Source organism: Engystomops pustulosus, chromosome 10, assembly GCF_040894005.1.
Source record: "Engystomops pustulosus chromosome 10, aEngPut4.maternal, whole genome shotgun sequence".
NCBI classification, from domain to species: Eukaryota; Metazoa; Chordata; class Amphibia; order Anura; family Leptodactylidae; genus Engystomops; species Engystomops pustulosus.
In genome coordinates, this window is record NC_092420.1 from 93,807,276 (window position 1) to 94,092,538 (window position 285,263).

General features: G+C 46.3%; 5 protein-coding genes across 19 annotated transcripts in view; 2 read left to right on the forward strand and 3 right to left on the reverse strand.

The window, feature by feature from the left end:
* The first annotated feature begins 23,977 nt into the window (after positions 1-23,977).
* PRKAA2 (protein kinase AMP-activated catalytic subunit alpha 2) lies at positions 23,978-51,128 on the forward strand. Of its 4 annotated transcripts, none has more exons than XM_072128387.1 (9): positions 23,978-24,201; positions 29,334-29,475; positions 36,064-36,157; positions 36,706-36,850; positions 38,825-38,912; positions 38,993-39,217; positions 44,698-45,196; positions 46,083-46,209; positions 46,710-51,128. In XM_072128387.1, exons 1-9 carry the CDS (start codon positions 24,108-24,110, stop codon positions 46,943-46,945), a joined length of 1,650 nt encoding a protein of 549 aa, XP_071984488.1. In that variant the 5' UTR covers positions 23,978-24,107; the 3' UTR covers positions 46,946-51,128. The 4 variants fall into 4 exon arrangements, with proteins under 4 accessions (XP_071984488.1, XP_071984490.1, XP_071984491.1 ...); XM_072128389.1 differs by having other exon boundaries at positions 23,992-24,212; XM_072128390.1 differs by lacking the exon at positions 23,978-24,201 and adding an exon at positions 24,659-24,677.
* A 2,883-nt stretch (positions 51,129-54,011) lies between these two features.
* FYB2 (FYN binding protein 2) lies at positions 54,012-89,304 on the reverse strand. The gene is made up of 23 exons (XM_072127909.1): positions 89,051-89,304; positions 84,943-85,462; positions 83,254-83,427; positions 81,747-81,783; positions 73,007-73,107; positions 72,319-72,358; positions 70,142-70,227; positions 68,930-68,973; positions 68,143-68,168; positions 67,540-67,602; positions 66,400-66,481; positions 66,104-66,263; positions 63,360-63,486; positions 63,118-63,152; positions 62,588-62,639; positions 61,817-61,885; positions 60,287-60,312; positions 59,357-59,420; positions 59,200-59,262; positions 59,031-59,103; positions 55,889-56,051; positions 55,748-55,781; positions 54,012-54,421 (listed from the first exon to the last, which is right to left on the reverse strand). The coding sequence occupies exons 1-23, from the start codon at positions 89,057-89,059 to the stop codon at positions 54,409-54,411; spliced, it is 2,061 nt and encodes a 686-aa protein (XP_071984010.1). The 5' UTR covers positions 89,060-89,304; the 3' UTR covers positions 54,012-54,408.
* Positions 89,305-95,614: 6,310 nt separating this feature from the next.
* On the forward strand, positions 95,615-204,688 carry C8A (complement C8 alpha chain). Its single transcript, XM_072127577.1, has 11 exons — positions 95,615-95,773; positions 104,700-104,793; positions 110,616-110,760; positions 110,843-110,984; positions 112,972-113,161; positions 197,477-197,677; positions 200,943-201,183; positions 201,389-201,523; positions 201,612-201,769; positions 203,010-203,232; positions 204,440-204,688. Exons 1-11 carry the CDS (start codon positions 95,679-95,681, stop codon positions 204,589-204,591), a joined length of 1,776 nt encoding a protein of 591 aa, XP_071983678.1. The 5' UTR covers positions 95,615-95,678; the 3' UTR covers positions 204,592-204,688.
* A 6,334-nt stretch (positions 204,689-211,022) lies between these two features.
* Positions 211,023-242,610, reverse strand: C8B (complement C8 beta chain). The gene is made up of 12 exons (XM_072127581.1): positions 242,468-242,610; positions 228,488-228,632; positions 226,543-226,684; positions 226,033-226,174; positions 225,742-225,874; positions 223,310-223,507; positions 222,188-222,428; positions 220,091-220,219; positions 219,742-219,905; positions 213,329-213,482; positions 212,672-212,740; positions 211,023-211,314 (listed from the first exon to the last, which is right to left on the reverse strand). Exons 1-12 carry the CDS (start codon positions 242,524-242,526, stop codon positions 211,163-211,165), a joined length of 1,728 nt encoding a protein of 575 aa, XP_071983682.1. The 5' UTR covers positions 242,527-242,610; the 3' UTR covers positions 211,023-211,162.
* A 21,983-nt stretch (positions 242,611-264,593) lies between these two features.
* Positions 264,594-285,263, reverse strand: part of DAB1 (DAB adaptor protein 1) — a 507,503-nt gene continuing 486,833 nt past the window's right edge. For 8 of the 12 annotated variants that reach the window (XM_072128815.1, XM_072128821.1, XM_072128814.1 and 5 more), the window contains 5 exons: positions 281,467-281,575; positions 274,075-274,620; positions 270,976-271,100; positions 266,555-266,650; positions 264,594-265,325 (listed from right to left, as the gene is read on the reverse strand). In XM_072128815.1, coding sequence (XP_071984916.1) covers positions 266,570-266,650; positions 270,976-271,100; positions 274,075-274,620; positions 281,467-281,575 — 861 coding nt within the window. In that variant the 3' untranslated portion in view covers positions 264,594-265,325; positions 266,555-266,569. The remainder of the gene's footprint in view (positions 265,326-266,554; positions 266,651-270,975; positions 271,101-274,074; positions 274,621-281,466; positions 281,576-285,263) is intronic. The other 4 variants (XM_072128819.1, XM_072128825.1, XM_072128823.1 and 1 more) reach the window with 2 other exon arrangements.

Here is a 285,263-nt window from a genome sequence, read left to right on the forward strand (position 1 = left end):
CTCCAGCAATACATATATACAGACCAACTAGCAATGCATATATACAGCCACCTTGGCAATAACTAAATACAGCCCTACTCCAGCAATACATATGTACACCCCCCCCAGTAATACAAATATACAGCCCCCCAGGAATAACTATATTCAGCCCCGAACAATATATATGTACCCACTAGTATTACATATATACAGCCCGCCTGCAATAACTATATACAGACCCACAACAATACATATATTCAGCCCCCCCCCCAGCAAAACATATTTACAGCCCATCAGCAATAACTATATACAGCCCCTAGCAATACATATATACAAACCCACTAGCAATACATATATACAGCCCCTAGCAATACATATATACAAACCCACTAGCAATAACTATATATAGCCCCACCACCCCCAGCAATAACTATATACTGTATCCAGTAAAATAATAAAACTTTACTCACCTTCTAACGCTCCCCTATTGCGCGAATCGACTTCCTCTTCTTCCGACAGGTCAGGACCAGTGACAGGTCACTGTGCCGCCTACGCCAGGCAATTGACTTCCTGCGCACTTGTCTAATATTGTAGAGCAGGGAACATAAACATATTGGGGGTCATTTACTAAGGGCCCGATTCGCGTTTTTACGGTGGGTTACCCGAATTTTTCCGTTTTGCGCCGATTCTCCCTGTATTGCCCCGGGATTTTGGCGCATGCGATCAGATTGTGTCGCATCGGCGCCGGCATGCATGCGACGGAAATTGGGGGGCGTGGCCATAAAAAAACCCAACGGATTCGGAAAAACCGCCGCATTTAAAAATAAAATGTCGCTGGACACGCGCTTACCCTCACTTGGCCCGGCTTGGTGAACTTCAGTTTATTCAGCGCAGCAGCGCCACCTGGTGGACGTCGGAGGAACTGCCTTAGTGAATCGCCGGAAGACCCAAATCCACCGCAGAGAACGCGCCGCTGGATCGCGAATGGACCGGGTAAGTAAATCTGCCCCATTGTTCCCTTACTCTGCCATCAAATCTACCGACTGAACCATCGAGTCGCCCGCACTCGAGTCGGGGCCCCCTATAGAAGCAAAGTGGTGGGCGCCCCCACCACTCCCCCCCCTTTTAATCCGAGCCCTGGCGTGCACCCACAGAGTGCCTAAGGAGATGACTCTGCACCCCAGCGTTCTGTGCATCAGGAGCTCAGTTACAGATTACTCTGCCCCCCAGAACTCTGCCCTCCAGCAACTCAGTTACAGATGACTCTGCCCCCCAGGAGCTTAGTTACAGATTACTCTGCCCCCCAGGACTCTGCCCTCCAGCAACTCAGTTACAGATGACTCTGCCCCCCAGGAGCTTAGTTACAAATTACTCTGCCCCCCAGGACTCTGCCCTCCAGCAACTCAGTTACAGATGACTCTGCCCCCCAGGAGCTTAGTTACAGATTACTCTGCCCCCCAGGACTCTGCCCTCCAGCAACTCAGTTACAGATGACTCTGCAACCCAAGAGCTCAGTTACAGCAGGGATCGGTGCAGGAGCCGCACTGTCTGTAACCTGAGTGCGGAGCAGATGCCAAGACCTCAGCCCCCCCTTAGATGTGGGAGCCCCGTCACAGCATTAGCCCCTATGAAGAGACCTCTGTGGCCAATATAAGAGGTCTGGGGTCTGAGGTGTTTGGATCCAGAATCCTCTGCTGTGAGATTGACCAGACAATATTTTCCAGAGATTCAGGAAGTAGATGGCGGTATAAATCCACATCCGTCCAGTCTAACAGTCTCAGGGCTTAAAGGGGAGAACTAATGTCCGGAAAGTCAATGGGGGTCATTTACTAAGGGCCCGATTTGCGTTTTCCCGACGTGTTACCCGAATATTTCCGATTTGCGCCGATTGTACCTGAATTGCCCCGTGTTTTTGGCGCACGCGATCGGAATTTGGCGCATCGGCGCCGGTATGCACGCGACGGAAATCGGGGGGGGGGGGCGTGGCCGAACGAAAACCCGGCGTATTCGGAAAAACCGCCGCATTTAAAAAAAAATTGTGTCGCGAAAATTTCACTCACCTTCATCCTGGATAGGCCGGTGTATTTCGAGGCATTCCAGCAGACTTCAGCGCAGCAGCGCCACCTGGTGGACGGCAGAGGAACTGCTTTGATGAATCCCGGCCGGACCCGAATCCAGCGCAGAGAACGCGCCGCTGGATTGCGAACGGACCGGGTAAGTAAATCTGCCCCAATGAGTTATAGTATCAAGGACTTGTATACAGTGTACACAGAGCATAGTGCCCTAGATATGTGTACAGTATGGCAGTATTATATACAGTATACACAGAGCATAGTGCCATAGATATGATGTGTACAGTATGGCAGTATTATATACAGTATACACAGAGCATAGTGCCCTAGATATGTGTACAGTATGGCAGTATAATAAACAGTATACATAGAGCATAGTGCCCTAGATATGTGTACAGTATGGCAGTATTATATACAGTATACACAGAGCATAGTGCCATAGATATGATGTGTACAGTATGGCAGTATTATATACAGTATACACAGAGCATAGTGCCCTAGATATGTGTACAGTATGGCAGTATTATTTACTTACACTATATGGTGGCAGAGGTGATGTGTGTAGTATGGCAGCATTATATATGTGCACTGTATGGTAGTAGAGGTTATGTGTACAGTATGGTAGCATTATATATGTGCACTGTATGGTAGTAGAGGTTATGTGTACAGTATGGCAGCATTATATATGTGCACTGTATGGTAATAGAGGTTATGTGTACAGTATGGCAGCATTATATATGTGTACTGTATGGTGGTAGAGGTTATGTGTACAGTATGGTAGCATTATATATGTGCACTGTATGGTAATAGAGGTTATGTGTACAGTATGGTAGCATTATATATGTGTACAGTATGGTGGTAGAGGTTATGTGTACAGTATGGCAGCATTATATATGTGTACTGTATGGTGGTAGAGGTTATGTGTACAGTATGGCAGCATTATATATGTGTACTGTATGGTGGTAGAGGTTATGTGTACAGTATGGTAGCATTATATATGTGTACAGTATGGTAGCATTATATATGTGTACTGTATGGTGGTAGAGGTTATGTGTACAGTATGGTAGCATTATATATGTGCACTGTATGGTAATAGAGGTTATGTGTATGTTATGGCAGCATTATATATGTGCACTGTATGGTGGTAGAGGTTATGTGTACAGTATGGTAGCATTATATATGTGCACTGTATGGTAATAGAGGTTATGTGTACAGTATGGCAGCATTATATATGTGTACTGTATGGTAATAGAGGTTATGAGTACAGTATGGCAGCATTATATATGTGTACTGTATGGTGGTAGAGGTTATGTGTACAGTATGGTAGCATTATATATGTGCACTGTATGGTAATAGAGGTTATGTGTACAGTATGGCAGCATTATATATGTGTACTGTATGGTGGTAGAGGTTATGTGTACAGTATGGTAGCATTATATATGTGCACTGTATGGTAATAGAGGTTATGAGTACAGTATGGCAGCATTATATATGTGTACTGTATGGTGGTAGAGGTTATGTGTACAGTATGGTAGCATTATATATGTGCACTGTATGGTAATAGAGGTTATGTGTACAGTATGGTAGCATTATATATGTGTACTGTATGGTGGCAGAGGTTATGTGTACAGTATGGTAGCATTATATATGTGTACTGTATGGTGGTAGAGGTTATGTGTACAGTATGGTAGCATTATATATGTGCACTGTATGGTAATAGAGGTTATGTGTACAGTATGGTAGTATTATATATGTGTACAGTATGGTAGCATTATATATGTGTACAGTATGGCAGCATTATATATGTGCACTGTATGGTGGTAGAGGTGATGTGTGTAGTATGGCAGCATTATATATGTGCACTGTATGGTAGTAGAGGTTATGTGTACAGTATGGTAGCATTATATATGTGTACTGTATGGTGGTAGAGGTTATGTGTACAGTATGGTAGCATTATATATGTGTATAGTATGGCAGCATTATATATGTGCACTGTATGGTGGTAGAGGTTATGTGTACAGTATGGTAGCATTATATATGTGCACTGTATGGTAATAGAGGTTATGTGTACAGTATGGCAGCATTATATATGTGTACTGTATGGTAATAGAGGTTATGAGTACAGTATGGCAGCATTATATATGTGTACTGTATGGTGGTAGAGGTTATGTGTACAGTATGGTAGCATTATATATGTGCACTGTATGGTAATAGAGGTTATGTGTATAGTATGGCAGCATTATATATGTGTACTGTATGGTGGTAGAGGTTATGTGTACAGTATGGTAGCATTATATATGTGCACTGTATGGTAATAGAGGTTATGAGTACAGTATGGCAGCATTATATATGTGTACTGTATGGTGGTAGAGGTTATGTGTACAGTATGGTAGCATTATATATGTGCACTGTATGGTAATAGAGGTTATGTGTACAGTATGGTAGCATTATATATGTGTACTGTATGGTGGCAGAGGTTATGTGTACAGTATGGTAGCATTATATATGTGTACTGTATGGTGGTAGAGGTTATGTGTACAGTATGGTAGCATTATATATGTGTACTGTATGGTGGTAGAGGTTATGTGTACAGTATGGTAGCATTATATATGTGCACTGTATGGCGGTAGAGGTTATGTGTACAGTATGGTAGCATTATATATGTGCACTGTATGGTAATAGAGGTTATGTGTACAGTATGGTAGTATTATATATGTGTACAGTATGGTAGCATTATATATGTGTACAGTATGGCAGCATTATATATGTGCACTGTATGGTAATAGAGGTTATGTGTACAGTATGGTAGCATTATATATGTGCACTGTATGGTGGCAGAGGTGATGTGTGTAGTATGGCAGCATTATATATGTGCACTGTATGGTAGTAGAGGTTATGTGTACAGTATGGTAGCATTATATATGTGCACTGTATGGTGGTAGAGGTTATGTGTACAGTATGGTAGCATTATATATGTGCACTGTATGGTAATAGAGGTTATGTGTACAGTATGGTAGCATTATATATGTGCACTGTATGGTAATAGAGGTTATGTGTACAGTATGGTAGCATTATATATGTGCACTGTATGGTAATAGAGGTTATGTGTACAGTATGGTAGCATTATATATGTGTACTGTATGGTGGTAGAGGTTATGTGTATGTTATGGCAGCATTATATATGTGTACTGTATGGTGGTAGAGGTTATGAGTACAGTATGGCAGCATTATATATGTGCACTGTATGGTAATAGAGGTTATGTGTACAGTATGGCAGCATTATATATGTGCACTGTATGGTAATAGAGGTTATGTGTACAGTATGGCAGCATTATATATGTGCACTGTATTGTGGTAGAGGTTATGTGTACAGTATGGTAGCATTATATATGTGCACTGTATGGTGGTAGAGGTTATGTGTACAGTATGGTAGCATTATATATGTGCACTGTATGGTGGTAGAGGTTATGTGTACAGTATGGTAGCATTATATATGTGTACTGTATGGTGGTAGAGGTTATATGTATGTTATGGCAGCATTATATATGTGTACTGTATGGTGGTAGAGGTTATGTGTACAGTATGGTAGCATTATATATGTGCACTGTATGGTGGTAGAGGTTATGTGTACAGTATGGTAGCATTATATATGTGCACTGTATGGTGGTAGAGGTGATGTGTACAGTATGGTAGCATTATATATGTGTACTGTATGGTGGTAGAGGTTATGTGTATGTTATGGCAGCATTATATATGTGCACTGTATGGTGGTAGAGGTGATGTGTACAGTATGGCAGCATTATATATGTGCACTGTATGGTGGTAGAGGTTATGTGTACAGTATGGTAGCATTATACATGTGTACTGTATGGTGGTAGAGGTTATGTGTACAGTATGGCAGCATTATATATGTGCACTGTATGGTGGTAGAGGTTATGTGTATGTTATGGCAGCATTATTTATGTGTACTGTATGGTGGTAGAGGTTATGTGTACAGTATGGTAGCATTATATATGTGTACTGTATGGTGGTAGAGGTTATGTGTACAGTATAGCAGCATTATATATGTGTACTGTATGGTAATAGAGGTTATGAGTACAGTATGGCAGCATTATATATGTGCACTGTATGGTAATAGAGGTTATGTGTACAGTATGGTAGCATTATATATGTGTACTGTATGGTGGTAGAGGTTATGTGTATGTTATGGCAGCATTATATATGTGCACTGTATGGTGGTAGAGGTGATGTGTACAGTATGGCAGCATTATATATGTGTACTGTATGGTGGTAGAGGTGATGTGTACAGTATGGCAGCATTATATATGTGCACTGTATGGTGGTAGAGGTTATGTGTACAGTATGGCAGCATTATATATGTGCACTGTATGGTGGTAGAGGTGATGTGTACAGTATGGCAGCATTATATATGTGCACTGTATGGTGGTAGAGGTTATGTGTATGTTATGGCAGCATTATCTATGTGTACTGTATGGTAATAGAGGTTATGAGTACAGTATGGCAGCATTATATATGTGCACTGTATGGTAATAGAGGTTATGTGTACAGTATGGTAGCATTATATATGTGTACTGTATGGTGGTAGAGGTTATGTGTATGTTATGGCAGCATTATATATGTGCACTGTATGGTGGTAGAGGTGATGTGTACAGTATGGCAGCATTATATATGTGTACTGTATGGTGGTAGAGGTGATGTGTACAGTATGGCAGCATTATATATGTGCACTGTATGGTGGTAGAGGTTATGTGTACAGTATGGCAGCATTATATATGTGCACTGTATGGTGGTAGAGGTGATGTGTACAGTATGGCAGCATTATATATGTGCACTGTATGGTGGTAGAGGTTATGTGTACAGTATGGTAGCATTATATATGTGCACTGTATGGTGGTAGAGGTGATGTGTACAGTATGGCAGCATTATATATGTGCACTGTATGGTGGTAGAGGTGATGTGTACAGTATGGCAGCATTATATATGTGCACTGTATGGTAATAGAGGTTATGTGTACAGTATGGTAGCATTATATATGTGCACTGTATGGTGGTAGAGGTTATGTGTACAGTATGGCAGCATTATATATGTGCACTGTATGGTAATAGAGGTTATGTGTACAGTATGGCAGCATTATATATGTGTACTGTATGGTGGTAGAGGTGATGTGTACAGTATGGCAGCATTATATATGTGTACTGTATGGTGGTAGAGGTGATGTGTACAGTATGGCAGCATTATATATGTGTACTGTATGGTGGTAGAGGTGATGTGTACAGTATGGCAGCATTATATATGTGCACTGTATGGTGGTAGAGGTGATGTGTACAGTATGGCAGCATTATATATGTGCACTGTATGGTGGTAGAGGTTATGTGTATGTTATGGCAGCATTATATATGTGTACTGTATGGTAATAGAGGTTATGAGTACAGTATGGCAGCATTATATATGTGCACTGTATGGTAATAGAGGTTATGTGTACAGTATGGTAGCATTATATATGTGTACTGTATGGTGGTAGAGGTTATGTGTATGTTATGGCAGCATTATATATGTGCACTGTATGGTGGTAGAGGTGATGTGTACAGTATGGCAGCATTATATATGTGTACTGTATGGTGGTAGAGGTGATGTGTACAGTATGGCAGCATTATATATGTGCACTGTATGGTGGTAGAGGTTATGTGTACAGTATGGCAGCATTATATATGTGCACTGTATGGTGGTAGAGGTGATGTGTACAGTATGGCAGCATTATATATGTGCACTGTATGGTGGTAGAGGTTATGTGTACAGTATGGTAGCATTATATATGTGCACTGTATGGTGGTAGAGGTGATGTGTACAGTATGGCAGCATTATATATGTGCACTGTATGGTGGTAGAGGTGATGTGTACAGTATGGCAGCATTATATATGTGCACTGTATGGTAATAGAGGTTATGTGTACAGTATGGTAGCATTATATATGTGCACTGTATGGTGGTAGAGGTTATGTGTACAGTATGGCAGCATTATATATGTGCACTGTATGGTAATAGAGGTTATGTGTACAGTATGGCAGCATTATATATGTGTACTGTATGGTGGTAGAGGTGATGTGTACAGTATGGCAGCATTATATATGTGTACTGTATGGTGGTAGAGGTGATGTGTACAGTATGGTAGCATTATATATGTGCACTGTATGGTGGTAGAGGTTATGTGTACAGTATGGCAGCATTATATATGTGCACTGTATGGTAATAGAGGTTATGAGTACAGTATGGCAGCATTATATATGTGCACTGTATGGTAATAGAGGTTATGTGTACAGTATGGTAGCATTATATATGTGTACTGTATGGTGGTAGAGGTTATGTGTATGTTATGGCAGCATTATATATGTGCACTGTATGGTGGTAGAGGTGATGTGTACAGTATGGCAGCATTATATATGTGTACTGTATGGTGGTAGAGGTTATGTGTACAGTATGGCAGCATTATATATGTGTACTGTATGGTGGTAGAGGTGATGTGTACAGTATGGTAGCATTATATATGTGCACTGTATGGTAATAGAGGTTATGTGTACAGTATGGTAGCATTATATATGTGTACAGTATGGTAATAGAGGTTATGTGTACAGTATGGCAGCATTATATATGTGCACTGTATGGTGGTAGAGGTGATGTGTACAGTATGGCAGCATTATATATGTGCACTGTATGGTGGTAGAGGTTATGTGTACAGTATGGCAGCATTATATATGTGTACTGTATGGTGGCAGAGGTTATGTGTACAGTATGGTAGCATTATATATGTGTACTGTATGGTGGTAGAGGTTATGTGTATGTTATGGCAGCATTATATATGTGCACTGTATGGTAGTAGAGGTTATGTGTACAGTATGGCAGCATTATATATGTGCACTGTATGGTAGTAGAGGTTATGTGTACAGTATGGCAGCATTATATATGTGTACTGTATGGTAATAGAGGTTATGTGTACAGTATGGCAGCATTATATATGTGCACTGTATGGTAATAGAGGTTATGTGTACAGTATGGCAGCATTATATATGTGTACTGTATGGTGGTAGAGGTGATGTGTACAGTATGGCAGCATTATATATGTGTACTGTATGGTGGTAGAGGTGATGTGTACAGTATGGCAGCATTATATATGTGTACTGTATGGTGGTAGAGGTGATGTGTACAGTATGGCAGCATTATATATGTGCACTGTATGGTGGTAGAGGTTATGTGTACAGTATGGCAGCATTATATATGTGCACTGTATGGTAATAGAGGTTATGTGTATGTTATGGCAGCATTATATATGTGCACTGTATGGTGGTAGAGGTTATGTGTACAGTATGGTAGCATTATATATGTGTACTGTATGGTGGTAGAGGTTATGTGTATGTTATGGCAGCATTATATATGTGCACTGTATGGTGGTAGAGGTGATGTGTACAGTATGGCAGCATTATATATGTGCACTGTATGGCGGTAGAGGCAGGGCTGTGGAGTGGGATATCTGTACCCTGAGATGGGGTCTTGGCTTCCCCCCAGCGGCAGATCCACCTTACACCTTTTAGGAGGTGACGCCGGTGATTATGAAAAATGTTTCTATTCCGTGGTCCAAAGAAAGCGGAAGATTTACTGCGCCGCCATCATGACAGACAGCGACAGGCGGGGGAATAACGGCTCCTCCAATAAATCATTCATCACCCGAGAAAACCAAGAGAAGGAAACGGGAACCTGGAAACCCTCCGCAGCCGCTCACCGCGCCGGACTCCACGCACAGCTGTGTTTTCGCACCTGTGTCTCTTCCTCAGCGCGACACGTGCCGTCACCTAAGATATTATTATTTCTAATCCGCCATAAAAACATCGGGTAATGGAAGTTGTGGAAGGATTTATAGGAATATCAAGAGGGACACAGACACACTGGAAGGCATTCATCCGAGCCTGGGAAAGCTGAGTGACAACTAACAATCTCTCTCTCTATTTCTATCAGACTCTCCTGCAGGGTGGCCGTCGTGCAGTCCCTCAGAGCTGGCTGAACAGTATAGAAGGTCCTACAGACACTGGTGTAAAGGTCCTTCCTGGTCCTACTCTCCAGATATGTCTTATCTATTCCCCACTTCTTCAAACACCTGAGACCATACTCCAGATACTGGGGGGGGAGCCAGGAGTCCATCGGCCCCTCTTGAGACTGCCGCCTCGCACCCAAAACTCTGCAAAAGGCAATATCCAGTCCCTGACACTACTTACCCACAGGAGACCATTACAGGCGGTCCCCTACTTAAGGACACCCGACTTACAGACAAGCCATAGTTACAGACGGACCCCTCTGCCCACTGTGACCTCTGGTGAAGCTCTCTGGATGCTTTACTATAGTCCCAGACTGCAATGATCAGCTGTAAGGTGTCTGTAATGAAGCTTTATTGATAATTCTTGGTCCAATTACACCAAAAATTTTGAAACTCCAATTGTCACTGGGACAAAAGAAAAAAAATTGTCTAGAACTTCCATTATAAAATATACAGTTTCGACTTACATACAAATTCAACTTAAGAACAAACCTCCAGACCCTATCTTGTATGTAACCCGGGGACTGCCTGTATTTGAGTCCAGGCAACAAAAATTAACTTTCAGAAACATGGAGTCAAAAAAGACCCTTGGATTTAACATATCCAGCCCACCCTCTCTCCTCTGCAGGTAGGTGATCCCTCTTTTTACTGGGTTCAACCTGTTCCCCCATAAAAGCTGGAAGAACAGGCTAAAGAGCCTAGCGGAGAAAGATTCTGGCAAAGGAAAGACGACAGAGACGTAGAGGAAGACAGGGACCAGGTAAGTCTTCATCAGAGTAACCCTTTCTCTATAGGTCAGCCTCCAGTTCTTCCATCGCTGAACCTTTACATTTCCGGTTTCCAACTTCTCCTCCCAATTTAGTTTGGCATTATCTTCCCTCCCGAATTTAACCCCAAGGATCTTAATATGGGTGGAGGCCTTGGCGAATTGTGGCAGATCAAAGCCAGGAGCAGTATCCAATGTCCAGAAAGCCTGACTCTTCTCAAGGTTGACCAGAGACCCGGAGGCCTCTGAGTAACTTCTGATGGCTGCAGACAACATCTCCACCTCACGAGGTTCAGATATCACCACAGTCACATCATCCGCGTAGGCGACTACCTTCAAAGGCAGGCAATGGGGGACCGGCACCCCCTGAAAATCACACCGCTGCAGTGATCGCAGAAACAAGTCTATGGCAAACACATACAGCAGTGGACTCAGGGGGCAGCCCTGTCGCACCCCCGCCTCTACTTCAAAAGTGTCCCCCTGCCAACCATTGATCAGAGGAAAGCTCTTCGCCTCTCTATATAAAGTTCTCAGCCAATCTATAAATTGTCCCGGAATACCGTACTTTGACAAAGTGGCCCATAGATAATCGTGATCAACCCTGTCAAAGGCTTTAGCCTGGTCCAGACCTACAACATATCTCCCACACCTCAGGGCTTTACATCTCTCAAACATCTCCCTTATCGAGATGACTGCTCCAGAGATGTTCCGCCCTTTTACTGTGCCGTACTGAGAGCCTGCCAACAGTGCCGGGGACAAACAGACTAATCTAGAAAACAGGATTTTTGCCAGAATTTTCCTGTCAACATTCAAGAGGGCGATCGGCCTCCAGTTCTTGATGTCACTAGGCTCCTTACCTTTGGACAGCAGAATAAGGGAGGACACTCTCATGGATGGAGGCATCAGGTGATTCTCTAGACAATTGGTAAACACATCCACAAGGATCGGGGCTAAGAGGTCTCTGAACTTTTTATAAAATTCAGCTGTAATACCATCAGGACCTGGTGCCTTCTTCAGATGTAACTTATCAATGGCCTCTTTAACCTCCTCCTCTGTTATTCCTGCTGTCAAAGGTGAAAAGTCCAAATCTCCAGTGTCAGGGCCTGGAGTTGCCTCCAAGAATTGAGCCATTTTCTCTTTATCCAAAACCTTCCTCTGAAATAACTCAGCATAGTAGGATCTCACCACCCCCAGGATACCCTCCCGAGATTCCTGTAAAACTCCCTGGGAGTCAGTGAGACCTGTGATTGATTTCTTGGCCACACGTTCCCGGCAACTCTCATATGGATCAGGAACCCCCAGTTTTCCGTAATCTCTTTCTATTACCAGGGACGTGTAGCGGCTGTACTGATACTGCTTTATTTCAGATTTCAGTCAGTCAATCTTTTGTTTTTCATCCCCACCCACCGAATACAGTGACTCCAATTCTCTCCGCAGCTTGAGATACTGGCTGTACTTACTCTTACCCTTCTTTACTGACAGTCTCTTCAAGAGGGACCGGATCTCCTCCTTGACGTTCTCCCACCAGTCAGATATGTTGTCATAGAAGTCTACTCTCTGGAGCTGGTCCTGAAAAAGGGAGTGGATGCAATTCTAGACACAGACATCATCCAGGATGCTGGAATTAAACCTCCATAACCCCCGACCAATATCAGAACGGTTAGTGGCGCCTAGGTGAAACAATAAGACAAGATGGTCAGAATATGGGACGACTCTCTCGCTCATCCCACTAACAGTCTCTGAAGGACTCACAAACGCCATGTCAATCCTACTGTTCCTGTCAGCACATGTGTAGGTGTATTTAGGTTTCCTCCCATCCAGGGTGAACACATCACATAGATCGGCCTGTGATACGATGTTCTGTAGTACTTTTGAGTCTCTGACCACTGCTCTGCCCGAGGACCTGTCACCTGATGTCATGGTAACATTAAAGTCGCCCGCCATTATTACAGGGATAGAGGTAAATAAATGCTGCTTCACCTCATTGAACAGCTGGATTCTCTCTGTCACTGTCTGTGGGCCATAGATGTTGATCAGCCGGAGCCGCCTACCATGGATGGTCACTTCCAGCACCAGGCACCTCCCCATAGCGACCTCCGTCAGCCTGTGCACCGTCACGTCTGTGGTGTTAAATAATATGGCGACCCCGGCGTACGGCTCCACAGCCAGTGACCAGTAAGAAGGACCAGACCGCCACTCACGCTCAGCCTCACGGAGATGCCCCAAGGTGGTCAGACGGGTCTCCTGCAGGAAGATGACATCAGCGTCCAGATATCTCAGGTGGTCATACACGGCGTGTCTGGTCCTTCTTACTTTAATGCTGTTGACGTTGCTGGAAGCAACTTTTAGAGAGAATCCAGCCATTACAATGATAAAGAGCAGAGCAGTGATCCCCATCATCATATGTCAGAGTCAGAGTCTCCCTGTACACCACCAGTCTCCATGTCCGACTCCTCAGCAGCCTCTACAGGAGGGGGCTTCTTCTTAGTTGGGGGATCCCCTATCTCCACCTTACAATAATTATCAATACGCTGTAACTCGCGCTCATAATCACCTTCTGACTCAGACAGAACATCATATCTGTTAGATAGGACCATGACCCCGGCATCACCACTGGACTTTTTCCTGATTTTTGGACCTGAGTTGTACTCTTCCTCTGGTTTACGGGAGGATTTATCTTTTTTCTTTCTTTTGTTTTTTTTTACCTCCTCATATTCACCAGGAGCTACAGAGGTGGCTGCCTGAGGCTGCTCCTGAATTACCACCCCCAAACTCCCCTGAGCACCATCCGACATCTGAGGTGCTGGTACAGCATCACCTGACCCCTGTACCTCCCGCCTGGTCAAAATTTGCCTTGACACCAAGGCCTCCTCCTCTAAGGCGTCTGCCTCCTGCACCATCTCATCATCTGAGAAGTCCCTGGCGATGTCCGGGCAATCCTTGTGCGGGTGGCCCATCTCTCCGCAGAGGTTACATTTCACCCTCTCACAGGTGGCACTGAGATGGCCGACCTCCCCACACAGGTTACACTTCACCACTGTACATATATTGGCCACGTGCCCGATCTTTCCGCACTTGAAGCACTTTCTTGGTTGCCCGGGATAAAAGCAGACGCCTTTCTCTCTCCCTATGAAGAAGGAGTTGGGGAGGTGTAGGGTGATGTTATTGTACTGCCTCAGTTTTACCAGAACCTTCCACCCACCAGTCCAGATGCCGTCGGCGTCTCTGTTCTTAGTGAGGTCTCACAATGGCGCCTGAGCCACACTAGAACATCCTGAGGGGGAACTGACTCGTTCCAAAATATCACATTGACCAACACGGTACCTGGCCTGGATATGGGGACAAGCCTGGATATTCCAGCCGCCCTTGTCCCTGAACCGGGGGAGTTTGTCCCAGAACCTATCCAGACTGGACATGAGCTTAAAGCTGACATCGTAGCCCTGTCTGTCTGGAAGGTTGATGACCGCCAGGATATCATCTGGGGAGAACCCCATCTGGCTGCACAGGAGATCCCGCACCACAAACCTCCTATCCGGGAGATCTTCCTTTGCGCCCCTGTTTTTAAAGCGCACCACATTCCTCCTCTTAAACGCCTGCCCTGTGTAGTGTGCGCCGGAGGTGAAGGAGGGAGCTCCGCGGCTCCAGGCATTTCTGGGAGGTTCATGACGGGGTTCACTCTGGGTATTGGGGGGAGGGTCTGATCTAGAGCGACCTGACTCAACTGGGGGGCTCGATGTTATAGGGGGGAAGTCACTTACATTATCCTGTACAACCCCCTTTCCCCCATCCACCTCTATGTTATCCTCAGGTGACTGCACATTCTATACAGATTGAGGGTCCCCTCCATCCCTCGACCCCTCAGGAACATCATGATGACCACCAGTGTCCCCAGTGTCTGCTCCAGCAGTAGAACCGTCCTGGGTCACCACATCACCCTGACACATAGGTGCATGTCCACTGTCCTGCTGCGGTGTAGTGCCTCCTGGGACTTGTGGTGCCTGTGCATGCTGCGGTGTAGTGCCTCCTGGGACTTGTGGTGCCTGTGCCTGCTCCTGCTGCGGTGTAGTGCCTCCTGGGACTTGTGGTGCCTGTGCATGCTGCGGTGTAGTGCCTCCTGGGACTTGTGGTGCCTGTGCCTGTGCCTGCTGCGGTGTAGTGCCTCCTGGGACTTGTGGTGCCTGTGCATGCTGCGGTGTAGTGCCTCCTATGACTTGTGGTGCCTGTGCATGCTCCTGCTGATGGACGGCTGCAGACCTTTGCAGCTGCTGTTTTCCCTTCTCGCCCTCATGAAACACAAAACTTGGGGCCTGCAGTATGGGACGTGTTCCTCTCTCATCAGGGGACATGCTGGACACTGAGGCAGCGTCAGAGGGTCTGGACATAGATGTAATGTTCTGTATGGCAAAGCGTTCCTTATTCCTATAGGACTCAGACAGCGGCCCCATCTTCTCCAGGACACAGTCCATCTCTCCCACCACCACCTCTTTGCTCAGTGAGTGCAGCTTGGAGTCATACATGGCGCTACTCTCAGGGTGCGCGGTCCTCAGGCTGTACATACAGTCTATCTGCATTTGCAGCATCTGTTTGTGGTGACTTAGCTCCCCCATCCTCCTTACCAGTGCCGGGATCTCCTCCGCCATCTGCAGCTCAGGCGCTCGGGTGGTCTCCTTCACCTGACGTGCTGGTCTCTGTAGTGCTCCAGGCTGAGTGCATCCACCTGTCTCCTTCACCTGCCGTGCTGGTCGCTGTAGTGCTCCAGGCTGTGTGCATCCACCTGTCTCCCTCACCTGCCGTGCTGGTCGCTGTAGTCCTCCAGGCTGAGTGCATCCACCTGTCTCCTTGTGTGTCACATCTCCAGGCTTGCTGCTTGCACCGGCCTTTGCAGGGACATGTTGTGGCTTCACAGCAGATCTGGTGCGGCCTGGAGCGGCCATGCTGGTCACCACATCCCTCTGCTGCAGGTTTTCTTGCAGGGTTTCTCTATGGACGTTCTCCTCTGCCTGGGTGCAGGAGTGGGGGGCTGTGCACCTGCTGCTGCTCTGACAATCTGCTGCATCACCTGTGCTCCTCCACGCTGGGCTGGTGAGGAACTTTCTTCATTCTTTGCTGCACTCACTTTCTTCACTTCAACTTTCTTTGTAGCATCAACATTACATTCATTCTGTCGATTCTCTTGCTGACTGATAACTTTTGGATTTACATCCATCTGTAGAATTGATTGGGAGTTCACTCCCGGTGTAGGCCTGGAAGCCTGGGCCTTGCTTGGGGAATCTCCCCACCCAGGGTGGCCCGCCCTGGGCTCGATCCAGACATCAGGAGACTCAGGAGCTCAGCTCATACACGTCCTCACAGCAAGGGGGCAGTATTATAGTAGTTATATTCTTGTACATAGGGGGCAGTATTATAGTAGTTATATTCTTGTACATAGGGGGCAGTATTATAGTAGTTATATTCCTGTACATAGGGAGCAGTATTATAGTAGTTATATTCTTATACATAGGGGGTAGTATTATAGTAGTTATATTCCTGTACATAGGGGGTAGTATTATAGTAGTTATATTCTTGTACATAGGGGGTAGTATTATAGTAGTTATATTCTTGTACATAGGGGGCAGTATTATAGTAGTTATATTCTTGTACATAGGGGGCAGTATTATAGTAGTTATATTCTTGTACATAGGGGGCAGTATTATAGTAGTTATATTCCTGTACATAGGGAGCAGTATTATAGTAGTTATATTCTTATACATAGGGGGTAGTATTATAGTAGTTATATTCCTGTACATAGGGGGCAGTATTATAGTAGTTATATTACTGTACATAGGGAGCAGTATTATAGTAGTTATATTCTTATACATAGGGGGCAGTATTATAGTAGTTATATTACTGTACATAGGGAGCAGTATTATAGTAGTTATATTCTTATACATAGGGGGCAGTATTATAGTAGTTATATTACTGTACATAGGGGTCAGTATTATAGTAGTTATATTACTGTACATAGGGAGCAGTATTATAGTAGTTATATTCTTGTACATAGCGGGCAGTATTATAGTAGTTATATTCTTGTACATAGGGGGCATAGTATTATAGTAGTTATATTCTTGTACATAGGGGGCAGTATTATAGTAGTTATATTCCTGTACATAGGGGGCAGTATTATAGTAGTTATATTCTTGTACATAGGATGCAGTATTATAGTAGTTATATTCTTATACATAGGGGGCAGTATTATAGTAGTTATATTCTTGTACATAGGGGGCAGTATTATAGTAGTTATATTCTTGTACATAGGGGGCAGTATTATAGTAGTTATATTCTTGTACATAGGGGGTAGTATTATAGTAGTTATAGTCTTGTACATAGGAGACAGTATTATAGCAGTTATATTCTTGTACATAGGGGGCAGTATTATAGTAGTTATATTCTTGTACATAGGGGGCAGTATTATAGTAGTTATAGTCTTGTACATAGGAGACAGTATTATAGCAGTTATATTCTTGTACATAGGGGGCAGTATTATAGTAGTTATATTCTTGTACATAGGGGGCAGTATTATAGTAGTTATATTCTTGTACGTAGGGGGCAGTATTATAGTAGTTATATTCTTGTACGTAGGGGGCAGTATTATAGTAGTTATATTCTTGTACGTAGGGGGCAGTATTATAGTAGTTATATTCTTGTACATAGGGGGCAGTATTATAGTAGTTATATTCTTGTACATAGGGGGCAGTATTATAGTAGTTATATTCTTGTACATAGGGGGTAGTATTATAGTAGTTATATTCTTGTACATAGGGGGCAGTATTATAGTAGTTATATTCCTGTACATAGGGAGCAGTATTATAGTAGTTATATACTTGTACATAGGGGCAGTATTATAGTAGTTATATTCTTGTACATAGGGGGCAGTATTATAGTAGTTATATTCCTGTACATAGGAGGCAGTATTATAGTAGTTATATTCTTGTACATAGGGGGCAGTATTATAGTAGTTATATTCCTGTACATAGGAGGCAGTATTATAGTAGTTATATTCTTGTACATAGGGGGCAGTATTATAGTAGTTATATTCTTGTACATAGGGGGCAGTATTATAGTAGTTATATTCTTGTACATAGAGGGCAGTATTATAGTAGTTATATTCTTGTACATAGGGGGCAGTATTATAGTAGTTATATTCCTGTACATAGGAGGCAGTATTATAGTAGTTATATTCTTGTACATAGGGGGCAGTATTATAGTAGTTATATTCTTGTACGTAGGGGGCAGTATTATAGTAGTTATATTCTTGTACGTAGGGGGCAGTATTATAGTAGTTATATTTTTGTACATAGGGGGCAGTATTATAGTAGTTATATTCTTGTACATAGGGGGTAGTATTATAGTAGTTATATTCTTGTACATAGGGGGTAGTATTATAGTAGTTATATTCTTGTACATAGGGGGCAGTATTATAGTAGTTATATTCCTGTACATAGGGAGCAGTATTATAGTAGTTATATACTTGTACATAGGGGCAGTATTATAGTAGTTATATTCTTGTACATAGGGGGCAGTATTATAGTAGTTATATTCCTGTACATAGGAGGCAGTATTATAGTAGTTATATTCTTGTACATAGGGGGCAGTATTATAGTAGTTATATTCCTGTACATAGGAGGCAGTATTATAGTAGTTATATTCTTGTACATAGGGGGCAGTATTATAGTAGTTATATTCTTGTACATAGGGGGCAGTATTATAGTAGTTATATTCCTGTACATAGGAGGCAGTATTATATTAGTTATATTCTTGTACATAGGGGGCAGTATTATAGTAGTTATATACTTGTACATAGGAGGCAGTATTATAGTAGTTATATTCTTGTACATAGGGGGCAGTATTATAGTAGTTATATTCCTGTACATAGGAGGCAGTATTATATTAGTTATATTCTTGTACATAGGGGGCAGTATTATAGTAGTTATATCCCTGTACATAGGGGGCAGTATTATAGTAGTTATATCCCTGTACATAGGGGACAGTATTATAGTAGTTATATTCTTGTACATAGGAGGCAGTATTATAGTAGTTATATTCTTGTACATAGGAGGCAGTATTATAGTAGTTATATTCTTGTACATAGGGGGCAGTATTATAGTAGTTATATTCTTGTACATAGGAGGCAGTATTATAGCAGTTATATTCTTGTACATAGGAGGCAGTATTATAGTAGTTATATTCTTGTACATAGAGGGCAGTATTATAGTAGTTATATTCTTGTACATAGGGGGCAGTATTATAGTAGTTATATTCCTGTACATAGGAGGCAGTATTATAGTAGTTATATTCTTGTACATAGGGGGCAGTATTATAGTAGTTATAGTCTTGTACATAGGGGGCAGTATTATAGTAGTTATATCCCTGTACATAGGGGGCAGTATTATAGTAGTTATATTCTTGTACATAGGGGGCAGTATTATAGTAGTTATATTCTTGTACATAGGGAGCAGTATTATAGTAGTTATATTCCTGTACATAGGGGGCAGTATTAATTTTGAAATAATACTCAGCAGAGAGAATAATCACCCTCCTTTCCAGCTGCTACATTCTTGCGCATAGCATTAATATTATCTGTAGTGCGGTATAGAAATATCCATATATAATACTGGAAAGCCCCTAACCCCAGTATTATGTCCTTGCTCTTGCTGCGAGGTCCTATATATTGCGCTGTCTTACTCCCTGTGATGTTGTATTCATTTTTCCACATTGAGTCACATGAAGGTAATTCTCTTCTATAGTCAGGAAATCTCTGTGATGGCTTCCAGCGTTTTCATTTTCACCTTGGGGTTAGAGCAGCGGGACACGTGAATGGCCTCATTCATGGCTCTTTTGGATGAAATCCATAAAAATATTGAGTTTAGCGAGAAGAAACAGGGAGTACACGCTCCATGCGGAATCCAGAAGAAGCTCAATGTTTATCCAGGAGTAAGAAGATTAACCTGAGAAATGTGTCAGAGAGATTGTAGAAAGAAAAATATTGATAATATTACACAATAAAGATGAGCAGTAAAGAACAACTTTCCACCTGAATTCTTTATAAAGATACTTCACAAATATTATCAGCAGGGAATCTCCCCCGTCCCCGGCTCTCAGCTCATTGATCTTCTGGTTAGGCTGGAAGACCAACATTTTTTAAGTAGCTAAAGTGTCCTTGACAAATACAAAACCCTATGTTAAAGGGATCTGTCATCAGGCGTGACCATAGAGACAGCAGCCAGCGTTAGGTATTGTCCCTGGAGAGATGTGTAATCAGACCTTAGTGTATGTTGTTAGTAGCAGCTGGATTTATATTCCAAGCACTGTCACCTCCTGTGTTCTCCTCCTCATAGATTGTAAGCTCTTGTGACCATTGTACAAGCACTGTCACCTCCTGTGTCCCCTCCTCCTTATAGATTGTAAGCTCCTGTGACCATTGTACAACCACTGTCACCTCCTGTGTCCCCTCCTCCTCATAGATTGTAAGCTCTTGTGATCATTGTACAAGCACTGTCACCTCCTGTGTCCTCAACTCCTCATAGATTGTAAGCTCTTGTGACCATTGTACAAGCACAGTCACCTCCTGTGTCCTCCTCCTCCTCATAGATTGTAAGCTCTTGTGACCATTGTACAAGTACTGTCACCCCCTGTGTCCCCATCCTCCTCATAGATTGTAAGCTCTTGTGACCATTGTACAAGCACTGTCACCTCCTGTGTCCTCCTCCTCCTCATAGACTGTAAGCTCTTGTGACCATTGTACAAGCACTGTCACCTCCTGTGTCCTCCTCCTCCTCCTCATAGATTGTAAGCTCTTGTGACCATTGTACAAGCACTATCACCCCCTGTGTCCCCTCGTCCTCATAGATTGTAAGCTCTTGTGACCATTGTACAAGCACTGTCACCTCCTGTGTCCTCCTCCTCCTTATAGATTGTAAGCTCTTGTGACCATTGTACAAGCACTGTCCCCCCTGTGTTCCCTCCTCATAGATTGTAAGCTCTTCTGACCATTGTACAAGCACTGTCACCTCCTGTGTCCCCTCCTCCTCATAGATTGTAAGCTCTTCTGACCAATGTACAGGCACTGTCACCCCGAGTCCTCCTCCTCATAGATTGTAAGCTCTTGTGATCAATGTACAAGCACTGTCACCTTCTGTGTCCTTTCCTCCTCATAGATTGTAAGCTCTTGTGACCATTGTACAAGCACTGTCACCTCCTGTGTCCCCCTCCACCTCATAGATTGTAAGCTCTTGTGACCATTGTACAAGCACTGTCACCTCTTGCGTCCTCCTCCTAATAGATTGTAAGCTCTTGTGACCATTGTACAAGCACTGTCACCTCCTGTGTCCCCTCCTCCTCATAGATTGTAAGTTCTTGTGACCATTGTACAAGCACTGTCACCTCCTGTGCCCCCCTCCTCCTCATAGATTGTAAGCTCTTGTGACCATTGTACAAGCACTGTCACCTCCTGTGTTCTCCTCCTCATAGATTGTAAGCTCTTGTGACCATTGTACAAGCACTGTCACCTCCTGTGTTCTCCTCCTCATAGATTGTAAGCTCTTGTAACCTTTGTACAAGCACTTTCACCTCCTGTGTCTTTCCTCCTCATAGATTGTAAGCTCTTGTGACCATTGTACAAGCACTGTCACCTCTTGCGTCCTCCTCCTCATAGATTGTAAGCTCTTGTGACCATTGTACAAGCACTGTCATCTCCTGTGTCTTCTTCCTCATAGATTGTAAGCTCTTGTGACCATTGTACAAGCACTGTCACCTCCTGTGTCCCCCTCCTCCTCATAGATTGTAAGCTCTTGTGGCCATTGTACAAGCACTGTCACCTCCTGTGTTCTCTTCCTCATAGATTGTAAGCTCTTGTGACCATTGTACAAGCACTGTCACCTCCTGTGACCCCCTCCTCCTCATAGATTGTAAGCTCTTGTGACCATTGTACAAACACTGTCACCTCCTGTGACCCCCTCCTCCTCATAGATTGTAAGCTCTTGTGACCATTGTACAAGCACTGTCACCTCCTGTGTTCTCCTCCTCATAGATTGTAAGCTCTTGTGGCCATTGTACAAGCACTGTCACCTCCTGTGTTCTCCTCCTCATAGATTGTAAGCTCTTGTGGCCATTGTACAAGCACTGTCACCTCCTGTGTTCTCCTCCTCATAGATTGTAAGCTCTTGTGACCATTGTACAAGCACTGTCACCTCCTGTGACCCCCTCCTCCTCATAGATTGTAAGCTCTTGTGACCATTGTACAAGCACTGTCACCTCGTGTGTCCCCTCCTCCTCCTCATAGATTGTAAGCTCTTGTGACCATTGTACCAGCACTGTCACCTCCTGTGTTCTCCCCCTCATAGATTGTAAGCTCCTGTGACCATTCTACAAGCACTGTCACCTCCTGTGTCCCCTCCTCCTTCTCATAGATTGTAAGCTCTTGTGACCATTGTACAAGCACTGTCACCTCCTGTGTCCTCCTTCTCATAGATTGTAAGCTCTTGTGACCATTGTACAAGCACTGTCACCTCCTGTGTCCTCCTTCTCATAGATTGTAAGATCCTGTGACCATTGTACAATCACTGTCACCTCCTGTGTCCTCCTCCTCCTCATAGATTGTAAGCTCTTGTGACCATTGTACAAGCAGTCACCTCCTGTGTCCCCTCCTCCTCATAGATTGTAAGCTCTTGTGACCATTGTACAAGCACAGTCACCTCCTGTGTCCCCTCCTCCTCATAGATTGTAAGCTCTTGTGACCATTGTACAAGCACTGTCACCCCCTGTGTCCTCCTCCTCATAGATTGTAAGCTCTTGTGACCATTGTACAAGTGCTGTAACCCCCTGCGTCCTCTTCCTCATAGATTGTAAGCTCTTGTGACCATTGTACAAGTGCTGTAACCCCCTGCGTCCTCTTCCTCATAGATTGTAAGCTCACTGTTATTACTCTGTACATCGCTGCGGAATATGATGGCGCTATAGACCTAAAGATTTCTTCCTGTGTCTTGTAGTCCGCCTTCCACCTGCGTTATACGATCTATTATAAGTTATAATCTCCAGGTCATTAGATAGGAGCCTGGAGGACATAACTCTGCGCTGCCCTCCCCCTCTCCCTGGATAGTTGGCAGCCTGCCCTGTGTAACCAGCCTGGCACCCCTCCCCCTGGCTCCATTTTTGGAAGGTGAAGGGCAGGATCCCAATGTTTATGTTTAGAAATAGAAAACATCAACATTCCAGCATTAACCCGTTCCATCCTGGAACAGTTGCTGTCAGGTTGTGTGGGGGCACAGCCTCTCCTGCTTGGCATAACCTCTCCTGCAGGGCACAGCCTCCTGCAGGGCACAGCCTGTCGGGCATAACCTCTCCTGCAGGGCACAGCCTCTCCTCCTAGGGGCAGCCTCTCCTGCAGGGCACAGCCTCTCCTGTCGGGCATAACCTCTCCTCCTGGGCACAGCCTCTCCTGTCAGGCATAACCTCTCCTGCAGGGCACAGCCTCTCCTGCCGGGCACAGCCTCTTCTCCTGGGCACAGACTCTCCTCCTGGGCACAGCCTCTCCTGCAGGGCACAGCCTCTTCTCCTGGGCACAGCCTCTTCTCCTGGGCACAGCCTCTCCTGCAGGGCACAGCCTCTCCTGTCGGCATAACCTCTCCTGCAGGGCACAGCCTCTCCTGCCGGGCACAGCCTCTTCTCCTGGGCACAGACTCTCCTCCTGGGCACAGCCTCTCCTGCAGGGCACAGCCTCTTCTCCTGGGCACAGCCTCTCCTCCTGGGCACAGCCTCTCCTGCCAGGCACAGCCTCTCCTCCTGGGCACAGCCTCTCCTGCAGGGCACAGCCTCTTCTCCTGGGCACAACCTCTCAACCGGCCGGGCACAGCCTCTTCTCCTGGGCACAGCCTCTCCTGCAGGGCACAGCCTCTCCTCCTGGGCACAGCCTCTCCTGCAGGGCACAGCCTCTTCTCCTGGGCACAACCTCTCAACCGGCCGGGCACAGCCTCTTCTCCTGGGCACAGCCTCTCCTCCAGGGCACAGCCTCTCCTGCAGGGCACAGCCTTTCCCCCTGAGCACAGCCTCTTCTCCTGGGCACAGCCTCTTCTCCTGGGCACAGCCTCTCCCCCTGGGCACAGCCTCCTCTCCTGGCACAGCCTCTCCCGCTGCATTGTGGGTACGAGTATGTAAAGATGGCTGAGAGACAGAAGCACGATGGAAGGGTGAAGATCGGACACTACGTCCTGGGGGACACGCTGGGGGTCGGCACCTTCGGCAAAGTGAAGAGCTGAGTGCAGGTTCCTTCTGTCTGGGGGTCTGGGGGGTCTCCGGGCTGCGCCGCTCATTACGTAACCGACTCTGAGAATAGGGAGATACATTGTAACCAGGAGCCACGGCTGCTGCGCACCTCTTACCCCCGGCTCCGGGGATACATCCGGGAGGAGCCGCAGCTGCTGCGCATCTCTTACCACCGGCTCCGGGGATATAACCGGGAGGAGCCGCAGCTGCTGCGCATCTCTTACCACCGGTTCCGGGGATATAACCGGGAGGAGCCGCAGCTGCTGCGCATCTCTTACCACCGGCTCCGGGGATATAACCGGGAGGAGCCGCAGCTGCTGCGCATCTCTTACCACCGGCTCCGGGGATATAACCGGGAGGAGCCGCAGCTGCTGCGCTCCTCTTACCACCGGCTCCAGGAATACAATCGGGAGGAGCCGCAGCTGCTGCGCACCTCTTACCACAGGCTCCAGGGATAAAAGCAGGTGGAACCGCAGCTGCTGCGCACCTCTTATCACAGTTCTCAGGGGCACTTGCTGCAGATACTCGGCCTGTAATAAGGGGGTGCAGGGCCTCCTCGTAGATGATATAATGTATACCCTGGCACTATACTCTGGATACTATACTGATGGCTGTATGGATGATGCATTGTAACTGTATCAGTGACCCCAAACTCCTGACATACTATCTAGTAAATATATAACTAATATTATGGAGGATAAATGAGGTTATACCATGTTGTATGTAGTGATGGAGGGATGGATGATGATTGATCAACCTCCTATGTCTGCTTTACATATATACACTGTATACATTATTCTGCGCCCACTGACTGCTGTATGGATGATGATTGTATATGTGTGATTGTACTATGGATGGTAATGATAATAGTTATGTATGATTATTAGTGGTAGAGATATTCGGTCACATGGATGATGGGGGAGGTTATGTGTTGGGTTATGACACTATACCAGTGATGGTGAACCTTTTAGAGACCGAGTGCCCAAACTACATCCAAAATCCATTTATTTACCGTGAAGTGCCAACATGGAATTTTAAGCAGTAACTTATAGCAATCTGTTCTTCCACATCTTTCAATCGTATCGGCCCCTGAAGCCAGCAATACAAGAAGGAGGGCAAATTCAGACCATCATAGTTTCTTCTCTCCAGGGTCTCTGTCTGTACAGGAAGAATGGTGGGTCTAGCAGGAGGACCTGCAAAGATATTGCAGTTCAGTCCACACCTTTACCTGCAGTTCCAAACATCCAATGAAGTGTTGCTTTAAAGTAGCACTGAGAGCCGCATCTCTTAAGTTGCCTGGGACAGCAGGAAGATTTGGTCCTGTTTGGTGAACTCTGTCCTGAGTGTTCACAGAAATGGCTCTGAGTGCCACCTCTGGCAGCCGTGCCATAGGTTCGCCACCATTGCACTATACTGTGTCTAGTGATGTTGAAATGGATGATGAAGGTTATGTGTGATTGTATCTCCATATAAGATGATGCACTGTACACCTTCTACACCTTGCAAACCCTGGCACTATGTTGTGCCTAGTGATGTCAGTATGGATGGTGAGGGAGGTTATGTATGATTGTAACTGGTATATAATAGATCCCCAGTGACCCCTAACCCCTGCTGGGTGATGAGCTGTATAGCCTAACACTGTGTAACATTGATTCTATACCTTCATTACTATAGTGATTGTATTATGGATGATGAAGGTTCTGCATGATCAACATATCGATGATGTACAGATGATGGCTACTGTGCCTTGTGTAGGTGGGTATGTTACTACATACCTGCCACTGGATACTAAGTATCTACCTCAATCACCCTCTAGAGTCACCTCCCTGCTATTACAATGTTGTCAGTGCATTATAGGGTTAAACAGAGGGTCTTCCCAGGTGAGGGTCTTGTGTACATGGGGCAGGGGCGCACTCCCACCAGTTACATAAATATCCAGAGGCTCTTTAGAAGCAGATGATTGACAGGTGATCCCTCCATCTGTGCTGTGACCCCCCGGTAAGGTAGGAGGGGGGGGGGGATTCTACTACAGTAAATGTTGTTACAACCCACTAATCTTTGTAACTGCTTATATAAATATCCAGGGATCCCCCTCTATATCCCATAGGGAATAACCTGTATGACTGACAGGAGGATCCCACATCTGTACAGGGCTCCACAGGCACAGAAGTATAGTCATACATGTACACAGTGACTGCACCAGCAGCAGAATAGTGAGTGTAGCTCTGGGGTATAATACAGGATGTAACTCAGGATCAGTACAGGATAAGTAATGTCATGTATGTACACAGTGACTGCACCAGCAGCAGAATAGTGAGTGCAGCTCTGGAGTATAATACAGGATGTAACTCAGGATCAGTACAGGATAAGTAATGTCATGTATGTACACAGTGACTGCACCAGCAGCAGAATAGTGAGTGCAGCTCTGGAGTATAATACAGGATGTAACTCAGGATCAGTACAGGATAAGTAATGTCATACATGTACACAGTGACTGCACCAGCAGCAGAATAGTGAGTGCAGCTCTGGGGTATAATACAGGATGTAACTCAGGATCAGTACAGGATAAGTAATGTCATGTATGTACACAGTGACTGCACCAGCAGCAGAATAGTGAGTGCAGCTCTGGAGTATAATACAGGATGTAACTCAGGATCAGTACAGGATAAGTAATGTCATGTATGTACACAGTGACTGCACCAGCAGCAGAATAGTGAGTGCAGCTCTGGAGTATAATACAGGATGTAACTCAGGATCAGTACAGGATAAGTAATGTCATACATGTACACAGTGACTGCACCAGCAGCAGAATAGTGAGTGCAGCTCTGGGGTATAATACAGGATGTAACTCAGGATCAGTACAGGATAAGTAATGTCATGTATGTACACAGTGACTGCACCAGCAGCAGAATAGTGAGTGCAGCTCTGGAGTATAATACAGGATGTAACCCAGGATCAGTACAGGATAAGTAATGTCATGTATGTACACAGTGACTGCACCAGCAGCAGAATAGTGAGTGCAGCTCTGGGGTATAATACAGGATGTAACTCAGGATAAGTACAGGATAAGTAATGTCATGTATGTACACAGTGACTGCACCAGCAGCAGAATAGTGAGTGTAGCTCTGGGGTATAATACAGGATGTAACTCAGGATCAGTACAGGATAAGTAATGTCATGGATGTACACAGTGACTGCACCAGCAGCAGAATAGTGAGTGCAGCTCTGGAGTATAATACAGGATGTAACTCAGGATCAGTACAGGATAAGTAATGTCATGTATGTACACAGTGACTGCACCAGCAGCAGAATAGTGAGTGCAGCTCTGGGGTATAATACAGGATGTAACTCCGGATCAGTACAGGATAAGTAATTTCATGTATGTACACAGTGACTGCACCAGCAGCAGAATAGTGAGTGCAGCTCTGGAGTATAATACAGGATGTAACTCAGGATCACTAAAGGATAAGTAATGTCATGTATGTACACAGTAACTGCACCAGCAGCAGAATAGTGAGTGCAGCTCTGGGGTATAATACAGGATGTAACTCAGGATCAGTACAGGATAAGTAATGTCATGTATGTACACAGTGACTGCACCAGCAGCAGAATAGTGAGTGCAGCTCCGAAGTATAATACAGGATGTAACTCAGGATCAGTACAGGATAAGTAATGTCATGTATGTACACAGTGACTGCACCAGCAGCAGAATAGTGAGTGCAGCTCTGGAGTATAATACAGGATGTAACTCAGCATCAGTACAGGATAAGTAATGTCATGTATGTACACAGTGACTGCACCAGCAGCAGAATAGTGAGTGCAGCTCTGGAGTATAATACAGGATGTAACTCAGGATCAGTACAGGATAAGTAATGTCATGTATGTACACAGTGACTGTACCAGCAGCAGAATAGTGAGTGCAGCTCTGGGATATAATACTGGATGTAACTCAGGATCAGTACAGGATAAGTAATTTCATGTATGTACACAGTGACTGCACCAGCAGCAGAATAATGAGTGCAGCTCTGGGGTATAATACAGGATGTAACTCAGGATCAGTACAGGATAAGTAATGTCATGTATGTACACAGTGACTGCACCAGCAGCAGAATAATGAGTGCAGCTCTGGAGTATAATACAGGATGTAACGCAGGATCAGTACAGGATAAGTAATGTCATGTATGTACACAGTGACTGCACCAGCAGCAGAATAGTGAGTGCAGCTCTGGGGTATAATACAGGATGTAACTCAGGATCAGTACAGGATAAGTAATGCCATGTATGTACACAGTGACTGCACCAGCAGCAGAATAGTGAGTGTAGCTCTGGGGTATAATACAGGATGTAACTCAGGATCAGTACAGGATAAGTAATGCCATGTATGTACACAGTGACTGCACCAGCAGCAGAATAGTGAGTGCAGCTCTGGGGTATAATACAGGATGTAACTCAGGATCAGTACAGGATAAGTAATGTCATGTATGTACACAGTGACTGCACCAGCAGCAGAATAGTGAGTGCATCTCTGCATTATTCAGGTTTCAGGGTGCACTGTTTGAGCCCCCAGCCTTTCCCTTGTAGTGATGGCAGCTGCTTTGCTTTATGACCGGTGACTTTTGTGCTACTCTATAATTTCTGTTATTTTTTGCTTTATACGTCAGATGTTACTGGTCCGGCATCTTCTTTTTACCTTCTGTTCTACAATTTTCACTATTAGATACATTTGTGCTCTCAGCAGCAAATATTAGGCATTATCCTTGGAGAGATGTGTAATCAGATCTTTGGGTATATTGTTAGTAGCAGCAGGACTGTGATATATGGATTTATTTTCCAGGATTGTAGCTTCTCTAAGTGCACTGTGGGAGGTTCCTAACACTGCTGTGCTCTGTGCTCTCTGAATTAAATTACTCCATATCTTTTCCCCTTAGATGTTTGTGACTTCTGTAGTATTCAGGCAAAAGCATAGAAAATCCAGGCTCGGAGCCTGAGGAAGTGTCTGGAGGCAGCTAAATGCAGAGAGCTATGAGCACAGCAGTGTGAGGACACGCCCCCAGTGCACAGTATAATACAATGTATACACTAATGGAGATACTAATGTGCGTCTTGTTGTATCATTGTAGTTGGGGAGCACCAGCTGACTGGACACAAAGTCGCGGTGAAGATCTTAAACAGACAGAAGATTCGGAGTCTGGATGTAGCCGGAAAAATAAAGCGGGAGATCCAGAACCTGAAGCTTTTCCGTCATCCCCACATTATTAAGCTGTAAGTGTCTGATCCATTACTCCTCATCATAAGGGAGAAGCTTCCACTATAGGGTTTACTTACCTCATCCTTTACATCACGCTTTACTCCAGTCACACCCAAAGCTGCATTTGAGAATTACCCCTCCCATCACTGGGCACATGTCATCACTCCTATATGCAGCCAGTGTTTTGCATTGTCCCTGGAGAGATGTGTAATCAGACCTTAGTGTATGTTGTTAGTAGCAGCAGGACTGTGATATATGGATTTATATTCCAGGATTGGAGTTTCTCCAAGTGCACTCGGGGTGTGACCTCACACTGCTGTGCTCTGTGCTCTCTGCAGCCATTATTATTGTCCCTGTAGAGATGTATAATCAGACCTCTGTTGATGTTGTTAGTTGCAGCAGGACTGTGAATGGATTTAAAGGCAAACCTACCATTTGATTTGATGCATTATGAAGCAAACCTACCTTGAGACTGCTGAAGCTACACTGATGCAGGATCATATCTTGGTTAATCCCTGAGCTGAGTGGTTTTGCTGAAAAAACAATTATAACATTCAGGGCCTTGGGAAAGCTGGGTCCGGCTGTCTGCCTAGATCAACACATTAGACACCGAGCTTGTAATTACACATGGAGCCTAGTTAAGACATGACTAATCAACCTAAGCTGGATCGCTCATACACAGCAGCTGGGGGATAGTGCAGCAATTGATTATTCTGCCTTCAGGCACAACCCAGGGATTACATCACCCTGCAGAGAATAACTCACCTACTAGGAGAAGCGCTGAACCAGCCATAGAAGTGACAGAACTTCATTATCATAATCTTATATCTGTTTTAACAGCAAAACCGCTCAGCACAGGGATTAACCAAGATATGATCCTGCATCACACTGCTGTGCTCACTGCATTCAACTGCTTCTCTCCTTTGCTCTGAGTGAGTGCTGCAGTATTCTCCCAGAAACTTGCTACAGCTTTTGTGGTGTCGTTCATGTAGTCAATACTCCAGGGACAGTACATAACACAGTCTGAATGGTCAGACCTGCTGACAGGTTCCCATAAATAGACATTAGGATATAATATTACAGTATAAGCGCTGGCACCATCCTCTGTGTGGTCATTCAGGACCTTGGGAAAGCTGGCACCATCCTCTGTGTGGTCATTCAGGACCTTGGGAAAGCTGGCACCATCCTCTGTGTGGTCATTCAGGACCTTGGGAAAGCTGGCACCATCCTCTGTGTGGTCATTCAGGACCTTGGGAAAGCTGGCACCATCCTCTGTGTGGTCATTCAGGACCTTGGGAAAGCTGGCACCATCCTCTGTGTGGTCATTCAGGACCTTGGGAAAGCTGGCACCATCCTCTGTGTGGTCATTCAGGACCTTGGGAAAGCTGGCACCATCCTCTGTGTGGTCATTCAGGACCTTGGGAAAGCTGGCACCATCCTCTGTGTGGTCATTCAGGACCTTGAGAAAGCTGGCACCATCCTCTGTGTGGTCATTCAGGACCTTGGGAAAGCTGGCACCATCCTCTGTGTGGTCATTCAGGACCTTGGGAAAGCTGGCACCATCCTCTGTGTGGTCATTGTGGCCTCCTCCTCCATCTCCTGCAGCGCTTTGTATATAAACATCATGTTGTGACCTTCGTGTCTCACGTGTCCTCGCTCAGAGACTATAAGCATACGTGTCCCGTGTGGATCTGCCGCTCCGCATCTAATTATAAGGAATATCAGAAATCCTGGAAGTCTGAAGTGTTTCCTTGTATTATTCTGGGAGGAAACAGACTTCATATTAGGAAATCCGATCCAGTGCTTAGATACGTCTCATCGCTGCGGCTATTGTGCTGTATCTGAGGCTGTGAGCTCCCAGCAGGAACTCTATGGATACATTGTATCTCCGGGGCTATCATGTAACAATGGGACAGGTCATAGGGAAATACACACCAAGGAGTCCACATTGTAGTATCTACACTATAGTGTAACATGTATAGTATCACACACTATAGTGTAACATGTATAGTATCACACACTATAGTGTAACATGTATAGTATCACACACTATAGTGTAACATGTATAGTATCACACACAATAGTGTAACATGTATAGTATCTACACTATAGTGTAACATGTATAGTATCTACACTATAGTGTAACATGTATAGTATCGCACACTATAGTGTAACATGTATAGTATCACACACTATAGTGTAACATGTATAGTATCACACACAATAGTGTAACATGTATAGTATCTACACTATAGTGTAACATGTATAGTATCACACACTATAGTGTAACATGTATAGTATCGCACACTATAGTGTAACATGTATAGTATCGCACACTATAGTGTAATATGTATAGTATCGCACACTATAGTGTAACATGTATAGTATCATACACCATAGTGTAACATGTATAGTATCACACACTATAGTGTAACATGTATAGTATCACACACTATAGTGTAACATGTATAGTATCACACACTATAGTGTAACATGTATAGTATCACACACTATAGTGTAACATGTATAGTATCACACACTATAGTGTAACATGTATAGTATCACACACTATAGTGTAACATGTATAGTATCTACACTATAGTGTAACATGTATAGTATCACACACTATAGTGTAACATGTATAGTATCACACACAATAGTGTAACATGTATAGTATCTACACTATAGTGTAACATGTATAGTATCTACACTATAGTGTAACATGTATAGTATCGCACACTATAGTGTAACATGTATAGTATCACACACTATAGTGTAACATGTATAGTATCACACACTATAGTGTAACATGTATAGTATCTACACTATAGTGTAACATGTATAGTATCACACACTATAGTGTAACATGTATAGTATCACACACAATAGTGTAACATGTATAGTATCTACACTATAGTGTAACATGTATAGTATCTACACTATAGTGTAACATGTATAGTATCGCACACTATAGTGTAACATGTATAGTATCACACACTATAGTGTAACATGTATAGTATCTACACTATAGTGTAACATGTATAGTATCACACACTATAGTGTAACATGTATAGTATCTACACTATAGTGTAACATGTATAGTATCGCACACTATAGTGTAACATGTATAGTATCACACACTATAGTGTAACATGTATAGTATCACACACTATAGTGTAACATGTATAGTATCACACACTATAGTGTAACATGTATAGTATCACACACTATAGTGTAACATGTATAGTATCACACACTATAGTGTAACATGTATAGTATCTACACTATAGTGTAACATGTATAGTATCACACACTATAGTGTAACATGTATAGTATCACACACTATAGTGTAACATGTATAGTATCGCACACTATAGTGTAACATGTATAGTATCTACACTATAGTGTAACATGTATAGTATCGCACACTATAGTGTAACATGTATAGTATCTACACTATAGTGTAACATGTATAGTATCACACACTATAGTGTAACATGTATAGTATCGCACACTATAGTGTAACATGTATAGTATCACACACTATAGTGTAACATGTATAGTACCACACACTATAGTGTAACATGTATAGTATCACACACTATAGTGTAACATGTATAGTATCACACACTATAGTGTAACATGTATAGTATCTACACTATAGTGTAACATGTATAGTATCACACACTATAGTGTAACATGTATAGTATCACACACTATAGTGTAACATGTATAGTATCACACACTATAGTGTAACATGTATAGTATCACACACTATAGTGTAACATGTATAGTATCACACACTATAGTGTAACATGTATAGTATCACACACTATAGTGTAACATGTATAGTATCGCACACTATAGTGTAACATGTATAGTATCACACACTATAGTGTAACATGTATAGTATCACACACTATAGTGTAACATGTATAGTATCGCACACTATAGTGTAACATGTATAGTATCGCACACTATAGTGTAACATGTATAGTATCGCACACTATAGTGTAACATGTATAGTATCACACACTATAGTGTAACATGTATAGTATCTACACTATAGTGTAACATGTATAGTATCACACACTATAGTGTAACATGTATAGTATCGCACACTATAGTGTAACATGTATAGTATCGCACACTATAGTGTAACATGTATAGTATCTACACTATAGTGTAACATGTATAGTATCACACACTATAGTGTAACATGTATAGTATCACACACTATAGTGTAACATGTATAGTATCACACACTATAGTGTAACATGTATAGTATCACACACTATAGTGTAACATGTATAGTATCACACACTATAGTGTAACATGTATAGTATCTACACTATAGTGTAACATGTATAGTATCACACACTATAGTGTAACATGTATAGTATCACACACTATAGTGTAACATGTATAGTATCGCACACTATAGTGTAACATGTATAGTATCTACACTATAGTGTAACATGTATAGTATCGCACACTATAGTGTAACATGTATAGTATCTACACTATAGTGTAACATGTATAGTATCACACACTATAGTGTAACATGTATAGTATCGCACACTATAGTGTAACATGTATAGTATCACACACTATAGTGTAACATGTATAGTATCACACACTATAGTGTAACATGTATAGTATCACACACTATAGTGTAACATGTATAGTATCACACACTATAGTGTAACATGTATAGTATCTACACTATAGTGTAACATGTATAGTATCACACACTATAGTGTAACATGTATAGTATCACACACTATAGTGTAACATGTATAGTATCACACACTATAGTGTAACATGTATAGTATCACACACTATAGTGTAACATGTATAGTATCACACACTATAGTGTAACATGTATAGTATCACACACTATAGTGTAACATGTATAGTATCACACACTATAGTGTAACATGTATAGTATCGCACACTATAGTGTAACATGTATAGTATCACACACTATAGTGTAACATGTATAGTATCACACACTATAGTGTAACATGTATAGTATCGCACACTATAGTGTAACATGTATAGTATCGCACACTATAGTGTAACATGTATAGTATCGCACACTATAGTGTAACATGTATAGTATCACACACTATAGTGTAACATGTATAGTATCACACACTATAGTGTAACATGTATAGTATCTACACTATAGTGTAACATGTATAGTATCACACACTATAGTGTAACATGTATAGTATCGCACACTATAGTGTAACATGTATAGTATCGCACACTATAGTGTAACATGTATAGTATCACACACTATAGTGTAACATGTATAGTATCGCACACTATAGTGTAACATGTATAGTATCACACACTATAGTGTAACATGTATAGTATCACACACTATAGTGTAACATGTATAGTATCACACACTATAGTGTAACATGTATAGTATCGCACACTATAGTGTAACATGTATAGTATCACACACTATAGTGTAACATGTATAGTATCGCACACTATAGTGTAACATGTATAGTATCACACACTATAGTGTAACATGTATAGTATCACACACTATAGTGTAACATGTATAGTATCACACACTATAGTGTAACATGTATAGTATCACACACTATAGTGTAACATGTATAGTATCACACACTATAGTGTAACATGTATAGTATCACACACTATAGTGTAACATGTATAGTATCACACACTATAGTGTAACATGTATAGTATCACACACTATAGTGTAACATGTATAGTATCACACACTATAGTGTAACATGTATAGTATCACACACTATAGTGTAACATGTATAGTATCTACACTATAGTGTAACATGTATAGTATCGCACACTATAGTGTAACATGTATAGTATCTACACTATAGTGTAACATGTATAGTATCGCACACTATAGTGTAACATGTATAGTATAGCACACTATAGTGTAACATGTATAGTATCGCACACTATAGTGTAACATGTATAGTATCACACACTATAGTGTAACATGTATAGTATCGCACACTATAGTGTAACATGTATAGTATCACACACTATAGTGTAACATGTATAGTATCTACACTATAGTGTAACATGTATAGTATCGCACACTATAGTGTAACATGTATAGTATAGCACACTATAGTGTAACATGTATAGTATCGCACACTATAGTGTAACATGTATTGTTCTAGCTAAAGGACCTGTTTTACCGTTTTACTGTGTTAAAATTTCTGCTGATTGATCGATGAACCCGAGGAAGGTTTTTGTATTCACTAAATGTGGCTGTATGAGAGGTCAAACTCCTACTGCAAAGGACATTCCCAAAACTATGACACTTCCTCCTCCACTTTTCACAGATTTCCTTACACACTGTGGGTAATGTCTTTCCCTGTTTTTTTCGATGAACTTTATTTTTCCCTTTGGATCCAAATAAACAAAACTTGTGGAATGAATAGTGGACACTTCTCCTGTGGCCACATCACATGTGGCTTCTTGTTGCCAATCGAATAGTATTTACACAAAATGTTGCTATATAATAGTGGTCACTTTTAACCCTTGCCGTCCCGGACCCCATAACCCAGTGTCTCCTCTTGCAGGTACCAGGTGATCAGCACGCCCACAGACTTCTTCATGGTGATGGAGTACGTACCTGGCGGGGAGCTGTTTGACTATATCTGTAAGCACGGGCGGGTAAGTCTAACACACGGGGGACATGGACTTATTGGGGACAGGTTGTACATGACGACATGGAGGTCACCAGGAAGGGGTCACCAGCAACACAGAGTATTTTTGGGAGAGGACTGTGCCATCATGTTACTGGAGAAAGGGGAAGTGACATGAAATGAAGGAATGAAGACAACTGGGAGGCTAAAAAGTAACGGAATAGGGGGCTCACAGCAGCACAGAGTGTTACAGGAGGGGAGTGCGCGGATTTTGTGGAAGGGACTTTTACCCTTTGTGCAGGAGTGTGAGGACAGGGACATGATGGAGACATGTGAGTTGTTATAGAGCAGTCCACAGCAGCACAGAGTGTTACAGGAGGCAGTCATTGCTCTTCTCAAGGAGGCTGCTCACAGCAGCACAGAGTGTTTTAGCAGATTATTACTACTTTATTTTGCTCCTCCCCTTCTCCGTGTGTTCGGCTCTGGCCGCTCCCCTATTCTCCACTTTCGCTTTGGGGTTTGTCTTGGGGCTCATTGATGCATTAACCCCTTCACAGCTGTGATCCCTCCTTGTAGGTAGAAGAGGCGGAGGCGCGGCGCCTCTTCCAGCAGATCCTGTCGGCTGTGGATTACTGTCACAGACACATGGTGGTCCATCGGGATCTGAAACCGGAGAACGTGTTACTGGACGCACACATGAACGCCAAGATCGCTGACTTTGGTATGTGACTCCGCAAGCCTCCCAGGAATGCGGCCAGCAGGCAGGTCACCCCGAAGGGCGTCAGCATGGAGGATCCGGCGCACAAAGGGTCACATTTATTAAAGCGTTTGCGCCAGTTTTGTGTCATGGTCGCAGTCAGTGTACAGACTGCACGAGTTCTGATAAATGTGGACCAAAGGGTCTTAATGTTTCATCAGTTTATCATGAAAAGTTCTGCTTGCTGTCAGGGGATGAAATTCCTAGCTCTGTACACAGCTGAGGGTCTGTTACAATTGCACCCAGTTTAAATCACAAGAAGAATTCTCTCACTTGTTCTGGTAGGAACAATTAAATATACAAAATTGTAGTTCCATGGGATTAACTAAAATGGATGAAACTGGAACAAAACCTCAGCTATGTTGGGTCCTCTTTACATGAGATTATCTAAGCTGGATGCAACTGGAACAAAACCTCAGCTGTGTCGGGTCCTCTTTACATGAGATTATCTAAGCTGGATGCAACTGGAACAAAACCTCAGCTGTGTTGGGTTCTCTTTACATGAGATTATCTAAGCTGGATGCAACTGGAACAAAACCTCAGCTGTGTTGGCTCTGTGAGCTGCTGGACTCCTAGTGACTAGTAGATGCCTCTGGTGGATAATTTTACGCCTCTGTTCTGAGTAAGTGTAGATTTGTGCCATAATCTGTGTCTGCTCACAGCTGACAGTTTGTTACAGTTGTATCCAGCCTAGATCCTTGTGACCTCAGCACAAATCTCTCACCTGTCCTGATTGTTTGCTACAATGTATCACAGCCAAGATATATGAATCTATAGTTCTGATGCATGAGGTCATCTGAGGAGGTGCGATTGTACCAAAACCTCAGCTGTGCTAGGTCTGTGAGCTTCAGAAGGTACATGAGAAGATTCACTATAATCTATGCAATATTTGGTTGTGCTCACAGCTGAGGGTTTGTTAACATTGCATCCGATGCAGATGAATGTAACAATGTGACTTTTTGGGGCCAGAAAACTATGGAAATGATTTAGTATTCGGAACTTTCCATAATCCGGGGATTAAACCTGAGATCCATAATAACGATGACAGGTCTGTCAGCAGCTGCTTGCTGATGGTTTCCACTGACAATCTACTCATACAGGCAGATAATGGTCAGAGGTGGACCGTCCCTTTAAGAATCTGTGCAGTGAGATTATCATCTGAGGTCTTCATATTATCCATGTAGTAATGCAGCCCCCAGGAACCCCCAGGGGTCATCAAAGTCTATGCAAAACCCAGAACTGACACATTGCAACAAACTAACATCCCAACCTTCTACAACTGCCTCACATTCCGGGATCATAAGGTGGGGTGTCCTCACACTGCTGTGCTCTTGGCTCTCTGCATTGAACTGTTCCACAGCCCCACTGGTGACTGCTAGAGTATTGCCTGCTACTATTGAGCAGATGAATGCACAGAGCACAGCAGTGTGAGGACACACTACAATCCTGAAATATAAATCCATATTACAAAGTTGCTACTAATAACAGTATTGACAGATAACAGTATTGACAGATAACAGTATTGGGAGGTATGGTTATCCATCTTTCCACAGAATTACATAACATTCTCTACAGAGAGCACAGCAGTGTGAGGACACACCCCCAGTGCACAGGGAGAAACTACAATCCTGGGGTATAAATCCATATATCACAGTCCTGCTGCTACTAATGACATACACAAAGGTCTGATTACACATCTCTCCAGGGACAATACATAACACTGGCTGCAGGGAGCACAGAGCACAGCAGTGTGAGGATACACCCCCAGTGCACATGGAGAAGCTACAATCCTGGGGTATAAATCCATATATCACAGTCCTGCTGCTACTAACAACATACACAAAGGTCTGATTACACATCTCTCCAGGGACAATGCATAGCACTGACTGCTATCTGTATGGTCAGACCTGCTGACAGGTTCCCTTTCCTCATGTACAGGTCTGTCTAACATGATGTCGGATGGAGAGTTCCTACGCACGAGTTGCGGTTCCCCAAACTATGCAGCCCCTGAAGTCATATCTGGAAGGTAACTTATAGGACCCTGACCCCGGCCTAACCCTCCATACATCCCTCTATAGCTATAACTTCCCGTATCTCATCCTGTAGACTCTACGCAGGACCGGAGGTGGACATCTGGAGCTGCGGCGTCATCCTCTATGCCCTGCTGTGTGGGACTTTGCCTTTCGACGATGAACACGTCCCGACCCTGTTCAAGAAGATCCGCGGTGGAGTATTCTACATCCCCGAGTACCTGAACCGCTCGGTGGCCTCATTACTGATGCACATGCTGCAGGTGGACCCCCTCAAACGCGCCACCATCAAAGATATAAGGTAAAGTCACTGATGCACTGCAGTCATCTCTATCATCTATCTCTATCTAGCTTTCTCTCTGTATGCGTCTTTCTTTCTGTCTCTCTCTCTCTCTGTTTGTTTCGGTCTCTCTCTGTATGTGTCTTTCTTTCTGTCTCTGTCTGTCTCTTTCTGTCTCTCTTTGTCCCTGTCTCTCTCTCTCTCTGTCTTTCTTTCTTTCTGTCTCTCTTTGTCTCTCTGTCTCTGTCTTTCTGTCTCTCTTTGTCTCTGTCTCTCTCTCTGTTTCTTTCTTTATGTCTCTTTCTGTCTCTCTTTGTCTTTCTGTCTCTCGGTCTCTGTCTTTCTGTCTGTCTGTCTGTCTCTTTCTGTCTCTGTCTGTCGCTCTTTGTCTCTGTCTTTCTCTGTCTCTCTCTGTATGTTTCTTTCTTTCTCTCTCTCTGTGTCTTTCTTTCTGTCTCTCTTTGTCTCTCTGTCTCTATCTCTGTCTGTCTCTTTGTCTCTCTCTCTGTTTCTTTCTTTATGTCTCTTTCTGTCTCTCTTTGTCTTTCTGTCTCTCTGTCTTTGTCTTTCTGTCTCTGTCTGTCTGTCTCTTTCTGTCTCTCTGTCTTTCTCTGTCTCTCTCTGTATGTTTCTGTCTGTCTGTCTCTTTCCGTCTCTCTTTGTCTCTCTCTCTCTCTGTTTGTATCTGTATGTCTCTCTCTGTATGTACTGCTTTGGTTTTAATCCCGCATCATGCTTGATGTCAAGGGAGCTGCCTAACAAAGAGCTAGAAGAGGCGTAGTTTTCCTTCTCCCAACCTGGAAAACTTTTCATATTTTCCCAGCATCCCCCTAGTGGAGCATCCATGGCTATAAGACTCCACACAACTACATGGGGGCCTCAATTATCAGTCTATGTAAGGAGAACTCTTACTTTCCTCTCTCTGTTTGTCTCTGTCTGACTGTCTCTCTGTATGACTGTCTCTTTCTCTGCCTGTATTTCTCTGTCTCTCTCCATATTATCTCATCCAAGAAAAGTTTTTTTGTTTAAAGGGAATGTCTATTCTAGAAAACAATTAGTGACTTACGGGTTAGTAGAGCGGGAGGTCTTCTTCCCAGAGTCACATTGATGTTCATGGAGACAGTGTAATACTTTATATCACCTGCGGGGGGGAAACAAAACACTGACTCCACAATTGGATCTGATCGCTGGAGGTCCAGCAGTCTTGGGGACCTTCTAACAAGTAAGGTTGGCCGAAGTGGAGTAGCATCTACTCTGCCAGTAATTGACCTCACTGCATTGGCCATGCTGGGATTTATAGTCCCACATCTGTGCGGAGCAGTAAGATAAGAGGATTTAGTGTTTTTTCAGAATCACTTAGGAAGGAAACATCAAACATTCGCAGAGGCTGAACGACTTCTCCAAGCAAACGTTTAACACGGAGCGGCGTGACCCGTCCCCGACCCTTGCGGCAGCGCGGTGGCACCGGCTCCACTGACGGAGGGATGTCAGGGGCTTAACGCTAAGTTGTGTTATGACAAGTTCATTGTAACCATAGCAAAATGTATTATAGCGTGAAAGAGGGGATTATGGGTAATCTCCCACATCCTGAATCACATGCCAGAAACGCGTCTCGGGAGTTTGTTCTGCGCTGGGGGCCCCCAGGAAGGGATTTCTCGCAGCCTTGGGGACCGGGATGTTTGTTCTTCTCTTGTCCCCGCGCCCCTTCACTTGTTTTTGATCGTGTGACGGATTACAGAACAGGGTTTAGCAAATTCAATTAAGTCGGTGTATGAAATGCGCTGGTGACCTGTCAGGCGTCCGGGTTAATGACTCCTCTCAATTGAGGTGGGGGGGGGGGGGGGTGTTTGACGTTATTGTTGAAATTCTGTAGAGCACCCGTCTGGAACACAGTCATACTAAGTGCTCCCCAGTCACATGTCACGGAGAGGGCGCTATGACATCATCGGCTCACATGTCACGGAGAGGGCGCTATGACATCATCGGCTCACATGTCACGGAGAGGGCGCTATGACATCATCGGCTCACATGTCACGGAGAGGGTGCTATGACATCATCGGCTCACATGTCACGGAGAGGGTGCTATGACATCATCGGCTCACATGTCACGGAGAGGGCGCTATGACATCATCGGCTCACATGTCACCGAGAGGGCGCTATGACATCATCGGCTCACATGTCGTGGAGAGGGCGCTATGACATCATCGGCTCACATGTCACGGAGAGGGTGCTATGACATCATCGGCTCACATGTCACGGAGAGGGCGCTATGACATCATCGGCTCACATGTCACGGAGAGGGCGCTATGACATCATCGGCTCACATGTCACGGAGAGGGCGCTATGACATCATCGGCTCACATGTCGCGGAGAGGGCGCTATGACATCATCGGTTCACATGTCGCGGAGAGGGCGCTATAACATCATCGGCTCACATGTCACGGAGAGGGCGCTATGACATCATCGGCTCACATGTCACGGAGAGGGCGCTATGACATCATCGGCTCACATGTCACGGAGAGGGTGCTATGACATCATCGGCTCACATGTCACGGAGAGGGTGCTATGACATCATCGGCTCACATGTCACGGAGAGGGCGCTATGACATCATCGGCTCACATGTCACCGAGAGGGCGCTATGACATCATCGGCTCACATGTCGTGGAGAGGGCGCTATGACATCATCGGCTCACATGTCACGGAGAGGGTGCTATGACATCATCGGCTCACATGTCACGGAGAGGGCGCTATGACATCATCGGCTCACATGTCACGGAGAGGGCGCTATGACATCATCGGCTCACATGTCACGGAGAGGGCGCTATGACATCATCGGCTCACATGTCGCGGAGAGGGCGCTATGACATCATCGGTTCACATGTCGTGGAGAGGGCGCTATGACATCATCGGCTCACATGTCACGGAGAGGGCGCTATGACATCATCGGCTCACATGTCACGGAGAGGGCGCTATGACATCATCGGCTCACATGTCACGGAGAGGGCGCTATGACATCATCGGCTCACATGTCACGGAGAGGGCGCTATGACATCATCGGCTCACATGTCACGGAGAGGGTGCTATGACATCATCGGCTCACATGTCACGGAGAGGGTGCTATGACATCATCGGCTCACATGTCACGGAGAGGGCGCTATGACATCATCGGCTCACATGTCACCGAGAGGGCGCTATGACATCATCGGCTCACATGTCGTGGAGAGGGCGCTATGACATCATCGGCTCACATGTCACGGAGAGGGTGCTATGACATCATCGGCTCACATGTCACGGAGAGGGCGCTATGACATCATCGGCTCACATGTCACGGAGAGGGCGCTATGACATCATCGGCTCACATGTCACGGAGAGGGCGCTATGACATCATCGGCTCACATGTCGCGGAGAGGGCGCTATGACATCATCGGTTCACATGTCGTGGAGAGGGCGCTATGACATCATCGGCTCACATGTCACGGAGAGGGCGCTATGACATCATCGGCTCACATGTCACGGAGAGGGCGCTATGACATCATCGGCTCACATGTCACGGAGAGGGCGCTATGACATCATCGGCTCACATGTCACGGAGAGGGCGCTATGACATCATCGGCTCACATGTCACGGAGAGGGCACTATGACATCATCGGCTCAAGTGTCATGGTAGTGGTGGGTGTTGGAAGGTCCTGTCTTCTATCTTCTCGAATACTTCATGATGTCATTGATGGCACGGTGACAGTGTGATGTAATAAACAAGCTCATGTAAGAGTGGTGTGAGTTGTATTTTTGTTTGGCATGGACCTTGTGATGTCATCAAACCAATTCATTATCATGAAACGATTGAGCATCCATGAGTCCTTCAAAGCCAGGGGTAGTACTACTGTACACCATGGAAGGGAGTGGTAGTTGGGGTTATGGGGTCTTGTCTGCTACCTACTGAAAAGTTCTACAAGGCAAAGATGCCTGACCATGAAGTAAGGTTGTTCCTCAACTCCCTCCTACTGGTCCTACTTAAGATGAATGAATAATTCTGGATGAATGATTGAATCTTGTGCCAATGAGGTAGAGCGTTGATCTTCTGGTGCTTGTGTTGTCTTCTCAATGGCTTCCAGATGAGGTTCATTTATTTTTGTGCCTGTGGGAAGTTGTAGAAACCTATTACCATATATACTTGAGTATAAGCCTAGTTTTTCAGCACAAAAAATGTGCTGTAAAACCCTAACTCGGCTTGTACTCGAGTCAAGGAAAAAAACTAAAAGTGAACTCACCTTCTGACGCTCCCCGGCATCCATCACGGCTCCGACATCAGGTCCTGGTCCGTCACAGTCTTCGTGACGTCAGCCGCATCGGCACAGACTATGATGTCAGCTTGCGGCTGATGTCATGGTGCCTGCGACGGACCGGGAGGGCCGGCAGGCTATATACTTGAGGGCGCTGGCAGGCTATATACTCGAGGGCGCTGGCAGGCTATATACTCGAGGGGGCTGGCAGGCTATATACTCGAGGGGGCTGGCAGGCTATATACTCGAGGGGGCTGGCAGGCTATATACGACAGGGGCTGGCTATATACTCCAGGGGACTGGCAGGCAATATACTACTGGGGACTTGCTAGCTATATACTCCAGGGGACTGGCAGGCTATATACTCCAGGGGACTGGCTGGCTATATACTCCAGGGGACTGGCTGGCTATATACTCCAGGGGACTGGCTGGCTATATACTCCAGGGGACTGGCTGGCTATATACTCCAGGGGACTGGCTGGCTATATAATCCAGGGGACTGGCAGGCTATATACTGGGGGGGCTGTGACCAATGCATTTCCCACCCTCGGCTCATACTCGAGTCAATAGGTTTTTCCATTTTTTTCCGTAAAAATTAGGGGTCTCGGCTTATACTCTCGTATATACGGTACATTATCTTATAGTCGCGTATATACGGTACATTATCTTATAGTCGCGTATATACGGTACATTATCTATTGACTGAAGATCTAAGCTTTATGAGGTCATTGTGCCAGGACTGTGACATCATCTTGAGTTAGTGAAGCCTTTTAAAGAGTATCCGAGAGCTGTTGGTAAGCACCTCATCAACAGTGTGACATCATTACCAATGATTGGATGCCCATGAGACCTTCGATGTTGGGTATAACATATCTTGGTGGTGGTGGTTGGGGTTATTGGGTCTTATCCACCAACTACCTATAATGTCCACAAGTCACTGGCTATTGTTGTCCTTATCTCCAACTACTGCTCCTATTAGATGATGGGAATCCTGGAATGATGGCACCTGGTGCCAATGGGAGGAGGTAAAGGTTTATCTACTGGTTGTGGTTGGGTTGAATAATTCTCTTCCAGTAGTCATTGGGATGGTTAGGCTCTATTGACTTGTTTCAGTGATATTTTTGGGTGGATTCCCATGATTTTAGTCAATGAGTCCATCCCCACCTGAGGGTCCAGAATTAATATTTCACTCTGTTGACCATGTCTTGTTTGTCCCTCAGAGAACACGAGTGGTTTAAGCAGGACCTTCCCAGCTACCTGTTCCCCGAAGACCCATCGTATGACGCCAACGTTATTGATGATGAAGCCGTCAAAGAAGTTTGTGAAAAATTTGAGTGCACGGAGTCTGAGTTCATGAACAGCCTGTACAGCGGAGACCCCCAGGACCAGCTGGCAGTGGCGTACCACCTCATCATAGACAACCGCAGGATCATGAACCAGGCCAGTGAGTTCTACCTCGCCTCCAGTCCACCCACTGGATCCTTCATGGATGAAATGCACATGCATCCAGGGGTCAAACCTCACCCAGAGCGGATGCCGCCTTTAATAGCTGACAGTCCTAAAGCCAGGAACCCCCTAGATGCCCTCAACACCACCAAACCTAAGCCCCTGGCCGTGAAGAAAGCCAAATGGCACCTGGGGATCCGCAGTCAGAGCAAACCCCATGACATCATGGCCGAGGTGTACAGAGCAATGAAGCAGCTGGATTTTGAATGGAAGGTGAGAACATGACGGGATATGGCATTTCTGGGGCCCATAGCAAAGTTCTGTCTGGGGGTCCCTTATTCTTAGCTCCACTATGATGGCGGAGCGAGGAGTCTATTGCTCCCTGCTCTACTGTAACTTTAAACTATATTGGCTTATGGAGGATGTCATTGTGGGTCCCCATCTTCTGAGTCACAAATGTTCTCTTCTACTGTCTGATCTGATATTGATCACCTTTCCTAGGGGAACCCAAAGAAAATTACACCCTCTGAGGGTAACATTATCCAGTGCAATGCAGGAGCCCACCCACTTACATGGGGCTTCATCTGACATAGATAAAACCTGTCCCCCTCCATTATATTGTCTCCCAGCTGAGCATGTATCACTTACCCTCTCCATTACATTGAGTCCTGGTAGAGGTGGGCACCTACCGTGAGACCCTTGACCCCCGCCATACTCTTTATTACATTGAGTCCTGGTCCATGGGTGCACTTACCTAAGATGCCTAACCCTCTCCATTTCATTGTGTCACCCAGCTCAGCATGTGTGCACCTACCATAAGACTCCCAACCCCCTACATACTGTATATTACATTGTGTCCATGTGTGCACTTACATCAGGACCCCTATCACCCTCCATACCGTCCATTACATGCCCATGGTCCATGTGTGCACTTTCTGTAAGACCCCTATTCCCTTCCATTACATTGTGTTCACCTACGATAAGACCCATATCCCCCTCCGTACTGGGCATTACATAGTGACCTGGTCCACGTGTACACTTAGCATTAGACCCCTATCCCCTTTGTTGTTTCTAGGCAGCCCCCACCCAATGGTCCACTAATGATGACATTGTGGGAGCTTCCAAGCCCTTCCGTTCCTCACGTTGTGCCTCTCCCCAGGTGGTTAACCCTTATCATCTCCGGGTACGACGGAAGAATCCTGTGACTGGAAACTATGTGAAGATGAGTCTGCAGCTCTACCAGGTGGATAATCGCAGTTATCTGCTGGACTTCAAGAGCATCGACGGTACGTCCTGAGCTCTTCCTGTTAGTTAGAGACATTTCTAGGCACTAGGCAATTGTGTAGAGGCCCCTTTCCTATGTCTGTGTGTAGCCGGCACCTGCTCATACACCTGCTGGGGCATTTCTGGGGACCTAAGTGGATTTGTGCCTAGGAGGCCTCAGCTTGGCTCCAGGACCTTGTGTGTGTCTAGGGCTCTGGGTGGCTCCTGTATGGACCATCGATACTAAGGAGCTGGAGACATCAAGACCAGTAAACCTATCCCATCAGTCCACATCTTGGGCTAAAAGCATTGGGGTCCAGCAGGTTCCTAACACCAGTTCCTATGGTAGCGGGTCTGACCGTATTCTCAGGAATATCCCCACAGTGGTGGTTACTGGAGAGTCACAATAATCTGGGTGAATGTATCACACCCAACTAAATCTTGCACAAAGGGTTTCAAGCAGGTTCTTGACCTTGATGATGATCTTCTACATCCCTGACATCTCACATCTTTTGCTCCGCAGATGAAGTCATGGAGCACAAGTCCGGCTCCTCTACTCCGCAGCGCTCTTGTTCTGCAGCCGGTCTGCACCGACCCCGACTGAGCATAGATTCTGTGAGCGCCGAATGCCCTTCCCAAAGCGGATCCATGTACGGCTCCATGTCTGGCTCCTTCTCCATGGCCAGTCCACGGATAGGTAGTCACACCATGGATTTCTTCGAGATGTGCGCCAGCCTGATCACCACGCTGGCCCGCTAGCCATGGGACACCCTGTCCTGCCGGAGTCATTAATGTCCTTGCCACTTTAAAATAGTTTGGATTGTGATTGTAGAATTTTTATTTAAAGGGATTCTCCAGCTAGATCTGAGAAATATCTGATTAATAACGCAGTCAGGCAGGGATAGGCTGTGACTGCTGCCATATCTTTTATCTTGGTGGCCCAGTGCCAATCTATTGGAGGTAGACTGGTTGTAACAGAACAGGACATCAGTAGTATAGATGTAGACTATGCGCTTGCCATGGGTTCTCCCATCTTTATGTTTGCTAATAATAAAGTTCCTCAGGGGAGGAGCCTCACCACCCAATAGAAAACCAGGAGATGAGTAGACAACCCTAGAGTTATGTAAAAGGTCTAGAGAGGTTACCAAACACCATATCCTTCTGACTCAAATGAAAGTCCAACATCAGCCCAGAGAGCCTCTTTGATATTTACTATTGGGCTCCTTCCCTTCTCTGTCCCACACCAGGCCATTTTGGCTCTGAGCTAAGGATTTTGGTGGCACAGCGCCAACCCAGACTTGAGCAGGGTCATGTAAGACAGGCTGGTACATCAGAACATGTCAAAGGTGTCTTAATTTTTTGCAGAAGAGCTAAAAATTATACCTGTCCTGATTTCTGTCAGGAAGACTCCTCCCCTGAGGAACTTTATGATTAGCAAATGTGGTCACAGGGAGTTGTGTCAAGGAGATGGAGGGTGTAACAAACACCCCATCCTTCTCTAGCTAAAGCCCAAACCCAGTCTGAGGGTCAAGTTGATCTTTATTATCTCTATCTTCTTTCTTCCCCACCAAGCAGGGGTGCCCCAGCCATGAGGCAAGTTAAGCCTATTGCCTCAGGCAGCACCACCTGCACCATCAGGGGTGCAGCCAAATCCCAATGTCAGTATGGGTGTGAGACACTACAAAATAACCTGATATATGACTACTGGAGAGCTCAAGAGTTTAGGTTCATCCCTGCCACCAGTCTTAGGTCTTTATTTCAATTGGCTCAAAGGGCCCAGAAAACTCCCCAATAATGAAAAACACTTCAAGAGTTTTCTATCACATATTGAGGGATTTTGTAAAACAAAATTTAGATGGAGAACCCCTTTAGATTAAAGGGGGTTTTCTGATTCTGAGAAAAGTGTCAGCCCTCAGTCCTTGGGCTCTTCCAGTTCCATCTGCATGGAAGTGCATCCTGACGACTACGCCAATCCCTGGTTTTAGACGTCGTCTGATGCTCATTCAGACCGGGATTGGCTTCTCAGTCACGTGCAGAGGTCCTATGGTTAATAAAAAAAAAAAAAGAGGTCCCTTTAAGAATCAGAAAACCCCTTTAAAACAGATATTTAAAAATTTTTTTATATATTTAAATATTTATAAAAAAAATATTTCTTTAACAATAAAATTATTTTAGGAGGTTGCGTAATTTAACTCAGGCAACGTGTAGAGTGCGACAATCCGCACCGAAACACCACAAACCCCAACAGCTGCTGCTTACAATAGAACTAGAAGATCTGGACAAAGACCAGTTCCCATCTTGTAGTGTGTTTTTTTTTTAAATTTTTTTTAGGGTTTGAGTCTTTTAGACATGAGATGCGCTGATTCTATGACGCAGCTAATTTATTACTAGAACTGGAAAGTTTTATTTATTTTATTATATGATAGTCCTACGATGAAGAGCCGCCTATTATTTTTCTATGTGCACGATATAAAAAAAAAAAAAGGCAGAAACGAAAAAACCTTAGAGAATTTTATGCAAACAATAAGAGAGTTTTTTCAGTAGAGTATTAGATAATCACCTGTTAAAAAAATGTAAAAAAAAAAAAAAGTTGATCTGCTCTCTGTGGTCCTTTTGTCCGCCGTCTTGTGTTTTGCCACTTAAGAGGTCTCGCGTTTCGCTGCCACCCCTTTAAATAGACCCCTTTAAAGAGGCCTCATAGTGCCAATCAATGTGTTAATGCAGCTTAACCAAAAAGTCCTTGTAATGGTCTTGAGAAGCTTAGAAGGTTCAATGATGAATGAGGAACCCACTAATATATGATGGACCCCCCCCCCCCTTTTCCATGCCAGGTTAAGTGGAGGTCATTGAGGGTGAAATACCCCTCCTGGGGCACTTGGCCAGTGATGAACCCCAAAAATATCTTGATTTTAGTATCACATGATCAGAACCACCTTCTAATGTCCACATCATTTTCAAAAAAATCTTAAGTTGTCTTATGGGAAACAGAGGCCCCCGACCCCACAACAAAGAAATCAAAGCACCTCTGCACTTTTTGATGGGCGTTCCTGAAAAGCAATACTCCCCTCATTGATCCACCATCATTCCCATTTTGGCGCTGCTCTGGTCCTCGGGGTGGTTTCTACTTCCTGTTTCCTGTCAGTGCACAGGAAGTGCCACTTAACTAACCAATGGCTGAGATGCATCAACATTGTGGCCACTGATTGACTGAGTGTTCATTGATTGGAGGGACAAGACAGTAGAGACCAATGAGGGACTCAGATGATATTGAAAGTGGAATGATGGCAGGGCAGGGCTGGGGAGGGGAAAAAAATTTCAACCCCTTTACTGGACCATCTATACAACCAAAGCCCACTGGATTTCCTTCAAATCAAAGACATGGATGAAGGAGGCGGGTTTGGAGATCTTTGGTTTGGTCATCATAGATTGAAGACATAGTTACCAAGCAGATGTCCCATTGCACCCCCATTTTACCGTACTGTATATAGGGGGGTGATCACGTAACGATCATTGATCTCTGATCTGGAAGTCAAAAACATGTTCCTTGGCCTTGGACCTCCACATGTTGGGTTCTTAGAAAGTTGTCTAAGTGGAGAACTCAGTTTTGAGGGCAAGATGTAAGTTTTTGATGTCTTGGTGTAAGCAAGTGGTATACAGAGCAGGCATGGGGGGGGGGGGGGTTATGTGGGGACAGATAGTTTTGTAGTTGAGCCTACTACAATGGGCTTGACTAGTAAGATATGGTTTAGATGAATATCATGGAGTAAGGGTAGATGCTAGTATATACAGTATGTATATGGGACTGTAAAGCCCAAGATAAATAAATGTATCATGGGATGAGGGTTCCGACTTTAGGGACCCCCACTACTCACTGTAGGTCTGTAGGGACTGTAATGAAGCAATGGCCCATTGACCCTCCCCCCCTTATTCATAGCCAGTGGGACTGTGGAGATGTGTGACCACCAGGAGCCTGGACTTCCATTATAGTAATTGGGGGGAGGGGGCGGTCCCCAATGTGGGGACCTCATTGACATTTGTTAACTGTGGATACATAAATGTAATGGGGTGAGTAGTCAATGGAGGTCCATGATCAACACCGAATTGAAAGGTGGGCGGTAGTAAGGGTCTGGATGTGAAGGTTCAAGCTCTCTGATGTGTATACAGCTCCCATGCAGAGCTATGCGCATCCGCAGATACAGATGACACCACCCACATGTAGTTTACGGTTACAATTTATAACCTTGGAAGAGCTACATACACAACTTAAGAGATTTGTTCTACAATGGTTACTTTTTTTTGTAAAAATTGTTGCAACAAAGAGAATGTTGACACCTTTTAAGGGCATCTCGAAGTAAACCCAGTCAGTTTCCCCTCAAAGGGGCAAGAGAAGAAGTATACATCAGTGTGATACCTTTTATATAGTGAGGGGGAGGGTATTTGGGGGATTTTATCCACTTACACAAGGCTTATAAGGAAAATCAACTTGATTTTGTGTCCATATCAAGTTGATTTTGTCAAGTGTTTGAAGCCGCTTTAAGTTTTATGTAATTGACTTTTATTAAGCAGGGGCGGAGCTGTGTGCATGGTGGTAGTCCCGCCCCTGCAGAGGCCTGAGTAGCCCATACTACAGCATAGTCTACTGTGTAGCCCCCAGACAATGCTCAGGTGGCCATGTTGTTCTTGTTGTCATTGTGTCTGTCTTGTCCCTTGTACAGATGTTTTGTTTCCATTCATGTTAACCCTTTATGACAATCTTGTAAACCCTCGTGTCACGTCATAGTCAGTGTTGAGTGTTAGGACTGTGAGATACTACAATGTGCAATACAGACACAGGAGCTTTACTATTGATTTGTAGAATTTTTTTGTATTCCGGATTTTCCGCCCTAGATTGCATTTATCAGGATGATCTGCGATTCATCTCAATAAACCAGTGTGAACACGTCCCAACGCCTCGTCTCTTTGTTACAAATGTCTCAAAAATGTCACACAAACGTCTCAAGTCATTTCTTTCTATTTTCTAAGTTTTGCTTAAAGTAAACCTACCGCCACGGATCTACCTATTAAGGTAGATCCAGTGGTAGGTTCCTCTAATGTATAGACGTAGAGCCCTTTTTAGGGCTAATTCTTCTGTGGCCGATAACTTTCATAAACTTTACTTTGCCAAATATTCAAATTATCTAAAGAGGCTACTGGGGCGTGGAGTAGCCGGAGCTCTAGTAGCCTCTTGTGTTCCGCTTAACCCCGAGATCTTCAGCTCCTGGTACCTGCGCGCACCTGGCTTCTGCGAATGCACAGAAGTACCGGATTCAGAGCAGAGGCCGCACAGCCTGCATTCTGCGCATGCACAGAAGTACCGGATTCAGAGCAGAGGCCGCGCAACCTGCATTCTGCGCATGCACAGAAGTACCGGATTCAGAGCAGAGGCCGCGCAACCTGCATTCTGCGCATGCACAGAAGTACCGGATTCAGAACAGAGGCCGCGCAACCTGCATTCTGCGCATGCACAGAAGTACCGGATTCAGAGCAGAGGCCGCGCAGCCTGCATTCTGCGCATGCACAGAAGTACCGGATTCAGAGCAGAGGCCGCGCAGCCTGCATTCTGCGCATGCACAGAAGTACCGGATTCAGAGCAGAGACCGCGCAGCCTGCATTCTGCGCATGCACAGAAGTACCGGATTCAGAGCAGAGGCAGCGCAGCCTGCATTCTGCGCATGCACAGAAGTACCGGATTCAGAGCAGAGGCCGCGCAGCCTGCATTCTGCGCATGCACAGAAGTACCGGATTGAGAGCAGAGACCGCGCAGCCTGCATTCTGCGCATGCACAGAAGTACCGGATTCAGAGCAGAGACCGCGCAGCCTGCATTCTGCGCATGCACAGAAGTACCGGATTCAGAACAGAGGCCGCGCAACCTTCATTCTGCGCATGCACAGAAGTACTGGATTCAGAGCAGAGACCGTGCAGCCTGCATTCTGCGCATGCACAGAACCTAGGTTTGCCAATTTTGAATGGGTCTTACTGATTAAAAACAAATGTCTGGCGGACATTTCGAAATGGCACAAAAATTGCAATGCACCAAAAAAAAAGTCTCAAAAAACAGAAAAAAAACAAAACAAGAAGAGAAATAAAGATAAGTGACCCCCTAGTCTACACTGTACTCCTGGGATTGTTTGTTTTCTTAAAAAAAAAAAAAAAAAAAACATGCCCCAAATCTCTCTTGGGACTACTTCTGCCTTTGGCTTATGAGCTGCTCTAAAACCCGTTTCCCTAAAACAAAAATCTGTATTAAATTGAGGTCAATTAATCATCTGGCATCAATTTTTCATGTCAAAAATTTGCAATTCTGTGATCCTGTGTAAATTGTGTGATGATGCCTGCAGTTCCCGAGACTTTTTGGTAGCATTTTTTTCAATGGTGTGATTTTGTACAACTATGATTTAAAAAAAAAAAAAACACAACCAATTGCAGCCATCACCTGCTGCAATTTTTTTTTACATAAAGGCCATAAAAACATAAAAACTAAAAAACTAAAAAAGCTTTTTCATCCTCTCTCTAAGTGGCTGCCGCTTTTTACATCAATAAGATATTTGACGTGTTATATTCACTTGTGGTATTTTTGCATTTATTATTTTTGTATTTTTTTAATGTTTTTCTTTTTTATCGTCTAATAATTCCTGACTGACCGGTTCTGACTATTCCTGGACATTTTTACTCATCTTTTCCTAAATGCTTCCTGTTGGTTCCATGTTCTGAAAAAACTCAGAATTAAACATTTTAATTGGTCAAGGTTTTTACACCGAATTGCTGGCGTCGTCCAAATCGTCTTCCCAATTCTCCCAGTTGATCTTTACGCGATTCGATTCGGGGAACCAGCAAAGTGATCTTCTGGTGCCTTCTATAGACACTGACTACTGGTTGCAGGATCTTCCCCCTCCGGAGAGTCAGGGGGGGTCACCTCATTGAGGGGCTGGATTAATGTGGTTGTGCTACAGAGATCCAGCTTCTCAAAATTGCCAAATGCAAATTTGTATTTGCCGCCTGCGGTGACTGAGGGGGCTGGATCTCTTTAGTACAGTAGCATTAATCCATCCCCTTCGTCACATGACTCACCGAAGCGCCAACTCTTGGGAGGGGAGAGACCGCACGACCTGCAGTTAGAGCGACATTACAAAGTTGTGGAAAAATGGAGCCTCTGTGAGTCACGTGACCGAGGGACTGCATTAATACTGCTGTACTTCAGAAATCCAGCCCCCTCAGTCACCGTAGCCGGCAAATAGAGATATCGGGGCAGATTTACTTACCTGGTCCATTCGCGATCCAGCGGCACGTTCTCTGCGCTGGATTTGGGTCCGGCTGGGATTCATTAAGGTAGTTCCTCCGCTGTCCACCAGGTGGTGCTGCTGCGCAGAAAAGCATCGGAACGCACTGGAGTTCACCGAGCCGGGCTGAGTGAAGGTAAGTGCAAGCTCCGCGACAGATTTTTTTTTTTTTTAAATGCAGCGTTTTTTCCGAATTCATCGGGTTTTCGTTCGGCCACGCCCCCCCCCCCCCCCCGATTTCCGTTGCATGCATGCCAGCGCCGATGCGCCACAACCCGATCGCGTGCGCCAAAATCCCGGGGCAATTCAGGGGAAACCGGCGCAAATCGGAAATATTCGGGTAACACGTCGGGAAAACGCGAATTGGGCCCTTAGTAAATGACCCCCATCGTGAGCTACAAAACATGCAAAAATCAGTAAATAAAGCCAATGTCAGTGTAACATCAAAACGGAAAATTCGACGAAATTCTTCCAAAAAGATCCATAAAATAATCGGATTGGGCAGTGAGACAATAATGTGTTTTATTCATACAAAATATTTACCAATAAGATTTTCTTCCGACACATATAAATAGTTTACAGGAAAGTAATAAAGTTTATCACCTCCTCCCAAAGATTTCCCCGAATTCTGCCCCCCCCCAAAAAAAAAAATTCCTCTTTCCATAGCGAAGTTCTCACAAACAGAAAAAAAAAAAAAACAGGAAAAAAAACTGCACCAAAACTTCCGAGTGTGAACATGACCCAAGTACAGGAGCCTCGGGGAGTCGGATTCTACGGGTTTATTTTCTGGACTTCACAGATATTTTTTTTTTTATTAAAACCTGCAAGTTTAACCCACATTGAAAAATTCGGAACAGGTTGTTTAGAGTTTTTCAATGATGAAGAACAAGATGGGAGGCGTCGTCCTAGTTTTCAGCTCTGTAATAAAATTATAAAATTATTTTTGTCATCAATTCTTAAAAAGGTCATTTTTTTCACATAAAGGTTTATTATCTATTTAAATAGACCTAAAAAAAAACTTTTCCATTTGTAAATTGACAATTTAAAGGGATAGCTCAAGATTGCAACTAAAGTTTTCTTCTTTAAAGCAGCGCCATCCTGGTCTAGTGGTTGTGTCTGGTATTGCAACAGGTGAGGGGCAATAGTAAAGATAACCTGTTGTTTTAGAAAAAAGTCTTACCCGGAAAAACCCTTTAAGTATGGAAGCTGATTTATTTTGTTTCATAGATTACCGTATTATTTGGACTATGAGGTGCACCGGATTATAAGGCGCACCTTCAATGAATTCCTGCCAAAACGTCTAGGTTCATATATAAGGCGCACTGGACTTTAAGGTGCGCCGGTTTAGAAGGATGAAAGACCAGCAGGTGGCAGCCCTGTGCAAAGTTCAAGGCAGATGTCTATAAGCACGGTTCATATATAAGGCGCACTGGATTAAAGGGATGAATAACCAGCAGGGGGCAGACCTGTGCACAGTAAAAGGCAGCTGTTGTCTGTAAGTACGGTTCATATATAAGGCGCACTGGACTATAAGGGGCACCTGATTATAAGGATGAATGACCAGCAGGTGGCAGACCTGTGCAAAGTTCAAGGCAGCTGTTGTCTGTAAGTACGGTTCATATATAAGGTGCACTGGACTATAAGGCGTTCCTTTGATTTCTGAGAAAATCATAGAAGTTTTTGTGCGCCTTATAGTAAAAAAATACGGTAAAAAATTATTAAAGGGGTTGATCAAGAACACCACCACACTTAACCATAGGTTAGACGTGGACAACCCCTTTAAATATGGATGCTGATTTATTTAGCATCATAAATTACTTTAAAAAGATATTAAAGGGGTTGTTCGCTTTCAGGAACACCACTGCGCGTAACCATAGATTGGACCTGGTATCGTCGCTCAGTTCCATTGAAGTGAATAGAGCTGAGCTGCAATACCACATACAACCTAGTGTGGCGCTCTTTGGTCTGTGTTTGTTACTATGGACAATCTATGCAAACTTTAATATTAACTTTTTTGTATCAATTTTATTCTATATTAGAAACACTGGATGTGTTCAGCCAATGGAATGCTCCGCATTCTAGCGCCATCTCTGGAGACTTATCTGCAGCGCCCTCCAGGGGATCGTAATGATATTACGGCTGTGAATTATTTTATACCGCTCTAAGATCTCATTAGCTGGACAACCCCTTTAATTGCAAATGAAGAAAAACGGCAAATTAAATTCCTCTAAGGAATTTACTTACCGAAAACTCAAACACTCAATTGGGACGTGACCGTCTGAAAGAGGAGAAGAGTCACAGGTCACATAGATGCAGCAGAAGTTTCCTTGCTGACCAGTAACATCCTCCATAATCGGCACATTCACAGAAATCTGAATTACTTACATTTTCCTGCAAAATTTCTGCAAATAATTTGATTTTCATCCGTGACATCCACGACCTCCACGGTTTCTCCGGGTTTCACTGCGAGCTCCAATTTATTCTTAGCTGAAAGTGGAGCCAAATCATTGATGGTCGCAATGTTTATAATCTTGATTTCACCCGAGTACTGAGAAAGATCCAGAGAACCGACATCATTACATAACACAACTACTGGACCAGAAGTCAGGACAAGAACCTCCAGAGGAACCCAATACTGGACCAAAATAAGAGATTCATAGCTATGTATTCATTTACTACACCAGCATGATATCTGGTGATCCTATATGTACAAGAATATAACTACTATAATACTGCCCCCTATGTACAAGAATATAACTACTATAATACTGCCCCCTATGTGCAGGAATATAACTACTATAATACTGCCCCCTATGTACAAGAATATAACTACTATAATACTGTCCCCTATGTACAAGAATATAACTACTATAATACTGTCCCCTATGTACAAGAATATAACTATTATAATACTGCCCCCTATGTACAAGAATATAACTACTATAATACTGCCCCCTATGTACAAGAATATAACTACTATAATACTGCCCCCTATGTACAGGAATATAACTACTATAATACTGACCCCTATGTACAACAATATAACTACTATAATACTGCCCCCTATGTACAGGAATATAACTACTATAATACTGCCCCCTATGTACAAGAATATAACTACTATAATACTGCCCCCTATGTACAAGAATATAACTACTATAATACTGCCCCCTGTGTACAAGAATATAACTACTATAATACTGCCCCCTGTGTACAAGAATATAACTACTATAATACTGCCCCCTATGTACAAGGATATAACTACTATAATACTGCCCCCTATGTACAAGGATATAACTACTATAATACTGCCCCCTATGTACAAGGATATAACTACTATAATACTGCCCCCTATGTACAAGAATATATCTACTATAATACTGCCCCCTATGTACAAGAATATAACTACTATAATACTGCCCCCTATGTACAAGAATATAACTACTATAATACTGCTCCCTATGTACAGGAATATAACTACTATAATACTGCCCCCTATGTACAGGAATATAACTAGTATAATACTGCCCCCTATGTACAAGAATATAACTACTATAATACTGCCCCCTATGTACAAGAATATAACTACTATAATACTGCCCCCTATGTACAAGAATATAACTACTATAATACTGCTCCCTATGTACAGGAATATAACTACTATAATACTGCCCCCTATGTACAGGAATATAACTACTATAATACTGCCCCCTATGTACAAGAATATAACTACTATAATACTGACCCCTATGTACAACAATATAACTACTATAATACTGCCCCCTATGTACAGGAATATAACTACTATAATACTGCCCCCTATGTACAAGAATATAACTACTATAATACTGCCCCCTATGTACAAGAATATAACTACTATAATACTGCCCCCTGTGTACAAGAATATAACTACTATAATACTGCCCCCTGTGTACAAGAATATAACTACTATAATACTGCCCCCTATGTACAAGGATATAACTACTATAATACTGCCCCCTATGTACAAGGATATAACTACTATAATACTGCCCCCTATGTACAAGGATATAACTACTATAATACTGCCCCCTATGTACAAGAATATAACTACTATAATACTGCCCCCTATGTACAAGAATATAACTACTATAATACTGCCCCCTATGTACAAGAATATAACTACTATAATACTGCTCCCTATGTACAGGAATATAACTACTATAATACTGCCCCCTATGTACAGGAATATAACTAGTATAATACTGCCCCCTATGTACAAGAATATAACTACTATAATACTGCCCCCTATGTACAAGAATATAACTACTATAATACTGCCCCCTATGTACAAGAATATAACTACTATAATACTGCTCCCTATGTACAGGAATATAACTACTATAATACTGCCCCCTATGTACAGGAATATAACTACTATAATACTGCCCCCTATGTACAAGAATATAACTACTATAATACTGCCCCTTATGTACAGGAATATAACTACTATAATACTGCCCCCTATGTACAGGAATATAACTACTATAATACTGCCCCCTATGTACAAGAATATAACTACTATAATACTGCCCCCTATGTACAAGAATATAACTACTATAATACTGCTCCCTATGTACAAGAATATAACTACTATAATACTGCTCCCTATGTTCAAGAATATAACTACTATAATACTGCCCCCTATGTACAAGAATATAACTACTATAATACTGCCCCCTATGTACAGGAATATAACTACTATAATACTGCCCCCTATGTACAGGAATATAACTACTATAATACTGCCCCCTATGTACAAGAATATAACTACTATAATACTGCCCCCTATGTACAAGAATATAACTACTATAATACTGCCCCCTATGTACAAGAATATAACTACTATAATACTGCCCTCTATGTACAGGAATATAACTACTATAATACTGCCCCTATGTACAAGAATATAACTACTATAATACTGCCCCCTATGTACAAGAATATAACTACTATAATACTGCTCCCTATGTACAGGAATATAACTACTATAATACTGCTCCCTATGTACAGGAATATAACTACTATAATACTGCCCCCTATGTACAGGAATATAACTACTATAATACTGCCCCCTATGTACAAGAATATAACTACTATAATACTGCTCCCTATGTACAGGAATATAACTACTATAATACTGCTCCTATGTACAGGAATATAACTACTATAATACTGCCCCCTATGTACAGGAATATAACTACTATAATACTGTCTCCTATGTACAGGAATATAACTACTATAATACTACCCCCTATGTACAAGAATATAACTACTATAATACTGCCCCCTATGTACAAGAATATAACTACTATAATACTGCCCCCTATGTACAAGAATATAACTACTATAATACTGCCCCCTATGTACAAGAATATAACTACTATAATACTGCCCCCTATGTACAAGAATATAACTACTATAATACTGCCCCCTATGTACAAGAATATAACTACTTGAATAGTTTTTCTTATAATTATAAGCTTGCCTTGAATTTTTCACGAAAGCTTTTCTCTTCTTTGGCAAACTTTTTCACCCCTGAGGTTGGAAAGATGTATTTTCTATAGGGAAATATTAGGATTAGTGATACAAACTTGCTATGGGAGATAGATAGATAGATAGATAGATAGATAGATAGATAGATATTATGTACAAACGTTTCAGATCCTTTATTTTTGTGAAATAATGTTTTCCATCCTGGAGATTTTTCTTCTTTTTCTCTTAAATAAACAGACATCAGCTCATGAATATCTGCAGGGATCAGTCACAGTTTGTAGAGGTCACAGGTCTGTAGATACATCTGTGGGTACTTACCTCTCGGGCTCCTCACTCCTCAGCAATGTGTTATACTCCACGCTCTCCTGCCATTGTGATGTATCTATGGGAGATAAATGAATAGAACATGGGGATATTTCACTATTTTTTAGGGTTTATTTTCCCTGCATTCCCGGACTCTGACCAGCAGGTGGCGCCAGATCACACAGTTCCATCTGTACCAGGAAGTAGAAGGAAAAAGTTTCCCGAAAGTTACAGAAGTTTCTTTTCTGTTTACAAAGTATAAAGTATACAATGTATGAGTGAGGGGTCAGAGGTTATGATCTGTGTAAGGGACATCTTTCCTTTATGTTTTGGAATGCATTTCAAAATGTAAATTTTACATGACGGTGTCCCAGGTGAAATAAAACTAAATTTTCTTATATTACAGGTTAATGAGAGCAGGTCCTCACACTGCTGTGCTCTCAGCACTCTGGGAGAAAATGCCCAACACTCTCCTATGAATAAAAGTTGGATAAGCCTTCTGGTTGAACACTACATCACTAAGCAAAGAGGAGAAGCGGTTTAGGAGGAGCCCTTCCCTAATAGATGGGGGATTGTAGCCCTTCCCTAATAATAATAATTAATTTATTTATATGGCGCACACAGATTGCACAGAGTTTGCCAGATTAGTCCCTGTCCTCATGGGGCTCACAATCTAATAACCCTACCAGTATGTTTTGGAGTGTGGGAGGAAACCGGAGGACCCGGAGGAAACCCACGCAAATACGAACAGAACATACAAACTCTTTGCAGATGTTGACCCTGGGACTTGAATCTAGGACCCCAGCGCTGCAAGGCAGAAGTGCTACCCACTGAGCCACAGTACTGCCCTACCTAATAGATGGAGGGATTGTAGCCCTCCCCTGATAGATAGATGGTGAGGTTTACATAAGAGCGGTCAGAGACTGGAGGACACGTAATACTTACTAATACTAGGAGTTACAGACGGAGATCTGGAAAGACAGAGACATCAGGGATTATAGCTGCCCATCATGTGGCTGGGGTACGGGGTGTAGGAGTATTTTTTAGATCATTATGTACAGACACTTATTGTAGCAGAGATCTTTCGGGACGGACGGATGGTATTACTTATATGATAATATTTGGGCACAAAAAACCCGGTATTTTTGGAAAGTTTTTGTCTATGCGCAGGCTGTGTCATAATGTGGATTCACTGTTAGGCAGTATTTAGTGATAGTGACATGGACACTATGGGGCTCATTTACTAAGGGGCCGAATCGCCGGGTTTCCCCAAATATTACCGTTTTGCGCCATTTGTCCCCGAATTGCAACAGGTTTTTGGCGAACGCGATCGGATTGTGTCGCATCGGCGTCAGCTTGCATGCAACGGAAATGGGGGGGTGTGGCCGTCGGGAAACCCGACGGATTCGGAAAAACTGCAGCAGCGACACCTGGTGGACATCGGGCGCACGATCTTAGTGAATCCCGGCAGAACCCGAATCCTCGCGACAGGACCAGGTAAGTAAACGTGCCCCTATATGGCAGTTTTATTTTACTTTCGCTTTTATGTCATCGTACTGTTTATTTTTTTGCTGCAGGTATTTTTTTTTACGCTTTTTGTACTGTTACCTGCACAATGTTAGGACAGCGCCACGGTATAAAATCAGAAATCATTGGTGCATTATGGTGGTGGTGGGATATATGTATATATACTTTTTAAAACTTTTGCTATAGTTTTGTGCAGCTTTATTGGTGCGCTGTTGAGCAGTATTACTTAAATACCATATAGCAATATTAATTGGGCACAGTATGGTATTTTGTGGGCATCGTATAGGCTGTTATCTTAGCACACTATGGGGCATGTTATTTGGGCACAGTATGGCAGTATTTTGTGGGCATCGTATAGGCTGTTATCTTAGCACACTATGGGGCATGTTATTTGGGCACAGTATGGCAGTATTTTGTGGGCATCGTATAGGCTGTTATCTTAGCACACTATGGGGCATGTTATTTGGGCACAGTATGGCAGTATTTTGTGGGCATCGTATAGGCTGTTATCTTAGCACACTATGGGGCATGTTATTTGGGCACTGTATGGCAGTATTTCTTGTTTCTAATCTTAGACACTTATCTTGAACTATGAGGCACGGTTACTTGTGTTATATGTGCACGGTCAGGCAGTATTATTTGGGGACTGCGTGATAAAGTTATATTTTTGACCACTTTTACTCTTGACCAGTGTGGGACTAATTTTACACCGTATTCAAACACCACATAACAGTATTATTTGGGGACACTATGGTCGCTTTTCTTTGGGAATTTCATATTATTGTTATTTTAGCATGGAGAGGCATTATATGGCGCTATTATTTGTGCACTGTATTGTAGTTTTATTTTGCCATTTCATGTCACTATATTTGGCACAGTTTTCTTCAGCATCATGGACCTCCCCAGACCTTGTACAGACACCTAGATGTTATATGGTTACACACTTACCGCACATCTTCCTTTTTCGATTTGTCTTTCTTAAAAAAACCTCCAAAAGTTTTTCCTGTTCCACCAGAACTAAAAAATAAAAGAAAAGTTTTGAGAACAATCACACAATGTCATCTCAGAGCCGCAAGGGGCCTATATATGTCCATACGAGCGGGGAGCAGGGGGCAGGACCTCTATATGTCCATACGAGCGGGGGTCCTCTATATGTACATGGCTGTGGGGGTGACCTGTATATGTCCGTAGGAGCCGGGAGGACCTCCATATGTCCGTAGGAGGGGAAGGGGACCTCTTTATGTCCATAGGAGGGGAAGGGGACCTCTTTATGTCCATAGGAGTGTGGGGGCCTCTTTATGTACATACGAGCGGAGGACCAAAGATAAACCTCTACAATTCACTGAGATTGCTGTCGGGGTAAATAGTATCAGCTGTGAGTTGTCTACATTGTATCTGTGTAGATCTAACACTGCCTTAGGGCAATGCTGGGGGCGGCTCAGTTTTGGGACCTGCTCGGTGGTTCTTCTGTTATTCCACCTGGAAATACCTGAATCATTTAACAACTTTTTGTGAATACATTTTTAAAAAATCTGCTAAAAAATCCACGTTCCACCGAATTCAGTGGCAGATGATGGGGGTGATACTCCGGTCTTACAGTCTGTAGGGATTCAGAAGGAGGGAGAACCCAACATGGGCACCTTGATGCAGATCTTGTGGTGTAGCGCAGTCCCTCATGGAGGATGTATGACTACAGACCCTTCTGCGGAAGCTACTTACCCGCTAGATGATTGGCTGATTGTGCTGATGTCATCGTATTGGTCGTCAGGATCTAAAACAAGAATCGAGAGTTTAGAAAATGATGTATCAAATCTTCATTCATTTGTAGAAAGTTTTTATTAAAAAAGAAATATTTATTTTAAAAAAATTCTTTTTTTTATTAATATGAATTCATTTTGAGACCTGATTCTTTTGATGGTGCTGCTAAAATGTATTGTATTATAAAGGATTAATAGATTACAAATTATATGTATAATATTTATGTGAAATATTTGCAAATGATCCCCCTGAGATGGAGACAGACGAGAGGAAAGTCACAAGACAAACTCCAAATCATACAGAAGAGGAATCATCTGTAATGTCCACCAACTCCTAACCCCTTCAGCTCTTATCTGTGATCTATGTGATAATCTGACAGCGCTCCCGCAGGTGAAATGTGGTATTACACTATGCCCTTTAAATGCAATAGGCAAATGTTGTGTTGGATCCTCCAGGGAAGAAACTCTCCAATCTGATACATGAACACTTACAGTTGTCCAAAGCCTTAAAGCAGTCAGAGTTTGCCCTGAAAGAACAAAAATCTGCATTCATTTTGGAAGAAATAAAACAATTTTTGGAAAAGTACAAAATTCTGTACGATTTTATCAGAGTTTGGAATCCATTTATAGATTATGTATGAGAGCAATGAACATCTGCCCCCTGGTGGCCATGATCATGATACACCAGTGGCTTCTATGTAAAGCTGCATATACTGGTAGAACGATCCGTGCACCTTTCCTTGGGTCGGATTTCCACGTCCGCGTAGAGATCTTGGATGATGGGTGCAGGTGGTAGCTGCTGGTTACTGAAGGCCTTGATGTCACCGATGACTTGTAAGCTGGACACAGGGACGAAGCCGTCTGATAAAATAATGCACAAAATTTAAAGAAACGCCCCAGGAGACACGGAGGATCAAACCACCAGCCCTCACATCAACTACATTGTACACAGGTTCACCTATTCCCTTCATATTCCCTAAAATAAGTACAAGTATCATTAATACTGATTTGCTGTCTTAATAAAGTGTTTTTTTTGGGCTGCATTTTGCCGGATGCATTTGCTGGGGCTTTTCAAAACACAATGAAAACGCATTCTGTAAATGCAGCCTAAGAATATACAGGAAATATTTCCATGTCGCAATAGGTGGGCCCTAGGCCCCCCCGCTGACCCTGGTGATGAGGGTGGTAAAAGGCCCACAAGAGGCTGCTGGCTCCTCTCTGTACAGCAGGGGGCAGCATGTTGCAGGTCGTGTGCAGAGCATCTGTATGGAGGGGCAGCGACAACTGGTTGGCGATCCCATAGGACAGTGATGGCAAACCTTTTAGAGACCGAGTGCCCAAACTACAACAAAGACCGCTTATTTATCGCAAAGTGCCAATACAGAAATTTAATTTATGATTTATACTGCTCTGTCACAGTTTTCATTGATTCCAGCACCCTGAGGACACCAATAAAGCAGAAAATAGTCCCAGGTACAGCTGTCACTTTAAAATAGCTCTGTGCACAGCAAGTCCTGGGCTGTCTGGGACTGCAGGAAGATACCTGGAGTCATCTCTGGTGATGGCCTGAGTGCCCATAGAAAGGGCTCCGAGTGCCACCTCTGGCACCAGTGCCATAGGTTAGCCATCACTGCCATAGAAGATGCAGCCTGGAGGTGATGGAGATTGCAGCACAAAATTCTTTATTGTGAAGTAGAACAGTATACTATGCTAGTAAAGAAGCATGAGGTTATAGAAAATCCTCTCATACACAGCAGTGCAGCCTGTGGCTCAATGTTCATCCTCCTGCTTTCTATATAGACTCCCATAGACAGCAGTGCAGCCTGTGGCTCAATGTTCATCCTCCTGTTTTCTATATAGACTCTCATAGACAGCAGTGCAGCCTGTGGCTCAATGTTCATCCTCCTGCTTTCTATATAGACTCTCATAGACAGCAGTGCAGCCTGTGGCTCAATGTTCATCCTCCTGCTTTCTATATAGACTCTCATAGACAGCAGTGCAGCCTGTGGCTCTATGTTCATGTTCCTGCTTTCTATATACACTCCCATAGACAGCAGTGCAGCCTGTGGCTCAATGTTCATGCTCCTGCTTTCTATATAGACTCTCATAGACAGCAGTGCAGCCTGTGGCTCAATGTTCATCCTCCTGTTTTCTATATAGACTCTCATAGACAGCAGTGCAGCCTGTGGCTCAATGTTCATGCTCCTGCTTTCTATATAGACTCTCATAGACAGCACTGCAGCCTGTGGCTCAATGTTCATCCTCCTGTTTTCTATATAGACTCTCATAGACAGCAGTGCAGCCTGCGGCTCTATGTTCATCCTCCTGCTTTCTATATAGACTCTCATAGACAGCAGTGCAGCCTGTGGCTCAATGTTCATGCTCCTGCTTTCTATATAGACTGTCATAGACAGCAGTGCAGCCTGTGGCCCTATGTTCATGCTCCTGCTTTCTATATAGCCTCTCATAGACAGCAGTGCAGCCTGTGGCTCAATGTTCATCCTCCTGCTTTCTATATAGACTCCCATAGACAGCAGTGCAGCCTGTGGCTCAATGTTCATGCTCCTGCTTTCTATATAGACTCTCATAGACAGCAGTGCAGCCTGTGGCTCAATGTTCATGCTCCTGCTTTCTATATAGACTCTCATAGACAGCAGTGCAGCCTGTGGCCCTATGTTCATGCTCCTGCTTTCTATATAGCCTCTCATAGACAGCAGTGCAGCCTGTGGCTCAATGTTCATCCTCCTGCTTTCTATATAGACTCCCATAGACAGCAGTGCAGCCTGTGGCTCAATGTTCATGCTCCTGCTTTCTATATAGACTCTCATAGACAGCAGTGCAGCCTGTGGCTCAATGTTCATGCTCCTGCTTTCTATATATACTCCCATAGACAGCAGTGCAGCCTGTGGCTCAATGTTCATGCTCCTGCTTTCTATATAGACTCTCATAGACAGCAGTGCAGCCTGTGGCTCAATGTTCATGCTCCTGCTTTCTATATAGACTCTCATAGACAGCAGTGCAGCCTGTGGCTCAGTGTTCATGCTCCTGCTTTCTATATAGACTCTCATAGACAGCAGTGCAGCCTGTGGCTCAATGTTCATCCTCCTGCTTTCTATATAGACTCCCATAGACAGCAGTGCAGCCTGTGGCTCAATGTTCATGCTCCTGCTTTCTATATAGACTCTCATAGACAGCAGTGCAGCCTGTGGCTCAGTGTTCATGCTCCTTCCTTCCATGCAGTATTGCAGAAGTTTAAGTCCCAGCAGGGACAACATTTTAATATTGATCATCATAGGTCCCTCACCACAACCATTTCAAGACACAAGAACATACACCAAAATACAAGACATCACCAAGAAATCTCTAGGCTGCTGCTGGGAAACCTGACAGCCCCCATATCTGGTGACCCCATAATATACCCCATATTATATCTCAAAGATTGAGGAATTCCCCAAGCGCAGCCTACGCTATAGCTTACAATTTCCTTGGACATCCCGGGCCAACCATCTTCCTGCAGGACAGTCCGTTATCCGGATAACCTCCACCGTCTCCCCCTTCTTCACAGGAAGGGAATATTTTTCAGACTTGAAGTCTTCTAGAATTATTGACTGGTACAACATCGTCTCCTGCCCTGTAATCTAATCCGACAATCAGTGATGACAAGAGATGTATATACAAAGCACAAAAAGGAGCTATACACAAGATACAACGTGTATTGAGCCACAACAAAAAATAACTACAATATTGAAAGTTTTTAATAGATTTTTTATTTACCTTGAATTTTTTTCTCATTTTCCCCTCCTTGGCTTTACTGTCCTTGTGTCGGATCAACTCATTGGATGTTTCCAGATCGACGCTGGATGAGCGGAAGACAAAGGGTTACCTTATGTATAACCATCAATCATTTACATTGTAACATCTGAGCAATTCTGTGTCAGAAGAGCTAAACTATCCTTAAGGGGTGTCTCGACTACATAATCCGGTCATGTGGATGCACAATCTATGCACTGAATAGGGCTCTTCGTTCTCTTGATCAGAGGCGGGGGGCGGTAGCAATATTTCATCACGCCTCTTTAAACATATCCAAATAGGTCCCTGCATAGATAGTTCTCAGGACGCACAATGTATGATGGGATACTGAAGTTTGCAAAATCCCTACACTCAACTTCAATGGAGACGACTCGGCCCCAGTCTACACAGTAAAGCCGCCAATGACTTTTCACAAAACTTCCCTATTAGGACATCAATATTTGGTGCTGGATGGATTTTCTAATAAAACTTTCCCCATAAAAGGGGATTTTTGAATTCCTTGATAGTGATGATCTGTCTATAGGGTAGGTCAGCAGTACCAGTTTGTGGGGGGCCCAAAAATTATTTTGGAGGGAAGTGGTATCCCTCTTGTCTCCCATTCTGATGCTGGAGGCATTTTGAGGCACTTTCCTCAGGCGGCACCCTTCTGCTTGGAGGAAGGGGGGCGGTATTTTTAGGTTTGCTACTGAAGTTTAGACAGCCAGGACCTGTCTCTGTAAAATAGACCTGCATGTGGTATGTCCTGAAGGAGCCGGACTCAGGGTCAGATCCACTCCGGCCTCTTCCTCCTCACCAAGTTCCTGCCATTGTGTGGGTCATGTAGAGTATGTGTACATCATATGATGCTTTATATGTCTTATTTGTAGTGTGATCTCATATATATATGCTACCTGGACCTCTCATCATCAGTCATCCGGGTTATTTTGTAGGGATTGGGATACAACTTTCCCTATTGGATTGTTGTTTTAATATTATGTTTATTTCCCTGTTTTGCTGTTGGATTCTGCACAAATTATTTTTGTTTGTACCTTATCAATAAAGCATGAAAAAAAAAAAAATTGAAAAAATAAAATGGCAACTCGACCCGGTAGAATGATCACCTACCTGTAATGTCCATCAGTGACGGAGGATCTGCTGTTGGGGTAGAGGCTCATGGAACTGGAATAACTGATGGAATCGGTTTAGTTAGTAGAAGGACAAGTTATAGGTCATAAGGTAGAAGACTGGACCCCAACATGTGGTACTACAACTCCCAGCATGTAGGAAGTAGTGGAGTGCAGCAGTGCTGAGAACCAATTTATAAATATTCCCTTATCTTCTGGATAATTTGTATCATTGTAATGGGTTTTATAATATTGAGACCCTCCAATATGTAGAGGACATGGAGCTGCCTCTGCCTTCACCCAAGTCTGTATATAAAATCCCTTTAAATATATCATCCAGTAGTGGATAAATGTGGCTGGTTTTTTGCAGAAACAGCGCCACCTCTATCAATAGGTTGTGTCTGGTATTGCATCTAAAGTGAATAGACACATCTGGTGCCAGGTTTTACATCACATTCTGCTAAACCTGAACATTCCCTTTAAATCTTATGAAATGGAAAACCCTTTACAAACAGTACAGAACTTTCCATTTCTGAATTGATTTTGGGGGGGGGGGGGGGATGCAAAATAAACAATAAAAATACAAAAATTAGCAAAACTTTACCCGTAATCGTGATTATCCTCTGTGACCTTTGAATAGAAAAACAAAACAAAACGTTTAGAATTTTTCTACAAACAGAAGGAATTTTCTGAAGATTATGGCCCCTCCAGAATGTGGCCCGACCCGTTCTATAAAGTGAGGGGGGGGGGGGGAGGATTATACAAGTCATAGATATGAAAGTATTACTCTCTACAGGAACCATTAAAGGGGTCCTCCTCCTCCGGGTCTGACCCCTGGGACCCCCAGCATGGAGCTCCTGAAGCATCACCCCCATTACACACAATGGGGGGGGGGGGATTCATGAATCTGTCTCGGGCTTGGACAGTGCAACACCGTCACCACTCGTCCTGTGCCGCACCAGGTTCATCATCTGTCACAGTATAAGACCGTCCAGCGTTACCTTTGGATCCGCTTTTTGCAGGTCTAAACTGCCCACCACATTTTGGCGCACAAAACTAATTTTCATATGGCCACGCCCACTTTCACGAGGCCACGAGGTGATAACCAATCTGTTGCAGTAGAAGACTGTCCAGCTCTTCCTTTAGATCCGCTTTTAGCAGGTCTAAACTGCGCCCCACATCTTGGCGCACCCATCTTAATTTTTTGGCGCACAGAACTAATTTTCATATGGCCACGCCCACTTTCACGGGGCCACGACCCTTTGTAGGACACATCGGAAATCGGCTAAACAATGGTCTAAAACCCTTCAGAAATGTGCATTTTAGGCATTTTTTTGGCGCGAAATATAAACCACATGTATGAGACTCCGCCCCCCAGCAGGTCACCTGACCTCATGGATGCCTCCATCTACAGTCTCTGGGCCGCTCACAGGGTCTAGAAGAAGAGAAAATTCATTATTACTAAAAAAAAAAAAAAAAAAAAGCGGTGATGGGTGGGAGGAGTCTTGTCTATAATTCTAATGATGGCGTAGCGGCATTATTCATGTGTATGGGGAGGCGGTTATATTTATTATCCAAATATAACCATATAATGTGGAATGGTATGAATGTCGGTATTATTTACGTGTTCAATAATCTGGTGAGATGAAGTGTATGAAATAAAGTATTTACAGTATGTGCACGGTATGGCGGGTTTATTGCTGTGTACAGAATTATATTATTACCGTATTTTTCGGACTAGAAGGCGCACAAAAAAATCCTTTGATTTTTGTAGAAATCAAAGGTGCGTCTTATAGTCCTGTGCGCCTTATATATGAAAAGCACTTACAGACAACAGCTGCCTTGTACTGTGCACAGGTCTGCCACCTGCTGGTCATTCATCCTTAAAATCAGGTGCGCCTTATAATCCGGTGCGCCTCATATATATGAACCGTACTTACAGACAACAGCTGCCTTGTACTGTGCACAGGTCTGCCACCTGCTGGTCATCCATCCTTATAATCCAGTGCGCCTTATATATGAACCTAGACGTTTTAGCAGGCATTTATTGATGGTGCGTCTTATAATCCGGTGCCCCTTATAGTCCGAAAAATACCGTAGGCGTATTTAATAGATTAGTAATGGTTATGAAGTATTTAGGGATATGGACTGTGGCGTCATTTACAGATAACGGATAGTGGTTTAATTTCTGTGCATGGATTGGCGGTATTATTTATGGGTTCGGAATGGTTCTTAGGTGTATAGTATGTTCTTTAGCGTCTAGAATAGATTATTAATGTGTATGAATTGGTTGTGCTATGTATGTGCACGGAATGGTGGTACAATTGAAGGTATGGAATGACAGTATTATTTATATGTATGGAATGGAGTTACATATATGCAAAGGTTTGGGGTCAGGTCATCAATAAATCTTAGGTGGAGATCACCACATTTTTAGGTCTGTACACAATGGGCTCCCCCCGGTGGTGGCTACAGGTAATGGATATTGTATGAGGAAGGGAAGCAGCTCTATGTAACATGATTTGATTCCGTACATTATAATACTAAGCTAGAATAATACCGCTACATTGTATCATCACAGACACCGCTACAATGTAACCTACTGGAGCTGAAGGGATTCATTTCATATCCGGACTCTTGCTGCCTTAGGATTTCCTCGTAACATAACATCTCGTCCGTCTTGTTCTTGCTGGAATGGGAAACATTTCTTATAAAGATTATAGAGATGCAGAAACCTTGGAGCTGCAGATCATCGCGCCGCAGGAGGTTTATTGTCATTACTAATTGACTTATTTTTATGGGGTAGGAAATGCCTTCAGTCCATCGTCACACAATGATTTGTCACAGGTCTCTTCTAATGTATGAAGCTGACCTGTAATACCAAGCATAACCACTATACAATGAGTGGCGCTGTGCTTGGTAAGCAGTGAAGAGACTGAAGAGCTTTTTCAGATACTACAGTCTCTCCAATCAGCGGTGACCTGAAAGGTGACAATACATAAATCCCGGAATACCCCTTTAAGTTTATCCACCTTTATCCCCCCCCCATGGACCCAGCATCTGATATAATAATAAAACCAAAATATTCTGCAACATTGTATTTTATCTAATATTTTAGTTTTTCATAATTTGCAAGATCTCTGCTTACAGCTAATGCATAAAAAAAAAAATCACAAATTAAAGGGAACCTGTCAGCAGGTTTTGACCATGTGTAATCAGACCTTTGTGTATGTTGTTAGTAGCAGCTGGACCGTGATGTGTGGATTTATATTCTAGGATTGGAGCTTCTCGGAGTGCAATGGGAGCATTAGCTGAGAGAAAGGAGCCACTCCATTGCCCCTCCTCACTAAAAAGAAGATAGAGCAGTTGTATAAGGAGAAGGGTTAGGTTTAGTGCAGTGTGTGTCCTCACACTGCTGTGCTCTGTGCTCTCTGCAGCCAGTGTTGTATACTGTCCCTGGTGAGATGTGTAATCAGACCTTTGTTAAGGTTGTTAGTAGCAGCAGGACTGTGATATATGGATCTATATTCCAGGATTGTAGCTGGGGGTGTATCCTCACACTGTTCTCCGTGCATTTAGCTCCTCCCCAGCTCCTGTCCTCTTTTCTAAATGTTTGCTTTAGTATTCATCCAGAAATGGAAATGTGATTGCGTCTTCAGTTAAATTGGATAATCTATAATCCTGCTGTTACTAATAACATACAGATAGGTCTGATTGCACATCAATCCAGGGACAAACACTGGCTGCAGAGAGCACAGCAGTGTGAGGACATGTCCTCCTTACATGTGGAGAAGCTACAATCCAGAAATATAAATCCATACGTCACAGTCCTGCTGCTACTAACAACAGACAAAGGTCTGATTACACATCTCTCTATGGGCAATACATAACACTGACTGTAGAGAGCACAGAGCACAGCAGTGTGAGGTCTGATTACACATCTCTCCAGGGACAATACATAACACTGGCTGCAGAGAGCACAGAGCACAGCAGTGTGAGGTCTGATTACACATCTCTCCAGGGACAATACATAACACTGGCTGCAGAGAGCACAGAGCACAGCAGTGTGAGGTCTGATTACACATCTCTCCAGGGACAATACATAACACTGGCTGCAGAGAGCACAGAGCACAGCAGTGTGAGGTATGATTACACATCTCTCCAGGGACAATACATAACACTGGCTGCAGAGAGCACAGAGCACAGCAGTGTGAGGTCTGATTACACATCTCTCCCATAACAATGCTTAACACTGATTGCAGATAGCTCAAAGCAGGACACAACCCCCAAGGACACATAAGCTACAATCCTGCAATATAAATCCTTATATCACAGTTCTGCTGCTACTAACAACATATAAAATACATAACATTGGCTTCGGTCTGTAAAATGCTGACAAGGTGACTGAAAGCAGATGCTAACATGACTGAAGAGCTTCATGTAGGGACAACTATCAACCAAAAGTTAATAAAAGAAACATGTAAAATATTTTCTCCAACCATCAGCTCCACAACCAGGACCAGGACTGAAGAGGAGGAATTGTCAAATGTATCACATCATCTCATACATTGTAACAAACCCTCCACCTCCAGGACCAGGACTGAAGAGGAGGAATCATCAAATGTATCACATCATCTCATACATTGTAACAAACCCTCCACCTCCAGGAGCAGGACGTGGATACTAGGGATATTGTCACTGGCTGACAGCAAGCAGAGGTTTTAGCAATGATGAAAGAGAAATGTTAGATCTTGATGAAAGTGGAAAACCCTTCCTGTACCTGAAGACCTTGGTTTCCTCTGTCGCAGCTTCGGGGGTGTCTGGAGGAGAGAAAATACGTGAATTAGTTCATTATTTGACTGAATTTACTACAAGTTGTTGGATTATTATAAGTAATGGTCCTCTCTCAGCACCCTGGGTGCTCCGGGGGCGGGGCAGCAAGTCAGGACCAGGGTCACATGACTTCCTAGATGCAGTAGGTGGGCGGAGCTGTGACAACCTCATATTCCTTCCTGGCACCTGTAGTTGGGACCCATTGCTTCTATCAGTCCAGGGTCTTATGACTATTTTTTGGGAATACGGAAGCGCCATCACTCGTCTGGAGCTCCAGTCACTATCCTGCTGCAGAGGACACATCAGTCCCATAAACTATGATTGGACCCCATTCTTAGAATGAGTTGGGGTCCTAGGATTGTGACCCCCGACAACAGGTACCTACCTATTCTCTATCCTGTGAATAGGTGGGAAATCTCATAAGGATACCGCCCCTTTAATTATACCTCCAGGGGGGCAGTCCTAGATTTCGGGTGCCGTCCCGCTGTCCTGGGTGGCAGATAACAATCACAACCTGGGAGCGGTCACTATTGGAGGATTATATTGTTGGGGGTCATCATTAGATCTGCGCTATACTGTTTGGGGGGGCTGTAAGGGGACAGTCAGGGGGTCATAGATTTATCTACAGAACTTACCGTACTCCACGTTCTCCACCTCGTAGAAGTTACTGTCGCTCTCGGTGGAGTCTTTAGGGCTGAGGGCTTCGTCATAAACCTCGGATTCATCCCGGATTGTGCTGGAATGGAAGACGGTTACATTATTACTAGAGATGAGCGAACACTAAAATGCTCGGGTACTCGTTATTCGAGACGAACTTTTCCCGATGCTCGAGTGCTCGTCTCGAATAACGAGCCCCATTGAAGTCAATGGGAGACTCGAGCATTTTTCAAGGGGACCAAGGCTCTGCACAGGGAAGCTTGGCCAAACACCTGGGAACCTCAGAAAAGGATGGAAACACCACGGAAATGGACAGGAAACAGCAGGGGCAGCATGCATGGATGCCTCTGAGGCTGCCTAATCGCACCATTATGCCAAAATTATGGGCAACAGCATGGCCATGACAGAGTGACCGAATGAGGCTAGATAGCATCTAAAACATGCAATAATTGACCCTGACACTATAGGGGACGGCATGCAGAGGCAGCGGCAGCAGGCTAGAGAGTGGCATGGCGACATACCCTAAATGGACTCAGGCTTCAAACCAATGGGTGTCAGAGAGGAACCAAAGGAGGTGAGCAAGAAGCGCTCAAATAATATCGGTACATGATAAAAGTTTGCCAGTATATTTTGTGGATTACACAGCAGGGTGGCGACAAAGTTAACATGGAAGCCATGAAAACAACCCAAAATTCTGCCTGACACAGCTCGTTTGATAAGGGGACCATGTATGGAGGCAGTGAACTAGTAGTAGATTAAAGGTGCTGCAGTTAAAACTATGTTAGTTGGATCTTGGCATGGAGCTGGCGCTCCGCTGCCAGGCGAGCTTTCGCCAATCCAAGCCCCTGTCTATAGGCTACTCCCCAAACAGCACTTCTAAGAACCTTTTGTATAAGATCAAGTGTAGTAGCGTTCTTATAAGTTTAGGATATGGCGGGTGAGGGGAATGTAAACAGATGCGCAAGAAGCGCTGAAATAATATCCCTAAATGGTAAAAGTTTGCAAGTATATTTTGTGGATTACACAGCAGGGTGGCGACAAAGTTAACAACTTTGATGTGGAATGCCCTGTAATAGCTCTTGGGCGGTGTGCCTTTTATCGCCTAGGCTCAGCAGTTTCAGCACCGCCTGCTGTCGCTTAGCGACGGCACTGCTGCTGTGCCTAGAGCTACCGACTGATGGCGCCATGCCCACGGATGGTAATTCGGAGGAGGAGGAGGTGGAGGAGGGGTGGGAGGAGGTATAGTAGGCCTTTGAGACCTGGACCGAGGTAGGCCCCGCAATTCTCTGCGTCGGCAGTATATGACCAGCCCCAGGGTCAGACTCGGTCCCAGCCTGCACCAAGTTAAGTGTAGTAGCGTTCTTATAAGTTTGGGATATGGCGGGTTAGGGGAATGTAAACAGATGCGCAAGAAGCGCATGATGCGCATGGAGCTGGCGTTCCGCTGCCAGGCGAGCTTTCGCCAATCCAAGCCCCTGTCTCTAGGCTACTCCCCAAACAGCACTTCTAAGAACCTTTTGTATAAGATCAAGTGTAGTGGCGTTCTTATAAGTTTAGGATATGCCGGGTGAGGGGAATGTAAACAGATGCGCAAGAAGCGCTGAAATAATATCCCTAAATGGTAAAAGTTTGCCAGTATATTTTGTGGATAACACAGCAGGGTGGCGACAAAGTTAACAACTTTGATGTGGAATCCATGAAAACAACCCAAATTTCTGCCTGACACACCTCGTTTGATAAAGGGACGATGTATGGAGGCAGCTATATGGACGACTTTTGGAGGTAGCAATGGAGACAACGTGTGGAGGCTGCTATGGAGACAATTTAATTTGGATAGTGCCTGTATGTGGCAGTCCCAAACATTTTTCAAACCAGAGGAGCAGGTAGGTGGCCCTCCAGTAAAATGGGATAGATTGAGTGCCTGTATGTGGCAGTCCCAAAAATGTTTCAAACCAGAGGAGCAGGTAGGTGGCCCTCCAGTAAAATGGAATAGATTGAGTGCCTGTATGTGGCAGTCCCAAAAATTCTTCAAACCAGAGGAGCAGGTAGGTGGCCCTCCAGTAAAATGGAATAGATTGAGTGCCTGTATGTGGCAGTCCCAAAAATTGTTCAAACCAGAGGAGCAGGTAGGTGGCCCTGCAGTAAAATGGAATAGATTGAGTGCCTGTATGTGGCAGTCCCAAAAATTGTTCAAACCAGAGGAGCAGGTAGGTGGCCCTGCAGTAAAATGGAATAGATTGAGTGCCTGTATGTGGCAGTCCCAAAAATGTTTCAAACCAGAGGAGCAGGTAGGTGGCCCTCCAGTAAAATGGAATAGATTGAGTGCCTGTATGTGGCAGTCCCAAAAATTGTTCAAACCAGAGGAGCAGGTAGGTGGCCCTGCAGTAAAATGGAATAGATTGAGTGCCTGTATGTGGCAGTCCCAAAAATGTTTCAAACCAGAGGAGCAGGTAGGTGGCCCTCCAGTAAAATGGAATAGATTGAGTGCCTGTATGTGGCAGTCCCAAAAATTTTTTAAAACAGAGGACCGGGTAGGTGGCCCTCCAGAAAAATGGAATAGATTGAGTGCCTGTATGTGGCACTCACAAAAATTGTTTCAAACAGAGGACCGGGTAGGTGGCCCTCCAGAAAAATTAAATGCATGAAGTATAGCAAGAGCCAGTGGGCCCTGTCAAAAAATAGCCATTTTCCTCTGCTTTACTGTACAAAGAGGAGGAGAAGGAGGAAAATGAGGAGGAGGAGGAGGAGTGGATCAATTATTCAGGTTGAGCTTCCTTCACCTGGTGGAGATTGGAAATTCTGAGAAATCCAGCCTTTATTCATCTTAATAAGCGTCAGCCTGTCAGCGCTGTCAGTCGACAGGCGTGTACGCTTATCGGTGATGATGCCACCAGCTGCACTGAAAACCCGCTCGGACAAGACGCTAGCGGCAGGGCAGGCAAGAACCTCCAAGGCGTACAGCGCCAGTTCGTGCCACATGTCCAGCTTTGAAACCCAGTAGTTGTAGGGAGCTGTGTGATCATTTAGGACGATGGTATGGTCAGCTACGTACTCCCTCACCATCTTTCTGTAAAGATCAGCCCTACTCTGCCGAGACTGGGGACAGGTGACAGTGTCTTGCTGGGGTGACATAAAGCTGGCAAAAGCCTTGTAAAGCGTACCCTTGCCAGTGCTGGACAAGCTGCCTGCTCGCCTACTCTCCCTCGCTACTTGTCCCGCAGAACTACGCACTCTGCCGCTAGCGCTGTCAGAAGGGAAATACTGTTTCAGCTTGTGCACCAGGGCCTGCTGGTATTCATGCATTCTCACACTCCTTTCCTCTCCAGGGATGAGAGTGGGAAGATTTTGCTTGTACCGTGGGTCCAGGAGAGTGAACACCCAGTAATCGGTGCTGGAATAAATTCTTTGAACGCGAGGGTCACGGGATAGGCAGCCTAGCATGAAATCTGCCATATGCGCCAGAGTACCAACGCGTAAGAATTCACTCCCCTCACTGGCCTGACTGTCCATTTCCTCCTCCTCCAACTCCTCCAACTCCTCTTCTTCTGCCCATACACGCTGAACAGTGAAGGACTCAACAATGGTCCCCTCTTGTGTCTCGCCAACATTCTCCTCCTCTTCCTCCTCATCCTCCTCCACCTCCACCTCCTCCGATATGCGCTGAGAAACAGACCTCAGGGTGCTTTGGCTATCAACAAGGGAATATTCTTCCCCCGTCTCTTGTGACGAGCGCAAAGCTTCCGACTTCATGCTGACCAGAGAGTTTTTCAACAGGCCAAGCAGCGGGATGGTGAGGCTGATGATGGCGGCATCGCCACTGACCATCTGTGTTGACTCCTCAAAGTTACTCAGCACCTGACAGATATCAGACATCCACGTCCACTCCTCATTGTAGACTTGAGGAAGCTGACTGACCTGACTACCAGTTCTGGTGGAAGTTGACATCTGGCAGTCTACAATCGCTCTGCGCTGCTGGTAAACTCTGGATAACATGGTCAGTGTTGAATTCCACCTCGTGGGCACGTCGCACAACAGTCGGTGAGCGGGCAGTTGGAGGCGGCGCTGCGCTGCCCTGAGAGTGGCAGCATCTGGGCTGGACTTCCTGAAATGCGCACAGATGCGGCGCACCTTCGTGAGCAAATCAGACAGATTGGGGTATGTCTTGAGGAAACGCTGCACTATCAGATTTAACACATGGGCCAGGCATGGCACATGTGTCAGTCTGCCGAGTTGCAGAGCCGCCACCAGGTTACGGCCGTTGTCACACACAACCATTCCCGGCTTGAGGTTCAGCGGTGCCAGCCACAGATCAGTCTGCGCCGTGATGCCCTGTAATAGCTCTTGGGCGGTGTGCCTTTTGTCGCCTAGGCTCAGCAGTTTGAGCACCGCCTGCTGTCGCTTAGCGACGGCACTGCTGCTGTGCCTAGAGCTACCGACTGATGGCGCCGTGCCCACGGATGGTAGTTCGGAGGAGGAGGTGGAGGAGGGGTGGGAGGAGGAGGAGGCATAGTAGGCCTGAAACACCTGGACCGAGGTAGGCCCCGCAATCCTCGGCGTCGGCAGTATATGACCAGCTGCAGGGTCAGACTCGGTCCCAGCCTCCACCAAGTTAACCCAATGTGCCGTCAGCGATATATAGTGGCCCTGCCCGGCAGCACTCGTCCACGTGTCCGTGGTCAGGTGGACCTTGTCAGAAACGGCGTTGGTCAGGGCACGGATGATGTAGTCTGACACGTGCTGGTGCAGGGCTGGGACGGCACATCGGGAAAAGTAGTGGCGGCTGGGGACCGAATACCGAGGGGCGGCCGCCGCCATGAGGTTGCGAAAGGCCTCGGTCTCTACTAGCCTATAGGGCAGCATCTCCAGGCTAAGCAATCTGGAGATGTGCACATTAAGGGCTTGGGCGTGCGGGTGGGTTGCACTATATTTGCGTTTCCGCTCCAGCGTCTGGGGTATGGAGAGCTGAACGCTGGTGGATGCTGTGGAGGATCGTGGAGGCGACGATGGGGTTTTTGTGCCAGGGTCCTGGGCAGGGGGCTGACTAGCAGCTGACACAGGGGAAGGAGCAGTGGTGTGCACGGCCGGAGGTGAACGGGCTTGTTGCCACTGAGTGGGGTGTTTAGCATTCATATGCCTGCGCATACTGGTGGTAGTTAAGCTAGTAGTGGTGGAACCCCTGCTGAGCCTGGTTTGGCAAATGTTGCACACCACAGTCCGTCGGTCATCCGGTGTTTCCTTAAAGAACCTCCACACTTCTGAAGATCTAGCCCTCGCCGCAAGAGCCCTCACCACGGGAGCTTCACTAGTTGACAGTGGCGCTGATGCACCAGCTCTGGCCCTGCCTCTCCGTCTGGCCCCACCACTGCCTCTTCCAACCTGTTCAGGTCGAGGACTCTCCTCCGTCTCAGAAGCACTGTGTTCACCCGGCCTCTCAACCCAGCTTGGGTCTGTCACCTCATCATCCTCCGATCCCTCAGTCTGCTCCCCCCTCGGACTTCCTGCCCTGACAACAACTTCCCCACTGTCTGACAACCGTGTCTCCTCATCGTCGGACACCTCTTTACACACTTCCACTACGTCAAGAAGGTCATCATCACCCACAGACTGTGACTGGTGGAAAACCTGGGCATCGGAAAATTGCTCAGCAGCAACCGGACAAGTGGTTTGTGACTGTGGGAAGGGTCCAGAAAACAGTTCCTCAGAGTATGCCGGTTCAAATGCCAAATTTTCCTGGGAGGGGGCAGACTGGGGGGGAGGAGGCTGAGGTGCAGGAGCTGGAGGAGTGGGGATTTCGGTGACATGGGTGGACTGCGTGGAAGACTGACTGGTGGTGGACAAATTGCTCGAAGCATTGTCAGCAATCCACGACATCACCTGTTCGCACTGTTCTGGCCTCAACAGTGCTCTACCACGAGTCCCAGTAACTTCAGACATGAACCTAGGGAGTGTAGCTCTGCGGCGTTCCCCTGCTCCCTCATCAGCAGGTGGTGTCTCACCCCGCCCAGGACCACGGCCTCTGACCCCTGCAGTAGTTGGACGCCCACGTCCCCGCCCTCGTCCTCTACCCCTAGCCCTCGGGTTAAACATTTTTAAAATGAGAGTTATAACTTTTTTTTTTTTTTTACTTCTTTTTGTTTTTTTTTGTGTTTTTTTGTGTTTTTTTTTTTTTTTGTGTTTTTTGTTTTTTTTTGAGTTTTTAAAACCAAACAATCCTATCCTATTGCTATGGCTATTTTCTAGCCAAGTATCAAAGGAAGCACACTACTATGCCAGATGAGATGACACTGAGTTAGTGCCTAATAGAAATCCAACCCCTACTGAATTTTGCCACTTCGGCCTTTGCTATGGATATGTGCGCCACTAAGCGCAGAACACAGCGGTCGCAAGTCTCACTACAAATTGCTCAGAATTGGCAAGTACATGCACTGCAGAAACTACAGCCACCAGCAGATCAACCAGAAATCAAATATATAGAACGCTACTGTAGGCTTCAAGAAGCTGTTTGTATTCTCCTATGGCTATTTTCTAGCCAAGTATCAAAGGAAGCACACTACTATGCCAGATGAGATGACACTGAGTTATTGCCTAATAGAAATCCAACCCCTACTGAATTTTCCCACTTCGGTCTTTGCTATGGATATGTGTGCCACTAAGAGCTAAACACAACGGTAGCAAGTCCCCCTGCTAATTCCTCACAAAATGGTAAAAGATGCAAATTAAAATAAAAAAAGTAGAACGTTATTGTAGCCCTAAGAAGGGCTGTTGGGTTCTTGGAGAATCACTCCTGCCTAACAGTAAGCTAATAGAACACCCTAACGCTTTCCCTGACCAGCAGCAGCTCTCTCCCTAGCGGCATCCAGAGACAGAATGATCCGAGCAGCGCGGCCAGCGGCTAGTCTATCCCAGGGTCACCTGATCTGGCCAGCCAACCACTGCTATCTACGTGTAAGGGTACCACGTCATGCTGGGTGGAGTGCAGAGTCTCCTGGCTTGTGATTGGCTCTGTTTCTGGCCGCCAAAAAGCAAAACGGCGGGAGCTGCCATTTTCTCGAGCGGGCGAAGTATTCGTCCGAGTAACGAGCAGTTTCGAGTACCCTAATGCTCGACCGAGCATCAAGCTCGGACGAGCATGTTCGCTCATCTCTAATTATTACCCCTCCTCTGGTGCACGGGTCTCTCGGCTACCAACATGAGCAGAGGAGCAGGGTTCTGTGAATCGGATGACCCTTTAAGGCAGTGTGTAGCGGTATTATTGACCTGGACATTTATGGAATATTATAATCTACACATAATTTTTCTTTTTACCCTCAAGTCAGCAAAAAAAAAAAAATGCTAGAACTGATGCAGAGAAGCTGCAGGATAAAAAACTGATGGCAACGGATACATGTGAACACTGCTCTATGCGGACACATTCACCTCCGGTTACTATGTAGCGGCATTAATTATCAACTGTTACTTTTACACTAAATAGTTCTACATGGACATTTTATTTGTTACTTTTGGACTATATGGGTTTATAAGGCAGTATTATACAGCTGTATTATTTGGATGCGGTTATTTTTATACTACATGGTTGTATATGGCAGTATTATCGGTTACTTTTGCACTATATGGTGGTATACGGCAGTATTATCGGCTCCTTATGCGCTATATGGTGGTATATGGCAGTATTATCGGCTCCTTATGCGCTATATGGTGGTATATGGCAGTATTATCGGTTCCTTTTGCGCTATATGGTGGTATATGGCAGTATTATTGGTTCCTTATGCACTATATGGTGGTATATGGCAGTATTATCGGTTCCTTTTGCGCTATATGGTGGTATATGGCAGTATTATCGGCTCCTTATGCACTATATGGTGGTATATGGCAGTATTATCGGTTCCTTTTGCGCTATATGGTGGTATATGGCAGTATTATTGGTTCCTTATGCACTATATGGTGGTATATGGCAGTATTATCGGTTCCTTTTGCGCTATATGGTGGTATATGGCAGTATTATCGGTTACTTTTGCGCTATATGGTGGTATATGGCAGTATTATTGGTTCCTTATGCACTATATGGTGGTATATGGCAGTATTATCGGTTCCTTATGCACTATATGGTGGTATATGGCAGTATTATCGGTTACTTTTGCGCTATATGGTGGTATATGGCAGTATTATCGGTTCCTTTTGCGCTATATGGTGGTATATGGTAGTATTATTGGTTCCTTATGCACTATATGATTGTATATGGCAGTATTATTGGTTACTTTTGCGCCATATGGGGATAGTTTCTTGTCCTGTGTTACCCTTTGTTGTCCATGTCTCACTTTCCCCTCTCCCTCCGGAGCTGCGCTCCTTTTCGGTCTACATTACAGACAATTCAGTAATAGATACTCCTTATGAAGGAGTCACGGCCCCCTGGGGCGATAAATGGGGGATGACCTAATGACACCCGTTACCCAGCATGCCCTGCACTAGAGTACAACATAAGGACAAAATTATTTGACAGAGACCCAAAAAGAATAAGACTTCCACAATTTCCTTTCATTGCAGTGGAACAAGCAGAGTAACTATTATTTGTTTGTTTAAATTACAATAGTTGCCCTTAAAGGGATTTTCAGATGCCCCTTTAAGGGCTTTTCCACATTCAGCATCAGGTGTGTGTGTGGGAGTGTCGGACTGATCCCACATTGATGGCCCATCCCCTAAGGTCCCATTAGAGCTCAGTACCTGGGTGATGCCAGATCGTACTCCACTTCTGATAGATCTGAAATTACAAAAGAAGAAAAAAATAGAAAAAGTGAAAAAAATAAATAAAAATTAGATACGATAATGAGAAAATGTTGCATTTATTTGTAATGCGGCACCCCTTGTAGGTCACTATTAACCCTGTGGTCTCCTATATTATGGAACTCCGCAGGACACATTCAATCAAAAGCAGCGCCCCCACAGGAATCTGCAGGTATTACATCCCCACTGGGCTCCGAGGAAGAAATATCCATTGCTGCTCTCCTTTCCTATGATGGGGGTCTGCTCAGGACCCTCCCCTATGTCTATGGTGGACCTGTCATGTCCTGCATTACACACTGACTCCCACTGATGGACATTGTGTAATGCATTATGTGACCTGTGGGGGCAGCGCAGAAAAAACTGAAGACTGAAATAGAGATGCAAATAGTAAGGTTCTTGCTCAAATAGGGGAAATTTACTGAACCAAATTGGAAGTTCGAGCCTGGAGTTTGCAGATCCGTCCTCACAGTCTGTGTGAACGCCACCATCATACTGCACATAACACTGAAGTGTCCGCTCCGGCCTCCGCTTTCCTAGCAGCAGATCCACAGCTTTGTGTGCAGATAATTCTACAAAGTGTACACTAAATACACACGGAGCCGGGTCCTACTTGTGCCACCTGCTCACAGTAGCTTAATTATCTTCTCCCGAGTTAAAGCTTTTACTCTAGTCACAACCAGAGCAGCATCCAAAGAAAATTAAGACATATCGATCATACAATACTGCAGACACTGCAAGGCCTGTTTAACCACAGCAGCATAGAGGATGTGTCCTCACACTGCTGCGCTCTTTGCTCTCTATATTGAACTGCTCCATAGAACTGCTCTGTATACTTAATAGAAGCTGTAGCAGGCTTCTGGTTAAATATTATAGCAATTATAAAGAACAGAGAGCAGCACTCAGAGAAGCTACAATCCAGGAATATAAATCTATATCACAGTCCTGCTGCTACTAACAACATACACAAAGGTCTCATTACACATCTCTCCAGGGACAATGCAAAACACTGGCTGCAGAGAGCTCAGAGCACAGCAGTGTGAGGTCTGATTACACATCTTGGAGAAGTTACAAACCTGGAATATAAATCTGTATATCACAGTCCTGCTGCTACTAACAACATACACAAAGGTCTCATTACACATCTCTCCTGGGAACTAACAATGGCTGCTGACAGAACAGAACACAGCAGTGTGGGGACATGACCCCATTGCACTTGGAGAAGCTACAATCCTGGAATATACATCTATATCACAGTCCTGCTGCTACTAACAACATGTACAAAGTACTGATTACACATCTCTCCAGGGACAATACATAACACTGGCTGCAGAGAGCACAGAGCACAGCAGTGTGAGTTCTGATTACACATCTCTCCAGGGACAATACATAACACTGGTTGCATAGTAAAAGCTGCTGATGGATTTCCGCTTTTCTGCCCTGGACTTACCTTCTGGTTCATTATAGATTCCCTCCTGCTGTGAGGACTCAGTGTAGAAGGGGCTGAGGTCTACATTTGGGGGTCTGGGAGGCTTGGAGGGGGGAGGTCCCAAGGATGTGATTGGAGGAATAGTTTTAAAAACAGGGATTTTCCGAACTATTTTCTTCTCTTTTTGATTCGGAACTAAGGAAGAAACAAAGTATCTTTCAGCTCAAGCCAAGATGTACAGATACAACATAATCAATATAAAGTCATCACTGGTAACAGAAGGGAAAGATCTAGTCAAGACAAAGAGTCACAAGGAAGACGATCCCTTTCTACACAATCGTTGTGGAATTTCTTCTACGTGCAGTACCAGGTGCTTCCTGTGGATGAGGGTGGTGCTGTGGCAACCTATTTCATGCATCTAAAATAGTGCAGATTGGGGAAATTCCCTAAAAATCTCCTACCGTTTTATGTATTCAGCCGAATCCCGAACTATGCATCTCCATGGTAACAGACAGCAAACACACCCAGTGTAGTCTGCTCCTCCAGTTATACTTATTTCTATCGCATCTACAACTTCTTGCATTTTGTAGATTAGAAGCAATATTGAGGGGCAGGTCACCGGTCTGAGCTCCCTAATTAAAGGGGTTGACCCATTCTTCCGTGCTATTACATTTTCATTGGATAGGGGGGAGTCTGTCTGCTCATCACTGATCTTACGACAACACTGGTACCATTGACCCTAGTAAATTATGGGTTAATGATGCCCCCATCACCCACCATTCTCTATGGCACAGGCACTCGGCTATCTCCAGGTGCCCCATAGACAGTGAATGGGGACACAAGGAACATCTTTCTCCACCCATTATTGAGAACAGGACTCCCATTCTCTGGATTGCTGGGGGTCCCATTCTCACCATCAAAGAGGGACTCCCACCAGTCAGCTTGATATCAGCACAGATATCAAAACTTAATAAGTTGGGACAACCCCTTTAAAGGAAACCTACCATTTGATTTGATGCATTATGAAGCAAACATACCCTGAGACTGCTGGAGCTACACTGATGCAGGGTCCTATTTTGGTTAACCCTTGGTTTTGCAAATAAAACAGATATAACATTACGATAATGAAGTCCTGTGGCTTCTATGGTTGCTTCAGCACTTCTCCTAGCACGTGAGTTTTTCTCTGCAGGAGAAGATGATGCAATCACTTTTCTCCCTGCCAGACAGAATTGCTGCACCATCCCCCAGCTGCTGTGTATGAGTGATCCAGCTCAGGTTGATTAGTCATGTCTTGACTAACCTCCATTTGTCATCACAAGCTCAGTGTTAATCAAGACAGCCATGCTGATCCAGCTTTCCCAAGGTCCTGAATGTTATAATTGTTTTTTCAGCAAAACCACTCAACTCAGGGATTAACCAAGATTCTGCAACAATGTAGCTACAGCATTCTCAAGGTATGTTTGCTTCATAATGCATCAAATCAAATGGTAGGTTTCCTTTAAGACGCGGTGGCAAAAAGTGCGACATTTGGAAGAGGACCACCCTAACGATGGGGCCATCCAGTGACACACAACGCCTGAGCCATTGTCCATTGTCTGCGGCTCCTAGCATCATTCTTTGCCCCTACAGGTCCCAGTTCTGGATCCCTGATACCCTGGTAGTTACACCCCATGTCACATGATCCCTAACCATAGATGTAAGTGGTCGTACCCTCCGGAATGGGACTGCTGGTCATGATCACCGGTTTGGGACTAATGGGCGGCGGCTTGTGTTTGCTTCCTGCAATCCCGACCTTGTTTATGGAGGTCCCATTCTCGAGGTCTTTATGTGCCTGAGGTAGGTTTGGCCTTGGATGAGGGTCCTGAATGAGCGGCATGGAGAGCCTATACATCTGCGGGTTCTTGGGGTGCGCCTTATCTTCTTCCATCCTTGAAGAGTCTGTGATGTGAAGCGTTTGCCGGAAACCTTTACCGAGCTTCATGTTGTCGTTTACAAGACCATTGGGTTTAGGGGGCAGCCCAGGTTTTACCGCGATCGGTGGAGCCACTGCAGGAGGGTGGCTCTCTAGGTTCTTGATGACATCTTGAAGTGCTGGGTTGGACCGAATGTTGGCGATTCTGGCACGTGGAATTGGTTTGTCTTCTTCTCTTGTGGTATATGGCGGCGCGCTGGAGGAGTGGCTGATGCTCTGAAACCTCTCACGTACAGACTTAAAGTCTGATGACTCTTCCTAAAATAAGAGATAAATAGATGTGAACCACAGAGAAGAGTCCCACGAGTCAGTCTGCTCCATGAGAAGCTTTATTCCCAAAAACCCAACTTTCAATACTCAGAAGTAGCATCAGAAGTTCTGACATGGTCTCATAAGTATAAAGCACTTGGGGTGACATAGTAGTTTCCCATTATCTCCATCAGCCTCTGATGTCTCTCCATCCATACTTGCAATAGCAGTATCATATAGGACAGTAGATAGAAGTAATGACCTGTACTATTGGGAATAAAGCACTTGGGGTGAGATAGAAACTTACCAGAAATCTCCAGCAGCCTCAGTCTAGGTCGGTGTTTCCTCTATCACTCATAAGCATCAGCAGAATCATATAGTACATAGTAGTATATAGTACAAAGTACTTATCTGTACTAATGGGAATAAAGCACTTTGGGTGAGATAGAAACTTACTATAACCTCCAGCAACCTCTGTCTAGGTCTGTGTCTCCTCTATCACTCATAAACATCAGCAGAATCATATAGTACATTATAGAAAATTATTACCTGTACTGATGGGAATAAAGCACTTGGGGTGAGATAGAAACTTACTCTCATCTCCAGCACAATGGTGCCGCACGGCTGTGTGCTGAATATACCAAGAATCTGGAGCTTCATAGTAAATCTGACACAACCAAAGGGGCAGGGGGAACATCAAGCGCTGCCACATGACGTGCAAGTGTTTGTTAGTTCCTACATAATACCAGACAGTACATCTGCAACATTGTACCCAAATAATACCACCAGGGGCGTAACTAGGAGAGTCAGGGCCCCCATAGCAGACTTATGAATGGGGCCCCCTTAAAAAAAATGCATATGTTTTTACTCACACATGTGCGTTGCAATCACACACAGTATATACATACATACAGCAAATACACATACAAATACCGTATATACACACTACACACACCCAATACCCCAGATGTCAGGGCCCCCTTAGCAGCTGCTATCCCTGTAGTTAAGCCCCTGAATACCACTAATCCTCTCCCACACATACATCCATACTGTGCCATGCACGTAGCTACAGGTCTGTAACATTGCATTGAATCGATTGTAAACCTGTTACTCAGCGTCAGCAGCACAGAGCATCCCGTCCGCCTCCGATAGTCGGGAGATGTGACGCCGCTGCATCCGCCGCCTATAAATGATCCAGGGACGACTGTTGACTAAACACCAGAATTCCTCATATTATTAATAAAAACACGGCCGGGGAATAAAACATCCATTGTTCTGTGCGATTTCTGGTTGATGGAAATTGAAGAGGTGGATTAGTGAATGAAGAAGGTCAGGACACTCGTATACCGTCATCTCGGGCTGAGATCAGGGGCGGCAAACGTTTATAAGTGCGGCAAAGGCAGGATAAAAAATGTCCTTAATTCTGCACAAACTGCCTGCGTTCTACAACATAAATGGAAAAAAATGGAATAGATCTGCTGCCAGTCACTAATTTATTCAGGGTGACCCCTGTGGGGTCTGATCAACCCTCTCCTGACAGCACAAGCAGCATATTTCTAAACTAAGCCCCATCACCTGCTGCCCCTTGCCAGCTCTGTGTCTTATTATAATAGTTTAATATTCATGTTTACTGTTTATTATTTAAACCTGTCATATGCTTGCAACCAAGCGTCCTGATTGGCCACTAACGACCACCCAGAAGGGAGAAGTTAAAGTTGATAAAAGCTGTTCCTCCCCAGGTTTAGTTGTGTGGAACTGTAGAGAGTTAATTGTGAGTGTTGAGTATTGGAGACAGACGGCCTGCTGACCTTCACAAACCCCCAGAGTGAAGGGGATATGCTCCAGCCTCCAGCCTGAGGAAGCTATTCAGACAAGGAGCCAGATCTACAGCAGCCCCCGGCTTCCAGGTGGATTCTGCACCCTCATTGTTGCCGATGTTGGATTCGGTCTTGGAATGAAGAACTACCTGTTGGAATCATCTCCAAGTGTGTCCCTAGGATTGCCGCATCTACCATCATGGACCACCCCAGTACCATCAGCCCAGGACCAGCCAGGAGAATACTTGTAGCCACGTGACATTCCCCAATGGCTGCCAGTCACACAAACGGGCACTTTTACTAAGAACAGTGCAGCGTCCCCCATGTGCAGCGTCCTGTGTATAGTCTACAGGGGGCGCCAGATTCAGGATTTCTGGTGCACATTCTTCATGAATCTGGCGCCCCCTGCACTGCCCCGACAGAGTGCACCAATTTTTTTTAGTGCACCCTTACCATGGGTTGTGCGACACATTTCTGTTGGACTTTGCATGACTGAGCACCGGACGCCCCCTGCAGTGCAGAAGAATAGCGCAGCTGCAACTCACATGCGGCACAAATATCCTGCAGACACTTCTTAAACACCTGTGCAGCAGTTTGCACCTAAAGAAAACTGTCGCACGGCCACATTTGCTCTAGAAGTGACATCTATAAGTGCAGACAAGGTCTCTGTGCTCTGCCCAATGCTAACGGGTCACATATGGGAATAGGAAGGTGAATCAGAACAGGGGGTGTAACTGCTGCTGCATCCTCCATCCTATTAATGGGGCTCCACACAGCCAGAAATGGCAAGAGAGCAGCAGAGGATGAAAGCCTCCATGCTTTACACTGCAGGCAGCTGCCTCATCTGCGGTGTCAGTAACATGACTCTTGTTACTGGAGTTTTTTTAGGTCAGGGTGCACCTGCAGGTTCCTGGTGACATTCCTGCGGTGCAGGTATCATACGGAGCATAGCGGAGCAGGAATGTGCTGCAACCTGCCACACTCCAGGCCACTTACCTGCCAGGACACTACTGGCACTGCTGAGATGCCTCCATTTGGGATGACTAATGCCAGGACCCCCATAACATTCCCATCCATCTAGTAGTGTCAGGCGGTCAGGGCTCCCATAACCTGCCCTGCCCAATACCTGGCAGAATTGGTGGACCCCAAAACAGTGACTCCCCTTAACACTTCCTGACATTGTACTTCCATGACAGTACCCCCATAACAAATCCACATGGCCAATAAGAATAACAGCCACAGCGCCCCCCTAACTGTTCCAGGGATGGTCATTTCTTCCACGACAGTGACCACTTCATAATTACGTTCCATCAGACGCGATATTACACAGGTTCATAGGGGAGAACCTCTATCTATAGGGGTATCACACAGAAGCACCATGTGGCGGCACAACAAATATATACAGAAAAATATTTACAATCCAGCCCCCCCCCCCCCCCGTCCAGACATTAGAGGGTCTCTATACTTTGTGAATGAGCCCCAGCTTTAAGACATGTTTAAACGTGACCCTTGATTGATCATTGCAGGGGCCACAGCCGCCAGTGGATAAAGTGCATGGTCTGGATCCTATATATAGTCTCTATATACCCTGCTATATGCACAATACAGGCTCAGCCTGTGGCCCCTGGGAGTTCCTCTGTAGGGCCAAACACCGGATAACAGCGTGTACCGTGCCCTACATGTAGGGAATATCTACAATGCCTGGAGGAGATACAGCTCAGATCTAGTGTGATGCTATTGCTCTCTGGTAGCTGCCACATCCTGCAGTGCCGCTGCTCACCGTGTCCATCCTGCCCGTCCTTGGCCGCTGATCTCTGCTCCGGCTGCGCTCGCTCTCTCTCTGACTCTGAATTGTTGTGGATCAGGATTTTCATTTTTTGTTACTTCCTTGTAGAAGAGGCTCCGCATCTCCTGCAGCGTCTTGTGATTTTCTTGTCTTTCTTCCTTCAGGTTGTGCTGGACCCTCCCCCAGGTGGACTCCTCGCCCGACTCCTGATCCTGCAGCTGAGGCCCCTGATCAGGAGGCGCTGGGTGCACACGGATCCGCATCTGCAGCAGATTCTCCATATGGATTTGCTTGCGGAATATTACAGGGATTTTGCGACCAATGAGGGCAGAGATTTGCTGCACCCAGGAAGATTCTACATTCTGCAGCAGGCCAAGGTTCTGCTGCGGATTTGGGTCTTACACCCTCCTTCCTGCAGTCCTATGTAACAAACCGCACAACGTCAGATACATAGAAGAGCTGATTTCCGTCTGTTTTTGGCTTCTGTTTTGCAGTTTCCATTAAAAAACCGAATGGATAATGGATCAGCCATTCCACATCGATTTCAATACTCGCAGTGGTGTCGTTAGTATGTGGTGTTACCTGCTGCGTTAGACCTTCTGTTATTTGAGCGACTAATAGGAACATAAAATAGGGATCTATACAAAACTTTTAAAAACAGAAACAAATTGACACCAAGGGTGCGATCACACATTGCGTTTTCATCGCGCTTTGAAGCCCATTCCTACAGCGGAGGAGACGGGATTTGTCCAATTACATCACATTTGCGTTTACCAAAGACAATGCAAGCGCATGCGTTAACAGCAGTGTATTTTGTAAACAAATGTTAACAGTAATGTAATTAGGTAATTCACCTCTCCTCAGCTGCAGGAATGCATTTCAAAACGCAACCAAAACGCAATGTGTGACCGCGCCCTAGGGGTGATGCCACTCATGGCGTTTTTTTAAGCATGTTTTCTGAAAACGCATTCATTTTTGTTTGTTTTTCTTTAATTAAGATAATTGGGAAAAATAGACAAAAAGGGTCAAAAAATGGTTGGGTTTTCAAAAGGGAGTGAAAATGCATCCTTTAAAAAGGACTACAAACGCCATTTGTGGCATCACCTTAAGGCCGGCGGCACAAGTGGCGTTTTGAACCCGTTTTTGGGCCGCTTTAAGCAGTACGCTAAAAAAACGCATCCGTTTTTGACCCGTCTTAATTAAGATAATTGGTAAAAACGGTCAAAAACGGATGCGTTTCCAAAAAACGCATGAGTTTTTTTTAATAGACTGCTTAAAAACGGGTTCAAAACGCCACGTGTGCCGCCGGCCTTTGGGCGCAGTCACACATTCAGTTTTTCCAGGTTTTTGAAGCCAAAAGCAGGTATGGATAATAGTGGAATACCATTTGGAAGTGCTACTCCTCCTCTAGTTTCACTCCACTCCAGGTTTGGTCATCAAAAACTGCATCAGAAAAACTGACCGTGTGAACGCATCCTGAAGGGACGTCTATATATGAAAGATTGATGATCTATCGTTTGGACAGATGATTAATTTGAGACATTGGGGTCCAGAAGAATCTCATGTGTCAGTGATGACCCTTCCATCACATGGTCTGTGTGCGTCTCTATTATAGGGAATTGGGTTGAGCTGCAATACCAGGCATGGCCACTGTACTAAGCATGGCAGTGTTCTTGGCCAAGACTTCCTTGTTATAATATTAGTGAACCCCAACATTTCCGATTCCTCCTAATTTAGTTCACATTGTTCCCTTTGCCTCAATGGTGCAGCCTAAAACATCCCATTTACTACAATGAGGCTTCTAATGTTTCCCCCAATATCTCCACCACAAACAGAGGAAGTGACTTTATTCCACAATTTTACAATAGAATTTCTTTTATTTATGGACAAACGTGTTTTATCTGTAAGTCTCAGCCACTTGTGTCCCCTCTGTGGCTGTTCCTGTAAGTGACCAGCAGATGGCGATGTCTGCACAGGATTGAGCATCTAGTCCAGCAGCCACACTGTAACGACACTTCTGCAGCTACAGAGATACAATTCACATCTAGAACATAATAAGACATTTGGCGGAAAGCATCATCATCCTGATGGAACAAAATTCTGGAAATCTGAAGAAAATAAAGTTATTTTTAAATACATCAGTTATCTGGACCTGAGAGCTGAGACTGCAGAGATGAAATAATTTCGCAGATAACTCAGATCATTACAGATCATGTAGTAGATGTGTCCTGCAGTCCTATGTAACACCAGATGTGACCTGCAGTCCTATGTAACACCAGATGTGTCCTGCAGTCCTATGTAACACTATAGATAACACAGTGATCTCTCTGAGTACAGATCATGTAGTAGATGTCACCTGCAGTCCTATGTAACACCAGATGTGTCCTGCAGTCCTATGTAACACTATAGATAACACAGTGATCTCTCTGAGTACAGATCATGTAGTAGATGTCACCTGCAGTCCTATGTAACACCACAGATAACACAGTGATATCTCTGAGTACAGATCATGTAATAAATGTGTCCTGCAGTCCTATGTAACACTACACATAACACAGTGATATCTCTGAGTACAGATCATGTAGTAGATGTGACCTGCAGTCCCATGTAACACCACAGATAACACAGTGATATCTCTGAGTACAGATCATGTAGTAGATGTGTCCTGCAGTCCCATGTAACACCACAGATAACACAGTGATCTCTCTGAGTACAGATCATGTAGTAGATGTCACCTGCAGTCCTATGTAACACCACAGATAACACAGTGATATCTCTGAGTACAGATCATGTAATAAATGTGTCCTGCAGTCCTATGTAACACTACACATAACACAGTGATATCTCTGAGTACAGATCATGTAGTAGATGTGACCTGCAGTCCTATGTAACACCACAGATAACACAGTGATATCTCTGAGTACAGATCATGTAGTAGATGTGTCCTGCAGTCCTATGTAACACCACAGATAACACAGTGATATCTCTGAGTACAGATCATGTAGTAGATGTCACCTGCAGTCCTATGTAACACCACAGATAACACAGTAATATCTCTGAGTACAGATCATGTAGTAGATGTGTCCTGCAGTCCTATGTAACACCACAGATAACACAGTGATATCTCTGAGTACAGATCATGTAGTAGATGTGTCCTGCAGTCCTATGTAACAGCACAGATAACACAGTGATATCTCTGAGTACAGATCATGTAGTAGATGTGACCTGCAGTCCCATGTAACACCACAGATAACACAGTGATATCTCTGAGTACAGATCATGTAGTAGATGTGTCCTGCAGTCCTATGTAACACCTCAAATAACACAGTGATATCTCTGAGTACAGATCATGTAGTAGATGTGTCCTGCAGTCCTATGTAACAGCACAGATAACACAGTGATATCTCTGAGTACAGATCATGTAGTAGATGTGACCTGCAGTCCTATGTAACACCACAGATAACACAGTGATATCTCTCTGAGTACAGATCATGTAGTAGATGTGTCCTGCAGTCCTATGTAACACCACAGATAACACAGTGATATCTCTGAGTACAGATCATGTAGTAGATGTGTCCTGCAGTCCTATGTAACACCACAGATAACACAGTGATATCTCTCTGAGTACAGATCATGTAGTAGATGTGTCCTGCAGTCCTATGTAACACCACAGATAACACAGTGATATCTCTGAGTACAGATCATGTAGTAGATGTGACCTGCAGTCCTATGTAACACCACAGATAACACAGTGATATCTCTGAGTACAGATCATGTAGTAGATGTGTCCTGCAGTCCTATGTAACAGCACAGATAACACAGTGATATCTCTGAGTACAGATCATGTAGTAGATGTGTCCTGCAGTCCTATGTAACACCACAGATAACACAGTGATATCTCTCTGAGTACAGATCATGTAGTAGATGTGTCCTGCAGTCCCATGTAACACCACAGAGAACACAGTGATATCTCTGAGTACAGATCATGTAGTAGATGTGTCCTGCAGTCCTATGTAACACCACAGATAACACAGTGATATCTCTCTGAGTACATATCATGTAGTAGATGTGTCCTGCAGTCCTATGTAACACCACAGATAACACAGTGATATCTCTCTGAGTACAGATCATGTAGTAGATGTGTCCTGCAGTCCTATGTAACACCACAGATAACACAGTGATATCTCTGAGTACAGATCATGTAGTAGATGTGACCTGCAGTCCTATGTAACACCACAGATAACACAGTGATCTCTCTGAGTACAGATCATGTAGTAGATGTCACCTGCAGTCCTATGTAACACCACAGATAACACAGTGATATCTCTGAGTACAGATCATGTAGTAGATGTGTCCTGCAGTCCCATGTAACAGCACAGATAACACCGTGATATCTCTGAGTACAGATCATGTAGTACATGTGTCCTGCAGTCCTATGTAACACCACAGATAACACAGTGATATCTCTGAGTACAGATCATGTAGGAGATGTGTCCTGCAGTCCTATGTAATACCACAGATAACACAGTGATATCTCTGAGTACAGATCATGTAGTAGATGTGTCCTGCAGTCCTATGTAACACCACAGATAACACAGTGATATCTCTGAGTACAGATCATGTAGTAGATGTGACCTGCAGTCCCATGTAACACCACAGATAACACAGTGATATCTCTGAGTACAGATCATGTAGTAGATGTGACCTGCAGTCCCATGTAACACCACAGATAACACAGTGATATCTCTGAGTACAGGTCATGTAGTAGATGTGTCCTGCAGTCCTATGTAACACCACAGATAACACAGTGATATCTCTCTGAGTACAGATCATGTAGTAGATGTGACCTGCAGTCCTATGTAACACCACAGATAACACAGTGATATCTCTGAGTACAGATCATGTAGTAGATGTGACCTGCAGTCCTATGTAACAGCAAAGATAACACAGTGATATCTCTGAGTACAGATCATGTAGTAGATGTGTCCTGCAGTCCTATGTAACAGCACAGATAACACAGTGATATCTCTGAGTACATATCATGTAGTAGATGTGTCCTGCAGTCCTATGTAACACCACAGATAACACAGTGATATCTCTGAGTACAGATCATGTAGTAGATGTGTCCTGCAGTCCTATGTAACACCACAGATAACACAGTGATATCTCTCTGAGTACAGATCATGTAGTAGATGTGTCCTGCAGTCCTATGTAACACCACAGATAACACAGTGATATCTCTCTGAGTACAGATCATGTAGTAGATGTGTCCTGCAGTCCTATGTAACACCACAGATAACACAGTGATATCTCTCTGAGTACAGATCATGTAGTAGATGTGTCCTGCAGTCCTATGTAACACCACAGATAACACAGTGATATCTCTCTGAGTACAGATCATGTAGTAGATGTGTCCTGCAGTCCTATGTAACACCACAGATAACACAGTGACATCTCTCTGAGTACAGATCATGTAGTAGATGTGTCCTGCAGTCCTATGTAACACCACAGATAACACAGTGATATATCTGAGTACAGATCATGTAGTAGATGTGTCCTGCAGTCCTGTAGTAGATGTGTCCTGCAGTCCTATGTAACACCACAGATAACACAGTGATATCTCTGAGTACAGATCATGTAGTAGATGTGTCCTGCAGTCCTATGTAACACCACAGATAACACAGTGATATCTCTGAGTACAGATCATGTAGTAGATGTGTCCTGCAGTCCTATGTAACACCACAGATAACACAGTGATATCTCTGAGTACAGATCATGTAGTAGATGTGTCCTGCAGTCCTATGTAACACCACAGATAACACAGTGATATCTCTGAGTACAGATCATGTAGTAGATGTGACCTGCAGTCCTATGTAACACCACAGATAACACAGTGATATCCCTGAGTACAGATCATGTAGTAGATGTGTCCTGCAGTCCTATGTAACACCACAGATAACACAGTGATATCTCTGAGTACAGATCATGTAGTAGATGTGTCCTGCAGTCCTATGTAACAGCACAGATAACACAGTGATATCTCTGAGTACAGATCATGTAGTAGATGTGTCCCGCAGTCCTATGTAACAGCACAGATAACACAGTGATATCTCTGAGTACAGATCATGTAGTAGATGTGACCTGCAGTCCTATGTAACACCAGATGTGTCCTGCAGTCCTATGTAACACCACAGATAACACAGTGATATCTCTGTGTACAGATCATGTAGTAGATGTGTCCTGCAGTCCTATGTAACACTATAGATAACACAGTGATATCTCTCTGAGTACAGATCATGTAGTAGATGTGTCCTGCAGTCCTATGTAACACCACAGATAACACAGTGATATCTCTGAGTACAGATCATGTAGTAGATGTGTCCTGCAGTCCTATGTAACAGACTCTCTATGAATCTGATGTATATGGGGTCACATGGGAACTCATATTGTGCTCCCCTCACACACAGAATCCTGGGATTTCCTAACTCCTGAGGTTTATTTGGGATTAGGTAAATTTCAGGGCAAATATTTAACGAGTTGTCAATGATTGACCCCGCGGGTCCCTGTCCGGAGGCTCCAGTCCTCGCCCCGGGACCAGGGGGTCAGAGCCACCACATTTAGGATGATGGCACCCTGCAGCCGCTACGACCTCCTGGGCTTGTTCCTGTTATGTCTCCTGGTCACAGGTCACAGCGAGGACATCGGACCCTCCGGCAGGTAGGACCCCACCAGGGGGATGTGACCCCCAACTCACAGCTTTATGTCCTACAAGACAAAATGGGGCTCATTTACTAAGGGCTCCGTGGCCGCATTTCCGTCGGGTTTCCCGAATTTTTCCGTTTTGCGCCGAATTCCCCCGGGATTTTGTCGCATGTGATCGGATTTCGACGCAGAAATCGCTGTGCGGGCCGTCAGACAACCCGACGGATTCGGAAAAACCGCGGATTTTAAAAAACGTTTTGTGTCGCAAGATCATGCACTTACATGCATTGGGACGAAGAAGGTGAACTCCGGCGGACCTCGGCGCAGCAGCGACACATGCAGGAACTCGGACGCACGATCTTAGTGACTCCCAGCAGAACCCGAATCCTCGTCGGACAACGCGCCGCGGGATCGCGACTGGAACGGGTAAATAAATGAGCCCCAATGTGTTGTGTGAATTCAGTTCCCCCTCCGGTACCCGCAAAAATTCTGAGCCGGGGTCAGTACAACGATACAAAAAGATTTGGGGTGTTCTGTTACTTTTAGGGGCACCAATGCGATAACTGCCAAGTCTAAAGGATTATAAACAGCGCCTCCCCTGTCCATAGATTATGGGCCACATTTATCACTTTTGTGCGCCTAAGTGTAGTAGTTGCGCCTAAATTCGGGCGCACTGTTTTGCCAGAATTATCACAAGCTACAACCATCTGTGATAAGTATATTTTCTGCCTCTTATTAATCACTTTACTTTAACACAGTTTAGGCGCAGTTTAGGCGCAATGTTAGATTCGGGCACTTACATGTGATCCTGCTACAAGCTCCTCTCTGCTTCTCCCACAGCCCAGCATGAGAATGACCCCCACAGCAGCACCCAGGTGTGTGACACCCTGCACCCAGTGACCTCCTCAGCAGGGGCTTCTCCTGGAGGGGATCCCCCAGTGCTGGTCTCCTGCTGCACCCCTGTAATTCTGCACAGTATCCCCCTCAGACACTGTGCAGAATTACATGGGGGACACTTGTTTGTAGTATCTGCAAGCTTCTGCAAACTTGTGCAAACTTCTCTTGCTCTTGCTGTGAGCTCAGGGTTTGCAGAATGTTTTGTAAATAGAAGGTGATGAACTGTAAATAGAGTCTGCAGCTCCTGTCTGTAATGTATCTAATGTATCTATTATATGTTCCAGTGTCTGCAGTGTATCTAATGTATCTATTATATGTTCCAGTGTCTGTAATGTATCTAATGTATCTATTATATGTTCTAGTGTCTGCAGTGTATCTAATGTATCTATTATATGTTCCAGTGTCTGCAGTGTATCTAATGTATCTATTATATGTTCCAGTGTCTGCAGAGTATCTAATTGTATCTATTATATGTTCCAGTGTCTGTAATGTATCTAATGTATCTATTATATGTTCCAGTGTCTGCAGAGTATCTAATTGTATCTATTATATGTTCCAGTGTCTGCAGAGTATCTAATGTATCTATTATATGTTCCAGTGTCTGCAGTGTATGTAATGTATCTATTATATGTTCCAGTGTCTGTAATGTATCTAATTGTATCTATTATATGTTCTAGTGTCTGCAGTGTATCTAATGTATCTATTATATGTTCCAGTGTCTGGCTGAGCTCTGCTGCTAGAAATGAGCTGTTCTGCAAAGGGGCTCAGTGCTTTCTTCTCAGATAACGCCACCTTCGGGCTGGAGTGTTTTTGCGCCCGTTTTTGCGCCTAAATGCAAAAGTCGCACGTGATGAATATCATTAGGCGCAGCAAAACATCTGGAATTGAACGATAGATGAGGGAAAGGTGGTTATTTTAGCTGCGTGGCTAATTTGACATTTAATCGCAAAACGGGCGCAAAAACGGTGCGCCTAAACGAAAAGCCGCAAAAACAACAGAAAAAACAAGTGATAAATGTGGCCCTAAGTCTGATATTACAGATCAGCTCTATGGAAGTAAAGGAACTTTAGCTGCAATACCACAGGCAACCACTGGACATTGGGTGGCGCTGTTACTAAGATGCCACCGAGTTTATTTATTTATTTAGCATCTTCATTACTAAATCAATAACTAATAATTGTAGCAAAGTTACACTTTTTACTATAATCTGATTGGAGTAGCTTCTCCAAGTGCAAAGGGACAATGTCCTCACACTGCTGTGCTCTGTGCTCTCTGTAGATAGTGTTATGTATTGTCCCTGGAGTGATGTGTAATCAGACCTTTGTGTATGTTGTTAGTAGCAGCAGGATTGTGATATATGACTTTATATTCCAGGATTGGAGCTTCTACAAGTGCACTGGGGGGGTGTTCTCACACTGTTGTGCTCTGTGCTCTCTGCAGTTTTAATTTATTGACCCTGGAGAGATGTGTAATCATACCTGGGTGTTTATTATTAGCAGCAGGGTTGTCATATATGGATTTATATTCCCGGATTGTAGCTTCTCTTTTCTTCTCTGCACTGGGGGTGTGTCCTCTCACTGCTGTGCTCTGTACCCTGCAACCAGTGTTATGTATTGTCCTGGAGAAATGTGTAAACATCCCTTTTTGATGCTGTTAGTAGCAGCAGGACTGTGAAAAATTGAGCTATATATATTGTAACTTTTTCAAGTGCAGTTGGGGGGCTCCTCACACTGCTTTGTTCTGTTCTATCTCATCCAGCAGTAGGAAGTGTCACTGTGTGTATGTTGTTAGTAGCAGCAGGACTACATACATCTCCCATTAAGACATACAGGGACAGATTTACTTACCCGGTCCATTCGCGATCCAACGGCGTGTTCCAGCGACGGGATTTATTAAGGTAGTTCCTCCGCCGTCCACCAGGTGGCGCTGCTGCACTGGAGTTCACCGAGCCGGGCTGAGTGAAGGTAAGTGCAAGCTCCGCGACAGATTTTTTGTTTTAAATGTGGGGGTCTTTCTGAATCCGTCGGGTTTTCGTTTGGCCACGCCCCCCAATTTCCGTCGCGTGCATGCCAGCGCCGATGCGCCACAATCCGATCGCGTGCGCCAAACTCCCGGGGCAATTCAGGGGAAATCGGCGCAAATCGGAAATATTTGGGTAACACGTCGGGAAAACGCGAATCGGCCCTTAGTAAATGACCCCCACAGTGTAAGAGCTCAGCACATACTTGAGAAGACATTAAACAACCAGGCATCAGCAGTTGCATTATGTTTTATGTGCAGCTTTGACTGTGATTGGAGTATAACACATGATGCCCCTTGATGCTTCTTATCTCTATAATGGCACCAGAAGAAGCGATTTGTCTTGTATTATTTTTCAAGCTTCTTATAAGATTTAGTAGGATTTTAAAAATGACAATATGTGTGATGTACAGTCACAGCTCCTCCATCGCTCATGCTGGGAATCAATGGCTGTCAGCTGCTCCCTGCTCTGGAGGCCTTAACGCAGCCTATGATGAAAGATATCATCACCTATGGGTAAATAATGGAGGCTGGAGGAAGAAAACACAATATAACTAATAATGAAGTCACTAACAAGCTAGACTGACACAATGTAACGCATCAGAACAGCCAGCAGTGATATAACAAGCTAGACTGACACAATGTAACGCATCAGAACAGCCAGCAGTGATATAACAAGCTAGACTGACACAATGTAACGCATCAGAACAGCCAGCAGTGATATAACAAGCTAGACTGACACAATGTAACGCATCAGAACAGCCAGCAGTGCTATAACAAGCTAGACTGACACAATGTAACGCATCAGAACAGCCAGCAGTGATATAACAAGCTAGACTGACACAATGTAACGCATCAGAACAGCCAGCAGTGATATAACAAGCTAGACTGATACAATGTAACGCATCAGAACAGCCAGCAGTGATATAACAAGCTAGACTGACACAAAGCAACGCATCAGAACAGCCAGCAGTGATATAACAAGCTAGACTGACACAATGTAACGCATCAGAACAGCCAGCAGTGATATAACAAGCTAGACTGACACAATGTAACGCATCAGAACAGCCAGCAGTGATATAACAAGCTAGACTGACACAATGTAACGCATCAGAACAGCCAGCAGTGATATAACAAGCTAGACTGACACAATGTAACGCATCAGAACAGCCAGCAGTGATATAACAAGCTAGACTGACACAATGTAACGCATCAGAACAGCCAGCAGTGATATAACAAGCTAGACTGACACAATGTAACGCATCAGAACAGCCAGCAGTGATATAACAAGCTAGACTGACACAATGTAACGCATCAGAACAGCCAGCAGTGATATAACAAGCTAGACTGACACAATGTAACGCATCAGAACAGCCAGCAGTGATATAACAAGCTAGACTGACACAATGTAACGCATCAGAACAGCCAGCAGTGATATAACAAGCTAGACTGACACAATGTAACGCATCAGAACAGCCAGCAGTGATATAACAAGCTAGACTGACACAATGTAACGCATCAGAACAGCCAGCAGTGATATAACAAGCTAGACTGACACAATGTAACGCATCAGAACAGCCAGCAGTGATATAACAAGCTAGACTGACACAATGTAAAGCATCAGAACAGCCAGCAGTGATATAACAAGCTAGACTGACACAATGTAACGCATCAGAACAGCCAGCAGTGATATAACAAGATAGACTGACACAATGCAGCCAGCAATGTGCTAGACTGACACAGTGGGGCTCATTTACTTACCGTCACATGCAACCCGGCGCCGATGCGACACAATCCGATCGCGTGCGCCAAAAACCCTGGACAATTCAGCGCAAAACCAGTAATTTTCGGGAAACACAACGAAATTCAGCGATTCGGGCCCTTAGTAAATGAGCCTCAATGTAATGCATCAATGCAGCCAGCAGCGCTATAACAGGCTAGACTGACACAATGTAATATGTCAATGCACCTAGCATTTACTTACCCGCCCACTGGAGTTCACCGAAAGTGCATTGTCCGTGTATAATGCCCTGTGCCTCGATTCACTAAGATTGTGCGCCCGATATCCTGCATGTGTCGCTTCCCCGATCAGGTCCCAGGAGTTCACCTTCTTTTTAGTGGTGCATGTAAGTGCTTGGGCTTGTGACACAATTTGAAATTTAAATCCTGTGTTCACGCCCCTGCATGGAAGCCAGCCTCCAAAAATGGATCGTGTGTGCCAAAATCCCAGCACAGAACCCTGTTAAATACTTGTCTAAGCTGTGCAATCCCCAAAAATGGCGAACAGTCTGACAAAATTGCAGCACACGACCCTTATTAAATGAGCCCCAATGTAATATGTCAATGCGGCCAGCAGCGCTATAACAGGCTAGACTGACACAATGTAATATGTCAGTGCAGCCAGCAGCGCTATAACAGGCTAGACTGACACAATGTAATATGTCAATGCAGCCAGCAGCGCTATAACAGGCTAGACTGATACAATGTAATATGTCAGTGCAGCCAGCAGCGCTATAACAGGCTAGACTGACACAATGTAATATGTCAGTGCAGCCAGCAGCGCTATAACAGGCTAGACTGACACAATGTAATATGTCAATGCAGCCAGCAGTGCTATAACAGGCTACACGGACACAATGTAATATGTCAGTGCAGCCAGCAGCGCTATAAGAGGCTAGACTGACACAATGTAATATGTCAGTGCAGCCAGCAGCGCTATAACAGGCTAGACTGATACAATGTAATATGTCAATGCAGCCAGCAGTGCTATAACAGGCTAGACTGATACAATGTAATATGTCAGTGCAGCCAGCAGCGCTATAACAGGCTAGACTGACACAATGTAACGCATCAGAACAGCCAGCAGTGATATAACAAGCTAGACTGACACAATGCAGCCAGCAATGTGCTAGACTGACACAGTGGGGCTCATTTACTTACCGTCACATGCAACCCGGCGCCGATGCGACACAATCCGATCGCGTGCGCCAAAAACCCGGGACAATTCAGCACAAACCAGTAATTTTCGGGAAACACAACAAAAATCAGCGATTCGGGCCCTTAGTAAATGAGCCCCAATGTAATGCATCAATGCAGCCAGCAGTGCTATAACAAAATAGATTGACACAATGTAATATGTCAATGCACCTAGCATTTACTTACCCGTCCACTGGAGTTCACCGAAAGTGCATTGTCCGTGTTTAATGCCCTGTGCCTCGATTCACTAAGATTGTGCGCCCGATATCCTGCATGTGTCGCTTCCCCGATCAGGTCCCAGGAGTTCACCTTCTTTTTAGTGGTGCATGTAAGTGCTTGGGCTTGTGACACAATTTGAAATTTAAATCCTGTGTTCACGCCCCTGCATGGAAGCCAGCCTCCAAAAATGGATCGTGTGTGCCAAAATCCCAGCACAGAACCCTGTTAAATACTTGTCTAAGCTGTGCAATCCCCAAAAATGGCGAACAGTCCAACAAAATTGCAGCACACGACCCTTATTAAATGAGCCCCAATGTAATATGTCAATGCGGCCAGCAGCGCTATGACAGGCTAGACTGACACAATGTAATATGTCAGTGCAGCCAGCAGCGCTATAACAGGCTAGACTGACACAATGTAATATGTCAATGCAGCCAGCAGCGCTATAACAGGCTAGACTGATACAATGTAATCTGTCAGTGCAGCCAGCAGCGCTATAACAGGCTAGACTGACACAATGTAATATGTCAATGCAGCCAGCAGTGCTATAACAGGCTAGACTGATACAATGTAATATGTCAGTGCAGCCAGCAGCGCTATAACAGGCTAGACTGATACAATGTAATATGTCAATGCAGCCAGCAGTGCTATTACAGGCTACACGGACACAATGTAATATGTCAGTGCAGCCAGCAGCGCTATAACAGGCTAGACTGACACAATGTAATATGTCAGTGCAGCCAGCAGCGCTATAAAAGGCTAGACTGACACAATGTAATATGTCAATGCAGCCAGCAGTGCTATAACAGGCTACACGGACACAATGTAATATGTCAGTGCAGCCAGCAGCGCTATAACAGGCTAGACTGACACAATGTAATATGTCAATGCAGCCAGCAGTGCTATAACAGGCTACACGGACACAATGTAATATGTCAGTGCAGCCAGCAGCGCTATAACAGGCTAGACTGACACAATGTAATATGTCAATGCAGCCAGCAGTGCTATAACAGGCTACACGGACACAATGTAATATGTCAGTGCAGCCAGCAGCGCTATAACAGGCTAGACTGACACAATGTAATATGTCAGTGCAGCCAGCAGCGCTATAACAGGCTAGACTGACACAATGTAATATGTCAATGCAGCCAGCAGTGCTATAACAGGCTACACGGACACAATGTAATATGTCAGTGCAGCCAGCAGCGCTATAACAGGCTAGACTGACACAATGTAATATGTCAGTGCAGCCAGCAGCGCTATAAAAGGCTAGACTGATACAATGTAATATGTCAGTGCAGCCAGCAGTGCTATAACAGGCTACACGGACACAATGTAATATGTCAGTGCAGCCAGCAGCGCTATAACAGGCTAGATTGACACAATGTAATATGTCAGTGCAGCCAGCAGCGCTATAACAGGCTAGACTGACACAATGTAATATGTCAATGCAGCCAGCAGTGCTATAACAGGCTACACGGACACAATGTAATATGTCAGTGCAGCCAGCAGCGCTATAACAGGCTAGACTGACACAATGTAATATGTCAGTGCAGCCAGCAGCGCTATAACAGGCTAGACTGATACAATGTAGTATGTCAATGCAGCCAGCAGTGCTATAACAGGCTAGACTGATACAATGTAATATGTCAGTGCAGCCAGCAGCGCTATAACAGGCTAGACTGACACAATGTAATATGTCAATGCAGCCAGCAGTGCTATAACAGGCTAGACTGATACAATGTAATATGTCAGTGCAGCCAGCAGCGCTATAACAGGCTAGACTGATACAATGTAATATGTCAATGCAGCCAGCAGTGCTATAACAGGCTACACGGACACAATGTAATATGTCAGTGCAGCCAGCAGCGCTATAACAGGCTAGACTGACACAATGTAATATGTCAGTGCAGCCAGCAGCGCTATAACAGGCTAGACTGACACAATGTAATATGTCAATGCAGCCAGCAGTGCTATAACAGGCTACACGGACACAATGTAATATGTCAGTGCAGCCAGCAGCGCTATAACAGGCTAGACTGACACAATGTAATATGTCAGTGCAGCCAGCAGCGCTATAACAGGCTAGACTGATACAATGTAATATGTCAGTGCAGCCAGCAGTGCTATAACAGGCTACACGGACACAATGTAATATGTCAGTGCAGCCAGCAGCGCTATAACAGGCTAGATTGACACAATGTAATATGTCAGTGCAGCCAGCAGCGCTATAACAGGCTAGACTGACACAATGTAATATGTCAATGCAGCCAGCAGTGCTATAACAGGCTACACGGACACAATGTAATATGTCAGTGCAGCCAGCAGCGCTATAACAGGCTAGACTGACACAATGTAATATGTCAGTGCAGCCAGCAGTGCTATAACAGGCTAGACTGATACAATGTAATATGTCAGTGCAGCCAGCAGCGCTATAACAGGCTAGACTGATACAATGTAATATGTCAATGCAGCCAGCAGTGCTATAACAGGCTACACGGACACAATGTAATATGTCAGTGCAGCCAGCAGCGCTATAACAGGCTAGACTGACACAATGTAATATGTCAGTGCAGCCAGCAGCGCTATAACAGGCTAGACTGACACAATGTAATATGTCAGTACAGCCAGCAGCGCTATAACAAGTATCACATCCTGAATCCAGAATGTAGAGATTTATGGCAGAGTTACTGAAGAGTAGTGTCCTATGTACAAGCGCTGTCACTAGTGTTTGGTACCAGAGGGTCACTGCCTGATTGTTACTATATTGTTTTTCTTATAATTGTGTATTTTTTGGTTTAATTTTAAATATTTTGTGTTTTATCTTTAGATTTGTCAGGAGTTTGGACACCCCTTCCCCTGTGGACTGTGAGCTCGGTCAGTGGTCCCAATGGTCTCCATGTTATCCGTGCCAAGGTACCAAAGTAAGACCCTCCTCCTTCATTAGTGGCTCATCACAATGACCTATTGTTTTCTTTTCATGTTGTTTTCTGAATCTTGTAGCAGAGGTTACTATCATTTTTATTCCTAACACAGTGGGGCTTATTTACTAAGGGTCCCGCGGCTGCATTTCCGTCGGGTTTTCCGACTTTTTGGGGACAGCTTGTGTTGCAATCGCACCGGCTTTCATGCGACACAAATCGGGGGGCAGGCCATCGGACGATCTGGAAGATTCGGACAAACTGCGGGATTTAATGCGCACAGCGCACAGCGCATTATACACGGACAATGCCCTTACATGCACCAGGAAGAAGAAGGTGAACTCCGGGGGCCTGAGCGGGGAAGCGACACATGCAGGATATCGGGCGCACGATCTTAGTGACTCCCCGCACAGCGCATTATACACGGACAATGCACTTACATGCACCAGGAAGAAGAAGGTGAACTCCGGGGACCTGAGCGGGGAAGCGACACATGCAGGATATCGGGCGCAGGATCTTAGTGACTCCCGGCACAGCGCATTATACACGGACAATGCACTTACATGTACCAGGAAGAAGAAGGTGAACTCCGGGGACCTGAGCGGGGAAGTGACACATGCAGGATATCGGGTGCAGGATCTTAGTGACTCCCCGCACAGCGCATTATACACGGACAATGCACTTACATGCACCAGGAAGAAGAAGGTGAACTCCGGGGACCTGAGCGGGGAAGCGACACATGCAGGATATCGGGCGCACGATCTTAGTGACTCCCCGCACAGCACATTATAGACGGACAATGCACTTACATGCACCAGGAAGAAGAAGGTGAACTCCGGGGGCCTGAGCGGGGAATAGACACATGCAGGATATCGGGCGCAGGATCTTAGTGACTCCCCGCACAGCACATTATACATGGACAATGCACTTACATGCACCAGGAAGAAGAAGGTGAACTCCGGGGACCTGAGCGGGGAAGCGACACATGCAGGATATCGGGCGCACGATGTTAGTGACTCCCTGCACAGCGCATTATACACGGACAATGCACTTACATGCACCAGGAAGAAGAAGGTGAACTCCGGGGACCTGAGCGGGGAAGCGACACATGCAGGATATCGGGCGCACGATCTTAGTGACTCCCTGCACAGCGCATTACAGGCAGTCCCCGGGTTACATACAAGATAGGGACTGTAGGTTTGTTCTTAAGTTGAATTTGTATGTAAGTCGAAACTGTATATTTTATCATTGTAGTTCCCGACAATTTTTTTTTTTGCCCCAGTGACAATTGGAGTTTCAAATTTTTTTGCTGTAATAGGACCAAGAATTATCAATAAAGCTTCATTGTAGACAATTTTAAGCTGATTATTGCAGTCTGGGACTATTTTAAAGCATCCAGAGAGCTTCACCAGAGGTCACAGTGGGCAGAGGGGTCTGTCTGTAACTATGGGTTGTCTGTAAGTCGGGTGTCCTTAAGTAGGGGACCGCCTGTATACACGGACAATGCACTTACATGCACCAGGAAGAAGAAGGTGAACTCCGGGGACCTGAGCGGGGAAGCCACACATGCAGGATATCGGGTACATGATCTTAGTGACTCCCCGCACAGCGCATTATACACGGACAATGCACTTACATGCACCAGGAAGAAGAAGGTGAACTCCGGGGACCTGGGCGGGGAAGCGACACATGCAGGATATCGGGGGCAGGATCTCAGTGACTCCCCGCACAGCACATTATACACGGACCATGCACTTACATGCACCAGGAAGAAGAAGGTGAACTCCGGGGACCTGAGTGGGGAAGCGACACATGCAGGATATCGGGCGCACGATCTTAGTGACTCCCCGCACAGCGCATTATACACGGACAATGCACTTACATGCACCAGGAAGAAGAAGGTGAACTCCAGGGACCTGAGCGGGGAAGCGACACATGCAGGATATCGGGCGCACAGTCTTAGTGACTCCCCGCACAGCGCATTATACACGGACAATGCACCAGGAAGAAGAAGGTGAACTCCGGGGACCTGAGCGGGGAAGCGACACATGCAGGATATGGGGTGCACGATCTACGTGAATCGCTGCAGAGTTCATTCTCGTGGGACACTCCGGATCGGGGATCGCGCAGGGACCGGGTAAGTAAATGTGCCCCATTGAGAGAGAAACTAGTAACTTGTTACCACATTGATGGAGATGTTGGCCACTTCCTTCCACATTGATGCCACCATTCAGCTCCGTACAGCTTTAAATTTTGCCTCCTCCATTTTTCTTCTTTATTAAGTTCTGCGCCTCCTTCTTGAGTTAGGTAAACAAATTCATTTTCCAAAATGAAAGAAGAATCGGAGAGGAGCGACCGGGGACGGGTGATTAAGTCGCTCCATACAGATCGCTCCAAACAGTGAATCCCCTGCATCTGTTATTGTAATTATCAATGTTTTCATAACCTGTTACTGATCCAATTAACGTCAACTAGAAATAATTGAGATTGAAGAAGAAAACAAATGACTGTACGATCCTGCGGATTTATATCCCGACACCTCCCCCCTCCGGAATGAGCCAGGAAAAACATCACTGAGATAATAAGATGGAAAGAGATCAACAAGAACAAAAGTTACTTCTGCTTCCTCCAACTTCATACTGGGAGACTGCAGCCAGAGTTATGTACTGTCCCTGGGGAGATGTGTAATCAGACCTCACACTGCTGTGCTCTGTGCTCTCTGCAGCCAGTGTTATGTACTGTCCCTGGGGAGATGTGTAATCAGACCTCACACTGCTGTGCTCTGTGCTCTCTGCAGCCAGTGTTATGTACTGTCCCTGGAGAGATGTGTAATCAGACCTCACACTGCTGTGCTCTGTGCTCTCTGCAGCCAGTGTTATGTCTTGTCCCTGGAGAGATGTGTAATCAGACCTCACACTGCTGTGCTCTGTGCTCTCTGCAGCCAGTGTTATGTATGGACCCCGGAGAGATGTGTAATCAGACCTCACACTGCTGTGCTCTGTGCTCTCTGCAGCCAGTGTTATGTATTGTCCCTGGAGAGATGTGTAATCAGACCTCACACTGCTGTGCTCTGTGCTCTCTGCAGCCAGTGTTATGTACTGTCCCTGGGGAGATGTGTAATCAGACCTCACACTGCTGTGCTCTGTGCACTCTGCAGTCAGTGTTATGTATTGTCCCTGGAGAGATGTGTAATCAGACCTCACACTGCTGTGCTCTGTGCTCTCTGCAGCCAGTGTTATGTATTGTCCCTGGAGAGATGTGTAATCAGACCTCACACTGCTGTGCTCTGTGCTCTCTGCAGCCAGTGTTATGTATTGTCCCTGGAGAGATGTGTAATCAGACCTCGCACTGCTGTGCTCTCTGCAGCCAGTGTTATGTACTGTCCCTGGAGAGATGTGTAATCAGACCTCACACTGCTGTGCTCTGTGCTCTCTGCAGCCAGTGTTATGTATTGTCCCTGGAGAGATGTGTAATCAGACCTCACACTGCTGTGCTCTCTGCAGCCAGTGTTATGTATTGTCCCTGGAGAGATGTGTAATCAGACCTCACACTGCTGTGCTCTCTGCAGCCAGTGTTATGTATTGTCCCTGGAGAGATGTGTAATCAGACCTCACACTGCTGTGCTCTGTGCTCTCTGCAGCCAGTGTTATGTATTGTCCCTGGAGAGATGTCTAATCAGACCTCACACTGCTGTGCTCTGTGCTCTCTGCAGCCAGTGTTATGTATTGTCCCTGGAGAGATGTGTAATCAGACCTCACACTGCTGTGCTCTCTGCAGCCAGTGTTATGTATTGTCCCTGGAGAGATGTGTAATCAGACCTCGCACTGCTGTGCTCTGTGCTCTCTGCAGCCAGTGTTATGTACTGTCCCTGGAGAGATGTGTAATCAGACCTCACACTGCTGTGCTCTGTGCTCTCTGCAGCCAGTGTTATGTACTGTCCCTGGAGAGATGTGTAATCAGACCTCACACTGCTGTGCTCTGTGCTCTCTGCAGCCAGTGTTATGTACTGTCCCTGGAGAGATGTGTAATCAGACCTCACACTGCTGTGCTCTGTGCTCTCTGCAGCCAGTGTTATGTACTGTCCCTGGAGAGATGTGTAATCAGACCTCGCACTGCTGTGCTCTGTGCTCTCTGCAGCCAGTGTTATGTACTGTCCCTGGAGAGATGTGTAATCAGACCTCACACTGCTGTGCTCTGTGCTCTCTGCAGCCAGTGTTATGTACTGTCCCTGGAGAGATGTGTAATCAGACCTCACACTGCTGTGCTCTGTGCTCTCTGCAGCCAGTATTATGTATTGTCTCTCAAGAGATGTGTGCTTGGACCTTTGTGTATGTAGTTATTAGCAGCAGGACAGTGATATTTGGATTTATATTCCACGTTTGTAGCTTTTCCAAGTGCACTGGGTGTGCCCTCACACTGCTGTGCTCCTAGCTGTCTGCATTGAATTGAGTGATTAAGTATTTTTCCAGAAACTTGTTACATCTGGTGAGTGTTGAGTAGTTCTCCAACTCACCCCAATACAGTTTGGGAGCTAGCTGCAGAGAGCACAGAGCACAGCAGTGTAACACCCCCTCCCCTTATACCCCAGTACACCTTCATTACACATCTCTCCAGGGACAATACATAATTGATGATCATTTGTGTGGTCACACCTGCTGACAGATCCCTTTGAAGAGGACCCTAGGGCAGTGGTGGCGAACCTGTGGCACGTGTGCCAGAGGTGGCACTCAGAGCCCTTTCTGTGGGCACTCAGGCCAGCACCCCAGGACAGAATTCACCAAACAGGACCAAATCTATCAAATCTTCCTGCAGTCCCAGGCAATTTAAGAGATGCTGCTCTCAGCTTTATTTTGCATTAACACTTCATTGACTGTTTGGAACTGCTTGAAAAGTGAGATGGTGTTAATAGAACTACATTATCTTTGTAGGTCATCCTGCTACACCGACCATTCTTGTACAGAGACCCTGGAGAGAAGCTACAATGATGGTCTGAATTTGCCCACCTTCTTTCAACTGTATTGGTGGCCTTAGGAGAGCCGATACAATTGAAAGAAGTGGAAGAACAGGTAACAGTAAGTTACTGCTTAAAATGCCACGTTGGCACTTCATGGTAAATAAGTGGATTTTTTTTTTGTAGTTTGGGCACTCTGGGGCACATTTACTTACCCGGCCCATTCGCGATCCAGCGGCGCGTTCTCTGCACAGGATTCGGGTCCGGCTGGGATTTGAGATGGTAGTTCCTCCGCCGTCCACCAGGTGGCGCTGCAGCGCCGAAAATAATCTTAACGCCCCGGAATGCACCATCCCATAGAAGGTGAAGGTGAGCGCTCCCCAAGCGACACATTTCGGTTTTTAAATGCGGCGGTTTTTCCGAATACGTCGGGTTTTCGTTCGGCCACGCCCCCCCGATTTCTGTCGCGCGCATGCCGGCCCCGATGCGCCACAATCCGATCGCGTGCGCCAAAAACCCGGGGCAATTCATGTACAAGCGGCGCAAATCGGAAATATTCGGGTAACACGTCGGGAAAACGCGAATCGGGCCCTTAGTAAATGACCCCCTCTGTCTCTAAAAGGTTCGCCATCACTGCCCTAGGGTATCTTCCAATATGTCTCTGAGACTGCATGCTGTGAGAGGGGAGGAGGGGCTGCAGCTATGGTATGTCTGACACTGAGCAATGGTTACAGCCACACCAACTTTAATTGTATATAGCAGGTTCTTTGGATCCATAGTTTGGATTGTCCCATATGTAATTATCATGGGTGCTGTTAGTCCCTACCCCCTGTGTTGGGTCCCTATTACAGTAACCCCTCCCTCTGTTACACAGCACCGGTACCGCTCTCTGGTGCAGCCGTCCAACTTCGAAGGAAGGATCTGCGTTGGGAATCATTGGGAATCCGTTATCTGTAAAAGCTCGGAGAAATGTGTCCCGGACAATCAGTGCGGCAACGACTTTCAGTGCCAAGAAAGTGGTAAGAGATGGCGAGGGTCGGAGGAGGACGCACCATGATGTCTGTGGGATCCTCCTGACTATGTGTCTGTGCCCCCTGACAGGACGATGTATAAAGAGAAAGCTGCTGTGCAATGGGGACAAGGACTGCCGGGATGGCTCTGATGAGGACGACTGCGAGGAGGAGGAAGAGACCTTCTGCACAGACCTGTTTCCCATCCCAGGAGCTGAGATGGCGGTCAGAGGGTGAGGCTGTCTCTTCTCCTATGTATCTGCATTCTCTGAGAGGAGAGATTGTACCTGCAGCATATCTCTTCCAATGTGTCTGTGAGACTGCATGCTGTGAGAGGGGAAGAGGTGGAGCTGCAGCTGCAGCATATCTCTACCAATGTGTCTGTGAGACTGCATGCTGTGAGAGGGGAGGAGGGAGAGGTGGAGGTGCAGCTGCAGCATATCTCTTCCAATGTGTCTGTGGGACTGTATGCTGTGAGAGGGGAGGAGGGAGAGGTGCAGCTGCAGCAGATCTCTATCAATGTGTCTGTGGGACTGCATGCTGTGAGAGGGGAGGAGGGAGAGGTGGAGGTGCAGCTGCAGCATATCTCTTCCAATGTGTCTGTGGGACTGCATGCTGTTAAAGGGGAGGAGGGAGAGGTGGAGGTGCAGCTGCAGCAGATCTCTTCCAATGTGTCTGTGAGACTGCATGCTGTGAGAGGGGAAGAGGAGGAGGTGCAGCTGCAGCATATCTCTACCAATGTGTCTGTGAGACTGCATGCTGTGAGAGGGGAAGAGGTGGAGGTGCAGCTGGAGCATATCTCTATCATGGGTCTGTGAGACTGTATGCTGAGAGAGGGGAGGAGGGAGAGGTGGAGGTGCAGCTGCAGCATATCTCTTCCAATGTGTCTGTGAGACTGCATGCTGTGAGAGGGGAAGAGGTGGAGGTGCAGCTTCAGCATATCTCTACCAATGTGTCTGTGAGACTGCATGCTGTGAGAGGGGAGGAGGTAGAGGTGGAGGTGCAGCTGCAGCAGATCTCTTCCAATGTGTCTGTGAGACTGCATGCTGTGAGAGGGCAAGAGGAAGAGGTGGAAGTGCACAAACATCATATCAAATCCAGTGTGACTTATTTACGAGGGGGAGCAGATGGCAGACTGGCCGGACTGTTCTGTGAACTCCTCGGACCGGGTAAGTAAATGTGCCCCTATGCGCCTATGAGAGGGGAGGAGGGAGAGGTGGAGATGCAGCTGCAGCATATCTCTACTAATGTGTATGTGAGACTGCATGTTGTGAAGAGGGAGAGGTGAAGGAGATGGAGAACCCCAAGCCCTGTGCTTAACTCCATTCCGTTTAGTCGTCCCAACATACATACTATGTCCTCTCTTTGTGGCCCCCTCATTTAGCTTCCATCTATAATGCCCCCCCCCCCCATACACTTACATAAACTTTTCCTTCCTTCTTGCTGTAAAATAACCCTCCCCAGTCCTCGTTCCCCCACAGTAGTTCTTCTCATTGGAGCTCATTTACTTAGGGCTCCGCGGCCGCACTTTCGTCGGGTTTCCCGACTTTTTCCGTTTCGCGCTGAATTCCGCCGGGACTTTGGCACATGTGATCGGATTTCGGATTTCCAAAAAAACGCAGAATTTAAAAAACAAAGTGTGTCTCAAAATCAAGCACTTATATGCACCGGGGAGAAGATGGTGAACTCCGGCGGATCTCGGCGCAGCACTGACACCTGCAGGAAGTTGGACGCACAAGCTTGCTGGATCGCGACAGGACCAGGTAAGTAAATGAGCCCCATTGTTTCCAGACTATGTCCGTTTTGAGTCACGTTTAACAGGGGTTTTTGGCGTACTCGATCGGATTTTGGCGCAATCGCGCAGACTTTAATGCAACACAAACTGTGGCAGTGGCCGTCGGACAACCCGATGGATTCGGACAACGCACAAGACACGCACTGACAAACGCCGGGAAGAAGAAGGTGAACTCTGTCGGACCTGAGCAGGGAAGCGACAGATGCTGGATATCGGGCGCACGATGTTAGTGAATCGCGGAAGACTTCATCCTCATCGGACAACGCACCTCGGGGATAGCGACAGGACCGGGTGAGTAAATGTGCCCCTTTGTCTGTGAGACTGCAGGGTGTACTTATAATGCAGAAATGTACTTATAATTAAGAAACAGAATTGATATTTTGTATAGAACTTTCTTTCTTCTGATCCTCATGCCTTTCCTGTAGTTTTAATGTCCTGACGCAGGAGGACGCGCAGCCGGTTCTAGATCAGAATTACTACGGTGGACAATGCGAATACGTCTATAACGGGGAGTGGAGGGAGCTGCGGTACGACCCCACCTGTGAGCAGATGTACTACGCTGACGATGAGAAGTTCTTCAGGAAACCCTACAACTTCCATTTCTATCAGTTCCTTGTAAGTTCTCAAACCCCAATATAAGTCTGCACCCAAAATTGGACTACAAATGCGGAGGAGTTATGCAAAATTGACTCATAATGGAAGATACTGGCAAGATCATCCTCCCACTTGTTCCCCTTATTATCCTTTACAATGGGGGGGGGGGGGGTATTTAGTCACCAATTGTATAAGTTCTCCCACTAAAGATGAGAGTGACATCCAGGGGTGAACCAAGCCTTTCTGCCCGAGGCGAGCCATAGAGAGACACCCCCCCATATATGTATTAAATCAGATGCAGTGTAGAAAATAGATACATCATGCCACCATGTAGTATAAAATAGATACAGCGTGCTGCCATACAGTATAAAATGCATACAGCATTTCGCAATGCAGTATAAAATGCATACAGCGTGCCGCCATGTTGTATAAAATGCATACAGCGTGCCGCCATGTGGTATAAAATGCATACGGCATGCCATTGTGTAGTACAAAATGCATATAGCGTGCCGCCATGTAGTACAAAATGCATACAGTGTGCCAACATGTACAACAAAATGCATACAGAATGCCGCCATGTAGTATAAAATGCATACAGCGCGCCACCATATAGTATAAAATACATACAGCGTGCTGCCATGAAGTATAAGATGCATACAGCATGCCGCCATTTAGTATAAAATACATACAGCGGGCCGTCATGTAGTATAAAGTGGCATTACCTGTAGTAATGGCTCCTGTGTCCTCCCATTACCTGTAGTAATGGCTCCTGTGTCCTCCCATTACCTGTAGTAATGGCTCCTGTGTCCTCCCCTCATTACCTGTAGTAATGGCTCCTGTGTCCTCCTCTCATTACCTGTAGTAATGGCTCCTGTGTCCTCCCCTCATTACCTGTAGTAATGGCTCCTCTGTCCTCCTCTCATTACCTGTAGTAATGGCTCCTCTGTCCTCCTCTCATTACCTGTAGTAATGGCTCCTCTGTCCTCCTCTCATTACCTGTAGTAATGGTTCCTGTGTCCTCCCCTCATTACCTGTAGTAATGGTTCCTGTGTCCTCCTCTCATTTCCTGTAGTAATGGCTTCTCTGTCCTCCTCTCATTACCTGTAGTAATGGCTCCTGTGTCCTCCTCTCATTACCTGTAGTAATGGCTCCTCTGTCCTCCTCTCATTACCTGTAGTAATGGCTCCTGTGTCCTCCCCCTCATTACCTGTAGTAAAGGCTCCTGTGTCCTCCCCTCATTACCTGTAGTAATGGCTCCTGTGTCCTCCTCTCATTACCTGTGGTAATGGCTCCTCTGTCCTCCTCTCATTACCTGTAGTAATGGCTCCTCTGTCCTCCTCCCATTACCTGTAGTAATGGCTCCTCTGTCCTCCTCTCATTACCTGTGGTAATGGCTCCTCTGTCCTCCTCTCATTACCTGTAGTAATGGCTCCTCTGTCCTCCCCTCATTACCTGTAGTAATGGCTCGTGTGTCCTCCCCTCATTACCTGTAGTAATGGCTCCTGTGTCCTCCCCTCGTTACCTGTAGTAATGGCTCCTGTGTCCTCCCCTCGTTACCTGTAGTAATGGCTCCTCTGTCCTCCTCCCATTACCTGTAGTAATGGCTCCTGTGTCCTCCTCTCATTACCTGTGGTAATGGCTCCTGTGTCCTCCTCTCATTACCTGTAGTAATGGCTCCTGTGTCCTCCCCTCATTACCTGTAGTAATGGCTCCTGTGTCCTCCTCTCATTGCCTGTAGTAATGGCTCCTGTGTCCTCCTCTCATTACCTGTAGTAATGGCTCCTGTGTCCTCCCCTCATTACCTGTAGTAATGGCTCCTGTGTCCTCCTCTCATTACCTGTAGTAATGGCTCCTGTGTCCTCCCCTCATTACCTGTAGTAATGGCTCCTGTGTCCTCCCCTCATTACCTGTAGTAATGGCTCCTCTGTCCTCCCCTCATTACCTGTAGTAATGGCTCCTCTGTCCTCCTCTCATTACCTGTAGTAATGGCTCCTCTGTCCTCCTCTCATTACCTGTAGTAATGGCTCCTCTGTCCTCCTCTCATTACCTGTAGTAATGGCTTCACTGTCCTCCTCTCATTACCTGTAGTAATGGCTCCTCTGTCCTCCTCTCATTACCTGTAGTAATGGCTCCTCTGTCCTCCTCTCATTACCTGTAGTAATGGCTCCTGTGTCCTCCCCTCATTACCTGTAGTATTGTCTCCTGTGTCCTCCCCTCATTACCTGTAGTAATGGCTCCTCTGTCCTCCCCTCATTACCTGTAGTAATGGCTCCTCTGTCCTCCCCTCATTACCTGTAGTAGGGCGGCACGGTGGCTGAGTGAGTAGCACATCTGCCTTGCAGCACTGGGGTCCTGGGTTCGAATCCCACCCAGGTCAACATCTGCAAAGAGTTTGTATGTTCTCTCCGTGTTTGCGTGGGTTTCCTCCGGGTACTCCGGTTTCCTCCCACACTTCAAAACATACTGTTAGGTTGTTTAGATTGTGAGCCCCTTGGGGACAGGGACCAATTTGACATGCTTGTGCAGCGCTGCGTAATCTGTGTGTGCTATATAAATAAAGGAATTATTATTATTATTATTATTACCTGTAGTAATGGCTCCTGTGTCCTCCTCTCATTACCTGTAGTAATGGCTCCTCTGTCCTCCTCTCATTACCTGTAGTAATGGCTCCTGTGTCCTCCTCTCATTACCTGTAGTAATGGCTCCTCTGTCCTCCCCTCATTACCTGTAGTAATGGCTCCTGTGTCCTCCTCTCATTACCTGTAGTAATGGCTCCTCTGTCCTCCCGTCATTACCTGTAGTAATGGCTCATCTGTCCTCCCCTCATTACCTGTAGTAATGGCTCCTGTGTCCTCCCCTCATTACCTGTAGTAATGGCTCCTGTGTCCTCCCCTCATTACCTGTAGTAATGGCTCCTGTGTCCTCCCCTCGTTACCTGTAGTAATGGCTCCTGTGTCCTCCCCTCATTACCTGTAGTAATGGCTCCTGTGTCCTCCTCTCATTACCTGTAGTAATGGCTCCTGTGTCCTCCTCTCATTACCTGTAGTAATGGCTCCTCTGTCCTCCTCTCATTACCTGTAGTAATGGCTCCTGTGTCCTCCCCTCATTACCTGTAGTAATGGCTCCTGTGTCCTCCCCTCATTACCTGTAGTAATGGCTCCTGTGTCCTCCCCTCGTTACCTGTAGTAATGGCTCCTGTGTCCTCCCCTCATTACCTGTAGTAATGGCTCCTCTGTCCTCCACTCATTACCTGTAGTAATGGCTCCTGTGTCCTCCCCTCATTACCTGTAGTAATGGCTCCTCTGTCCTCCTCTCATTACCTGTAGTAATGGCTCCTGTGTCCTCCCCTCATTACCTGTAGTAATGGCTCCTGTGTCCTCCCCTCATTACCTGTAGTAATGGCTCCTGTGTCCTCCCCTCATTACCTGTAGTAATGGCTCCTCTGTCCTCCCCTCATTACCTGTAGTAATGGCTCCTGTGTCCTCCCCTCATTACCTGTAGTAATGGCTCCTGTGTCCTCCCCTCATTACCTGTAGTAATGGCTCCTCTGTCCTCCCCTCATTACCTGTAGTAATGGCTCCTGTGTCCTCCCCTCATTACCTGTAGTAATGGCTCCTCTGTCCTCCTCTCATTACCTGTAGTAATGGCTCCTGTGTCCTCCCCTCATTACCTTTAGTAATGGCTCCTCTGTCCTCCTCTCATTACCTGTAGTAATGACTCCTCTGTCCTCCTCTCATTACCTGTAGTAATGGCTCCTCTGTCCTCCTTTCATTACCTGTAGTAATGGCTCCTGTGTCCTCCCCTCATTACCTGTAGTAATGGCTCCTCTGTCCTCCCCTCATTACCTGTAGTAATGGCTCCTGTGTCCTCCTCTCATTACCTGTAGTAATGGCTCCTGTGTCCTCCCCTCATTACCTGTAGTAATGGCTCCTCTGTCCTCCCCTCATTACCTGTAGTAATGGCTCCTGTGTCCTCCCCTCATTACCTGTAGTAATGGCTCCTGTGTCCTCTCATTACCTGTAGTAATGGCTCCTGTGTCCTCCCCTCATTACCTGTAGTAATGGCTCCTGTGTCCTCTCATTACCTGTAGTAATGGGTCCTGTGTCCTCCCCTCATTACCTGTAGTAATGGCTCCTCTGTCCTCCTCTCATTACCTGTAGTAATGGCTCCTCTGTCCTCCTCTCATTACCTGTAGTAATGACTCCTCTGTCCTCCTCTCATTACCTGTAGTAATGGCTCCTCTGTCCTCCCCTCATTACCTGTAGTAATGGCTCCTGTGTCCTCCTCTCCTTACCTGTAGTAATGGCTCCTGTGTCCTCCCCTCATTACCTGTAGTAATGGCTCCTGTGTCCTCCCCTCATTACCTGTAGTAATGGCTCCTGTGTCCTCCCCTCATTACCTGTAGTAATGGCTCCTCTGTCCTCCTCTCATTACCTGTAGTAATGGCTCCTGTGTCCTCCTCTCATTACCTGTAGTAATGGCTCCTGTGTCCTCCTCTCATTACCTGTAGTAATGGCTCCTGTGTCCTCCCCTCATTACCTGTAGTAATGGCTCCTGTGTCCTCCTCTCATTACCTGTAGTAATGGCTCCTGTGTCCTCCCCTCATTACCTGTAGTAATGGCTCCTCTGTCCTCCTCTCATTACCTGTAGTAATGGCTCCTGTGTCCTCCTCTCATTACCTGTAGTAATGGCTCCTGTGTCCTCCTCTCATTACCTGTAATAATGTCTCCTCTGTCCTCCTCTCACTACCTGTAGTAATGGCTCCTATGTCCTCCTCTCATTACCTGTAGTAATGGCTCCTGTGTCCTCCTCTCATTACCTGTAGTAATGGCTCCTGTGTCCTCCTCTCATTACCTGTAGTAATGGCTCCTGTGTCCTCCCCTCATTACCTGTAGTAATGGCTTCTCTGTCCTCCTCTCATTACCTGTAGTAATGGCTCCTGTGTCCTCCTCTCATTACCTGTAGTAATGGCTCATCTGTCCTCCTTTCATTACCTGTAGTAATGGCTCCTCTGTCCTCCTCTCATTACCTGTAGTAATGGCTCCTGTGTCCTCCTCTCATTACCTGTAGTAATGGCTCCTGTGTCCTCCCCTCATTACCTGTAGTAATGGCTCCTGTGTCCTCCCCTCATTACCTGTAGTAATGGCTCCTGTGTCCTCCTCTCATTACCTGTAGTAATGGCTCCTGTGTCCTCCTCTCATTACCTGTAGTAATGGCTCCTGTGTCCTCCTCTCATTACCTGTAGTAATGGCTCCTGTGTCCTCCTCTCATTACCTGTAGTAATGGCTCCTGTGTCCTCCTCTCACTACCTGTAGTAATGGCTCCTATGTCCTCCTCTCATTACCTGTAGTAATGGTTTCTGTGTCCTCCTCTCATTACCTGTAGTAATGGCTCCTGTGTCCTTCTCTCATTACCTGTAGTAATGGCTCCTGTGTCCTCCTCTCATTACCTGTAGTAATGGCTCCTCTGTCCTCCTCTCATTACCTGTAGTAATGGCTCCTGTGTCCTCCCCTCATTACCTGTAGTAATGGCTCCTGTGTCCTCCTCTCATTACCTGTAGTAATGGCTCCTGTGTCCTCCTCTCATTACCTGTAGTAATGGCTCCTGTGTCCTCCTCTCATTACCTGTAGTAATGGCTCCTCTGTCCTCCCCTCATTACCTGTAGTAATGGCTCCTGTGTCCTCCTCTCATTACCTGTAGTAATGGCTCCTCTGTCCTCCCCTCATTACCTGTAGTAATGGCTCCTCTGTCCTCCCCTCATTACCTGTAGTAATGGCTCCTGTGTCCTCCTCTCATTACCTGTAGTAATGGCTCCTCTGTCCTCCCCTCATTACCTGTAGTAATGGCTCCTCTGTCCTCCTTTCATTACCTGTAGTAATGGCTCCTCTGTCCTCCTCTCATTACCTGTAGTAATGGCTCCTGTGTCCTCCTCTCATTACCTGTAGTAATGGCTCCTGTGTCCTCCCCTCATTACCTGTAGTAATGGCTCCTCTGTCCTCCCCTCATTACCTGTAGTAATGGCTCCTGTGTCCTCCCCTCATTACCTGTAGTAATGGCTCCTGTGTCCTCCCCTCATTACCTGTAGTAATGGCTCCTGTGTCCTCCTCTCATTACCTGTAGTAATGGCTCCTGTGTCCTCCTCTCATTACCTGTAGTAATGGCTCCTGTGTCCTCCTCTCATTACCTGTTGTAATGGCTCCTGTGTCCTCCTCTCATTACCTGTAGTAATGGCTCCTGTGTCCTCCCCTCATTACCTGTAGTAATGGCTCCTGTGTCCTCCCCTCATTACCTGTAGTAATGGCTCCTGTGTCCTCCTCTCATTACCTGTAGTAATGGCTCCTGTGTCCTCCCCTCATTACCTGTAGTAATGGCTCCTCTGTCCTCCCCTCATTACCTGTAGTAATGGCTCCTGTGTCCTCCCCTCATTACCTGTAGTAATGGCTCCTGTGTCCTCCCCTCATTACCTGTAGTAATGGCTCCTGTGTCCTCCCCTCATTACCTGTAGTAATGGCTCCTCTGTCCTCCCCTCATTACCTGTAGTAATGGCTCCTGTGTCCTCCCCTCATTACCTGTAGTAATGGCTCCTGTGTCCTCCTATCATTACCTGTAGTAATGGCTCCTGTGTCCTCCCCTCATTACCTGTAGTAATGGCTCCTCTGCCCTCCTCTCATTACCTGTAGTAATGGCTCCTGTGTCCTCCCCTCATTACCTGTAGTAATGGCTCCTCTGTCCTCCCCTCATTACCTGTAGTAATGGCTCCTGTGTCCTCCTCTCATTACCTGTAGTAATGGCTCCTCTGTCCTCCCCTCATTACCTGTAGTAATGGCTCCTCTGTCCTCCCCTCATTACCTGTAGTAATGGCTCCTCTGTCCTCCTCTCATTACCTGTAGTAATGGCTCCTGTGTCCTCCTCTCATTACCTGTAGTAATGGCTCCTGTGTCCTCCTCTCATTACCTGTAGTAATGGCTCCTGTGTCCTCCTCTCATTACCTGTAGTAATGGCTCCTGTGTCCTCCCCTCATTACCTGTAGTAATGGCTCCTCTGTCCTCCTCTCATTACCTGTAGTAATGGCCCCTGTGTCCTCCTCTCATTACCTGTAGTAATGGCTCCTGTGTCCTCCTCTCATTACCTGTAGTAATGGCTCCTGTGTCCTCCCCTCATTACCTGTAGTAATGGCTCCTGTGTCCTCCCCTCATTACCTGTAGTAATGGCTCCTGTGTCCTCCCCCCTCATTACCTGTAGTGATGGCTCCTGTGTCCTCCTCTCATTACCTGTAGTAATGACTCCTGTGTCCTCCTCTCATTACCTGTAGTAATGGCTCCTCTGTCCTCCTCTCATTACCTGTAGTAATGGCTCCTGTGTCCTCCCCTCATTTCCTGTAGTAATGGCTCCTGTGTCCTCCTCTCATTACCTGTAGTAATGGCTCCTGTGTCCTCCCCTCATTACCTGTAGTAATGGCTCCTGTGTCCTCCCCTCATTACCTGTAGTAATGGCTCCTGTGTCCTCCTCTCATTACCTGTAGAAATGGCTCCTGTGTCCTCTCATTACCTGTAGTAATGGCTCCTCTGTCCTCCTCTCATTACCTGTAGTAATGGCTCCTCTGTCCTCCTCTCATTACCTGTAGTAATGGCTCCTGTGTCCTCCTCTCATTACCTGTAGTAATGGCTCCTGTGTCCTCCTCTCGTTACCTGTAGTAATGGCTCCTGTGTCCTCCTCTCATTACCTGTAGTAATGGCTCCTGTGTCCTCCTCTCATTACCTGTAGTAATGGCTCCTGTGTCCTCCCCTCATTACCTGTAGTAATGGCTCCTGTGTCCTCCTCTCATTACCTGTAGTAATGGCTCCTGTGTCCTCCCCTCATTACCTGTAGTAATGGCTCCTCTGTCCTCCTCTCATTACCTGTAGTAATGGCTCCTGTGTCCTCCCATTACCTGTAGTAATGGCTCCTGTGTCCTCCTCTCATTACCTGTAGTAATGGCTCCTGTGTCCTCCTCTCATTACCTGTAGTAATGGCTCCTGTGTCCTCCTCTCATTACCTGTAGTAATGGCTCCTATGTCCTCCCCTCATTACCTGTAGTAATGGCTCCTGTGTCCTCCCCTCATTACCTGTAGTAATGGCTCCTGTGTCCTCCCCTCATTACCTGTAGTAATGGCCCCTCTTTCCTCCAATCATTACCTGTAGTAATGGCTCCTTTGTCCTCCTCTCATTACCTGTAGTAATAGCTCCTCTGTCCTCCTCTCATTACCTGTAGTAATAGCTCCTCTGTCCTCCTCTCATTACCTGTAGTAATGGCTCCTGTGTCCTCCCCTCATTACCTGTAGTAATGGCTCCTGTGTCCTCCTCTCATTACCTGTAGTAATGGCTCCTGTGTCCTCCCCTCATTACCTGTATTAATGGCTCCTCTGTCCTCCCCTCATTACCTGTAGTAATGGCTCCTGTGTCCTCCCCTCATTACCTGTAGTAATGGCTCCTCTGTCCTCCTCTCATTACCTGTAGTAATGGCTCCTGTGTCCTCCTCTCATTACCTGTAGTAATGGCTCCTGTGTCCTCCTCTCATTACCTGTAATAATGTCTCCTCTGTCCTCCTCTCACTACCTGTAGTAATGGCTCCTATGTCCTCCTCTCATTACCTGTAGTAATGGCTCCTGTGTCCTCCTCTCATTACCTGTAGTAATGGCTCCTGTGTCCTCCTCTCATTACCTGTAGTAATGGCTCCTGTGTCCTCCCCTCATTACCTGTAGTAATGGCTTCTCTGTCCTCCTCTCATTACCTGTAGTAATGGCTCCTGTGTCCTCCTCTCATTACCTGTAGTAATGGCTCATCTGTCCTCCTTTCATTACCTGTAGTAATGGCTCCTCTGTCCTCCTCTCATTACCTGTAGTAATGGCTCCTGTGTCCTCCTCTCATTACCTGTAGTAATGGCTCCTGTGTCCTCCCCTCATTACCTGTAGTAATGGCTCCTGTGTCCTCCCCTCATTACCTGTAGTAATGGCTCCTGTGTCCTCCTCTCATTACCTGTAGTAATGGCTCCTGTGTCCTCCTCTCATTACCTGTAGTAATGGCTCCTGTGTCCTCCTCTCATTACCTGTAGTAATGGCTCCTGTGTCCTCCTCTCATTACCTGTAGTAATGGCTCCTGTGTCCTCCTCTCACTACCTGTAGTAATGGCTCCTATGTCCTCCTCTCATTACCTGTAGTAATGGTTTCTGTGTCCTCCTCTCATTACCTGTAGTAATGGCTCCTGTGTCCTTCTCTCATTACCTGTAGTAATGGCTCCTGTGTCCTCCTCTCATTACCTGTAGTAATGGCTCCTCTGTCCTCCTCTCATTACCTGTAGTAATGGCTCCTGTGTCCTCCCCTCATTACCTGTAGTAATGGCTCCTGTGTCCTCCTCTCATTACCTGTAGTAATGGCTCCTGTGTCCTCCTCTCATTACCTGTAGTAATGGCTCCTGTGTCCTCCTCTCATTACCTGTAGTAATGGCTCCTCTGTCCTCCCCTCATTACCTGTAGTAATGGCTCCTGTGTCCTCCTCTCATTACCTGTAGTAATGGCTCCTCTGTCCTCCCCTCATTACCTGTAGTAATGGCTCCTCTGTCCTCCCCTCATTACCTGTAGTAATGGCTCCTGTGTCCTCCTCTCATTACCTGTAGTAATGGCTCCTCTGTCCTCCCCTCATTACCTGTAGTAATGGCTCCTCTGTCCTCCTTTCATTACCTGTAGTAATGGCTCCTCTGTCCTCCTCTCATTACCTGTAGTAATGGCTCCTGTGTCCTCCTCTCATTACCTGTAGTAATGGCTCCTGTGTCCTCCCCTCATTACCTGTAGTAATGGCTCCTCTGTCCTCCCCTCATTACCTGTAGTAATGGCTCCTGTGTCCTCCCCTCATTACCTGTAGTAATGGCTCCTGTGTCCTCCCCTCATTACCTGTAGTAATGGCTCCTGTGTCCTCCTCTCATTACCTGTAGTAATGGCTCCTGTGTCCTCCTCTCATTACCTGTAGTAATGGCTCCTGTGTCCTCCTCTCATTACCTGTTGTAATGGCTCCTGTGTCCTCCTCTCATTACCTGTAGTAATGGCTCCTGTGTCCTCCCCTCATTACCTGTAGTAATGGCTCCTGTGTCCTCCCCTCATTACCTGTAGTAATGGCTCCTGTGTCCTCCTCTCATTACCTGTAGTAATGGCTCCTGTGTCCTCCCCTCATTACCTGTAGTAATGGCTCCTCTGTCCTCCCCTCATTACCTGTAGTAATGGCTCCTGTGTCCTCCCCTCATTACCTGTAGTAATGGCTCCTGTGTCCTCCCCTCATTACCTGTAGTAATGGCTCCTGTGTCCTCCCCTCATTACCTGTAGTAATGGCTCCTCTGTCCTCCCCTCATTACCTGTAGTAATGGCTCCTGTGTCCTCCCCTCATTACCTGTAGTAATGGCTCCTGTGTCCTCCTCTCATTACCTGTTGTAATGGCTCCTGTGTCCTCCCCTCATTACCTGTAGTAATGGCTCCTGTGTCCTCCTATCATTACCTGTAGTAATGGCTCCTGTGTCCTCCCCTCATTACCTGTAGTAATGGCTCCTCTGCCCTCCTCTCATTACCTGTAGTAATGGCTCCTGTGTCCTCCCCTCATTACCTGTAGTAATGGCTCCTCTGTCCTCCCCTCATTACCTGTAGTAATGGCTCCTGTGTCCTCCTCTCATTACCTGTAGTAATGGCTCCTCTGTCCTCCCCTCATTACCTGTAGTAATGGCTCCTCTGTCCTCCCCTCATTACCTGTAGTAATGGCTCCTCTGTCCTCCTCTCATTACCTGTAGTAATGGCTCCTGTGTCCTCCTCTCATTACCTGTAGTAATGGCTCCTGTGTCCTCCTCTCATTACCTGTAGTAATGGCTCCTGTGTCCTCCTCTCATTACCTGTAGTAATGGCTCCTGTGTCCTCCCCTCATTACCTGTAGTAATGGCTCCTCTGTCCTCCTCTCATTACCTGTAGTAATGGCCCCTGTGTCCTCCTCTCATTACCTGTAGTAATGGCTCCTGTGTCCTCCTCTCATTACCTGTAGTAATGGCTCCTGTGTCCTCCCCTCATTACCTGTAGTAATGGCTCCTGTGTCCTCCCCTCATTACCTGTAGTAATGGCTCCTGTGTCCTCCCCCCTCATTACCTGTAGTGATGGCTCCTGTGTCCTCCTCTCATTACCTGTAGTAATGACTCCTGTGTCCTCCTCTCATTACCTGTAGTAATGGCTCCTCTGTCCTCCTCTCATTACCTGTAGTAATGGCTCCTGTGTCCTCCCCTCATTTCCTGTAGTAATGGCTCCTGTGTCCTCCTCTCATTACCTGTAGTAATGGCTCCTGTGTCCTCCCCTCATTACCTGTAGTAATGGCTCCTGTGTCCTCCCCTCATTACCTGTAGTAATGGCTCCTGTGTCCTCCTCTCATTACCTGTAGAAATGGCTCCTGTGTCCTCTCATTACCTGTAGTAATGGCTCCTCTGTCCTCCTCTCATTACCTGTAGTAATGGCTCCTCTGTCCTCCTCTCATTACCTGTAGTAATGGCTCCTGTGTCCTCCTCTCATTACCTGTAGTAATGGCTCCTGTGTCCTCCTCTCGTTACCTGTAGTAATGGCTCCTGTGTCCTCCTCTCATTACCTGTAGTAATGGCTCCTGTGTCCTCCTCTCATTACCTGTAGTAATGGCTCCTGTGTCCTCCCCTCATTACCTGTAGTAATGGCTCCTGTGTCCTCCTCTCATTACCTGTAGTAATGGCTCCTGTGTCCTCCTCTCATTACCTGTAGTAATGGCTCCTGTGTCCTCCTCTCATTACCTGTAGTAATGGCTCCTGTATCCTCCTCTCATTACCTGTAGTAATGGCTCCTGTGTCCTCCTCTCATTACCTGTAGTAATGGCTCCTGTGTCCTCCCCTCATTACCTGTAGTAATGGCTCCTCTGTCCTCCTCTCATTACCTGTAGTAATGGCTCCTGTGTCCTCCCATTACCTGTAGTAATGGCTCCTGTGTCCTCCTCTCATTACCTGTAGTAATGGCTCCTGTGTCCTCCTCTCATTACCTGTAGTAATGGCTCCTGTGTCCTCCTCTCATTACCTGTAGTAATGGCTCCTATGTCCTCCCCTCATTACCTGTAGTAATGGCTCCTGTGTCCTCCCCTCATTACCTGTAGTAATGGCTCCTGTGTCCTCCCCTCATTACCTGTAGTAATGGCCCCTCTTTCCTCCAATCATTACCTGTAGTAATGGCTCCTTTGTCCTCCTCTCATTACCTGTAGTAATAGCTCCTCTGTCCTCCTCTCATTACCTGTAGTAATAGCTCCTCTGTCCTCCTCTCATTACCTGTAGTAATGGCTCCTGTGTCCTCCCCTCATTACCTGTAGTAATGGCTCCTGTGTCCTCCTCTCATTACCTGTAGTAATGGCTCCTGTGTCCTCCCCTCATTACCTGTATTAATGGCTCCTCTGTCCTCCTCTCATTACCTGTAGTAATGGCTCCTGTGTCCTCCTCTCCTTACCTGTAGTAATGGCTCCTCTGTCCTCCCCTCATTACCTGTAGTAATGGCTCCTCTGTCCTCCCCTTATTACCTGTAGTAATGGCTCCTCTGTCCTCCCCTCATTACCTGTAGTAATGGCTCCTCTGTCCTCCCCTTATTACCTGTAGTAATGGCTCCTGTGTCCTCCTCTCATTACCTGTAGTAATGGCTCCTGTGTCCTCCCCTCGTTACCTGTAGTAATGGCTCCTCTGTCCTCCCCTCATTACCTGTAGTAATGGCTCCTCTGTCCTCCCCTCATTACCTGTAGTAATGGCTCCTGTGTCCTCCTCTCATTACCTGTAGTAATGGCTCCTGTGTCCTCCCCTCATTACCTGTAGTAATGGCTCCTGTGTCCTCCTCTCATTACCTGTAGTAATGGCTCATCTGTCCTCCTCTCATTACCTGTAGTAATGGCTCCTGTGTCCTCCTCTCATTACCTGTAGTAATGGCTCCTGTGTCCTCCCCTCATTACCTGTAGTAATGGCTCCTGTGTCCTCCTCTCATTACCTGTAGTAATGGCTCCTCTGTCCTCCTCTCATTACCTGTAGTAATGGCTCCTGTGTCCTCCCCTCATTACCTGTAGTAATGGCTCCTATGTCCTCCTCTCATTACCTGTAGTAATGGCTCCTGTGTCCTCCCCTCATTACCTGTAGTAATGGCTCCTGTGTCCTCCCCTCATTACCTGTAGTAATGGCTCCTGTGTCCTCCCCTCATTACCTGTAGTAATGGCTCCTCTGTCCTCCTCTCATTACCTGTAGTAATGGCTCCTGTGTCCTCCTCTCATTACCTGTAGTAATGGCTCCTGTGTCCTCCTCTCATTACCTGTAGTAATGGCTCCTGTGTCCTCCTCTCACTACCTGTAGTAATGGCTCCTATGTCCTCCTCTCATTACCTGTAGTAATGGCTCCTGTGTCCTCCTCTCATTACCTGTAGTAATGGCTCCTGTGTCCTCCCCTCATTACCTGTAGTAATGGCTCCTGTGTCCTCCTCTCACTACCTGTAGTAATGGCTCCTATGTCCTCCTCTCATTACCTGTAGTAATGGCTCCTCTGTCCTCCTCTCATTACCTGTAGTAATGGCTCCTGTGTCCTCCCCTCATTACCTGTAGTAATGGCTCCTGTGTCCTCCTCTCATTACCTGTAGTAATGGCTCCTGTGTCCTCCTCTCACTACCTGTAGTAATGGCTCCTATGTCCTCCTCTCATTACCTGTAGTAATGGCTCCTCTGTCCTCCTCTCATTACCTGTAGTAATGGCTCCTGTGTCCTCCCCTCATTACCTGTAGTAATGGCTCCTGTGTCCTCCTCTCATTACCTGTAGTAATGGCTCATCTGTCCTCCTTTCATTACCTGTAGTAATGGCTCCTCTGTCCTCCTCTCATTACCTGTAGTAATGGCTCCTGTGTCCTCCCCTCATTACCTGTAGTAATGGCTCCTGTGTCCTCCCCTCATTACCTGTAGTAATGGCTCCTGTGTCCTCCCCTCATTACCTGTAGTAATGGCTCCTCTGTCCTCCTCTCATTACCTGTAGTAATGGCTCCTCTGTCCTCCCCTCATTACCTGTAGTAATGGCTCCTGTGTCCTCCCCTCATTACCTGTAGTAATGGCTCCTCTGTCCTCCCCTCATTACCTGTAGTAATGGCTCCTCTGTCCTCCTCTCATTACCTGTAGTAATGGCTCCTCTGTCCTCCCCTCATTACCTGTAGTAATGGCTCCTGTGTCCTCCCCTCATTACCTGTAGTAATGGCTCCTGTGTCCTCCTCTCATTACCTGTAGTAATGGCTCCTCTGTCCTCCTCTCATTACCTGTAGTAATGGCTCCTGTGTCCTCCTCTCATTACCTGTAGTAATGGCTCCTGTGTCCTCCCCTCATTACCTGTAGTAATGGCTCCTGTGTCCTCCCCTCATTACCTGTAGTAATGGCTCCTATGTCCTCCTCTCATTACCTGTAGTAATGGCTCCTGTGTCCTCCTCTCATTACCTGTAGTAATGGCTCCTATGTCCTCCCCTCATTACCTGTAGTAATGGCTCCTGTGTCCTCCCCTCATTACCTGTAGTAATGGCTCCTGTGTCCTCCCCTCATTACCTGTAGTAATGGCCCCTCTTTCCTCCAATCATTACCTGTAGTAATGGCTCCTGTGTCCTCCTCTCATTACCTGTAGTAATAGCTCCTCTGTCCTCCTCTCATTACCTGTAGTAATAGCTCCTCTGTCCTCCTCTCATTACCTGTAGTAATGGCTCCTGTGTCCTCCCCTCATTACCTGTAGTAATGGCTCCTGTGTCCTCCCCTCATTACCTGTAGTAATGGCTCCTCTGTCCTCCTCTCATTACCTGTAGTAATGGCTCCTGTGTCCTCCTCTCCTTACCTGTAGTAATGGCTCCTCTGTCCTCCCCTCATTACCTGTAGTAATGGCTCCTCTGTCCTCCCCTTATTACCTGTAGTAATGGCTCCTCTGTCCTCCCCTCATTACCTGTAGTAATGGCTCCTCTGTCCTCCCCTTATTACCTGTAGTAATGGCTCCTGTGTCCTCCTCTCATTACCTGTAGTAATGGCTCCTGTGTCCTCCCCTCGTTACCTGTAGTAATGGCTCCTCTGTCCTCCCCTCATTACCTGTAGTAATGGCTCCTCTGTCCTCCCCTCATTACCTGTAGTAATGGCTCCTGTGTCCTCCTCTCATTACCTGTAGTAATGGCTCCTGTGTCCTCCCCTCATTACCTGTAGTAATGGCTCCTGTGTCCTCCTCTCATTACCTGTAGTAATGGCTCATCTGTCCTCCTCTCATTACCTGTAGTAATGGCTCCTGTGTCCTCCTCTCATTACCTGTAGTAATGGCTCCTGTGTCCTCCCCTCATTACCTGTAGTAATGGCTCCTGTGTCCTCCTCTCATTACCTGTAGTAATGGCTCCTCTGTCCTCCTCTCATTACCTGTAGTAATGGCTCCTGTGTCCTCCCCTCATTACCTGTAGTAATGGCTCCTATGTCCTCCTCTCATTACCTGTAGTAATGGCTCCTGTGTCCTCCCCTCATTACCTGTAGTAATGGCTCCTGTGTCCTCCCCTCATTACCTGTAGTAATGGCTCCTGTGTCCTCCCCTCATTACCTGTAGTAATGGCTCCTCTGTCCTCCTCTCATTACCTGTAGTAATGGCTCCTGTGTCCTCCTCTCATTACCTGTAGTAATGGCTCCTGTGTCCTCCTCTCATTACCTGTAGTAATGGCTCCTGTGTCCTCCTCTCATTACCTGTAGTAATGGCTCCTGTGTCCTCCTCTCATTACCTGTAGTAATGGCTCCTGTGTCCTCCTCTCACTACCTGTAGTAATGGCTCCTATGTCCTCCTCTCATTACCTGTAGTAATGGCTCCTGTGTCCTCCTCTCATTACCTGTAGTAATGGCTCCTGTGTCCTCCCCTCATTACCTGTAGTAATGGCTCCTGTGTCCTCCTCTCACTACCTGTAGTAATGGCTCCTATGTCCTCCTCTCATTACCTGTAGTAATGGCTCCTCTGTCCTCCTCTCATTACCTGTAGTAATGGCTCCTGTGTCCTCCCCTCATTACCTGTAGTAATGGCTCCTGTGTCCTCCTCTCATTACCTGTAGTAATGGCTCCTGTGTCCTCCTCTCACTACCTGTAGTAATGGCTCCTATGTCCTCCCCTCATTACCTGTAGTAATGGCTCCTGTGTCCTCCTCTCATTACCTGTAGTAATGGCTCCTGTGTCCTCCCCTCATTACCTGTAGTAATGGCTCCTGTGTCCTCCTCTCATTACCTGTAGTAATGGCTCCTCTGTCCTCCTCTCATTACCTGTAGTAATGGCTCCTGTGTCCTCCCCTCATTACCTGTAGTAATGGCTCCTGTGTCCTCCTCTCATTACCTGTAGTAATGGCTCCTGTGTCCTCCTCTCATTACCTGTAGTAATGGCTCCTCTGTCCTCCTCTCATTACCTGTAGTAATGACTCCTGTGTCCTCCCCTCATTACCTGTAGTAATGGCTCATCTGTCCTCCTTTCATTACCTGTAGTAATGGCTCCTCTGTCCTCCTCTCATTACCTGTAGTAATGGCTCCTGTGTCCTCCCCTCATTACCTGTAGTAATGGCTCCTGTGTCCTCCCCTCATTACCTGTAGTAATGGCTCCTGTGTCCTCCCCTCATTACCTGTAGTAATGGCTCCTCTGTCCTCCTCTCATTACCTGTAGTAATGGCTCCTCTGTCCTCCTCTCATTACCTGTAGTAATGGCTCCTGTGTCCTCCTCTCATTACCTGTAGTAATGGCTCCTGTGTCCTCCCCTCATTACCTGTAGTAATGGCTCCTGTGTCCTCCCCTCATTACCTGTAGTAATGGCTCCTATGTCCTCCTCTCATTACCTGTAGTAATGGCTCCTGTGTCCTCCTCTCATTACCTGTAGTAATGGCTCCTGTGTCCTCCCCTCATTACCTGTAGTAATGGCTCCTGTGTCCTCCCCTCATTACCTGTAGTAATGGCTCCTGTGTCCTCCTCTCATTACCTGTAGTAATGGCTCCTGTGTCCTCCTCTCATTACCTGTAGTAATGGCTCCTGTGTCCTCCTCTCATTACCTGTAGTAATGGCTCCTGTGTCCTCCTCTCATTACCTGTAGTAATGGCTCCTGTGTCCTCCTCTCATTACCTGTAGTAATGGCTCCTGTGTCCTCCTCTCACTACCTGTAGTAATGGCTCCTATGTCCTCCTCTCATTACCTGTAGTAATGGCTCCTGTGTCCTTCTCTCATTACCTGTAGTAATGGCTCCTGTGTCCTCCTCTCATTACCTGTAGTAATGGCTCCTCTGTCCTCCCCTCATTACCTGTAGTAATGGCTCCTCTGTCCTCCTCTCATTACCTGTAGTAATGGCTCCTGTGTCCTCCCCTCATTACCTGTAGTAATGGCTCCTGTGTCCTCCTCTCATTACCTGTAGTAATGGCTCCTGTGTCCTCCTCTCATTACCTGTAGTAATGCCTCATCTGTCCTCCTTTCATTACCTGTAGTAATGGCTCCTCTGTCCTCCTCTCATTACCTGTAGTAATGGCTCCTGTGTCCTCCTCTCATTACCTGTAGTAATGGCTCCTGTGTCCTCCCCTCATTACCTGTAGTAATGGCTCCTCTGTCCTCCTCTCATTACCTGTAGTAATGGCTCCTGTGTCCTCCCCTCATTACCTGTAGTAATGGCTCCTGTGTCCTCCTCTCATTACCTGTAGTAATGCCTCATCTGTCCTCCTTTCATTACCTGTAGTAATGGCTCCTCTGTCCTCCTCTCATTACCTGTAGTAATGGCTCCTGTGTCCTCCCCTCATTACCTGTAGTAATGGCTCCTGTGTCCTCCCCTCATTACCTGTAGTAATGGCTCCTGTGTCCTCCTCTCATTACCTGTAGTAATGGCTCCTGTGTCCTCCTCTCATTACCTGTAGTAATGGCTCCTGTGTCCTCCTCTCATTACCTGTTGTAATGGCTCCTGTGTCCTCCTCTCATTACCTGTAGTAATGGCTCCTGTGTCCTCCCCTCATTACCTGTAGTAATGGCTCCTCTGTCCTCCCCTCATTACCTGTAGTAATGGCTCCTGTGTCCTCCTCTCATTACCTGTAGTAATGGCTCCTGTGTCCTCCTCTCATTACCTGTAGTAATGGCTCCTGTGTCCTCCCCTCATTACCTGTAGTAATGGCTCCTCTGTCCTCCCCTCATTACCTGTAGTAATGGCTCCTCTGTCCTCCTCTCATTACCTGTAGTAATGGCTCCTGTGTCCTCCCCTCATTACCTGTAGTAATGGCTCCTCTGTCCTCCCCTCATTACCTGTAGTAATGGCTCCTGTGTCCTCCCCTCATTACCTGTAGTAATTGCTCCTGTGTCCTCCTCTCATTACCTGTTGTAATGGCTCCTGTGTCCTCCCCTCATTACCTGTAGTAATGGCTCCTGTGTCCTCCTCTCATTACCTGTAGTAATGGCTCCTGTGTCCTCCCCTCATTACCTGTAGTAATGGCTCCTCTGTCCTCCTCTCATTACCTGTAGTAATGGCTCCTGTGTCCTCCCCTCATTACCTGTAGTAATGGCTCCTCTGTCCTCCCCTCATTACCTGTAGTAATGGCTCCTGTGTCCTCCTCTCATTACCTGTAGTAATGGCTCCTGTGTCCTCCCCTCATTACCTGTAGTAATGGCTCCTCTGTCCTCCCCTCATTACCTGTAGTAATGGCTCCTGTGTCCTCCTCTCATTACCTGTAGTAATGGCTCCTGTGTCCTCCTCTCATTACCTGTAGTAATGGCTCCTGTGTCCTCCTCTCATTACCTGTAGTAACGGCTCCTGTGTCCTCCTCTCATTACCTGTAGTAATGGCTCCTGTGTCCTCCCCTCATTACCTGTAGTAATGGCTCCTGTGTCCTCCCCTCATTACCTGTAGTAATGGCTCCTGTGTCCTCCTCTCATTACCTGTAGTAATGGCTCCTCTGTCCTCCTCTCATTACCTGTAGTAATGGCCCCTGTGTCCTCCTCTCATTACCTGTAGTAATGGCTCCTGTGTCCTCCTCTCATTACCTGTAGTAATGGCTCCTGTGTCCTCCTCTCATTACCTGTAGTAATGGCTCCTGTGTCCTCCTGACATTACCTGTAGTAATGGCTCCTGTGTCCTCCTCTCATTACCTGTAGTAATGGCTCCTGTGTCCTCCTCTCATTACCTGTAGTAATGACTCCTGTGTCCTCCTCTCATTACCTGTAGTAATGGCTCCTCTGTCCTCCCCTCATTACCTGTAGTAATGGCTCCTGTGCCCTCCCCTCATTTCCTGTAGTAATGGCTCCTGTGTCCTCCTCTCATTACCTGTAGTAATGGCTCCTGTGTCCTCCCCTCATTACCTGTAGTAATGGCTCCTGTGTCCTCCTATCATTACCTGTAGTAATGGCTCCTGTGTCCTCCTCTCATTACCTGTAGTAATGGCTCCTCTGTCCTCCCCTCATTACCTGTAGTAATGGCTCCTCTGTCCTCCCCTCATTACCTGTAGTAATGGCTCCTCTGTCCTCCCCTCATTACCTGTAGTAATGGCTCCTGTGTCCTCCTCTCATTACCTGTAGTAATGGCTCCTGTGTCCTCCCCTCATTACCTGTAGTAATGGCTCCTGTGTCCTCCTCTCATTACCTATAGTAATGGCTCCTGTGTCCTCCCCTCATTACCTGTAGTAATGGCTCCTGTGTCCTCCTCTCATTACCTGTAGTAATGGCTCCTGTGTCCTCCCCTCATTACCTGTAGTAATGGCTCCTCTGTCCTCCTCTCATTACCTGTAGTAATGGCTCCTGTGTCCTCCTCTCATTACCTGTAGTAATGGCTCCTGTGTCCTCCTCTCATTACCTGTAGTAATGACTCCTGTGTCCTCCTCTCATTACCTGTAGTAATGGCTCCTCTGTCCTCCCCTCATTACCTGTAGTAATGGCTCCTGTGTCCTCCTCTCATTACCTGTAGTAATGGCTCCTCTGTCCTCCTCTCATTACCTGTAGTAATGGCTCCTCTCTCCTCCCCTCATTACCTGTAGTAATGGCTCCTGTGTCCTCCCATTACCTGTAGTAATGGCTCCTCTGTCCTCCCCTCATTACCTGTAGTAATGGCTCCTGTGTCCTCCCCTCATTACCTGTAGTAATGGCTCCTGTGTCCTCCTCTCATTACCTGTAGTAATGGCTCCTGTGTCCTCCTCTCATTACCTGTAGTAATGGCTCCTGTGTCCTCCTCTCATTACCTGTAGTAATGGCTCCTCTGTCCTCCTCTCATTACCTGTAGTAATGGCTCCTCTCTCCTCCCCTCATTACCTGTAGTAATGGCTCCTGTGTCCTCCCATTACCTGTAGTAATGGCTCCTGTGTCCTCCCCTCATTACCTGTAGTAATGGCTCCTGTGTCCTCCTCTCATTACCTGTAGTAATGGCTTCTCTGTCCTCCTCTCATTACCTGTAGTAATGGCTCCTGTGTCCTCCCCTCATTTCCTGTAGTAATGGCTCCTGTGTCCTCCTCTCATTACCTGTAGTAATGGCTCCTGTGTCCTCCCCTCATTACCTGTAGTAATGGCTCCTGTGTCCTCCTATCATTACCTGTAGTAATGGCTCCTGTGTCCTCCTCTCATTACCTGTAGTAATGGCTCCTCTGTCCTCCCCTCATTACCTGTAGTGATGGCTCCTCTGTCCTCCCCTCATTACCTGTAGTAATGGCTCCTCTGTCCTCCCCTCATTACCTGTAGTAATGGCTCCTGTGTCCTCCTCTCATTACCTGTAGTAATGGCTCCTGTGTCCTCCTCTCATTACCTGTAGTAATGGCTCCTGTGTCCTCCCCTCATTACCTGTAGTAATGGCTCCTCTGTCCTCCCCTCATTACCTGTAGTAATGGCTCCTGTGTCCTCCTCTCATTACCTGTAGTAATGGCTCCTGTGTCCTCCTCTCATTACCTGTAGTAATGGCTCCTGTGTCCTCCCCTCATTACCTGTAGTAATGGCTCCTCTGTCCTCCTCTCATTACCTGTAGTAATGGCTCCTCTGTCCTCCTCTCATTACCAGTAGTAATGACTCCTCTGTCCTCCCCTCATTACCTGTAGTAATGGCTCCTCTGTCCTCCCCTCATTACCTGTAGTAATGGCTCCAGTGTCTTCCCCTCATTACCTGTAGTAATGGCTCCTCTGTCCTCCTCTCATTACCTGTAGTAATGGCTCCTGTGTCCTCCCCTCATTACCTGTAGTAATGGCTCCTGTGTCCTCCTCTCATTACCTGTAGTAATGGCTCCTGTGTCCTCCCCTCATTACCTGTAGTAATGGCTCCTGTGTCCTCCTCTCATTACCTGTAGTAATGGCTCCTGTGTCCTCCCCTCATTACCTGTAGTAATGGCTCCTCTGTCCTCCCCTCATTACCTGTAGTAATGGCTCCTCTGTCCTCCTCTCATTACCTGTAGTAATGGCTCCTGTGTCCTCCTCTCATTACCTGTAGTAATGGCTCCTCTGTCCTCCTCTCATTACCTGTAGTAATGGCTCCTCTGTCCTCCTCTAATTACCTGTAGTAATGGCTCCTGTGTCCTCCCCTCATTACCTGTAGTAATGGCTCCTGTGTCCTCCTCTCATTACCTGTAGTAATGGCTCCTGTGTCCTCCCCTCATTACCTGTAGTAATGGCTCCTGTGTCCTCCTCTCATTACCTGTAGTAATGGCTCCTGTGTCCTCTCATTACCTGTAGTAATGGCTCCTGTGTCCTCCCCTCATTACCTGTAGTAATGGCTCCTCTGTCCTCCCCTCATTACCTGTAGTAATGGCTCCTGTGTCCTCCCCTCATTACCTGTAGTAATTGCTCCTGTGTCCTCCTCTCATTACCTGCTGTAATGGCTCCTGTGTCCTCCCCTCATTACCTGTAGTAATGGCTCCTGTGTCCTCCTCTCATTACCTGTAGTAATGGCTCCTGTGTCCTCCCCTCATTACCTGTAGTAATGGCTCCTCTGTCCTCCCCTCATTACCTGTAGTAATGGCTCCTGTGTCCTCCCCTCATTACCTGTAGTAATTGCTCCTGTGTCCTCCTCTCATTACCTGCTGTAATGGCTCCTGTGTCCGCCCCTCATTACCTGTAGTAATGGCTCCTGTGTCCTCCTCTCATTACCTGTAGTAATGGCTCCTGTGTCCTCCCCTCATTACCTGTAGTAATGGCTCCTCTGCCCTCCTCTCATTACCTGTAGTAATGGCTCCTGTGTCCTCCCCTCATTACCTGTAGTAATGGCTCCTCTGTCCTCCCCTCATTACCTGTAGTAATGGCTCATGTGTCCTCCTCTCATTACCTGTAGTAATGGCTCCTGTGTCCTCCTCTCATTACCTGTAGTAATGGCTCCTGTGTCCTCCTCTCATTACCTGTAGTAATGGCTCCTGTGTCCTCCTCTCATTACCTGTAGTAATGGCTCCTGTGTCCTCCTCTCATTACCTGTAGTAATGGCTCCTGTGTCCTCTTATTACCTGTAGTAATGGCTCCTGTGTCCTCCCCTCATTACCTGTAGTAATGGCTCCTCTGTCCTCCCCTCATTACCTGTAGTAATGGCTCCTGTGTCCTCCCCTCATTACCTGTAGTAATTGCTCCTGTGTCCTCCTCTCATTACCTGCTGTAATGGCTCCTGTGTCCTCCCCTCATTACCTGTAGTAATGGCTCCTGTGTCCTCCTCTCATTACCTGTAGTAATGGCTCCTGTGTCCTCCCCTCATTACCTGTAGTAATGGCTCCTCTGTCCTCCCCTCATTACCTGTAGTAATGGCTCCTGTGTCCTCCCCTCATTACCTGTAGTAATTGCTCCTGTGTCCTCCTCTCATTACCTGCTGTAATGGCTCCTGTGTCCGCCCCTCATTACCTGTAGTAATGGCTCCTGTGTCCTCCTCTCATTACCTGTAGTAATGGCTCCTGTGTCCTCCCCTCATTACCTGTAGTAATGGCTCCTCTGCCCTCCTCTCATTACCTGTAGTAATGGCTCCTGTGTCCTCCCCTCATTACCTGTAGTAATGGCTCCTCTGTCCTCCCCTCATTACCTGTAGTAATGGCTCCTGTGTCCTCCTCTCATTACCTGTAGTAATGGCTCCTGTGTCCTCCTCTCATTACCTGTAGTAATGGCTCCTGTGTCCTCCTCTCATTACCTGTAGTAATGGCTCCTGTGTCCTCCCCTCATTACCTGTAGTAATGGCTCCTCTGTCCTCCCCTCATTACCTGTAGTAATGGCTCCTCTGTCCTCCCCTCATTACCTGTAGTAATGGCTCCTGTGTCCTCCTCTCATTACCTGTAGTAATGGCTCCTGTGTCCTCCTCTCATTACCTGTAGTAATGGCTCCTGTGTCCTCCTCTCATTACCTGTAGTAACGGCTCCTGTGTCCTCCTCTCATTACCTGTAGTAATGGCTCCTGTGTCCTCCCCTCATTACCTGTAGTAATGGCTCCTGTGTCCTCCCCTCATTACCTGTAGTAATGGCTCCTCTGTCCTCCTCTCATTACCTGTAGTAATGGCCCCTGTGTCCTCCTCTCATTACCTGTAGTAATGGCTCCTGTGTCCTCCTCTCATTACCTGTAGTAATGGCTCCTGTGTCCTCCTCTCATTACCTGTAGTAATGGCTCCTGTGTCCTCCTGACATTACCTGTAGTAATGGCTCCTGTGTCCTCCTCTCATTACCTGTAGTAATGGCTCCTGTGTCCTCCTCTCATTACCTGTAGTAATGACTCCTGTGTCCTCCTCTCATTACCTGTAGTAATGGCTCCTCTGACCTCCCCTCATTACCTGTAGTAATGGCTCCTGTGTCCTCCCCTCATTTCCTGTAGTAATGGCTCCTGTGTCCTCCTCTCATTACCTGTAGTAATGGCTCCTCTGTCCTTCCCTCATTACCTGTAGTAATGGCTCCTCTGTCCTCCCCTCATTACCTGTAGTAATGGCTCCTCTGTCCTCCCCTCATTACCTGTAGTAATGGCTCCTGTGTCCTCCTCTCATTACCTGTAGTAATGGCTCCTGTGTCCTCCTCTCATTACCTGTAGTAATGGCTCCTGTGTCCTCCCCTCATTACCTGTAGTAATGGCTCCTGTGTCCTCCCCTCATTACCTGTAGTAATGGCTCCTGTGTCCTCCCCCCTCATTACCTGTAGTGATGGCTCCTGTGTCCTCCTCTCATTACCTGTAGTAATGACTCCTGTGTCCTCCTCTCATTACCTGTAGTAATGGCTCCTCTGTCCTCCCCTCATTACCTGTAGTAATGGCTCCTGTGTCCTCCCCTCATTTCCTGTAGTAATGGCTCCTGTGTCCTCCTCTCATTACCTGTAGTAATGGCTCCTGTGTCCTCCCCTCATTACCTGTAGTAATGGCTCCTGTGTCCTCCCCTCATTACCTGTAGTAATGGCTCCTGTGTCCTCCTCTCATTACCTGTAGAAATGGCTCCTGTGTCCTCTCATTACCTGTAGTAATGGCTCCTCTGTCCTCCTCTCATTACCTGTAGTAATGGCTCCTCTGTCCTCCTCTCATTACCTGTAGTAATGGCTCCTGTGTCCTCCTCTCATTACCTGTAGTAATGGCTCCTGTGTCCTCCTCTCGTTACCTGTAGTAATGGCTCCTGTGTCCTCCTCTCATTACCTGTAGTAATGGCTCCTGTGTCCTCCTCTCATTACCTGTAGTAATGGCTCCTGTGTCCTCCCCTCATTACCTGTAGTAATGGCTCCTGTGTCCTCCTCTCATTACCTGTAGTAATGGCTCCTGTATCCTCCCCTCATTACCTGTAGTAATGGCTCCTCTGTCCTCCTCTCATTACCTGTAGTAATGGCTCCTGTGTCCTCCCATTACCTGTAGTAATGGCTCCTGTGTCCTCCTCTCATTACCTGTAGTAATGGCTCCTGTGTCCTCCTCTCATTACCTGTAGTAATGGCTCCTATGTCCTCCCCTCATTACCTGTAGTAATGGCTCCTGTGTCCTCCCCTCATTACCTGTAGTAATGGCTCCTGTGTCCTCCCCTCATTACCTGTAGTAATGGCCCCTCTTTCCTCCAATCATTACCTGTAGTGATGGCTCCTGTGTCCTCCTCTCATTACCTGTAGTAATAGCTCCTCTGTCCTCCTCTCATTACCTGTAGTAATAGCTCCTCTGTCCTCCTCTCATTACCTGTAGTAATGGCTCCTGTGTCCTCCCCTCATTACCTGTAGTAATGGCTCCTGTGTCCTCCTCTCATTACCTGTAGTAATGGCTCCTGTGTCCTCCCCTCATTACCTGTAGTAATGGCTCCTGTGTCCTCCCCTCATTACCTGTAGTAATGGCTCCTGTGTCCTCCTCTCCTTACCTGTAATAATGGCTCCTCTGTCCTCCCCTCATTACCTGTAGTAATGGCTCCTCTGTCCTCCCCTTATTACCTGTAGTAATGGCTCCTCTGTCCTCCCCTCATTACCTGTAGTAATGGCTCCTCTGTCCTCCCCTTATTACCTGTAGTAATGGCTCCTGTGTCCTCCTCTCATTACCTGTAGTAATGGCTCCTGTGTCCTCCCCTCGTTACCTGTAGTAATGGCTCCTCTGTCCTCCCCTCATTACCTGTAGTAATGGCTCCTCTGTCCTCCCCTCATTACCTGTAGTAATGGCTCCTGTGTCCTCCTCTCATTACCTGTAGTAATGGCTCCTGTGTCCTCCCCTCATTACCTGTAGTAATGGCTCCTGTGTCCTCCTCTCATTACCTGTAGTAATGGCTCATCTGTCCTCCTCTCATTACCTGTAGTAATGGCTCCTGTGTCCTCCTCTCATTACCTGTAGTAATGGCTCCTGTGTCCTCCCCTCATTACCTGTAGTAATGGCTCCTGTGTCCTCCTCTCATTACCTGTAGTAATGGCTCCTCTGTCCTCCTCTCATTACCTGTAGTAATGGCTCCTGTGTCCTCCCCTCATTACCTGTAGTAATGGCTCCTATGTCCTCCTCTCATTACCTGTAGTAATGGCTCCTGTGTCCTCCCCTCATTACCTGTAGTAATGGCTCCTGTGTCCTCCCCTCATTACCTGTAGTAATGGCTCCTGTGTCCTCCCCTCATTACCTGTAGTAATGGCTCCTCTGTCCTCCTCTCATTACCTGTAGTAATGGCTCCTGTGTCCTCCTCTCATTACCTGTATTAATGGCTCCTGTGTCCTCCTCTCATTACCTGTAGTAATTGCTCCTGTGTCCTCCTCTCACTACCTGTAGTAATGGCTCCTATGTCCTCCTCTCATTACCTGTAGTAATGGCTCCTGTGTCCTCCTCTCATTACCTGTAGTAATGGCTCCTGTGTCCTCCCCTCATTACCTGTAGTAATGGCTCCTGTGTCCTCCTCTCACTACCTGTAGTAATGGCTCCTATGTCCTCCTCTCATTACCTGTAGTAATGGCTCCTCTGTCCTCCTCTCATTACCTGTAGTAATGGCTCCTGTGTCCTCCCCTCATTACCTGTAGTAATGGCTCCTGTGTCCTCCTCTCATTACCTGTAGTAATGGCTCCTGTGTCCTCCTCTCACTACCTGTAGTAATGGCTCCTATGTCCTCCTCTCATTACCTGTAGTAATGGCTCCTCTGTCCTCCTCTCATTACCTGTAGTAATGGCTCCTGTGTCCTCCCCTCATTACCTGTAGTAATGGCTCCTGTGTCCTCCTCTCATTACCTGTAGTAATGGCTCATCTGTCCTCCTTTCATTACCTGTAGTAATGGCTCCTCTGTCCTCCTCTCATTACCTGTAGTAATGGCTCCTGTGTCCTCCCCTCATTACCTGTAGTAATGGCTCCTGTGTCCTCCCCTCATTACCTGTAGTAATGGCTCCTGTGTCCTCCCCTCATTACCTGTAGTAATGGCTCCTCTGTCCTCCTCTCATTACCTGTAGTAATGGCTCCTATGTCCTCCTCTCATTACCTGTAGTAATGGCTCCTGTGTCCTCCTCTCATTACCTGTAGTAATGGCTCCTGTGTCCTCCCCTCATTACCTGTAGTAATGGCTCCTGTGTCCTCCCCTCATTACCTGTAGTAATGGCTCCTGTGTCCTCCCCTCATTACCTGTAGTAATGGCCCCTCTTTCCTCCAATCATTACCTGTAGTAATGGCTCCTGTGTCCTCCTCTCATTACCTGTAGTAATAGCTCCTCTGTCCTCCTCTCATTACCTGTAGTAATAGCTCCTCTGTCCTCCTCTCATTACCTGTAGTAATGGCTCCTGTGTCCTCCCCTCATTACCTGTAGTAATGGCTCCTGTGTCCTCCTCTCATTACCTGTAGTAATGGCTCCTGTGTCCTCCCCTCATTACCTGTAGTAATGGCTCCTCTGTCCTCCTCTCATTACCTGTAGTAATGGCTCCTGTGTCCTCCTCTCCTTACCTGTAGTAATGGCTCCTCTGTCCTCCCCTCATTACCTGTAGTAATGGCTCCTCTGTCCTCCCCTTATTACCTGTAGTAATGGCTCCTCTGTCCTCCCCTCATTACCTGTAGTAATGGCTCCTCTGTCCTCCCCTTATTACCTGTAGTAATGGCTCCTGTGTCCTCCTCTCATTACCTGTAGTAATGGCTCCTGTGTCCTCCCCTCGTTACCTGTAGTAATGGCTCCTCTGTCCTCCCCTCATTACCTGTAGTAATGGCTCCTCTGTCCTCCCCTCATTACCTGTAGTAATGGCTCCTGTGTCCTCCTCTCATTACCTGTAGTAATGGCTCCTGTGTCCTCCCCTCATTACCTGTAGTAATGGCTCCTGTGTCCTCCTCTCATTACCTGTAGTAATGGCTCATCTGTCCTCCTCTCATTACCTGTAGTAATGGCTCCTGTGTCCTCCTCTCATTACCTGTAGTAATGGCTCCTGTGTCCTCCCCTCATTACCTGTAGTAATGGCTCCTGTGTCCTCCTCTCATTACCTGTAGTAATGGCTCCTCTGTCCTCCTCTCATTACCTGTAGTAATGGCTCCTGTGTCCTCCCCTCATTACCTGTAGTAATGGCTCCTATGTCCTCCTCTCATTACCTGTAGTAATGGCTCCTGTGTCCTCCCCTCATTACCTGTAGTAATGGCTCCTGTGTCCTCCCCTCATTACCTGTAGTAATGGCTCCTGTGTCCTCCCCTCATTACCTGTAGTAATGGCTCCTCTGTCCTCCTCTCATTACCTGTAGTAATGGCTCCTGTGTCCTCCTCTCATTACCTGTAGTAATGGCTCCTGTGTCCTCCTCTCATTACCTGTAGTAATGGCTCCTGTGTCCTCCTCTCATTACCTGTAGTAATGGCTCCTGTGTCCTCCTCTCATTACCTGTAGTAATGGCTCCTGTGTCCTCCTCTCACTACCTGTAGTAATGGCTCCTATGTCCTCCTCTCATTACCTGTAGTAATGGCTCCTGTGTCCTCCTCTCATTACCTGTAGTAATGGCTCCTGTGTCCTCCCCTCATTACCTGTAGTAATGGCTCCTGTGTCCTCCTCTCATTACCTGTAGTAATGGCTCCTATGTCCTCCTCTCATTACCTGTAGTAATGGCTCCTCTGTCCTCCTCTCATTACCTGTAGTAATGGCTCCTGTGTCCTCCCCTCATTACCTGTAGTAATGGCTCCTGTGTCCTCCTCTCATTACCTGTAGTAATGGCTCCTGTGTCCTCCTCTCACTACCTGTAGTAATGGCTCCTATGTCCTCCTCTCATTACCTGTAGTAATGGCTCCTCTGTCCTCCTCTCATTACCTGTAGTAATGGCTCCTGTGTCCTCCCCTCATTACCTGTAGTAATGGCTCCTGTGTCCTCCTCTCATTACCTGTAGTAATGGCTCATCTGTCCTCCTTTCATTACCTGTAGTAATGGCTCCTCTGTCCTCCTCTCATTACCTGTAGTAATGGCTCCTGTGTCCTCCCCTCATTACCTGTAGTAATGGCTCCTGTGTCCTCCCCTCATTACCTGTAGTAATGGCTCCTGTGTCCTCCCCTCATTACCTGTAGTAATGGCTCCTCTGTCCTCCTCTCATTACCTGTAGTAATGGCTCCTCTGTCCTCCTCTCATTACCTGTAGTAATGGCTCCTGTGTCCTCCTCTCATTACCTGTAGTAATGGCTCCTGTGTCCTCCCCTCATTACCTGTAGTAATGGCTCCTGTGTCCTCCCCTCATTACCTGTAGTAATGGCTCCTATGTCCTCCTCTCATTACCTGTAGTAATGGCTCCTGTGTCCTCCTCTCATTACCTGTAGTAATGGCTCCTGTGTCCTCCCCTCATTACCTGTAGTAATGGCTCCTGTGTCCTCCCCTCATTACCTGTAGTAATGGCTCCTGTGTCCTCCTCTCATTACCTGTAGTAATGGCTCCTGTGTCCTCCTTTCATTACCTGTAGTAATGGCTCCTGTGTCCTCCTCTCATTACCTGTAGTAATGGCTCCTGTGTCCTCCTCTCATTACCTGTAGTAATGGCTCCTGTGTCCTCCTCTCATTACCTGTAGTAATGGCTCCTGTGTCCTCCTCTCACTACCTGTAGTAATGGCTCCTATGTCCTCCTCTCATTACCTGTAGTAATGGCTCCTGTGTCCTTCTCTCATTACCTGTAGTAATGGCTCCTGTGTCCTCCTCTCATTACCTGTAGTAATGGCTCCTCTGTCCTCCCCTCATTACCTGTAGTAATGGCTCCTCTGTCCTCCTCTCATTACCTGTAGTAATGGCTCCTGTGTCCTCCCCTCATTACCTGTAGTAATGGCTCCTGTGTCCTCCTCTCATTACCTGTAGTAATGGCTCCTGTGTCCTCCTCTCATTACCTGTAGTAATGCCTCATCTGTCCTCCTTTCATTACCTGTAGTAATGGCTCCTCTGTCCTCCTCTCATTACCTGTAGTAATGGCTCCTGTGTCCTCCTCTCATTACCTGTAGTAATGGCTCCTGTGTCCTCCCCTCATTACCTGTAGTAATGGCTCCTCTGTCCTCCCCTCATTACCTGTAGTAATGGCTCATTTGTCCTCCCCTCATTACCTGTAGTAATGGCTCCTGTGTCCTCCCCTCATTACCTGTAGTAATGGCTCCTGTGTCCTCCCCTCATTACCTGTAGTAATGGCTCCTGTGTCCTCCTCTCATTACCTGTAGTAATGGCTCCTGTGTCCTCCTCTCATTACCTGTAGTAATGGCTCCTTTGTCCTCCTCTCATTACCTGTTGTAATGGCTCCTGTGTCCTCCTCTCATTACCTGTAGTAATGGCTCCTGTGTCCTCCCCTCATTACCTGTAGTAATGGCTCCTCTGTCCTCCCCTCATTACCTGTAGTAATGGCTCCTGTGTCCTCCTCTCATTACCTGTAGTAATGGCTCCTGTGTCCTCCTCTCATTACCTGTAGTAATGGCTCCTGTGTCCTCCCCTCATTACCTGTAGTAATGGCTCCTCTGTCCTCCCCTCATTACCTGTAGTAATGGCTCCTCTGTCCTCCTCTCATTACCTGTAGTAATGGCTCCTGTGTCCTCCCCTCATTACCTGTAGTAATGGCTCCTGTGTCCTCCTCTCATTACCTGTAGTAATGGCTCCTCTGTCCTCCCCTCATTACCTGTAGTAATGGCTCCTGTGTCCTCCCCTCATTACCTGTAGTAATTGCTCCTGTGTCCTCCTCTCATTACCTGTTGTAATGGCTCCTGTGTCCTCCCCTCATTACCTGTAGTAATGGCTCCTGTGTCCTCCTCTCATTACCTGTAGTAATGGCTCCTGTGTCCTCCCCTCATTACCTGTAGAAATGGCTCCTCTGCCCTCCCCTCATTACCTGTAGTAATGGCTCCTGTGTCCTCCTCTCATTACCTGTAGTAATGGCTCCTGTGTCCTCCCCTCATTACCTGTAGTAATGGCTCCTCTGTCCTCCTCTCATTACCTGTAGTAATGGCTCCTGTGTCCTCCTCTCCTTACCTGTAGTAATGGCTCCTCTGTCCTCCCCTCATTACCTGTAGTAATGGCTCCTCTGTCCTCCCCTTATTACCTGTAGTAATGGCTCCTCTGTCCTCCCCTCATTACCTGTAGTAATGGCTCCTCTGTCCTCCCCTTATTACCTGTAGTAATGGCTCCTGTGTCCTCCTCTCATTACCTGTAGTAATGGCTCCTGTGTCCTCCCCTCGTTACCTGTAGTAATGGCTCCTCTGTCCTCCCCTCATTACCTGTAGTAATGGCTCCTCTGTCCTCCCCTCATTACCTGTAGTAATGGCTCCTGTGTCCTCCTCTCATTACCTGTAGTAATGGCTCCTGTGTCCTCCCCTCATTACCTGTAGTAATGGCTCCTGTGTCCTCCTCTCATTACCTGTAGTAATGGCTCATCTGTCCTCCTCTCATTACCTGTAGTAATGGCTCCTGTGTCCTCCTCTCATTACCTGTAGTAATGGCTCCTGTGTCCTCCCCTCATTACCTGTAGTAATGGCTCCTGTGTCCTCCTCTCATTACCTGTAGTAATGGCTCCTCTGTCCTCCTCTCATTACCTGTAGTAATGGCTCCTGTGTCCTCCCCTCATTACCTGTAGTAATGGCTCCTATGTCCTCCTCTCATTACCTGTAGTAATGGCTCCTGTGTCCTCCCCTCATTACCTGTAGTAATGGCTCCTGTGTCCTCCCCTCATTACCTGTAGTAATGGCTCCTGTGTCCTCCCCTCATTACCTGTAGTAATGGCTCCTCTGTCCTCCTCTCATTACCTGTAGTAATGGCTCCTGTGTCCTCCTCTCATTACCTGTAGTAATGGCTCCTGTGTCCTCCTCTCATTACCTGTAGTAATGGCTCCTGTGTCCTCCTCTCATTACCTGTAGTAATGGCTCCTGTGTCCTCCTCTCATTACCTGTAGTAATGGCTCCTGTGTCCTCCTCTCACTACCTGTAGTAATGGCTCCTATGTCCTCCTCTCATTACCTGTAGTAATGGCTCCTGTGTCCTCCTCTCATTACCTGTAGTAATGGCTCCTGTGTCCTCCCCTCATTACCTGTAGTAATGGCTCCTGTGTCCTCCTCTCATTACCTGTAGTAATGGCTCCTATGTCCTCCTCTCATTACCTGTAGTAATGGCTCCTCTGTCCTCCTCTCATTACCTGTAGTAATGGCTCCTGTGTCCTCCCCTCATTACCTGTAGTAATGGCTCCTGTGTCCTCCTCTCATTACCTGTAGTAATGGCTCCTGTGTCCTCCTCTCACTACCTGTAGTAATGGCTCCTATGTCCTCCTCTCATTACCTGTAGTAATGGCTCCTCTGTCCTCCTCTCATTACCTGTAGTAATGGCTCCTGTGTCCTCCCCTCATTACCTGTAGTAATGGCTCCTGTGTCCTCCTCTCATTACCTGTAGTAATGGCTCATCTGTCCTCCTTTCATTACCTGTAGTAATGGCTCCTCTGTCCTCCTCTCATTACCTGTAGTAATGGCTCCTGTGTCCTCCCCTCATTACCTGTAGTAATGGCTCCTGTGTCCTCCCCTCATTACCTGTAGTAATGGCTCCTGTGTCCTCCCCTCATTACCTGTAGTAATGGCTCCTCTGTCCTCCTCTCATTACCTGTAGTAATGGCTCCTCTGTCCTCCTCTCATTACCTGTAGTAATGGCTCCTGTGTCCTCCTCTCATTACCTGTAGTAATGGCTCCTGTGTCCTCCCCTCATTACCTGTAGTAATGGCTCCTGTGTCCTCCCCTCATTACCTGTAGTAATGGCTCCTATGTCCTCCTCTCATTACCTGTAGTAATGGCTCCTGTGTCCTCCTCTCATTACCTGTAGTAATGGCTCCTGTGTCCTCCCCTCATTACCTGTAGTAATGGCTCCTGTGTCCTCCCCTCATTACCTGTAGTAATGGCTCCTGTGTCCTCCTCTCATTACCTGTAGTAATGGCTCCTGTGTCCTCCTTTCATTACCTGTAGTAATGGCTCCTGTGTCCTCCTCTCATTACCTGTAGTAATGGCTCCTGTGTCCTCCTCTCATTACCTGTAGTAATGGCTCCTGTGTCCTCCTCTCATTACCTGTAGTAATGGCTCCTGTGTCCTCCTCTCACTACCTGTAGTAATGGCTCCTATGTCCTCCTCTCATTACCTGTAGTAATGGCTCCTGTGTCCTTCTCTCATTACCTGTAGTAATGGCTCCTGTGTCCTCCTCTCATTACCTGTAGTAATGGCTCCTCTGTCCTCCCCTCATTACCTGTAGTAATGGCTCCTCTGTCCTCCTCTCATTACCTGTAGTAATGGCTCCTGTGTCCTCCCCTCATTACCTGTAGTAATGGCTCCTGTGTCCTCCTCTCATTACCTGTAGTAATGGCTCCTGTGTCCTCCTCTCATTACCTGTAGTAATGCCTCATCTGTCCTCCTTTCATTACCTGTAGTAATGGCTCCTCTGTCCTCCTCTCATTACCTGTAGTAATGGCTCCTGTGTCCTCCTCTCATTACCTGTAGTAATGGCTCCTGTGTCCTCCCCTCATTACCTGTAGTAATGGCTCCTCTGTCCTCCCCTCATTACCTGTAGTAATGGCTCATTTGTCCTCCCCTCATTACCTGTAGTAATGGCTCCTGTGTCCTCCCCTCATTACCTGTAGTAATGGCTCCTGTGTCCTCCCCTCATTACCTGTAGTAATGGCTCCTGTGTCCTCCTCTCATTACCTGTAGTAATGGCTCCTGTGTCCTCCTCTCATTACCTGTAGTAATGGCTCCTTTGTCCTCCTCTCATTACCTGTTGTAATGGCTCCTGTGTCCTCCTCTCATTACCTGTAGTAATGGCTCCTGTGTCCTCCCCTCATTACCTGTAGTAATGGCTCCTCTGTCCTCCCCTCATTACCTGTAGTAATGGCTCCTGTGTCCTCCTCTCATTACCTGTAGTAATGGCTCCTGTGTCCTCCTCTCATTACCTGTAGTAATGGCTCCTGTGTCCTCCCCTCATTACCTGTAGTAATGGCTCCTCTGTCCTCCCCTCATTACCTGTAGTAATGGCTCCTCTGTCCTCCTCTCATTACCTGTAGTAATGGCTCCTGTGTCCTCCCCTCATTACCTGTAGTAATGGCTCCTCTGTCCTCCCCTCATTACCTGTAGTAATGGCTCCTGTGTCCTCCCCTCATTACCTGTAGTAATTGCTCCTGTGTCCTCCTCTCATTACCTGTTGTAATGGCTCCTGTGTCCTCCCCTCATTACCTGTAGTAATGGCTCCTGTGTCCTCCTCTCATTACCTGTAGTAATGGCTCCTGTGTCCTCCCCTCATTACCTGTAGAAATGGCTCCTCTGCCCTCCTCTCATTACCTGTAGTAATGGCTCCTGTGTCCTCCCCTCATTACCTGTAGTAATGGCTCCTCTGTCCTCCCCTCATTACCTGTAGTAATGGCTCCTGTGTCCTCCTCTCATTACCTGTAGTAATGGCTCCTGTGTCCTCCCCTCATTACCTGTAGTAATGGCTCCTCTGTCCTCCCCTCATTACCTGTAGTAATGGCTCCTGTGTCCTCCTCTCATTACCTGTAGTAATGGCTCCTGTGTCCTCCTCTCATTACCTGTAGTAATGGCTCCTGTGTCCTCCTCTCATTACCTGTAGTAACGGCTCCTGTGTCCTCCTCTCATTACCTGTAGTAATGGCTCCTGTGTCCTCCCCTCATTACCTGTAGTAATGGCTCCTGTGTCCTCCCCTCATTACCTGTAGTAATGGCTCCTCTGTCCTCCTCTCATTACCTGTAGTAATGGCCCCTGTGTCCTCCTCTCATTACCTGTAGTAATGGCTCCTGTGTCCTCCTCTCATTACCTGTAGTAATGGCTCCTGTGTCCTCCTCTCATTACCTGTAGTAATGGCTCCTGTGTCCTCCTGACATTACCTGTAGTAATGGCTCCTGTGTCCTCCTCTCATTACCTGTAGTAATGGCTCCTGTGTCCTCCTCTCATTACCTGTAGTAATGGCTCCTCTGTCCTCCTCTCATTACCTGTAGTAATGGCTCCTCTGTCCTCCCCTCATTACCTGTAGTAATTGCTCCTGTGTCCTCCCCTCATTACCTGTAGTAATGGCTCCTGTGTCCTCCTCTCATTACCTGTAGTAATGGCTCCTCTGTCCTCCCCTCATTACCTGTAGTAATTGCTCCTGTGTCCTCCTCTCATTACCTGTTGTAATGGCTCCTGTGTCCTCCCCTCATTACCTGTAGTAATGGCTCCTGTGTCCTCCTCTCATTACCTGTAGTAATGGCTCCTGTGTCCTCCCCTCATTACCTGTAGTAATGGCTCCTCTGCCCTCCTCTCATTACCTGTAGTAATGGCTCCTGTGTCCTCCCCTCATTACCTGTAGTAATGGCTCCTCTGTCCTCCCCTCATTACCTGTAGTAATGGCTCCTGTGTCCTCCTCTCATTACCTGTAGTAATGGCTCCTGTGTCCTCCCCTCATTACCTGTAGTAATGGCTCCTCTGTCCTCCCCTCATTACCTGTAGTAATGGCTCCTGTGTCCTCCTCTCATTACCTGTAGTAATGGCTCCTGTGTCCTCCTCTCATTACCTGTAGTAATGGCTCCTGTGTCCTCCTCTCATTACCTGTAGTAACGGCTCCTGTGTCCTCCTCTCATTACCTGTAGTAATGGCTCCTGTGTCCTCCCCTCATTACCTGTAGTAATGGCTCCTGTGTCCTCCCCTCATTACCTGTAGTAATGGCTCCTCTGTCCTCCTCTCATTACCTGTAGTAATGGCCCCTGTGTCCTCCTCTCATTACCTGTAGTAATGGCTCCTGTGTCCTCCTCTCATTACCTGTAGTAATGGCTCCTGTGTCCTCCTCTCATTACCTGTAGTAATGGCTCCTGTGTCCTCCTGACATTACCTGTAGTAATGGCTCCTGTGTCCTCCTCTCATTACCTGTAGTAATGGCTCCTGTGTCCTCCTCTCATTACCTGTAGTAATGGCTCCTCTGTCCTCCTCTCATTACCTGTAGTAATGGCTCCTCTGTCCTCCCCTCATTACCTGTAGTAATGGCTCCTGTGCCCTCCCCTCATTTCCTGTAGTAATGGCTCCTGTGTCCTCCTCTCATTACCTGTAGTAATGGCTCCTGTGTCCTCCCCTCATTACCTGTAGTAATGGCTCCTGTGTCCTCCTATCATTACCTGTAGTAATGGCTCCTGTGTCCTCCTCTCATTACCTGTAGTAATGGCTCCTCTGTCCTCCCCTCATTACCTGTAGTAATGGCTCCTCTGTCCTCCCCTCATTACCTGTAGTAATGGCTCCTCTGTCCTCCCCTCATTACCTGTAGTAATGGCTCCTGTGTCCTCCTCTCATTACCTGTAGTAATGGCTCCTGTGTCCTCCCCTCATTACCTGTAGTAATGGCTCCTGTGTCCTCCCCTCATTACCTGTAGTAATGGCTCCTCTGTCCTCCTCTCATTACCAGTAGTAATGGCTCCTCTGTCCTCCTCTCATTACCTGTAGTAATGGCTCCTCTGTCCTCCTCTCATTACCTATAGTAATGGCTCCTGTGTCCTCCCCTCATTACCTGTAGTAATGGCTCCTGTGTCCTCCTCTCATTACCTGTAGTAATGGCTCCTGTGTCCTCCCCTCATTACCTGTAGTAATAGCTCCTCTGTCCTCCTCTCATTACCTGTAGTAATGGCTCCTCTGTCCTCCTCTCATTACCTGTAGTAATGGCTCCTGTGTCCTCCCCTCATTACCTGTAGTAATGGCTCCTGTGTCCTCCTCTCATTACCTGTAGTAATGGCTCCTCTGTCCTCCTCTCATTACCTGTAGTAATGGCTCCTGTGTCCTCCCCTCATTACCTGTAGTAATGGCTCCTGTGTCCTCCCATTACCTGTTGTAATGGCTCCTCTGTCCTCCTCTCATTACCTGTAGTAATGGCTCCTCTGTCCTCCTCTCATTACCTGTAGTAATGGCTCCTCTGTCCTCCTCTCATTACCTGTAGTAATGGCTCCTGTGTCCTCCCCTCATTACCTGTAGTAATGGCTCCTGTGTCCTCCTCTCATTACCTGTAGTAATGGCTCCTCTGTCCTCCTCTCATTACCTGTAGTAATGGCTTCTCTGTCCTCCCCTCATTACCTGTAGTAATGGCTCCTGTGTCCTCCCCTCATTACCTGTAGTAATGGCTCCTGTGTCCTCCCCTCATTACCTGTAGTAATGGCTCCTGTGTCCTCCCCTCATTACCTGTAGTAATGGCTCCTGTGTCCTCCCCTCATTACCTGTAGTAATGGCTCCTGTGTCCTCCTCTCATTACCTGTAGTAATGGCTCCTGTGTCCTCCCCTCATTACCTGTAGTAATGGCTCCTCTGTCCTCCCCTCATTACCTGTAGTAATGGCTCCTGTGTCCTCCCCTCATTACCTGTAGTAATGGCTCCTCTGTCCTCCTCTCATTACCTGTAGTAATGGCTCCTCTGTCCTCCTCTCATTACCTGTAGTAATGGCTCCTCTGTCCTCCTCTCATTACCTGTAGTAATGGCTCCTCTGTCCTCCTCTTATTACCTGTAGTAATGGCTCCTGTGTCCTCCTCTCATTACCTGTAGTAATGGCTCCTGTGTCCTCCTCTCATTACCTGTGGTAATGGCTCCTCTGTCCTCCCCTCATTACCTGTAGTAATGGCTCCTCTGTCCTCCCCTCATTACCTGTAGTAATGGCTCCTGTGTCCTCCCCTCATTACCTGTAGTAATGGCTCCTGTGTCCTCCTCTCATTACCTGTAGTAATGGCTCCTCTGTCCTCCCCTCATTACCTGTAGTAATGGCTCCTGTGTCCTCCTCTCATTACCTGTAGTAATGGCTCCTCTGTCCTCCCCTCATTACCTGTAGTAATGGCTCCTGTGTCCTCCTCTCATTACCTGTAGTAATGGCTCCTCTGTCCTCCCCTCATTACCTGCAGTAATGGCTCCTGTGTCCTCCCCTCATTACCTGTAGTAATGGCTCCTGTGTCCTCCCCTCATTACCTGTAGTAATGGCTCCTCTGTCCTCCTCTCATTACCTGCAGTAATGGCTCCTGTGTCCTCCCCTCATTACCTGTAGTAATGGCTCCTGTGTCCTCCCCTCATTACCTGTAGTAATGGCTCCTGTGTCCTCCCCTCATTACCTGTAGTAATGGCTCCTCTGTCCTCCCCTCATTACCTGTAGTAATGGCTCCTGTGTCCTCCCCTCATTACCTGTAGTAATGGCTCCTGTGTCCTCTCATTACCTGTAGTAATGGCTCCTGTGTCCTCCTCTCATTACCTGTAGTAATGGCTCCTCTGTCCTCCCCTCATTACCTGTAGTAATGGCTCCTCTCTCCTCCTCTTATTACCTGTAGTAATGGCTCCTGTGTCCTCCCCTCATTACCTGTAGTAATGGCTCCTGTGTCCTCCCATTACCTGTAGTAATGGCTCCTGTGTCCTCCTCTCATTACCTGTAGTAATGGCTCCTCTGTCCTCCTCTCATTACCTGTAGTAATGGCTCCTGTGTCCTCCTCTCATTACCTGTAGTAATGGCTCCTGTGTCCTCCCCTCATTACCTGTAGTAATGGCTCCTGTGTCCTCCTCTCATTACCTGTAGTAATGGCTCCTGTGTCCTCCCCTCATTACCTGTAGTAATGGCTCCTCTGTCCTCCTCTCATTACCTGTAGTAATGGCTCCTGTGTCCTCCTCTCATTACCTGTAGTAATGGCTCCTGTGTCCTCCTCTCATTACCTGTAGTAATGACTCCTGTGTCCTCCTCTCATTACCTGTAGTAATGGCTCCTCTGTCCTCCTCTCATTACCTGTAGTAATGGCTCCTGTGTCCTCCTCTCATTACCTGTAGTAATGGCTCCTGTGTCCTACCCTCATTACCTGTAGTAATGGCTCCTGTGTCCTCCTCTCATTACCTGTAGTAATGGCTCCTGTGTCCTCCCCTCATTACCTGTAGTAATGGCTCCTCTGTCCTCCTCTCATTACCTGTAGTAATGGCTCCTGTGTCCTCCTCTCATTACCTGTAGTAATGGCTTCTGTGTCCTCCTCTCATTACCTGTAGTAATGACTCCTGTGTCCTCCTCTCATTACCTGTAGTAATGGCTCCTCAGTCCTCCCCTCATTACCTGTAGTAATGGCTCCTGTGTCCTCCTCTCATTACCTGTAGTAATGGCTCCTCTGTCCTCCTCTCATTACCTGTAGTAATGGCTCCTCTCTCCTCCCCTCATTACCTGTAGTAATGGCTCCTGTGTCCTCCCATTACCTGTAGTAATGGCTCCTGTGTCCTCCCCTCATTACCTGTAGTAATGGCTCCTGTGTCCTCCTCTCATTACCTGTAGTAATGGCTCCTGTGTCCTCCTCTCATTACCTGTAGTAATGGCTCCTGTGTCCTCCTCTCATTACCTGTAGTAATGGCTCCTCTGTCCTCCTCTCATTACCTGTAGTAATGGCTCCTCTCTCCTCCCCTCATTACCTGTAGTAATGGCTCCTGTGTCCTCCCATTACCTGTAGTAATGGCTCCTGTGTCCTCCCCTCATTACCTGTAGTAATGGCTCCTGTGTCCTCCTCTCATTACCTGTAGTAATGGCTTCTCTGTCCTCCTCTCATTACCTGTAGTAATGGCTCCTGTGTCCTCCCCTCATTTCCTGTAGTAATGGCTCCTGTGTCCTCCTCTCATTACCTGTAGTAATGGCTCCTGTGTCCTCCCCTCATTACCTGTAGTAATGGCTCCTGTGTCCTCCTATCATTACCTGTAGTAATGGCTCCTGTGTCCTCCTCTCATTACCTGTAGTAATGGCTCCTCTGTCCTCCCCTCATTACCTGTAGTGATGGCTCCTGTGTCCTCCCCTCATTACCTGTAGTAATGGCTCCTCTGTCCTCCCCTCATTACCTGTAGTAATGGCTCCTGTGTCCTCCTCTCATTACCTGTAGTAATGGCTCCTGTGTCCTCCTCTCATTACCTGTAGTAATGGCTCCTGTGTCCTCCCCTCATTACCTGTAGTAATGGCTCCTCTGTCCTCCCCTCATTACCTGTAGTAATGGCTCCTGTGTCCTCCCCTCATTACCTGTAGTAATGGCTCCTGTGTCCTCCTCTCATTACCTGTAGTAATGGCTCCTGTGTCCTCCCTTCATTACCTGTAGTAATGGCTCCTCTGTCCTCCTCTCATTACCTGTAGTAATGGCTCCTCTGTCCTCCTCTCATTACCAGTAGTAATGACTCCTCTGTCCTCCCCTCATTACCTGTAGTAATGGCTCCTCTGTCCTCCCCTCATTACCTGTAGTAATGGCTCCAGTGTCTTCCCCTCATTACCTGTAGTAATGGCTCCTCTGTCCTCCTCTCATTACCTGTAGTAATGGCTCCTGTGTCCTCCCCTCATTACCTGTAGTAATGGCTCCTGTGTCCTCCTCTCATTACCTGTAGTAATGGCTCCTGTGTCCTCCCCTCATTACCTGTAGTAATAGCTCCTCTGTCCTCCTCTCATTACCTGTAGTAATGGCTCCTCTGTCCTCCTCTCATTACCTGTAGTAATGGCTCCTCTGTCCTCCTCTCATTACCTGTAGTAATGGCTCCTCTGTCCTCCTCTCATTACCTGTAGTAATGGCTCCTGTGTCCTCCCCTCATTACCTGTAGTAATGGCTCCTGTGTCCTCCCCTCATTACCTGTAGTAATGGCTCCTGTGTCCTCCTCTCATTACCTGTAGTAATGGCTCCTGTGTCCTCCCCTCATTACCTGTAGTAATGGCTCCTCTGTCCTCCCCTCATTACCTGTAGTAATGGCTCCTGTGTCCTCCTCTCATTACCTGTAGTAATGGCTCCTGTGTCCTCCCCTCATTACCTGTAGTAATGGCTCCTCTGTCCTCCCCTCATTACCTGTAGTAATGGCTCCTGTGTCCTCCCCTCATTACCTGTAGTAATTGCTCCTGTGTCCTCCTCTCATTACCTGCTGTAATGGCTCCTGTGTCCTCCCCTCATTACCTGTAGTAATGGCTCCTGTGTCCTCCTCTCATTACCTGTAGTAATGGCTCCTGTGTCCTCCCCTCATTACCTGTAGTAATGGCTCCTCTGTCCTCCCCTCATTACCTGTAGTAATGGCTCCTGTGTCCTCCCCTCATTACCTGTAGTAATTGCTCCTGTGTCCTCCTCTCATTACCTGCTGTAATGGCTCCTGTGTCCGCCCCTCATTACCTGTAGTAATGGCTCCTGTGTCCTCCTCTCATTACCTGTAGTAATGGCTCCTGTGTCCTCCCCTCATTACCTGTAGTAATGGCTCCTCTGCCCTCCTCTCATTACCTGTAGTAATGGCTCCTGTGTCCTCCCCTCATTACCTGTAGTAATGGCTCCTCTGTCCTCCCCTCATTACCTGTAGTAATGGCTCCTGTGTCCTCCTCTCATTACCTGTAGTAATGGCTCCTGTGTCCTCCTCTCATTACCTGTAGTAATGGCTCCTGTGTCCTCCTCTCATTACCTGTAGTAATGGCTTCTGTGTCCTCCCCTCATTACCTGTATTAATGGCTCCTCTGTCCTCCCCTCATTACCTGTAGTAATGGCTCCTCTGTCCTCCACTCATTACCTGTAGTAATGGCTCCTGTGTCCTCCCATTACCTATAGTAATGGCTCCTGTGTCCTCCTCTCATTACCTGTAGTAATGGCTTCTGTGTCCTCCCCTCATTACCTGTAGTAATGGCTCCTCTGCCCTCCTCTCATTACCTGTAGTAATGGCTCCTGTGTCCTCCTCTCATTACCTGTAGTGATGGCTCCTCTGTCCTCCTCTCATTACCTGTAGTAATGGCTTCTCTGTCCTCCCCTCATTACCTGTAGTAATGGCTCCTGTGTCCTCCTCTCATTACCTGTAGTAATGGCTCCTGTGTCCTCCTCTCATTACCTGTAGTAATGGCTCCTGTGTCCTCCTCTCATTACCTGTAGTAACGGCTCCTGTGTCCTCCTCTCATTACCTGTAGTAATGGCTCCTGTGTCCTCCCCTCATTACCTGTAGTAATGGCTCCTGTGTCCTCCCCTCATTACCTGTAGTAATGGCTCCTCTGTCCTCCTCTCATTACCTGTAGTAATGGCCCCTGTGTCCTCCTCTCATTACCTGTAGTAATGGCTCCTGTGTCCTCCTCTCATTACCTGTAGTAATGGCTCCTGTGTCCTCCTCTCATTACCTGTAGTAATGGCTCCTGTGTCCTCCTGACATTACCTGTAGTAATGGCTCCTGTGTCCTCCTCTCATTACCTGTAGTAATGGCTCCTGTGTCCTCCTCTCATTACCTGTAGTAATGACTCCTGTGTCCTCCTCTCATTACCTGTAGTAATGGCTCCTCTGTCCTCCTCTCATTACCTGTAGTAATGGCTCCTGTGTCCTCCCCTCATTACCTGTAGTAATGGCTCCTGTGTCCTTCTCTCATTACCTGTAGTAATGGCTCCTGTGTCCTCCCCTCATTACCTGTAGTAATGGCTCCTGTGTCCTCCCCTCATTACCTGTAGTAATGGCTCCTGTGTCCTTCTCTCATTACCTGTAGTAATGGCTCCTGTGTCCTCCCCTCATTACCTGTAGTAATGGCTCCTGTGTCCTCCCCTCATTACCTGTAGTAATGGCTCCTGTGTCCTCCTCTCATTACCTGTAGTAATGGCTCCTCTGTCCTCCTCTCATTACCTGTAGTAATGGCTCCTCTGTCCTCCCCTCATTACCTGTAGTAATGGCTCCTCTGTCCTCCTCTCATTACCTGTAGTAATGGCTCCTGTGTCCTCCTCTCATTACCTGTAGTAATGGCTCCTCTGTCCTCCCCTCATTACCTGTAGTAATGGCTCCTGTGTCCTCCCCTCATTTCCTGTAGTAATGGCTCCTGTGTCCTCCTCTCATTACCTGTAGTAATGGCTCCTCTGTCCTCCCCTCATTACCTGTAGTAATGGCTCCTCTGTCCTCCCCTCATTACCTGTAGTAATGGCTCCTGTGTCCTCCTCTCATTACCTGTAGTAATGGCTCCTGTGTCCTCCCCTCATTACCTGTAGTAATGGCTCCTGTGTCCTCCCCTCATTACCTGTAGTAATGGCTCCTCTGTCCTCCTCTCATTACCTGTAGTAATGGCTCCTGTGTCCTCCTCTCATTACCTGTAGTAATGGCTCCTCTGTCCTCCCCTCATTACCTGTAGTAATGGCTCCTCTGTCCTCCCCTCATTACCTGTAGTAATGGCTCCTGTGTCCTCCTCTCATTACCTGTAGTAATGGCTCCTGTGTCCTCCCCTCATTACCTGTAGTAATGGCTCCTGTGTCCTCCCCTCATTACCTGTAGTAATGGCTCCTGTGTCCTCCCCTCATTACCTGTAGTAATGGCTCCTCTGTCCTCCTCTCATTACCAGTAGTAATGGCTCCTCTGTCCTCCTCTCATTACCTGTAGTAATGGCTCCTCTGTCCTCCTCTCATTACCTGTAGTAATGGCTCCTGTGTCCTCCCCTCATTACCTGTAGTAATGGCTCCTGTGTCCTCCTCTCATTACCTGTAGTAATGGCTCCTGTGTCCTCCCCTCATTACCTGTAGTATTAGCTCCTCTGTCCTCCTCTCATTACCTGTAGTAATGGCTCCTCTGTCCTCCTCTCATTACCTGTAGTAATGGCTCCTGTGTCCTCCCCTCATTACCTGTAGTAATGGCTCCTGTGTCCTCCTCTCATTACCTGTAGTAATGGCTCCTCTGTCCTCCCCTCATTACCTGTAGTAATGGCTCCTGTGTCCTCCTCTCATTACCTGTAGTAATGGCTCCTCTGTCCTCCTCTCATTACCTGTAGTAATGGCTCCTGTGTCCTCCCCTCATTACCTGTAGTAATGGCTCCTGTGTCCTCCTCTCATTACCTGTAGTAATGGCTCCTCTGTCCTCCTCTCATTACCTGTAGTAATGGCTCCTGTGTCCTCCCCTCATTACCTGTAGTAATGGCTCCTGTGTCCTCCCATTACCTGTAGTAATGGCTCCTTTGTCCTCCTCTCATTACCTGTAGTAATGGCTCCTCTGTCCTCCTCTCATTACCTGTAGTAATGGCTCCTGTGTCCTCCCCTCATTACCTGTAGTAATGGCTCCTGTGTCCTCCACTCATTACCTGTAGTAATGGCTCCTGTGTCCTCCCCTCATTACCTGTAGTAATGGCTCCTGTGTCCTCCCCTCATTACCTGTAGTAATGGCTCCTGTGTCCTCCTCTCATTACCTGTAGTAATGGCTCCTCTGTCCTCCTCTCATTACCTGTAGTAATGGCTCCTGTGTCCTCCCCTCATTACCTGTAGTAATGGCTCCTGTGTCCTCCTCTCATTACCTGTAGTAATGGCTCCTCTGTCCTCCTCTCATTACCTGTAGTAATGGCTCCTCTGTCCTCCCCTCATTACCTGTAGTAATGGCTCCTCTGTCCTCCCCTCATTACCTGTAGTAATGGCTCCTCTTTCCTCCCCCTCATTACCTGTAGTAATGGCTCCTGTGTCCTCCTCTCATTACCTGTAGTAATGGCTCCTGTGTCCTCCCCTCATTACCTGTAGTAATGGCTCCTCTGTCCTCCCCTCATTACCTGTAGTAATGGCTCCTGTGTCCTCCCCTCATTACCTGTAGTAATGGCTCCTGTGTCCTCCCCTCATTACCTGTAGTAATGGCTCCTGTGTCCTCCCCTCATTACCTGTAGTAATGGCTCCTGTGTCCTCCTCTCATTACCTGTAGTAATGGCTCCTGTGTCCTCCTCTCATTACCTGTAGTAATGGCTCCTCTGTCCTCCTCTCATTACCTGTAGTAATGGCTCCTCTGTCCTCCCCTCATTACCTGTAGTAATGGCTCCTGTGTCCTCCCCTCATTACCTGTAGTAATGGCTCCTCTGTCCTCCCCTCATTACCTGTAGTAATGGCTCCTCTGTCCTCCCCTCATTACCTGTAGTAATGGCTCCTCTGTCCTCCTCTCATTACCTGTAGTAATGGCTCCTGTGTCCTCCTCTCATTACCTGTAGTAATGGCTCCTGTGTCCTCCCCTCATTACCTGTAGTAATGGCTCCTGTGTCCTCCTCTCATTACCTGTAGTAATGGCTCCTGTGTCCTCCCCTCATTACCTGTAGTAATGGCTCCTCTGTCCTCCTCTCATTACCTGTAGTAATGGCTCCTGTGTCCTCCTCTCATTACCTGTAGTAATGGCTCCTGTGTCCTCCTCTCATTACCTGTGGTAATGGCTCCTCTGTCCTCCCCTCATTACCTGTAGTAATGGCTCCTGTGTCCTCCCCTCATTACCTGTAGTAATGGCTCCTGTGTCCTCCTCTCATTACCTGTAGTAATGGCTCCTGTGTCCTCCTCTCATTACCTGTAGTAATGGCTCCTCTGTCCTCCTCTCATTACCTGTGGTAATGGCTCCTTTGTCCTCCCCTCATTACCTGTAGTAATGGCTCCTGTGTCCTCCCCTCATTACCTGTAGTAATGGCTCCTGTGTCCTCCTCTCATTACCTGTAGTAATGGCTCCTCTGTCCTCCTCTCATTACCTGTAGTAATGGCTCCTGTGTCCTCCTCTCATTACCTGTAGTAATGGCTCCTGTGTCCTCCCCTCATTACCTGTAGTAATGGCTCCTGTGTCCTCCTCTCATTACCTGTAGTAATGGCTCCTGTGTCTTCCTCTCATTACCTGTAGTAATGGCTCCTCTGTCCTCCTCTCATTACCTGTAGTAATGGCTCCTGTGTCCTCCCCTCATTACCTGTAGTAATGGCTCCTGTGTCCTCCCCTCATTACCTGTAGTAATGGCTCCTGTGTCCTCCCCTCATTACCTGTAGTAATGGCTCCTGTGTCCTCCCCTCATTACCTGTAGTAAAAGCTCCTGTGTCCTCCTCTCATTACCTGTAGTAATGGCTCCTGTGTCCTCCTCTCATTACCTGTAGTAATGGCTCCTCTGTCCTCCTCTCATTACCAGTAGTAATGGCTCCTGTGTCCTCCTCTCATTACCTGTAGTAATGGCTCCTCTGTCCTCCCCTCATTACCTGTAGTAATGGCTCCTGTGTCCTCCTCTCATTACCTGTAGTAATGGCTCCTCTGTCCTCCCCTCATTACCTGTAGTAATGGCTCCTGTGTCCTCCTCTCATTACCTGTAGTAATGGCTCCTGTGTCCTCCTCTCATTACCTGTAGTAATGGCTCCTCTGTCCTCCCCTCATTACCTGTAGTAATGGCTCCTATGTCCTCCTCTCATTACCTGTAGTAATGGCTCCTGTGTCCTCCTCTCATTACCTGTAGTAATGGCTCCTCTGTCCTCCTCTCATTACCTGTAGTAATGGCTCCTGTGTCCTCCTCTCATTACCTGTAGTAATGGCTCCTCTGTCCTCCCCTCATTACCTGTAGTAATGGCTCCTGTGTCCTCCCCTCATTACCTGTAGTAATGGCTCCTCTGTCCTCCTCTCATTACCTGTAGTAATGGCTCCTCTGTCCTCCTCTCATTACCTGTAGTAATGGCTCCTGTGTCCTCCTCTCATTACCTGTAGTAATGGCTCCTGTGTCCTCCCCTCATTACCTGTAGTAATGGCTCCTCTGTCCTCCTCTCATTACCTGTAGTAATGGCTCCTCTGTCCTCCCCTCATTACCTGTAGTAATGGCTCCTCTGTCCTCCCCTCATTACCTGTAGTAATGGCTCCTCTGTCCTCCTCTCATTACCTGTAGTAATGGCTCCTCTGTCCTCCTCTCATTACCTGTAGTAATGGCTCCTCTGTCCTCCCCTCATTACCTGTAGTAATGGCTCCTGTGTCCTCCTCTCATTACCTGTAGTAATGGCTCCTCTGTCCTCCCCTCATTACCTGCAGTAATGGCTCCTGTGTCCTCCCCTCATTACCTGTAGTAATGGCTCCTGTGTCCTCCCCTCATTACCTGTAGTAATGGCTCCTGTGTCCTCCCATTACCTGTAGTAATGGCTCCTGTGTCCTCCTCTCATTACCTGTAGTAATGGCTCCTCTGTCCTCCCCTCATTACCTGTAGTAATGGCTCCTCTCTCCTCCTCTTATTACCTGTAGTAATGGCTCCTGTGTCCTCCCCTCATTACCTGTAGTAATGGCTCCTGTGTCCTCCCATTACCTGTAGTAATGGCTCCTGTGTCCTCCTCTCATTACCTGTAGTAATGGCTCCTCTGTCCTCCTCTCATTACCTGTAGTAATGGCTCCTGTGTCCTCCTCTCATTACCTGTAGTAATGGCTCCTGTGTCCTCCCCTCATTACCTGTAGTAATGGCTCCTGTGTCCTCCTCTCATTACCTGTAGTAATGGCTCCTGTGTCCTCCCCTCATTACCTGTAGTAATGGCTCCTCTGTCCTCCTCTCATTACCTGTAGTAATGGCTCCTGTGTCCTCCTCTCATTACCTGTAGTAATGGCTCCTGTGTCCTCCTCTCATTACCTGTAGTAATGACTCCTGTGTCCTCCTCTCATTACCTGTAGTAATGGCTCCTCTGTCCTCCTCTCATTACCTGTAGTAATGGCTCCTGTGTCCTCCTCTCATTACCTGTAGTAATGGCTCCTGTGTCCTCCCCTCATTACCTGTAGTAATGGCTCCTGTGTCCTCCTCTCATTACCTGTAGTAATGGCTCCTGTGTCCTCCCCTCATTACCTGTAGTAATGGCTCCTCTGTCCTCCTCTCATTACCTGTAGTAATGGCTCCTGTGTCCTCCTCTCATTACCTGTAGTAATGGCTCCTGTGTCCTCCTCTCATTACCTGTAGTAATGACTCCTGTGTCCTCCTCTCATTACCTGTAGTAATGGCTCCTCTGTCCTCCCCTCATTACCTGTAGTAATGGCTCCTGTGTCCTCCTCTCATTACCTGTAGTAATGGCTCCTCTGTCCTCCTCTCATTACCTGTAGTAATGGCTCCTCTCTCCTCCCCTCATTACCTGTAGTAATGGCTCCTGTGTCCTCCCATTACCTGTAGTAATGGCTCCTGTGTCCTCCCCTCATTACCTGTAGTAATGGCTCCTGTGTCCTCCTCTCATTACCTGTAGTAATGGCTCCTGTGTCCTCCTCTCATTACCTGTAGTAATGGCTCCTCTGTCCTCCTCTCATTACCTGTAGTAATGGCTCCTCTCTCCTCCCCTCATTACCTGTAGTAATGGCTCCTGTGTCCTCCCATTACCTGTAGTAATGGCTCCTGTGTCCTCCCCTCATTACCTGTAGTAATGGCTCCTGTGTCCTCCTCTCATTACCTGTAGTAATGGCTTCTCTGTCCTCCTCTCATTACCTGTAGTAATGGCTCCTGTGTCCTCCCCTCATTTCCTGTAGTAATGGCTCCTCTGTCCTCCTCTCATTACCTGTAGTAATGGCTCCTGTGTCCTCCCCTCATTACCTGTAGTAATGGCTCCTGTGTCCTCCTATCATTACCTGTAGTAATGGCTCCTGTGTCCTCCTCTCATTACCTGTAGTAATGGCTCCTCTGTCCTCCCCTCATTACCTGTAGTGATGGCTCCTCTGTCCTCCCCTCATTACCTGTAGTAATGGCTCCTCTGTCCTCCCCTCATTACCTGTAGTAATGGCTCCTGTGTCCTCCTCTCATTACCTGTAGTAATGGCTCCTGTGTCCTCCTATCATTACCTGTAGTAATGGCTCCTGTGTCCTCCTCTCATTACCTGTAGTAATGGCTCCTCTGTCCTCCCCTCATTACCTGTAGTGATGGCTCCTCTGTCCTCCCCTCATTACCTGTAGTAATGGCTCCTCTGTCCTCCCCTCATTACCTGTAGTAATGGCTCCTGTGTCCTCCTCTCATTACCTGTAGTAATGGCTCCTGTGTCCTCCTCTCATTACCTGTAGTAATGGCTCCTCTGTCCTCCTCTCATTACCTGTAGTAATGGCTCCTGTGTCCTCCCCTCATTACCTGTAGTAATGGCTCCTGTGTCCTCCTATCATTACCTGTAGTAATGGCTCCTGTGTCCTCCTCTCATTACCTGTAGTAATGGCTCCTCTGTCCTCCCCTCATTACCTGTAGTGATGGCTCCTCTGTCCTCCCCTCATTACCTGTAGTAATGGCTCCTCTGTCCTCCCCTCATTACCTGTAGTAATGGCTCCTGTGTCCTCCTCTCATTACCTGTAGTAATGGCTCCTGTGTCCTCCTCTCATTACCTGTAGTAATGGCTCCTGTGTCCTCCCCTCATTACCTGTAGTAATGGCTCCTCTGTCCTCCCCTCATTACCTGTAGTAATGGCTCCTGTGTCCTCCCCTCATTACCTGTAGTAATGGCTCCTGTGTCCTCCTCTCATTACCTGTAGTAATGGCTCCTGTGTCCTCCCCTCATTACCTGTAGTAATGGCTCCTCTGTCCTCCTCTCATTACCTGTAGTAATGGCTCCTCTGTCCTCCTCTCATTACCAGTAGTAATGACTCCTCTGTCCTCCCCTCATTACCTGTAGTAATGGCTCCTCTGTCCTCCCCTCATTACCTGTAGTAATGGCTCCAGTGTCTTCCCCTCATTACCTGTAGTAATGGCTCCTCTGTCCTCCTCTCATTACCTTTAGTAATGGCTTCTGTGTCCTCCCCTCATTACCTGTAGTAATGGCTCCTGTGTCCTCCTCTCATTACCTGTAGTAATGGCTCCTGTGTCCTCCCCTCATTACCTGTAGTAATAGCTCCTCTGTCCTTCTCTCATTACCTGTAGTAATGGCTCCTGTGTCCTCCCCTCATTACCTGTAGTAATAGCTCCTCTGTCCTCCTCTCATTACCTGTAGTAATGGCTCCTGTGTCCTCCCCTCATTACCTGTAGTAATAGCTCCTCTGTCCTCCTCTCATTACCTGTAGTAATGGCTCCTCTGTCCTCCTCTCATTACCTGTAGTAATGGCTCCTCTGTCCTCCTCTCATTATCTGTAGTAATGGCTCCTGTGTCCTCCCCTCATTACCTGTAGTAATGGCTCCTGTGTCCTCCTCTCATTACCTGTAGTAATGGCTCCTGTGTCCTCCCCTCATTACCTGTAGTAATGGCTCCTCTGCCCTCCTCTCATTACCTGTAGTAATGGCTCCTGTGTCCTCCCCTCATTACCTGTAGTAATGGCTCCTCTGTCCTCCCCTCATTACCTGTAGTAATGGCTCCTGTGTCCTCCTCTCATTACCTGTAGTTATGGCTCCTGTGTCCTCCCCTCATTACCTGTAGTAATGGCTCCTCTGTCCTCCCCTCATTACCTGTAGTAATGGCTCCTGTGTCCTCCTCTCATTACCTGTAGTAATGGCTCCTGTGTCCTCCTCTCATTACCTGTAGTAATGGCTCCTGTGTCCTCCTCTCATTACCTGTAGTAATGGCTCCTGTGTCCTCCCCTCATTACCTGTAGTAATGGCTCCTCTGTCCTCCCCTCATTACCTGTAGTAATGGCTCCTCTGTCCTCCTCTCATTACCTGTAGTAATGGCTCCTCTGTCCTCCTCTCATTACCTGTAGTAATGGCTCCTCTGTCCTCCTCTCATTACCTGTAGTAATGGCTCCTGTGTCCTCCCCTCATTACCTGTAGTAATGGCTCCTCTGTCCTCCTCTCATTACCTGTAGTAATGGCTCCTGTGTCCTCCCCTCATTACCTGTAGTAATGGCTCCTCTGTCCTCCCCTCATTACCTGTAGTAATGGCTCCTGTGTCCTCCCCTCATTACCTGTAGTAATTGCTCCTGTGTCCTCCTCTCATTACCTGTTGTAATGGCTCCTGTGTCCTCCCCTCATTACCTGTAGTAATGGCTCCTGTGTCCTCCTCTCATTACCTGTAGTAATGGCTCCTGTGTCCTCCCCTCATTACCTGTAGTAATGGCTCCTCTGCCCTCCTCTCATTACCTGTAGTAATGGCTCCTGTGTCCTCCCCTCATTACCTGTAGTAATGGCTCCTCTGTCCTCCCCTCATTACCTGTAGTAATGGCTCCTGTGTCCTCCTCTCATTACCTGTAGTAATGGCTCCTGTGTCCTCCCCTCATTACCTGTAGTAATGGCTCCTCTGTCCTCCCCTCATTACCTGTAGTAATGGCTCCTGTGTCCTCCTCTCATTACCTGTAGTAATGGCTCCTGTGTCCTCCTCTCATTACCTGTAGTAATGGCTCCTGTGTCCTCCTCTCATTACCTGTAGTAACGGCTCCTGTGTCCTCCTCTCATTACCTGTAGTAATGGCTCCTGTGTCCTCCCCTCATTACCTGTAGTAATGGCTCCTGTGTCCTCCCCTCATTACCTGTAGTAATGGCTCCTCTGTCCTCCTCTCATTACCTGTAGTAATGGCCCCTGTGTCCTCCTCTCATTACCTGTAGTAATGGCTCCTGTGTCCTCCTCTCATTACCTGTAGTAATGGCTCCTGTGTCCTCCTCTCATTACCTGTAGTAATGGCTCCTGTGTCCTCCTCTCATTACCTGTAGTAATGGCTCCTGTGTCCTCCTCTCATTACCTGTAGTAATGGCTCCTGTGTCCTCCCCTCATTACCTGTAGTAATGGCTCCTCTGTCCTCCCCTCATTACCTGTAGTAATGGCTCCTCTGTCCTCCTCTCATTACCTGTAGTAATGGCTCCTCTGTCCTCCTCTCATTACCTGTAGTAATGGCTCCTCTGTCCTCCTCTCATTACCTGTAGTAATGGCTCCTGTGTCCTCCCCTCATTACCTGTAGTAATGGCTCCTCTGTCCTCCTCTCATTACCTGTAGTAATGGCTCCTGTGTCCTCCCCTCATTACCTGTAGTAATGGCTCCTCTGTCCTCCCCTCATTACCTGTAGTAATGGCTCCTGTGTCCTCCCCTCATTACCTGTAGTAATTGCTCCTGTGTCCTCCTCTCATTACCTGTTGTAATGGCTCCTGTGTCCTCCCCTCATTACCTGTAGTAATGGCTCCTGTGTCCTCCTCTCATTACCTGTAGTAATGGCTCCTGTGTCCTCCCCTCATTACCTGTAGTAATGGCTCCTCTGCCCTCCTCTCATTACCTGTAGTAATGGCTCCTGTGTCCTCCCCTCATTACCTGTAGTAATGGCTCCTCTGTCCTCCCCTCATTACCTGTAGTAATGGCTCCTGTGTCCTCCTCTCATTACCTGTAGTAATGGCTCCTGTGTCCTCCCCTCATTACCTGTAGTAATGGCTCCTCTGTCCTCCCCTCATTACCTGTAGTAATGGCTCCTGTGTCCTCCTCTCATTACCTGTAGTAATGGCTCCTGTGTCCTCCTCTCATTACCTGTAGTAATGGCTCCTGTGTCCTCCTCTCATTACCTGTAGTAACGGCTCCTGTGTCCTCCTCTCATTACCTGTAGTAATGGCTCCTGTGTCCTCCCCTCATTACCTGTAGTAATGGCTCCTGTGTCCTCCCCTCATTACCTGTAGTAATGGCTCCTCTGTCCTCCTCTCATTACCTGTAGTAATGGCCCCTGTGTCCTCCTCTCATTACCTGTAGTAATGGCTCCTGTGTCCTCCTCTCATTACCTGTAGTAATGGCTCCTGTGTCCTCCTCTCATTACCTGTAGTAATGGCTCCTGTGTCCTCCTGACATTACCTGTAGTAATGGCTCCTGTGTCCTCCTGACATTACCTGTAGTAATGGCTCCTGTGTCCTCCTCTCATTACCTGTAGTAATGGCTCCTGTGTCCTCCTCTCATTACCTGTAGTAATGGCTCCTCTGTCCTCCCCTCATTACCTGTAGTAATGGCTCCTCTGTCCTCCCCTCATTACCTGTAGTAATGGCTCCTCTGTCCTCCCCTCATTACCTGTAGTAATGGCTCCTGTGTCCTCCTCTCATTACCTGTAGTAATGGCTCCTGTGTCCTCCCCTCATTACCTGTAGTAATGGCTCCTGTGTCCTCCCCTCATTACCTGTAGTAATGGCTCCTGTGTCCTCCCCTCATTACCTGTAGTAATGGCTCCTCTGTCCTCCTCTCATTACCAGTAGTAATGGCTCCTCTGTCCTCCTCTCATTACCTGTAGTAATGGCTCCTCTGTCCTCCTCTCATTACCTGTAGTAATGGCTCCTGTGTCCTCCCCTCATTACCTGTAGTAATGGCTCCTGTGTCCTCCTCTCATTACCTGTAGTAATGGCTCCTCTGTCCTCCTCTCATTACCTGTAGTAATGGCTCCTGTGTCCTCCCCTCATTACCTGTAGTAATGGCTCCTGTGTCCTCCCATTACCTGTAGTAATGGCTCCTGTGTCCTCCCCTCATTACCTGTAGTAATAGCTCCTCTGTCCTCCTCTCATTACCTGTAGTAATGGCTCCTCTGTCCTCCTCTCATTACCTGTAGTAATGGCTCCTGTGTCCTCCCCTCATTACCTGTAGTAATGGCTCCTGTGTCCTCCTCTCATTACCTGTAGTAATGGCTCCTCTGTCCTCCTCTCATTACCTGTAGTAATGGCTCCTGTGTCCTCCCCTCATTACCTGTAGTAATGGCTCCTGTGTCCTCCCATTACCTGTAGTAATTGCTCCTTTGTCCTCCTCTCATTACCTGTAGTAATGGCTCCTCTGTCCTCCTCTCATTACCTGTAGTAATGGCTCCTGTGTCCTCCCCTCATTACCTGTAGTAATGGCTCCTGTGTCCTCCACTCATTACCTGTAGTAATGGCTCCTGTGTCCTCCCCTCATTACCTGTAGTAATGGCTCCTGTGTCCTCCCCTCATTACCTGTAGTAATGGCTCCTGTGTCCTCCTCTCATTACCTGTAGTAATGGCTCCTCTGTCCTCCTCTCATTACCTGTAGTAATGGCTCCTGTGTCCTCCCCTCATTACCTGTAGTAATTGCTCCTGTGTCCTCCTCTCATTACCTGTTGTAATGGCTCCTGTGTCCTCCCCTCATTACCTGTAGTAATGGCTCCTGTGTCCTCCTCTCATTACCTGTAGTAATGGCTCCTGTGTCCTCCCCTCATTACCTGTAGTAATGGCTCCTCTGCCCTCCTCTCATTACCTGTAGTAATGGCTCCTGTGTCCTCCCCTCATTACCTGTAGTAATGGCTCCTCTGTCCTCCCCTCATTACCTGTAGTAATGGCTCCTGTGTCCTCCTCTCATTACCTGTAGTAATGGCTCCTGTGTCCTCCCCTCATTACCTGTAGTAATGGCTCCTCTGTCCTCCCCTCATTACCTGTAGTAATGGCTCCTGTGTCCTCCTCTCATTACCTGTAGTAATGGCTCCTGTGTCCTCCTCTCATTACCTGTAGTAATGGCTCCTGTGTCCTCCTCTCATTACCTGTAGTAACGGCTCCTGTGTCCTCCTCTCATTACCTGTAGTAATGGCTCCTGTGTCCTCCCCTCATTACCTGTAGTAATGGCTCCTGTGTCCTCCCCTCATTACCTGTAGTAATGGCTCCTCTGTCCTCCTCTCATTACCTGTAGTAATGGCCCCTGTGTCCTCCTCTCATTACCTGTAGTAATGGCTCCTGTGTCCTCCTCTCATTACCTGTAGTAATGGCTCCTGTGTCCTCCTCTCATTACCTGTAGTAATGGCTCCTGTGTCCTCCTGACATTACCTGTAGTAATGGCTCCTGTGTCCTCCTGACATTACCTGTAGTAATGGCTCCTGTGTCCTCCTCTCATTACCTGTAGTAATGGCTCCTGTGTCCTCCTCTCATTACCTGTAGTAATGGCTCCTCTGTCCTCCCCTCATTACCTGTAGTAATGGCTCCTCTGTCCTCCCCTCATTACCTGTAGTAATGGCTCCTCTGTCCTCCCCTCATTACCTGTAGTAATGGCTCCTGTGTCCTCCTCTCATTACCTGTAGTAATGGCTCCTGTGTCCTCCCCTCATTACCTGTAGTAATGGCTCCTGTGTCCTCCCCTCATTACCTGTAGTAATGGCTCCTGTGTCCTCCCCTCATTACCTGTAGTAATGGCTCCTCTGTCCTCCTCTCATTACCAGTAGTAATGGCTCCTCTGTCCTCCTCTCATTACCTGTAGTAATGGCTCCTCTGTCCTCCTCTCATTACCTGTAGTAATGGCTCCTGTGTCCTCCCCTCATTACCTGTAGTAATGGCTCCTGTGTCCTCCTCTCATTACCTGTAGTAATGGCTCCTCTGTCCTCCTCTCATTACCTGTAGTAATGGCTCCTGTGTCCTCCCCTCATTACCTGTAGTAATGGCTCCTGTGTCCTCCCATTACCTGTAGTAATGGCTCCTGTGTCCTCCCCTCATTACCTGTAGTAATAGCTCCTCTGTCCTCCTCTCATTACCTGTAGTAATGGCTCCTCTGTCCTCCTCTCATTACCTGTAGTAATGGCTCCTGTGTCCTCCCCTCATTACCTGTAGTAATGGCTCCTGTGTCCTCCTCTCATTACCTGTAGTAATGGCTCCTCTGTCCTCCTCTCATTACCTGTAGTAATGGCTCCTGTGTCCTCCCCTCATTACCTGTAGTAATGGCTCCTGTGTCCTCCCATTACCTGTAGTAATTGCTCCTTTGTCCTCCTCTCATTACCTGTAGTAATGGCTCCTCTGTCCTCCTCTCATTACCTGTAGTAATGGCTCCTGTGTCCTCCCCTCATTACCTGTAGTAATGGCTCCTGTGTCCTCCACTCATTACCTGTAGTAATGGCTCCTGTGTCCTCCCCTCATTACCTGTAGTAATGGCTCCTGTGTCCTCCCCTCATTACCTGTAGTAATGGCTCCTGTGTCCTCCTCTCATTACCTGTAGTAATGGCTCCTCTGTCCTCCTCTCATTACCTGTAGTAATGGCTCCTGTGTCCTCCCCTCATTACCTGTAGTAATGGCTCCTGTGTCCTCCTCTCATTACCTGTAGTAATGGCTCCTCTGTCCTCCTCTCATTACCTGTAGTAATGGCTCCTCTGTCCTCCCCTCATTACCTGTAGTAATGGCTCCTCTGTCCTCCCCTCATTACCTGTAGTAATGGCTCCTCTGTCCTCCCCCTCATTACCTGTACTAATGGCTCCTGTGTCCTCCTCTCATTACCTGTAGTAATGGCTCCTGTGTCCTCCCCTCATTACCTGTAGTAATGGCTCCTCTGTCCTCCCCTCATTACCTGTAGTAATGGCTCCTGTGTCCTCCCCTCATTACCTGTAGTAATGGCTCCTGTGTCCTCCCCTCATTACCTGTAGTAATGGCTCCTGTGTCCTCCCCTCATTACCTGTAGTAATGGCTCCTGTGTCCTCCCCTCATTACCTGTAGTAATGGCTCCTGTGTCCTCCTCTCATTACCTGTAGTAATGGCTCCTGTGTCCTCCCCTCATTACCTGTAGTAATGGCTCCTCTGTCCTCCTCTCATTACCTGTAGTAATGGCTCCTGTGTCCTCCTCTCATTACCTGTAGTAATGGCTCCTGTGTCCTCCTCTCATTACCTGTGGTAATGGCTCCTCTGTCCTCCCCTCATTACCTGTAGTAATGGCTCCTGTGTCCTCCCCTCATTACCTGTAGTAATGGCTCCTGTGTCCTCCTCTCATTACCTGTAGTAATGGCTCCTGTGTCCTCCTCTCATTACCTGTAGTAATGGCTCCTCTGTCCTCCTCTCATTACCTGTGGTAATGGCTCCTTTGTCCTCCCCTCATTACCTGTAGTAATGGCTCCTGTGTCCTCCCCTCATTACCTGTAGTAATGGCTCCTGTGTCCTCCTCTCATTACCTGTAGTAATGGCTCCTCTGTCCTCCTCTCATTACCTGTAGTAATGGCTCCTCTGTCCCCCTCTCATTACCTGTAGTAATGGCTCCTGTGTCCTCCCCTCATTACCTGTAGTAATGGCTCCTGTGTCCTCCTCTCATTACCTGTAGTAATGGCTCCTGTGTCCTCCCCTCATTACCTGTAGTAATGGCTCCTCTGTCCTCCTCTCATTACCTGTAGTAATGGCTCCTGTGTCCTCCCCTCATTACCTGTAGTAATGGCTCCTGTGTCCTCCCCTCATTACCTGTAGTAATGGCTCCTGTGTCCTCCTCTCATTACCTGTAGTAATGGCTCCTCTGTCCTCCTCTCATTACCTGTAGTAATGGCTCCTCTGTCCCCCTCTCATTACCTGTAGTAATGGCTCCTGTGTCCTCCCCTCATTACCTGTAGTAATGGCTCCTGTGTCCTCCTCTCATTACCTGTAGTAATGGCTCCTGTGTCCTCCCCTCATTACCTGTAGTAATGGCTCCTGTGTCCTCCCCTCATTACCTGTAGTAAAGGCTCCTGTGTCCTCCTCTCATTACCTGTAGTAATGGCTCCTGTGTCCTCCTCTCATTACCTGTAGTAATGGCTCCTCTGTCCTCCTCTCATTACCAGTAGTAATGGCTCCTGTGTCCTCCTCTCATTACCTGTAGTAATGGCTCCTCTGTCCTCCCCTCATTACCTGTAGTAATGGCTCCTGTGTCCTCCTCTCATTACCTGTAGTAATGGCTCCTCTGTCCTCCCCTCATTACCTGTAGTAATGGCTCCTGTGTCCTCCTCTCATTACCTGTAGTAATGACTCCTCTGTCCTCCTCTCATTACCTGTAGTAATGGCTCCTGTGTCCTCCTCTCATTACCTGTAGTAATGGCTCCTGTGTCCTCCTCTCATTACCTGTAGTAATGGCTCCTCTGTCCTCCCCTCACTACCTGTAGTAATGGCTCCTCTGTCCTCCCCTCACTACCTGCAGTAATGGCTCCTGTGTCCTCCCCTCATTACCTGTAGTAATGGCTCCTGTGTCCTCCCCTCATTACCTGTAGTAATGGCTCCTGTGTCCTCCCATTACCTGTAGTAATGGCTCCTGTGTCCTCCTCTCATTACCTGTAGTAATGGCTCCTCTGTCCTCCCCTCATTACCTGTAGTAATGGCTCCTCTCTCCTCCTCTTATTACCTGTAGTAATGGCTCCTGTGTCCTCCCCTCATTACCTGTAGTAATGGCTCCTGTGTCCTCCCATTACCTGTAGTAATGGCTCCTGTGTCCTCCTCTCATTACCTGTAGTAATGGCTCCTCTGTCCTCCTCTCATTACCTGTAGTAATGGCTCCTGTGTCCTCCTCTCATTACCTGTAGTAATGGCTCCTGTGTCCTCCCCTCATTACCTGTAGTAATGGCTCCTGTGTCCTCCTCTCATTACCTGTAGTAATGGCTCCTGTGTCCTCCCCTCATTACCTGTAGTAATGGCTCCTCTGTCCTCCTCTCATTACCTGTAGTAATGGCTCCTGTGTCCTCCTCTCATTACCTGTAGTAATGGCTCCTTTGTCCTCCTCTCATTACCTGTAGTAATGACTCCTGTGTCCTCCTCTCATTACCTGTAGTAATGGCTCCTCTGTCCTCCTCTCATTACCTGTAGTAATGGCTCCTGTGTCCTCCTCTCATTACCTGTAGTAATGGCTCCTGTGTCCTCCCCTCATTACCTGTAGTAATGGCTCCTGTGTCCTCCTCTCATTACCTGTAGTAATGGCTCCTGTGTCCTCCCCTCATTACCTGTAGTAATGGCTCCTCTGTCCTCCTCTCATTACCTGTAGTAATGGCTCCTGTGTCCTCCTCTCATTACCTGTAGTAATGGCTCCTGTGTCCTCCTCTCATTACCTGTAGTAATGACTCCTGTGTCCTCCTCTCATTACCTGTAGTAATGGCTCCTCTGTCCTCCCCTCATTACCTGTAGTAATGGCTCCTGTGTCCTCCTCTCATTACCTGTAGTAATGGCTCCTCTGTCCTCCTCTCATTACCTGTAGTAATGGCTCCTCTCTCCTCCCCTCATTACCTGTAGTAATGGCTCCTGTGTCCTCCCATTACCTGTAGTAATGGCTCCTGTGTCCTCCCCTCATTACCTGTAGTAATGGCTCCTGTGTCCTCCTCTCATTACCTGTAGTAATGGCTCCTGTGTCCTCCTCTCATTACCTGTAGTAATGGCTCCTGTGTCCTCCTCTCATTACCTGTAGTAATGGCTCCTCTGTCCTCCTCTCATTACCTGTAGTAATGGCTCCTCTCTCCTCCCCTCATTACCTGTAGTAATGGCTCCTGTGTCCTCCCATTACCTGTAGTAATGGCTCCTCTCTCCTCCCCTCATTACCTGTAGTAATGGCTCCTGTGTCCTCCTCTCATTACCTGTAGTAATGGCTTCTCTGTCCTCCTCTCATTACCTGTAGTAATGGCTCCTGTGTCCTCCCCTCATTTCCTGTAGTAATGGCTCCTGTGTCCTCCTCTCATTACCTGTAGTAATGGCTCCTGTGTCCTCCCCTCATTACCTGTAGTAATGGCTCCTGTGTCCTCCTATCATTACCTGTAGTAATGGCTCCTGTGTCCTCCTCTCATTACCTGTAGTAATGGCTCCTCTGTCCTCCCCTCATTACCTGTAGTGATGGCTCCTCTGTCCTCCCCTCATTACCTGTAGTAATGGCTCCTCTGTCCTCCCCTCATTACCTGTAGTAATGGCTCCTGTGTCCTCCTCTCATTACCTGTAGTAATGGCTCCTGTGTCCTCCTCTCATTACCTGTAGTAATGGCTCCTGTGTCCTCCCCTCATTACCTGTAGTAATGGCTCCTCTGTCCTCCCCTCATTACCTGTAGTAATGGCTCCTGTGTCCTCCCCTCATTACCTGTAGTAATGGCTCCTGTGTCCTCCTCTCATTACCTGTAGTAATGGCTCCTGTGTCCTCCCCTCATTACCTGTAGTAATGGCTCCTCTGTCCTCCTCTCATTACCTGTAGTAATGGCTCCTCTGTCCTCCTCTCATTACCAGTAGTAATGACTCCTCTGTCCTCCCCTCATTACCTGTAGTAATGGCTCCTCTGTCCTCCCCTCATTACCTGTAGTAATGGCTCCAGTGTCTTCCCCTCATTACCTGTAGTAATGGCTCCTCTGTCCTCCTCTCATTACCTGTAGTAATGGCTCCTGTGTCCTCCCCTCATTACCTGTAGTAATGGCTCCTGTGTCCTCCTCTCATTACCTGTAGTAATGGCTCCTGTGTCCTCCCCTCATTACCTGTAGTAATAGCTCCTCTGTCCTCCTCTCATTACCTGTAGTAATGGCTCCTGTGTCCTCCCCTCATTACCTGTAGTAATGGCTCCTCTGTCCTCCCCTCATTACCTGTAGTAATGGCTCCTGTGTCCTCCCCTCATTACCTGTAGTAATTGCTCCTGTGTCCTCCTCTCATTACCTGTTGTAATGGCTCCTGTGTCCTCCCCTCATTACCTGTAGTAATGGCTCCTGTGTCCTCCTCTCATTACCTGTAGTAATGGCTCCTGTGTCCTCCCCTCATTACCTGTAGTAATGGCTCCTCTGCCCTCCTCTCATTACCTGTAGTAATGGCTCCTGTGTCCTCCCCTCATTACCTGTAGTAATGGCTCCTGTGTCCTCCCCTCATTACCTGTAGTAATGGCTCCTGTGTCCTCCTCTCATTACCTGTAGTAATGGCTCCTGTGTCCTCCCCTCATTACCTGTAGTAATGGCTCCTCTGTCCTCCCCTCATTACCTGTAGTAATGGCTCCTGTGTCCTCCTCTCATTACCTGTAGTAATGGCTCCTGTATCCTCCCCTCATTACCTGTAGTAATGGCTCCTCTGTCCTCCCCTCATTACCTGTAGTAATGGCTCCTCTGTCCTCCTCTCATTACCTGTAGTAATGGCTCCTCTGTCCTCCTCTCATTACCTGTAGTAATGGCTCCTGTGTCCTCCCCTCATTACCTGTAGTAATGGCTCCTCTGTCCTCCTCTCATTACCTGTAGTAATGGCTCCTGTGTCCTCCCCTCATTACCTGTAGTAATGGCTCCTCTGTCCTCCCCTCATTACCTGTAGTAATGGCTCCTGTGTCCTCCCCTCATTACCTGTAGTAATTGCTCCTGTGTCCTCCTCTCATTACCTGTTGTAATGGCTCCTGTGTCCTCCCCTCATTACCTGTAGTAATGGCTCCTCTGTCCTCCCCTCATTACCTGTAGTAATGGCTCCTGTGTCCTCCCATTACCTGTAGTAATGGCTCCTGTGTCCTCCCCTCATTACCTGTAGTAATTGCTCCTGTGTCCTCCTCTCATTACCTGTTGTAATGGCTCCTGTGTCCTCCCCTCATTACCTGTAGTAATGGCTCCTGTGTCCTCCTCTCATTACCTGTAGTAATGGCTCCTGTGTCCTCCCCTCATTACCTGTAGTAATGGCTCCTGTGTCCTCCTCTCATTACCTGTTGTAATGGCTCCTGTGTCCTCCCCTCATTACCTGTAGTAATGGCTCCTGTGTCCTCCTCTCATTACCTGTAGTAATGGCTCCTGTGTCCTCCCCTCATTACCTGTAGTAATGGCTCCTGTGTCCTCCTCTCATTACCTGTAGTAATGGCTCCTCTGTCCTCCTCTCATTACCTGTAGTAATGGCTCCTCTGCCCTCCTCTCATTACCTGTAGTAATGGCTCCTGTGTCCTCCCCTCATTACCTGTAGTAATGGCTCCTCTGTCCTCCCCTCATTACCTGTAGTAATGGCTCCTGTGTCCTCCTCTCATTACCTGTAGTAATGGCTCCTGTGTCCTCCCCTCATTACCTGTAGTAATGGCTCCTCTGTCCTCCCCTCATTACCTGTAGTAATGGCTCCTGTGTCCTCCTCTCATTACCTGTAGTAATGGCTCCTGTGTCCTCCTCTCATTACCTGTAGTAATGGCTCCTGTGTCCTCCTGACATTACCTGTAGTAATGGCTCCTGTGTCCTCCTCTCATTACCTGTAGTAATGGCTCCTCTGTCCTCCCCTCATTACCTGTAGTAATGGCTCCTCTGTCCTCCCCTCATTACCTGTAGTAATGGCTCCTCTGTCCTCCCCTCATTACCTGTAGTAATGGCTCCTGTGTCCTCCTCTCATTACCTGTAGTAATGGCTCCTGTGTCCTCCCCTCATTACCTGTAGTAATGGCTCCTGTGTCCTCCCCTCATTACCTGTAGTAATGGCTCCTGTGTCCTCCCCTCATTACCTGTAGTAATGGCTCCTCTGTCCTCCTCTCATTACCAGTAGTAATGGCTCCTCTGTCCTCCTCTCATTACCTGTAGTAATGGCTCCTCTGTCCTCCACTCATTACCTGTAGTAATGGCTCCTGTGTCCTCCCCTCATTACCTGTAGTAATGGCTCCTGTGTCCTCCCCTCATTACCTGTAGTAATGGCTCCTGTGTCCTCCTCTCATTACCTGTAGTAATGGCTCCTGTGTCCTCCCCTCATTACCTGTAGTAATGGCTCCTGTGTCCTCCTCTCATTACCTGTAGTAATGGCTCCTGTGTCCTCCCCTCATTACCTGTAGTAATAGCTCCTCTGTCCTCCTCTCATTACCTGTAGTAATGGCTCCTCTGTCCTCCACTCATTACCTGTAGTAATGGCTCCTGTGTCCTCCCCTCATTACCTGTAGTAATGGCTCCTGTGTCCTCCTCTCATTACCTGTAGTAATGGCTCCTCTGTCCTCCTCTCATTACCTGTAGTAATGGCTCCTGTGTCCTCCCCTCATTACCTGTAGTAATGGCTCCTGTGTCCTCCCATTACCTGTAGTAATGGCTCCTGTGTCCTCCCCTCATTACCTGTAGTAACGGCTCCTGTGTCCTCCTCTCATTACCTGTAGTAACGGCTCCTGTGTCCTCCTCTCATTACCTGTAGTAATGGCTCCTGTGTCCTCCTCTCATTACCTGTAGTAATGGCTCCTCTGTCCTCCTCTCATTACCTGTAGTAATGGCTCCTCTGTCCTCCTCTCATTACCTGTAGTAATGGCTCCTGTGTCCTCCCCTCATTACCTGTAGTAATGGCTCCTGTGTCCTCCTCTCATTACCTGTAGTAATGGCTCCTCTGTCCTCCTCTCATTACCTGTAGTAATGGCTCCTCTGTCCTCCCCTCATTACCTGTAGTAATGGCTCCTCTGTCCTCCCCTCATTACCTGTAGTAATGGCTCCTCTGTCCTCCCCCTCATTACCTGTAGTAATGGCTCCTGTGTCCTCCTCTCATTACCTGTAGTAATGGCTCCTGTGTCCTCCCCTCATTACCTGTAGTAATGGCTCCTCTGTCCTCCCCTCATTACCTGTAGTAATGGCTCCTGTGTCCTCCCCTCATTACCTGTATTAATGGCTCCTGTGTCCTCCCCTCATTACCTGTAGTAATGGCTCCTGTGTCCTCCCCTCATTACCTGTAGTAATGGCTCCTGTGTCCTCCCCTCATTACCTGTAGTAATGGCTCCTGTGTCCTCCTCTCATTACCTGTAGTAATGGCTCCTGTGTCCTCCCCTCATTACCTGTAGTAATGGCTCCTCTGTCCTCCTCTCATTACCTGTAGTAATGGCTCCTGTGTCCTCCTCTCATTACCTGTAGTAATGGCTCCTGTGTCCTCCTCTCATTACCTGTGGTAATGGCTCCTCTGTCCTCCCCTCATTACCTGTAGTAATGGCTCCTGTGTCCTCCCCTCATTACCTGTAGTAATGGCTCCTGTGTCCTCCTCTCATTACCTGTAGTAATGGCTCCTGTGACCTCCTCTCATTACCTGTAGTAATGGCTCCTCTGTCCTCCTCTCATTACCTGTGGTAATGGCTCCTTTGTCCTCCCCTCATTACCTGTAGTAATGGCTCCTGTGTCCTCCCCTCATTACCTGTAGTAATGGCTCCTGTGTCCTCCTCTCATTACCTGTAGTAATGGCTCCTCTGTCCTCCTCTCATTACCTGTAGTAATGGCTCCTGTGTCCTCCTCTCATTACCTGTAGTAATGGCTCCTGTGTCCTCCTCTCATTACCTGTAGTAATGGCTCCTGTGTCCTCCTCTCATTACCTGTAGTAATGGCTCCTGTGTCTTCCCCTCATTACCTGTAGTAATGGCTCCTCTGTCCTCCTCTCATTACCTGTAGTAATGGCTCCTGTGTCCTCCTCTCATTACCTGTAGTAATGGCTCCTCTGTCCTCCTCTCATTACCTGTAGTAATGGCTCCTGTGTCCTCCCCTCATTACCTGTAGTAATGGCTCCTGTGTCCTCCCCTCATTACCTGTAGTAATGGCTCCTGTGTCCTCCCCTCATTACCTGTAGTAATGGCTCCTGTGTCCTCCCCTCATTACCTGTAGTAATGGCTCCTGTGTCCTCCTCTCATTACCTGTAGTAATGGCTCCTCTGTCCTCCCCTCATTACCTGTAGTAATGGCTCCTGTGTCCTCCCCTCATTACCTGTAGTAATGGCTCCTCTGTCCTCCTCTCATTACCTGTAGTAATGGCTCCTCTGTCCTCCTCTCATTACCTGTAGTAATGGCTCATCTGTCCTCCTTTCATTACCTGTAGTAATGGCTCCTGTGTCCTCCCCTCATTACCTGTAGTAATGGCTCCTGTGACCTCCTCTCATTACCTGTAGTAATGGCTCATCTGTCATCCTTTCATTACCTGTAGTAATGGCTCCTGTGTCCTCCCCTCATTACCTGTAGTAATGGCTCCTGTGTCCTCCCCTCATTACCTGTAGTAATGGCTCCTCTGTCCTCCTCTCATTACCTGTAGTAATGGCTCATCTGTCCTCCTTTCATTACCTGTAGTAATGGCTCCTGTGTCCTCCTCTCATTACCTGTAGTAATGGCTCCTGTGTCCTCCTCTCATTACCTGTAGTAATGGCTCCTGTGTCCTCCTCTCATTACCTGTAGTAATGGCTCCTCTGTCCTCCCCTCATTACCTGTAGTAATGGCTCCTGTGTCCTCCTCTCATTACCTGTAGTAATGGCTCCTGTGTCCTCCTCTCATTACCTGTAGTAATGGCTCCTGTGTCCTCGTCTCATTACCTGTAGTAATGGCTCCTGTGTCCTCCTCTCATTACCTGTAGTAATGGATCCTCTGTCCTCTCATTACCTGTAGTAATGGCTCCTGTGTCCTCCTCTCATTACCTGTAGTAATGGCTCCTCTGTCCTCCCCTCATTACCTGCAGTAATGGCTCCTGTGTCCTCCCCTCATTACCTGTAGTAATGGCTCCTGTGTCCTCCCCTCATTACCTGTAGTAATGGCTCCTGTGTCCTCCCATTACCTGTAGTAATGGCTCCTGTGTCCTCCTCTCATTACCTGTAGTAATGGCTCCTCTGTCCTCCCCTCATTACCTGTAGTAATGGCTCCTCTCTCCTCCTCTTATTACCTGTAGTAATGGCTCCTGTGTCCTCCCCTCATTACCTGTAGTAATGGCTCCTGTGTCCTCCCATTACCTATAGTAATGGCTCCTGTGTCCTCCTCTCATGACCTGTAGTAATGGCTCCTCTGTCCTCCTCTCATTACCTGTAGTAATGGCTCCTGTGTCCTCCTCTCATTACCTGTAGTAATGGCTCCTGTGTCCTCCCCTCATTACCTGTAGTAATGGCTCCTGTGTCCTCCTCTCATTACCTGTAGTAATGGCTCCTGTGTCCTCCCCTCATTACCTGTAGTAATGGCTCCTCTGTCCTCCTCTCATTACCTGTAGTAATGGCTCCTGTGTCCTCCTCTCATTACCTGTAGTAATGGCTCCTGTGTCCTCCTCTCATTACCTGTAGTAATGGCTCCTCTGTCCTCCTCTCATTACCTGTAGTAATGGCTCCTCTGTCCTCCTCTCATTACCTGTAGTAATGGCTCCTCTGTCCTCCTCTCATTACCTGTAGTAATGGCTCCTGTGTCCTCCTCTCATTACCTGTAGTAATGGCTCCTGTGTCCTCCTCTCATTACCTGTAGTAATGGCTCCTGTGTCCTCCTCTCATTACCTGTAGTAATGGCTCCTGTGTCCTCCTCTCATTACCTGTAGTAATGACTCCTGTGTCCTCCTCTCATTACCTGTAGTAATGGCTCCTCTGTCCTCCTCTCATTACCTGTAGTAATGGCTCCTGTGTCCTCCTCTCATTACCTGTAGTAATGGCTCCTGTGTCCTCCCCTCATTACCTGTAGTAATGGCTCCTGTGTCCTCCTCTCATTACCTGTAGTAATGGCTCCTGTGTCCTCCCCTCATTACCTGTAGTAATGGCTCCTCTGTCCTCCCCTCATTACCTGTAGTAATGGCTCCTGTGTCCTCCTCTCATTACCTGTAGTAATGGCTCCTGTGTCCTCCCCTCATTACCTGTAGTAATGGCTCCTGTGTCCTCCCCTCATTACCTGTAGTAATGGCTCCTGTGTCCTCCTCTCATTACCTGTAGTAATGGCTCCTCTGTCCTCCTCTCATTACCTGTAGTAATGGCTCCTGTGTCCTCCTCTCATTACCTGTAGTAATGGCTCCTGTGTCCTCCTCTCATTACCTGTAGTAATGGCTCCTGTGTCCTCCTCTCATTACCTGTAGTAATGACTCCTGTGTCCTCCTCTCATTACCTGTAGTAATGGCTCCTCGGTCCTCCCCTCATTACCTGTAGTAATGGCTCCTGTGTCCTCCTCTCATTACCTGTAGTAATGGCTCCTCTGTCCTCCTCTCATTACCTGTAGTAATGGCTTCTCTGTCCTCCTCTCATTACCTGTAGTAATGGCTCCTGTGTCCTCCCCTCATTTCCTGTAGTAATGGCTCCTGTGTCCTCCTCTCATTACCTGTAGTAATGGCTCCTGTGTCCTCCCCTCATTACCTGTAGTAATGGCTCCTCTGTCCTCCCCTCATTACCTGTAGTAATGGCTCCTGTGTCCTCCTCTCATTACCTGTAGTAATGGCTCCTGTGTCCTCCTCTCATTACCTGTAGTAATGGCTCCTGTGTCCTCCTCTCATTACCTGTAGTAATGGCTCCTGTGTCCTCCTATCATTACCTGTAGTAATGGCTCCTGTGTCCTCCTCTCATTACCTGTAGTAATGGCTCCTCTGTCCTCCCCTCATTACCTGTAGTGATGGCTCCTCTGTCCTCCCCTCATTACCTGTAGTAATGGCTCCTCTGTCCTCCCCTCATTACCTGTAGTAATGGCTCCTGTGTCCTCCTGTCATTACTTGTAGTAATGGCTCCTGTGTCCTCCTCTCATTACCTGTAGTAATGGCTCCTGTGTCCTCCCCTCATTACCTGTAGTAATGGCTCCTCTGTCCTCCCCTCATTACCTGTAGTAATGGCTCCTGTGTCCTCCCCTCATTACCTGTAGTAATGGCTCCTGTGTCCTCCTCTCATTACCTGTAGTAATGGCTCCTGTGTCCTCCCCTCATTACCTGTAGTAATGGCTCCTCTGTCCTCCTCTCATTACCTGTAGTAATGGCTCCTCTGTCCTCCTCTCATTACCAGTAGTAATGACTCCTCTGTCCTCCCCTCATTACCTGTAGTAATGGCTCCTCTGTCCTCCCCTCATTACCTGTAGTAATGGCTCCAGTGTCTTCCCCTCATTACCTGTAGTAATGGCTCCTCTGTCCTCCTCTCATTACCTGTAGTAATGGCTCCTGTGTCCTCCCCTCATTACCTGTAGTAATGGCTCCTGTGTCCTCCCCTCATTACCTGTAGTAATGGCTCCTGTGTCCTCCCCTCATTACCTGTAGTAATGGCTCCTCTCTCCTCCCCTCACTACCTGTAGTAATGGCTCCTCTGTCCTCCCCTCATTACCTGTAGTAATGGCTCCTCTGTCCTCCTCTCATTACCTGTAGTAATGGCTCCTCTGTCCTCCCCTCATTACCTGTAGTAATGGCTCCTGTGTCCTCCTCTCATTACCTGTAGTAATGGCTCCTGTGTCCTCCTCTCATTACCTGTAGTAATGGCTCCTCTGTCCTCCTCTCATTACCTGTAGTAATGGCTCCTCTGTCCTCCTCTCATTACCTGTAGTAATGGCTCCTGTGTCCTCCCCTCATTACCTGTAGTAATGGCTCCTGTGTCCTCCCCTCATTACCTGTAGTAATGGCTCCTGTGTCCTCCCCTCATTACCTGTAGTAATGGCTCCTGTGTCCTCCCCTCATTACCTGTAGTAATGGCTCCTGTGTCCTCCCCTCATTACCTGTAGTAATGGCTCCTGTGTCCTCCTCTCATTACCTGTAGTAATGGCTCCTCTGTCCTCCCCTCATTACCTGTAGTAATGGCTCCTGTGTCCTCCCCTCATTACCTGTAGTAATGGCTCCTGTGTCCTCCTCTCATTACCTGTAGTAATGGCTCCTCTGTCCTCCCCTCATTACCTGTAGTAATGGCTCCTGTGTCCTCCCCTCATTACCTGTAGTAATGGCTCCTGTGTCCTCCCCTCATTACCTGTAGTAATGGCTCCTGTGACCTCCTCTCATTACCTGTAGTAATGGCTCATCTGTCATCCTTTCATTACCTGTAGTAATGGCTCCTGTGTCCTCCCCTCATTACCTGTAGTAATGGCTCCTGTGTCCTCCCCTCATTACCTGTAGTAATGGCTCCTCTGTCCTCCTCTCATTACCTGTAGTAATGGCTCATCTGTCCTCCTTTCATTACCTGTAGTAATGGCTCCTGTGTCCTCCTCTCATTACCTGTAGTAATGGCTCCTGTGTCCTCCTCTCATTACCTGTAGTAATGGCTCCTGTGTCCTCCTCTCATTACCTGTAGTAATGGCTCCTCTGTCCTCCCCTCATTACCTGTAGTAATGGCTCCTGTGTCCTCCTCTCATTACCTGTAGTAATGGCTCCTGTGTCCTCCTCTCATTACCTGTAGTAATGGCTCCTGTGTCCTCGTCTCATTACCTGTAGTAATGGCTCCTGTGTCCTCCTCTCATTGCCTGTAGTAATAGCTCCTGTGTCCTCCTCTCATTACCTGTAGTAATGGATCCTCTGTCCTCTCATTACCTGTAGTAATGGCTCCTGTGTCCTCCTCTCATTACCTGTAGTAATGGCTCCTCTGTCCTCCCCTCATTACCTGCAGTAATGGCTCCTGTGTCCTCCCCTCATTACCTGTAGTAATGGCTCCTGTGTCCTCCCCTCATTACCTGTAGTAATGGCTCCTGTGTCCTCCCATTACCTGTAGTAATGGCTCCTGTGTCCTCCTCTCATTACCTGTAGTAATGGCTCCTGTGTCCTCCCCTCATTACCTGTAGTAATGGCTCCTCTGTCCTCCTCTCATTACCTGTAGTAATGGCTCCTGTGTCCTCCTCTCATTACCTGTAGTAATGGCTCCTGTGTCCTCCTCTCATTACCTGTAGTAATGACTCCTGTGTCCTCCTCTCATTACCTGTAGTAATGGCTCCTCGGTCCTCCCCTCATTACCTGTAGTAATGGCTCCTGTGTCCTCCTCTCATTACCTGTAGTAATGGCTCCTCTGTCCTCCTCTCATTACCTGTAGTAATGGCTTCTCTGTCCTCCTCTCATTACCTGTAGTAATGGCTCCTGTGTCCTCCCCTCATTTCCTGTAGTAATGGCTCCTGTGTCCTCCTCTCATTACCTGTAGTAATGGCTCCTGTGTCCTCCCCTCATTACCTGTAGTAATGGCTCCTCTGTCCTCCCCTCATTACCTGTAGTAATGGCTCCTGTGTCCTCCTCTCATTACCTGTAGTAATGGCTCCTGTGTCCTCCTCTCATTACCTGTAGTAATGGCTCCTGTGTCCTCCTCTCATTACCTGTAGTAATGGCTCCTGTGTCCTCCTATCATTACCTGTAGTAATGGCTCCTGTGTCCTCCTCTCATTACCTGTAGTAATGGCTCCTCTGTCCTCCCCTCATTACCTGTAGTGATGGCTCCTCTGTCCTCCCCTCATTACCTGTAGTAATGGCTCCTCTGTCCTCCCCTCATTACCTGTAGTAATGGCTCCTGTGTCCTCCTGTCATTACTTGTAGTAATGGCTCCTGTGTCCTCCTCTCATTACCTGTAGTAATGGCTCCTGTGTCCTCCCCTCATTACCTGTAGTAATGGCTCCTCTGTCCTCCTCTCATTACCTGTAGTAATGGCTCCTGTGTCCTCCTGTCATTACTTGTAGTAATGGCTCCTCTGTCCTCCTCTCATTACCTGTAGTAATGGCTCCTGTGTCCTCCTGTCATTACCTGTAGTAATGGCTCCTGTGTCCTCCCCTCATTACCTGTAGTAATGGCTCCTCTGTCCTCCTCTCATTACCTGTAGTAATGGCTCCTGTGTCCTCCTGTCATTACTTGTAGTAATGGCTCCTGTGTCCTCCTCTCATTACCTGTAGTAATGGCTCCTGTGTCCTCCTCTCATTACCTGTAGTAATGGCTCATGTGTCCTCCTCTCATTACCTGTAGTAATGGCTCCTCTGTCCTCCCCTCATTACCTGTAGTAATGGCTCCTGTGTCCTCCCCTCATTACCTGTAGTAATGGCTCCTGTGTCCTCCTCTCATTACCTGTAGTAATGGCTCCTGTGTCCTCCCCTCATTACCTGTAGTAATGGCTCCTCTGTCCTCCTCTCATTACCTGTAGTAATGGCTCCTCTGTCCTCCTCTCATTACCAGTAGTAATGACTCCTCTGTCCTCCCCTCATTACCTGTAGTAATGGCTCCTCTGTCCTCCCCTCATTACCTGTAGTAATGGCTCCAGTGTCTTCCCCTCATTACCTGTAGTAATGGCTCCTCTGTCCTCCTCTCATTACCTGTAGTAATGGCTCCTGTGTCCTCCCCTCATTACCTGTAGTAATGGCTCCTGTGTCCTCCCCTCATTACCTGTAGTAATGGCTCCTGTGTCCTCCCCTCATTACCTGTAGTAATGGCTCCTCTCTCCTCCCCTCATTACCTGTAGTAATGGCTCCTCTGTCCTCCCCTCATTACCTGTAGTAATGGCTCCTCTGTCCTCCTCTCATTACCTGTAGTAATGGCTCCTCTGTCCTCCCCTCATTACCTGTAGTAATGGCTCCTGTGTCCTCCTCTCATTACCTGTAGTAATGGCTCCTGTGTCCTCCTCTCATTACCTGTAGTAATGGCTCCTCTGTCCTCCTCTCATTACCTGTAGTAATGGCTCCTCTGTCCTCCTCTCATTACCTGTAGTAATGGCTCCTGTGTCCTCCCCTCATTACCTGTAGTAATGGCTCCTGTGTCCTCCCCTCATTACCTGTAGTAATGGCTCCTGTGTCCTCCCCTCATTACCTGTAGTAATGGCTCCTGTGTCCTCCCCTCATTACCTGTAGTAATGGCTCCTGTGTCCTCCCCTCATTACCTGTAGTAATGGCTCCTGTGTCCTCCTCTCATTACCTGTAGTAATGGCTCCTCTGTCCTCCCCTCATTACCTGTAGTAATGGCTCCTGTGTCCTCCCCTCATTACCTGTAGTAATGGCTCCTGTGTCCTCCTCTCATTACCTGTAGTAATGGCTCCTCTGTCCTCCCCTCATTACCTGTAGTAATGGCTCCTGTGTCCTCCCCTCATTACCTGTAGTAATGGCTCCTGTGTCCTCCCCTCATTACCTGTAGTAATGGCTCCTGTGACCTCCTCTCATTACCTGTAGTAATGGCTCATCTGTCATCCTTTCATTACCTGTAGTAATGGCTCCTGTGTCCTCCCCTCATTACCTGTAGTAATGGCTCCTGTGTCCTCCCCTCATTACCTGTAGTAATGGCTCCTCTGTCCTCCTCTCATTACCTGTAGTAATGGCTCATCTGTCCTCCTTTCATTACCTGTAGTAATGGCTCCTGTGTCCTCCTCTCATTACCTGTAGTAATGGCTCCTGTGTCCTCCTCTCATTACCTGTAGTAATGGCTCCTGTGTCCTCCTCTCATTACCTGTAGTAATGGCTCCTCTGTCCTCCCCTCATTACCTGTAGTAATGGCTCCTGTGTCCTCCTCTCATTACCTGTAGTAATGGCTCCTGTGTCCTCCTCTCATTACCTGTAGTAATGGCTCCTGTGTCCTCGTCTCATTACCTGTAGTAATGGCTCCTGTGTCCTCCTCTCATTGCCTGTAGTAATAGCTCCTGTGTCCTCCTCTCATTACCTGTAGTAATGGATCCTCTGTCCTCTCATTACCTGTAGTAATGGCTCCTGTGTCCTCCTCTCATTACCTGTAGTAATGGCTCCTCTGTCCTCCCCTCATTACCTGCAGTAATGGCTCCTGTGTCCTCCCCTCATTACCTGTAGTAATGGCTCCTGTGTCCTCCCCTCATTACCTGTAGTAATGGCTCCTGTGTCCTCCCATTACCTGTAGTAATGGCTCCTGTGTCCTCCTCTCATTACCTGTAGTAATGGCTCCTCTGTCCTCCCCTCATTACCTGTAGTAATGGCTCCTCTCTCCTCCTCTTATTACCTGTAGTAATGGCTCCTGTGTCCTCCCCTCATTACCTGTAGTAATGGCTCCTGTGTCCTCCCATTACCTATAGTAATGGCTCCTGTGTCCTCCTCTCATTACCTGTAGTAATGGCTCCTCTGTCCTCCTCTCATTACCTGTAGTAATGGCTCCTGTGTCCTCCTCTCATTACCTGTAGTAATGGCTCCTGTGTCCTCCTCTCATTACCTGTAGTAATGGCTCCTGTGTCCTCCTCTCATTACCTGTAGTAATGGCTCCTGTGTCCTCCCCTCATTACCTGTAGTAATGGCTTCTGTGTCCTCCTCTCATTACCTGTAGTAATGGCTCCTGTGTCCTCCCCTCATTACCTGTAGTAATGGCTCCTCTGTCCTCCTCTCATTACCTGTAGTAATGGCTCCTGTGTCCTCCTCTCATTACCTGTAGTAATGGCTCCTGTGTCCTCCTCTCATTACCTGTAGTAATGGCTCCTCTGTCCTCCTCTCATTACCTGTAGTAATGGCTCCTCTGTCCTCCTCTCATTACCTGTAGTAATGGCTCCTCTGTCCTCCTCTCATTACCTGTAGTAATGGCTCCTGTGTCCTCCTCTCATTACCTGTAGTAATGGCTCCTGTGTCCTCCTCTCATTACCTGTAGTAATGGCTCCTGTGTCCTCCTCTCATTACCTGTAGTAATGGCTCCTGTGTCCTCCTCTCATTACCTGTAGTAATGACTCCTGTGTCCTCCTCTCATTACCTGTAGTAATGGCTCCTCTGTCCTCCTCTCATTACCTGTAGTAATGGCTCCTGTGTCCTCCTCTCATTACCTGTAGTAATGGCTCCTGTGTCCTCCCCTCATTACCTGTAGTAATGGCTCCTGTGTCCTCCTCTCATTACCTGTAGTAATGGCTCCTGTGTCCTCCCCTCATTACCTGTAGTAATGGCTCCTCTGTCCTCCTCTCATTACCTGTAGTAATGGCTCCTGTGTCCTCCTCTCATTACCTGTAGTAATGGCTCCTGTGTCCTCCTCTCATTACCTGTAGTAATGACTCCTGTGTCCTCCTCTCATTACCTGTAGTAATGGCTCCTCGGTCCTCCCCTCATTACCTGTAGTAATGGCTCCTGTGTCCTCCTCTCATTACCTGTAGTAATGGCTCCTCTGTCCTCCTCTCATTACCTGTAGTAATGGCTTCTCTGTCCTCCTCTCATTACCTGTAGTAATGGCTCCTGTGTCCTCCCCTCATTTCCTGTAGTAATGGCTCCTGTGTCCTCCTCTCATTACCTGTAGTAATGGCTCCTGTGTCCTCCCCTCATTACCTGTAGTAATGGCTCCTCTGTCCTCCCCTCATTACCTGTAGTAATGGCTCCTGTGTCCTCCTCTCATTACCTGTAGTAATGGCTCCTGTGTCCTCCTCTCATTACCTGTAGTAATGGCTCCTGTGTCCTCCTCTCATTACCTGTAGTAATGGCTCCTGTGTCCTCCTATCATTACCTGTAGTAATGGCTCCTGTGTCCTCCTCTCATTACCTGTAGTAATGGCTCCTCTGTCCTCCCCTCATTACCTGTAGTGATGGCTCCTCTGTCCTCCCCTCATTACCTGTAGTAATGGCTCCTCTGTCCTCCCCTCATTACCTGTAGTAATGGCTCCTGTGTCCTCCTGTCATTACTTGTAGTAATGGCTCCTGTGTCCTCCTCTCATTACCTGTAGTAATGGCTCCTGTGTCCTCCCCTCATTACCTGTAGTAATGGCTCCTCTGTCCTCCCCTCATTACCTGTAGTAATGGCTCCTGTGTCCTCCCCTCATTACCTGTAGTAATGGCTCCTGTGTCCTCCTCTCATTACCTGTAGTAATGGCTCTTGTGTCCTCCCCTCATTACCTGTAGTAATGGCTCCTCTGTCCTCCTCTCATTACCTGTAGTAATGGCTCCTCTGTCCTCCTCTCATTACCAGTAGTAATGACTCCTCTGTCCTCCCCTCATTACCTGTAGTAATGGCTCCTCTTTCCTCCCCTCATTACCTGTAGTAATGGCTCCAGTGTCTTCCCCTCATTACCTGTAGTAATGGCTCCTCTGTCCTCCTCTCATTACCTGTAGTAATGGCTCCTGTGTCCTCCCCTCATTACCTGTAGTAATGGCTCCTGTGTCCTCCCCTCATTACCTGTAGTAATGGCTCCTGTGTCCTCCCCTCATTACCTGTAGTAATGGCTCCTCTCTCCTCCCCTCATTACCTGTAGTAATGGCTCCTCTGTCCTCCCCTCATTACCTGTAGTAATGGCTCCTCTGTCCTCCTCTCATTACCTGTAGTAATGGCTCCTCTGTCCTCCCCTCATTACCTGTAGTAATGGCTCCTGTGTCCTCCTCTCATTACCTGTAGTAATGGCTCCTGTGTCCTCCTCTCATTACCTGTAGTAATGGCTCCTCTGTCCTCCTCTCATTACCTGTAGTAATGGCTCCTCTGTCCTCCTCTCATTACCTGTAGTAATGGCTCCTGTGTCCTCCCCTCATTACCTGTAGTAATGGCTCCTGTGTCCTCCCCTCATTACCTGTAGTAATGGCTCCTGTGTCCTCCCCTCATTACCTGTAGTAATGGCTCCTGTGTCCTCCCCTCATTACCTGTAGTAATGGCTCCTGTGTCCTCCCCTCATTACCTGTAGTAATGGCTCCTGTGTCCTCCTCTCATTACCTGTAGTAATGGCTCCTCTGTCCTCCCCTCATTACCTGTAGTAATGGCTCCTGTGTCCTCCCCTCATTACCTGTAGTAATGGCTCCTGTGTCCTCCTCTCATTACCTGTAGTAATGGCTCCTCTGTCCTCCCCTCATTACCTGTAGTAATGGCTCCTGTGTCCTCCTCTCATTACCTGTAGTAATGGCTCCTCTGTCCTCCCCTCATTACCTGTAGTAATGGCTCCTGTGTCCTCCTCTCATTACCTGTAGTAATGGCTCCTCTGTCCTCCCCTCATTACCTGTAGTAATGGCTCCTGTGTCCTCCTCTCATTACCTGTAGTAATGGCTCCTCTGTCCTCCCCTCATTACCTGTAGTAATGGCTCCTGTGTCCTCCTCTCATTACCTGTAGTAATGGCTCCTGTGTCCTCCCCTCATTACCTGTAGTAATGGCTCCTGTGTCCTCCCCTCATTACCTGTAGTAATGGCTCCTGTGTCCTCCCCTCATTACCTGTAGTAATGGCTCCTGTGTCCTCCCATTACCTGTAGTAATGGCTCCTGTGTCCTTATCTCATTACCTGTAGTAATGGCTCCTCTGTCCTCCTCTCATTACCTGTAGTAATGGCTCCTCTGTCCTCCTCTCATTACCTGTAGTAATGGCTCCTGTGTCCTCCCCTCATTACCTGTAGTAATGGCTCCTGTGTCCTCCCCTCATTACCTGTAGTAATGGCTCCTGTGTCCTCCCCTCATTACCTGTAGTAATGGCTCCTGTGTCCTCCCCTCATTACCTGTAGTAATGGCTCCTGTGTCCTCCCCTCATTACCTGTAGTAATGGCTCCTGTGTCCTCCTCTCATTACCTGTAGTAATGGCTCCTCTGTCCTCCCCTCATTACCTGTAGTAATGGCTCCTGTGTCCTCCCCTCATTACCTGTAGTAATGGCTCCTGTGTCCTCCTCTCATTACCTGTAGTAATGGCTCCTCTGTCCTCCCCTCATTACCTGTAGTAATGGCTCCTGTGTCCTCCTCTCATTACCTGTAGTAATGGCTCCTCTGTCCTCCCCTCATTACCTGTAGTAATGGCTCCTGTGTCCTCCTCTCATTACCTGTAGTAATGGCTCCTCTGTCCTCCCCTCATTACCTGTAGTAATGGCTCCTGTGTCCTCCTCTCATTACCTGTAGTAATGGCTCCTCTGTCCTCCCCTCATTACCTGTAGTAATGGCTCCTGTGTCCTCCTCTCATTACCTGTAGTAATGGCTCCTGTGTCCTCCCCTCATTACCTGTAGTAATGGCTCCTGTGTCCTCCCCTCATTACCTGTAGTAATGGCTCCTGTGTCCTCCCCTCATTACCTGTAGTAATGGCTCCTGTGTCCTCCCATTACCTGTAGTAATGGCTCCTGTGTCCTCCTCTCATTACCTGTAGTAATGGCTCCTCTGTCCTCCCCTCATTACCTGTAGTAATGGCTCCTCTCTCCTCCTCTTATTACCTGTAGTAATGGCTCCTGTGTCCTCCCCTCATTACCTGTAGTAATGGCTCCTGTGTCCTCCCATTACCTGTAGTAATGGCTCCTGTGTCCTCCTCTCATTACCTGTAGTAATGGCTCCTGTGTCCTCCCCTCATTACCTGTAGTAATGGCTCCTGTGTCCTCCCCTCATTACCTGTAGTAATGGCTCCTGGGTCCTCCCATTACCTGTAGTAATGGCTCCTGTGTCCTCCTCTCATTACCTGTAGTAATGGCTCCTGTGTCCTCCTCTCATTACCTGTAGTAATGGCTCCTGTGTCCTCCTCTCATTACCTGTAGTAATGGCTCCTCTGTCCTCCTCTCATTACCTGTAGTAATGGCTCCTGTGTCCTCCTCTCATTACCTGTAGTAATGGCTCCTGTGTCCTCCCCTCATTACCTGTAGTAATGGCTCCTGTGTCCTCCTCTCATTACCTGTAGTAATGGCTCCTGTGTCCTCCCCTCATTACCTGTAGTAAAGGCTCCTGTGTCCTCCACTCATTACCTGTAGTAATGGCTCCTCTTTCCTCTTCTCATTACCTGTAGTAATGGCTCCTGTGTCCTCCCCTCATTACCTGTAGTAATGGTTCCTCTGTCCTCCCCTCATTACCTGTAGTAATGGCTCCTCTGTCCTCCCCTCATTACCTGTAGTAATGGCTCCTCTGTCCTCCCCTCATTACCTGTAGTAATGGCTCCTGTGTCCTCCCCTCATTACCTGTAGTAATGGCTCCTCTGTCCTCCCCTCATTACCTGTAGTAATGGCTCCTGTGTCCTCCCCTCATTCCCTGTAGTAATGGCTCCTGTGTCCTCCCCTCATTACCTGTAGTAATGGCTCCTGTGTCCTCCCCTCATTACCTGTAGTAATGGCTCCTCTGTCCTCCTCTCATTACCTGTAGTAATGGCTCCTGTGTCCTCCTCTCATTACCTGTAGTAATGGCTCCTCTGTCCTCCTCTCATTACCTGTAGTAATGGCTCCTGTGTCCTCCTCTCATTACCTGTAGTAATGGCTCCTGTGTCCTCCTCTCATTACCTGTAGTAATGGCTCCTGTGTCCTCCTCTCATTACCTGTAGTAATGGCTCCTATGTCCTCCTCTCATTACCTGTAGTAATGGCTCCTGTGTCCTCCTCTCATTACCTGTAGTAATGGCTCCTGTGTCCTCCTCTCATTACCTGTAGTAATGGCTCCTCTGTCCTCCCCTCATTACCTGTAGTAATGGCTCCTGTGTCCTCCTCTCATTACCTGTAGTAATGGCTCCTGTGTCCTCCTCTCATTACCTGTAGTAATGGCTCCTATGTCCTCCTCTCATTACCTGTAGTAATGGCTCCTGTGTCCTCCCCTCATTACCTGTAGTAATGGCTCCTCTGTCCTCCCCTCATTACCTGTAGTAATGGCTCCTCTGTCCTCCCCTCATTACCTGTAGTAATGGCTCCTGTGTCCTCCTCTCATTACCTGTAGTAATGGCTCCTCTGTCCTCCTCTCATTACCTGTAGTAATGGCTCCTCTGTCCTTCTCTCATTACCTGTAGTAATGGCTCCTCTGTCCTCCCCTCATTACCTGTAGTAATGGCTCCTCTGTCCTCCTCTCATTACCTGTAGTAATGGCTCCTGTGTCCTCCCCTCATTACCTGTAGTAATGGTTCCTCTGTCCTCCCCTCATTACCTGTAGTAATGGCTCCTGTGTCCTCCCCTCATTACCTGTAGTAATGGCTCCTCTGTCCTCCCCTCATTACATGTAGTGATGGCTCCTCTGTCCTCCTCTCATTACCTGTAGTAATGGCTCCTCTGTCCTTCTCTCATTACCTGTAGTAATGGCTCCTCTGTCCTCCTCTCATTACCTGTAGTAATGACTCCTCTGTCCTCCCCTCATTACCTGTAGTAATGGCTCCTCTGTCCTCCTCTCATTACCTGTAGTAATGGCTCCTGTGTCCTCCCCTCATTACCTGTAGTAATGGTTCCTCTGTCCTCCCCTCATTACCTGTAGTAATGGCTCCTCTGTCCTCCCCTCATTACCTGTAGTAATGGCTCCTCTGTCCTCCCCTCATTACCTGTAGTAATGGCTCCTCTGTCCTTCTCTCATTACCTGTAGTAATGGCTCCTCTGTCCTCCCCTCATTACCTGTAGTAATGGCTCCTCTGTCCTCCCCTCATTACCTGTAGTAATGGCTCCTGTGTCCTCCCCTCATTTTCTGTAGTAATGGCTCCTCTGTCCTCCTCTCATTACCTGTAGTAATGGCTCCTCTGTCCTCCCCTCATTACCTGTAGTAATGGCTCCTGTGTCCTTCTCTCATTACCTGTAGTAATGGCTCCTGTGTCCTCCTCTCATTACCTGTAGTAATGGCTCCTGTGTCCTTCTCTCATTACCTGTAGTAATGGCTCCTGTGTCCTCCCCTCATTACCTGTAGTAATGGTTCATGTGTCCTCCTCTCATTACCTGTAGTAATGGCTCCTCTGTCCTCCCCTCATTACCTGTAGTAATGGCTCCTCTGTCCTCCCCTCATTACCTGTAGTAATGGCTCCTGTGTCCCCCCCTCATTACCTGTAGTAATGGCTCCTGTGTCCTCCTCTCATTACCTGTAGTAATGGCTCCTGTGTCCTCCCATTACCTGTAGTAATGGCTCCTGTGTCCTCCTCTCATTACCTGTAGTAATGGCTCCTGTGTCCTTCTCTCATTACCTGTAGTAATGGCTCCTGTGTCCTCCCCTCATTACCTGTAGTAATGGCTCCTCTGTCCTCCCCTCATTACCTGTAGTAATGGCTCCTCTGTCCTCCCCTCATTACCTGTAGTAATGGCTCCTCTGTCCTCCTCTCATTACCTGTAGTAATGGCTCCTGTGTCCTCCCCTCATTACCTGTAGTAATGGCTCCTGTGTCCTCCCCTCATTACCTGTAGTAATGGCTCCTGTGTCCTCCCCTCATTACCTGTAGTAATGGCTCCTCTGTCCTCCCCTCATTACCTGTAGTAATGGCTCCTGTGTCCTCCCCTCATTACCTGTAGTAATGGCTCCTCTGTCCTCCCCTCATTACCTGTAGTAATGGCTCCTGTGTCCTCTCATTACGTGTAGTAATGGCTCCTATGTCCTCCTCTCATTACCTGTAGTAATGGCTCCTCTGTCCTCCTCTCATTACCTGTAGTAATGGCTCCTGTGTCCTCCTCTCATTACCTGTAGTAATGGCTCCTGTGTCCTCCTCTCATTACCTGTAGTAATGGCTCCTGTGTCCTCCTCTCATTACCTGTAGTAATGGCTCCTCTGTCCTCCACTCATTACCTGTAGTAATGGCTCCTCTGTCCTCCTCTCATTACCTGTAGTAATGGCTCCTGTGTCCTCCTCTCATTACCTGTAGTAATGGCTCCTCTGTCCTCCTCTCATTACCTGTAGTAATGGCTCCTATGTCCTCCTCTCATTACCTGTAGTAATGGCTCCTGTGTCCTCCTCTCATTACCTGTAGTAATGGCTCCTGTGTCCTCCCCTCATTACCTGTAGTAATGGCTCCTGTGTCCTCCTCTTATTACCTGTAGTAAGGGCTCCTCTGTCCTCCCCTCATTACCTGTAGTAATGGCTCCTCTGTCCTCCTCTCATTACCTGTAGTAATGGCTCCTGTGTCCTCCTCTCATTACCTGTAGTAATGGCTCCTGTGTCCTCCTCTCATTACCTGTAGTAATGGCTCCTGTGTCCTCCTCTCATTACCTGTAGTAATGGCTCCTCTGTCCTCCACTCATTACCTGTAGTAATGGCTCCTCTGTCCTCCTCTCATTACCTGTAGTAATGGCTCCTGTGTCCTCCTCTCATTACCTGTAGTAATGGCTCCTCTGTCCTCCTCTCATTACCTGTAGTAATGGCTCCTATGTCCTCCTCTCATTACCTGTAGTAATGGCTCCTGTGTCCTCCTCTCATTACCTGTAGTAATGGCTCCGGTGTCCTCCCCTCATTACCTGTAGTAATGGCTCCTGTGTCCTCCTCTTATTACCTGTAGTAAGGGCTCCTCTGTCCTCCCCTCATTTCCTGTAGTAATGGCTCCTCTGTCCTCCCATCATTACCTGTAGTAATGGCTCCTGTGTCCTCCCATCATTACCTGTAGTAATGGCTCCTGTGTCCTCCTCTCATTACCTGTAGTAATGGCTCCTGTGTCCTCCTCTCATTACCTGTAGTAATGGCTCCTCTGTCCTCCCCTCATTACCTGTAGTAATGGCTCCTGTGTCCTCCTCTCATTACCTGTAGTAAGGGCTCCTCTGTCCTCCCCTCATTACCTGTAGTAATGGCTCCTCTGTCCTCCTCTCATTACCTGTAGTAATGGCTCCTGTGTCCTCCTCTCATTACCTGTAGTAATGGCTCCTCTGTCCTCCACTCATTACCTGTAGTAATGGCTCCTCTGTCCTCCTCTCATTACCTGTAGTAATGGCTCCTGTGTCCTCCTCTCATTACCTGTAGTAATGGCTCCTATGTCCTCCTCTCATTACCTGTAGTAATGGCTCCTGTGTCCTCCTCTCATTACCTGTAGTAATGGCTCCTGTGTCCTCCCCTCATTACCTGTAGTAATGGCTCCTGTGTCCTCCTCTCATTACCTGTAGTAATGGCTCCTGTGTCCTCCCATCATTACCTGTAGTAATGGCTCCTGTGTCCTCCTCTCATTACCTGTAGTAATGGCTCCTGTGTCCTCCTCTCATTACCTGTAGTAATGGCTCCTCTGTCCTCCCCTCATTACCTGTAGTAATGGCTCCTGTGTCCTCCTCTCATTACCTGTAGTAAGGGCTCCTCTGTCCTCCCCTCATTACCTGTAGTAATGGCTCCTCTGTCCTCCTCTCATTACCTGTAGTAATGGCTCCTGTGTCCTCCTCTCATTACCTGTAGTAATGGCTCCTCTGTCCTCCACTCATTACCTGTAGTAATGGCTCCTCTGTCCTCCCCTCATTACCTGTAGTAATGGCTCCTGTGTCCTCCTCTCATTACCTGTAGTAATGGCTCCTCTGTCCTCCTCTCATTACCTGTAGTAATGGCTCCTGTGTCCTCCTCTCATTACCTGTAGTAATGGCTCCTCTGTCCTCCTCTCATTACCTGTAGTAATGGCTCCTGTGTCCTCCTCTCATTACCTGTAGTAATGGCTCCTCTGTCCTCCACTCATTACCTGTAGTAATGGCTCCTCTGTCCTCCCCTCATTACCTGTAGTAATGGCTCCTGTGTCCTCCTCTCATTACCTGTAGTAATGGCTCCTCTGTCCTCCACTCATTACCTGTAGTAATGGCTCCTCTGTCCTCCACTCATTACCTGTAGTAATGGCTCCTGTGTCCTCCACTCATTACCTGTAGTAATGGCTCCTGTGTCCTCCCCTCATTACCTGTAGTAATGGCTCCTCTGTCCTCCTCTCATTACCTGTAGTAATGGCTCCTCTGTCCTCCTCTCATTACCTGTAGTAATGGCTCCTGTGTCCTCCCCTCATTACCTGTAGTAATGGCTCCTCTGTCCTCCTCTCATTACCTGTAGTAATGGCTCCTATGTCCTCCTCTCATTACCTGTAGTAATGGCTCCTGTGTCCTCCTCTCATTACCTGTAGTAATGGCTCCTGTGTCCTCCCCTCATTACCTGTAGTAATGGCTCCTCTGTCCTCCCCTCATTACCTGTAGTAATGGCTCCTCTGTCCTCCTCTCATTACCTGTAGTAATGGCTCCTCTGTCCTCCTCTCATTACCTGTAGTAATGGCTCCTCTGTCCTCCCCTCATTACCTGTAGTAATGGCTCCTGTGTCCTCCTCTCATTACCTGTAGTAATGGCTCCTCTGTCCTCCCCTCATTACCTGTAGTAATGGCTCCTGTGTCCTCCCCTCATTACCTGTAGTAATGGCTCCTGTGTCCTCCTCTCATTACCTGTAGTAATGGCTCCTCTGTCCTCCCCTCATTACCTGTAGTAATGGCTCCTCTGTCCTCCTCTCATTACCTGTAGTAATGGCTCCTCTGTCCTCCCCTCATTACCTGTAGTAATGGCTCCTGTGTCCTCCCCTCATTACCTGTAGTAATGGCTCCTGTGTCCTCCTCTCATTACCTGTAGTAATGGCTCCTCTGTCCTCCCCTCATTACCTGTAGTAATGGCTCCTGTGTCCTCCCCTCATTACCTGTAGTAATGGCTCCTCTGTCCTCCCCTCATTACCTGTAGTAATGGCTCCTGTGTCCTCTCATTACGTGTAGTAATGGCTCCTATGTCCTCCTCTCATTACCTGTAGTAATGGCTCCTCTGTCCTCCTCTCATTACCTGTAGTAATGGCTCCTGTGTCCTCCTCTCATTACCTGTAGTAATGGCTCCTGTGTCCTCCTCTCATTACCTGTAGTAATGGCTCCTGTGTCCTCCTCTCATTACCTGTAGTAATGGCTCCTCTGTCCTCCACTCATTACCTGTAGTAATGGCTCCTCTGTCCTCCTCTCATTACCTGTAGTAATGGCTCCTGTGTCCTCCTCTCATTACCTGTAGTAATGGCTCCTCTGTCCTCCTCTCATTACCTGTAGTAATGGCTCCTATGTCCTCCTCTCATTACCTGTAGTAATGGCTCCTGTGTCCTCCTCTCATTACCTGTAGTAATGGCTCCTGTGTCCTCCCCTCATTACCTGTAGTAATGGCTCCTGTGTCCTCCTCTCATTACCTGTAGTAATGGCTCCTGTGTCCTCCCATCATTACCTGTAGTAATGGCTCCTGTGTCCTCCTCTCATTACCTGTAGTAATGGCTCCTGTGTCCTCCTCTCATTACCTGTAGTAATGGCTCCTCTGTCCTCCCCTCATTACCTGTAGTAATGGCTCCTGTGTCCTCCTCTCATTACCTGTAGTAAGGGCTCCTCTGTCCTCCCCTCATTACCTGTAGTAATGGCTCCTCTGTCCTCCTCTCATTACCTGTAGTAATGGCTCCTGTGTCCTCCTCTCATTACCTGTAGTAATGGCTCCTCTGTCCTCCACTCATTACCTGTAGTAATGGCTCCTCTGTCCTCCCCTCATTACCTGTAGTAATGGCTCCTGTGTCCTCCTCTCATTACCTGTAGTAATGGCTCCTCTGTCCTCCTCTCATTACCTGTAGTAATGGCTCCTGTGTCCTCCTCTCATTACCTGTAGTAATGGCTCCTCTGTCCTCCACTCATTACCTGTAGTAATGGCTCCTCTGTCCTCCCCTCATTACCTGTAGTAATGGCTCCTGTGTCCTCCTCTCATTACCTGTAGTAATGGCTCCTCTGTCCTCCACTCATTACCTGTAGTAATGGCTCCTCTGTCCTCCACTCATTACCTGTAGTAATGGCTCCTGTGTCCTCCCCTCATTACCTGTAGTAATGGCTCCTCTGTCCTCCTCTCATTACCTGTAGTAATGGCTCCTGTGTCCTCCCCTCATTACCTGTAGTAATGGCTCCTCTGTCCTCCTCTCATTACCTGTAGTAATGGCTCCTATGTCCTCCTCTCATTACCTGTAGTAATGGCTCCTGTGTCCTCCTCTCATTACCTGTAGTAATGGCTCCTGTGTCCTCCTCTCATTACCTGTAGTAATGGCTCCTGTGTCCTCCTCTCATTACCTGTAGTAATGGCTCCTGTGTCCTCCTCTCATTACCTGTAGTAATGGCTCCTGTGTCCTCCCCTCATTACCTGTAGTAATGGCTCCTCTGTCCTCCCCTCATTACCTGTAGTAATGGCTCCTGTGTCCTCCTCTCATTACCTGTAGTAATGGCTCCTCTGTCCTCCTCTCATTACCTGTAGTAATGGCTCCTCTGTCCTCCCCTCATTACCTGTAGTAATGGCTCCTGTGTCCTCCTCTCATTACCTGTAGTAATGGCTCCTCTGTCCTCCCCTCATTACCTGTAGTAATGGCTCCTGTGTCCTCCCCTCATTACCTGTAGTAATGGCTCCTGTGTCCTCCTCTCATTACCTGTAGTAATGGCTCCTCTGTCCTCCCCTCATTACCTGTAGTAATGGCTCCTCTGTCCTCCTCTCATTACCTGTAGTAATGGCTCCTGTGTCCTCCTCTCATTACCTGTAGTAATGGCTCCTCTGTCCTCCTTTCATTACCTGTAGTAATGGCTCCTCTGTCCTCCTCTCATTACCTGTAGTAATGGCTCCTGTGTCCTCCTCTCATTACCTGTAGTAATGGCTCCTGTGTCCTCCTCTCATTACCTGTAGTAATGGCTCCTGTGTCCTCCTCTCATTACCTGTAGTAATGGCTTCACTGTCCTCCTCTCATTACCTGTAGTAATGGCTCCTCTGTCCTCCCCTCATTACCTGTAGTAATAGCTCCAGAAATCCCTGTCCCTGCTTATCCAGGACATATCCGGTCCATCTGGATTTGCTAGAGAACCTTTGAATGTTCCAGAATAATATTTGGAGAATGCCGTTTGGTCAGATGAAACACCGAAGCACAACTACTGTGCAGCCTGGGGGGCAGCATCATGCGGAGGGGACCAGGACCACCGATCCGTGTACATGAGGGAATGAATGGGGCCGTGTATCCTTACCGGCCTCTCATCTTATTATGCGGGAGAACTTATGGAATTGGTGGCTGATCCTTCCCCTGTCTGTTACTAGTAACTTCTGCCGCTTCCTCAGACCTTCCATAGACGTTTCTTTCATGGCGGACGTTTTCTCTTCTCCAGGCTCGGGCGGACACCAGGATGGCGGCTGAGCTGTACGAAAACTCCAAGGATTTACTTAACGCCGTTCGAAGGGAAAACTCCTTTGGTTTCGGCTACACCCTGACCGTCAAGGTCCCTGAGACTCCGGCAGGGGTGGAGGTGGGATTTAATTTGGACGAAAGCAGCGCGTTCCTAAAAAATATCTCATCATATACAGAGAAGGTAAAATCTATCAATCTATCTATCTATCTCCTATCTATCTATCTATCTATCTATCTCCTATCTATCTATCTATCTATCTATCTATCTATCTCCTATCTATCTATCTATCTATCTATCTCCTATCTATCTATCTATCTATCTATCTATCTATCTCTCTATCTATCTATCTCCTATCTATCTATCTATCTATCTCCTATCTATCTATCTCCTATCTATCTCCTATCTATCTATCTATCTATCTATCTCCTATCTATCTATCTATCTCCTATCTATCTATCTATCAATCTGTCATTTATCTATCTATCTCCTATCTATCTATCTATCTATCTATCTATCTATCTATCTATCTATCTATCTCCTATCTATCTCCTATCTATCTATCTATCTATCTATCTATCTATCTCCTATCTATCTATCTATCTATCTATCTATCTATCTATCTATCTCCTATCTATCTCCTATCTATCTATCTCCTATCTATCTATCTATCTATCTATCTCCTATCTATCTCCTATCTATCTATCTATCTATCTATCTATCTATCTATCTCCTATCTATCTATCTATCTATCTCCTATCTATCTATCTATCTATCTATCTATCTATCTATCTATCTCCTATCTATCTATCTATCTATCTATCTATCTCCTATCTATCTATCTATCTATCTATCTATCTATCTATCTATCTATCTCCTATCTATCTCCTATCTATCTCCTATCTATCTCCTATCTATCTATCTATCTCCTATCTATCTATCTATCTATCTATCTATCTATCTATCTATCTCCTATCTATCTATCTCCTATCTATCTATCTATCTATCTATCTATCTATCTATCTATCCCCTATCTATCTATCTATCTATCTCCTATCTATCTATCTATCTATCTATCTATCTATCTATCTCCTATCTATCTATCTATCTATCTATCTATCCCCTATCTATCTATCTATCTATCTATCTCCTATCTATCTATCTATCTATCTATCTATCTATCTATCTATCTATCTATCTCTCTATCTATCTATCTATCTCCTATCTATCTATCTATCTCCTATCTATCTATCTCCTATCTATCTATCTCCTATCTATCTCCTATCTATCTATCTATCTATCTATCTATCTATCTATCTATCTATCTATCTCCTATCTATCTATCTATCTCCTATCTATCTATCTATCTATCTATCTATCTATCTCCTATCTATCTATCTATCTATCTATCTATCTATCTCCTATCTATCTCCTATCTATCTATCTCCTATCTATCTATCTATCTATCTATCTATCTATCTATCTATCTATCTATCTATCTCCTATCTATCTCCTATCTATCTCCTATCTATCTATCTATCTCCTATCTATCTATCTATCTATCTATCTATCTATCTATCTATCTATCTATCTCCTATCTATCTCCTATCTATCTATCTATCTATCTATCTATCTATCTATCTATCCCCTATCTATCTATCTATCTATCTATCTCCTATCTATCTATCTATCTATCTATCTATCTATCTATCTCCTATCTATCTATCTATCTATCTATCTCCTATCTATCTATCTATCTATCTATCTATCTATCTATCTCTCTATCTATCTATCTCCTATCTATCTATCTATCTATCTATCTCCTATCTATCTATCTCCTATCTATCTATCTCCTATCTATCTCCTATCTATCTATCTATCTATCTATCTATCTCCTATCTATCTATCTATCTCCTATCTATCTATCTATCTATCTATCTATCTATCTATCTGTCATTTATCTATCTATCTCCTATCTATCTCCTATCTATCTATCTCCTATCTATCTCCTATCTATCTATCTATCTATCTATCTATCTATCTATCTATCTCCTATCTATCTATCTATCTATCTATCTCCTATCTATCTCCTATCTATCTATCTCCTATCTATCTATCTATCTATCTATCTATCTATCTATCTATCTATCTATCTATCTATCTATCTTCTATCTATCTATCTATCTATCTCCTATCTATCTCCTATCTATCTATCTATCTTTCTATCTATCTCCTATCTATCTATCTATCTATCTATCTCCTATCTATCTATTATCTATCTATCTATCTATCTATTATCTATCTATCTATCTATTATCTATCTATCTATCTATCTATCTATCTATCTATCTCCTATCTATCTATCTATCTATCTATGTATCTCCTATCTATCTATCTATCTATCTATCTCCTATCTATCTATCTATCTATCTATCTATCTATCTATCTCCTATCTATCTATCTATCTATCTATCTCCTATCTATCTCCTATCTATCTCCTATCTATCTCCTATCTATCTATCTCCTATCTATCTATCTATCTATCTATCTCCTATCTATCTATCTCCTATCTATCTATCTATCTATCTATCTATCTATCCCCTATCTATCTATCTATCTATCTATCTCCTATCTATCTATCTATCTATCTATCTATCTATCTCCTATCTATCTATCTATCTATCTATCTATCTATCTATCTATCTATCTATCTATCCCCTATCTATCTATCTATCTATCTATCTCCTATCTATCTATCTATCTATCTATCTCATATCTATCTATCTATCTATCTATCTATCTATCTATCTATCTATCTCCTATCTATCTATCTATCTATCTATCTCATATCTATCTATCTATCTCCTATCTATCTATCTATCTATCTATCTCCTATCTATCTATCTATCTATCTATCTATCTATCTATCTCATATCTATCTATCTATCTATCTATCTATCTATCTATCTCCTATCTATCTATCTATCTATCTATTTATCTATCTATCTCTCTATCTATCTATCTCCTATCTATCTATCTATCTATCTATCTATCTATCTATCTATCTCCTATCTATCTATCTATCTATCTATCTATCTCATATCTATCTATCTATCTATCTATCTATCTATCTATCTATCTATCTATCTCCTATCTATCTATCTATCTATCTATCTATCTCATATCTATCTATCTATCTATCTATCTATCTCCTATCTATCTATCTATCTATCTATCTATCTATCTATCTATCTATCTATCTCCTATCTATCTATCTATCTCCTATCTATCTATCTATCTATCTATCTATCTATCTATCTATCTATCTATCTATCTATCTATCTCCTATCTATCTATCTCCTATCTCCTATCTATCTATCTATCTATCTATCTATCTATCTCCTATCTATCTATCTATCTATCTATCTTTCTCTAATTTCTCTTTCAGAATCTGCAGTTTCTCCGGTTCGTTACTATAATTCAGACGTCGCGTTTCCGGATGCGGAGGAATTCCCTGGCCTTGGATGAGGACGCGCTGATGGCTCTGATGGAGCTTCCTGATAACTATAATTATGGTCTCTACTCCAAATTCATCAGTGATTACGGCACCCACTATGTCACCGCCGGCACCTTGGGCGGCAGATTGGAGAGTGTTCTCGTGGTAGATAAAGAGGCCATGAAGAGTGAAGGTAAAGCAGGGAGAAGTCTTGTGTATGCTGGTATACGGAGCTGGGGATATTATTATATGTGGTTAGGGATTGGTTAGGGATCACCTTGTCTGGGGTCAGAGGTCACGCGTCTTTTCCAGCAGGTACAGTATGATATAACCTGGGGATCCTCGCTATGTGATCACTGATGTACAGCCCGTTATCAGCTCCACTCACTCTTTTGCAGAAATTACATATAACATGCTCACGGAGTGTTTTGGCGGCCATATTGGATTACCGATCGACACCGGCGACGAGGAGATTGATGCGTCAGTAAAAGTGAAAGGCAAATTCTGTGATAAGATGGAAGAAAGATTTCGCGGTAAAAACAATATGATGTATATTCAAAATTTGAAATAATGTAACAATTTTTACATTCAAACCAAAAATTATTTTCCTTTGTTCAAAAGACAATAATACAAGTGACAGATTAATACGGGACATAATCACTCGGGTGAAAGGAGGAGACTCAGCGTCAGTCGCCAGACTCACCAGCCTACTGAGCGGCAGAAACTACCGACTATGGGGAAGAGCTCTGAAATACAGTCCAGCTGTCATTGACTATGAGGTAGGATGACATAGCAGAATAGTGAGTGCAGCTCTGGAGTATAATACAGGATGTAACTCAGGATCAGTACAGGATAAGTAATGTCATGTATGTACACAGTGACTGCACCAGCAGCAGAATAGTGAGTGCAGCTCTGGAGTATAATACAGGATGTAACTCAGGATCAGTACAGGATAAGTAATGTCATGTATGTACACAGTGACTGCACCAGCAGCAGAATAGTGAGTGCAGCTCTGGTGTATAATACAGGATGTAACTCAGGATCAGTACAGGATAAGTAATGTCATGTATGTACACAGTGACTGCACCAGCAGCAGAATAGTGAGTGCAGCTCTGGGGTATAATACAGGATGTAACTCAGGATCAATACAGGATAAGTAATGTCATGTATGTACACAGTGACTGCACCAGCAGCAGAATAGTGAGTGCAGCTCTGGAGTATAATACAGGATGTAACTCAGGATCAGTACAGGATAAGTAATGTCATGTATGTACACAGTGACTGCACCAGCAGCAGAATAGTGAGTGCAGCTCTGGGGTATAATACAGGATGTAACTCAGGATCAGTACAGGATAAATAATGTCATGTATGTACACAGTGACTGCACCAGCAGCAGAATAGTGAGTGCAGCTCTGGGGTATAATCCAGGATGTAACTCAGGATCAGTACAGGATAAGTAATGTCATGTATGTACACAGTGACTGCACCAGCAGCAGAATAGTGAGTGCAGCTCTGCAGTAAAATACAGGATGTAACTCAGGATCAGTACAGGATAAGTAATGTCAAGTATGTACACAGTGACTGCACCAGCAGCAGAATAGTGAGTGCAGCTCTGGGGTATAATACAGGATGTAACTCAGGATCAGTACAGGATAAGTAATGTCATGCATGTACACAGTGACTGCACCAGCAGAATAGTGAGTGCAGCTCTGGGGTATAATACAGGATGTAACTCAGGATCAGTACAGAATAAGTAATGTCATGTATGTACACAGTGACTGCACCAGCAGCAGAATAGTGAGTGCAGCTCTGGAGTATAATACAGGATGTAACTCAGGATCAGTACAGGATAAGTAATGTCATGTATGTACACAGTGACTGCACCAGCAGCAGAATAGTGAATGCAGCTCTGGGGTATAATTCAGCATCAGTACAGGATAAGTAATGAGTACTTCTTCATGCAATACATTTTTTTCCTGACATTTTGTACAATGCTGATCCTCTGCTGTGTGGTTGCAGCTCCTGCCTCTACATGAGGGTTTGCAGTTGACAGATTTGCCTGGGATTGAAACCAAGAGGCAGAACCTGCGGAGGGCGTATGAGGAATTCCTGGGCGAGTTTAACTCCTGTCGCTGTGGTCCCTGCCATAACAATGGAGACGCCGTATTAACTGATGATGTGTGTAAATGTCTGTGTCCTTCCGGCTATGAGGGTCCCTCATGTGAGAAGACTTTACGACCAGGTAAGTACTGGGGTCTGTGATTGTGTCCTCGCTGTGGCCCCTCATCCTCTTGTCACTCGTATCTTTTTGGAGACGATCCGTAAATTTACGAAAACGGATGTGAACAAATTGTTCATCTGCTTTTACAATTCTGCCGACTCCAGAGCTGGAGATCCCAGTAACCCCTTCCTGTCCAGTGTCTGCACAGAGTCCTCATTACAACACAACAATTTCATTTAATAGAAAGTAACAAGATTATAAAACTTCAACCTCATATGTATGGTTTTCTGTGGCACTGAGCTTTCACCAGCAGAATAGTGAGTGCAGCTCTGGGGTATAATACTGGATGTAACTCAGGATCAGTACAGGATAAGTAATGTCATGTATGTACACAGTGACTGCACCACCAGCAGAATAGTGAGTGCAGCTCTGGGGTACAATACAGGATGTAACTCAGGATCAGTACAGGATAAGTAATGTCATGTATATACACAGTGACTGCACCAGCAGCAGAATAGTGAGTGCAGCTCTGGGGTATAATACAGGATGTAACTCAGGATCAGTACAGGATAAGTAATGTCATGTATGTACACAGTGACTGCACCAGCAGCAGAATAGTGAGTGCAGCTCTGGAGTATAATACAGGATGTAACTCAGGATCAGTACAGGATAAGTAATGTCATGTATGTACACAGTGACTGCACCAGCAGCAGAATAGTGAGTGCAGCTCTGGAGTATAATACTGGATGTAACTCAGGATCAGTACAGGATAAGCAATGTCATGTATGTACACAGTGACTGCACCAGCAGCAGAATAGTGAGTGCAGCTCTGGAGTATAATACAGGATGTAACTCAGGATCAGTACAGGATAAGTAATGTCATGTATGTACACAGTGACTGCACCAGCAGCAGAATAGTGAGTGCAGCTCTGGAGTATACTACAGAATGTAACTCGGGATCAGTACAGGATAAGTAATGTCATGTATGTACACAGTGACTGCACCAGCAGCAGAATAGTGAGTGCAGCTCTGGGGTATAATACAGGATGTAACTCAGGATCAGTACAGGATAAGTAATGTCATGTATGTACACAGTGACTGCACCAGCAGCAGAATAGTGAGTGCAGCTCTGGGGTATAATACTGGATGTAACTCAGGATCGGGGAAGTATATTGGATGTAATCATCATTTTTTAGTTCCAATCACTTTTTGCAATCATCTATAACAGATGCCCCGGCTAGAGGCGGCTGGAGCTGCTGGTCTTCGTGGTCCTCCTGCCAATCTGGAAGTAGAAAGAGGACAAGATCCTGTAACAATCCTGCGCCCAGGAACGGGGGCACGCGGTGCTTGGGGAAGAACGTCCATTCTGAGTCGTGTTAATAAAGCTGATTGATATTTAGAGCTTCGCTGTGACAATGTGCTGATTCTTAGTTATTTGTACACCAGACATTAAAGAGACTGTCACCTTGTCCTGTCATTGTGTCTGTGACTGATGTGTATATGGAGAGATCAGTGGATATAATGGATCACATCCAGACTAATACATTTATTCCACTTCTCTTTGTGAAACAATAAAATGGACACAAACATCAAAATAAGTTTAAAAACTCAGATACATGATATCAACCCTATAACTCTATAATATGTCAGCTGTGCTTTGAGACAATCCGATATCTTCTCTCTGTAGCTCCCTCTCCCCTCTCGCAGCAATGCAACCACAGAGAGGGAATAAGTGCAGCTGCACCGCCTCCTCCTTGTTTTATGTTAACAAAATTACACTAATCAGATGTATTTCCTCTACAGCTCCCTCTTCCCTCTAGCAGGATGCAGCCACACAGAGAGGAAAATGCAACCTCAGCCCCCTCCCTGATAACTGAATTACACTAATCAGATATATCTCCTCTGCAGCTCCCTCTCCCCTCTAGCAGGATGCAGCCACACAGAGAGGAAAATGCAGCTGCACCCCGTTCTCCTTGTTTTATAATAACAGGATTACACTAATGATCAGATGTATCACTTCTGCAGCTCCCTCTCCCCTCTCACAGCGTGCAGCCTCACAGCAAGAAAAATGCAGCTGCAGATTGCTCCTTCTTGTTTTATATAGATTGCATTACACATATAGAGGGTCATTTAGTAAGGGCCCGATTCGCGTTTTCCCGACGTGTTACCAGAATATTTCAGATTTTTGCAGATTTTCCCTGTATTGCCACGGGATTTTGGCGCACGCGATCAGATTGTGGCGCATCGGCGCTGGCATGCAAGCGACGGAAATCGGGGGGGGGGGGGCGCGGCCGAACGAAAACCCGTCGGATTCGGAAAAACCGCCGCATTTAAAATAAAATATCTGTCGCAGAGCTTGCACTTACCTTCACTCAGCCCGAGCCGGTGAACTCCAGCGTGTTCCGATGCTTTTCAGCGCAGCAGCGCCACCTGGTGGACGGTGGAGGAACTACCTTAATAAATCCCGGCCGGACCCGAATCCAGCGCAGAGAATGAGCTGCTGGATCGCGAATGGACCGGGTAAGTAAATCTGCCCAATAATGTGTATCACCTCTGCAGCTTCCTCTCCCCTCTGGCAGTATGCAGCCTAAGGCTAAATTCACACTAACATGTGCCTGCTGTACCGTAGCACGGCGGGCACACATCGGCACAGGGAAGAGGAGAAGGGGATGACTGCTGCTCACCCCCGCCCCTCTCCATAGAGAAACAAGGGGCACGGTGCTGTATTCCGGGGAAAGATAGGACGTGTCCTATCTTTCTCCTGACTACGGAAAGGTACGGTGCCGCATGTGTACTGCACTGTACCGCTCCTGTAAGTCGCCGTGCGCCCATTATATATGTCCCCATACAGCAGTGTGAATGTAGAGAAGGCTGGTTTCACATTGGCATTTTTTTACATCAGTGATTTTTGACGGAACCCATTTTGGCTGATGGACACGTAGAGATTGGTTTTCTCTTCCTGGCCGCAGTGATTGTCACTGATACATTACTGATCCTTTCTTTTTAATGGGCTTTTTCACTCATCAGTGATCAGTTTAGAACTTGTTCTTTTTGGGTTCAAAGGCAACAACTGAACAACTGATCGGTGAACATAAACTTCCACCTTACGAAGTATTCACCGGTCAAACTAATGGTCACTCAATATTGTGCCAAAGAAATGTTGAAAATTAATGAAATACGATATTTTGTGGCTGTAGAGATTTTCCATCAGGTCACTGAAACCTTAGATTCGCCGATTTTCCTGTGATGAGGTGTATTTGGATGATCCAAAAGTAATCAGCCATCAGAACCACAAGAGCCATAAGAACAAGTAACTCATTGGGGCACATTTACTTACCCGTCCGGAGTAGTTCCTGAAAGTGAATTGTCCATGTATAATGTGCTGTGCCGCGATTCACTAAGATCCTGCGCCTGATATCCTGCATGTGTCTCTTCCCCGCTCAGGTCCCCGGAGTTCACCTTCTTCTTCCTGGTGCATGTAAGTGCATTGTCCGTGCATAATGCGCTGTGCGGGGAGTCACTACGATCCTGCGCCCGATATCCTGCATGTGTAACTTCCCCACTCAGGTCTCCAGAGTTCACCTTCTTCTTCCTGGTGCATGTAAGTGCATTGTCCGTGTATAATGTGCTGTGCGGGAAGTCACTAAGATCGTGCACCCGATATCCTGCATGTGTAGCTTCCCTGCTCAGGTCCCCGGAGTTCACCTCCTTCTTCCTGGTGCATGTAAGTGCATTGTCCGTGTATAATGCGCTGTGCCGGGAGTCACTAAGATCCTGCGCCTGATATCCTGCATGTGCCGCTTCCCCGCTCAGGTCCCCAGAGTTCACCTCCTTCTTCCTGGTGCATGTAAGTGCATTGTCCGTGTATAATGCGCTGTGCGGGGAGTCACTAAGATCGTGGGTCCGATATCCTGCATGTGCCGCTTCTCCATTCAGGTCCCCGGAGTTCACCTTCTTCTTCCTGGTGCATGTAAGTGCATTGTCCGTGTATAATGTGCTGTGCGGGGAGTCACTAAGATCGTGGGTCCGATATCCTGCATGTGCCGCTTCTCCACTCAGGTCCCCGGAGTTCACCTTCTTCTTCCTGGTGCATGTAAGTGCATTGTCCGTGTATAATGTGCTGTGCGGGGAGTCACTAAGATCATGCGCCCGATATCCTGCATGTGTCGCTTCCCTGCTCAGGTCCCTGGAGTTCACCTTCTTCTTCCTGGTGCATGTAAGTGCATTGTCCGTGTATAATGTGCTGTGCGGGGAGTCACTAAGATCATGCGCCCGATATCCTGCATGTGTCGCTTCCCTGCTCAGGTCCCTGGAGTTCACCTTCTTCTTCCTGGTGCATGTAAGTGCATTGTCCGTGTATAATGTGCTGTGCGGGGAGTCACTAAGATCATGCGCCCGATATCCTGCATGTGTCGCTTCCCTGCTCAGGTCCCCGGAGTTCACCTTCTTCTTCCTGGTGCATGTAAGTGCATTGTCCGTGTATAATGCGCTGTGCGGGGAGTCACTAAGATCGTGCGCCCGATATCCTGCATGTGTCACTTCCCCCGCTCAGGTCCCCGGAGTTCACCTTCTTCTTCCTGGTGCATGTAAGTGCATTGTCCGTGTATAATGCGCTGTGCCGCGATTCACTAAGATCGTGCGCCCGATATCCTGCATGTGTCGCTTCCCCGCTCAGGTCCCCGGAGTTCACCTTCTTCTTCCTGGTGCATGTAAGTGCATTGTCCGAGTATAATGCGCTGTGCGGGTAGTCACTAAGATCGTGCGCCCGATATCCTGCATGTGTAACTTCCCCGCTCAGGTCCCCGGAGTTCACCTTCTTCTTCCTGGTGCATGTAAGTGCATTGTCCGTGTATAATGCGCTGTGCGGGGAGTCACTAAGATCGTGCGCCCGATATCCTGCATGTGTCACTTCCCCGCTCAGGTCCCCGGAGTTCACCTTTTTCTTCCTGGTGCATGTAAGTGCATTGTCCGTGTATAATGCGCTGTGCCGCGATTCACTAAGATCGTGCGCCCGATATCCTGCATGTGTCGCTTCCCCGCTCAGGTCCCCGGAGTTCACCTTCTTCTTCCTGGTGCATGTAAGTGCATTGTCCGAGTATAATGCGCTGTGCGGGGAGTCACTAAGATCGTGCACCCGATATCCTGCATGTGTAACTTCCCCGCTCAGGTCCCCGGAGTTCACCTTCTTCTTCCTGGTGCATGTAAGTGCATTGTCCGTGTATAATGTGCTGTGCGGGGAGTCACTAAGATCATGCGCCCGATATCCTGCATGTGTCGCCTCCCCGCTCAGGTCCCCGGAGTTCACCTTCTTCTTCCTGGTGCATGTAAGTGCATTGTCCGTGTATAATGCGCTGTGTGGGGAGTCACTAAGATCCTGAGCCCGATATCCTGCATGTGTCGCTTCCCCGCTCAGGTCCCCGGAGTTCACCTTCTTCTTCCTGGTGCATGTAAGTGCATTGTCCGTGTATAATGCGCTGTGCGGGGAGTCACTAAGATCATGTACCCGATATCCTGCATGTGTCGCTTCCCTGCTCAGGTCCCCGGAGTTCACCTTCTTCTTCCTGGTGCATGTAAGTGCATTGTCCGTGTATAATGCGCTGTGCGGGGAGTCACTAAGATCATGTACCCGATATCCTGCATGTGTCGCTTCCCCGCTCAGGTCCCAGGAGTCCACCTTCTTCTTCCTGGTGCATGTAAGTGCATTGTCCGTGTATAATGCGCTGTGCAGGGAGTCACTAAGATCGTGCGCCCGATATCCTGCATGTGTCGCTTCCCCGTTCAGGTCCCCGGAGTTCACCTTCTTCTTCCTGGTGCATGTAAGTGCATTGTCCGTGTATAATGTGCTGTGCGGGGAGTCACTAAGATCGTGCGCCCGATATCCTGCATGTGTCGCTTCCCCGCTCAGGTCCCCGGAGTTCACCTTCTTCTTCCTGGTGCATGTAAGTGCATTGTCCGAGTATAATGCGCTGTGCGGGGAGTCACTAAGATCGTGCGCCCGATATCCTGCATGTGTAGCTTCCCTGCTCAGGTCCCCGGAGTTCACCTCCTTCTTCCTGGTGCATGTAAGTGCATTGTCCGTGTATAATGCGCTGTGCGGGGAGTCACTAAGATCCAGCACCCGATATCCTGCATGTGTCACTTCCCCACTCAGGTCTCCAGAGTTCACCTTCTTCTTCCTGGTGCATGTAAGTGCATTGTCCGTGTATAATGTGCTGTGCGGGGAGTCACTAAGATCATGCGCCCGATATCCTGCATGTGTCGCCTCCCCGCTCAGGTCCCCGGAGTTCACCTTCTTCTTCCTGGTGCATGTAAGTGCATTGTCCGTGTATAATGTGCTGTGCGGGGAGTCACTAAGATCGGCACCCGATATCCTGCATGTGTCACTTCCCCACTCAGGTCCCCGGAGTTCACCTTCTTCTTCCTGGTGCATGTAAGTGCATTGTCCGTGTATAATGCGCTGTGCGGGGAGTCACTAAGATCCTGCACCCGATATCCTGCATGTGTCGCTTCCCCGCTCAGGTCCCTGGAGTTCACCTTCTTCTTCCTGGTGCATGTAAGTGCATTGTCCGTGTATAATGCGCTGTGTGGGGAGTCACTAAGATCGTGCGCCCGATATCCTGCATGTGTCGCTTCCCCGCTCAGGTACCCGGAGTTCACCTTCTTCTTCCCGGTGCATGTAAGTGAATTGGTTGCGACACAATTTTAATCTTAAATTCCGTGCTCAGTCCGAATCAGTCGAATCGTCTGACGGCCGCCCCCCCCCCCCCCCCCCCATTTCTGTCGCATAAAAGCTGGCGCCGATCACTTGCAACACAATCCCCTTCTAAATACCTGTCCCAGTGGCACAAATGCCGAATACCATGAACAGTCTGCGGCACCTTAGTAAATAAAGCCCCTTGTCACTTGCCCGTCCGGAGGAGTTCCGTGTATAATGCCCTGTGCCGCGATTCACTAAGATCGCGCACTCAATGTGTGCCGCATGGAAGCAGCGCAGCTATGCCAAAAAAGCATTGTGTGCCCCAAAATCCTCAGACACTAGTTTAATACCTGTGCAAGCCGTGCAATCCCCGAAAAAGGTGTACAGTCTGACGTAAGCGCGATCTGCGACCCTTAGTAAATGAGCCCCATTGGGATTCGCGTTTTCCCTCGCGTTACCTGAATATTTGCGATTTGCACAGATTTTCCCTGAATTGCCCCAGGATTTTGGCGCACGCGATCGGTTTGTGGCGCATCGCCGCTGGCATGCACGCGACGAAAAATCGGGGGCGTGGCCGAACGGTAACCCGACGGATTCAGAAAAACCGCCGCATTAAAAAAAAAAAAAATTGCTCGCACGGGCCATACTCACATGCACCACGATGAAGACGATGAACTCCGGGGCACCTCGGCAGACCTCGGCGCAGCAGCGACACCTGGTGGACATCGGGCGTAAGACCTTCATGAATCGTCGGAAGACCCGAACGCTCATAAGAGAAGCCGCCGCTGGAACGCGAATGGACCGGGTAAGTAAATGTGCCCCAATGTGTCAACATCTCATAACTAGGGCTGCTAGAATCAGGTGAAAACTCCGGATACCACAGAAATTTAAGGCGGCATGGTGGCTGAGTGGGTAGCATTTCTTCCTTGCAGCGCTGGAGTCCTGGGTTTGAGTCCCACCCAGGTCAACATCTGCAAGGAGTTTGTATGTTCTCTGTGGGTTTCCTCCCACACTCCAAATCATACTGGTAGGTTGATTAGATTGTGAGCCCCATGTGGATAGGGACTGATTTGTCATGCGCTGTGTAATCTGTGTGCGCTATATAAATAAAGAATTATTATTATAATATTTTTTTATTTCTTCCTCAGTGTAGTAGACAGATTATTCGAGGACTAAGCAGAATTGTATTTTTACTGAGCGTCTATAGTTGGGCTACAAGAATAGGACACGGATACAATGACCCCATAGACCCAGTTAGCAGCTTCTGGTATCGCTGGGCGCTCCCTCACACGGCTGCCCACCTCTATCTGGGGACGGGTTGTTACATTGGCGCTGCCTTGATTGGACTCTTCCTGAGCACGGGGTCCAGCTCGACCAGCAACTCCACCCTCCGTCTATTATGGGAGCTGAAAATAGAGAAATAAGAATCAGTGTAAAGTAAAATGGAGCAAGAAGATTCACCATCAGGAGCAGCTGATTGGGGTCCCAAGGATCATTGGATGACACAGCAGCCTATGCAGCGTTAATACTGGTAAAAACATATGCAAATTTACCTATCCCCCATATACAGACAGCATTGCTTCAGCTTGTTTGCCTCTCATCAGTGCAGTGTAGCCCCTGAATAGCAGCGGTGAATGGAGACGATGCTCTACACGGGCTGAGCTCTCTCCGTACACAGCGGGTGTCAGCTGCATAACACAGCAAACACCCGACTGGTACTCCTGGGGCCGGTGCTGGAACCGATCCCAGCAGTTAACCTGTAGTACACACTGCACAGGACACTACACATAGTACACACTACACAGGACACTGCACATAGTACACACTGCACATAGAACACAATACACATAGTGCACACAACACATAATACACACTGCACATAGTACACACGGCACATAGTACACACGGCACATAGTACACACTGCACAGGACACTACACATAGTACACACTGCACATAGTACACACGGCACATAGTACACACTGCACAGGACACTACACATAGTACACACGGCACATAGTACACACGGCACATAGTACACACGGCACATAGTACACACTACACATAGTACACACTGCACATAGTACACCCCCTGCACATAGTACACACTGCACATAGTACACACTGCACAGGACACTACACATAGTACACACTGCACATAGTACACACTGCACATAGTACACACTGCACATAGTACACCCCCTGCACATAGTACACACTGCACATAGTACACACGGCACATAGTACACACTGCACATAGCACACACTGCACATAGAACACAATACACATAGTGCACACAACACATAATACACACTGCACATAGTACACACGGCACATAGTACACACGGCACATAGTACACACGGCACATAGTACACACTGCACAGGACACTACACATAGTACACACTGCACTGCTCTTAGTAAATGTGCCCCATTGTGTATGGTATATTATTATATATGGTAGTATTATAGGACCTTATTTCTGCAATCATGGGGGAATTATATGTTGGTTTCCTCCCCTATTCATTGTTCTGGTGTCTTGGGGGACTGGGTAATACCCCACCATTGCACCCCAATAGCTTTTCCCCTGTGAAGGAAGATTCCAATAACAATTCCCATACTCCATGTCATTGCTATTGTGATGCTCCATCCGCAGGGGGCGCTCTAGTGTCATGGATTTCACCGGTAGACCCTCTGACCCCCCCCTATTAAGGACAATACAGGACAAACAGACTTCAGCGAATGGACTAATCCTGCTATTTACCTGGCCTTGCCGAGATTTCACAAGCCGAACCTCTGAACCCTAAAGGACAAACACATTCACAGCGACTTTCTGTAAGGAGAAAAAGAGAAAAAATCCAAATCAGGGGAAAAGGGGCTGAAAATGATCAGTTTCTAACATAAGGTCACGTCTCCTGTGATGTATACAGCTCCTATGAAGGACTATGTCGCTGTGTGCGGTGCAGCTCCCTGCTCCACCACTGCAGGGGGCAATGTCCTGGGAGGGTCCCTGGTGTCACCCTCTAGTACAGGACACAGGTGCATATCCTAAAAATAATAATTCCTTTATTTATATAGCGCTCACAGATTACGCAGCGCTGCACAGAGCTGCCAGGTAAGTCCCTGTCCCCAATGGGGCTCACAATTTAATCAACCTACCAGTATGTTTTGGAGTGTGGGAGGAAACTGGAGGACCCAGAGGAAACCCGCACAAACACTGAGAGAACATACAAACACTTTCCAGATGTTGACCTGGGTGGGATTAGAACCAAGGTCCACAGCGCTGCAAGGCAGAAGTGCTACTCACTCAGCCACCGTGCCGCCCTATGCTTACTCTTAAAGGGGTTTTCCCACGAAGAAAAGTCCTCATATATCTTTCATATTTATCTAATATAAAGCCTTCAAATGAAAATGACTTTACCTTTAAATACGGGGACCCCGTTGTTCCTGCAGGGGGCGCAGCGGCAGGCGCTGGTCTCCCTCTCGTACTCCTCCAGGGCGCGCTTCAGGTTATCTTGTAAGGTGATGGCACCTATGAAGTCTGCGGCTGTTACCAGCTCATACAAGGGACTGGCCTGAGGGGGGACACAAGGGAAGACCTGAGGAAGACCCTACTACTAGGTCACTATTAAAGGGGCGGGCTCAAGGAAAGAACGCTACTTCATGCAACTTTTTGATTTCTATGTGCCCCAATTTCTCACCGTATAGAGGTGGATCTTCTTGTTACAATCCATAAGAACCGTCATCCCGAAGATCTGCCCATCTAATACTACGGGGCAGATTTACTTACCCGGTCCAGTTGCGATCCAGCGGCGAATTCTCCGACGCTGACTCGGGTTCTGCCGGGATTCTCTAAGGTTGTGCGCCCGATGTCCACTAGGTGTCGCTGCTGCACTGAAGTCCGCAGGAGTTCACCTCCTTCGTCCCGATGTATGTGAGTGCAGTTTTTCCGAATACGTCGGGTTTTCCAACGGCCACGCCCCCCGATTTTTGTCGCGTGAAAGCCAGCGCCGATGCGCCACAATCCGATCGCGTGCACCAAAATCCCAGGCCAATTCAGGGAAAATCAGAAAAATTGTGGAAACCCGGCGGAAAAACGCGATTCGGACCCTTAGTAAATGAGCCCCAATGTGTGGTAACTTCTTGATACATAAAAATAATAATGACGACAGTCCTGCTGCTACTAACAACATACACAAAAGTCTGATAACAGTAGTGTTAGGACACACCCCCAGTGCACTTGGAGGAGCTACAATCATGAATATAAATCCATATATCAAGGTCTTGCTGCTATTAAACACATACACAAAGGTCTCTCCATGGACAATACATAGCGCTTGCTGCATAGAGCACAGAACACAGCAGTGTGAGGACAAGCCCCCCATTGCACTTGGAGAAGCTACAATCCTGGAATATAAATCCATTAATGACAGTCCTGCTGTTACTACCAACATACACACAGGTCTGATTACACATCCCTCCAGGGGCAATTCATAACACTGGCTGCAGAGAGCACAGAGCACAGCAGTGTGAGGTCTGATTACACATCTCTCCAGGGGCAATACATAACACTGGCTGCAGAGAGCACAGAGCACAGCAGTGTGAGGTCTGATTACACATCTCTCCAGGGACAATACATAACACTGGCTGCAGAGCACAGAGCACAGCAGTGTGAGGTCTGATTACACATCTCTCCAGGGACAATACATAGCACCGGCTGCAGAAAGCACAGAGCACAGCAGTGTGAGGACACATCCTCAGTGAACTTGGAAAAGCTACAATCCTGGAACATAAATCCATATATCACAGTCCTGCTGCTGCTAACAACATACACAAAGGTCTGATTACACATCTCTCCAGGGACAATACATACCACTGGCAGCAGAGAGCACAGAGCACAGCAGTGTGAGGTCTGATTACACAGCTCTCCAGGGACAATACATACCACTGGCAGCAGAGAGCACAGAGCACAGCAGTGTGAGGTCTGATTACACAGCTCTCCAGGGACAATACATAACACTGGCAGCACAGAGCACAGAGCACAGCAGTGTGAGGTCTGATTACAGATCTCTCCAGGGACAATACATAACACTAGCTGCATAGAGCACAGAGCACAGCAGTGTGAGGTCTGATCACACATCTCTCCAGGGACAATACATAACACTGGCTGCAGAGAGCACAGAGCACAGCAGTGTGAGGTCTGATTACACATCTCTCCAGGGACAATACATAACACTGGCTGCAGAGAGCACACAGCACAGCAGTGTGAGGTCTGATTACACATCTCTCCAGGGACAATACATAACACTGGCTGCAGAGAACACAGAGCACAGCAGTGTGAGGACACGCCCCCAGTGCACTTGGAGAAGCAGCAATCCTGGAATATAAATCCATATATCACAGTCCTGCTGCTACTCAGGGCCGGATTATAGGCGGGGCTCCCGGGGCTAGAGCCCCGGGGCCCCCACCATCTTGCCCCCCCAGGGGGCCCCCACCACATCGCGCCCCCTCCGGGCCTTGACTCCTCAGCCGCCACCTCCCTGAGCCGTCCGCCAGACGCCGGCACCGCTGACCGCCTCCCCGCTGCATGGCCGCCGCCCGGCACATGTTCCCGCCTACCTGCTGCATGGCCAGACCTTCCCGCCCGCTCGCAATCCTGGTCGCGCTCCCTCCTCCCCTACCCGAGCAAGCAGCCGTCCTCCACAAGCCCCCCCTCCCCCGGACAAGCAGCTGTCCTCCGCTTCCAGCACTCGCCCGAACAAACAGCTGTCCTGTGCTCACGTCGGCCACGCCCCCCCCACCCGCTGGAATGAGCAGCCTTCCTCCGCTCCCCGCCCGCCCGCTGAAATGAGCAGCCTTCCTCCGCTCCCCGCCCGCTCCGCTCCGCTCCCAGCCAACCCCGCCCCCCCACCCACGCGCGAACAGCCGTCCTGCACTCATCCCACTCCCCACCCCCCTCGACGGAACCAGCCGCCGTCCTCCGTTGCCGCGCCCCCCCCTTCCCGAACCAGCAGCCGTCCTGTCCCCCCCCCCATGGAACAAGCAGCGGTCCTCCGACCCACCCCCCGTCCGTACACCCCCCCCCCCTCCGAACCAGCAGCCAACTGACCCGCACGCCGAACAAGCACCCCACCGAATACCCACGACGACTGGTCACCCTAAAAGGGTAAGTATACATTACATATGTATTTATCTGTGTGTATATATGCATATACAGTGTATATACTGTGTATATGTGTGTATATATGCATCTGCTGTCTATATCTGTATATACTGTGTATATGTATATATATGCATCTACTGTATATACTGTGTATATGTGTATATATGCATCTACTGTCTATATCTGTATATACTGTGTATATATGAATCTACTGTCTATATCTGTGTATACTGTGTATATATGCATCTACTGTCTATATATGTATATACTGTATTTATACATGCATATATTTGTATAAGCCTATATATGTGCACATTTAAATATATATATATGATTTATGTTTATATGCTGTGTATGTGGTATGTATGTGTATGCTCTGTATAATGAATTTGTGTGTGTATTTCCCGTATGTGTGTGAAAATGCTGTATATACTGAATGTGTCTGTATTTGCTGTATGTGTGTATATTCTGTATGTATATGCAGCATGTGTGTATATGGTATTTTTATACTGCATGTATGTGTATATATGGTCAGTGTATACTGTATGTGTAAATATATATACATTTATTGTATATAATGTGTATGCAGTATGTGTGATGTATATATACTGTATGTGTGTATATACTTTATGAGTTTGTGTATCTCTGTACTCTGTGTATGGCTACATTCACACTACCATATGGAGGACGCATATAAGGCCGATATAGGTCCTCCATAGACGGCAATGGGCGCACGGCGCCCAACGGGAGCGGTACGGTGCAGCACACGTGTGGCACCGTATCGCTCCGTACCCGGGAAAAAGATAGGACCTGTCCTATCTTTACCCGTAGTACGGCGCCGTGCGCCATAACTTCCTATGGAGAGGGGCGGGGGTGAGCTGCGCTCACCTCCTCCTCCTCCTCTTCCCGTGCACTGCCGTTGCCCGGTACGGGCGGGCAACGGTAGTGTGAATATAGCATATTAGTGTATAAATGTATATGGGTACATAAATGTGTGAAGGTGGATATAAACATGTGTTATTGGGGACAAGATGGCTGTATGTAGCTGTGTTACTGGAAGCGAGGCAGCTGTATGTAGCTGTGTTACTGGGGGCGAGGCGGCTGTATGTAGCTGTGTTACTGGGGGCGAGGAGGCTGTATGTAGCTCTGTTACTGGGGGCGAGGCGGCTGTATGTAGCTCTGTTACTGGGGGCGAGGCGGCTGTATGTAGCTTTGTTACTGGGGGCGAGGCGGCTGTATGTAGCTGTGTTACTGGGGATGAGGTGGCTGTATGTAGCTGTGTTACTGGGGGTGAGGGGGCTGTATGTAGCTGTGTTACTGGGGGTGAGGCGGCTGTATGTAGCTGTGTTACTGGGGGCGAGGCGGCTGTATGTAGCTGTGTTACTGGGGGCGAGGCGGCTGTATGTAGCTGTGTTACTGGGGGCGAGGCGGCTGTGTGTAGATGTGTTACTGGGGCGAGGCAGTTGTATGTAGCTGTGTTACTGGGGGCCAGGCGGCTGTATGTAGTTGTGTTACTGGGGATGAGGGGGCTGTATGTAGCTGTGTTACTGGGGATGAGGCGGCTGTATGTAGAAGTGTTACTGGGGGTGAGGCGGCTGTATGTAGAAGTGTTACTGGGGATGAGGCGGCTGTATGTAGCTGTGTTACTGGGGATGAGGTGGCTTTATGTAGAAGTGTTACTGGGGGTGAGGGGGCTGTATGTAGCTATGTTACTGGGGGGAGGCGGCTGTATGTAGCTGTGTTACTGGGGATGAGGCGGTTGTGTGTAGCGGTGTTACTGGGGATGAGGCGGCTGTATGTAGCGGTGTTACTGGGGATGAGGCGGCTGTTTGTAGCTGTGTTACTGGGGATAAGGCGGCTGTTTGTAGCTGTGTTACTGGGGGCGAGGCGGCTGTATGTAGCTGTGTTACTGGGGGAGATGCATGTATGTAGCTGTGTTACTGGGGAGGAGGCGGCTGTATGTAGCTATGTTACTGGGGGCGAGGTGGCTGTATGTAGCTGTGTTACTGGGGATAAGGCGGCTGTTTGTAGCTGTGTTACTGGGGGCCAGGCGGCTGTATGTAGCTGTGTTACTGGGGGAGATGCATGTATGTAGCTGTGTTACTGGGGAGGAGGCGGCTGTATGTAGCTGTGTTACTGGGGATGAGGTGACTGTATGTAGCTGTGTTACTGGGGGCGAGGCGGCTGTATGTAGCTGTGTTACTGGGGATGAGGCGGCTGTATGTAGCTGTGTTACTGGGAGAGAGGCGGCTGTATGTAGCTGTGTTACTGGGGATGAGGCGGCTGTATGTAGCTGTGTTACTGGGGATGAGGTGACTGTATGTAGCTGTGTTACTGGGGGCGAGGCGGCTGTATGTAGCTGTGTTACTGGGGATGAGGTGGCTGTATGTAGCTGTGTTACTGGGGATAAGGCGGCTGTTTGTAGCTGTGTTACTGGGGGCCAGGCGGCTGTATGTAGCTGTGTTACTGGGGGAGATGCATGTATGTAGCTGTGTTACTGGGGAGGAGGCGGCTGTATGTAGCTATGTTACTGGGGGCGAGGCGGCTGTATGTAGCTGTGTTGCTGGGGGAGATGCATGTATGTAGCTGTGTTACTGGGGATGAGGCGGTTGTATGTAGCTGTGTTACTGGGGGCAGGGCGGCTGTATGTAGCGGTGTTATTGGGGGCGAGGCGGCTGTATGTAGCGGTGTTATTGGGGGCGAGGCGGCTGTATGTAGCGGTGTTACTGGGGGCAGGGCGGCTGTATGTAGCGGTGTTATTGGGGGCAGGGCGGCTGTATGTAGCGGTGTTATTGGGGGCGAGGCGGCTGTATGTAGCGGTGTTACTGGGGGCGAGGCGGCTGTATGTAGCGGTGTTACTGGGGGCGAGGTGGCTGTATGTAGCTGTGTTACTGGGGATGAGGTGGCTGTATGTAGCAGTGATACTGGGGATGAGACGGCTGTAAGTAGCTGTGTTACTGGGGGTGAGGCGGCTGTATGTAGCTGTGTTACTGGGGGTGAGGCGGCTGTATGTAGCTGTGTTACTGGGGGTGAGGCGGCTGTATGTAGCTGTGTTACTGGGGGTGAGGTGGCTGTATGTAGCTGTGTTACTGGGGGCGAGGCGGCTGTATGTAGCTGTGTTACTGGGGGTGAGGCAGCTGTATGTAGCTGTGTTACTCTGGGTGAGGCAGCTGTATGTAGCTGTGTTAGTGGGGGCGAGGCGGCTGTATGTAGCTGTGTTACTGCTGGGATAGTGGAAAGGAAGCAGGAGGACGTTTATGCACGCTGCATTCAATGGGGCCTCCACCAGATTTTGCGCCCAGGGGCCCCCACCAACCTTAATCCGGCCCTGCTGCTACTAACAACATACACAAAGGTCTGATTACACATCTCTCCAGGGACAATACATAATACCGCCTGAAAATTTTTCATTCAGATTTTAATACCAACAATCATGTGCATTAATTTATGTGTTGAAGACAAGATCTGCCCCTTATGTACTGTGTGTGGTAACTCTGTGTCCCATAAAAATAATAATAATAATAAAATAACAATATAATAATAATATAATAATAATAAAATAATAATAATAATAATAATAATAATAATAATATAATAATATAATAATAATAATAATAATAATAATAATGAAGATAGAATAGAACTGGTAACATTGTATAAGGTCTCTGTACCTTGATGCTGATGATTTCGGGGTTGTACAGGACGGCGTCCCCCCATTCCTGCATTAGGTTGGGCGTTGGAAGATTCTTATAAGCGAGAGCGGCGATGTGCTCACTAGCGCCCCCCCTGACCAGTGCCACAAAATCCTCCACCACGTAACGATTTGATTGTTTGTCTGCAACAGAAGAGGATGTACCATAGATAATGTGCCCCTGGCAGGGCATGCTGGGAGTTGTAGTCCCACATCAGTCCTACTGACTCATATACAGCTCTGCTACACATATTGAGCCCCTATACATGGAGCGTCACGCAGCTCTCGCTCTGATGTCATATTTGATGACTGTTCACACATTTTCTTACCTCCGATCTCATTAAGCAGTTTTTCGCATTCGGAATCCGTCATCCCAACGCCGACCCAAACGCCACAGATGTTCCCTCCAAGGTTAAACCCGGCCTGCATGCAGGACGCCACGTCACTCATCATGTAGCCTGCGGGAGAGGTCATTGTTACAGGGAATCCCCCTATAATACCCCCCTGTGATCAGGTGATCCGAAAATTCTGAAATAAACTTCTATACTTTATATTTTCTTATGTAAGTTTTTAGGTGTTTTTTATATCACTGTCCTTCGCTGTCACCTGGAGACCCCCATAGCCTTGGTGCCGTAGTGTCCGGGGATACAGGTAAGTGCAGAGGTTTAGTGTCCGTATCCCTCATAATCTACACATGTAATGGGGGTCATGTCAGTCCCAGGAGTCAAGATCAGCATCCCTGGTGGTCTCTGCCAGTAAAAGGCCTTAATGGTCTAAGGCAATGAGGAGGTTAATTTCTATGCCCCTGGTGGTATAAAGAGCTTATACCAATACCCCTGCTGCTCTAGAGAAACAAATGCCAATATCCCTGGTGGTCTAGAAAAGCGAAACAGTCAATGTTGTAATCCCTGGTCGTCTATATAAGTGAATGAGGATAATGTCCGTATCCCTGGTGGTCTTGGGCAGCAAAGAGATGAATTTCTGTATCCCTTTCAGTGTCCCTGGTGGTCTAGAAATATGTAGAGGGATCCATATCAGTATCCCTGGAGGTCTAGGAAAATGTAGGGTTCCATATCAGTATCCCTGGTGGTCTAGGAAAGTGCAGGGATCCATATCTATTCTAGGGAAGTTATTGCTAGAATTCTTGAATGTCTGTATCTCTGGAGGACTAGAAAATGAATTGGGTTAATGTCAATGTCCATAATGGTCTAGTATCACTAATGGTCTAGAAAAGTGAAGTTAGCAGTTTCCCTGGTGGTCTATGAAAGTGAAGGCATATGTATCAGTATCCCTGGTGGTCTAGGACAGGGAAATGATCCATATCAGTATCCCTAGTGGTCTAGAAAAGTGAAGGGATCTATATCCGTATCCCTGGTGGTCTTGGAAAGTGTAAGGATCCATATCAGTATCCCTGGTGGTCTAGGACAGGGAAATGATCCATATCAGTATCCCTAGTGGTCTAGAAAAGTGAAGGGATCTATATCAGTATCCCTGGTGGTCTAGGACAGGGAAAGGATCCATATCAGTATCCCTAGTGGTCTAGAAAAGTGAAGGGATCTATATCAGTATCCCTGGTGGTCTAGAAAAGTGAAGGGATCTATATCAGTATCCCTGGTGGTCTAGAAAAGTGAAGGGATCTATATCAGTATCCCTGGTGGTCTAGAAAAGTGAAGGGATCTATAGCAGTATCCCTGGTGGTCTAGAAAAGTGAAGGGATCTATATCAGTATCCCTGGTGGTCTAGAAAAGTGAAGGGATCTATATCAGTATCCCTGGTGGTCTAGAAAAGTGAAGGGATCTATATCAGTATCCCTGGTGGTCTAGAAAAGTGAAGGGATCTATATCAGTATCCCTGGTGGTCTAGGAAACTGAATGGACCCATATCAGTATCCCTGGTGGTCTAGGGAGGGCCTATCCCTCGTGATCTTGTGTTAATATAAGTATCTCTACTAGTCTAGGCAAGTAAAGGGGATTCAATTCATTACTTCTGGTGGTCTTGGGCAATGAAGAAGTTGATTTTTTATGCCCTTTGTGGTGTAGGACCATTAAGAGGGTTATCCCTGGTGAACTATGGAAGTGAATCAGTCTGTATTATCGTATCCCTGGTGGTCTAGGGCAGCAAAGAAATTGATGTCTGTATCCCTGGAGGATTTGAAAATGAATTGGGTTAATGTCAGTGTCCATAATGGTCTAGTATGTTGTCCATATCAGTTTCGATGGTGGGCTAGGAAAATGAAAGGATCCATATCAGCATCCCTGCTGGTTTATGGAAGGGGTTAATGTCACTATTCCCAGTGGTCTTGGGAACTCCATAGGATAATTTCCTCATTCCTAATCATCTGGGGCAGTGAAGGGGTTAATATCAGATACTTGGAGGTCCTAGCTGAAGCCCCATCTGTAGAGCCTCTAGATTCTCCCACTCATTACCTTCCTTTTTTACAGCTTCCTCATTGAGAATGAGCGTGTACTCATAGACTCCCCCCAGAGTGGCCTCTGTGATGTAATGTGTCCCATAGTCCTGGTAGAGGTCCCTGTATTCGCTGTACACATATTCCGCAGGTAGTTTCTTCACCCTCTGGAAAAACTCCGAGTGAAGCATCAGGCCCCGAGCTTTCAGTTTGTACTTTGCCACTTGCAGGTCGGATCGGGCATGGATGAAGGAACTTTTCTGAAATATGCGGAATAAAAGATTATTGGGAAATTGAGGCTGGATGTATATGTGAGTGAGATGAGGAGAACCTTCTACAGCGATCAATACTGTAGACTCCTGACTCTTTCTCAAGACCATGAACATTGGGGCAGATTTACTTACCCGGTCCATTCGCGATCCAGCGGCGCGTTCTCTGCGGTGGATTCGGGTCCGGCCAGGATTCACTAAGGCAGTTCCTCCGACGTCCACCAGGTGGCGCTGCTGCGCTGAAGTTCACCAGCCTATTCCTAGTGAAGGTAAGTGCAAGTCTTGCGACACTTTTTTTTAAAAAATGCGGCGGTTTTTCCGAATCTGTCGGGTTTTCGTTTGGCCACACCCTCCGATTTCCGTTGCGTGCATGCTGGCGCCGATGCGCCACAATCGTTCGCGTGCGCCAAAATCCCGGGGCAATTAAGGGGAAATCGGCGGAAATCAGAAATATTCGGGTAACACGTCGGGAAAACGCGAATCGGGCGCTTAGTAAATGACCCCCAATGTCTAAGCTCAAGATCTACGGACAAACCTTGACTTGGCCTCATACGCTCCTGGTCAGTGGTTAACCACAAGAGGTCAACATAAACCAAGTGGGGAAATATTAATGTGGGTCAATGTCCTAAAAAGTCCCCATGAAACCCTAAGTTGAGGACCAGCAATGGTCCATTGATTGGTAAACCCAACTGGAGCTTGGTATGGCACCTTGTGAGTCTATAAGTATCGTATGAGGGTCCTAGGACCTGAATTACTGCTTTGAAGAACTTGCAATTTGGGTAATATAAGAAGTGGGAGCCCATTTATCATTTCCTATCCATCTTCCAGGGAGTCTCTTCTATGATGTCCTGGTGGCCACACGTTAGACTCACCTTGTGGGAAAACTTCATCGTCCTTTCCTTATAGGTTTTGAATTTCTGATCACTGTAGCTTAAGCCAAATTCAAAGACGGCTGGTATCTTGAAGCCGATGCTGAAGCTGCGTTCTTGCGAATAAAATTTGGACACGTTTCTAGAATAATCCGAGTAAGACTCGTATTCGGAAAGTGAAAACTCGTATTTGCCTTTAGTCTTGAAAACAAAAGAGAAAATATAATGTATAGATATAATAAAGATCACTCATATCACAAATCATGGTGGATCCCTAGAGCCCATTTATCACTTGGTTTGCTCGATCTAGAATAAAGGACTTCATAACAAATTATAACCACCCGGGAGGAGCTACCAGCATATCTGCAACACCAGAGAACATCCATCACTCTACTCCAGCAAAGTCTCCATCTGCAGGACCGGAGAATTTTTGTAGGTTTACTTTTCTGATCTCAAAATAGAAAGAAAAGATGTGGAGGGAAGACACGGAAAGAGGACAGAGAAGAGAGAGGGCATGGAATAAAGACATGAAACAGAGAAGACATGGAGAGAAATCATGGAAGAGAGAAGAGGTGGAGAGAGGACATGGAAGACAGAGGACATGGAATAGAGAAGCCATAGAGAGAGGACACAGACAAGAAGGGACGGATTAAGGGTGGTGGTGGATACATACTGTCGGTGAGTCGGGTGGTCATGCAACCACCTGAATCATCCACATTTGGTGGGGGCACCTTTATGGGCAAAGTGGTGGGTACCCTGGAGCACGGAGACATGGAGAGAGGACATAGAAGAAAGAGGGCATGGAGTAGAGAAGAAATGGAGAGAGTACATGGAAAAGAGAAGACATGGAGAAAGGATATAGAAGAGAGAAAACATGGCGGGAGGGCATGAAAGAGAGGAGAAATGGAGAGAGGACATAGAAGAAAGAGGGCATGGAATAGAGAAGACATGGAGAGAGGACTTGGAATAGAGAAGACATGGAGGAAGGACTTGGAAGAGAGAAGACATGGATAGAGTACATGGAAAAGAGAAGACACGGAGAAAGGATATAGAAGAGAGAAAACATGGCGGGGGGGGCATGAAAGAGAGGAGAAATGGAGAGAGGACATAGAAGAAAGAGGGCATGGAATAGAGAAGACATGGAGAGAGGACTTGGAGGAGAGAAGACATGGAGAAAGGATATAGAAGAAAGAAGACATGGAGAGAGGACATGAGCGAAAAAGGGTTTAGAACAGAGAAGACACGGAGAGAGGAAATGTAGGATCGAAAGTGCATAGAGGGAACCTAGAAAGAGAGAGATCAGATGTGGAGAGAAGTCATGGAGGAGAGGAAATGGAAGAGCAAAGATATTGAAAGATATTGAAAGAAGAAAAAGAGACAGTAGAGGGCAAAAATGGACAACAAAGATAGTAGATACAAAGAAAAGATGTAAATAGACACAAGGAGAGAAGATACAGAAGAGAATGGACTCTGAGGAGGCCACATATGGAGAGAACATGGAAGAGCTGAGATTCGTATACAGAACCCTAGAACGAGATGAATAGTAGTAATGGACAGAAGGTGAAGAGCAAAAAAAGAGGACAGAAAACATGGTGTGCGCAGACATGGAGAAATGATGAAGAAGGAGGCAGAACAGAGCAAATGAGAAGAAGGAAGGCATAAGAAAGTAGAGAATAAACATGGAAGGAAGACAGAGAAAAGAGACAGACATAAAACAGAGAGAAGACAACAGGCATGGACCCTAAACATGCACCCAAGGAAACTAGAGGACATATAGAAGGAGAGAGAAGAAAACAAACATAAGGCGAAGACCTGGATAATATAGCAAAGATAGAGGAGGCAGAGGGGAGAGAAGACAAAATTAGAGAGATGACATGGAGAGAGACAGTACAGGAAGAAGACAGAGGGGAAGGAGAAGATGATCAATTTAGGGAGAAGCGAGAAGACAGGGACATAAGATATGGAAGAATGGAGAGGAGAACACAGATAGAGAAGACATAGAAGAAGAGAGAAGACATGGAGAGAGGTTAGAAGACAGAAGCTGCAAAGAGAGGATGAAGAAGGATAGAGCAGAGAGAAGACATGGGAGAAGAAGAAAAGAGAAGATGATCAATGTAGAGTAAAGACATTGAGGGGAGAAGACATAGAAGAAGAGAGAAGACATGGAGAGAGGGACAACGACAGAAGCTGCAAAGGAAGGATAGAGAAGAGAGCAGACGGAGGAGAGGAACAGAATAGAGAAGGTGCAAAGTGAAGACATTAACAGAGACTGAAGAGATGAGGAAAGAATGGAGAACAGATAACAGTCATGGAGAGGAGACATGAGCCGAGTGACCTGGTGACCAGCGCTGTCCTCCACTGCGCCCAATATGGCTACACTACGAGCATATACCATTCCATGTACTGAACACTTTGCACCCTGCTCAGTCACTCACCTCCGGGAGATAGCTCTCCACATTGTACGGCTTCCTGAATCTGGTGCCCAAGATGTAATGAGGGGAGCAGCCACCAGCGTAATAGCGGTGATCTAATACGATTCCTTCCCGGTTATTGGTGAATACGTTCAGTCTACGGAAACATTTTTTACTAAAACTTTCGATTTTTGTACATAGTTTTTGCTGCTGTGCATTGTGGGAGCGACAGCTTTTACATTCTCTGTCTGTACATCTGTATGGGATTAGTGGACCGTCCCTTTAAGGTCTCAGTGGATGATCTGTGTATCTTACCCCGCCGCCAGGTTTTCAATCGCCCAGTACTGTTCCATCTCGTCAGTGCACGTTTTCCGGATCACCTTACAGTCCTTCTCATCGGACCGGTCCCCGCAGTCATCGTCTCCGTTGCACTTGAGCCGAAGTATAATGCACTTTCCTGAATTTGGTTTAAAAAATTGTTTAAAAACTTCATAAAGAAACTTCACAAAAATGTTCATTTCAAGCCCCAAATGCATCATACAAATAGCGTTTTATTTGATTATCGACCAAAAAAGTTGCAGAAGTTTTGGGAGTTTGGGATCCTTCATGTCCACCAGGAAGAACTACAAATAAATGAGAGGTTGTCAGGCTCCGCCCACGACAACAATAAATGAGGATTATAATAAGTCCAGTGTGACCCCTGTGTCCAATTTTAGAATTGGACCATATGAAGGAACATCTTCTACTGTCCTGCATAATTGCACCTACTCCCTCATTAACTAGAAGTTGCTCTGGATGAGTGATGGATTCTTATTGACCACTTACCGGACTCTTCACATGTGAAGCCTTCACAATTCTTTTTATTCCTACAAACCATGCTGGTGCTGCAGCTCTCCTCCTGCCGGTCCAAATCAAAGCAGAGGTCCCCGGTAAACTGAGGGACCTGGGTCATCTGTGTATATCGGTACTGTGTGAAGAGTAACATGAGTAATAATGTACCATCGACTCCTCGGGGGCGGGGCATACATGAAGGACAATGCACATTGTTGCAAAATTAGACACCAAGTTATTTAGACATATAGGGGCATATTTACTTACCAGTCCCGTCGCGATCCCCGAGGTGCGTTGTCCGACGAGGATTTGGAGCTGCCGCGATTTACTAAGATCGTGCGTCCAATTTCCTGCATGTGTCGCTTCCCCGCTCAGGTCCGCCGGAGTTCACCTTCTTCTTCCCGGTGCATGTAAGTGCATTGTCCGTGTATAATGCACTGTGCAGGGAGTCACTAAGATCCTGCGCCCGATATCCTGCATGTGTCGCTTCCCCACTCAGGTCCCTGGAGTTCACCTTCTTCTTCCTGGTGCATGTAAGTGCATTGTCCGTGTATAATGTGCTGTGCGGGGAGTCACTAAGATCCTGCACCCGATATCCTGCATGTGTCGCTTCCCCGCTCAGGTCCCAGGAGTTCACCTTCTTCTTCCTGGTGCATGTAAGTGCATTGTCCGTGTATAATGCACTGTGCAGGGAGTCACTAAGACCCTGCGCCCGATATCCTGCATGTGTCACTTCCCCGCTCAGGTCCTCGGAGTTCACCTTCTTCTTCCTGGTGCATGTAAGTGCATTGTCCGTGTATAATGTGCTGTGCGGGGAGTCACTAAGATCGTGCGCCCGATATCCTGCATGTGTCTCTTCCCCGCTCAGGTCCCCGGAGTTCACCACCTTCTTCCTGGTGCATGTAAGTGCATTGTCCGTGTATAATGTGCTGTGCGGGGAGTCACTAAGATCCTGCGCCTGATATCCTGCATGTGTCACTTCCCCGCTCAGGTCCTCGGAGTTCACCTTCTTCTTCCTGGTGCATGTAAGTGCATTGTCCGTGTATAATGTGCTGTGCGGGGAGTCACTAAGATCGTGCGCCCGATAACCTGCATGTGTTGCTTCCCCGCTCAGGTCCCTGGAGTTCACCTTCTTCTTCCTGGTGCATGTAAGTGCATTGTCCGTGTATAATGCGCTGTGCGGGGAGTCACTAAGATCCTACGCCTGATATCCTGCATGTGTCGCTTCCCCGCTCAGGTCCCCGGAGTTCACCTTCTTCCTCCTGGTGCATGTAAGTGCATTGTCCGTGTATAATGCGCTGTGCGGGGAGTCACTAAGATCGTGCACCCGATATCCTGCATGTGTCGCTTCCCCGCTCAGGTCCCCGGAGTTCACCTTCTTCTTCCCGGTGCATGTAATTGCAGGGCTTGCGACACAATTTTGAATGTTAAATCCCGCGCTTGTCCGACGGCCCGCCCCCCGGTTTATGTCGCATGAAAGTCTGCGTGATTTGCGCCAACATCCGATCGCGTGTGCCAAAAACCGATGTGAAATGCGGCGCAAAACGGAAAAAGTCGGGAAACCCGACGAAAATGCGCCGTTCTGATCCTTAGTAATTGTGCCCCATAGAGTTCAGGAATTGGGGTCACTTTGATGTCAAACGGGTTCATCACAGTTTGGTTTGACCCTTTCCTCAAGAAGTAGAAGTGACTCTACAACAAGGAGCGGAGATTACTTGAAAGAGTACGACCCTCACTCAATGGGATTGGCTACAACACTGCCCCTCATCAAGGTGCAACAGATTCCTCAGGGGTGGGGCATGAAATGAGATTACATCACTGTCAAGGCTCTACCCCACTCAAAGCCGCTTTTAAATTTAGAGTGAACCATAAATCCAGTCCTCTGTGTTGAGGCTTCATTTCTCTATTTTGGAGATCCCCCCCAACCACACATACTTACCCTCTTTTTTTGGCAAGGGTCACATTTGCTCCAGGGAGACCATTCGGAGACCACACAATCTATAGGATCAGGGGCGCTGTCCGCGGATCTCCCCGCCCTCCGCTTTGGAAGATTCTGATTGGCCACATTTTCATGTGATTGACAACTGCAAACAAGTTTTGATAAGACGGATCAGAACGACTTCAGATGTAATAGAAGTATTTATGTCAAAGTGGAAAAGTACAGCTCAATGTCTAATTAAAACAAGTAGCTCGTTATTTCACAGATCATTAGCGGATAATTGTCATAATGAATGGACTGTCACCGGGAGCGTCACAGGACGAGGGGCACAAATCACGTCCCTGTAATTTGTGATTCCATCTTTTATCATCACATCGATTCTAGGTCTGGGAAACGGAGCAGACTGATTGCTACATCTTATATATCATGGAGATGGTTTACACTAAAACAAAGCACCAAATCCCCTGCAGTGTACAGGAGTCGGCACCACAGGGGGCAGATGGATCTCTAGTCTCACAATGTGCGCGAGTTCCTCTGTTTTTCATTCATCTCTGGGCTGATATCTTGCAGATAAAACCTTGTCTTTTTTTTAACAATTTTTTGTGTGCAATTTCTGCAATCTGCACAATTTTTGGTGCAATCACCTGGTGGGGGCAGGAGTGTATGTGTACATAGGGGGCAGTATTATAGTAGTTATATTCCTGTACATAGGGGGCAGTATTATAGTACTTATATTCTTGTACATAGGGAGCAGTATTATAGTAGTTATATTCCTGTACATAGGAGACAGTATTATAGTAGTTATATTCCTGTACATAGGGGGCAGTATTATAGTAGTTATATTCTTGTACATAGGGGGCAGTATTATAGTAGTTATATTCTTGTACATAGGGGGCAGTATTATAGTAGTTATATTCCTGTACATAGGGGGCAGTATTATAGTACTTATATTCTTGTACATAGGGGGCAGTATTATAGTAGTTATATTCTTGTACATAGGGTGCAGTATTATAGTAGTTATATTCTTGTACATAGGGGGCAGTATTATAGTAGTTATATTCTTGTACATAGGGGGCAGTATTATAGTAGTTATATTCCTGTACATAGGGGGCAGTATTATAGTAGTTATATTCCTGTACATAGGGGGCAGTATTATAGTAGTTATATTCCTGTACATAGGGGGCAGTATTATAGTAATTATATTCTTGTACATAGGGGCAGTATTATAGTAGTTATATTCTTGTACATAGGGGGCAGTATTATAGTAGTTATATTCCTGTACATAGGGGGCAGTATTATAGTACTTATATTCTTGTACATAGGGGGCAGTATTATAGTAGTTATATTCTTGTACATAGGGTGCAGTATTATAGTAGTTATATTCTTGTACATAGGGGGCAGTATTATAGTAGTTATATTCTTGTACATAGGGGGCAGTATTATAGTAGTTATATTCCTGTACATAGGGGGCAGTATTATAGTAGTTATATTCCTGTACATAGGAGACAGTATTATAGTAGTTATATTCCTGTACATAGGGGGCAGTATTATAGTAATTATATTCTTGTACATAGGGGCAGTATTATAGTAGTTATATTCTTGTACATAGGGGGCAGTATTATAGTAGTTATATTCCTGTACATAGGGGGCAGTATTATAGTAGATATATTCTTGTACATAGGGGGCAGTATTATAGTAGTTATATTCCTGTACATAGGGGGCAGTATTATAGTAGTTATATTCCTGTACATAGGGGGCAGTATTATAGGAGTTATATTCTTGTACATAGGGGGCAGTATTATAGGAGTTATATTCTTGTACATAGGGGGCAGTATTATAGTAGTTATATTCCTGTACATAGAGGGCAGTATTATAGTAGTTATATTCCTGTACATAGGGGGCAGTATTATAGTAGTTATATTCTTGTACATAGAGGGCAGTATTATAGTAGTTATATTCTTGTACATAGGGAGCAGTATTATAGTAGTTATATTCCTGTACATAGGAGACAGTATTATAGTAGTTATATTCCTGTACATAGGGGGCAGTATTATAGTAGTTATATTCCTGTACATAGGAGACAGTATTATAGTAGTTATATTCCTGTACATAGGGGGCAGTATTATAGTAGTTATATTCCTGTACATAGGGGGCAGTATTATAGTAGTTATATTCCTGTACATAGAGGGCAGTATTATAGTAGTTATATTCCTGTACATAGGGGGCAGTATTATAGTAGTTATATTCCTGTACATAGGGGGCAGTATTATAGTAGTTATATTCTTGTACATAGGGAGCAGTATTATAGTAGTTATATTCCTGTACATAGGAGACAGTATTATAGTAGTTATATTCCTGTACATAGGGGGCAGTATTATAGTAGTTATATTCCTGTACATAGAGGGCAGTATTATAGTAGTTATATTCTTGTACATAGGGAGCAGTATTATAGTAGTTATATTCCTGTACATAGGAGACAGTATTATAGTAGTTATATTCCTGTACATAGGGGGCAGTATTATAGTAGTTATATTCCTGTACATAGGAGACAGTATTATAGTAGTTATATTCCTGTACATAGGGGGCAGTATTATAGTAGTTATATTCCTGTACATAGGGGGCAGTATTATAGTAGTTATATTCCTGTACATAGGGGGCAGTATTATAGTAGTTATATTCCTGTACATAGGAGACAGTATTATAGTAGTTATATTCCTGTACATAGGGGGCAGTATTATAGTAGTTATATTCCTGTACATAGGGGGCAGTATTATAGTAGTTATATTCCTGTACATAGGAGACAGTATTATAGTAGTTATATTCCTGTACATAGGGGGCAGTATTATAGTAGTTATATTCCTGTACATAGGAGACAGTATTATAGTAGTTATATTCCTGTACATAGGGGGCAGTATTATAGTTGTTATATTCCTGTACATAGGGGGCAGTATTATAGTAGTTATATTCCTGTACATAGGAGACAGCATTATAGTAGTTATATTCCTGTACATAGGGGACAGTTTTATAGTAGTTATATTCTTGTACATAGGGGGCAGTATTACATAGTAGTTATATTCTTGTACATAGGGGACAGTATTATAGCAGTTATATTCCTGTACATAGGGGGAGTATTATAGTAGTTATATTCCTGTACATAGGAGACAGTATTATAGTAGTTATATTCCTGTACATAGGGGGCAGTATTATAGTAGATATATTCCTGTACATAGGAGACAGTATTATAGTAGTTATATTCCTGTACATAGGGGGCAGTATTATAGTAGTTATATTCCTGTACATAGGAGACAGTATTATAGTAGTTATATTCCTGTACATAGGGGGCAGTATTATAGTAGTTATATTCCTGTACATAGGGGGCAGTATTATAGTAGTTATATTCCTGTACATAGGGGGCAGTATTATAGTAGTTATATTCCTGTACATAGGGGGCAGTATTATAGTAGTTATATTCCTGTACATAGGGGGCAGTATTTTAGTAGTTATATTCCTGTACATAGAGGGCAGTATTATAGTAGTTATATTCCTGTACATAGGGGGCAGTATTATAGTAGTTATATTCCTGTACATAGGGGGCAGTATTATAGTAGTTATATTCTTGTACATAGGGAGCAGTATTATAGTAGTTATATTCCTGTACATAGGAGACAGTATTATAGTAGTTATATTCCTGTACATAGGGGGCAGTATTATAGTAGTTATATTCCTGTACATAGGAGACAGTATTATAGTAGTTATATTCCTGTACATAGGGGGCAGTATTATAGTAGTTATATTCCTGTACATAGGGGGCAGTATTATAGTAGTTATATTCCTGTACATAGGGGGCAGTATTATAGTAGTTATATTCCTGTACATAGGAGACAGTATTATAGTAGTTATATTCCTGTACATAGGGGGCAGTATTATAGTAGTTATATTCCTGTACATAGGGGGCAGTATTATAGTAGTTATATTCCTGTACATAGGAGACAGTATTATAGTAGTTATATTCCTGTACATAGGGACAGTATTATAGTAGTTATATTCTTGCACATAGGGACAGTATTATAGTAGTTATATTCTTGTACATAGAGGGCAGTATTATAGTAGTTATATTCTTGTACATGAGGGCAGTATTATAGTAGTTATATTCTTGTACATAGGGGGCAGTATTATAGTAGTTATATTCTTGTACATAGGGGGCAGTATTATAGTAGTTATATTCTTGTACATAGGGGGCAGTATTATAGTAGTTATATTCCTGTACATAGGGGGCAGTATTATAGTAGATATATTCTTGTACATAGGGGGAGTATTATAGTAGTTATATTCTTGTACATAGGGGACAGTATTATAGCAGTTATATTCCTGTACATAGGGGGAGTATTATAGTAGTTATATACCTGTACATAGGGGGCAGTATTATAGTAGTTATATTCTTGTACATAGGGGGCAGTATTATAGTAGTTATATTCCTGTACATAGGGGGCAGTATTATAGTAGTTATATTCTTGTACATAGGGGGCAGTATTATAGTAGTTATTTTCTTGTACATAGGAGGCAGTATTATAGTAGTTATATTCTTGTACATAGGGGGCAGTATTACAGTAGTTATATTCTTGTACATAGGGAGCAGTATTATAGTAGTTATACTCCTGTACATAGGGGGCAGTATTATAGTAGTTATATTCTTGTACATAGGGGGCAGTATTATAGTAGTTATATTCTTGTACATAGGGAGCAGTATTATAGTAGTTATATCCTTGTACATAGGGGGCAGTATTATAGTAGTTATATTCCTGTACATAGGGGGCAGTATTATAGTAGTTATATTCCTGTACATAGGGGGCAATATTATAGTAGTTATATTCTTGTACATAGGGAGCAGTATTATAGTAGTTATATCCTTGTACATAGGGGGCAGTATTATAGTAGTTATATTCCTGTACATAGGGGGCAGTATTATAGTAGTTATATTCTTGTACATAGGGGGCAATATTATAGTAGTTATATTCTTGTACATAGGGGGCAGTATTATAGAAGTTATATCCTTGTACATAGGGGGCAGTATTATAGTAGTTATATTCCTGTACATAGGGGGCAGTATTATAGTAGTTATATTCTTGTACATAGGGGGCAGTATTATAGTAGTTATATTCCTGTACATAGGGGGCAGTATTATAGTAGTTATATTCTTGTACATAGGGGGCAGTATTATAGTAGTTATACTCCTGTACATAGGGGGCAGTATTATAGTAGTTATATTCTTGTACATAGGGGGCAGTATTATAGTAGTTATATTCTTGTACATAGGGAGCAGTATTATAGTAGTTATATTCTTGTACATAGGAGGCAGTATTATAGTAGTTATATCCTTGTACATAGGGGGCAGTATTATAGTAGTTATATTCCTGTACATAGGGGGCAGTATTATAGTAGTTATACTCCTGTACATAGGGGGCAGTATTATAGTAGTTATATTCTTGTACATAGGGGGCAGTATTATAGTGGTTATATTCTTGTACATAGGAGGCAGTATTATAGTAGTTATATCCTTGTACATAGGGGGCAGTATTACAGTAGTTATTTTCCTGTACATAGGGGGCAGTATTATAGTAGTTATATTCTTGTACATAGGGGGCAGTGTTATAGTAGTTATATTCCTGTACATAGGGGGCAATTTTTATTAGTAAAAACAAACAAAATACATTATACATTCTTATCAGAATTTACAATAAATCATATATCAAAATTACATTTGTAATAACTTAAATGTCCATCACTGGTTTAAGGGAAAAAAAAAATCAGAAATAAACAGAATTACATGATGCATCAGTATAGACATAAATTCCTCCATAACTTTCTATTCCCATCACTTTTCCCAATCTCTATGGATCGGATCCACCTGAGCTCAGACATGATCAGTGTGACTGCGGTCATGTGCTGGAAGGTCTCGCTGTGGATGGAGACTCGGGTCCTGTTGTGCCAGTGATAATACTTAATGATGGTGATTATGAGGTACATGGTCCCCCGGTCAATGTCCGTTATGTGTGATGTTACCCCATAGATGATATCTGGGTATCTGAGAGACTGTAGACGTGGTATTCTGAGCCTGCGGGACACCTCCTGCCATATCTGCCTCCCTCCCGGGCACTCGGTGGTAAAGTGTTCCATAGTCTCCTCTTGGTGACATCCTAGGGGGCACAAACGGTCAGAAAGACTCAGGAATTTTAAATTTCCTTTGACGAAAAGCCTCCCATGCAGAGACAACCAGGCGATGTCAAAGAATTTGGCTGGAAGCCTCGGTCCATTAAGGAACCTCAGACTCTCCTGCAGGGTGGCCGTTGTGCAGTCCCTCAGAGCTGGCTGTAATGTATAGAAGGTCCTACAGATATTAGTGTACAGCTCCTTCCTGGTCTTATTCTCCAGATATGTCTTATCTATTCTCCACTTTTTCAAACACCTGAGACCATACTCCAGATACTGGGGGAGGAAGCCAGGAGTCCATCGGCCCCTCTTGAGACTGCCGCCTCGCATCCAAGACTCTGCAAAAGGCAATATCCAGTCCCTGACACTACTTACCCACAGGAGACCATTGTTTGAGTCCAGGCAACCAAAATTAACTTTCAGAAACATGGAGTCAAAGAAAACCCTTGGATTTAACATATCCAGCCCACCCTCTCTCCTCTGCAGGTAGGTGATCCCTCTTTTTACTGGGTTCAACCTGTTCCCCCATAAAAGCTGGAAGAACAGGCTAAAGAGCCTAGCGGAAGACAGGGACCAGGTAAGTCTTCATCAGAGTAACCCTTTCTCTATAGGTCAGCCTCCAGTTCTTCCATCGCTGAACCTTTGCATTTCCGGTTTCCAACTTCTCCTCCCAATTTAGTTTGGCATTATCTTCCCTCCCAAATTTAACCCCAAGGATCTTAATATGGGTGGAGGCCTTGGCGAATTGTGGCAGATCAAAGCCAGGAGCAGTATCCAATGTCCAGAAAGCTTGACTCTTCTCAAGGTTGACCAGAGACCCGGAGGCCTCTGAGTAGCTTCTGATGGCTGCAGACAACATCTCCACCTCACGAGGTTCAGATATCACCACAGTCACATCATCCGCGTAGGCGACTACCTTCAAAGGCAAGCAATGGGGGACCGGCACCCCCTGAAAATCGCACCGCTGCAGTGATCGCAGAAACAAGTCTATGGCAAACACATACAGCAGTGGACTCAGGGGGCAGCCCTGTCGCACCCCTGCCTCTACTTCAAAAGTGTCCCCCTGCCAACCATTAATCAGAGGAAAGCTCTTCGCCTCTCTGTACAAAGTTCTCAGCCAATCTATAAATTGTCCCGGAATACCGTACTTTGATAAAGTGGCCCATAGATAATCGTGATCAACCCTGTCAAAGGCTTTAGCCTGGTCCAGACCTACAACATATCTCCCACACCTCAGAGCTTTACATCTCTCAAACATCTCCCTTATCGAGAGGACTGCTCCAGAGATGTTCCGCCCTCTTACCGTGCCGTACTGAGAGCCTGCCAACAGTGCCGGGGACAAACAGACTAATCTAGAGAATAGAATTTTTGCCAGAATCTTCCTGTCGACATTCAAGAGGGCGATCGGCCTCCAGTTCTTGATGTCACTAGGCTCCTTACCTTTAGACAGCAGAATAAGGGAGGACACTCTCATGGATGGAGGCATCAGGTGATTCTCTAGACAATTTGTAAATACATCCACAAGTATTGGAGCCAAGAGGTCTCTGAACTTCTTATAGAATTCTGCTGTTATACCATCAGGACCTGGTGCCTTCTTCAGATGTAACTTATCAATGGCCTCTTTAACCTCCTCCTCTGTTATTCCTGCTGTCAAAGGAGAAAAATCCAAATCTTTAGTGTCAGGGCCTGGAGTTGCCTTCAAGAATTGAGCCATTTTCTTTTTATCCAAAACCTTCTTCTGAAATAATTCAGCATAGTAGGATCTCACCACCCCCAGGATACCCTCCCGAGATTCCTGCAAAACTCCCTGGGAGTCAGTGAGACCTGTGATCAATTTCTTGGCCACACGTTCCCGGCAATTTTCATACGGATCAGGAACGCCCAATTTTCCGTAATCTCTCTCGATCACCAGGGACGTGTAGCGGCTGTACTGATACTGCTTTATCTCAGATTTCAGTCGGTCAATCTTTTGTTTGTCCCCCCCTCCCGCCGAATACAGTGACTCCAATTCTCTCCGCAGCTTGAGATACTGGCTGTATTTACTCTTCCCCTTCTTCACTGACAGTCTCTTCAAGAGGGACCTGATCTCCTCCTTGACGTTCTCCCACCAGTCAGATATGTTGTCATAAAAGTCCTGTCTCTGGAGCTGGTCCTGAAAAAGGGAGTGGATACAATTCTGGACATAGACATCATCCAGGACGCTGGAATTAAGCCTCCATAACCCCCGACCAATATCCGAGCGGTTAGTGGCTCCCATGGAAAACAATAAGGCCAGATGGTCAGAATATGGGACAACTCTCTCTCTCATCCCACTAACAGTCTCCGAGGGACTCACAAAAGCCATATCAATCCTGCTATGTCTGTCAGCACAGGAGTAGGTGTATTTAGGTGTCCTACCATCCAGGGTGAACACATCACACAGATTGGCCTGTGATATAATGCTCTTTAGGACTTTGGAGTCTCTGACCACTGCTCTGCCCGAGGACCTGTCACCCGATGTCATGGTAACATTAAAGTCGCCCGCCATTATCACAGGGATTGAGGTAAATAGATACTGCCGTACCTCATTGAACAGCTGGATTCTCTCTGTCACTGTCTGTGGGCCATAGATGTTGATCAGCCGGAGCCGCCTACCATGGATGGTCACCTCTAGCACCAGGCACCTCCCCATAGCGACCTCCGTCAGCCTGTGCACCGTCACGTCTGTGGTGTTAAACAGTATGGCGACCCCGGCGTACGGCTCCACAGCCAGTGACCAGTAAGAAGGACCAGACCGCCACTCACGCTCAGCCTCACGGAGGTGCCCTAAGGTGGTCAGACGGGTCTCCTGCAGGAAGATGACATCAGCGTCCAGATATCTCAGGTGGTCATACACGGCGTGTCTGGTCCTTCTTACTTTAATGCTGTTGACGTTGCTAGAAGCAACTTTTAGAGAGAACCCAGCCATTACAATGATAAAGAGCAGAGCAGCGACCCCCATCATCATATGTCAGAGTCATCCTCCCCCTGTCTTCCACCTGTCTCCATGTCTGACTCTACAGCGGTATCTTCAGGAGGGGGCTTCTTTTTAGTTGGGGGGTCCCCTATGTCCACCTCACACTCATTATCAATACGTTCCAGCTCTCGTTCATAATCCCCATCTGACTCTGACAGAGCATCAAACCGGTTGGAAAGGACCATGACCCCAGTATCACCAATGGACTTTCTCCTGGTCTTAGGCTCCGCACTGTACTCCTCAGGCTTTCGGGATGATTTGTCTTTTTTCTTCCTTTTATTCTTTTTCACCTCCTCATATTGAGTAGATGTTACAGAGGTGGCTGCCTGAGGCTTCTCCTGGGTTACAACCTCCACACTCCCCTGAGCGCTGTCTGACTGCTGTGGTGCCGGTACTGTCTCACCTGAGCCCTGATGTACCTCCCGCCTAGTCAGAATTTGCCCCGACACCAGGGCCTCCTCCTCTAAGGCATCTGCCTCCTGGACCATCTCATCATCTGAGAAGTCCCTGGCGATGTTATGCCAGGCTTCTGGGCAATCCTTGTGTGGGTGGCCCATCTCACCGCATAGATTACACTTGACCTTCTCACAGGTGGCACTGAGATGGCCGACCTCCCCACACAGGTTACATTTTACCACAGTACATATTTTGGCCACGTGACCAATCCTACCGCACCTAAAGCACTTCCGTGGCTGCCCTGGGTAGAAACAGACACCTTTCTCTCTCCCTATGAAGAAGGAGTTGGGGAGGTGCAGGGTGATATTGTTATATTGGCGCAGTTTTACCAGCACCTTCCACCCTCCAGTCCAGATACCGTCAGTGTCCCTGTTCTTAGTGAGGTCAGACAGCAGATCACAATGGCGCCTGAGCCACACTATAATATCCTGAGGGGGAACAGACTCATTCCAGAATATTATATTAACTACCACAGTACCTGGTCTGGATATGGGGACAAATGTAAACTTATTCCAGCCGTCCTTGTCCCCAAGCCGGGGTAATTTATCCCAAAACCTATCCAGACTGGACATGAGCTTAAAGCTGACATCATAGCCCTGTCTGTCTGGAAGGTTGATGACTGCCAGGATATCATCAGGCGTGAACCCCATCTGGCTGCACAGGAGATCCCGCACCACAAACCTCCTATCTGGGAGATCTTCCTTTGCACCTCTGTTCTTAAAGCGCACCACGTTCCTCCTCTTAAACGCCTGCCCTGTGTAGTGTGCGCCGGAGGTGAAGGAGGGAGCGCCGCGGCTCCAGGCGTTTTTGGGAGGTTCCTGACGGGTCTCACTCTGGGTATTGGGGGGAGGGTCAGCTCTAGAGGGACCTGACTCTTCTGGGGGGCTCGATGTTAGTGGGGGAAAATCACACACATTATCCTGTACCCCCTGCCCCCCATCCACCTGTACATTATCCTCCGGTGGCTGCACCTCCCAGATAGACTCTGAGTCCCCTCCATCCCCCGACCCCTCAGCCACATCAAGATGTCCAGCAATATCCCCAGTCTCTGCCACAACAGTAAAGTTCTCCTGGGTCACCGCATCACCATGATGCATGGATGGAAGTCCGCTCTCCTGCTGCACAGTCTCTGCTGGGACCTGTGGTACTACAGCATTTTTATCTACTGCGGGGATCTGCGGCTGCTCTTGTGTCTGTCCCTTCTGGAAAGAAAAGCTTGCAGGTTTCAGTACTTGCACTGACATTTTTTGGGGTGCATCTGGGGGGACGGGTTCTGCTTGTGCTGCAGGGGCCCGGGGTCCAGGGTTACAGCTCTGCTTCTGCTGGGCAAAGCGCTCCCTGTTCTTATAGGACTCGGCCAGGGGTCCCATCCTCTCCAGAACACAGTCCATGTCCCTCACCACCACCGCCAGCTCCTTACTTAGCGCCTGCAGCTTACTATTGTACAGGGCGCTGCTCTCAGGGTGCGCGGTCCTCAGGCTGTACATACAGTCTATCTGCATCTGCAGCATCTGTTTATGGTGACTAAGCTCCCCCATCCTCCTTACCAGTGCCGGGATCTCCTCCGCCATCTGCAGCTCAGGTGCACGTGTGCTCTCCTTCACCTGCCGTGCTGGTCTCTGTAGTCCTCCTCCTGTCTCTGGCCTTGGCTCCCCAGGCTTGCTGCTTGTACTGGCAGTGGCTGTGGCTGGTGCACACTGTGCAGGCCTGGTCTGTGGCTTTACAGCAGATCTGGTGCGGCCTGGACAGGACATGCTGGACACAACATCTCTCTGCTGCAGATTTTCTTGCAGGGTTTGTCTTTCCAATGATGTTCTCCTCTGCCTGGGTGCAGGAGTGGGGGGCTGTGCACCTGCTGCTGATCTCACACTCTGCATCACCTGAGCTCTTCCATGCTGGATGGACATGGGACTCACTGCTTTCACTGTTGTACTCACTTCCTTGTCTTGTTTCTTCTTTAATAAATCAACATTCTGTCCACAAACTTCTCTGTTAGTAACATTGGGATTTGCATCCCTAGTAGAAAGCTTTTGGGAGTTCACTCCCGCTGTAGGCCTGGAAGCCTGGGCCTTGCTTGGGGAATCTCCCCACCCAGGGTGGCCCCGCCCTGGGCTGTCTCCAGGCATCAGGAGACTTCAGGAGCTCTGCTCTCACACAACCTCCCAGCAAGGGGGCAGTATTATAGTAGTTATATTCTTGTACATAGGAGGCAGTATTATAGTAGTTATATCCTTGTACATAGGGGGCAGTATTACAGTAGTTATTTTCCTGTACATAGGGGGCAGTATTATAGTAGTTATATTCTTGTACATAGGGGGCAGTGTTATAGTAGTTATATTCCTGTACATAGGGGGCAGTGTTATAGTAGTTATATTCTTGTACATAGGGGGCAGTATTATAGTAGTTATATTCTTGTACATAGGGGGCAGTATTATAGTAGTTATATTCTTGTACATAGGGGGCAGTATTATAGTAGTTATATTCTTGTACATAGGGGGCAGTATTATAGTAGTTATATTCCTGTACATATGGGGCAGTATTATAGTAGTTATATTCCTGTACATAGGGGGCAGTATTATAGTAGTTATATTCCTGTACATAGGGGAAAGTATTATAGTAGTTATATTCTTGTACATAGGAGCAGTATTATAGTAGTTATATTCTTGTACATAGGGGGCAGTATTATAGTAGTTATATTCCTGTACATAGGGGGCAGTATTATAGTAGTTATATTCCTGTACATAGGGGGCAGTATTATAGTAGTTATATTCCTGTACATAGGGGGCAGTATTATAGTAGTTATATTCCTGTACATAGGGGAAAGTATTATAGTAGTTATATTCTTGTACATAGGAGCAGTATTATAGTAGTTATATTCTTGTACATAGGGGGCAGTATTATAGTAGTTATATTCCTGTACATAGGGGGCAGTATTATAGTAGTTATATTCTTGTACATAGGGGGCAGTATTATAGTAGTTATATTCTTGTACATAGGGGGCAGTATTATAGTAGTTATATTCTTGTACATAGGGGGCAGTATTATAGTAGTTATATTCTTGTACATAGGGGGCAGTATTATAGTAGTTATATTCTTGTACATAGGGGGCAGTATTATAGTAGTTATATTCCTGTACATATGGGGCAGAATTATAGTAGTTATATTCCTGTACATAGGGGGCAGTATTATAGTAGTTATATTCCTGTACATAGGGGAAAGTATTATAGTAGTTATATTCTTGTACATAGGAGCAGTATTATAGTAGTTATATTCTTGTACATAGGGGGCAGTATTATAGTAGTTATATTCCTGTACATAGGGGGCAGTATTATAGTAGTTATATTCTTGTACATAGGGGGCAGTATTATAGTAGTTATATTCTTGTACATAGGGGGCAGTATTATAGTAGTTATATTCTTGTACATAGGGGGCAGTATTATAGTAGTTATATTCTTGTACATAGGGGGCAGTATTATAGTAGTTATATTCCTGTACATAGATGGCAGTATTATAGTAGTTATATTCTTGTACATAGGGGGCAGTATTATAGTAGTTATATTCTTGTACATAGGGGGCAGTATTATAGTAGTTATATTCTTGTACATAGGGGGCAGTATTATAGTAGTTATATTCCTGTACATAGGGGGCAGTATTATAGTAGTTATATTCTTGTACATAGGGGGCAGTATTATAGTAGTTATATTCCTGTACATAGATGGCAGTATTATAGTAGTTATATTCTTGTACATAGGGGGCAGTATTATAGTAGTTATTTTCCTGTACATAGGGGGCAGTATTATAGTAGTTATATTCCTGTACATAGGGGGGCAGTATTATAGTAGTTATATTCTTGTACATAGGGGGCAGTATTATAGTAGTTATATTCTTGTACATAGGGAGCAGTATTATAGTAGTTATATTCTTGTACATAGGGGGCAGTATTATAGTAGTTATACTCTTGTACATAGGGGGCAGTATTATAGTAGTTCTATTCTTGTACATAGGGGGCAGTATTATAGTAGTTATATTCTTGTACATATGGGGTAGACAATGCTGCACATGATTAATACATTCCTACTGTTGATAACTATTAGTAATATTCTGACACATTGTAAATCTCCCACTTCTGTATTTACTTCCAAACAAGTTAGAATAAATAAATAGGTTTTCCAATCATTTCTCCACTAAATATTTACTTCTTAGGAACCAGAATGTCTCCTGTTTTTGGCCTCAGTTCCTATAACAGTGCATCCCAGTCACTGCAAATAACTAACCCTATCACTGTACAAGGTGGTGAGGTATGTACACAGGGTGACACTTACCTGGTGAAGCACAGGCCGAGGCTCAGCAGAAAACCACATAATCTCATGATATCATTCATAGGATCCTTCTCTTCAATACAAGTGACTTCTGTAAAGTGAGAATTTTGGATGAGGAAATCATTCACACAAAGAATCAGCCCAGTGTAGGGGAAAACTAGGAGAAAGCCACCCCAAGTGCGCCCCCTGGGGGACACCTGTGATATTCACCTTAGTAGGAAATAGTTTGGCCACGAAAACCTGCCCTTCTCTCTCTTAAAAGAAAACAAATACAAAAATATATAAAATTACAGTAATGAAAAATAAAATATCATAAAAACAATAATAAGTAACAACTCCCATTCCTATTGTGCCACATGACCATGTCATTGCTTGATAATGTAAGGTAACCTGCTGCAGAATAAAGATGTATTATTATTTCTATTACATACGTATTATAATGCTATTATATATGTAGTGCTGCAACATATAGCAGAGATTTTAGCTAGAGCACAAGACTTAAGAAATTTGAAAATAATTAAAAACTACGTCAACCTCTAAAAAACACAATTTTATGTAATTGAATAACACTGCCACCTGGTGGTACCTAGTAGTACAGCAATGCTTTGTGTTTAGAATTTTATATATATACACTCACTGGCCACTTTATTAGGTACACCATGCTAGTAACGGGTTGGACCCCCTTTTGCCTTCAGAACTGCCTCAATTCTTCGTGGCATAGATACAACAAGGTGCTGGAAGCTCCTCAGAGATTTTGGTCCATATTGACATGATGGCATCACACAGTTGCCGCAGATTTGTCGGCTGCACATCCATGATGCGAATCTCCCGTTCCACCACATCCCAAAGATGCTCTATTGGATTGAGATCTGGTGACTGTGGAGGCCATTTGTGTCCAGTGACCTCATTGTCATGTTCAAGAAACCAGTCTGAGATGATTCCAGCTTTATGACCTGGCACATTATCCTGCTGAAAGTAGCCATCAGATGTTACAGGGTACATTGTGCTCATAAAGGGATGGACATGGTCAGCAACAATACTCAGGTAGGCTGTGGCGTTGTACCAAGGGGCCCAAAGACACCATGACACCACCACCACCAGCCTGACCCACTGATACAAGGCAGGATGGATCCATGACACCACCACCACCAGCCTGACCCGCTGATACAAGGCAGGATGGATCCATGACACCAGCACCACCAGCCTGACCCGCTGATACAAGGCAGGATGGATCCATGACACCACCACCACCAGCCTGACCCGCTGATACAAGGCAGGATGGATCCATGACACCACCACCACCAGCCTGACCCGCTGATACAAGGCAGGATGGATCCATGACACCAGCACCACCAGCCTGACCCGCTGATACAAGGCAGGATGGATCCATGACACCACCACCACCAGCCTGACCCGCTGATACAAGGCAGGATGGATCCATGACACCACCACCACCAGCCCGACCCGCTGATACAAGGCAGGATGGATCCATGACACCACCACCACCAGCCTGACCCGCTGATACAAGGCAGGATGGATCCATGACACCAGCACCACCAGCCTGAGCCGCTGATACAAGGCAGGATGGATCCATGACACCACCACCACCAGCCTGACCCGCTGATACAAGGCAGGATGGATCCATGACACCACCACCACCAGCCTGAGCCGCTGATACAAGGCAGGATGGATCCATGACACCAGCACCACCAGCCTGACCCGCTGATACAAGGCAGGATGGATCCATGACACCAGCACCACCAGCCTGAGCCGCTGATACAAGGCAGGATGGATCCATGACACCACCACCACCAGCCTGACCCGCTGATACAAGGCAGGATGGATCCATGACACCACCACCACCAGCCTGAGCCGCTGATACAAGGCAGGATGGATCCATGACACCAGCACCACCAGCCTGACCCGCTGATACAAGGCAGGATGGATCCATGACACCACCACCACCAGCCTGAACCGTTGATACAAGGCAGGATGGATCCATGACACCACCACCACCAGCCTGAGCCGCTGATACAAGGCAGGATGGATCCATGACACCACCACCACCAGCCTGACCCGCTGATACAAGGCAGGATGGATCCATGACACTACCACCACCAGCCTGACCCGCTGATACAAGGCAGGATGGATCCATGACACCACCACCACCAGCCTGAGCCGCTGATACAAGGCAGGATGGATCCATGACCCCACCACCACCCGCCTGAGCCGCTGATACAAGGCAGGATGGATCCATGACACCACCACCACCAGCCTGACCCGCTGATACAAGGCAGGATGGATCCATGACACCACCACCACCAGCCTGAGCCGCTGATACAAGGCAGGATGGATCCATGACACCACCACCACCAGCCTGAGCCGCTGATACAAGGCAGGATGGATCCATGACACCACCACCAGCCTGACCCGCTGATACAAGGCAGGATGGATCCATGACACCACCACCATCAGCCTGACCCGCTGATACAAGGCAGGATGGATCCATGACACCACCACCACCAGCCTGAGCCGCTGATACAAGGCAGGATGGATCCATGACACCACCACCACCAGCCTGACCCGCTGATACAAGGCAGGATGGATCCATGACACCACCACCACCAGCCTGACCCGCTGATACAAGGCAGGATGGATCCATGACACCACCACCACCAGCCTGAACCGCTGATACAAGGCAGGATGGATCCATGACACCACCACCACCAGCCTGAGCCGCTGATACAAGGCAGGATGGATCCATGACACCACCACCACCAGCCTGAGCCGCTGATACAAGGCAGGATGGATCCATGACACCACCACCATCAGCCTGACCCGCTGATACAAGGCAGGATGGATCCATGACACCACCACCACCAGCCTGAGCCGCTGATACAAGGCAGGATGGATCCATGACACCACCACCACCAGCCTGACCCGCTGATACAAGGCAGGATGGATCCATGACACCACCACCACCAGCCTGAGCCGCTGATACAAGGCAAGATGGATCCATGACACCACCACCACCAGCCTGAGCCGCTGATACAAGGCAGGATGGATCCATGACACCAGCACCACCAGCCTGAGCCGCTGATACAAGGCAGGATGGATCCATGACACCACCACCGCCAGCCTGACCCGCTGATACAAGGCAGGATGGATCCATGACACCACCACCACCAGCCTGAGCCGCTGATACAAGGCAGGATGGATCCATGACACCAGCACCACCAGCCTGAGCCGCTGATACAAGGCAGGATGGATCCATGACACCACCACCACCAGCCTGACCCGCTGATACAAGGCAGGATGGATCCATGACACCACCACCACCAGCCTGACCCGCTGATACAAGGCAGGATGGATCCATGACACCACCACCACCAGCCTGACCCGCTGATACAAGGCAGGATGGATCCATGACACCACCACCACCAGCCTGACCCGCTGGTACAAGGCAGGATGGATCCATGCTTTCATGTTGTTGATGCCAAATTCTGACCCTACCATCCGAATGTCGCAGCAGAAATCGAGACTCATCAGACCAGGCAACGTTTTTCCAATCTTCTACTGTCCAATTCCGATGAGCTTGTGCAAATTGTAGCCTCAGTTTCCTGTTCTTAGCTGAAAGGAGTGGCACCCGGTGTGGTCTTCTGCTGCTGTAGCCCATCTGCCATAAAGTTGGACGTACTGTGCATTCAGAGATGCTCTTCTGCCTACCTTGGTTGTAATGGGTGGCGATTTGAGTCACTGTTGCCTTTCTATCAGCTCGAACCAGTCTGCCCATTCTCCTCTGACCTCTGACATCAACAAGGCATTTCCGCCCACAGAACTGCCGCTCACTGGATGTTTTTTCTTTTTCGGACCATTCTCTGTAAACCCTAGAGATGGTTGTGCGTGAAAATCCCAGTACATCAGCAGTTTCTGAAATACTCAGACCAGCCCTTCTGGCACCAACAACCATGCCACGTTCAAAGGCCACAAATCACCTTTCTTCTCCATACTGATGCTCGGGAGAACTGCAGGAGATTGTCTTGACCATGTCTACATGCCTAAATGCACTGCCGCCATGTGATTGGCTGATTAGAAATTAAGTGTTAACGAGCAGTTGGACAGGTGTACCTAATAAAGTGGCCGGTGAGTATGTATGTATATATATATATATATATATATATATATATATATATATGTATAGCATTTGCTTTTTGCCCCATGGAAGCAGGGGTGTAGCTGGATTTGGGGGAGCAGGCACCAAAACACTAATTATCAAACTAGTTTGTCTTGGCTATTGGATACAGTAACAAAGTTTGGACAGCAATAATAACTTTTGCCCTGAGTTCATTTTCTTCAGAGGCTGATACCCCCAATGTCAGGGGAGTCATTTAAGGGGGTGCAGAGAGTTGGGGACAGGCTCAGGCAAATCACGGTGCCCTTAAAGGAAACCTACCACCCCGATTCTACCAATAAAGGTAGAAGGGGTGGCAGGTGGATGAATGGGACGTGAGGATAGCCCTTTTTTGGGCTAATCCTCACGTCTCGGGTGTCTTTTAGAAAACCTTATTGCATGTATATGCAAATTTTTTTTATGCGGCTACTGGGGCTACTGTACTATGTGCAGTGTGTACTATGTGCAGTGTGTACTATGTGTAGTGTGTACTATGTGCAGTGTCCTGTGCAGTGTGTACTATGTGCTGTGTGTACTATGTGCAGTGTCCTGTGCAGTGTGTACTATGTGCAGTGTCCTGTGTACTATGTGCAGTGTGTACTATGTGCAGTGTCCTGTGTACTATGTGCAGTGTGTACTATGTGCAGTGTGTACTATGTGCAGTGTCCTGTGTACTATGGGCAGTGTGTACTATGTGCAGTGTGTACTATGTGCAGTTAGTACTATGTGCAGTGTGTACTATGTGCAGTGTCCTGTGTACTATGTGCAGTGTGTACTATGTGCAGTGTGTATTTTGTGCAGTGTCCTGTGTACTATGTGCGGTGTGTACTATGTGCAGTTAGTACTATGTGCAGTGTGTACTGTGTGCAGTGTCCTGTGTACTATGGGCAGTGTGTACTATGTGCAGTGTGTACTATGTGCAGTTAGTACTATGTGCAGTGTGTACTATGTGCAGTGTCCTGTGTACTATGTGCAGTGTGTACTATGTGCAGTGTGTATTTTGTGCAGTGTCCTGTGTACTATGTGCGGTGTGTACTATGTGCAGTTAGTACTATGTGCAGTGTCCTGTGTACTATGTGCAGTGTGTGTACTATGTGCAGTGTGTGTACTATGTGCAATGTCCTGTGTAGTGTATACTATGTGCAGTGTGTACTATGTGCCGTGTCCTGTGTATAGTGCAGGGGGCGCTAGATTCAGTATTTCTGGCTGCTGTTTTCCTTAAACTGTTGCCCCCTGCACTGCTCCGGCAGAGTGCTTCACTTTTTTTGGTGCACCTTTATTATAGAGCGTGCAACACAATTCTGTTGGACTCTACATGTTAAATCTGGCGCAGAGTCTGACTTTGCACCGGACGCCCCTTTATGTGCAGAAATTTGTGTCACATGAAGTCTAGTGCAGCCGTGGCATTATACGGTCACGTGTGACACAAATGTGGCGCAGAAACTTCTTAAATACCTGTGCCAGCAGTTGGAACCTGAAGGAACGTGCAAAGTCTGACAGAACATTGCCTCACAAAGCCATTGTTTACTGTGGGAGTTTCCACATTGGCTTGGATTTTTACTGATCCGTTGTCTGTGGAAAAACCTATGATAGGGGCAGTACAGTGGCTCAGTGGTTAGCATTATAGCCTTGCAGCTCTGGGATCCTGGGTTCAAGTCCCAGTGTCAACATCTGCAAAGAGTTTGTATGTTCTCTCTGTGTTTGCGTGGGTTTCCTCCGGGTCCTCCGGTTTCCTCCCACACTCCAAAACATACTGGTAGGTTGATTAGATTGTGAGCCCCATTGGGGACAGGGACTGATATGACAAGCTCTGTGCAGCGCTGCGGAGCCTGTGTGCTATACAAATAAGGGAATTAATATGAAACATGTCCTATTTTTTTACGGATGTGGATCACGGAAGGCAATAGAAGTCTATGGGTCTGCAAAAAAATGATGAGGCTGAAAAACCAGGTGTGATGTTTTCAAAGCAATGCTAAACCTTCAGGTTTTGTTTTGCGGACACAGAGAAAAAACATAAGAAAACCAGAAACACAACGGAGACAAAACGCAACGGATGCGCAACTGAAGCTGAGCACCAACACCAATGAGAAAGAGCCTTATCATAGAACCATACAAAGTCTATGACCCCTATATCCCCCCCAATGACTGAGCTCCCCCCCCCAATGACTGAGCTCCCCCCACCCCCAATGACTGAGCTCCCCCCCCAAATGACTGAGCTCCCCCCCACCCCCAATGACTGAGCTCCCCCCCAAATGACTGAGCTCCCCCCCCATTGACTGAGCTCCCCCCCCCCATTTACTGAGATCCCCCCTAATGACTGAGCTCCCCCCCCAATGACTGAGCTCCCCCCCCATTGACTGAGATCCCCCCTAATGACTGAGCTCCCCCCTAATGACTGAGCTCCCCCCTAATGACTGAGCTCCCCCCCAAATGACTGAGCTCCCCCCCCAATGACTGAGCTCCCCCCCCCCATTTACTGAGATCCCCCCTAATGACTGAGCTCCCCCCCATTGACTGAGCTCCCCCCCCCATTTACTGAGATCCCCCCTAATGACTGAGTCCCCCCCCCAATGACTGAGCTCCCCCCCCATCGACTGAGCTCCCCCCTAATGACTGAGCTCCCCCCCTAATGACTGAGCTCCCCCCTAATGACTGAGCTCCCCCCCTAATGACTGAGCTCCCCCCTAATGACTGAGCTCCCCCCTAATGACTGAGCTCCCCCCTAATGACTGAGCTCCCCCCCTAATGACTGAGCTCCCCCCTAATGACTGAGCTCCCCCCTAATGACTGAGATCCCCCCTAATGACTGAGCTCCCCCCTAATGACTGAGCTCCCCCCTAATGACTGAGCTCCCCCCCTAATGACTGAGCTCCCCCCCTAATGACTGAGCTCCCCCCTAATGACTGAGCTCCCCCCCTAATGACTGAGATCCCCCCTAATGACTGAGCTCCCCCCTAATGACTGAGCTCCCCCCCTGCACTTGGTATTATTCCCTTCACCTCATTGACCTCCGGATTATCCCCTTTGTATTTACAAATAATCTGATATGTGTATTGAGCAAGCGGCACATTGTTCTGCATCCTCAGCTGTGATCAGACGTTTAATCATTGACAATGCACTGGGATCGTCTTCCTCACTTTATCTAAGTTTGTAATTTGTTAAATTTTACACAGAAACAAATATTTAAGTTGAAGTTAAAAAAGCAGAAATATAGGATAAGGATCATCCCGTGTCTCCGTGTCCGGGGATACCTGGGGATAGATGTCACAACACATCACAAGGTCCCCAAAACAGAAATCAACAGAAATTATTTACCCACATTTGCTAAGGTCCTTGTGCCAGTTTCGGACTTTGCACATCAGTGTAACCTGCTTGTACAGGTATTTATAAAGTGTCCGCACACGTTTGTGGTGCACATAGCACAATACAAGATGCAACACAAAATTCTGTGCCACATTTATCATGCAATGTCCGACAGTGTGTCGCACGCCCCATGTTAAAGGTGCACCAAAAAAAAAATTGGTGCACTCTGTCGGGGCAGTGCAGGGGGCGCCAGATTCAAGAAAAACGTGCACCTGAAATCCTGAATCTGGCGCCCCCTGCACACTACACAGGACACTGCACACAGGGTGACAATAATCATACTGGGGAAAATTTACTAAGCACAGTGCAGTGTGTACTATGTGCAGTGTCCTGTGTATAGTGCAGGGGGCGCCAGATTGAGGATTTCTGGCGCCTGTTCTTCATGAATCTGGCGCCCCCTGCACTGCACCACGTTTTTTTTTTTTGGTGCACCTTTACTATGGGGCGTGCAACACAATTCTGTTGGACTTTGCATGATAAATGTGACGCATGATCCGACTGAGCCCCGGACGCCCCTTTGCGTGCGGAAATTTGTGAATATTGCAGCTGCGCCCCAAAACGGTTGTGTGTGACAAGCCATTGTGCAAAGTTCGACAGAAAACTGGCGCAAAGCCATTAGCAGATGTGCCCCATTGGGGGTAATTTACTAAGGGCCCGATTCGCGTTTTCCCGACGTGTTACCCGAACATTTCCGATTTGCGGCGATTTTCCCTCTATTATCCCGCGATCGGATTGTGGTGCATCGGCGCTGGTATGCACACGACGGAAATCGGGGGACGTGGCCGAGCGAAAAACCCGACGGATTCGGAAAAACCGCCGCATTTAAAACAAAAAAAGTGTCGCTTGGGACGCTCTTACCTTCACTTGGTCCGGCTAGGTGAATTCCAGTGCGTTCAGATGCTTTTCAGCGCAGCAGCGCCACCTGGTGGACAGCGGAGGAACTGCCTTGATGAATCCCGGCCGGACCCGAATCCAACGCAGAGAACGCGCCGCTGGATCGCGAACGGACCCGGTAAGTAAATCTGCCCCATTGTGTCTCAGGTTCGTGTATTTTTGCGCTTGGTTTGTTCCTTCTCTTTTATTTGTTAGTTGTTCTTTTAAATTATTAAATACTTTTTGAATTGTCGCACGACTGATCATTTGCGCCTAATTTGTCACAAATTATTCTCCTACACAGTAAATGTCATTTCGACCAATAAGGAAACGAGGCTGAGAAAAGAACATTCCGAGCTTCGGACATTTGGACATTATTCCGTCACCGGGAATAACCATTTTTATATATTGATATATCAGGACTTTTGGGAGGCGGCGATACCGGACATGTTTATGATTTTTACTGTTTATTTATTATAATATCAGCCCCATGGGGACAGGGACTGACCTGGCAGCTCTGTGCAGCGCTGCATAATCTGTGTGCGCTATATAAATAAAGAATTATTATCTGTGATAATAATTATCTTGTTAATCACTTTATTTAAGGTGCAGTTTAGGCGCAATGTTAGATTCAGTCTCTTACACTTCTCTGTCCTGTCTGCAGCTCCCACACACTTCTCTTCTACCCAACCACTTCTCTGTACTTTCTCTCCCCCTCTCCCTACTCTTCTATCCTGCTACACGGGGACACTTCTCTGTGCTGTCTGCAGCTCCCACTCACTTCTCTTCTATCCTGCTACACGGGACACTTCTCTATAATGTCTGCAGCTCCCACACACTTATATTCTATCCCACCACTTCACTGTACTTTCTCTCCCCCTCTTCCTACTCTTCTATCCTGCTACACGGGGACACTTCTCTGTCCTGTCGGAAACTCCCACACACTTCTATTCTATCCTGCTACAGGGGACACTTCTCTGTACTTTCTCTCCCCCTCTCCCTACTCTTCTATCCTGCTACACTGGGATACTTCTCTGTGCTGTCTGCAGCTCCCACTCACTTCTCTTCTATCCTGCTACACGGGACACTTCTCTGTAATGTCTGCAGCTCCCACACACTTATATGCTATCCCACCACTTCTCTGTACTTTCTCTCCCCCTCTTCCTACTCTTCTATCCTGCTACACGGGGGACACTTCTCTGTCCTGTCGGAAACTCCCACACACTTCTATTCTATCCTGCTACAGGGGACACTTCTCTGTCCTGTCGGAAACTCCCACACACTTCTATTCTATCCTGCTACAGGGGACACTTCTCTCTAATGTCTGCAGCTCCCACACACTTCTCTTCTATCCTGCTACATGGGGACACTTCTCTGTAATGTCTGCAGCTCCCACACACTTCTCTTCTATCCCACCACTTCTCTGTACTTTCTCTCCCCTTCTTCCGACTCTTCTATCCTGCTACACAGGACACGTCTCTGTGCTGCCTGCCACTTCTAATCACTTCTCTTGTATTCTTCTACACGGGGACTTCTCTGTACTGTCTGCAAAATCCTACTCACTTCTCTTCTATCCTGCTACAAGGGGACACTTCTCTGTACTGTCTCTCCCCCTCTTCTATCCTGCTAAACAAGAACACTTATCTGTACTATCTGCAGCTCCTACTCACTTCTCTTCTATCCTGCTACACGGGGACACTTCTCTGTCCTGTCTGAAGCTTCTAATCACTTCTCTTCTATTCTTTTACACGGGGGACACTTCTCTGTCCTGTCGGAAACTCCCACATACTTCTATTCTATCCTGCTACATGGGGACACTTCTCTGTAATGTCTGCAGCTCCCACACACTTCTCTTCTTTCCCACCACTTATCTGTACTTTCTCTCCCCCTCTTCCTACTCTTCTATCCTGCTACACAGGACACTTCTCTGTCCTGTCTGCAGCTTCTAATCACTTCTCTTTTATCCTGCTACACGGGGCACTTCTCTGTACTGTCAGAAACTCCCACACACTTCTCTTCTATCCCACCACTTCTCTGTACTTTCTCTCCCCTTCTTCCTACTCTTCTATCCTGCTACACAGGACACGTCTCTGTGCTGCCTGCCACTTCTAATCACTTCTCTTGTATTCTTCTACACGGGGACTTCTCTGTACTGTCTGCAAAATCCTACTCACTTCTCTTCTATCCTGCTACAAGGGGACACTTCTCTGTACTGTCTCTCCCCCTCTTCTATCCTGCTAAACAAGAACACTTATCTGTACTATCTGCAGCTCCTACTCACTTCTCTTCTATCCTGCTACACAGGGACACTTCTCTGTACTATCTGCAGCTCCTACTCACTTCTCTTCTATCCTGCTACACAGGGACACTTCTCTGTCCTGTCTGCAGTTCCTACTCACTTCTCTTCTATCCTGCTACACAGGGGCACTTCTCTGTACTATCTGCAGCTCCTACTAACTTCTCTTCTCTCTTGCTATGAGCTGCTGCTTTTGCAGATTGTTTGTAAATAGAAGGTCATGAACTGTAAACAGAGGCTGCGGTAGTGTCTGTAGTGTCTGCTGAGCTCTGCTGCTGGGGATAAGCTGTTCTGCACAAGAGCTCAGTGCTGCTTCTCAGTTTATGCTACTTGCAGGCTGGAGTGTTTTGCGCCTAAATGAAACGTCGCTAATATTGAATGATTATTAGGCGCAGCAAAACATCTGGATTGGTAGAAAAAACGAGGAAAGCTTGGTTATTTTTGCTGTGCAAAGACACTGAGACAACATGAAAAGGCGCAAAAACAACACAAACAACACAAACACAGTAGTGATACATCCGGCCCAATCTCCCATAATCGTCTTTATTAATCATTTTTATTTTTTTCCCATCATTTGAAAAAGTTAATTGGCAATAATCGCGTCCATAAAGCAGAGAAATCAGCGGCCGGATGATAATGGATAGTGATAGATAGATATGAGATAGATAGATAGATAGATAGATAGATAGATAGATAGATAGATAGATATGAGATAGATAGATATGAGATAGATAGATATGAGATAGATAGATAGATAGGAGATAGATAGATAGATAGATAGATAGATAGATAGATAGGAGATAGATAGATAGATAGATAGATAGATATGAGATAGATAGATATGAGATAGATAGATATGAGATAGATAGATAGATATGAGATAGATATGAGATAGATATGAGATAGATATGAGATAGATATGAGATAGATATGAGATAGATATGAGATAGATAGGAGATAGATAGGAGATAGATAGATAGGAGATAGATAGATAGGAGATAGATATGAGATAGATAGATAGGAGATAGATAGATAGGAGATAGATAGGAGATAGATAGATGGATTAGGAGATAGATAGATAGATAGATAGATAGGAGATAGATAGATAGATAGATAGATAGGAGATAGATAGATAGATAGATAGATAGATAGGAGATAGATAGATAGGAGATAGATAGATAGATAGATAGATAGGAGATAGATAGATAGACAGATAGGAGATAGATAGATAGACAGATAGGAGATAGATAGATAGATAGATAGATAGATAGATAGATAGATAGATAGATAGATAGGAGATAGATATGAGATAGATAGGAGATAGATATGAGATAGATAGGAGATAGATATGAGATAGATAGGAGATAGATATGAGATCGATAGATAGATAGATAGATAGATAGATAGATAGATAGATAGATAGATACGTACAGAAAGTTCTAGCAGCACATTCAGCAGGTCAATGGGTGGGTGCACGCTGCATAAGACTTGGCCTCAAATCTTCCAGCAATATGAAAAAGGAAATTGCGCAGCACACCAAATAAAGTGAAAAAAAGTTCTTGTGGTTTATTCCATATTCAATAACAACAGCGACGTTTCGGCTACATGTAGCCTTCCTCAAGCTATTAAACAAGTGTGCAGGATGGACATATATACAATAGTGATAGGTCACATGACCTCATAAGTGCCGCCCATCCAATTAACATATTTGTGTTAAAAGACATATATATACATATAAATACATATATAACAATAAAAACAAGTTCATAGTACATAGTGCATCAAGTACATACATGTGATAATTGGAAATTACAATAGGATTGCATGAATAAACATATAAAGTGCATGTGTGATATATTAAAAACCAGCTAATCCCTCACGATAGAAGTGATCTAGTGTCAAAGTGCATGAAGTGTATCCTCTTACTGTGCAGAGTCCATGCGTCCCCGGTTGAGCTGCGGATATATACTCCTTAACATATAAGTTGAACTTCTTGAGATATAAAAACAAATCAAATGGACCGCACAAGTGGAACGCACGCCATTAAAGCCGAATGCGCATGCGCATCGGTTGCTGTGGAGCAGAGCCAGCGTCTTAGTGACCGTTTAAAAAAAATGTATTGTCACGTGATTTCATGAATGGATCGCGAAAGGAGACATCAGCTCCAGGTAATCCTCGGAGGGCAGAAGATAGCAAAGGCTTAAAAGGAGGTAAGTAGCTCTAGATATAGCACAATTAGTTAAAGTGTGTGCAGCCTCAGTCACAACTTGAGGAATGCATATAGCGGGCAAGTAAGACCGGGACAAAGGTGAAATGATAAACCCCTCCCGGGGAAACCATCACCAGTACGGATGACCCAATATCAGGGCAACCCTATTTAGGGTGCACCTAAATGGGTCAACCAAGTCCTTTATAGGGTCAAGAATATATTATAACCTCTGGCTGTCATGACTCGAGGCAATGCAACACACATATATAGGAGCTTCAATGGATCCACACATTGAATACACTCAGACCGAATGGTCTTAACGTGGACTTTAAACTATGGGCTATTTAAAAGAATGTCATATGGGTCTTGCATTTTCTCCTGTCTCCTGATGTATAGCTACACAATAACATTGAGTGTGAACATATTTATATATTTACTCATTATGATTTCTATTTTTTCTAGATAGTTTGGCCTGGTCCCTGTCGTCTCCCCGATGAAGCTGACGGAAAAATCTTTTCTTACATTTTTCTATATATTTTTCTGTATTCTGATTTTATGGCCGGCACAACACTAGGCACACATGCCAAATTATTTTTGCAGATGCCATCTAGTGGATCGATTCATAAGCTTTACTTCTCTATCGGACCTATATATGTGTGTTGCATTGCCTCGAGTCATGACAGCCAGAGGTTATAATATATTCTTGACCCTATAAAGGACTTGGTTGACCCATTTAGGTGCACCCTAAATAGGGTTGCCCTGATATTGGGTCATCCGTACTGGTGATGGTTTCCCCGGGAGGGGTTTATCATTTCACCTTTGTCCCGGTCTTACTTGCCCGCTATATGCATTCCTCAAGTTGTGACTGAGGCTGCACACACTTTAACTAATTGTGCTATATCTAGAGCTACTTACCTCCTTTTAAGCCTTTGCTATCTTCTGCCCTCCGAGGATTACCTGGAGCTGATGTCTCCTTTCGCGATCCATTCATGAAATCACGTGACAATACATTTTTTTTAAACGGTCACTAAGACGCTGGCTCTGCTCCACAGCAACCGATGCGCATGCGCATTCGGCTTTAATGGCGTGCGTTCCACTTGTGCGGTCCATTTGATTTGTTTTTATATCTCAAGAAGTTCAACTTATATGTTAAGGAGTATATATCCGCAGCTCAACCGGGGACGCATGGACTCTGCACAGTAAGAGGATACACTTCATGCACTTTGACACTAGATCACTTCTATCGTGAGGGATTAGCTGGTTTTTAATATATCACACATGCACTTTATATGTTTATTCATGCAATCCTATTGTAATTTCCAATTATCACATGTATGTACTTGATGCACTATGTACTATGAACTTGTTTTTATTGTTATATATGTATTTATATGTATATATATGTCTTTTAACACAAATATGTTAATTGGATGGGCGGCACTTATGAGGTCATGTGACCTATCACTATTGTATATATGTCCATCCTGCACACTTGTTTAATAGCTTGAGGAAGGCTACATGTAGCCGAAACGTCGCTGTTGTTATTGAATATGGAATAAACCACAAGAACTTTTTTTCACTTTATTTGGTGTGCTGCGCAATTTCCTTTTTCATATTGCTGGAAGATTTGAGGCCAAGTCTTATGCAGCGTGCACCCACCCATTGACCTGCTGAATGTGCTGCTAGAACTTTCTGTACGTATTTTTTGGCCTTTCGAAGCTTGCACTTCAATCTTTTGAACACAATGGAACACGATAATCAGCATGATGGTTTCCATATGTTTACCTATTCATCCGAAGACGGGGAGAGGATCCTACAGGACCTGATATGTGATTCTACTTTCTTGACGACTCCTAACACCATGGAACTTAAACGTAAATATGAAAACTCTTCTAAAAAATTGATGTCTCTTCAACTGCACCTTACTACCCTGAGTGAATACTACAAAAATCATATGATCCCTAGAGGGATGCGTTCACGTGTCTCTCCTACGTTGTTTGCACATAATAAGGACTTCTGCACTAAATTTGCACAAATTTCGAATAAATATGCCATGGATCTCATATTACTAAATGTGGAATTTTTAAAAAGAGAAATTGAGAACACTAAGAGGTGTGTGCAAGATACGGAGCTCCAATTAAACAATGCTCTTACAGCTGAGGAACAAACCACCTTTACAGCTTCAATCCAGACACGAGTACAAACAAATAAAACGGAACAAGAAGCTACAAAGAGAAACAAATGGTTACGAGATATTGAGGACTATAAAAAGGGACAAATTTATAGTTGGCAAGGTGATTACTCTCAACCGAAACAGAGGGATATGAACAAACGTAAAGGCGGATCGACAAACAAGAGCACAATGCAAAACTCCAAACCTAGACAAAATAAGGAACAATCTGAGTCTTTTTTAGAGATTCCAAAGACTGTCCACACATCAGACGACCCAGGACTAGAAGAGGGGGCCACAAGCACTACCGTTATAGGAAGACAAATATCATCCAAGACAGACCAGTCCACTCCGAAGATGGCACTAAGAAAGAGAACCTAACATCACTTGTGGTAAATATCTCTTCTAAGACTCTCACTAGTAACCAGTTGTCTATATTATCTAAAGGTTTGTCCTTCTGTATATCTGCACATCCTGACTGGTTCCAATTAGAAGTAGATATACAAAAGTTTATACGTTCCCTTAAATTAAAACAATTTTTTCATACTCGCCCAAGAGTTGACCAGTGTAGCAGGTCTGAATTGTGCCTTAATGACTTCCAGTTGCGTAATAAAAGTCTTTTCTTTCCGGATGTAGAGGCACCACACATTGAGGCCTTTGCATCCGCTGTCAGGAAGGACATCATGAAATTGAAAAATATGTCCAGTGGCGTTACCCTTGACCACCCCAATCTTACAAGGGGTGAGATCGAAGCCCTGGGTGAGCTGGCCCGTGACGGCGACATCACCATCAAGTCTGCGGACAAGGGTGGTGCTGTCGTCGTCATGGATACCAGCTCATACTTGGCGGAGATCAACAGACAATTATCAGACACAGGTGTTTATAAAAAAATCCCTATGGATCCTAAGTTTTCTTTGGCTAAGAAAATTAAAAGTATACTTGATCAGGCATTACTGGATGGTATTATCGACGATGATATGTATAGATTTCTGTTTGTCAAAAATCCTATTACTCCTGTGATTTATGTGTTACCAAAAATTCACAAAGATTTAATGCATCCACCTGGCCGTCCTATTGTCGCTGGTACAGAATCCATCTTTTCTAATATAGCTACATTCGTAGATAGGGCACTTAGAGATCTCGCTACTACAGGCACCTCATACATTAGGGACACATCCGATTTTATCAATAAACTTAACGAAATACAACTTTCTCCGGCACAACAAATGCTTCTGGTGTCGTTTGATGTGGTTTCATTATACACATCCATCGACCACCGGAGGGGCATTACAGCAGTAAAGAAAAAAATTGCCACAAAGAATTTTTCATCCAAAACACAGGACTTTATACTTACCCTTTTAGACTTCATACTTAACAACAACTACTTTCTATTTGGTGACCAGTATTTTTTACAATGTAGGGGTGTCGCCATGGGCGCTAATATGGCGCCTACCTACGCCAATATTGTCATGCGGGTACTGGAGGAGGACGTCATCTATGCCTCCCCACTCTTTGAGCATTGCCTAAGGTGGTGGAGGTATATAGATGACGTCTTCCTCCTTTGGACTGGTACAAAACAGGACTTGGAAGACTTTCATCTGTTTCTTAACACAATAGATGATACCATCAAATTTACAGTGGTATCTTCTGATTCAGAGTTACAATTCTTGGATGTGACTATTAAATTATGTGATGGACATTTTGTGACTGATCTCTATACAAAACCTACAGACAGAAATACACTGGTACGCTACGAGAGTAGCCATCCACGCACCACCATTAGATCTTTACCCTATAGCCAGTTCCTCAGGGTAAAAAGAATCACCAGTGAGTCTCACAACCTTGAAAGAAATTTATCCGACATGTCACACAGATTTCGCCAACGTGGCTACCCACAAAAAATTATTGACCTTAATCTACAGAAGGCCAAAAATATACCTAGAGGGGACCTACTCTCTAGAGCCAAACAGCCTAATCATTCTGACAGAATTCCATTTGTTTCAGATTTTAATTCCCAGAGCCACAAGGTGGCCAATATTATTCGGAGACATTGGCCGAAATTAGCATGTAGTGATTCGGTGGTACCGGAATTCCAGATACCACCATTACTATCCTATAGAAACTCACAGAAAATTGGTGACAGACTGGTCAGAGCAGATGTAGGCCCGATGAGAACAAGTAGACAAACAGGTATACTAGGCCAGTTGAACAAAGGTAGTTTCCCCTGCTGTAAATGCATCAATTGCAAGCATATGGATAAAGGCTCCTCATTTTTGCACAACAACAAAAAATATGACATCATCCACTATTTGACTTGTGACAGTACCCATGTAATTTACCTCCTAAGCTGTCCATGTGGGTTGGCATATGTAGGTGAGACTACACTAGAATTCAAGACACGGTTTAACCAGCACCGTTACACAATAAGATCCAATCGTAAAGATCTTCCAGTACCGAAGCATTTTACGGATTTTGGTCATACTGAGAAACAACTTAGATTTCGTCTAATAGACCATGTGCCCCCACTTAGACGTGGAGGGGACAGGGAAAGAATTCTAAAAAAGAAGGAGCTTCAATGGATCCACACATTGAATACACTCAGACCGAATGGTCTTAACGTGGACTTTAAACTATGGGCTATTTAAAAGAATGTCATATGGGTCTTGCATTTTCTCCTGTCTCCTGATGTATAGCTACACAATAACATTGAGTGTGAACATATTTATATATTTACTCATTATGATTTCTATTTTTTCTAGATAGTTTGGCCTGGTCCCTGTCGTCTCCCCGATGAAGCTGACGGAAAAATCTTTTCTTACATTTTTCTATATATTTTTCTGTATTCTGATTTTATGGCCGGCACAACACTAGGCACACATGCCAAATTATTTTTGCAGATGCCATCTAGTGGATCGATTCATAAGCTTTACTTCTCTATCGGACCTATATATGTGTGTTGCATTGCCTCGAGTCATGACAGCCAGAGGTTATAATATATTCTTGACCCTATAAAGGACTTGGTTGACCCATTTAGGTGCACCCTAAATAGGGTTGCCCTGATATTGGGTCATCCGTACTGGTGATGGTTTCCCCGGGAGGGGTTTATCATTTCACCTTTGTCCCGGTCTTACTTGCCCGCTATATGCATTCCTCAAGTTGTGACTGAGGCTGCACACACTTTAACTAATTGTGCTATATCTAGAGCTACTTACCTCCTTTTAAGCCTTTGCTATCTTCTGCCCTCCGAGGATTACCTGGAGCTGATGTCTCCTTTCGCGATCCATTCATGAAATTACGTGACAATACATTTTTTTTAAACGGTCACTAAGACGCTGGCTCTGCTCCACAGCAACCGATGCGCATGCGCATTCGGCTTTAATGGCGTGCGTTCCACTTGTGCGGTCCATTTGATTTGTTTTTATATCTCAAGAAGTTCAACTTATATGTTAAGGAGTATATATCCGCAGCTCAACCGGGGACGCATGGACTCTGCACAGTAAGAGGATACACTTCATGCACTTTGACACTAGATCACTTCTATCGTGAGGGATTAGCTGGTTTTTAATATATCACACATGCACTTTATATGTTTATTCATGCAATCCTATTGTAATTTCCAATTATCACATGTATGTACTTGATGCACTATGTACTATGAACTTGTTTTTATTGTTATATATGTATTTATATGTATATATATGTCTTTTAACACAAATATGTTAATTGGATGGGCGGCACTTATGAGGTCATGTGACCTATCACTATTGTATATATGTCCATCCTGCACACTTGTTTAATAGCTTGAGGAAGGCTACATGTAGCCGAAACGTCGCTGTTGTTATTGAATATGGAATAAACCACAAGAACTTTTTTTCACTTTATTTGGTGTGCTGCGCAATTTCCTTTTTCATATAGATAGATAGGAGATAGATATGAGATAGATAGATAGATAGATAGATATGAGATAGATAGATAGATAGATAGATAGATAGGAGATAGATAGATGGATTAGGAGATAGATAGATAGATAGATATGAGATAGATAGATAGATAGGAGATAGATAGACAGATATGAGATAGATAGATAGATAGATAGATAGATAGATAGATAGATATGAGATAGATAGATAGATAGATAGATAGATAGATAGATAGATATGAGATAGATAGATAGGAGATAGATAGATAGATAGGAGATAGATAGATAGATAGATAGATAGGAGATAGATAGATAGATAGATAGATAGATAGATAGATAGATAGATAGATAGATAGGAGATAGATAGATAGGAGATAGATAGATAGATAGATAGATAGATAGGAGATAGATAGATAGATAGATAGGAGATAGATATGAGATAGATAGATAGATAGGAGATAGATATGAGATAGATAGATAGGAGATAGATAGATAGATAGATAGATAGATATGAGATAGATAGATAGATAGATAGATAGATAGATATATAGGAGATAGATAGGAGATAGATAGATAGATATGAGATAGATAGATAGATAGATAGATAGATAGATAGATAGGAGATAGATAGATAGATAGGAGATAGATAGATAGATAGGAGATAGATAGATAGGAGATAGATAGATAGATATGAGATAGACAGATAGATAGATAGATAGATAGATATATAGATAGATGATAGATAGGAGATAGATAGATAGATATGAGATAGATAGATAGATAGATAGATAGATAGATAGATAGATAGGAGATAGATAGATAGGAGATAGATAGATAGATAGATAGATAGATAGATAGATAGATAGATAGGAGATAGATAGATAGATAGGAGATAGATAGATAGGAGATAGATAGATAGATAGATAGATAGGAGATAGATAGATAGATAGGAGATAGATAGGAGATAGATAGATAGATAGATTATTTTTTCTGCATTTCTATTCCCTCCTTTAGACGTTATCCTTATTAATTTCCTTCAGTTTTGGTTAAAATATTGTAATACAATGAAATTGTTGAGTTTATTGATGCTTTACACTGGTTTCCATGGTTACCGGCTCCCGGCAGCTACATAATAACAAATACAAACTCACAGAAACTAATTGCGAGAGAAAATGTAAAATGATAAAATATTTACCACTTTTTAGAAGCTTTTCCTCTAAGACTCTGGAAGCTGAACGGAGAATTGTCAGAGTCTCTTCAATCCGTATTAAATAAATAAGTTAATATTTAGGTTTATTATGAGGAGAAATCCTGTAGTGATTGTGTGTAAGGCTGATAAGTCTCCATGACTGTGATATTAAAGGAGGCTAAAAATACTGATATTATCAATACAATATGGAGACCTTAGTATCAAGGCTCCATCACAGATCTGCTGTGAACAGGAAACAGACGCAGCGCCGTTCTCAGAGTAGTGGTCAATCCAGATTACTGCAGATCAGGTCTCATTCAGTTTAAGAATATGTACCATCAATGATAATAAACCAGGGACATTACTCATAGAACCAGGCACCGGGACTGTGGTATCTTCTTATATTTGTTATTCATGGCCTCCTGCCTTCTAAAATGATCATAAGAACAGGACCTCCCAATATCTGGTGAATGGGGGTCCTGTCCTTACTAATGGGTGGAGGAGAGGCAGCACACATGCTCCATTCAATGGTAGAGTAACAGAAATTGCTGAGCACAGTGCTCCGGTATCTCCTGCACCTTCATAGGCAGTGAATGGGAGTGCAGGAGATACTGCAGCACTGTGCTCAGTAATTTCTGTTACTCTACCATTGAATGGAGCATGTGTGCTGCCTCTCCACCATTTAGTGAGAACAGGACCTCCATTTAAAGAATTTCTGGGGGTTACATTTACTACACATGGGGGCTCATTTACTAAGGGCCCGAATGGCTCATTTTCGTCGGGTTTCCCGAAAATTACCGGTTTGCGCCGAATTAGAGCACGCGATCGGATTGTGTCGCATCGGCGCCGGGTTGCATCCCATGGCTTGGCCGTCGGAAAAAATGCGGTATTTAAAAAAAAAAATAAAAAATGTGTCGCTTGACACGCACTTACATGCACCAGGAAGAGGATGGTGAACTCCGGCGGACCTCGGCGCAGCAGCGACACCTAGTGGACATCGGGTGCACGACCTTAGTGAATCGCCGGAAGACCCGAAACCTCATCGAAGAACGCGCCGCCGGATCGCGACAGGACCGGGTAAGTAGATGAGCCCCATGGTGTTCAATGCTCTCCTGTGTTTGTATTTTTATTTATGCCAAATGATACATTTTTAAAAAATCCATAAGAAATAAATTCCTCTTTGATGTTGATAATAACCGAGCGCCGGAGTCTTCTGCTGATTCTTCATCTTTAGTCGGATAATGACGGATAGCGGGAGGCGAGGAATCTCTTTTCCCATCAAGGCCGGAATTATTTTAGCCGTCCGGGTTCTTTCGCTCCGGAGTCTCCGAGGTGATTCTGCTTCTCCTAATAAAACAGAAATGGTCGTACAACAAGTCCCCATTCAGTTTATTAGATTGTGACAGGATAATTCCTCAGAATTCTGTGATCTGAACCCTGTGCATGACACTTCCTGCTACAATGTAACAGAACGTGTGCAAGAGGCAAATAAAAAGAATAAAAAATCATTAAAAATGAAACAAAAATTCCTCTATTTACAAAACCTGTGATTTTTTTTTAAACATATTACTTAAAGCCTTTCCCCCTCCCCCATGTCATGTCACGCTTATAAAATAAAAATCATTCCCCCCCCCTCCCCAAAATGTACAAAAAGAGACAGAGATGAGTTGTTTATTCACAGAATGTTTTTTCTTTTTTTTTTCTCTCTTTTTTTATATAATAAAATTCATGCCTCCAAATGTTCCAGAACAAAGTCTGATTTTTTTTTTTAAATCCAAATCCAGATTTGGAAATTATTCCAGAGTTGATGGAAAGGAATAAAGTTTTTTTTTTGAAAATTTTTTTGAAATTTCGATTTTTTTTTTTATTTTTTTTGCAAAAAATGGCACGAGTAGAAGAATCTTGTCTGCATAGCCGAACAGCAGCAAGGTTTAAGTGCGGAGGAAAAATACCTCCCAACTCCTTCACGAGAAAGTTTTTAAAGTTTTATTTTTTTTTTTTTATAACAATCTGGTCATGATATCGTCTGCTACTCCATACGGTGATTGGAGCGGCGCAGCCTCCGGCCGTCATTCCACGAGGCGTCTTATAAAATCTTATAGTACCGAGTGTTCATAAAGTGTGACCCCTCCCCCAACCCAACCCTCAGCCCTCCAAAAAAACAAAAAAAAAAAGTGTCTCTTCTAGCAACTTCTTGTGAAATAAAGAAAACTTTCTTCCGGTGAAGGACGATTGGATTTTTACTTTCCTAAGAACCGTGTAAACTTCAGTCTCTTCAGTCATTGCAACTTTTTGCTACATTGAGTTTTTTCATTATAAAAAAAAGAAAAAAAAATTTTTTGAAAGAGTAGTAAAATATTAAACACGTCGTCCTTAAAAAAAAAAAAAGAACAAAGAAAAAATTCTGCTAAATGGTCCAAGTTCTAGAACCAACGTTCCTTGCAAAGCCTCCGGGTTAATGTTGTTAGAGCCGGCGGTTTCCTTCTTCCGCTCCGTTCACCAGAGGTTTTTTATTCTTCTTCCAAGACGCCGGTCAAACCCTTTGTTATGGTGAGTTGTAAGAGGCGCCGCAGCCACCGGGTGTTCAGTCAAGTCTTGGAGCGCTACAAGCTTAGTAACTCTAATTCATAGGTCTTCGGATCTGAGCGTAGATTGGATCTTCTGTTCTGACCTGCCGGAGGGAAAGAATATTAGCGACACAAGCGCCAGACACAAATATCCTGATGATGTGTGCATGGAAGTCAGAGATATTCAGATTTCTCCCCTGTCCCCCGAAGATGGAACTAATTGACCCACTAATCACCAGAGATTATATTATTATAATTATTAGTAGTTGTAGTTATGCTATGAGTAAACCAAACAGCGCTCAGGAATACAATGGGGGTCATTTACTAAGGGCCGATTCGCGGTTTCCCGACGTGTTACCTGAATATTTCCGATTTGCGCCGATTTTCCCTGAATTGCCCCGGGATTTTGGCGCACGCGATCGGATTGTGGCGCATCGGCGCCGGCATGCACGCGACGGAAATCGGAGGGCGTGGCCAAACAAAGACCCGACGGATTCGGAAAAAACGCCGCATTTTTTTAAAAAATTGTGTCGCGGGACACGCACTTACTTTCACCAGGTATAGGCTCGTGCATTCCGACGGGCCTAGGCGGACTTCAGCGCAGCAGCGACATCTGGTGGACGTCAGAGGAACTGCCTTAGTGAATCACCGGAAGACCCGAATCCAGCGCACAGAACGCGCCGCTGGATCGCGAATGGACCGGGTAAGTAAATCTGCCCCATTGTATCTAATTTAACGCCATGACTGATGGGTTATTCCAATATTAACCTCCTTGACACCAGCAATGTATTAATCATGGTAATTACAATGATAAATAAATATGGAAATAACTATAACTAAATCACTACATAATAAATATATATAATAATCATAATTGTTTTAAATAATAATAATAATAATAATAATAATAATATCTACTACATAGTATAATACATAGTAGTTGTAAAATGTAGTAAAATATATAATAATCATCTAATAAAATAAATAAAAAATATCAAAAATAAAAATATAATAATAGATATTATTATTATTATTATTTATAGGATTAATATGATTGAGTCAGACACGGCTCAGGAATCTGATGATCTCTCTGGACTTGATGACATTAATAACCTCCTTTATACTAAACTCACTGGATCTTGCTGGTTAACCCATTCACCCCCAGAGAGATGATTAGTAACTGTCTACACACAAAGCTACAATGTATCTAACAATCAGATATTCCCTCTGACAGAGGCGCCACAGCGGAACAAGTGCAGAGGTTATGAGACTGATACAAAGTAACAGAACAATGCAACAAACAGCAGGAAGAGCAGGAAGGACAGATACCTACCCCGGCCTGTGCTCTCTAGCTCCCGACCTGTGGGCTTATAGAGTCCCCACTGGGCTCCTCTACATCCGCAGAGGTGGACGCCTGAGAGGCTTCCGGCTATGAGATGAGGACAGGATTGTAGAGAAGAAGACAAAAAAGAGGCAAAGTTTAGGAGAGAAAGAAGATAAAGCGTAAGCAGCATCACACAGCGAGGGACCTGGTGTCACCTATAGCAGCGCCATTGTAGGTGTCACCTCACATCAGCCCAGATTCACCATTAGTGAGGTACCAGGTGCCCGCACCTCACTAATGTGCAGAGTGCGCCGGATTATTAAAGACTGGCGCACCCTGCACGCCAAACGCACAGTTTTCTTCTGGTGCAGAGAGTTTAACGGATGTGCGCCACAATTATGTCCGTACCTCCGTCATTAATGTAACGGCCGGTGGGAACCCCTTTGGGTGCAGAGTTTTGTGTTGGGAGGACACAGAGCAGCTGCAACACAAAACTGCAGCAAATGCTCCATAAATACATGTGCAAGCACTTTGCATGTTCTATTCAGTGCAAAGTTCCCCAGAAACTGCTGCAGTCAGTTTGATAAATCTGGGCCATTGTGTTTTAAAGCGAACGTGTCAACAGGATTTCCATTTTTAGCTGGTGACAGGTTCCAGTAGCCTGTGCTGTGCAAATCTTGAGAATGTCTTTGTCAGCATTCTGAATAATTTCAGTAATTTATAAAAGTTTATTTCACATTACCTGGCTCCCTGCCAGCAGTGTGTGGTGAGTCCCAGGGGCAGCGGTAGCCTTTGTGTGCTTGTATCAGTCTCCTCTCCTTCACAATCATCCAGCTCCCTCCCCCTCTCCCTCTCATGAGCATTGAGCAGGCAGGGGAGGGAGGGGGATGGTGTGGAGGAGAGGATGAGGAGACACAAAGACTGCAGCTGCCCCTTCATACAGGACTCACCACACACTGCTGGCAGGGAGCAGGTAATGTGAATTGAACTTTTATAAAGTACTGAAATGATTCCTAATGCTGACAAAGGCATTTTGTCACAGCATAAGTTACTGGAACCTGTCACCAGCTAGAAATCATATTCCTGCTGACAGGTTCGTTTTAACTAAATTGTTATAATCAATCCCACTGGTACCAGGACATCAGCCGAGAACAAAGCAATGATCTCTAGGCTGCAGATCTCCAGATGGCTGTGAACTACAACTCCCAGCATGCCGTTGTAATGGAATGATGAAAGTTGTAGATAATATTAATGGTCATTTATAATGAAGTCTGGAAAGAGCTGGAGCCCATTAGCAGAGGTAATGGGTCACTGTGATCTGTAAGCAAATATTAGATTCCAGTAAAGGTCCGATGTGGGAATGTTCCCCAAGGATGACAATTCTACTATGGCTGACATGTAGCTGTACCACCGCATGTTAAGGAAGCCGCAGAAACAACTTACAAAAACTTGTCAGTAGGTGCAACCCCAGAGACTGCAGCCAGTGTTATGTATCATCCCTGGAGAGATGTGTAATCAGACCTCACACTGCTGTGCTCTGTGCTCTCTGCAGCCAGTGTTATGTATCATCCCTGGAGAGATGTGTAATCAGACCTCACACTGCTGTGCTCTGTGCTCTCTGCAGCCAGTGTTATGTATCATCCCTGGAGAGATGTGTAATCAGACCTCACACTGCTGTGCTCTGTGCCCTCTGCAGCCAGTGTTATGTATCATCCCTGGAGAGATGTGTAATCAGACCTCACACTGCTGTGCTCTGTGCTCTCTGCAGCCAGTGTTATGTATCATCCCTGGAGAGATGTGTAATCAGACCTCACACTGCTGTGCTCTGTGCTCTCTGCCGCCAGTGTTATGTATTGTCCCTGGAGAGATGTGTAATCAGACCTCACACTGCTGTGCTCTGTGCTCTCTGCCGCCAGTGTTATGTATTGTCCCTGGAGAGATGTGTAATCAGACCTCACACTGCTGTGCTCTGTGCTCTCTGCAGCCAGTGTTATGTATCATCCCTGGAGAGATGTGTAATCAGAACTCACACTGCTGTGCTCTGTGCTCTCTGCAGCCAGTGTTATGTATCATCCCTGGAGAGATGTGTAATCATAACTCACACTGCTGTGCTCTGTGCTCTCTGCAGGCAGTGTTATGTATCATCCCTGGAGAGATGTGTAATCAGAACTCAGACTGCTGTGCTCTGTGCTCTCTGCAGCCAGTGTTATGTATTGTCCCTGAAGAGATGTGTAATCAGACCTCACACTGCTGTGCTCTGTGCTCTCTGCAGCCAGTGTTATGTATCATCCCTGGAGAGATGTGTAATCAGAACTCACACTGCTGTGCTCTGTGCTCTCTGCAGCCAGTGTTATGTATTGTCCCTGGAGAGATGTGTAATCAGACCTCACACTGCTGTGCTCTGTGCTCTCTGTAGCCAGTGTTATGTAGTGTCCCTGGAGAGATGTGTAATCAGACCTTACACTGCTGTGCCCTGTGCTCTCTGCAGCCAGTGTTATGTATCATCCCTGGAGAGATGTGTAATCAGACCTCACACTGCTGTGCTCTGTACTCTCTGCAGCAAGTGCTATGTATCATCCCTGGAGAGATGTGTAATCAGACCTCACACTGCTTTGCTCTGTGCTCTCTGCCGCCAGTGTTATGTATTGTCCCTGGAGAGATGTGTAATCAGACCTCACACTGCTGTGCTCTGTGCTCTCTGCAGCCAGTGTTATGTATCATCCCTGGAGAGATGTGTAATCAGAACTCACACTGCTGTGCTCTGTGCTCTCTGCAGCCAGTGTTATGTATCATCCCTGGAGAGATGTGTAATCCCAACTCACACTGCTGTGCTCTGTGCTCTCTGCAGGCGGTGTTATGTATTGTCCCTGGAGAGATGTGTAATCAGACCTCACACTGCTGTGCTCTGTGCTCTCTGCAGCCAGTGTTATGTATCATTCCTGGAGAGATGTGTAATCAGAACTCACACTGCTGTGCTCTGTGCTCTCTGCAGCCAGTGTTATGTATCATCCCTGGAGAGATGTGTAATCCTAACTCACACTGCTGTGCTCTGTGCTCTCTGCAGGCAGTGTTATGTATCATCCCTGGAGAGATGTGTAATCAGAACTCACACTGCTGTGCTCTGTGCTCTCTGCAGCCAGTGTTATGTATTGTCCCTGGAGAGATGTGTAATCAGACCTCACACTGCTGTGCTCTGTGCTCTCTGCAGCCAGTGTTATGTATCATCCCTGGAGAGATGTGTAATCAGAACTCACACTGCTGTGCTCTGTGCTCTCTGCAGGCAGTGTTATGTATCATCCCTGGAGAGATGTGTAATCAGAACTCACACTGCTGTGCTCTGTGCTCTCTGCAGCCAGTGTTATGTAGTGTCCCTGGAGAGATGTGTAATCAGACCTCACACTGCTGTGCTCTGTGCTCTCTGTAGCCAGTGTTATGTAGTGTCCCTGGAGAGATGTGTAATCAGACCTTACACTGCTATGCCCTGTGCTCTCTGCAGCCAGTGTTATGTATTGTCCCTGGGGAGATGTGTAATCAGACCTCACACTGCTGTGCTCTGTGCTCTCTGCAGCCAGTGTTATGTATCATTCCTGGAGAGATGTGTAATCAGACCTCACACTGCTGTGCTCTGTGCTCTCTGCAGCCAGTGTTATGTATCATTCCTGGAGAGATGTGTAATCAGACCTCACACTGCTGTGCTCTGTGCTCTCTGCAGCCAGTGTTATGTATCATGCCTGGAGAGATATGTTATCAGACCTCACACTGCTGCGCTCTGTGCTCTCTGCAGCCAGTGTTATGTATCATGCCTGGAGAGATGTGTTATCAGACCTCACACTGCTGTGCTCTGTGCTCTCTGCAGCCAGTGTTAGGTATTGTCCATGGAGAGATGTGTAATCAGACCTTTGTGTATGTTGTTAGTAGCAGCAGGACTGTAAATATGGACAGGATTACTGACTATCCAAGTACCTTAGGGATAAATCCTCACACTGCTTTTCTCTCTGCAACCAGTGTTAGGTATTGTCCCTGGAGAGATGTGTAATCAGACTTCTGTGTGTGTGCTGTTAGTAGCTGCAGGACTATGACAATACACTGGCTGCAGTCTGCATGGTCAAATCCATATAACTTTGTGATAAGATTTTGGAAAGCTCTTCTCGCCCCATTTCCAGTGACCTCTTTTCTGGTTTCTTGGATCAAACCAATCTCTACGCATTTCGGGGCATCACACAAAGAACCTGCACCCCCCCCCCTCCTTCCCGCTTCCCCTCCTTCCCGCTTCCCCTCCTCCCCGCTTCCCCTCCTCCCCGCTTCCCCTCCTACCCGCTTCCCCTCCTACCCGCTTCCCCTCCTTCCCGCTTCATCTACCGGGGGGAAGAGTTTTTCTCTGTCTTGTCAGGGGGCGACATTTGGGATAGGAATATGTAAGAACAACTTACGACGTCTTCTACAGTTTTACTGGGACTTTCAAAACCTTCTTCAAAGATGTCGTCTGCGCTGGGATCACTGGTGTGAGACGCCGAGGACTTTGATGGGGAGCTCTGCCTCGGGGCGGGAGTCGGGGCTGCAGCAGACATGACATTGGAGAGGGTTAGGATACATTGTACAAGACGTGCCGGATCTTCATGGAAACGGAAGAGAACAAGTTTTTTTGGGGAAGAAAAAAAAGCAACAAAATGTTCCTTTTTAGGGAGAGCATTAAAATGACATTGAGAAGGAGCGCAGCTCTGGAGGACATGCCTAGGTGGAGATGAAGGGATCATTTGTTAGAGGATAGATAAAGAACACGGTCGGTTATGAATCCCATCCTTCATTTTAGATTACGGATTCGCCTGCCAGACGTTAAACAGACTCCATCAAATTCTTTTTGGAGTCACTGGTTCGAAACTAATAATTTTCCTCCGCCGCCTGTTTTCTGTCTAAACCTGTTGAGATGCATTTTTCACACAGAAACAAATGCATCCATCACGGAGCCGGATTTGGCCGTGGAGAAAGGCGCCGGAGCGTCGGCTTTTATTTGGCGCCGTTCTACATATACAAGTGCGGCACGATCCGGCCCGGGTGTCGGTGATGAATTTTTATATCAAGGCAAATATCGCTGTCATTAATGTCCTGTCTAATGAAAAAGGACGCGACAAGTCGCGGCGCCGGCGCACGGGGGGAGAGGCGACGGATTCACAAGACGCCAAATGAAGAGATTTGTCATGTGGTGACAATCCGCTCAAGAAGGAGGCAAAATGCTGACTGTCAAAAAAAATATATAAAAAAAAAAGTAAAAAAAAAAAATTGCTGAGGCTCATTGGCAGAAAAGTATCTCCAAAAAGTTTTATAAATATTTGTCTTTATGGGGCAGATTTACTTACCCGGTCCGTTCGCGATCCAGCGGCGCGTTCTCTGCGGTGGATTCGGGTCCGGCCGGGATTCACTAAGGCAGTTCCGACGTCCACCAGGTGTCGCTGCTGCGCTGAAGAGCATCGGAACGCACTCAAGTACACCGGCCTATCCTGGATGAAGGTAAGTGCAAGCTCCGCGACACTTTCGTTTTTTTAAATGCAGCGGTTTTTCCGAATCCGTCGGGTTTTCGTTCGGCCACACCCCCTGATTTCCGTTGCGTGCATGCCGGCGCCGATGCGCCAAAATCCGATCACGTGCGCCAAAAACCCGGGGCAATACAGGGAAAATCGGCGCAAATCGGAAATATTTGGGTAACACGTCGGGAAAACGCGAATCGGGCCCTTAGTAAATGACCCCCATTGTGATTTTGTTTCAAAAATAAATAAAATAAAATCGAGCTTTGCCTTTTTCTCTGCGCTATGGGCGTGTCCACACCTGAATAGAGGTAAGGCCGGTGGAACACGTGACGTTTTGAGCCCGTTTTTGGGGCCGTTAATAAACGCATCCGTTTTCACGTTTTTGACCATTTTTCCCGATTAACATAATCAAAATTGGGGAAAAAACGGAAAAAAAAACGGAAAAAAGGGATGTATTGAAAAAAAAACGGATGCGTTTTCAAAAAACTATGATTATCATAGTCATAATTGGGGAAAAATTGACAAAAACGGAAAAAAACGGATGCCTTTTTTTAACGGACTGCTTAAAAAAGGCCCAAAAACAGGTTCAAAAAGCTAACGGCCTTACAGGGGCAGAACCCAAAAAATGGATGTGGATGTGACCCAGCTGAAAATTACTCTGTGATCTGCATGTAAAATTGCTGCAAATTTCACCAGACTTTGCATATTGCAACAATGTTGCAGTGGTCACTTACAGAATATTGTGAGATTTTTGCATAAGAAACACAAATTGCTGTGAAACACCCAATTGTGTAGAGGGCGAAAGTAGATGGCGCCCGCACGATTGTTATTGTTGAAGGCTGCTTTGTAGATGAGGAATCAAAGTTTTTAAAACTTTTTAAGAAACTTTTTGCGTTTCTTAAAACATTTTCAAGATCTCTGCTTGCTGATGACTCTTCACAGAGAGCCCTGATACAATGTAACGAGCTCTGCACCTGTGAGATGAACGTGCTCATGTTTTCGGCTCATTACAGAGATGTTAAATCATTCCCTTGTGTGTGGCTGCAAAAAATGAATTTATATTCCAGGATTGTAGCTTTTCTTATTGCACTAGGGGCGTGTCCTTACACTGCTGAGCTCTTAGTTCTCTGACAAGAACTGAACCAGAGCCCCTCCGCTCTGCTGTGAGTGACAGTTGCCGTATCCAACCAGATGCCGGTTACAGCTTTTACTCAGCACAGAGGAAAAATGCTCTGGGGAAGCTCATGCAGAGAGATAAGAGCACAGCAGTGTGAGGAATGATTAAACAACTCTTGTTTTACTTGCAGCAATCAGAGATCAGGAGGATTCAAAAAACTGATGCACAAAGTATATTTAAATTTGCAGTATTTTCCATACTAAGTTTATTTGCTTTGCTTACATAAAAATAGACAATTCCTTTAAAAGACATCTGCCACCAGGATGAAGGATTGTAAACCAAGCACACATTCATTCTGCTGTGTGCCCCCCCTCCCTGGAAGGATCTGCTCTACTTATTGCTTCTTATGCCCTGGTTTTTACAATTAAAATTATGTAAATGAGCCTTAGAGGCTCTGGGCTTCATAGGTGTTAATGGAGCCTGGAGCCTCTCGGGCTTATTTGCATAATTTTTAAATCCTTTTTTTCTTAAAAACAAGGGCATATAAAGCTTAAAGAAGAGCAGATCCTGCCAGAGGGGGCACACGCAAGTATATCAGTGTGCTTGGTTTACAATCCTTCATCCTGGTGGTAGATGTCCTTTAAGGACTTTCTATGGGATGTTCCTTGTAAGAGCAAGTACAAGTATATAGAAAGTGTATACAATGTGAGCCCTGGACAAAGCCCACAGTTGTTTCCAGATATTTCTTGGGTCCTCTCTATAAGAAGACTGGGTGACAACCAATATGACCACTAGTTCAGCGTCCACAATGGTTGTCACCTAGATTGGTCTTGTCTGACCAGTTGAGGTTCCTGATGTTGAGATGTCGGCTCCTGGGGTCTGGTACTTACGTGAATTAGTAGACGGTGAAGTGGAAGTCATAGGCGTCAAGTTTAATTGTGAAATATCAAAGTCGTCACAGTCGTCTGTATCCTGAGCCAACCCAACTTTGTCGAAGTAGCTTGAGAAGGCATCTGAGGTACATGAGAGGGACGGCTGATCGGGCTGCCGCGATGGCACCGGAGGGGGGTTTACCATCTGAAAATCCCTAAACATCTCCTTGGTTACTTTCTGGCCGGGCTCTAGAGGACCGGATCGCAATGAGTCACTGGTGGGTGGGACAGCGGCTACCGGGGTGGTAGAACCTTGGAACATGGCTGCTTGGAAAGGCAATACAGTTTGTGTTGGCATGAAGGCAGTAGGTGGGAACTGGCCCGGAAGGGTTGGCCATGGCTGTTGCTGAGTAGGTGGGTAGAGGCCCGGCTGAGCCCATGCTATCGTTTGGCTTCCCTGCATGACCTGAGCAACTGGAGACTGGCCACCAAGGACCATCTGTGGTTGGATCAGTGGTTGTTGTCCCCAGAATGAAGGCTGGACCGCTCCCATCGCAACGTAGCCTGGAAGAAATCAGAAGAGAACACAATGAGATGAAGAGATAAAAAGACTCACTGCCAGAAGAACCATGGACTTTATCTACAGCGCCCCTAAAGACCAAACTGAGTACTACAGAAGAAGACTGAGCTAGACAAGTAACACTGCCAAGAGAACCATGGACTTTATCTACAGCGCCCCAAAAGACCCAACTGAGTACTACAGAAGAAGACTGGGCTAGACACAGCAGGAGGGTCATGGACTTTATCTACAGCGCCCCTAAAGACCAAACTGAGTACTACAGAAGAAGACTGGGCTAGACATGTAACACTGCCAAGAGAACCATGGACTTTATCAACAGCGCCCCCATAAGACCCAACTGAGTACTACAGAAGAAGACTGGACTAGACATAGCAGGAGGGTCATGGACATTATCTACAGCAAAGTTGAAAGAGTCCAGCTCACCTCACGCCAAACAGGAGAATCCAATGAAGCACGGACTGCCCCACTGCAAGGGCTGCAACAGGTTAACAGACGTAGGAAAAAAGGATTCCGTGTCCAGCTTCATCCAAGATAATCCACACTTTTATTAGGGCATAACATGTTTCAAGCGGGCAGACCGCTCTTAATCATGGCTTTTAAGCCATGATTAAGAGCGGTCTGCCCGCTTGAAACATGTTGGCCATGTAACACTCTGGAATTTTAACAATTATGCCCTAATAAAAGTGTGGATTATCTTGGATGAAGCTGGACACGGAATCCTTTTTTCCTACGTCTGTTAACATTATCTACAGCGCCCCAATAGACCAAACTGAGTACTACAGAAGAAGACTGGGCTAGACATAAAACACTATCAGTAGGATCGTGGACTTGTGCACCCCCACAGGTCAAACTGAGTACTACCGAAGAAGACTGAGCTAGACATCTAACACTGTCAGAAGAACCATGGACTTTATCTACAGCGCCCCAAAAGACCAAACTGAGTACTACAGAAGAAGACTGGGCTAGACATAGCAGGAGGGTCATAGACTTTATCTACAGCGCCCCTGCAGGAAAAAAGGAGAACTACAGATGAGGAAAGAAGTCTGCACTAGATATATATCACTGCTGCGAGAGATGTAGACTTTATCTAGAGCGCCCCCACAGGCCATAAACAGCACTACAGAAAGAAGACTGTGATAGATGCATCACTGCAAGCCGAACCACAGACTTTATCTACAGCCAAACTGAGTACTAGAGTCATAATAGAGCAATGGATCTCTGGGGTCACGTTATAAATCCCCCTGAGACTGAGCAATTTTTTTTGATAATTAAGGAGAAAATAAATCACCAATAACTTTGTTGTTCCCTCCATGTTGTGGGAAATGCAGAACATTGCTGGGAGGACCCAGCTAATAGCTCTAAGATTTACACACAGGTAACGTACAGCCATAACGACAAATCAACAAATGCCTCAAGGAGAAACAATTAATTTCATGTGCACTGGGACTGTGAGGACACGCCCCCTGTGCACTCGGAGAAGCTACAATCCTGGAATATAAATCCATATATCACAGTCCTGCTGCTAGTCTGATCAAACATCTCTCCAGGGATAATAACTGACTCTGGCCGTTGAGAGCACAGAAGACAGCAGTGTTAAGCTACAATCCTGGAATATAATTTCATATAACACAGTCCATATAACACAAAGGTCTGATTACACATCTCTCCAGGGACAATACCTAACACTGGCTGCAGAGAGCACAGAGCACAGCAGTGTGAGGACATACCCCCAGTGCACTCGGAGAAGCTACAATCCTGGAATACAAATCCATATATCACAGTCCTGGTGCTACTAGCTACATACACAAAGGTCTGCTTACACATCTGCCCAGGGACAATACATAACACTGGCTGCAGAGGACACAGAGCACAGCAGTGTCAGGTTACACCTCCAGTGCACTCGGAGAAGCTACAATCCTGGAATATAAATCCAGTCCTGTTGCTACTACTAACAACACACAAAGGTCTGATAACACATCTCTCCAGGGACAATAGGTAACACTGGCTGCAGTCTGTATGGCTACACCTGCTGACAGATCCAGATCCCTTTAAGCACATGTAGCAGAGGTATTGAAAAATATATTAGCATGATCACTAATTTCAGAGCTTCATGTACCCCGGGGGGGGGGGGGGGGGAGGGGGGGGATATAAATATATGCAGTGGGGGTCGCCCTGATGTAACACTGCCCTCCCTTGTTCATACATTATGGCTTCAGTCCGACTCATTAGGGAGAAACATAAAAGTTGACAAATTTCAATTTTCCAGAGAGTGATTTTCGGGGTCGCGGCGCTGCTCCCCTTGCTCTAGATTGCAGCCAGTCTCCTCTCTATCAGCGAGGTGTGAATTAATCATGTCTTGTAAATCTTGACATTAAACCTTCCCTTTCCCGCGAGGCCGAGCTCCGCTCCGCTGGGGAGGTTAGGGGACTCATTTACCGGGGGCCTCTGCAGGGTGTTAGGGGTTAATTTAAAGCTGACATCATCCATCTTGCTGTAATGTGCCGCTCATGGACACTGCGCATATATTATATCCTCGCAGCTTCCAGGAATCTGTGTCTCCCCTTATTAGGAGGATTTCCGAAAATTGATGTTTCTATTGAGGGTGGACATAGAGAATGCTGGGACTTGTAGTGAGGGCATCTGGGGTAGCGAGTTTCACGGCATTGTTATTTGCGTACTGAATAGTAGTTTTATAAGTGATGTTACTATATGGCAGTATTATAAAGCCACTGGAGGTATCATAGTATATAGCTGCATTATTTATGCATCATATGGCTTGTGCACACTATGGCGGCATTATTTCTGCATCATATGGCTGGTGCACACTATGGCGGCATTATTTATGCATCATATGGCTGGTGCCCACTATGGCGGCATTATTTATGCATCATATGGCTGGTGCACACTATGGCGGCATTATTTATTGCTTTGTTGGCTCTGTTTTTGCACAGATGATGATACACACAGGATTTATAGGAGCAGCAAAATCTTCGAAACCGAAATAACCAGGTGGGAGACGCACGGAGAAGCCTCTCATCTCCTCCAGGGTCTATTCGCAGCGCTGATGTGGGTGCTCGCACCTTGGGTGTCAGCAGCTCCTTGTAGGCTACAATGTGTAATCCTGGTGGATGTGAGATTGCAGGATATTTCGCCATTCTACTTATGACCACTAGGTGACGCTGTGGCTCCATCCTTGGATTCAGGTTTTTACGTTCTGGATTTTTCAAGCTGCAGCAGATGAGCAGAAAGTCTTCAATTATGAATAAACTTCTGGTCGACCTGCTGCGGGGCTTAGAATTAAGTAAACACCATCCCTTCTAGTGAGTGACCGCAGCTAATTGTTCCGTCTGATGCGGAGGATTCAGGGGCTTCTGTAGCGAGGGCTCCCTGTGTTCATAATCCATGGATGTGATACCACAGAGCGGGAAACTATGTCCCCTGCACCATGTAATCTGCTTGTTGTGTCTGCTGAAGGGTCATACACTCCGTAACCCCTTCCCATCCACCATACTATTTGCTCCTTGTTTCTGCTGAAGGGTCACACACTCCCCTTACCCCTTTCCTGCACAATGTAATCTGCTCCTTGTGTCTGCTGAAGGGTCACACACTTCCCCTACCCCTCTCTTGCACCATGTAATCTGCTCCTTGTGTTTGCTAAAGGGTGACACACTCTGTTACCCCTCCCCATCCACTATGTTATCTGCTTCTTGTGTCTGCTGAAGGGTCACACACTCCCTAACCCCTCTCTTGTGCCATGTAATTTGCTTGTGTTGTCTGCTGAAGGGTCATACACTCACTTACCCCTTCCCACACACTATGTAATCTGCTCCCTGTGTCTGCTGAAGAGTCACACACACCACTTCCCCCTCCCTATGCACTGTGTTACCTGCTTGTTGTTTCTACTAAAGGGTCACACTCTACCCTTACCCCTCCCCATGCACCATGTTATCTGCTCATTGTGTCTGCTGAAGGGTCACAAACTCCCCTTACCCCTCCCCTGTGAATGATCGGAATCATCACCATATTTATCAAGATTACACATCATATATTTTGTGTATTTTGTAAACAAACTCTTTTGACCTGAGATGTTTCAAAATTTGTTGCACTGCTCCTACAGACTGGATAATTTGAAAAGTTACATTCGATACATTTGCAACATTGTTCCAGGATAACCGCACCCACTATTCAATAGGATAAACATATAAAAATAAAACTTTAATGTTTTAATTGCTCCCCAAGATGTCAGTCTACTATCAGGGATTTGGAACATTCTTGGCTGAGATATAGGGGGTCATTTACTAAGGGTCCGATTCGCGTTTTCCCGACGTTTTAACTGAATGGGGCACATTTACTAAGGGTCCGCAGCCGCGAATCCGTCAGGTGTTTCCCGAATATTTCCGCTTTGCGCTGTATTTCACGGGATTGTGGTGCACGCGATAGATTTTTGGCGCAATCGCGCCGACTTTCACGCGACAGAAATCGGGGGCGTGGCCACCGGCCAACCCGAAGGATTCGGAAAAACCGCGGAATTTAAAAAGCCATTTGTGTCGCAAGATCAAGCACTCACATACACCAGAAAAAAAGCAGGTGAACTCCGGCAGACCTCGGCGCAGCAGCGACACCTGGTGAATATCGGCGCACGGACCTTAGTGAATCCCAGCAGAACCTGAATCAGTGCCGGAGAACCCGCTGCTGGATCGCGACTGGACCGGGTAAGTAAATGTGCCCCATTATTTCCGATTTGCGCCGATTTTCCCTGTATTGCCCTGGGATTTTGGCGCACGCGATTGGATTGTGGCGCATCGGCGCTGGCATGCACGCGATGGAAATGGGGGGGTGTGGCCGAACAAAAACCCGACGGATTTGGAAAAACCTCCGCATTTAAAAAAAAAATAAGTGTTGCGGAGCTTGAACTTAATAAATCCCGGCCGGACTTAAATCCACCGCAGAGAACGTGCCGCTGGATCGCGGATGGACCGGGTAAGTAAATCTGCCCCATAATGTTGTTTACAAAGCTGAGGGATTGTTGTAATGTGATATAATGGACTTTGGGTCAGACTTGTCCTTTACCAACGAGGTAGAATGAAGGGGGTGCACTAGGTGCTCTTGCAGCAGGACCCAGGTGCAATAAGGAAGCTTTTCTCCGTACGTGGAGACCATGTAAGTCATCCATCATAGTGGGGGCCTGAACTTAGATTTGTAATGGGACCCAAGAGCATCAAATGCACCCTCTTAAGTGCCTACTAATATCAGGATGGAGGGACCTCAACACCGAGGACCCCATCGCTCCCTGGTTACTTGCCCCCTCCCTTACTATCACTGAGATGATTTGAACCCTGTTCTCACCCAGGGTTCAGGTTATAACATTATCCCATTTGTTTATACAAATCCGATTATTTCCAGGTTCGGGATCGATGCTGAAGCGTCTACAGAAAGGTTAGACATAGATTTTCCTCTTTCCCTGGTAATGTGTGCGGACCCCAGGGACCCCCAGGGATGATTTACTTCTGTGTCCTGGATGTCAGGTCTCCTTGTCTTCCTCTAATTATTCCTAGAATCCTTCTGATAACATCACATGATACAATGTAACAAGAAAACAAACAGCAACACAGGGCCCCTCTTAAAGGGAACTCGCCCCTTACATGTGCCAAGCGCTCAACCTGTCTGCAGCCATCTATATTATTGGGGGTGCAGAACCTCTGGAATGTCCTGGTACCCGAATATCATTCAGATTCCTTTGTCACACAGGGCATTGTTTGCATGATATGTTCACCTTCCATCTACCCTTTAAAGGGAACCTGTCACCAGCTGTGAAAAAGCTAAACCCCCCGCATAGTCATATGCAGTGCCCCATATGCAGCCATTGTTTTATTCTTAAAGGGATTTTCCAGCTTAGTGGGTAAGATAGGTCAAAATTATCCAACACTCAGGACCACCATTTGATGGAAACTGAGCTGCAGTTACTTCACTTGGCCACTACACATAGAGAGGAGCTGTTCCTTCAGCTCCATGGTCCATGATAGCCAGAAAAAACTAAGTGGGGGAGTCCTGAGCGTCAGATCACCACAGATGTGATATTGAATAACTATAATAGCCAACCCCTTTAAGTTTTATAACAAGCGACTTTCCAAGGATTGGTCTGCTCAATGCACCTTGCTCCACCTCTTAAGCTGAAGTAAGACATGTTGCAATTTTAGCGACAGGTTCCCTTTAATTTAAAGGGGCAGATGCGGTTATACAATCTCTCGTATTATGAAATGCTTTAAATTAGAGAGGAACATGAGTAATGCAACAAAAACATTGGAACAGGCAACTTTGTAACAAGAGATTCCACCATTTCTTCTTCTTCTTAAAGGTGCAGCACAGATTTTCCTTGCTGCAGCAGTAGGTTGATATTTTGTCGCTAGTGTGACCCCATGAACTCTGACCCATTAGTTTGATAAAACTGGACCCAATTATTCATACATGAAGTACTTGGCTCTCCTGGACTGGACTGTCGTATGAAATCATAGGAGATGGATGAGATTTGACAAATTGATATCATTTCCTCTTGTGCTGCACCTTTGTCCTAGAATTCACCAAACATCTTCTGCTGACACAAGGACCTTCCCCTGCAGTGTCCACTGTAAGGACTCATATTCCCATCAAGGGTCCACAATCCCCCATGTGGCTGCAGTGAGACATAGCCCCCCCCCAGCTGAAGTATGGACCTATGACTCCCCTTGCCCCCCACTCTGAGGGTCCGCAATCCCCATACAGCCGCAGTTAGACTCATCCCCCGCTATTCTATATCACTGTGATTCCAAAAATAGACAAGGGTCTTTTGTCACCTGATGGCAGAGCAACGGGATTGAAAGAAAGGGGTCCAAACATGGGAGCAATGGCTGGGTGCAGCTGGGTGGGGTATTTCATAAAGGCATCACCTGGAGTCGCTGGGGTCTACAAGACAAATCGACAGGGACAAGATCTGGTTACAAAGGATCATCAAGGAATCAATACAATGTAATATACAATCAGCAGCAGACATCCCATAATCCATCGCCTGAGAATATCTGTCATTGGGAGGTCACTGATAATCAGGGAGATAAGGAACTAATAAATGTGTTAGTTACAAAAAGAGCGCCACCCCTGTCCATAGGTCAGATGTGGTATTACAGCTCAGCGCTACTGCAATGAAGGGAGCGGACCTGCAATACCACAAGCCACCTGTAGGCAGGCATGGCGCTGTTCAAGGAAAAATTCTTCCACATTTTTCTAGTGATTTATAAATTCTATCCAATAACTGGAAAGGGGTGATCATCCCAGGTCAGAGCTGATTACGGGAAATTTACTGCAAATTGTTACATAGTTATGCAAATAATCATAAATTAATCCATCAGGAGATCAGTGATCATACAGGCTGCAGTCAGTGTTATATATGGTCCCTGGAGAGATGTGTCATCAGAGCTTAGTGTGTTGTTAGTAGCAGCAGGACTGTGATATATGGATTTATATTCCAGGATTGTAGCTTCTTCGAGTGCAGAGGGGGTGTGTCCTCACACTACTGTGCTCTGTGCTCCCTGCAGCCAGTGTTAGGTATTGTCTATGGAGAGACGTGTAATCAGAACTTTGTGTATGTTGTTAGTGGCAGCAGGACTGTGATAGATGGATATATTTATACTGCAGGATTGTCACCTCTCTGTGGGGTGCGTCCTCACACTGCTGTGCTCTGTGCGTCCAGTGTTATGTATTGTCTCTGGATAGATGTGTGATCAGACCTTTGTGTATGTTGTTAGGGGCAGCAGGACTGTGATATATGGATTTATACTGCAGGATTGTCACCTCTCTGTGGGGTGCGTCCTCACACTGCTGTGCTCTGTGCTCACTGCATCAAGCTGTTCTCCAACTACTGCACTCTGCAGAATAAAATCTGTAGGATGCTTTAGTTCGAATATGACAGCCGTCACTTTTCACAGTCCTGCTTCTACTAGCAACATGCACAAATGTATGTTTATATATCTCTCAAGGGACAATACCTAACACTGCCTGCACAGAGTACAGCAGTGTGAGGACATGCTCCTAGTTACAATTCTACAATATGAATTCCTAAATCACAGTCCTGCTGTTACTAAGAACATTCACAAACATCTGATTACAAATCTCTCCAGGGGCATTAGCTTAACTCAGGCTGCAGGGAGCACAGAGCCCATCGATGTGAGGACACACCCCCAGTGCACTTGGAGGAACTATAATCCTGGAAAATAAATTAATATATCACAGTCCTGCTGCTACTAACAGATCTGATTACACATCTCCCCAGGGACAATACATAGCACTGGCTGCAGTCTGTATGCAGATGATAGAGAGATATAGAAGTAGCAAAGTAAATGACACCTCATTATACACATTTATATTTAATACCAGCAGAGAGATCAGGGATGTGCTTCATGTGGAATACAAATAGTTACAGTTTCTCACTACTGGAAGGGAAACAATGCATTTGCATATTTTTCCCAGGGATCATTGCTTCCAGGACTGTATCTCCACAAGGGAAACCAGACCAACCAAGGTCTCATCATCATTATACCCAACTCTTCCTCCTGCCTCTCCATACTCACACTGTCCTGCCAAGGGGAGGAATTTAAGCAAATATTCACATAGTGGCTATTTCTGGGAGGGTTAGTTCCTGGTTAGTTCTTAGAGGGAACCTGTCACCAGGGACCTCATTTTTACTACAGACAGGTTACAGAAGCCCATTACACCTGCAGTGCAAATCTGTCTTCCTGCCTTCTGTAAGCATTTGCATTACAATATAATTGTGCTTTATAACTTACCTTGCACCGTGACAGAATCATCTGTGTAGTCCCAGGGGTTGGGCTCTGGTTTGGATGCATTTCAAAAAACAACATGTGACTTGTCTGTGCTGCAGACTCCTCAGCTTTGTGCCCCTGTACAGCTCCTCCCTTCCCTACTGATGTCAGCTCACCAGGCTGTGAGCTCTGTGAAGGAGCAGGAGGGATGAGCTATATAGGAGCACAAAGGTGGGGGCTGAAAGCTGAGGAGTGAGTAGCACATACAATTCAAATGTTGTTTTTTGAAATGCATCAAACCAAAGCCCAACCCCTGGGACTACATAGAGGATTCTGTCAGGATGCAAGGTAAGTTATAACATACAATTATATTGTAATGCAAATGCTTAGAGAGGGCAGAAAGACAGATTTCTTCTGCAGGTGTGATGGACTTCTGTAACCTGTATTTAGTGAAAATGACGACCCTGGTCACAGGTTCCCTTTATAAAGAGATGAGCGAATCTGACTCTCCCATTTAGGTTTTGGGTTCGGCCGTCTGAATCAGACTCAATCAGATTGGCAGCTAATCCAGCTAATTGTCTCCCATAGCAACTAGCCATGGCTGTGATTGGTCACTTGTGTCCTCCAGGCCAATCTTAGCCATGGCTAGTTGCTAGGGGCGACAATTTACCAGATTGGCTGTTCGACCGACGACACAGCAACACATCCGGGCGCCGAACCTGAATGTTGGGTCGGCTCATCTCTATTATAACAGTGTTTACATATTGGGAAGATTTCTGTGTATCTTACAAACAGAATACATTGTTACAAAAACTCTTCTAATACTGCACTTCTATCAAACATAAGTAGATCTTTGGGTAGAAAATCATAAAGACGTGTAAGATCATTGTATCAGGGGTGATTATTAAAGTAACAAACTTGTGGTTATTATGCAGGTATCCAAATAAACAAAATCTTAAAAGTCTTACAGTTCTCAAACTAGCCAGAATAGGCTTACGTGTCCTGCAGCTCAAGGTCAGCTTTAGCATATAGACAGATGAGCAGAGTCACCTCATTACTACTAGAGGGTGAGGAGATGTCAGCTGAGCTGTACTGCTGGATGCATCAACAATGGCGGAGAGTAAGACTATTGACAAACAGGTCTGGATGCAGCTCTCCTGCTGCTCCCTGGTCAATGGCCATCTTTTCTGTGTAGACTGGGACAGTTGAGAAAAGTCACCTCATTATTTGATGTCAGCTGAGCTGTACTGCTGAAGGCATCGACAATGCCGGAGAGTAAGACTATTCAAAAACAGGTCTGGATGCAGCCCTTCTGCTACTCCCTGGTCATTGGTCAGCTTTACTGTGTAGAAAGATGAGCAGAGTCACCTCATTACTGCTAGAGGGTGAGGAGATGTCAGCTGAGCTGTACTGCTGGAGGCATCGACAATGCACAGAGAATAACACTACTCACAAACAGGTCTGTATGCAGCTCTCCTGCTACTCCCTGGTCATTGGTCAGCTTTACTGTGTAGAAAGATGAGCAGACTCACCTCATTACTACTAGAGGGGGAGGAGATGTCAGCTGAGCTGTACTGCTGGAGACATCGACAATGCCAGAGAGTAACACTATTCACAAAGAGGTCTGTATGCAGCTCTCCTGTTACTCCCTGGTCAATGTCAGCTTTTCTGTGTATACTGAGACAGTTGAGAAGAGTCACCTCATTATTTGATGTCAGCTAAGCTGTATTGCTGGAGGAATAGACAATGCCGGAGAGTAACATTGTACACAAAGAGGTCAGTGTGCAGCTCTACTGTGACGTCTTGGTCAATGGCCAGCTCTTTTGTGTAGACTGAGA

What these genes read in the sequence shown, in the direction of transcription:
- PRKAA2 (XM_072128387.1), top strand. Translation starts at nt 24,108, where the DNA reads ATGGCTGAGAGACAGAAGCACGATGGAAGGGTGAAGATCGGACACTAC. An exon ending in CATCCCCACATTATTAAGCT is followed by an intron (nt 29,476 to 36,063) that starts GTAAGTGTCTGA and finishes CTCCTCTTGCAG; the next exon opens with GTACCAGGTGATCAGCACGC. An exon ending in CCTGAAGTCATATCTGGAAG is followed by an intron (nt 38,913 to 38,992) that starts GTAACTTATAGG and finishes CTCATCCTGTAG; the next exon opens with ACTCTACGCAGGACCGGAGG.
- FYB2 (XM_072127909.1), bottom strand. An exon ending in GAGGATAATCACGATTACGG is followed by an intron (nt 67,603 to 68,142) that starts GTAAAGTTTTGC and finishes CGATTCCATCAG; the next exon opens with TTATTCCAGTTCCATGAGCC. An exon ending in AAAAATAAAGGATCTGAAAC is followed by an intron (nt 59,104 to 59,199) that starts GTTTGTACATAA and finishes ATTTCCCTATAG; the next exon opens with AAAATACATCTTTCCAACCT.
- C8A (XM_072127577.1), top strand. Translation starts at nt 95,679, where the DNA reads ATGATGGCACCCTGCAGCCGCTACGACCTCCTGGGCTTGTTCCTGTTA. An exon ending in GCTGAGATGGCGGTCAGAGG is followed by an intron (nt 110,985 to 112,971) that starts GTGAGGCTGTCT and finishes CCTTTCCTGTAG; the next exon opens with TTTTAATGTCCTGACGCAGG. An exon ending in AGAGGCCATGAAGAGTGAAG is followed by an intron (nt 201,184 to 201,388) that starts GTAAAGCAGGGA and finishes ACTCTTTTGCAG; the next exon opens with AAATTACATATAACATGCTC.
- C8B (XM_072127581.1), bottom strand. Translation starts at nt 242,526, where the DNA reads ATGAATGATATCATGAGATTATGTGGTTTTCTGCTGAGCCTCGGCCTG. An exon ending in ACCCTTGCCAAAAAAAGAGG is followed by an intron (nt 226,685 to 228,487) that starts GTAAGTATGTGT and finishes CTCTTCACACAG; the next exon opens with TACCGATATACACAGATGAC. An exon ending in ATTGAAAACCTGGCGGCGGG is followed by an intron (nt 225,875 to 226,032) that starts GTAAGATACACA and finishes ATGTTTCCGTAG; the next exon opens with ACTGAACGTATTCACCAATA.